At 41.8% G+C, this 288,358-nt stretch overlaps 1 protein-coding gene and 1 long non-coding RNA gene across 20 annotated transcripts; one reads left to right on the forward strand and one right to left on the reverse strand.

Moving 5' to 3' along the window:
- Positions 1 to 26,106: 26,106 nt before the first annotated feature.
- Positions 26,107 to 232,543, reverse strand: WNK2 (WNK lysine deficient protein kinase 2). 19 transcript variants are annotated; one of them, XM_033926235.1, is made up of 26 exons: positions 232,413 to 232,543; positions 210,060 to 210,207; positions 208,932 to 209,830; positions 144,812 to 144,984; positions 141,284 to 141,504; positions 132,542 to 132,699; positions 129,310 to 129,398; positions 128,849 to 129,068; positions 121,858 to 122,152; positions 112,341 to 112,534; positions 104,816 to 105,010; positions 99,548 to 100,060; positions 96,320 to 96,369; positions 94,621 to 94,789; positions 94,417 to 94,533; positions 83,048 to 83,218; positions 76,494 to 76,539; positions 69,389 to 69,493; positions 65,092 to 66,158; positions 63,826 to 64,451; positions 62,255 to 62,463; positions 54,876 to 55,091; positions 53,748 to 53,846; positions 44,137 to 44,181; positions 41,117 to 41,382; positions 26,107 to 27,507 (listed from the first exon to the last, which is right to left on the reverse strand). In XM_033926235.1, the coding sequence occupies exons 3-26, from the start codon at positions 209,640 to 209,642 to the stop codon at positions 27,169 to 27,171; spliced, it is 6,294 nt and encodes a 2,097-aa protein (XP_033782126.1). In that variant the 5' UTR covers positions 209,643 to 209,830; positions 210,060 to 210,207; positions 232,413 to 232,543; the 3' UTR covers positions 26,107 to 27,168. The 19 variants fall into 19 exon arrangements, with proteins under 19 accessions (XP_033782126.1, XP_033782129.1, XP_033782124.1 ...); XM_033926238.1 differs by lacking the exon at positions 232,413 to 232,543 and adding an exon at positions 231,703 to 232,307 and having other exon boundaries at positions 112,341 to 112,447; XM_033926233.1 differs by lacking the exon at positions 232,413 to 232,543 and adding an exon at positions 231,703 to 232,307.
- Positions 28,180 to 35,122, forward strand: LOC117351228. Its single transcript, XR_004537355.1, has 2 exons — positions 28,180 to 28,225; positions 32,621 to 35,122. It is a non-coding gene; the product is annotated as an uncharacterized LOC117351228 (long non-coding RNA).
- Positions 232,544 to 288,358: the final 55,815 nt, after the last annotated feature.

The following is a 288,358-nucleotide window of genomic DNA, read 5'->3' on the forward strand; positions in this document are numbered from 1 at the left end:
AAAATTAACGCACGCTAAACCGCGCGGTACGCTTCTAGAATAATGCCAGCTCAATGCTGGCGTTAAGGTCTAGCGCATGCTATTCTGTGTGTTAAGGCCCTAACGCACCTTAGTAAAAGGAGCCCTTAATGTAAAGTTTGGCAAAGTCACTTGCTCATTAAGCCCAGTAGGTGACAGTGTTTCAATTTTTTTTTCTTCTTATAACCTTTGTATAACTTCTATACATGTTGACCTATGGGACCATACATCATTTCTGTACAGGCATGTTTCCTACTTTTTCTAGGAAACCTCGCATCTTGTTCACGCATCCTTTTTCATTTGCAGTTATAAAGGAACAATGGATTCTCATGATTTCACCTTTCCAATACCAACCACAAAAAAACTTCCAAAATCTCTTAACACAAGCTTGAGGATGTAGATTTTAAACTACATTACAAATATTAAACTTTAATTACAATGTCTCATACATTTTCACTCAGGAAAAAAAAAATTCATTTTAATTCCTAAACTTTAATATATTTCCACTTGGTTTTGATCCCTTCATGATGCCTAGTCTTGTTTTAGTCCAGGAACTCAACTTTCATATCGCCTGTTGCACCTGTCACACCTGGAAATCCCACAATTCCTCAACAAGCATTTACCTCACCGGCCTAAATGCTCATAGGAATTCTATGAGCATCAGAGCAGCATTGGAACATTTAGTGCACTGGGGTGTGGTAGAAAACTCTACCGTGGCTTAGTAAGGGGGGTAAAATTGCCTAAAAGTAGGGAAAGGAGTAAATTTAGTCAAAAAACTTGTATACTTGCTTCTATCCCTTAATATATCTTTTCTAATATTCCTACCTTCATTATCTCTTGGCTTACAATGTTGGTCAATCATATTTACATCAGATATAGGTTGCATTGTATTAAATCCATTATTTAAAAATTCTGGTCTAAATCCATCTCTGGCCCTTAACTATCGCCCAGTTGCAAATATCCCTTTATTAACGAAGATATTGGAAACCATTGTCTCAAAGCAATTATCTGACTATCTGGATAAATTTTCTGTACTCCTTCCATTTCAACATGGTTTTTCGATCCAGTCACAGTACAGAAACTCTTCTCAGCTCACTGGTTGCGCAGAGTCAACACTTATTAGTCCAAGGGCATTACGCTGTCTTGTTGCAGTTTGATCTTGCTGTGGCCTTTGATGTTGTGGATCATGACATCCTTATGCAACTTTTAATCAATGTTGGTTTAGATAAAGTTGTGTTGAATTGGTTCAGTGGTTTTCTCAAACTATGATCATATCAGGTATACGTAGACAATAAATTTTCTTCATCTTGGAGCCCAGTCTGTGGAGTTCATCAGGGGTCTCCCCTACATTATTTAAATTTATATATGACAGCTCTAAAATATTTGACTCTATCTCCTTTAGAATCTATCTTTACATACACTGACATCATTTTTATATTACTGGAAATTGATCCATTGTTTTCAAATTTGACTCTTGTGTCTCTAAACTTCAAGAATGGGCTTCCTTGGTCCATATGAAATTGAATGCTTCTAAAACCAGACTGCTATGGTTTGGTCCCTTACTACACAATCTACTTCAGGTTATAGCATTGAAATCAGGAGATTCATTTAGAATCTTTGGTTTTATTATAGATTCTTCTTTATCTTTAAATAATCAAATTAACAATTTATCTAAAAAGTGCTATTTTAGTTTATGGATGTTGAGGAGAGTTTGAGGTTTTTTTTCATCAAAATCATTTTGCGGTTTTGGTTCAAGCGATTATTTTGGCACATCTGGATTATGCAACTTCCCTGTATATCGGATTAACCAAATTTAATCTGAAGAGGCTACAACTTATTCAGAACACTGCGGCCAAATTAATTTTTGGAACACATAAATATGATCATGCCTCTCCATTGTTGAGGTTACTTCATTGGCTTCCTGTTTACTGGCAAATTCAATTTAAGTGTGCCAGTGTAATTTTTAAAATTTTACATGTAATTTTTTCACCTTTATTACCTCTCTTCGGTTTCACACTACCAGGAATTAAAATTACTCTTCCCTTCTGTTAAAGGGATTAAAACCCTAGGTAAATTCTCACATTCCTTATCCTATTTCCTTGGTAAAAGTTTAGAACGATCGCCCCTAGATTATCAGAATATCATTATCTCTATCACTTTTTAGGAAAAATCTGAAAACTTATCTCTTTGAGATTCTTAACTGAGAACTGATCTAATTTATTGAAAATTTTTCTATTACCTTCATTATTGTTTTATATTATACTCTTTTAAATCTTTGTGAACCGGCTTGAGTCCTTGCTGGAATGATCCGGTATATAAAATGGAAATTAGATTAGATTAATTTTCCTAATTTCAAGCAGTACCACAGCTTTTCTCATGAGACAGAGTGAATAGTGATTCATAGATTGGGTGGCTAGAGAAAAGCCAGTTTGGATGTGTATTCAGGAATGCTTAGGGCTCCTTATATAGGTGTGTTTTGCTCTGGGTTATGCAAGGACCTGTTGTTCCTCTAGGACAGTGATTCAATGTTCTAATGAGGATGATAGATGTTCTTTACAATGCCTACCTCATATCTGACTTGAATGTTTCCCACTAAATATCCAAAGTCAGAAAACAAATGTCCATTTTTGAGTCAAACCACTAGAAGTTCAAAAATATATATATATACATTTTTTTAAATTGTCTGCTTGGATGTATAGGCCATGATAGCATCTATTGGATCATATCTGAATCAATAAATTCTGAAAGTGTCTTCATAAAAATTAATGTTAAGTCACAATCCTTATTGAGTGTTTAAAGGAAACAGTGTTGGACATATCATAAATTATACCAGTCTTTGGAACCTCTTATGATGTATTCCATTACAAGTTCCTGTCTTGTATCCTATATAATAAAGCGCTAGCCGCGCATGCGCACTCAGACCTGCGTGATCTGTATTCCCTGATCCGTAGGTCCGTGGCCAGAGTGCGTATGTGGCGGCCAGATCAGGAAAGCACAGCCGGCGACTGCCCCCTCCCGCCCTCACTTACCACCACCGCCACAGCTTCCTCCTTCTCACCGGCGTTTAAATTGAGAAAAGCGCTGTCTTCTGTCCACTGCGGCCCGCCCTCTCTGACTACTTCCTGTTTCCGCTAGGGTTGGCCGCAGTGGATAGAAGACGCCGAAGCCAACGGCTGTAACCGCCGTTCTCCGTTCCTCCGTATGGGGGGGAAAGAGGGGGGTCTGGGAGGAGAGGGATTGCGGCCACTCAGCGCCCCCACCGAGGAGCCCAGCAACTTTCCGCTGCCCAGGACCCGGGAACTTACCGCCCCCCCTCTTCCCTTATTGCGGGCCCGACTGGCGATTTAAGCAGCGTGTGTAGCAGTCTTCATACGCTGCTTCGGGCCCTTCTACTGCCCAGATTTGCTCCGAACGTGCCAGAGTAAATCAGGGCAGTAGAAGGACCTGAAGCAGCGTGTGAAGACTGCTGACATGCTGCTTAAATCGCCAGTCGGGCCCGTGGTAAAGGAAGGGAAGGGGGGGGCGCAAAGGAGTCGGGCCCGCGTTTGTAGTCGCGACTGTGGGAAGGGAAAGAGGGTAGAGGAAACGCTAATGCAGGCACAGGGAACTGGTGTGGTGGGAGGGAAATGGAAGGGGGAGGGAATGCTGCTTTGCACAGACAGACAGAGGGAGGAAGGGAGACAGACAGAAAGACAAGAAGAAAGACACAGGGGCAAGTGCACAGGGAACTGGTGTGGGGGGAGGGAAATGAAGGGGGAGGGAATGCTACAGGGGCAGGGAGATATACAGAAAGACAAACAGACAAAGGGGGCCAGGGACAGAGACAGACAGAAAGAAAGACAGCGGGAGTCGCGTCAGGAGGGGTGCGGGATGCCGCAGAGGGAACTTTTCCAATGGGTGCAACTGGGCGGCTGTCGGGAGACTCTGATCAGGGGCAGAGCAAGGTAAGTGTATCATAGGGATAAGAAGGAGGAGGGGGGAGAAAAAGGAAGGGACGCCTACTGCTGGACAGGGGGAGAAGGAAAGAGGTGCTGATGGACAGGGGGGGTGAAGAAAAAGGAACAGAGGCCTAATGTTGGACAGGAGGAGAAGGAAGGTGCTGCTGGACAGGGGGGAGGTAAAACAAAGGGAGAAGGGCTGCTGCTGCATAAGGAGAGCTGTGAAGGGGTGGTGGTGGACACAGGGGAGGTAAAAGGAAGGGAGAATGGACAGGGGGAGCAGGCAAGGGGTGGTGATGGACAGCCAAGGAAAAAGAAAGACAGAAAGAAAGAAAGCGGCTAAGGAGAGAGAGAGAAAGAAATAAATAGAGAGAGACACACACACATATATTCTAGTACCCGTTAATGTAACGGGCTATAAGACTAGTATTGTTATAATCATCTATCTCCACCACTCCCTACCAAAGAAATAATTGATTTGCTTAATTTTATTCCCTATGGTTATTATAACCAAGGTAATAATAACCATAGGGAATAAAATTAAGCAAATCAATTATTTCTTTGGTAGGGGGTGGTGGACATAGATTATAACAATATACAAGACAGGAACTTGTAATGGTATACATCATAAGAGGATAGCAAAGCTGGTTTTAAGAAAGGTTCGGACAATTTCCTGGAGGAAAGATCCATAGTCTGATATTGAGAAAGACATGGGGGAAGCCACCGCTTGCCCTGGATTGGTAGCATGGAATATTGCTTCTCCTTGGGTTTTGGCCAGGTACTAGTGTCTTGGATTGGCCACCGTGAGAACAGGCTACTGGGCTTGATGGACCATTGGTCTGACACAGTTCTTATGTTCTTAAAGAGTGAATACACTTGTAACATGATGACAGATAAAGGCTAAATGGCCCATCTAGTCTGCCCTTTTGCAGTAACCATATCTCTTCTCTCTAAGAAATCCCAAATGCCTATCCTATGCCTTCTTTAATTCAGACACAGTCTCTCCACTATTTCCTCTTGGAGACTATTCCACACATCTACCACCCTTTCTGTAAAAAAGTATTTCCTTAGATTACTCCCGAGCCTATTACCTCTTAACTTCATCCCATGCCCTCTCATTCCAGAGCTTCCTTTCAAATGAAAGGCTCAACTCATGCACATTTACGCCACATAGGTATTTAAACGTCTCTATCATATCTCCCGTTTCCCTCCTTTCCTCCAAAGTATACATATTGAGATCTTTAATCTGTCCTCATACGCCTTATGACGACAGGAACTTTGTGAGAATATGCAAAAAAAAGTCACAGTTGCTACCTTTTTATGCTTATCCAAACTGTGCACAAATATGATAAAGCAGCATCCAGTTATTTCCCACTTTGTATTTAGTTAAAAGAACAAGCCTGATATATAGTAGATTCTTACTAAAATAGGGTAGAGTCCAGAAACTGGTCTGCTGGCGGACATTATACCAGTCTGATGCCCCATCCATAATAAAAAAGCATACCGATTATTACTGAATGCGAGAACGCTATGCTCTGAAAATTGCAACGAAGAGCAATATATTTCTCAGATTATTTTCTAATATAGACATTTCATTTAATTGTAATATTTCCCTGCTAGCACTATAAACTTGGCCAGTAATTGTGCTTGAAAAAAAAAAAAAAAAAAGTTGTTGCAGGTTCCTCTCTTATAGAATCTAGCTTCTGCACACAAGTCTGCATCATCAAATCCAACAGAGCCTGGAAATTCTTTAGAATCACTCAGTACCAAGCCAGAATATAGATCAGATACAAATGCAAGGGAAGGTTGCCCTCTACTGGTTAATAAGGAGACTAGCATATGATTCACACCTTCCACTTTAGCACAGTACTTTTTCTCAAAACAAGAACCAAAACTCCCTATTCCCCCCAAAAAAATAAAATTCTACTTAATTTGACTTTTCTTTTCACTTTATAGTATCACCAATTTGAACAGAAGTTACATTTTTAATCTAGGTCCTCAAACACCATTGGCTGGTCAAATTTGTGACCGATAAGACTTTCTTGCCTCAATCGCCTCATGCCCCAGCCATTGGGGTTTGAGGACCCCTATAAAGACAAACTGCAGACCTTACAATACACCCTGAAGAAAGCCACAGCAAGATGGCTTAAATGTTGGTTCTACCTACTCAGACAACTGCAACACTCAAACTGCAACTGAGACCCAGACAATTGCAACAATCTGGTTTCTGGCCCATGGGAAAGAATTAGTAGAGCGAAGGGGCTCGTGCAGAGAACTACTATGGGCTGCAGCAAACAGTCAATGAGAAGTCTACACACTGATATGGGCTGCATGATGCAGAAAGGGATTTAGTGATGAAATTAACTCCTGTAGTAGACAATGTACAGCATATTTAAAAAAACAAAACAAAACCCCCAAACATGATAAACAGACTATAGCTAATCTTTTGCAATGCAGACAAACTAATAGCCTGTCACTGATGTCTGCAGCACAGGAAATTTACCACTACATCTGAAGCAGCATAGGTAGGGTTACCATATTTTTTCTCCCAAAAAATGACATGGGGGGTCACACCATGTTCCCCCCACAGTAGAGTTGCGCGGGGACAGAAATCCCACCCGTCCTCGCCAAAGTCCCACCCATCCCCGCGAGGAATCCCATCCGTCCCCGCCCATCCCCACAAGGAATCCCCTACGTCCCCACCCGTCCCTATAAACTACAGAAATAGTTATTTCATCTAATTATGCTACTGAATTAAAGGCTCTGGTAGAAACCCATTTAAAAATAAGCAAAAAGACTATTAATTTGGAAATATTAATTGGGAAGAATACATACTTTGTAAATGGGTTTCTACCAGAGCCTCTAATGTTTATAAATTTTTTATCAACACAACTAATATACTACTTTATCCTGAAGCAAAAAAAAAAAAAAAAAAGAATTTTTTTCTTACCTTTGTTGCCTGGTTTCTGCTTTCCTCATGTTCTCATTCAATCCATTCCATCCACTGTCTCTCTTCTCTCTGCGTCTTCCATTTGCTCTGTTACTGTGCCTCTCCCTTTCTCCCCCCTCCCAAATTGGTCTGGCACCCATCTTCTTCCCTCCACTCCCCCCATAGTCTGTCTTCTTCCCTGCCAGCATCTTCTCCCCATTCTCTCTTCTCCATTTCCTTTCAGCGTCCTTCTCCCCCCCATCTTCCCCATGTCCTGTCAGCATCCTTTCCCCCCGTCTTCCCCATGTCCTTTCAGCGTCTTTCTCCCCCCTCTGTCTTTCCCATGTCCTTTCAGCGTCCTTCTTCCCCCGTCTTCCCCATGTCCTTTCAGCGTCCTTCTCCCCCCCCCCTGGCTTCCCCTGTCCTTTCAGCATCCTTCTCCCCCCTCCCATCTTCCCCATGTCCTTTCAGCGTCCTTCTCCACCCCTTTGTCTTCCCCAGTGCTTTCAGTGGCCTTCTACCCCCTCAGTTTTACCCATTTCCCTTAAGCGTCTTTTCTTCTCCACTCCACCTTTCCTCCCTTTCTCCCTCCCTGCCCCTAACCTTTGTGGCACTTCCCTACCCGACCGACAACAGAACAGGCCCGGTCGGACAAACCTCCCTGCCCTGTAGCCGCAAATCTAAATTACCTTCTTACAGCAGCTGGAGTATTGAAGCTGCTGTAAGAAGGTAATTTAGATTCGCAGTTACAGGGCAGGGAGGTTTGTCAGCCGGGTCTGTTGTCGGTCGGTCAGGGGAAGCGCCACAAAGGTTAGGGGACACTCCCCCCCATGGCTGCAACCGGGGCAGAACGCCCCCCCCCCCCCCTTTTGGTACGCCATTGCCTTCTCCCTATCTGCCCTACCGCACTCAGCTGACCAGAAGTCTTCCCAATGGCAGCGCTGACGTCAGAGGAAGGGAGGGCTTTGCTTAAGCCCTCCCTCCGATGTGAGCGCTGACATCGGGAAGACTTCCGTTCAGCTGTGTGCTGCGGCAGGGCAGGTAAGGAGAAGGAGACTAGCCTCGCGGCTCGAGTGCCATCCAACCCTGCAGGAACCCCGCGACCCTCGGAGGCGTCCCCACAAGATCCCCGCGACTCTAGGGGGTGTCCCCACGGGATCTCCGTGACCCTAGGGGGCATCCCCACAGGATCCCCATGACCCAAAGGGGGAACCCGCGGGTCCCGCTGGATTCCCATCGTCCCCGTTCAACTCTCTACCCCACAGTCCTGCCCCCCCCCCCCAAATCTCAGTTTCAGGGCTGCATCTAGAGGGCATCTGCGCATGCACGGATGCAACACGATGACATCACACATGTGCTCATGTGTTGCATCCACACATGAGCAGAAGATGTCCTCTAGACGCAGCCCTGGGCTCAATGGTTTTGAAAACCCATCTGGACAGTCTTCTAAAAAGAGGACATGTCCAGCTAAATCCAGACAACTGGTAACCCTAAGCATAGGAGGATTAGGGGGAGCAGAACCGTTTACTAAATCATTCCCTGGTAGTCTAGAGCCCAGTCCGTCCACCACAAACCAAATGTAACCTCTTTCTGCTCTCCTAGCATAACGAAAAAGCCCCTGTGGTCTGGTGGCCCCCTCCTTCCTGCCTGTACATCCCTCCTAATCTAGTGCTGTCCCTCCCTCCTCCCTTCTGTGGCAGACTGACCCTACCCAGTGCATCCCAGAATACACTCTGCCATCTTTCAAAATAGCAAATCCAGAGGCAGGAATGAGTGGGCATCATTCCTGCTTCTTAAGATATGGGCCTTGGTTGTGGTGGTGGTGGGAGCTTGAGGAGGGATCAGGGCAGAGTGCAGGCCCACTAGTGACTTTCCAAATGTCACTCCTTCCCACCAGTGTCCAAGCCCAATAAGCTAATGCTTACTGCTGTATTTAATATCAGTAATTTGCATGCTCATTGCATATGACATACCAGTGGCATTTTTGGTTAATTGTGCGGTAGAACCAGCATACTGAGCTGCATCGGCACAACAGTGAAAACTGATGTACTGTAGATGTAGGCCACACTGCCGCATTAGCTCTCCAATTTGTAACTGAGAAAGACTCATGTTCAGCAGGAAAGCATGACCCAGCTCAAACATGTCAGATAAGTTCTCCACTAAAAACAAGAGCCAGCATGTCAGAGGACTTAATTCAAATAACAGATTATTCAAGTCTGTGTGAAACACATATATACTGTATAAATAATATATCTACATATAAATAAGTCTGGTGAATTACATCAAATTATGCAGTCATTCAATATCTTTCTGCACCTTTAATGGAAAAACGCCAAATGGGACAACATTCAGGAATTTTGCAGACTCAAGGTTCTCTTTTAGTGGTTTTATCCAGATCTCATCAGAAATACAGAGTTAAAATCCAGTGCCTCAGCAATATTGCCTCCTTTTCAATGCCTCTGAAATGTTGATCTTTGTGTGCAATCTTGAGCAGATATCAGAGAAGCCACAATAATTTCAAGTTACCCTGCACTCAATGTTCTTCTGAGCTGTTCCTGGCTCAGCCCCCTCTCCCACAACAAAAGCTAAAGTACTGGGGGATCTGCCATTCAAAATAAAACTTGGGATGTAAATGATATCCAATAGGGATGATTTTTTTGGAAAATTGCACTTTTAGTTATTAAAGAAACATTCATCTTTCTAGTCAGGCTCCACCGTTGAGTCAACACAAAGTACTTTTTGACAAAAATATAGTACATTATCAAGTTTCAAGTGTATTAAAAATTTGATAAATTGCTAATCATGAATTCTAAGTGTTTTACAATTTATAAAAAAAAAAAAGGGAGGGCGGAAACATTGAACAGATAAGCAGTGGCGTACCTAGGGTATGTGGCACCCGGGGCCCATCATTTTTTGACACCCCCCCCCTCATGTAAAATTTTTTTTTTTTTTTTTTTGCAATAACCATGAAATGGAATAAATGGTCAGAATAGAAACAGGCAGTGAAAATTTTCTTTTTTTTTTTTTTTTTTTCAAAGTATTTTTATTGAGAATGGCAAAAGGTCCAGACAAGCAACCATGGTCTGTACAGAAACTTATACATTATCAAAAAGAACACAGAATGAGAGTAACAGCAACAACAAGCATGAACAAGCCTCTCCCAAGAGAAAATTGCCAATGAGAGGCATAGCAATACACAACAAAAGGCCAAAACTTGGGGCAAGCAAACAAATCCCACCCCAGAACCCACAAGAATAATAAGCCGGACTAGACCCTCAGCCATATTTTATAATGAAAAAAACCCCCACAAGCAACAACACCCAGACCGCTCACCAGACACACCAATCCGCACAACAAGCACCCAAGAAACACCCAGCCACCACCCAGACAAAACTACCAGACACACCTACCCCACCAAGCCCAGACCCAACCCCCCCTCCCCAGAGAGTGCAAGCGCAAAGTGGACCGTGAAAAGGGCAGCTGCAGAAGTGGAAAGCCCCAGATAAGTAGGTTAGCTAAAGAAAGCCCACAGATAGAAGAAATCAGGATAACAGAAGTTCCAACAAATGCTCCCACAGAAAATTTTCTTTTATTGAACCTCATTTATGTAACCATTATTCCAAACATAACATAACATAAATTATGTCTGAATTGTCATGACATCAGAAGTACATATGGAGTAGTTGCAGGTGATGCTTGGGACAGTTCTGATTATGTTAGTTTGGTTTTATGTGTTTTTTTAATAGAAGGGTTTTTATTTCTTTTTTTAAGGTTTTGTAGTTTGTGGTCGAGGTCAATAGGTTGTAGAGTTGGGGGTCAAGTGTTGCAGCTCGAATGGCTAGGAGGTTGTCGAACAGTTTTTTTCTTTTGACGTTTTTGGTTGGAGGGTGTGTGAATGGTGCGTGAGTTCTCCTATGTCTGTTTGAAGTGGATTGAATTATTTAGCTGAAGAAATTAGTTACCCCCCCCCATTCCACACACATTAATTCTCTTCCATTTTTGTTCCCATTATAAAAAAACACTGATAAGTTCCCAGGAAAAAAATACATTAAAATAAGAAGTGAAAACAAAGGCCCCTACAGATGAGAACATAACATAAGAATAGCCTAACTGGGTCACACCAATGGTCCATCATGCCCAGTAGCCCATTCTCATGGTAGCCAATAGTGCTGCCCGATTCAGAGAAAAATATTTCATTCGATCCGATTCACCCTGTTGAATCGATTTTTTCGATTAGATTCACTGTTAATGACACCGCTTTTTAAGTTTAAACAAAGTATAACAATAAATTTCACAACAACAATAAATTTCACAAAGTACTTTAAAAAAAAAAAATCACATTTTTCCATTAAAGCAGTTCTGGAGACATTTGCTTGAACAGTCTTTTTTCCCAGTCCATAAGCAAGCAATATGAAAAAGATTTCCTTAATTATCTACTCAAACATTTTTGCTATTTACTTTCATTGTACCTAGACTATTATTCAGTAGAAAAAATTTAGTTTGTTCAATCAAGCAGAACATTCACTCATAGAAGTCCAATGTCCACACAGGATTTGATTGAACAAACAAATTTTTTCTACTGAATAATAGTTTAGGTATACTGAATAGCAAAAATGTTAAAGCCACACAGAAAAGCAGTAAAAGTCAATAGGTTCTCCAAGTGGGAACAACTGAGTGCACCAATCCAGGGCAAGCAGACACTTCCCCCATGTCTTAATAACAGACAATGGACTTTTCCTCCAGGAATTTGTCCAAACCTTTCTTAAAACCAGCTACGCTATCTACTTTTAACATAACTTCTGGCCACTTCATTTTTAAGCTTAGATCTTTCCTTCCAAACAGAGACCTTGCTAGATGTCAAATACAGCACAAGGTAACTTCACATGGACTTAACTGTGCAGGAAATGAATCTCCTCATACACCCACCATATAGTGCAAAAATGTGCAAAGGTCTGTTTTTTTCTTTCGATCACTACATAGCCTAATGCCACACAAGCAGCGCTGTTACAAACATATTCTGAAGGTCAATGCTAAGGTTGACAAAGTTTCCTTCCTTGGACCAGAAGGAGATACTGACAAACCACTGGAAGAGATTCTAAAACAACTACCCAGAAATAACACCCAAAGACCCACTCAGTGTGTGAACCAGTTGAGTGGAGTGGACTAACTGGGGGTGGAAATGGGCCCAGAGTTTGCTCAGCAGAATTTCCCAGACTACCTCTTCCTCTCAACACACTGACATGCTACCACCACCACCAACACTAGGAACACCTCACCGAGTATGCCAGCAATGCTTATAAACTTTATAAAACACATTATTATATTTTCTTATAAAGCATATATTTTAACTGAACTCAGCCTTGCCATTCACAAAAATAGAAAAGTTCCCATTTCAAGCTGTCTCATGTACACTTTTCAAATCTAACATATTGTAATCACAAAACAGAAAATAAAATTATTTTTTCTACCTTTTGTTCTCTGATCAATATTCAAATCTTGTTGGTCCCAGGCTCTTGTTGTCTTGCTTGCCAGGGTCTCCTTTCTCCGTGCTAACCATCCGTCTGCCATCTCTGTTCTCCCCTTCCGTTTCCCTTCCCTCTCCCGGAGATCTGGCATCTTTCCCTTTTTTTGTCTCCATCCACAGATTCACCTTTTCTCAACTCCCCACCACCCCAGGATCCACCATCTCTCCCTTTCTGTTCCCAACTATCCTCCTATCCAGTATCTCTATCCCCCCTCCACACCATCCCCTGTTTCCAAGTTCTCTCCCTTTCTGTTCCTTCCCTCCCTAAATCCCATTATGCACCATCTCTCTCCCACTCCTCTGTTTTTAGACCCATTATTTCTAACCCCCAAAGTCTGGCATATGCACGTATCTTTGAACCCCCCCTTCCCTCTCTCCCTCTGTGTACTTTTACACCAGGACCCCCCTCCCCCGAAGGTCTGTCCCCCCTCCGAAGGGCTACACCCCACCCCTGAAGACCTGCACCCCCCGAAGGACTTTACCTCCCACCCGAAGGTCTGTCCCCCTCTGAAGGCCTAAACCCCACCCCTGAAGGCCTGCACCCTCCCCGAAGGATTGTACCCCCCACCCGAAGGTCTGTCCCTCCCTGAAGGCCTGCACCCATCCCGAAGGCCTGCACCCACCCCGAATGCCTGCACCCACCCCGAAGGCCTGCACCCACCCCGAAGGCCTGCACCCCCGAAGGCCTGTCCCCCCCCCTTGAAGGCCTGACCCCCCCTTGAAGGCCTGCCTGCTTGTCCCCCCTTGAAGGCCTATCCCCCCTTAAAGGTCTGCCTGTCCCACCCCCTTGTAGGCCTGTCCCCCCTTAAAGGTCTGCCTGTCCCACCCCCTTGTAGGCCTGTCCCCCCCTTGAAGGCCTGACCCCCCCTTGAAGGCCTGCCTGCTTGTCCCCCCCTTGAAGGCCTGTCCCCCCCCCTTGAAGGTTGGCACCCCCCCAAAGGCCTGCACCCCCTTGTAGGCCTGTCCCCCCCTTGAAGGCCTGTCCCCCCCCCTTGAAGGCCTGCACCCCCCCTTGAAGGTTGGCACCCCCCCAAAGGCCTGCACCCCCTTGAAGGTCGGCACCCCCCCTGAAGGCATGCACCCCCCCTGAAGGCCTGTCCCCCCTTGAAGGCCTGTCCCCCCCCTTGTAGGCCTGCACCCCCTTGTAGGCCTGTCCCCCCCCTTGTAGGCCTGTCCCCCCCTTGAAGGCCTGCCTGCCTGTCCCCCCCTTGAAGGCCTGCACCCCCTTGAAGGTCTGCACCCCCCCCCCCCGAAGACCTGCACCCCCCCTTGAAGGCCTGCCTGCCTACCTGTCACCCCCCTCCCCCTTGAAAGTCTGCCTGCCCGCCCGCCCGCCCCACCCTGAAGGCCTGATGCCCCGACCCACCCCGAAGGACCATTCGCCCCCCTGGCCTCCCCGCACTACCTATGAAGCAGCCGCAGCAGGATCGCGACGTCAGCTATATTTGCGCTACTTAGGAGCTGCTTCCTGCGTCGCGGTCCCGCCCCCTCCTCTGACATCAGAGGAGGGACGGGACCGCGGCGCAGGAAGCAGCGCCCAAGCAGCTGAGGGATTGCTGACGTCGCGATCCTGCTGCGGGCTGCTTCATAGGTGTGCTGGAAGGTCAGTGGGGCGAGCGGTCCTTCGGGCGTGGGGGGGGACTGAGCGGCAAGGCCGGGAACACCCCCTCAGGGCTGGTACCCGGGGCGGCCCGCCCCCCCCGCACCCCCCTAGGTACGCCACTGCACCGAACCAAACTGATAGAAGGAGAATGAGCTTCTTCAGGGATCTGACCCAGTTCTAATACCTCTCCGTCTCCGTGCCGACCGACCCCCTCAAGGACCGACCCTTGGAAACATGTTTTCAGGCTTGGAATCCAGTTAAAAGGCAATAGACGCTCTGTCTATACCTGGGACCAAACTGAAAGAAATTTGTCCAGCCCTGGCAAGTTCAAACCCAACTCAAACCAAATTCTGCACTCCTGGGGAAGGGGGAGGTTTTGCTTCTGAGAAAGTGCTCCTTAGTACATCAGAATCTCTGTCTGCTTCTTGGCACCAGCACTGGAGAAATAATGAGACGCCCTACTTTCTTTCTGCATGTGAAGCCATCTGGAGGGGGGGGGTGTGTGTTTGTGAGTACCAGAAGGCACTGCGAGGAAGGAACGGGGTATATTAGTAGATCTGTGTGTGATGGAGGGCACTAGGGCCAGCAGGAGTGAGGTACATAGTTAGAGCTGTAGAGGGGGGGGGGGGGAGAAGGAGGGTGTCCCTATTGCAAGGGAGGAGTGAGGTTTCCCTCGCCTTTTCTTCAGTCCTAAAGTTCACATTTTCTGGCTTTGGCTGCCTTCAGCAGTCATGCGACCGGGTAACAAAGCCCCCTGACACTGCACGCTGTCTGATTCGGCTGCTGTTGAACAGTTTGCGTGCCGGAACCCTTCTCAGGCTGAGTGGAATTTGGGTTATGAGCTGCAGGGAGTGGTTGTGAATTTCTCCGTGAGAACCTTGTGCATCCTCCTCCAGCTTGAGTTCCGATCCTCCCCGAGGCTGACGTATTTCCTGTTGCCTCAGCTTTCAACAGCAATCTGACCTGGCGGAGGGGAGAACAAGGCCTGGGAATGCATTTATCTGAGTTTGGGGTTTAGGTTTCTGCCACTTGGTGCTGAATGTAAGACGCGCGCACGAGGACGCGCACGCGTAGACGTCCGCACGTAGACGCCCGCACTAGACGTCCCCACGTAGACGTCCGCACTAGACGTCCCCACGTAGACGTCCGCACTAGACGTCCCCACGTAGACGTCCGCACTAGACGTCTAGTGCGGGCGTCTAGTGCGGACGTCTACGTGGGGACGTCTAGTGCGGACTTCTAGTTCGGACGTCTAGTGCGGGCGTCTACGTGGGGACGTCTAGTGGGGACGTCTAGTGCGGGCGTCTAGTGCGGACGTCTACGTGGGGACGTCTAGTGCGGACGTCTAGTGCGGACGTCTAGTGGGGACGTCTAGTGCGGACGTCTAGTGGGGACGTCTAGTGCGGACGTCTAGTGGGGACGTCTATTGCGGACGTCTAGTGGGGACGTCTAGTGGGGACGTCTATTGCGGACGTCTAGTGGGGACGTCTAGTGCGGGCGTCTAGTGGGGACGTCTAGTGCGGGCGTCTAGTGGGGACGTCTAGTGCGGGCGTCTAGTGCGGGCGTCTAGTGGGGACGTCTATTGCGGACGTCTAGTGGGGACGTCTATTGCGGACGTCTAGTGCGGGCGTCTAGTGCGGACGTCTAGTGGGGACGTCTAGTGCGGACGTCTACGTGGGGACGTCTAGTGCGGGCGTCTAGTGCGGACTCAAGCTGGAGGAGGATGCACAAGGTTCTCACGGAGAAATTCACAACCACTCCCTGCAGCTCATAACCCAAATTCCACTCAGCCTGAGAAGGGTTCCGGCACGCAAACTGTTCAACAGCAGCCGAATCAGACAGCGTGCAGGGTCAGGGGGGCTTTGTTACCCGGTCGCATGACTGCTGAAGGCAGCCAAAGCCAGAAAATGTGAACTTTAGGACTGAAGAAAAGGCGAGGGAAAACCTCACTCCTCCCTTGCAATAGGGACACCCTCCTTCTCCCCCCCCCCCCCTCTACAGCTCTAACTATGTACCTCACTCCTGCTGGCCCTAGTGCCCTCCATCACACACAGATCTACTAATATACCCCGTTCCTTCCTCGCAGTGCCTTCTGGTACTCACAAACACACACCCCCCCCTCCAGATGGCTTCACATGCAGAAAGAAAGTAGGGCGTCTCATTATTTCTCCAGTGCTGGTGCCAAGAAGCAGACAGAGATTCTGATGTACTAAGGAGCACTTTCTCAGAAGCAAAACCTCCCCCTTCCCCAGGAGTGCAGAATTTGGTTTGAGTTGGGTTTGAACTTGCCAGGGCTGGACAAATTTCTTTCAGTTTGGTCCCAGGTATAGACAGAGCGTCTATTGCCTTTTAACTGGATTCCAAGCCTGAAAACATGTTTCCAAGGGTCGGTCCTTGAGGGGGTCGGTCGGCACGGAGACGGAGAGGTATTAGAACTGGGTCAGATCCCCGACCCACCCCGAAGGACCATTCGCCCCCCTGGCCTCCCCGCACTACCTATGAAGCAGCCGCAGCAGGATCGCGACGTCAGCTATATTTGCGCTACTTAGGAGCTGCTTCCTGCGTCGCGGTACCGCCCCCTCCTCTGACGTCAGAGGAGGGACTGGACCGCGGCGCAGGAAGCAGCGCCCAAGCAGCTGAGGGATTGCTGACGTCGCGATCCTGCTGCGGGCTGCTTCATAGGTGTGCTGGAAGGTCAGTGGGGCGAGCGGTCCTTCGGGCGTGGGGGGGGACTGAGCGGCAAGGCCGGGAACACCCCCTCAGGGCTGGTACCCGGGGCGGCCCGCCCCCCCCCCTAGGTACGCCACTGCAGATAAGTACCGACTGGACAATACTTGACAGACATAAAAACAATAGGGAAGTGAGAACTACAATTTTAAAAGCAAAGGAAACGGAGGGTAAAAAAAACAAAAAAACAATAGGGAAGCTAGGGAATTAAGATTGTTAAAAAACCCTGGCTGTCATCCAATCTATTCAGCAATCATATGCATCTTGGAAGAGGTAGCATTTTAGATTTCCCTTATTTTCAAACTTTTAGTCTCAAACTCACCCTACCTTAAAATTCTCAGTTTTCTAGTGACCAGTGTAGAGATATACTCATGACTAGAGAATAACATTCCCGGCGCTGCAGGAACACAATTTCCGCATCCCGTCGCCATGAGTTTTGCCACTGTCCCCGCCCCATTCCTGTAAACTCTGCCTTAACCGCACAAACCTCGAACACTTAATGATGATTTTAAAGTGTTTGAGGTTTGTGCAGATGAGGACAGAGCTTGCAGGAATTGGGGCAGGGACAGGAAAAGAAATTACCGGGACGGGAAAATGACTGGAAATGCAGTGGGCAAAACTGAAAGGAGCAATTGTAAGGAGTGACAAACCTGTTTGTGAGGCAAGTATAAGTAAGAGGAAAAGAAGGCCGCTTTGGTTCTCAAAAGTAATAGCCGAGAAGGTAAGGAATAAGAGGTCAGCATAAACTACAAAAGATCGCAGAAAGAGGAAGACAGGCAAAAATATCTGGAAAAGTTGAGTGGCTGGTCGTGTAGTCAGGAAAGCAAAGATGCAAATGGAAGAAAAAAATAGCTTACACGGTACAACAGGGAGACAAGAAATGTTTTTTTTATTTTCAGAGGGTTGTGTTTGTGAAGAGCTAGCTAAAATAAAGGTAGAAAAGTGATGGGGCCAGATGGTGTACATCCTAGGGTACTGAAGGAACTTAGGGAGGTTCTGGTAGCTCCGCTGACTGACCTTTTTAATGAGTCTCTAGAGTTGGGAATGGTACCGGTGGACTGGAGAAGGGCAGATGTGGTCCCTCTCCACAAAAGTGGAAGTAAGGAAGAAGTGGGGAATTACAGGTTGGTAAGTCTGACTTCTGTGGTAAGGAAATTAATGGAAATGCTTTTAAAACAGAGAGTGGTCAAATTTCTAGAATCCTGTGGATTACAGGACCAGAGGCAACATGGATGCACTAGAGATAGGTCTTGTCAGACAAATCTGATCAATTCCTTTGACTGGGTGTCCAGAGAATTGGATAGAGAATGTGTGCTAGATGTGGGTATTTAGATTTTAGCAAAGCCTTTGACAGTGTTCCACACAGACATCTAATAAATAAATAAACTGAGTGCCCTCAGGATGGGTCAGGAACTGGTTGAGTGGAAGGCGACAAAGGGTAGTGATCAATCTAATCTAATCTAATCTAAATCTTGGGTTTATATACCGCATCATCTCCGCAGATGGAGCTCGACACGGTTTACATGGTTAGGGAAGGAACGGAACTCCAGTGGAATTATATAAGTATGAGAGAAGAGAGGTTGGTGTGAGAGTGCCAGGAGCGGGACGGGGTTACGTTCTGGAGAGGAGCCAGGTCTTCAGATGCTTACGGAATGGTAGAAGGGGGCTCAAATTGCGGAGAGGGGAAGGGAGACTGTTCCAGAGCTGAGTGATTCTGAAAGGGAGGGAAGAGCCAAGTTTACCAACAAGGGAGATGCCTTTTAAGGAGGGGTAGGATAGTTTTAATTTTTGAGTGGATCTAGTGGAGGTTGGATTTGAGGAATTCCAGGATAGAGGGATAAAAGGAGGAAGGATACCGTGGAGGATCTTGAAGGTTAGGCAGGCACATTTAAAGTAGACCCTGGAAATAACGGGAAGCCAGTGGAGTTTGGATAGGAGCGGTGTGACATGGTCAAATTTACTTTTTGAGAAGATAAGTTTGGCCGCGGTGTTCTGGATTAGTTGGAGTCTGTGGAGGCTTTTCTTTGTTAAGCTTAGGTAAATGGAATTGCAATAATCCAATCTGGAGAGGATAATGGATTGTACGAGGACGGCAAAGTGTTTTTGGTGGAAGCAAGATCTCACTTTCCTCAGCATGCAATGGAGATCACTTTGAGGAAAGGGATGTTACCAGTGGTGTGCCTCAAGGTTCTGTTCTTTTTAACATTTTTATAAACGATATTGCTGAAGGGTTGTTGGATAAGATTTGCTTCTTTGCAGATGATACCAAAATCTGCAATAGACATGCCGGATGATGTGAATAACATGAAGAAAGACCTGGCAAAGCTTGAAGAATGGTCTGAAATTTGGCAGCTAAAATGTAATGCTAAGAAATGCAAGGTCATGCATTTGGGCTGCGAAAACCTGAGGGAAAGGTACAGTTTAGGGGGGTGATGAACTTATGTGCACGACGGAAGAGTGGGACTTGGGTGTGATTGTATGTGATGATCTTAAGGTGGCCAAAGAGATTGAAAAGGTGACAGGGAAAGCTAGAAGGATGCTAGGTTGCATAGGGAGAGGTATGGCCAGTAGGAAAAAGGAGGTATTGATGCCCCTGTATAAGACTCTGGTGAGACCTCATTTAGAATATTGTGTACAATTCTGGAGGCTGCACCTTCAAAAAGAAATAAAAAGGATGGAGTCGGTCCAGAGGAAGGCTACTAAAATGGTATGTGATCTTCATCATAAGGTGTACGGGCACAGACTTAAAGATCTCAATCTGTATACTTTGGAGGAAAGGCGGGAGAGGGGAGATATGATAGAGATGTTTAAATACCTACGTAATATAAATGTAGGTGAGTCGAATCCGGAGTAATCTGAGGAAATACATTTTTACGGAAAGGGTGGTAGATGCATGGAACAGTCTCCCAGAAGAGGTGGTAGAGACAGAGACTGTGTCTGAATTCAAGATGGCCTGGGATCTCTCGGAGAGAGAAAGAGATAATGATTACTGCGGATGGGCAGACTAGATGGGCCATTAGGCCTTTATCTGCCGTCATGTTTCTAGGTAGAGAAAAATTCAAATTATTGCACTTAATACATTTACCCCCCCCCCTTTTTTTTTCACATAAGCACGGAAGAGGTTTTTTAGTGCCCGCTGGCGCACTGAATGCTTTGCGCTGCTCTGATGGTCAGAGTTCCTATTAGTGTCGGAGCAGCGCAAAGCATTCAGCACACCGGCTGGCACTAAAAACCTCTTCCGTGCTTTTGTAAAGGGGGTGAGGTTAACTTGGCTTTTGATGGTTTGTTGTGTGCATAGTGTTCAGAATACATACAAATTCCACATTCAGGTTTTAGCTTTTTCCATGGTTTTCATGTAGCAATGGACGGTGAATAATAAAAGCCTCAATAACTGTTTTAAGACATTAGACATCTCCAAATACAGGGTGCCCACAAAGCCACTTCTTGATTTTAAATGGTTACAAAATCAAAACATATTGGAATATGTTTATAAATAAGATGACAGCAAATACAAGTCCCAAAAAGCACAGTTAGCAAGATCTTACACCATCGCTTTCATTTTCACCCTTGTAAGCTGCAATTGGTGCAGAAGTTACAATCTTCAGACAATGCAATGCGACAAAACGACCAGGAGTTCCTCAAGTGCCCCCCGAGATCACCCGACATTACTGTTTGTGACTTTTTCCTTTGGGGGTACGTACCTCTGCTACCCGCAACTATGGATGATCTGAAGGAATGCATCACTGAAGCTATAAACACGATTCGGAGAGTCTAGTCCGAGCTCGATTATCGCCGAGTAATAGGTGGGGCACACATTGAGTGTATGTAATCAACAGATACCATATGAGTTGATGAAACTGTAGCCTCAAAGGTGAAAGAATATTCCAATAAATTTTGGTTCTGTAACCATTTAAAATCAAGGAGTGCTTTTGTGGGCACCCTGTACAAGAGTGAGCATTTGTGGAAAATTCTGGAATCAAAGTTAGGCAGCAGCAAAGTGGTGATGGGGCTCATGTTCAAAACAGAAAGACATCCAAAAAATGGGATTAAGTGGCACTTGGACGTTTTTCTCACCAAAACATCCAAATTGCCATTTCCAAAACCGACTTTCTAGAGGTTTTGCAAGATGTTTGTCTGCAGTGTGTCCAAATCTCAAGGGGGCGAGTTATGGGCAGGATTTGGGTGGGCTTACCACTTGGACGTTTTGCTGCAATAATCGTCGTTACAAAACGTCCAGAGCACAGTTTAGATGATTGGGTCTAGACCTGTTTTAAAAATGAATAAGGGCCTAAAAGGTGCCCAAACAGACCAGATGACCACTAGCAGAATGAAGGTATGACCTTCTACACTCCCGCAGTGGGTCACCGACCCCCCTCCCACCCCCGAAAGATCCGAATGAAACAGTATTTATCTGTCTCTCAGACAGCTGCAGATAGCATGGCCAATCTTAGCACAACAGCAAGCAGGTGTCTGGAGTAGTCTGATGGGCAGTGCTGTGGACTCCAGAGAAGGGGACCCAGGCCCATATGTCACCCTAACTAGTACACCTATGGGGGATGTGAGCTCATCAAAACATACTGTACCTATATATAGGTGACATATGCAGCTCAAGAGCTATTGGGGTGGTAGACAGGTGGGTCTAGTAGGTTTCGGAGGACACCGCATACAATGTAAGGGGGGAGGGGGGTTCTGGTGAAATGTGTACCTGGCACCCTTTAAGTTTACAACAGTGCCCCACTGCTCTGCTGGCATGTCTGTGTGGTCAGTCTAGTATAGATGGTAAAGGGGATGAGACTTGATATACTGCTCATTCTTTGTGGTTACAATCAAAGTGGCTTACGTATTTTAGACAGACACTTATTTTGTACCTGGGGCAATGAAGTGTTAACTGACGTGCCTAGAGTTTCAAGAAGCTGCAGTGAGAATCAAACCCCCAACCTCAGGATGAGGAGTCAGCTACTCTAACCACTAGGCCACTCCTCTACTCCACCTACAGCTAAATAGCTTGGTTTCAAAAATGGGCAGAGAGACAGACTAAAGGGCCAAACAATCTAGATAGGTCATTTTCAAAAACAAAGAGAGAGAGACGTCTTGTAGTTTCAAAAACAGACATTTTCGCCATCTTTCTCAAAACATCCAAAGTTGGGCTTAAGATTTCATATTGAAAATGGCCCTTCCTGTGCAAATGAAAAATGTTAAACCATTTCACATGTTGTGTTAAGCAAAGCCAGAAGTCAGGGTCTAAAACTATAGCTGTACAGGTGGGCACCTGGTTTGGCAGTCAGGAAAATAAAAAGCAACACAGAAGTATCTTGTCATCAAGTCCATGTCAATTTTTTTTTTTTTTAGAGGGGGGGAAGTAAATGAGGAGCTAGGGAACAAAATACTTAGTAACATAGTAGATGACGGCAGATAAAGACCCGAATGGTCCATCCAGTCTGCCCAACCTGATTCAATTTAAATTTTTTTTTTTTTTCTTCTTAGCTATTTCTGGGCGAGAATCCAAAGCTTTACCCAGTACTGTGCTTGGGTTCCAACTGCCGAAATCTCGGTTAAGACCCTCCCAGCCCTTCTATTGAAATACACTACAAAATAAAATCAGATACTAACTCTGAGTTCTGAGAAGTATTTGGGATATACTAAGTGCTCCAGGAAAACCAGGTTTTATTAATTTATTAATTTTTTTTTTTTTTGGGGGGGGGAAGGACAGTCAGCAGTGACGAGTGGCATTTTTACCTCTGCAGATTAAAAAATCAGTTTAATGAAGCCTTCTACATGCACTCTGAACATAAGAATTGCCGCTGCTGGGTCAGACCGGTGGTCCATCGCGCCTAGCAGTCCGCTCACGCGGCGGCCCTTAAGTCAAAGACCAGCGCCCTAACTGAGACTAGCCCTACCAGTGTACGTCCTTGTTCAGCAGGAACTTGTCTCACTTTGTCTTGAATCCCTGGAGGGTGTTTTCCCCTACGACAGCCTCCAGAAGAGTGTTCCAGTTTTCTACCACTCTCTGGGTGAAGAACAACTTCCTTACGTTTGTACGGAATCTATCCCCTTTTAACTTTAGAGAATGCCCTCTCGTTCTCCTTACCTTGCAGAGGGTGAACAGCCTGTCATTATCTACTGAGTCTATCCCCTTCAGTACCTTGAATGTTTCGATTATGTCCCCTCTCAATCTCCTCTGTTTGAGGGAGAAAAGGCCCAGTTTCTCTAATCTTTCACTGTACGGCAACTCCTCCAGCCCCTTAACCATCTTAGTCGCTCTTCTCTGGACCCTCACGAGTTGTACCGTGTCCTTCATGTACAGTAACCAAGCTTGCTCTAGCGTTTTTACAATGTTTATCCTCTTCTTAATCTTCTTCCCCACCATGCGTCTCATCTCTTCGTAATTCTCTTTTCGGAAGTTTAGAACCGTGGCCGTCGTTCTGGACCTTAAAACAGGAATCCTGCCTAATTTATGGACCTGTAGTCTGAATTTCTTTAAAGAGTAGAATTAACCCTATTTTCATAGTTTAAAAAAAAACCCCACATACAGTGCATAAGTTATGTCCACAGCTGTCTTCCCAATTTTTCAGGATACAATTTAAAAAGAAAAAAAAAAAGACCACGTTTTCACCTATCGGTGTAGTCAACACCAAGGGGCCCTTTTTGCTAAAATGTTTTAAGTTTTGGATCTAATCATTTTAACACAGGGTTTTAACGTGTCACAAGCCCAAAAATAATGCTTCATCAAGAAGAAGCATTCCAAGTTATTATTATTATTTTATTGCAGGTCATACATTAAGGTTCCAAATAGCACGTGGTAGCAGCTGAGAGTTAACATGGGACCTTTACTGCCTCCTATTTAGGAGGCATCGAGTGCTCCCATGTTAACTCTGTATTAGCCAGTTAGCGCAAAGTAACAAGCCCTCTGCCCATGCCACAACCCCCTAATAGAAAAATTCACTAACATGCAAGATACTGCAAAACCCATTTAAGGAGGTTGCATGGAAACCCGTTTCAAGGCATTAACCACAGGTATGTGCTTGAAGAACTTTAGTAAAAAGGGACTCCTATGTTCTAGCCCAGGGGTAGGCAATTCTGATCTTTGAGAGCCACAGGCAAGTCAGGTTTTCAGGTATCCACAATGAATATGCATAAGATGGATTTGCATGTACTGCCTCCTTGAGATTTATGTATTTAAAAAGTTTCTATACCGCCAAAAATCTCAGGGGTTTCCAAGATTACATACATAAAAATACACATACATTAAAACATGTAACAATCCCAGATCACAATCCAAGATGTAAATCTATCTCGTGCATATTTATTGTGGATATCCTGAAAACCTGACCTGCCTGTGGCTCTCGAGGACCGGAATTGCCTACCCCTGTGTTCTAATCAAAAAGGAGGACAGCAATTCATTTCTCTAAGAAAAAAAATAATGTTTGTCAACCAAGTCAATGGAACTTGTGCAAAATCCACAGCTGTGTCAAAATAATTTGGTGAACCTTTTAAAATAAAAAGATGCATTGTGAGATCTACAGCAATTCTAAAAAAATTAAAAAAAAAGCCATTGGATCTTCTCAGTTTGGTGAATCTACGCACTTTGCATTTTCACCAGTGTCTATAGAGAAGAGTCTGGATTTTCCCATCATCAGACCAGGCAGAAACCCATTTGTATTAAGTTTAGCCTCAAAGTGAACAATTCTGATAGTAGAGAAGAAAGATCTTAAGCAGAGAAGTAAACATGAACAAAGCATTTGAGAAAGTTACAAGATTATTCACGCTTTAAGCACAAAATGTTTATTTTTCCTTTTTAATATACACTCTCAGGAATGTAGCGCCATCCATGTTCATATACAGGAAAAGGCCCTATTCAACAGGCAAAAGCGAGTTTAAGTCAGTGCAATGGAACACCACAATTCCACTTGGTTGCTCACGATACAACCATGAGCCCTCCCTCCAAAAGCCTATTAAAAAGGTAGATTGGAAGAGAACTGAAATTTTGTCCAGGCTGAAGATGCTGCTTAACTGTCTATAAAACTCACTTCATATCCCATGGCAAAAACCAAATTTGGAGTTCTATTCCAAAGTACAGTATACCTACAATTCACAGCTTGGAGATACAAGATATCCTTTGCCCTTCAGCAGGTGGAAGAAAACAGTTATAGGGAAGAGATGCAGAGTAAGGTGCCATCGGATTTATTTCCCCCCAATATTTAAGCTGCCTTGCTGTCTCCATTGTGGTTTTCCTTCAAACGAAATTTGCCATTTAGCGACGCTGTTTTAGTGGTTACCTTCGAATTTTAGATTTAAGCGGTGCTGAAGACAATGGGCTCCTTTTACAAAGGCGGGGTTAACGCGGGCGACTTTTCATCACGCGCTAACCCCCGGGCTGGCCAAAAACTACCGCCTGCTATTACGTGCGTCAAACCGCTGGCGCGCCTTTGTAAAAGGAGCCCAAAGGGGACAAAAATAAAATGAAATTGGGAAACAAAGATATGTAGTAATACGCATTGGAAGAGATGTGTGCCAGGGCAAGGACCTGTTAAATAAAGTCATTCTAACACTAGAGCGGCAACAAAAAAAATGAGCACATAAGGCCCTTAATTTAAAAAGAAATTAAACATAAGTGTCATTTTGGCAGCAAAAAAGGCTTCACATTTAATTCTTAGTGCCAATACTGTTGCATTTAGTGGCAAACACCCTTATGTACTATCACCACCAATAACAGCAGAGGAAAGTGTGCAAATAGCCAAGTCATTGTTATAGGGACGTCTGGAAACAAAGGTCCAGATTCCGGAAACAGCACCTATAATCGGACGGTGCCTAGAAAAATGGCACCAACCGCAAGTCAATCACACTTGGGCGCTATATACAGGGTTCATAGACAACGGCGCGAAAGACAAAGGCGCACCCAGACAATTGAGCGTTTTGCGGAGGCGCGCGCCCCTCAAAATAACAGTTTTTAGGGGCTCCGACGGGGGTTTTTTGTTGGGGAACCCCCCCCCCCCACTTTACTTAATAGACATCGCGCCGGCGTTATGGGGGGTTGTAACCCTCCACATTTTACTGTAAACTTAACTTTTTCCCTAAAAACAGGGAAAAAGTGAAGTTTTCAGTAAAATGTGGGGGGGCTACAACCCCCCACACCGCGGCGCGATGTCTATTAAGTAAAGTGGGGGGGTTCCCCCCATGCCCCCCCCCATCGGAGCTCTAAAAACATTAATTTTCGCTGCGCTCAATTGTCTGGACGCGCCTTTGTCCCGGCGCGCTTTTGACCTGACACCATATACAGAATCTGGCAGTGTCTATGTAAAAACATTAGGCGCCAGAAATGTAGGCGAAGGTTTTAAAACCCTACGTTTCAGGCGCCTAATGTTTTGGGTTTTTTTTTGAGAATCACACTTAGCGGTGCCAAGTCGCGTTCTACCCCTAGGTACCGCTAAGTGCCATGGGATAGGTGACTACCTTTTATAGAATTGGAGAGGCACTTATCTCCTCATTATTATTATTTTTTTTTCCAATTGAAGCTATTAAGGGGATTTTGCCAAAGCGTCTAACTTTAAGGGCCCTTTACAGAGTCTGGCCCAAAGTGTTTTATGTTGCATGACAATCCACTTCAAAACCCTTTATCATGTTTGCTGATACCTTACAGTAAGACGTACAAGCAGCAACCTTTACCTGATAGCTGAGTTGTGCCAAGATATAAGCAGACCTGTAATAACTTGTACTGTTCTTCCCCCCACCCCAAGACTCTTTATAACCTACCCAAACCCAACAGTAACTGGCTATTATACTTCTGCTATAAATCTGAATTCAAGTATTGTGAACTGTGTAAACACCAATGTTTTGCAGGGGATGGAGAGGTGTGCCACATTTCCAAAATTAAAAAGAAAAACAAAACAAAACCTGCCTTAGCAATCATTTTAACTTCATTCCTTAAAAATGTACGACTCGCTGTTGCTTAAAATAAAAGTTTACATAAAAAGGGACCTTCATTTTTGTGGGGTTCTCTCCCCCCCCCTGCAAAATAGAAGTAAAAATGGAGACTCACAAGCAGACCATAAATAAAGTTACACCCTTCAAACATTGCGTCTTTTTAGCTGGAACCAAAACATGTCAATTCAAGGCACTATACTCCGGCAGGGTTTATTAAAGTCTTCAAATTATTAATTCAAGTACACTAATTTTAAGATTGCTAGTGTGTAACAGTGGAACACAAAACTAAAGTGTCTTCAGCAATGAAAAATAAAGTATTGCCATAACAAACTTGTGAAACCATTTCACAGTGATTGCTTGATGCAGTGTATGGCCAGGTGCGCTATTAGGTCAGATCTGGGTGCCAGTGGTACAACCACCCCTCTTAGCATATGGCAACCATAGATCAAATTCTTCTGCAAGAAAATTTTAACTTTCATCCAAAGGCAAAAAAAAAAAAAAAGCAGCTTTAAGCTATTCTCAAGTTAGGGCCAGGCGGGTTGACAATGGGCTGCTGTAGCAATACTGGATGCACCTGCATGCCTGGTGTGGTAGTAGACCGGGCCATGCTCTGAGCTCCTGCAGTCCCAGAGTGTGCTGCGGTTCCTGTCCAAGGTAATCCATACGTCAGTGCTGGAAACACACCTCCATAATGAGAGACGGGCACCCTATGAGATGGCAATGTAGCAGAAAGGGCACGGCCTGGCACTGCCAGGGTCACAGACGGGGCTCCCGCCATTAACGCGGCCGACATGGGACAAGAGATGGGTACAAAGCACTTTTCCTCTGCGGCTGTGGCCGAGTTTACCTGCAAAATAAAATGATTTTATTATGAAGTGCGTCGTACGTAGCACATCTGTATTCAATAAAATTGTACAAAGTTCACTTTAGAATGTAATCAAGGCAGGGCTAACTTTTTGAACTGGGTCGATTACACCTGAACTTCCCAGATTAGAGGAATTGTGGGGGTCTGGACAGTTAAGTTTTAATTCTTATGCCAGGCCAAACAAATTTATGATCTGTACAGCACACTAAAAATGCTGCTACTAGGATTCAACAGTACAAGTCATCTGCCAACATTTTCAGGATTGGGGATAGCACGTCCCTGGGTTTGGGATTTTACTGCCACAGAAACAGAATGCAGTGAAAAGGCTTCTTCTGGGTTTGAGTACTATGGATTACATATTCATTTATTAAATTGTGTACACAGTTACTTTACAATCCCAGTTTTATCTTCTGAGCAACAGACTATTTGCAAGTAGGATCAAGGTTCATATAATAGGTAATTTAACAGCTGCTTCAAAGTTTTTCCGGCCTTTTTAAGGGCACCTTCATAAAATATTGACCAATTTTACGTTAAACAGAAATGCATTGGTCCTTTGAGAGAGGAGAACAGCCCTCTAAGATAATATATCACACATCCCCATGGTCACTAAGATAAATGTTAACCAGAGGCTCAGCACAAAAACCAAAATAGAAAATTATTTGCAGCCCAGGTTTATTTGGATTTCTGGTAGCAGGATCAGGTAAGAAAAACATCCATGGCTACATACATCATCACCTTTAAAAATGGAATTATGAAGCATTATTAGCCATCAAAACAACTAAAAGTTACTCAGGAAAGCAGGTTACATCGTAAGGGACCAAGCAGCGGTAGAGCTTTTTACTGCGGGGGCTGGTGAGTTAAATGCGCCAACGCTCATTCAATTCCTATGAATGCTGGAGCAGTAAAAGGCTTGATAAAAGGTGGTTTCCTGAAGCAGTAGTAGTCACTCCAGTCATGAAAGCTGCAAACAGATCAGATTTTCAAGCTACATCTAAAAAGAAAAAAAAAAAGAAGCGGACCCAAGTCACCGCTCTTCAAATCTCCTCTAGTCAAATGTGCCACAGCAGAAACATGGTGCAATAAAATTGATTTAGGGTAATTTTATTGCACCATATTTCTGTTGAGGCAGATTTGACTAGAGATTTGAAGAGTGGTGACTTGGTCCACTTTTTTTTTTAAATAGATTGAAAATCTGACCTGTTTGCAGCTTTCATGACTGGAGTGACTACTACTGCTTCAGGAAACCACCATCAGCTTCCTGCAAGCCGGTGAGTTCCCACAAGTTCAACTATGCTGCTACGATTTATGATTTAGGGAAGAGGAGGAGTTTAGGATGTGTGATTCTTATGAAATCAGTACCTTCTGTAATGGTTTTTGAAGTCTATAACTGGGCAGTTTGATAACTATGTCATGATTATACCGTATGTTGAGAGTGAATTGATGTTTGTTAGGTCTTGAGACGCAATTATGAATGTTTATTTTAATGGAACTCACTTAAGAGTATAGGCGATATATAAATTTTTAAATAAATAAATAATTGAAAGTGACCAGATAGCATCCTTCAAGACTAATTTTGCCTCCCTGTATATAAATACTGCTCTGATTTATTTACCTATATATGCATAACCAGAATAAAATCAAGGCTAGCTCAGTTTGTCTTTTATGACATGTCATATTCCATCATTTTAAGGAAAAATAAATTGCATTTTATTATACAGCATTTGAATATATTATATTTAAAGGGAACCACTCCAGCATGCCAAGAGTTGTTTTCTTACTTGCAAATTTGAGCTTTCCCACAAGAGGCACTGCTGCCTTAAAACACATGTCAAGTTTCATTTACTTCTTCAGGGGTGATACACAGCATTAAACAGAATTGGCTCAGCCTTTGAAATCTTTTCATTAGCTACTGCTGAATCTTTTGCTTTAGTGCCATGATTAAATAAGTTGATCGTTCTCATTTCACCAGCAGTCAGAAGTGCCTCTAACTTCCAGGAGATATTGATACGAGCTCTAAGATTTTTTCAGTTCAATAGTTCAGAATATCATTCTTACCAGCACAATTGTAAGTTGCTCAGGCAAATAAAAATTAAAAAAATCCCAGTGACTAATGTCCTGTAGCCACAGTGGTATTTAAATGTATCCATTAAAAAAATGGCTTCTCACAAATTATGGTCTACTGATCACCTGAAACCTTAGTTCTCAGCCATTTGTGTGTCAAATAAAAGCCAAGCTGTTTTCAGTGCAAGCATCCATAATGTTCAACTACCAGCCCCACCTTCCCACTAAATACTGCAATTCATAAACCAGTTTTTTTACTCTTCTCAATTTAACCAAGGATCCCAAACTAAATGAGGAATGAACATCACTGGCTGATCCATGAAAAAAAAAGACTCCAAATAGTACAAAATACGGCAGTAAAAATTGTATTTAATGCAAAAAAAATACAACCATGTTACTCCTCTTTTACATAAAGCTCATTGGTTACCAATAGAACATAGGATCACCTATAAGATTCTTCTACTAACTTTTAAAACCAGAGTAAATAACCAGCCAGAATTTATCAATAACTTACTTATCCCATATAACCAAATTAGGACGTTAAGATCTACAGCTCACAACCTCCTTACCTCATTGAAATATATCAGCACAATGAGGACTACAATTTTCTCCGTTAGTGCCTCCTCACTTTGGAACAGTATCCCAAATTACTTACGAGATTAAAAAACAACTCTTGCCAATTTTAAGGTGAAGTTAAAGATATTTCTCTTCTTTGATGCTTTTGCAACTTAAACTGTTCTTTTAAGGTCGACAGATTCAAGAAAGGTTTTACCTTCAGTTCCCCCTCCCTTTGTCCTTTTTTCCCTTGTGTGTTCTCTTTCTCTCTATCAATTGTAGTTCTAACCTTTCTTTCCTTTTGTTCCCGTTCGTCAATGTCTTTAAATATTGTCATTTCCCCTGGTCTGTTTCTGTTTAAATTGTATTTTATTTGGTGCATTATTTTGATTTTTTTATACACCGCCTAGAAGGCCAAATCAGTGGTTACCCTAAAACACAGGATTTATAACAGGATTTTCCCTACTTTAGTCACCCTGTGCCATAGGCACCAGGATTTAATTAGAGTTAATATAAGTCTTTTTACCATATGAGTTTGTCCATTGTCTGCATGGTTATAAAGCAGTAAATGGCAGGAAGCACTCAAGAACATGCCAAAGGTGACCTAGTTGTGCAAAATAAGTTCTGGAACCCTGCTCTGTGAAGTACTTCCAATAGAAGCACTTCCAAAATATACAAGTGAAACAGCAAGAATTCTCTCAGATAATTCTCATATCTTTTAAAAAACAAAACAAAAACCAAAACACAACATGAATGCTTAGCCATGTTGGAATAATTCCTTCAAAACTCACTTGTTAGAACAAAGCATGTTTTGAAACTGATCACAAACCTAGAAAATCAGAGGTGAAAACCAAGTCTTTGCTATAGTCTACTCTATTTCAACACATTGTACCATCTGTGCTAGCCTCAGTGCTAGATTAATGTGACTTTGATAAGATGACTAGTGGAATACACCATTTCAAAGGAAACCAGATATTTTAGGCAAGGATGGTTAGAAATGCCACCTAATGAAAAATGAACAATAGCTACTGACAATCAGCAAAGTCCATTTACACTATAGCAGGGCTGCCCAAGTCCGGTCCTCGAGATCTACTGGCAAGCCAGGTTTTCAGGATATCCACAATGAATATGCATGAGAGAGATTTGCATACCAAGAAGGCAGCACAGGCAAATCTCTCTCATGCATATTCATTGTGGATATCCTGAAAACCTGGCCTGCCAGTAAATCTCGAGGACCGGACTTGGGCAGCCCTGCACTATAGGATAGAGGGAGAACTTGGATGGAAGCATGTTAAAGAATTTGATGCATTTTACTTTGAATTTTGAGTGAGCCTTCTAAGATCGATCCAGATGCCATACAATAGAATATTTTCTAATCGGAAATTCTGTGTTGCACTTATCCAGTACAGGTTCTAGGCGATTTAAAAGTCAGGAGGTAAGGGGAAGTGGTTACATCACATCAGTAGATATGCAGGTAGATAGGACAAAGGAGAGGAGAGGCTACAGGGTTCAGAAGGAAAGGCTAAATGCATTGGAGGTGGGGAGGTAATTATATGTTCATGGACAGCATAGAGCTAAAGTCCAATGGGTAGGAGAATGAAGACGATTCTTAGCTTGGCAGATAGGTAGAGTTACCGAGTAGCAAGGTACAAGGGCAAGGGTGAATATCTTGAGATGAGAAAGGAAAAGCAAAAAATGAAATCCCAGTCCTTGGTTAAGCCTGTAACTATGATTAAAGCCAAATATGTACAGCAACAGCCTCCCCCAACCCATCATGCTATCCACCCAGAAGAGTTTGGTAATCTGCTGGTCTCAAATATGTGGCTTCTAGGAGGAGCCACTATCTTACTATGTGAATCCACAAAAAAGACAAGGTACCTTTGTCAGTGGCTTATGAAGGAAGAAGCTATGCTACTACATGAAGCCCTCAGAGTAGGCTACACGAAGTACCCTTAACACAGCAGCAAAGCAGGGTAGGAGGTAGGCGTAAAGGGGAATGGAGAAAGAAGCAAAAGGGATGAGGAAGGAAAGGAACTAAGGGGGCAATGAAGGAAGGATAGAAAGATGAGTATCATGGAGATTAGAGAAGATGTGGGAAATAACTGGAAATAAAGGCAGATGGGCAAGAAAGGCGATTGAGAAGGGTGATGGAGAAAGAGCTGGTTATTGAAAGAAAATGGTGGGGAGAGCTGTAGGAGGGATAAGAAGTGGTAAAAGAATAGAGAGATGGAGAAGGCAGAGGGAAGATGGTGATGAAAAAAAAGGTGGCGACATGAGCAACAAAAAGCAAATCAGGAGAAAATATAAGACATAGGAAACAAGGGAAATATCCAGGACATAATGGCCCAAACACACGCACACCATTTTCCAAGTTAGATAATGGAATATGTGCCCAAGATGTTATATGGAGAGACAGCCAGCCAGATTTGGAAACAAGGTTATTGGCTATATTAACTTATTGTTTTTCCTTTCCCAAAAGCTCATCTGTTTTAAAACTACAGAACTACACACTGGGGAGGTTCCCTGCTCACAGGAATGCCTCTGCTTAAACTACATAAGCAAAAGCAGGTAATTTTCAGTTGAAGGTTTTTGAACATTGCCCTTTTACAGCCCTCCTAGTATGGCTGTATTAAAGTGAATCACAAGGTAACAGTGATGGAGACAAACTGGATGGCGAGTGTCACATTTAAATGCCTTGATTACAGAAAGGACTCGACACGATTTGTGTTTCGGCCGCTAAGGCCTGCATCAGGAGTCCAAATGCTGTGCTGATTTCACAAACCTGAGCGTTTGCAGTGTGTGTGTGTGTGTCGGCATTTGGATTTATCATAAATCCACAACATTTCCAGTTGTTATACAACATAGGTTTGTGAAATCAGCACAGCATTTGGGTTCCTGATGTTTAGAGTTTCTGTAATCAAGGCATTTAAACGTGACTCTTGCCATCCAGTTTGTCTCCATCACTGTTGCCTTGTGTTGGGATTTTGTTCTTCTGTCATGTCTATATTAACGTGTATTACATATGGCATGTTCCATTTTATGTAAGAGTTTACAATATGTAACATGTATAAGTTGTATTTATAAATATATATAAGTAGGCCTGCTTTATAGCAATCTGCTTGGTGGGGTCCATTTAGAAAATGTAAAAATTCTATCATTTCGAATGCTACATTTTATATATATGATCAATTACACCAGCTGAAATTCTTTTAGATTTGCAATTAGTATCAAATTCAGAGTATGCAAATCTTTGCTTAACTTGACTTAACTTCCCAAAGAATTCTCAATTGGTATTATAGAGCCATCAGAAGCGAAACCCCAAATACACAAAGCATTAATTCCAGGGTCTATGTTACCACTACTGCTTCCTCATAGGCTCCTATACCAATTCATCATTAATTTTATATTAAATTCTAATTGATAAATCTATTTTATATTTTTATTGTCTTTATATATTTTTTAAATTTAATATCGAATTATGATGCTTGAATAAATAGTATTGAAATTTCATAGAACTTATCTTTTAGAGTCCCGGTTCAGAATTAGCCCAAACCAGGAGCAGTTAGCCGTCTGCGCCGACATGCATGTTTCGTACAGCAATACTTCTTCAGGGCATGGCAAAATTATTTCTAGTTGAACACTCTTTTAAACATGGCGGGCATCAACGCTGATCCAGTGAGCTTCTGATGGCCCTATAATACCAATTGAGAATTCTTTGGGAAGTTAAGTCAAGTCAAGCAAAGATTTGCATACTCTGATGAATGTGATGCATTATATATATACACACATATATATGCATACCTTGAACCTTTATCAAATAATTTCAAGTTATATCACTTATAACAAGCACAGAATTTGTTTTTTCCCCCAAATATAAAAAAGGTATCAAATAAACAAATTTACAAAATACAAGCTCTTCCTCAGAAGGGGAAGAGATACGTATTTAATAGAAAATAAGGAAAAGGCCTATGCGGACTAAATCCCAGTCAATTTCTTACTTGCTAAACTTTAGACACCACCACTGATTAGCTTCTTAAAATCTAAAAAAAGACCTAAGATGTTCAGACATCTCAAACTCAGGTGCATGGATATGCCAATAAAAAATGTAGTCCTCAATTTCCTTGTTTCGTCTCATAACTAAAGTGTTTCTTCTTTCCTGAGTTGATTTTGTCAATTCAGAATACAACCAAATTTGCAGTCCACAAAAGACAGTACCGGTGTTTTTCAAATATATCCTCATAATGGCACTTAGATCTTGCTCAAAGACAAAACTATCAACCAGAGTTGCACATTCCATTATATCAGAAAGTTATCTTCTTGTTGTAGATGGTTGAGTCCCAGATTGATTCAAAGGTTTATCCCGTGTCATTCTTCTTACCATTATTAACCAACAAATATACCTTGTTAATAGGTGGAATAGCATCTGGAGGAAATTTCAAATTTTCCAAAAGAAACTTTTTAAACACATCCACAGGGGATATACCTATAATTTTAGGACAGTTTAAAACTCTCAAATTTAACTATTAAAATTCTCCAATTATTCAGACTTCCTTAAAATAAACTTTTGATCTTTTGTTACTGCTGAAACAGTCTCTTATTTGTCTCAGTATGTTCTTGAGAAATCTTAGACAAAAACAATCTTGATGTACTTAATTCCTAGTACAATCTCTAATCTTGGGAAAGCTGGATTATTGCAACATTTTGTACCTACCATGTCCGACATCAAAGACAAAACAGTTGCAAACTATACAAACTACAGTACTAAGATTAATCTTTTCCATTAACGAATATGACCATAACACCAGCCTACCTAAAACCACACTGGCTCCCAGTGAAAGGCCAAATCTTATTCAAATTCTATTGCCTGTTTAAAGCACTAAAGAACTATGCCCCAGTTTACTTGGAACAATAGACTTGCACTGAAAGAAGCAAAAAGACCTCAGAGAAACATGAATCCCTTTACTTACCCCCCTCAATCAAACCCCCCCCCAAAAAGCTAAAAATGTTATGTGGCCGTCATTCCAAGCAGAAAGCTTTTCAACAAACGATGTGTTTTTAATATTGGCTTCAGGATGAATGCTACTGTAAGGATCTGTTTAATTACGGCTCCCTAAAATGTAATTATTCCTATGTAATTCAAGATGTCTGTATAAGTCTCGCCTGTTTTATTCTGTGTATGTTACTTCTGTAATGCCGCCTAGGAATAGGCGGTTGATAAATCTTTTAAATAAAATTAAATAAATAACGATATCAGATTCTTAGGTGCATTATAGAATATTCCAGAAATAAATCAAAACGATGTTTCGGAAATATGTCCTGCAATGTCTGTCTAAATAATAAGATTTGAAATGTAATTTCCTGGAAATGTCCAGATACCTCTTATTGTAATCTGCCTAGAATTGAAAGGTTAAGGTGGAATCGAAGTCAATAAATGTATTGTTTATTAATCACATTTTGAAAGATTAAATCCAACTTTACTTACAAGTTCTGCCTTGTCGTGTGCAGTCTTTTCTACCATCCCATCTAGTTTCTTTATTGCTTTCAGAAGCGTTCCTCTCAATGGTGGAATGTTAGCCATTGGTGGTGGTGGAGAATAAAGAGATGTAATGTTGCAAAGTGCCAAACACTCCTTCATTTGGCTCAAAAGCCGAACTCACCCTGATCACCAGCCTGGGGGTTGGCGACGATGCGATCTAGCACCTGGAGGATAGTAGACTTGTAGTGGGGATAATACCTCTAGTAGTCATCCAGCCTCACATCTGCCCCATTCACCTCCAATTCAGTAGTTACTGCAATCACAGGCCTATTAGGTATCCTACTTCCCCAAATAAAACTCACCCGTTGAGGGCCTTTTACATTTTGGTAACATCCTTCATTCTGTTGCATCAGATTTTGGCATATATTTTTACATCCACATTAACGATAAATATAGGCCAATACAACGCCAAGTGGGATCTCTATCACCTTTATAACTGCAGTTATGAACACCATGTTAATTCACTGGGGGGAAATACTATTGAAATTTAGCTTCCTCAAAAACTGATGGGAGTGTTTACATGTGCGTTTTATGTAAATAAATTTGCATAATACAAACATCAATGTATGCCTGTGTCTGTATTCCACCTATACATGCTATTACAGAATCGTGCTTATGTGGCAAACACATAGGTGGGGCATAGGTAGGGCCCCTGAATAAGCATGCAACTTCCCTGTTGCTATTAGGTGCCTTCTCTTAGGCCATCTATAGGTAAATGATAAGTAAAATATTGCATTATGCTAGTAACACAATCTGGGAACAAATGCCAGTATAGAAAATACTTATTGCATGTCACCTGGGATATGCCTAAATCGAGGCACCCATTTATAGAATTGCCCCTTAGAGCTCAATTTACACCATGGACACAGAATGGGAAATAGTCTTAGGCTTAGATTTCACCTTCTGCTTTTGTATACTACAGTTAATATTTACCAAAACTCTGTAGCCCTACGAAGGGCATTCAATAATTTGTCTACCCAAGTATGAAAATAGCAAGTCTGTGCATGATGTGACATGTCTCAAGATTACTCATGCACAGTTGTGGCTCGGTGCAAGTCTAATATTTCAAGAGACAGGTTGTCAGGAAAGTCTTCATGCGAATCAAGTAAGAAACTGCTAAATTTAGAGCACTGTTCAGTGATAAAATTTATCACCAAAGAAGGGAAAAAGCCAAAGGAGATCCATGAACGCATGACTGCAGTTTATGATGAGTCTGCCCCATCACCCTACAAAGTAAAATTTTGGAGCAAGCAGTTAAAGTGGGGTAGAGAGCCCATTGAAGATGACCTTCACCCTGAACGGCCTGTGGAAGCAACTTCCACAGAAATTTTCAAGAAAGTAGAGGATTTAATTTTGTCAGACAGACGAATAAAGGTTTCTTAAATAGCTGAAGAAATGGGCATCTCGGCAGGTACAGTTTTGAAAATAATTCATGAAAAGTTCCAAGGTTAGTGAAAGATGCTGGTGCTATGTCAGATGGCCACAAGGCTCCAGTGCTGTCAGGAGAACTTGAAGATGCTCTGTGAAGACCACCAGGGTTCAAAAGGTATGCTAATGCTGTCCTCTTCTTATCTGCAATTTAGAAAGTTACTGAAATAATTTATTTTTGGTAGATTTATGGGTAACTGAAAACCTGGTATTTTTTTATTACTAGAATCTTGTCTTTCACAAATTTTGTGAATCACTGTTATTATACAGCCTCTTTACTCTTTTGTACACCACAATGAACTGAAAGGTAAGGTAGTTGCAGTTTAGAAATAGAAATGTAAATATTGAAGAGGGGTCCAGGAGATGGGAGGGAAGCAGGGTGGTTAACAGTTGGCCAGGACAGGTCGCAGGAAGGATTGTTCCTATCCCAGCTCACCGCTGGACTATCAGGGCTTAAGGGAGACCTACAGTGGACATTGGAGGCTAGGTGAGGAGCTGGGCAGGAAGGAAGAAGGGCTTGGTACAAGGCACAGTAATTAACTATAAACCCCCTGGTTTTATAGTCAGGTGAACCTTTTTCCCCCTTTGAGGGGGGAGGGGGTGAAGGTTATCTGTGGAAATTTACTATTGAATATCGACTCAGTATGAACATAGCACCATGAATCAATGAAAGATTTATGAGTGGGTAAAAAGGTTTAAAAGCAGGAAGAACAGGTGTAACCGATGAAGGTTACCCATCATCGTACACACAAAAGTGCATTGACAGGGCAGGTGCCTTGATTAGACAAGACCAACAAATAATGGTGTCTCAATTGGCTGCAAGTTTGGATATCAGCTATGGATCTTCATTTGCCATAATGCATGACAACTTGAGATACAGGAAAGTGTGCATGATGGGTTCCCAAACAGCTTACTGATCTGCATAAGCAACAGATGATATGAAGAAAATCCGAGTATTCTGGAGAGAATTGTCACCAGCGACAAGACATGGGTGGATCACTGCAACCTGGAGAGCAAAAGACAAAGCATGATGAAGTAAAGAAAGCAGTGCTCACCCTGCTTCAGGAGCAGCTAAAAAACTTCTCTGCAGGAGTGCAGAAGCTAGTTGGACATCTTGCATAGGGACTATGTGGAAAAGTGATATATATAATTGCTCACAGTTACTTCTATTAAAGCCATTATATGTATCTTGCCTTTACTTGATTTACCCTTGTACTTTTGGCATGAAGAATTATAAGATGTAGCCTGCACACCTGTTAGAATGCTCCTGTTCTTTAGCAGTCCTTCAAATGTGTGTAGGCACCATCATAATTTACAAACTATGCTGCATTTTTATAATGCAACTTAGTAACAAGGTTCAAGGGTTATCTGCACCATACCATAATGTAAGAGCTTTTGAATATGGAAGGGCATGAATATCACCATACAACAGAGGGACAGTTTGGATGGCTAAATTCATACTACAGCAATTTATGACTTAGGACACCATGTCTTCAAATCCATGCAAATGACTTCCAGGATCATTTTTACACCCAAATGTATAAGTGGACTTAAATCTACTCTCTCTTATGGGTTTTCCCTTGAGATCAGTTCTTCAAAATAAAGCCACACATCGCCTTAGATTAGATCCTCTCAAAACCATCCTGGGGATCCTTGGGCAGCCGATTTTTTTTCAAGATATCTGCAACAAATATGCAAGAGAACGTGTATATATTGGGTTCTTCATGCAAAAAAAGATTAATTCCGTGTTCATTCACGGCAGATACCCTGAAAACACAACTGGATGTCTATTTGGATTTAGGCACCTGTTCTGCTGGACAAATAAGGCATTGGGTAGTATTTAACATAGTAGACAACGGTAGATGAAGACCCAAATGGTCCATCTAGTCTGCCCAAACTGATTCAATTAAATATTTTTTTCATCTAATTATGGGTAAGAATCCAAAGCTCTGCCCGGTACTGTGCTTAGGTTCCAACTACTGAAGTCTCTGTCAAAGCTCACTCCAGACCATCTACACCCTCCCAGCCATTGAAGCCCTCCCCAGCCCATCCTCCACCAAACAGCTATATACAGACACAGACTGTGCAAGTCTGCCCAGTACTGGCCTTAGTTCTTCAATATTTACTATTATTTTCTGATTACTATTATTTCTTCTACTTCGTTGTTCCAAAGGGGTTTGCTTTTAGCCCACTCTGGACTCAAGCAGATAAATGCCTCCTTTCAGGTTTCCCTTTCACATAAAGATCCTCCATTCGGTGACTGGCACGGTGAGGCTCAGGGAATTCATGTCCCTGAACCTCTTCTTGTAGCTCAAAGCAAACTGAATTTAAGTACATGAAGTATTTTCCCTCATCATTATAGGGCTCACAACCTACTAATTGAAGTGACTTATCCAAGAAGCACAATGCTATTTGAAAACCTGGATCAACTTGGCCTCAAAATACTGCGTTATCGCTCATGCAGTAGTGCATTCAGGATTAGATGCTTCAACTGGTCTACAGAGAAGCTTAAAGAACCTCATAACAGCAATTTTATTTATAAATGTGTGGTTAAGGCTGACCATTGCCGTGAACTGAAAATATTTTGCTGAAAGTAAATTTTGACATGTTTCCCCCATAACAAATCCAAGAAAAAAAAAAAAATAGACTGCAATAATCAGGAAAAATGGCAAATGCTAATCAATTCCTCTGGCGGCACTATGTGCTAATTGAAAGTTATAACTATTTGCAACAATGCCACCATTTAATGAATTGCAATAAATCTAGTTAATGTAAATAGACCCAGAATACCACACAGTGGGATAAAGCAATTACATGTGATCGATGACAACTAATAGAGGGGGACAAGATCAGTAAGGGAAAGAAATGCAACTTTTATAAGACTTATTTTTACTGAGATAGAGGGAGGGTGGGAGTATGAATGATAAGAATTGATAATTGTTAATTATTAGTATATGGGAGGGAGGGGTGGGATTCTTTTATATTTAGGTATTGGAATAAGATTGTCAAGTGATTAATTAATATATTTCTGATGGATTATTGTACACTTGTAATTTTTGAAAACGAATAAAGATTTATTTAAAAAAAAAAAAAAAGACTTATTTTTATAATTTTCAAATGAAAAGCTGGTTGAATAAGCACATAAAACACATCAATAGAATAGTATTGAATAAGAGATTTAGCACCTTTTTTTCTTAAAGGGAGGGTGCATACATCAGCACAAGGTATAGCTTTAAAAAAAAAAAAAAACCCCAGAGAATTTTTTAATAGTTCACCATACACCCCCCACTTTTTTGCATGCCTCTGTTGGTGCAAAAATGAAGCTTAGCCCTATGTCTTGATATGTAGGAGATGATCTTTCGTAAACGCTGTCACGACAGACATGTCTTCTCCTGCATTTTCAGGAGTTAGAATACTGCAGGTATGAAACATTCCAGCAGACAACCTTGACAGAAGTAGGCCTTTGTAAACTGAGCTCCTATATACCCCAGGTGTTAGAAAACAAGGTAGTGTTGGGCACTCAGATTATTTGGATGGACAAAGCATTAGTTGCAAGGATCCTATTGAGGTCAGGGGAGGTGGGTGTGTGACGCAAAGGATGTAGCAACACTTCAATAGCTTGTAGAAAATCAAAGGATGTATCTCACTCAGACATGGTTTTCAGCAGTAGCTTTGACATGTGGCCCCCCAGTCCAGTAACACTCATGCCTACCTTTTCAGGTTAATGCTTTTAGCGACTAGCAAAGGGGGGAGAGCAAAATTTCAGCTGTATATAAATCCTGTCAATAGCCTTGAAATATTAAGCTGCTGCTAACTGGCATTTTCGCCAATTATGGCCACCACCAAGATTTACTCCAAGAAACATAATGAAAACGAGTATATTAGGCACTAAAGCAAAAGACATTATCTAAAGGTTTTATTTCATAGTTTAGCTTCTTCACATTATCGGTTTTCAAGTTACAGGTACCTATAGCAATACTGCTAGAAAGGTGTCCAAGGAGTGGCACTCACAGTACAAGTCTCATTCTGCGGATGGATTGTTTTGGCCTCCATATCTTGCCTTTGCTGGCTCTGCTTCAGCTGGTTTAAGGAGGGCTTGCTCTGTGTAGCGCCAACAGCTTTGCTTGCCCACTCGTCCACCAACTTGTGGAAGTCGTCTGTGAACATCCCCCTCTTATTATTACTGTTATTAACTTGGGCCTGGATCTGTAGCGCCGGTACTGGTAGGTGCGGTGGTGTTGGATCAGGACCTGTTGCAAGGCTGTTTGTGGATGATCCTAGAAAGGCCATACACATTTCATTATCAGCTATTGTATCTTGCTAGTCATGGGCTGCTCGGTTCAAGCTAGGCTATAGTTCATTGTACTCTTCTCATTCATATCCTCATTCCTTTTTAAAAACTTTAATATGTGTACATTTCAAAGTATTTAATGAGCTTTGCAAGAAACACAGGGTCTCAAATATTCTCATTTCTGTTGAGAGCTATTGCTTTAAAGAAAGATTAGATAATTAAATTATATCACAAACTGGTGCACAACTAGAAGGCTTGGCACGAAAGGATTTAAGGTGTTAAGCTACACAATGTGGCATATTACACTTAAAAGCTACTTACGGCTTTTATTTCAAACTTAGGATATCTTGAATACAAAAAGGAAGAAAACTTGTTCTTTATTGAAGAACTTGAATTAACCAGGCTAAGGCTTCTCAAAGCTATTAAAAACTTCTACAACTGCAAAAGCTGCCAATTTCACTAACGACATGTGTTTCACTTCCTTTGCCATGTTAAAAACAAAGCATGTTGTGTGCTGGTGGGTGAATAGAAGAATCAAGATCCAATTTTTTGTGCATCATACATGTATCTACACCAGTGTCTCGCAAGCTGTAAACCACTAAGAACTGAAAGGCATTGGCGGGACAGAAGACACCAACGTAATGTAATATAAACCTTTCCAAGCTGTGGCACACTAAACTTGGCGCTGGGGTGTGTCTGCACATGCACAGATGCGCATGTGTGTCGTCGTGTAAACTGCCACGCCATGCACGAAGGCTCAACAGACGGGGCCGAGCTTGTTAACCCTAAAACGACTATGCTGGTGGGGAAGTGCAGAAAGCAGGAGACGCGCCGGCGAGGAGGAAAGATGCCGGCCGACTCACCTACACGACGTGCCTCTTGCGGCACAGCCAGAATCTCGCCGTGGCAGTTTGTGATACACTGATCTACACCATAATATAGAAAATTTAGTCTTTAAACCCGTTACATTAACAGATGCTAGAATAGCATCTGTGTGTCTATCTTTCTTTCTCTCTCTCCTTGGTCGTTGTCTGTATGTCTTTCTTTCTTTCTCTTTCTTTCCTCGGCTGTCCACCACCACCCCCTTCCCTGCTCCCCCTGTCCAGCAGTAACCTTCTCCCTTCATTTTACCTTTTACCCGGTTTTCGTGGTGGTGGTCTGCAGTGATTTCGGGGGTCGCAGCGTCGTGGAAGAAAGGCAATGTTGAAACTGCCGCACGCTCGACTGCGCACGCGGAAACCGCCGAACGAAACAGTCGCACTCTACTTCTTTTGCCTCCTTCCGCCCCACGCGCCGCAAGCCACCCCCACGCGCCTCAAATCAAATTCGGCACGGAAGCAGAAATCACGGCAGCAGGGATCACGCTGTTTCAACAGCGCATGCGCGGGTAAGGGTTTTATGATAGAGGATGGCAGATCAAGTCCTAACAGCCTATGCAGTCTACCCATCTACACCAGTGGTTCCCAACCCTGTCCTGGGGGGACCCCCAGCCAGTCGGGTTTTCAAGATATCCCTAATGAATATGCATAACTCAAATTCTTAAAACCAGCTATTCAATATTTAATACAAACAAGTATTATCTGAATCAATTCAATTTTAATCTTATATTCCAGAGTCCCTAGTATTCTATCTGGATTTTGCCGATTCATTCTTTGTAGCCCCTTCAGGACCAAGGGACATATTTGTCCCATAACTTTAAAATCCTATAAATTTTGATTGGGATAGTCTACAGTTCTAAATGTGATATGTACGGATTCCATATGATACTGCCTTTATGTAAACAAACTGGTTCCGACATTCATTCATTAGCGTCGTTGCCAGATTGACGAGAAGATTCACTTGCCACACTGTCCATAAGCCAGAAGTGTGATTTTTTTAAAAAAAAATAATGATATTTCACAAAAAAAAATCAATTTTTTGGCATCTGCAAGCCCTTTTTACCATAAAAATGTCGTCAAAACCACAAAAATTGGCCTACGATCCTTATGGTCCTGAAAGGGTTAATAGAGTGGCTTCATTTTGGACTCCTGCTCTCATCCCTCTATTTGTGGCCCTTCCACTTTTTGTATTTTGAGTTTGTTTTCTGTGGTCCGCCACCCCTTTGTTTTTCACCCTGTAAAGCAATTGCTCATACATTTTACATGGTTGTTATATGGTGGCTCATACAAATACTGACCTGACTTTCACACACAAAATTAAATGATAAAAAAATTATTTGAACTAAATCAACCAATTACCATATGTGTGATGGTTTTTGTGCTATATACAGAAATGCCTTACTAATACTTGATCCAAAAATGGCTGTCACTCACATGAAAAAAATTTGTATGCATTCCTTAGGAGAGCATTGGCAAGAAGATATATTTAGGCAAACTTGCTTTACCTATACAGTATTCAACTTTCACTGCTAATAGTCTTCTTCCCCCAAGGAATGAGGAAATATGAATTTTAAACCATGCTAGCAGCAAAGTGTAGCTTTACAGATGCTTATCTTACAAAAATACTTAACACAAGTATGCAATACAAAGAACATACTATGAACAGCCACTTATCAAGCCATGTGCAAGTGTTTCAAAGCATCACAGACCATGCACATGCAACTTACTCAAAATAAGATACCTATTCATAATTTACGTTGGCACAAATTTCCCAGCTACAACTGAGTAAGCCAATGAAGTTTAGACAAAAATGAAACATCCCATGCCACGACAATACGGAGAAATAAAAATGGAATAGTTACTACTACTGTGATCTTTGCCTAGACACAGTCGCTTCAGAGCAGACCCTATAATGCAAAACAATATAACAAAACACCGTTAGGTAAAACCACCACAAAGTCTGGTAGAAAAAGTTGTTCAAACAAATTATATCATTATGCAAAAAAAAAAAAAAAAAAAAAGAAGCAAAGTCAGCAGCTCAAGTAGTTAAAAAAAATCCCCAACAATTGAGCGGCCAAAATTGCTCATCAACAGTCATCCCAAAAGCCAAATGGCATGCCAACAGTAATTTCAGTATTTTATATGATTACTTTTAAACCCTGTTGGCACAGGAAGACAATTTTCATTCTTACTTTATGCCGAAAACCATTTCAATTCATTTATATTAATAGCTTTCAGCAACTTACTGACTGCATGGATTGTCTTCAAGAGTCACTTGAGACTTGCTTTACAAAAAGGTCCATAAAGATACATTGTTCTGTAGGTTCTGAGGCCATGTTAAATCCACTGTGGTGCTGATGCTCCAATGTAAGCCCAGTGGTGATCTTTAGAAGTTACACTGCAATATTCAGCTCGTGTCTCCCTATACAGTGTCAGAAGGATGATAATTCCACAAAGTGAAATAGGGAGCAAAGAACTTAACAGACTAGAGATTCTGGTAGCCTTGGGATCTTACATCCGAATCTTGGGCACCTGGCATAGTTGTAACCATCAGTCTACCATTCGCGACCTTAGAATTACAGGGTTCTAAGTGACAGTTTTCAGTATTTTTTAAACTCGGGGTTCTATCTGACATGTAGATGTTACAACACTCACGAGGATTTATTGCAACTTAACCGTTCCTTCATTTCATAAGAAATTACACGGTAAGTCCGCACATGTCATTGAACACCAAATTGCCCCAAAAACCTCCACTTCAAATTCCCGAGAATGACTTTCGGTACAGTTAGAAACATGTAATTCTAAGGTCGCGCATTGACATTTTTGCTTAAGCTTGCCTTTTGAATGTCATCTAGCTGCACTGTTGTTTAGCTGTGTGCTGCACTGTGTGTTTTGGCAGTGCAAATGGAAAATACTTCTCCTTTTGGTGCCCAATAGCTCATTAATACTGGAACGTAGACCACATCCAACACATGTGCTGCTGTCAGCACCAGGAGATGAAGTTCTGCCCAAAGAAAAAGAAGGAGGGCTTTCTGAGCTAGAGGAGTGCTCTTGGTCCCTCCCTGGCGATCGACATAAGCTACTGCTGTCGCATTGTCAGAGAAGACTCTGACCGTTTGACCCTCCAGCGTCTTCCGCAATCTCAGAGCCAGACAAATGGCCCTGAGCTCCAAATGGTTGATGGACCACTTTCACTGTGAGGGTGTCCAACAACCCTGAACAGGACAACGATGGCAATGGGCTCCCTAGCCCCAAAGGCTGGCATCTGTTGTTATGATCCAGGTGACAATGTGTAGCAGAATGCCCCTACAGAGCGATTGTGGGCGAGTCACCAGTTCATTCTTGCTCGGGCCTCCAAAATCCATGGCAGACGAATCTGCAAGGCATCTCGGCATGGTGCCCAGTAAGAGAATAATGCACACTGAAGAGGACCTATGAGCACCGTCAGTCGAGGAACTCTCGAAGAATACATTTGTTTGCTTTTCCCTCATTAAAATTATGTCATTATAAAAGGTTCTTTGAAAGAAACTTTTCTTTTCAGGCGGCCAAACTAAATTCATGGCTTGCCAAAATTGTGCTAGATGCCTCTTCTTATCTTGATTTTAAGAAAGCAGATAAAAACTCAATTATTTAACAGGCTGAGTTCTTAACATATTTTATTATTATAACCTTTTATTCTTTTAAGATTGTTTTACTCTCTTTATATGGCATGTATGTATTTTTCCTATATTGTATGCATTTAACTTGTTGATTTTCAATGATTTGCATTGTTTGTATTATAATTAATTGTTGTGAACCACCTAGAACTTTTTGGGTATGGCGGTATATAAAATAAAATAATTATTATTACTACATCCAGCGAGCCTAGAACTTGAATATAATCCCATGCTGAAAGAGCCGACCACTCCAGAAGAGAAGAAATCTGGGCACACAGCTTCTGTCAAAGAGGATGCCCAGGCATTCCAGCGACTGTGTGGTTGTGAGATGGCTCTTTCTGAAGTCGACAATCCAGCCCAGGTCCTCCAGCACCAACGAAGGGCAAACCTGTAGGTCCATCTGTCGCAGGTAAGGTCCGGGCAGTGTTGACAGCCCAAGGGGCAGGGCTGAGAACTGGTAACGCTGTTCTAGAACATGAAACCACAGAAATTTGTGGTGGGCTGGAAATATGCACAATTATGCCTCTAAGATCCAGCGAGGCAAGAAACTCCCCTGAAGCCCCTGCTACAATGACCGAATGCACAGTCTCCATGCAGAAGCAGGGAATCTTGAGAGCCGCATTCATTTGCTGACGATCCAGAATAGGCCTCCAATCTTCTGAGGCTCTTTGGCACGAGAAAGCATACAGAGTATCTGCCTGAGAGGTTGGGCAGCACCAGCTCTAGAGGCTGAACATTTAGCCAGCGCTAAACAGTTGCCTGAACTCTGAGCGTCTAATCCGGGCACTTTAAAGGAGAATCCATGAACCAATCTGACATGTCTGGCAAATTCCAGCATGTGCCCTAACCAAAAACTGTCCCAAGACCCACTGGTGCATCCAAGGCAGGAAGAAACGCTGACAACGGGTCCCCATCCATAGAGGGGCGTCCCTCAGCTTGTCGGCATCGTGGCGTTCTGGCAGGGGGGTGCAGAAGAGGAGGTGGAAGGTTCGGAATGACTGTAGCCCTCCTACTGTCGTTGGGAGCGCTGTGAAAATATCTGTGACATAGCAAACATAGATGGCCTGGAACACCGTGAATCACGAAAATTACATCAAATTTAAAATAATAAAATGGGGAGACCAGAACACACACACCGGCAGTAATGCATGCAGAAGAAAAAAAAACCTGTAGAGGGCGCTAAACAGCACAGTGAAGTACACCAGAGGCAGAGTGAAAATCTGGAGTGGATTCCTTCTGCAGCATGCAGGAATGGAGAAATAACCCAAGCTGTCTGCACTGGAAATATACTTTGGAGGAAACTCAGGAGAGGGGAGACATGATAAAGACATTTAAATACCTAAATGGCATAAATATGCATGAGGTATCTCTCTAAATTGAAAGGAAACGCAGAGTGAGAGGGATAGGATGCAGTTAAGTAGTGATATGCTCAGGAGTAATTTAAGGAAATACTTTACAGAAAGGGTAGTTGATGCATGCCATAGTCTCCCGGTAGAGGTGATGAAGACAGACTGCGTCTGAATTCAAGAAAGTATGGGCAGGCATGTGGAATCTCTTAGGGAGAAGAGAAACTGGATGCTGCGAATGGGCAGACTGGATGGGCCATTTGGCCTTTATCTGCCATCATGTCTGTTTCTATGACAAAGAATGATGTTCACATTAAATTTTAAAATCACTTCATTTCAAAAACTGCATTAGAATTATCTTCAGTACAAAAATATTGTGCTACAGTTTTGCCTAATGACGTCTGGTTGTCTTCGTTTTGGTAGTTATGATGTTATGGCTCATATTGCTCCAGGTATCTTCACTTTGAAAATAATTTTAGACATTTACCCTTCTTTCTTCATTGCCCTCGGGCCTTTTCAAGGATGTAGTTTTAAGTCTAAATATGGAGCACCTAGATCCCTACCGTTACTGGAAGGGACTGGGTAAAACTGTATTACAAAGTACCGCCCCGGACATCCTGTATTCGTGCATAAGATGTTTGTTACCGACATCACCTTACACTTATCCATGTAGAACATCTGCCATGTCGCGGCCCATTTCTCGAGCGTGTTTATGTCACATTGTAGATGTTTGCAATCTTCCTGCATCTTCACTACTCTGAATAACTTCGTATCGTCCGCAAATTTAATCACCTCACTCATCATACCAATTTCCAGATTGTTTATAAATATGTTGAAAAGCACGGATCCAAGCACTGAATCCTGCAGAACTCCACTGGTGACACTTTTCCAGTCCGAGTATTGTCCATTTACTCCCACTCGATTCCATGACTTGCAATTTTTCGAAGTAGTCGTTCATGCAGAACCTTGTCGAAAGCCTTCTAAAAATCCAGATATACGTCGACTGGGTCACCCTTGTCTATCCTTGTCTGTTTACTCCCTCAAAGAAGTGCAGCAAAGTTCGTCAAGCAAGATATTCCTCTGCTGAAGCCATGCTGGCTGGTCCTTATCAGATCGTGTCCATCAAGATGCTCAATGATGCGGTCCTTTATCAGCGCCTCTATCATCTTTCCCAGTACCAAGGTCAGACTCACCGGTCTGTAGTTTCCCGGATCACCCCTCGAACCTTTCTTGAAGATCAGCGTAACATTTGCCACCTTCCAGTCTTCCGGAACCCTTCCTGATTTGATCGACAGATTGGCTATCAGTTGAAGTAGTTCCTTGATTACCCTTGGATGGATATCATCTGGTCCTGGGGATTTATCATTTTTTAAGCCTATCAATCTGCTGGCATACCTCTTCTAGACTGACTATCAACTCTGTCAGTTTCCCATCTTCGTTTCCCGCATATAGTCTGTCGGCTTCCGGTATGTTGCGTATATCCTCTTTGGTAAACACAGATGCAAAAAATGTGTTCAGTGTGTCAGCAATGGCTTTGTCCTCCTTTAGCACTCCCTTCATTCCTCTGTCATACAAATTAACAATCAGGGACTGCAGCTGTCAAAATGGAGGGAAGCATATTTTTGGGGGGAGGGGAGAGAAGGGGGTCATTGAGGTCTATCAAAAGTATGTTGTGGGGGTGGGGGGGGGGCATTGAGGTGTTTTCAGTGTTAAATTGAAATCCCAACCTGCAGCTGCCAAATTAAGGATCTGCTTCTGTTTGAAATATTTATTAAATCTGAAGTAGTTATACTACAAAGGGGGACTGGATGAGAACACATCCAAGATGTAGCCTAGAGGCTAACATCACTGCCTCAAAGAGCCTGACATTCTGGGTTCAAAACAAAGGTAAAACTAGATTTGCAGGGGCAGGTACTATCATCTTAAATCAAGTGCTTGGCCTTTGCAGGAGTGAGGGGGCATGCTTTAAGCTCCATCGGAGTGACATTGTAACCTGAAACAACCGCTGTCAAAGCTGCAGGAAGCTGATTTTTAAGGACGTGTGGTTGAGGTCCAGAAGGTTTGTGCTCTACCCAGTCCCTTACTGGAAGAATCCTCTCTGCCTATAACACCAAAATAGCTATTATGCATAGCCCTTGAGTTTGCCCTTCTAATTCAGGTGCAGCTGCATGAGGTGATTTCTTAAAAAAATTTATATTAGCTACATCATCTGCTTGGATTTAAAATAAATCCAATGAATGTGGATGAGAAAGCAAAAAGTGATTTTATTGGGGGGAGGTTTTTTAAGATTTCAAGGCTTATAAATAAAGTTTTCAAACTCATCAAGCCTCAGACACGTGGGAAAAAATGCAACACTTTCACAGCAAAGGTTGAACAATGATGCTGAAGTGGGCAGTGCAGAAACGAGATAAGGCTGTATGGTGCACAGAAAAGAGCTGAATGATAAGACCCAATTATCTCATCTACTGGGTTTGCATCTTACACTCAAACCAATTAAACTACTTCTCAGGAAATTTAAGAAACACGAGTTTGCTGTCAGTTTCTGTTGTGCAAGAGCTCCAACAAAAAAAATGACTTAATTACTGCTTCATGTGTTCTTAACACAAACACTGCATTGATCACACAGCTGTATAAGATACTGGATGCCAAGTCGGTTAACCAAGAGCTATTTTCTTAGTCTGCCTATCAGATGTTTCTAGCTAGTAGCAAACCCCCCCCCCCAAAACCAAAACAACCCCCCCAATAACTGCAAACAACGTATCAAAACAAAAAGCAGAAGATATTGGCTATTAGTAACATAAAACAGGTGGTCCCAGGTAGATACAGTATATTCAGACTTCAAAATAAATTTGAAAGCCTGTCCAACATGTTTCAGCATCATGGCGCCTCTGGTCAAGGGCATCCATTGTTAATTAAATCTTGAGTCTGATCTATACAAGGGGGGGAGGGAGGGGGATGCTTAAAATTTCTCAGTCCAACCAAGAAGAGAAGGACGCAGATACGATTCAATCAATGATCTGAAACAATGTCAAAAAACAGAATTTTGTGTCTGCAAATTGGCACTTAAAATAAGATAACGTTCTTTTCAGCTACAGCGGCAAAATAATGCTCAGGATGTTGGTTGGTTGAGCTGAGAACTTTCCGGCACCCCTTCGTATATACATCCGCCTATAAAAGCAAACATAATAAAATTTAATCAAAATAAAACAGCATAGCGTAGAAAAATAAACACCAGGATCAATTAAGATAAAACAAATCAAAAGTGAAAAACAAAGAAGAAATTTAAGCAAGTTGGTAAACAAACTGCACCACTCATAGGCAATAGAACCTTTTCAAGCACTAAAGAGGACATGACACACTAACCCTTTTCTTTTATCAAGCTAGGTTGCTGAGCAGAGTGAGCTAAATGCCAAGCCACCCATTCTATTTCTAAGGGCAGCTCGGCACTTATTTATTTATTTTGATTTCTATCCCATTGTCCCCAAAGAGTCTAGAACGGGTTACAGGTTTGGCAGTGCAACTTGATAAGAGGTGGTGGTGATGGTAAATACCTTATATGACCAAACTGGCTTTCCAAAAATACACTGTATGAGTTTTCTGTCACGATCCCCGCCCTGTGTACTAGCGTGGATCACTTGCAAAACATTTGAGATCAGAAAGAGCGTGGAACAACGAGCAACCAAAGGGGCTCCCAATTTTTGCTACGTGATACAGGATTTATGTTCAATCATCCATGTATGTAAATTTCCTGATATTTTGCCCACATAACACTTCTGGACAGGGGCAAATGATCACAAACATATTAGCTCTTGCAAATGCAAAACGCGTATTATCTTTAATGCTGGATGAGTTTTCACAACGTCCCAAAATGGACAGACACTTACAAAACAGGAAAGACACAAACCAAAAACATGACTAAAAGGGACTCGAGTTTAAAAGTTCTCTCTCCGAACGCATAGAACGGGTTTTAGCGCCGGCAGTGGTGGTAACTGCTCCAACGCTCATAGAATTCCTATGAACGTTAGAGCAGTTATTGCCGCTGCTTGCGCTAAAACCCATGCTATGCGTTCGTTAAAGAGGGGCCAAGTTGATAAAACTTAATTAAAGCTCTGTGCATGCACATCCAGTGCTAACAGTGAAAGAAACAGCTTCTGATCAAAACAGCATAAAATTGCATGAAAAGTTACCTTAAAAACAGCATTTTGGGCATGAAGCAAGGTCCCACAACTTTATTAAAGCTCAATGCATGTACACAAATTACTAACAGTGAAGATGAAAGGAAAAACAACTGCCAAAACAGCATATAAACACACATTAAAAATTACTTTAAAAACAGCATTTTGGGCATGAAACAAGGCTCCACAATGATCCCTGACTGGAGGCAACTTCAAAATCTTTAAAAAATGCGTTTTCCTGTCGAAACCATCATCAATGTCAAGTGCTAAAAACACTTAAAGCGGCTAAAAAAACATTAACACAGCAATTTTTTTTAAAAGGGTCTTTTGTTTAAATAAAGAAAAAGGGGGAATACAATTTCAGAGGCATTCACCAACACACCAAAAGAAATCTAAAAATAAAGTAGCAGCAGCAAATACTACATCGCAAATAAATATGCATGTATACAAGTTATCTAATGTTCAATCTCTCAAGCGTACAAAGGGGCCCCCCGCCCCTCCCCTGTTTTACAAAACCACAATAGTACTTTTAAGCACAGGCCAGCAAGCTGAATGTTCCCGACACTCGTAGGAACTCTATGATTGTCGAGAGCAGCGTGGAGCATTCAGCATGCCAGCCTGTGCTAACATTAGCCATCACGGATTTGTAAAAAGGTGGGGAGGACAAAAGGAATAAAAAGAGGACAGATGCCATTCATATAGAAATCAGACTCAAGATTTAATTAACAATTGATGGCCCTGATGCAGTTTCCACAGTGCCGAAAACACGGTGGGCAGGTTTTCAAATTTATTTTGAAGTCTGAATCTACCTACCTGGGACCACCTGTTTCATATTACTAATAAAAGACTATTTTGATCCGATGTTTCCAGCTGCCATTTTTAATGACACCCACACTATGGAGAAGAATTAAAAATACCCTATTTCGTTCTATTGAATTAGGTTAGGTTACCAGAATATCTGTCTGGGACCAAATGACGACATTGTGCCATGTACTGGAGAAAAACATTGTCCATCTGCGGAGCTAGGAGGCAGAAGAACAGTTGGTAGGACTATAAAAAACATTAGAAGGATGGAACTTTAACCTGTGCCACCAGAATTAACATCATATTCATCCAGTAGGAATTAAGAGTACCATATCCAGTCAGACGGCCATTTGATTACTGAGCTGAGCGAATGCTTATGTCAAGGATATTTATTTTTTTCACTTTTTGGCCCACAGTACCCAATCAGTACAATATATCTTTATTGAACAAGGGAACATCCATATGCCACCATATGAGTGTTCACGAAACTCAGAACTGCATTTTAATTCAACCAAAATGAAATTATACTATATATGCATAAACACTTTTTTAAACTAGCTAATCCGTTGTCAGTTGAAACAAGGAGGGAAGGGGAGGTTAAAAACATTGAACACCCTGAATTCAAAGGTATTTGCATAGAACACATCCAGGTAATTTAAATAATTCATTTGAAGAAAAGCTTTAAGATATGTGCTTTAATGAACTACTAGATCTTATCTCAAGAGGTGATATAAGTTCTCGGGTAAACACTGAGAAAGTGTTTCAGTCAGTTTAAGAAACTCATTAAAAAAAACAAAACAAAACCCAAAAAACACACCACAATCTTTGCTGAAAATAGTCAGTCTTTCTGATACTGTCGCTTTAAATGAAATCCCAACACACCACCCAGAGAATGAGCAATTGAACTGACTGGAGCACAGGTGTGTCAGCTTCTGCATGCAGAGAGCAGGAGAGAAAGGGTACTAATGGATATTGTCTTTATACAGCCCTTGTATAGGTGTTATACCCTTCAGTGACCTTGGCTACATGCACGTCTTCTTCACAGTCCAAACATATGTGAAAGACCATTTTCCTCTACAGAAACTTGCAATTCTTTGCTGCCGTTGGGATGGGAGAGTAGATGAATTTTTGCTATAATGCAACTAAAATAAAGTGTAAAACAAACCACCAAAAACAAAACAAAACAAAAAAAAACTGTAGCCTTCATATATCAAGGATCAAAACATTGATCATAAGGCTAGAGGAATAATAAAGGAGGGGAAAAAGACCAACTTTTCCACACATGCTTTTGGTCGAAGGCATAAAACTCAAAAGCAGTATATGAAAGCATTTTATGAAAAGCAATTTAAAAAGTTGACAATTGCTATTTAAAAGGGGAAGGGAAGATGTCAGGGAGAACAGGCATCCTGCCAAAACATTTAAGAAAGAAACTGATGAGTTAAAAGAAGGGCTAAGATGGATCATGTTAAAATACAAAAGAATGAATACAAACAGATGGACAAAGACACAGGTCCACTGAGGAATCTGGTACGAAGTTTGCTATTAGATTTATAGGTCACTCTCTCTGATGTTTGGTGGAAAACCGTCCAGCCTGCAAGTGAATATAGAAGGAAAGAAAACAAAAAGACTCGTAAAGTACAAACAGCTGAGATCAGATGTTCTATACCATTAGTCAAATCAGCTTTGCTAACTATCCATAGTTCAATTTTATCATGGCCAAGGAGTAAACTTATTGACCAGATAAGGACGAGGCGTGGAAAAAAGCCAGATACCACACATGCATATTTGGTCACATTGTGTGTCCATCACATACCACCACAAAAGTGTTAAATGCAGGAAGATTAAATCAAATCTAGGCAGCTATGCACATTGTTTTAGACTGTAAACTGCTTTGTTACACCACCTAAGTACAATGAAACATTTATTCGTACAATCTGTAGATGCAAACAATTTTTGGAGGGAGATACCACTCTTGAATGTCAAGTGAAATATTAACCTCTTGAAGACAAATTTCACAAGACTTGACTGCTTAGCCCTGCTTCGTAAGTTGTTCAAGAACGTCAAAGCACTAGACACTAAAGCCTAATGAACCTGCTTTAGATGGCTATTTCGTTTCTTCTCCCACAGATGTCAACTCTAAACAACTTCTGCACAAAAATACTACACAGTAGAGCACTGTTAGCCCTTAACCAAAAGTGTCAGTAAAAATGGCAAACCCCAGGCCCTAATGCGTTAACCTGATAAACATCTCATACAGGTTGGCTTTCGTACAATCCATTGGTCAAATTATGGAAAAACGTGTTTGGTAAACTCCCACTATACGTTCCGAAAAACCCATCATCAGAACGGCCTCAGCACAAATTCTATATAAAAACAATGCTCTACTGTTCTATGATGCCATCAAGTTGGGTTTTTTTAGATTGATTCAGCTGGATCTGGTGAGCCATGATGGTTTTCCTTTACTCTAACAATGCAGCTTAGCCAGACACTAATTCTAGCATTCTAGTAGCAATACCAGCATAGTCTCCTGGGCAAGGTTTCCCATTCAGGATATATAGATAAACGAAACTGCTGGAAACAAAAACAAACCAAAAGCATGAAGCATGCTGAAATAGATCACCTTGGCCAGTACCTCCACGCACATCACCTCCTTCAATAGCAAACCCGGAGCAGATATTCTCAGTTGTCAGAGAGGCTTTGACAGAACAGGGCTGCTGTGTCTGCACTGCCCAGTTAGGGGATGCTGAAATTGTTGCTGCATTTTCTGACACCAAGCTGGAAGGAGCTTTATCATAATCTTTGGAAGGGGATCCTTTACAGTCTCCCAAGGTGTTACCTACAAGCAGCACAAATGACAATTGAAAACATTCAAGCCAATTCCCCCGTCACTCATTGTAGCAAATTCTTTCAGATACCCCCCAGCCAGTATTGGAAACAACAATTACATCCCAAGGTACGGTGACTTAACACATTCACAGGTAATTATATCTCAGGAAATACTATCCATAGTGTTCATTTCCCATATCTTTCTTTTAAGCTATAAAAGGGCAGTTAATAAAGTGCCAGCAGAAAACATATAAGGGGGTGGTGGCAGGGGGAGCCCCGTGGTTCAGTGGCTGTGCCATCACTATTGAGGACCTGGCCTCTCCAGCTCTATGCTCAGCATAGGCTCTCTCAGATTGGCATGTGGGAGGGGCAGTCATCGCTACTTGGCACAACTGGACAGGAGGACATATGGAGGAGTCCTAGCCATTGCTAGATGTTGACTTTTTGGCTGAAACTATGTCCATATACTGGATTCCTGAAAAATCTGTGCTCTCCCCCTGGTTAGGCTAAGGAAGCAGATAAAAAGCATAGGGAAAATACCCTGGTAATTGTGAATGAAGGCTCAGACACCAGATCTGATGAGCTGGAAGCCCAGAGAAACCTGCCAGGCCAAAAATAGACAATTAAAGGGCATCCAAAATGCTTGGAGACGGTTGCGCACAGCATCTTATTACTATTTGCCAAATGTGAAACTATTTGGATCAGGAGGAGCCCATCAAGTAAATCACCTTCAACATTTAAATCTCTGGAAAACATTTTAAGAGGAAACCACTATTAATTAAACGGTCATATAACCAATATCTTTTAACCTGAATCATTGATCCAGAACGAACATTAAGGAGCTTTCATAGAAAAAAATATTCAAAATATCAACAGATGTGTGTATACGCTGTGTGACCATGGAGAGAGAGAGATTGGTTATACCTCATTGAAAGATTAGAAATTCATTTTTGTGTTTTAGGAAACCTCCCCGATACAGTTTTCAAAAGAGGTGCTATGTCAGAGTCAACAGTCCTACCATTTGAAAGAAAAAAACATTTTAAATATTTTAATTTGGTGGGGGCTTTTTTGTACAAAACCTCTTAAAAATCTCTGAACTAATTATTCAGGTGGAACGGTATTGGTTATATGAGGTAGTGGATGCCTGGAATGCGCTCCCGAGAGAGGTGGTGGAGAGTAAAACTGTGACTGAGTTCAAAGAAACGTGGGATGAACACAGAAGATTTAGAATCAGAAAATAATATTAAATATTGAACTAGGCCAGTTACTGGGCAGACTTGCACGGTCTGTGTCTGTGTATGGCCGTTTGGTGGAGGATGGGCAGGGGAGGGCTTCAATGGCTGGGAGGATGTAGATAGGCTGGAGTAAGTCTTAACCGAGATTTCGGCAGTTGGAACCCAAGCACAGTACCGGGTAAAGCTTTGGATTCTTGCCCAGAAATAGCTAAGAAGAAAAATTAAAAAAAATAAAATAAAATAAAAAATTTAAATTGAATCAGGCTGGGCAGACTGGATGGACCATTCGGGTCTTTATCTGCCGTCATCTACTATGTTACTATTCCCTCTGATGGCCCAAAAACTTCTTAGGAGTGCTTTCAGAGATTTAAATGTTGAAGGTGATCAGGTGAAACAGACCTAGTCAGTGCCAACCTAATCTATAGTATTTAGTCATATAAGGAATAATCAATAGGAGGGTTTTTGAAACTACCATAACTAGAAAAACTAACCTCAAAAGTCAGGGGACCTCTAAGAGAGGGCTTTACAAATGCCAAATAAGAAAGCTTGGGAGAAAGAGATGTTTCCAGTCGGAATCTGTTCAATAAAAAGTCTTTAGAACTATGATGATTTGGAGCTGGAATACATTATGTACAATACCCATGGTATGATTGCACGGTGTTGGTAACTACATCACATTACAGAATGCTGAATACGATTAAAATCATAAATGGTTGCGTTTATAATTGTTTGTAGTGGTAGTTTATATAATATGCTGGATATATTCCATTTTATGTATAAGATTATGTGTATAGTATTTTTGAATCTTGTTTCAGACCAAGCACATCATTACTCATTATAAAATAGCAGATGAGTTTCTAATATAATTTTGAGGGTACTGACGTGTGTGATTTAACTTAAATACAGTAGAATATATTCATCTCTTTTATGGAGTTCAAATAATGGAACGTGCTTGTTACTTTTTATGTTAATTCATGCACCAGAAAAGGTTTATGCTAATGGTATTTTTGTACATGATTTTTTTTTTTTAACGTCACTCCAAAAAGCTTGTGGAACACACTATTTATTCCCTTCCAAAAAATAGGCTGATGCTAGACCCAAAAACCCATACGCTAGATTCAAAGTAAATTGAAATAATGACTTAGGATCTCAAGCGCTCGCGGTTATAAGCTAATAGAACTAGTCTTGGCTCTTAACTATTTTGCGAGCTATCTGTCCTTACGTCTTTTTATTATTCAATTTAATGTATATGCAAATTTTCTATTTCATTTACTTTATATGCTATTTACTTATTATATCGTTCCTTATGTCATTCTTATATGATTCAGCTTCTTAAATTCATATTTATCCTTATTTCAACTTTATAATGTAACCATAATAATATTTAGCTCGGGTATATGTTTTTTTGTACCCGGCCCTCTGGACAAAACGACGATGGAAGAACTCTGTTTCACTCTCATTTACAATAGGAGAGCTTCATCAGGACTAGAGTGGTTAATACTTATCACTACAAACAGAAATAATTGAATAATAAAAAGACGTAAGGACCGATGATAGCTCGCAAAATAGTTATGAGCCAAGATTAGTTCTATTAGCTTATAATCGCGAGCGCTTGAGATCCTAAGTCATTACTTCAATTTACTTTGAATCTAGCGTATGGGCTTTTGGGTCTAGCATCAGCCTATTTTTTTTTTTAGACATTTCTCCATCTATATTACTTTTTCAGTAGAATACCTCATTGTTTTCTGCATATTTAAATATCATTAAGGATTTTTAAAATATATAATACAGGATTAGATTTCTTCCTGTTTTACAGATTGCACAAATAGTTTTTAATGGTGATTGAGTAACCATCGTGAGTCTTTTGATAATTGGTTAGTATATAATATTTTATATTGGATGTTTGTTTATAGTCAAGTTTTTTTTTGTTATTTTATGTTTGGACACAAATACATATTTATATATTTTTAAAAAAATTGTAATTTATATGTATGTAGTAATTTGCAATTTTAAATGTATGTAATATTTTATTTTAGTTCCTAGAAGTTTATTATGTATTTTTTGTAATGTAGATTCCGGAAGGCACTTAAGTGCTGAAACACTGGTGTCAGTCCAGCCTTACATTACTAGCTGTCAGCATTTTCTATTAGCCTAACCAATGTGGCCTATGGGACAGTATATCAATCTGACTCTGGAATGTTGATGCAGATAGACCCTAAATGCTCTTGCACAGAATTCACATACATTAAGCATCCAGCCAGACTGGATTGTTTATCAAGAAGATAGACTACTTGAATGGGACAAAGAAGCCAGACAGACTAATTCCACTATTCCTGTAAGTGTCACACCTTCCTTATCAATTAAGCTAACCATTGTTTCAAACAATTTACAAATTATAAACAAAGATGCAATTTTATGTTCTATACGATTACATTGGATAATTTGGAGGCCGCCTTGTTAATAATATGCTGTGAGGTAAACCCATCAGAAGCATGTTGAGAGGTAGATCCCATCTTTTTGTGGAGTACCTCTATATCAATTGTATTAAGAGCACCCAGTGCAGTTCCTGTGCCACCTAAAATGGTGTCCAATAATTCACGCGTCTACGTTGCTTGGTTTGGGCTGTAACTGACTGCATGTCAAACCAAGTATTAAGCACATGTATATGGTTAGCAACAAATTGCGAGCAATTTAGGTATCTATGAGTAACTAAAAACAATTTTGGAAATAAATGCCAAATAAGAAAATGGTATTCTACGTCAGTGGCCTCAAACGCAAGCCCTTTGCAGGGCCACATTATGGCTTTGTAGGTACATGGAAGGCCTCGGAAAAATAATGTCTTATTAAAGAAATGACAATTTTGCATAAGGTAAAACTCTTTATAGTTTATAAATCTTTCCTTTTGGCCAAGTTTTAGTAATAATATTGTCATTTATAGCTAAAGAGACATATGATCAAGAAACTTGTTTATTTTACTTTTGTGATTATGATAAACATACCAAGGGTCTCAAAATAGTACCTGGCGGGCCGTGAGTTTGAGACCTCTGATCTACATTATATAAAATATCATGTGATGAATCATATTTGACCTGAAAAGGACTTTCCTTCCTGAAACAGATTGATATATATGTCCCATAGGCTTCTGCTGACATTGGTTAAGAACATAAGAAACGCCTTTGCCGGATCAGACCCTAGGTCCATCTATTCCGCGACCCGCACACGCGGAGGCCAAGCCAGGTGCTTCCAGATGGAGACCCTGGTCACCCGTATCCATCAATGTGTTCTGCAAGGAGGTATTCATCCAACTTACACTTGAAACCCAGAATGGTAGTCTCCGTCACCACCTCCTCCGGGAGAGCATTCCAAGCGTCCACCACCCGCTGTGTGAAACAGAACTTCCTGACATTTGTCCTGAGCCTGCTGCCCCTCAGCTTTAGTCCATGACCTCTTGTCCGTTACACATTTGATAATGTGAACAACGATGATTCTTGCTCTATTTTGTCGAATCCTTTCAGTATTTTAAGTCTCAATCATATCCCCTCGCAGTCTCCTCTTCTCGAGGGTGAACAGTCCCAGTCTTCCTAGTCGTTCTTTGTAGCTCAAATTCTCTATACCTTTTACTAGTTTCGTGGCTCACCTCTGCACCCTTTCCAGCAGGGTTATATCCTTTTTTAGGTAAGGGGACCAGTGTTGGACACAGTACTCCAAGTGTGGTCTGACCATTGCTCTGTAAAGCGGCATTATAACGTCCGCCGATCTACTCGTGATCCCCTTCTTTATCATGCCCAACATTCTGTTTGCTTTCTTCGCCGCTGCTGCGCATTGAGTCGACGGCTTCTGGTTTCTGTCTATCAGTACCCCCAGGTCTTTTTCTTGTTCAGTTTTGGCCAATGTTACACCTAACATTTTGTATTCATGTTCCTTATTTTTCTTGCCCAGGTGTATCACCTTGCATTTGTCTTCATCTGCCACTTGTCCGCCCATTTCTCCAGTTGGTTTAGATCCTTCTGGAGATCTTCAATGTCTTTTTGTGACCTAACTGCCCGACATAGTTTTGTGTCATCTGCAAACTTGATTATATTACTTGTTGTCTCCTCTTCAAGGTCATTTATGAAGATATTAAATAAGATAGGCCCAAGAACCGAGCCTTGGGGCACTCCGCTAGTCACCTTCTCCCAGTCCGAGAATAACCCATTTATGCTTACCCTCTGCAATCTATTTTCTAGCCATTTGCCTATCCATCTAAATACATCCCCTTCAATTCCGTGACTTAGTAGTTTCCTCATAAGCCTTGTGTGTGGGACCTTGTCGAATGCTTTCTGGAAGTCCAAGTAAATTATATCCACCGGGTCTCCGCCGTCGATTAGTTTGTTCACCTTCTCTGAAAATTGAAGTAAGTTCGTCAAACATGACTTCCCCTTCCTGAAGCCATGTTGACTAGCTCTCATCAGGTCGTGATTTTCCAGGTGTTGCACTATGCTATCCTCGATCAGTGCTTCAACCATCTTCCCAGGAACCGACGTTAAGACTCACAGGTCTGTAATTGCCTGGTTCTCCTCTCAATCCTTTTTTGAAAATTGGGATAACATTTGCTATTTTCCAGTCATCTGGTATTTGCCCGGTTCTAATTGACATGTTAGCTAGGATTTGTAAAATCTCTCCAATTTCCATCTTAAGCTCCTTTAATACTCTCGGGTGAATTCCATCTGGTCCAGGGGATTTGTCACTTTTTAATTTGTCGATCTGATAGTATATCATGTCCAATTCCACATTCACTGAGGCGAGGCTATCCTCTATGTCACCCTTGAATACCCTCCTTGTTTCCGGCATTGTTGGTGTGTCTTCATTAGTAAAGACGGAGGCAAAGAATGAATTTAGCCTATCTGCAATCTGTTTGTCTTCTTTAATGCACCCTTTCATTCCTTGGTCGACGAGAGGGCCTACTGCCTCTCTTGCTGATTTTTTCCCTTTTATATATCTAAAAAAGGGCTTGAAGTTTTTGGCCTCTTGCGCTATCTTTACCTCATAGACCGTTTTTGCCTCTCTTATCACCTTGTGACATTTCTTCTGGTCGACCTTATGACTGTTCCAGGCCTCCGTTGTGTGTTCCCATTTCCATTTTTTTAACGAGTCCCTCTTATCCCTTACCGCATTTTTCACCTCTTTAGTTAGCCAAGCTGGTTCTCCTTTGTTCTTGTTTCGCCTTCCTTTGGATATCTGCGGAATGTAGAGATTCTATGCTTCGGTGATGGTATTTTTTAGTAGGGACCATGCTTGATCGACCGTTTTGATTCCGGGTGTCTTTTTCATGAGCCGTTTTTTAACCATGACTCTCATGCCCGTCATAGTTCCCTTTTTTGAAGTTAAAGGCTGTGGTTAGTTCAACAGAAAATGCTGACAACTAGCAATGTAAGGCTGGGCTGGCAACTGGCTGGGTACAGTCCAGGTTTGATCATTATAGTTCTAAAGCCACGTCCCACATACTTTTCCACTAAATGTAGTGCCCCGACCGGAAGGCACCCAGAAGTCGATGCGATGACATCACGTGCATGCGTGACATCATCAAGGCAATGTTCACGCATGCGCAGAGACCCATCTTGCCGCAGCCCCGCCGTTACAGGGATCCAGGAGGGGCAGGGAGAAGAGGAGAGACGCTGGCCAGGAGGAGAGTCGTCCATGCTGGCTGATTTCCTACAGGAGGCAGGCAGCCGGCGTGGACGACTCTCCTCATCAGTGTGTCGCGGCAATACACTGTTCTAAAGAATAAAGTCTTTATTGAATTGACCAAGTGGAAACATCTTTATCCCAACTTTTTGAATTAGTCGTGGATAGATTTTCCTGGTTTATCCTGTTGTGTGGAAATAAAGCTTAACAGACTTAGTCTACATCAGACCATTCTACTGAAAACAACCTCAGCCCACCCCAAACCCAGACCTACTTGTATGGGTCGCATGTTTCAGTTGTTGTACCAATGGACTCAGCAGTTTCCCTTTTAGTTTACTTTTGCTAATTCTTCGGCGGCGGCCACTAGGAGGGGCTGCATGAAGGAATCCCACATTGGGGGGCAGCGGTTTCCCCAGTCGGAAGTACAGGGCCTCAATTTCATTCTTCTGCTGACTTTGAAGCTCAGAGATTTCCTTCATGTGTCTGAGGATGGAAAATAAATTGTTAACCTACACAAGCCCTAAGTTTACAGAAACCACATCAGGGAACCAGAACATTTTTATGCCATTTGAAATTTAAGAACATTTATATTCCCCCCATGAAACCTTCTTGGTGGTTCACAGAAACACAAATATTCACTTATATAGACAACACAAGCAGATTATTAAATCACCAAAAAGCACAATAAAAACTAAAATGAAAACAGACCTAGCAAAGCTAAAATTTAATGCTAAGAAATGCAAGGTCATGCATTTGGGCTGCAAAATCCCGAATGAATGGTACAGTTTAAAGGGTGAAGAACTTATGTGCACAATGAAGAGCGGGACTTGGCTGCATGTATGTGATGATCTTAAGGTGGCCAAACAGGTTGAAAAGGTGATAGCGAAAATTTAGAAGGATGCTATAGTGCATAAGAAGAGGTTATGGCCAGTAGGAAAAAGGAGAGAGGGGAGATATGATAGAGACGTTTAAATACCTATGTGATGTAAATGCGCATGAGTCAAGTCTCTTTCATTTGAAAGAAAACTCTGCAATGAGAGGGCATAGGATGAAGTTAAGGGGCGATAGGCTCAGGAATAATCTAAGGAAATACCTTTTAACAGAAGGGGTGGTAGAGACAGACTGAGTTCAAAGAAGCATGGGATAGGCACGTGGGATCTCAGAGGGAGGAAGAAATAATGGTTACTTGCAGATGAGCAGACTGGATGGGCCATTTGGCCTTTATCTGCCATCATGTTTCTAATTATTTTGTATGTCGATTGTAAACTGCCTAGGTTTATAGGCGGTATATAATTTCTTTAAATAAATAAAAAAATGTTTCAAGCGATCATCTCCCATTCTCAAAGCCCTTAAGAAATATCAGGTACTATCTGCACTGGAGAAAGGGTGGGAGAATTTTACAACCTTTGCAATAAGCGTGCAACCTTACAAGTTATGAATCTTTGCAGAAAGCAGATTATGTATTTAGTTTAGAACTGACAAGTTCACTACAATCCAGGAATTTGGATTACTGAATAGAAAACCAGCTGGGAAAATTATAGCGACCCAACTTAGAAAAAGAGGGCTTAGTCTACATAGCTTAGTGGCTGCAAGGGTCTCAACCTCTCTGTGAAGGCCCAACTGATGCTATAAAGAGCTAGTGATATTGTTGATGTTATCAAAGACCTGCAGCGTTTGGATAGAATGGACTTTGCTTACCTGGCAGGAAGCAAAAAATAGGTCAGGTCAGCAATCCCTTATTTAGCTTCTCTCATACTTTAAAACTCAGTGCTGTGATTTTTAGGGGGAAATGCAGTCTGTAAACCCAGAAACATAAATCTGAAATTAATGCTATACCAAACATACTTCTCTCTCAAGATCTGCAATTCTTTTTTCATGTCTGCGTCTTCGAATTCTGAGTCGTTGTCGCTGCTCACGTACGAGGACTGGGAATGAAACGAAGTGACGTTGATAGTGGGAATCTTTGTAGCATGGTCAGTGGGGGAATCGGGACTTTGCATGCTGATCTTGCCAGGTGAGTTGAAACCATGCGCTGCCTTGTTTAGTATTGGCAGCTGAGCAGCTCTAGACTTCCCTGTGGGAGACTCATCCCCAGAATCACTGAAAGCATGACCAGAGAGGTTGGTATCAACAGGAGATGTGTGCATCCGAGGAACAGGCACCTTCATGAGACTGGATGGTATCTCCTCTAAGTGGACAACAGGAGGCGCAGAATGTCTCAAGCCTTGTGAAAAGGTAGCAGCTAACTCATCTTGTGTACTGATTACTGAAAACCTGCCAACTGTTTTACTAGGACTGCTGAAGTTATCTTGCTTTGCATAATGCACCAACTTTGTCCTCTGTTCCTTTAACTCTATTTCGCTTGGAAACACTTGTGGAGAATGCCTTTCTGGATCACTGGAAACAAGGGTGTCTTCTTCATGCTTTCCTTGAGACATCTGACCGTTAGCTGTGGATAGTGCAGAGATGGCCTAAAGAAAGACAAAAAAATAAAAGTTTTGTGTAAGATTATGCAACGTCCGTCTATTAGGCTCTTAAAAAGCAAATCTGATTTGGAAACAGTTTACCTTTCTTGGACTGTGACATCTCCCATTTCCGAGACTGCTTTACAAAATTATTTAAACGGTGCTATATTGTCACATCAAGGGGGATTTTTTTTTTTACTTCAATAATTGCCTGCTTTCCTACAAGTGCAAATCAATTCTGATAGCCACTTAAGCTAGATACAAACCATACGTTTTGTATACTTGCTGGGTTTTTAATTTGGATTTGAGCATTTAAATAACAGCATCTAATTAAATGAATAGGCATGTACCAAGTTATTATTGCCCCCTCCCTCCCAATTGTTTTAGCAATTCCCAGCTGGCTGTTGTCCTCAGGATACAGCAGACCAGCTGTGCTAGCACAGAGATCATACATAAAATTTGGGCTTACATCATACAATGCCAATGTTTGTCCCCAACAACTTCGCAATCCGCCTTGAACCGCAAAGTAATGGCAGAATAGAAATCACTAATGTAATGTAATGTTTACGTACAAGACACCGACGGTCATGATCATGACTAATGCACGATTCTAAAAGTTTCTTTAATAAACAGAAGTACTACTTACTTTCTGTTTCACTAATCTGGGGGAAGTTGCGACTGCATTCTTTATCATTGAAGACATTGGTGTTGCCTTCTTTTCCTCTTTATTTGAGCATACAGGCCGATGAAGTTGTACTCCTGAGAGGGTGGAAAGCAAATGTCCTTCCATGGGAGTTACATGAATACCACTGAAGTCAGATGGAGCTTCAACATCAGATGCCTTTGGGCTCAAGCCAGGTGCGAGGTGGACATCTTCATCGACAGTTTGCAAAAGAAAGATCTCCCCACCAGCTTGCTCTAAGGGAAGACCGTTGCTGGGGGTTTCTACAGAGGGACAACTGGGAAGATATTCTTGGTACAGTAAAGTGCGCAACTTCTCATCCAAGCTTTTTATTGTGTCATCAGCAAACTCAACTCGGGGAGGTCTTTCCCCGTCAGATTCAATTATATAGGACTGTTGTGTGCTGATACCGACTGACTGGGTTTCTGTTCCAGGTTGCTGAGACACTGTTGAAGAGACCTGGTCAGGGCTCTGAGGTTGAGATTCATCCTTAATTCCCTGAGCATGGCAAACCGCTTCAGACTGCACTTGATTTGGAATATGAGGACTGCTCTTCGGTGTATGTGGGATTGGTGGCTTAGACAGATGTGAAAAAGTGTGCTCAGAAAGTTTATGCTCTTCTGTGACAGCTGTAGAAACCGAGTGCTGTGGACCTCCTGTGCAATAAGAAATAGGGGTGCTTTCATTTATTTGTTCAAATGGCTGAATGGTAGACTTTCTAGCAAGCTGGGCATTAGAGGGTTTCCCAATGGATGAAGAACTGTAGGCTGGGATCTCATGCTCTTCTTTCACAGTAGGCAGCACTGAAGAGTTTTCTGTTTGGCTTTTGTCAATATCTTCAGCCAAGATGTCAGACTGTGTACATAATGCTGCAATAAGGAGTGTGGCTGTAGTTGATTGCAAAGGACCAAGTGATCCACCCAAACCATCTGAACTGTCTGCTTGAACCGACTGCTGCTGATCAGTTTTGACAGTAGATTTTTCCATCACCGTAGGAAGTGCTTCTCGGTTATCTCTGTGCTGTTCAGAATCTGTAAAAAAATAAAGTACCTAAAAATTCTTACATGAACAAAGTCAGTTATTGCTGAAATGCTCCATGAATGTCTTTTGACATGACCATTGAGGAGCTTAGAGTGATATTAAAAGAATTTCTGGAGCCACTAATGAGATAAATTGGTAATCGTCTATCCCTTACATGATACAGGAACGAGGAATTAGCGCAACCTGCAATTTCATTAGGTAAAATGGAATTCAGGCCCTGGATCATGTTTTTCACGAGAGGAATTGCCAAAGAATGCATTTTCAAATCTGTATTTACTATGGAAAAATCAGGTGCCGATATCAAGACACTTTTCGAAAGAGAAGCATGGGCACATTAGAGTTCTTCAGAAAAACCTAAAGTTAGGGGGGAAAAAAAAACTTTGTGAATTGAAGTTTTCCCCATGAATTTGATTGTGCTTGATAACATTTGTTTAAAATTTTTTCTGAATGCCCATCTTGGGATAACTCAAAGCCAGTGATTACATAAAGCTCAATTTTTCTTAAAAAAACTTGCTATATTTTTGCTCAATGGAGCAAATTTCTTGCTATAACGTTTGTTTTCACACTCAGCAATGATACATTGATAAAAAGACATGCAAACAAAATCTAGCAGTATTAAATGAACTTTTAATATATGCATGTTATTGTGGAAAACAGAAATTTAATAGCTAAACACATACACTTTGGTGTAGTCATCTACCAATGGCGTTCCAAACACTCAAGCATTCAATGTCTTATTGAGTTAGTTGCAACAAGGCCTCAAGGAGTTCAACAGCATCACAGGCTTTAGCCCAAGTAACTCAATAAGACATTGAATGCTTGAGTGTTTGGAACGCCATTGGTAGATGACTACACCAAAGTGTACGTGTTTAGCTATTAAATTTCTGTTTTCCACAATAACATGCATATATTAAAAGGTTCATTTAATAAAATACTGCTAGATGTTTTGCAATGTGTAAAAACAAACGTTATAGCTATAATACCAAGAAATTTGCTCCATTGAGCAAAAATAGCAAATTTTAAGAAAAACAGAGCTTTATGCAATGGTTTTGAGCGACCCCAGGATGGGCTTTAAAAAAAATTCTCTGATCAAGCACAATCAAATTTATGGGAAAAACTTCAACGCACAGTTTTTCCAACTTTAGGTTTTGCTGGACAACCTTGATGCATATAGTCTGCCTTTATACACTGGTGCAAAGCCTTGAGAAAGAAAAGAGAGAGGGGTGACATGATCGAGACATTCAAGTATCTCACGGGCCGCATCGAGGTAGAAGAAGATATCTTCTTTTTCAAGGCTCCCGCGGCAACAAGGGGGCATCCGTGGAAAATCAGGGGTGGGAAACTGCACGGGGGACACCAGGAAATTCTTTTTCACTGAAAGGGTGGTTGATCGCTGGAATAGTCTTCCACTTCAGGTGATTGAGGCCAGCAGCGTGCCTGATTTTAAGGCCAAATGGGATAGACACGTGGAATCTCTTCACAGAGAAAGGTAGGGGAGGGTCATTGGGGTGGGCAGACTAGATGGGCCATGGCCCTTATCTGCCATCTATTTCTATGTTTCTATGACCCTATCTTAAATCCAGCTACACATAACATGTCTTTTAATAGACTTCTATTAAGCTTTTTTAAAATTAAACCTAGGTAAAAAATGTATTTAAAGAAATAAGTGAGCATTACCTTGGTAGAGCAAAGGCAAGATCATTTTCATGTACCAGTAGTATCTTTACCCATTATAATTCTGTAAATGATGGCGGAGTGTGTGGCGCAGTGGTTGGAGCTACAGCCTCGGCACCCTGGGGTTGTGGGTTCAAACCCCGTGCTGCTCCTTGTGACCCTGGGCAAGTCACTCAGTCCTCCATAGCCTCTGGTACGCTAGATAGATTGTGAGCCCACCGGGACAGGTAGGGAAACATACTTGAGTACCTGATTGTAGAACCGCTTAGATAATCTTGATAGGCGGTATATAAAAACCTAATAAACTTGAACTTGAAACTTGATATAAAGACCCAGCTAGCCTGTCCAGTTGAGATTTAGGCACCAATGCACATAAATTTCTATATGCAATCCAATACCAATTTCCCCTCTAACCAAAGTTAGGGATGAATATTGGTTTCAGGTTTAGAAAATGTTGCACATTTGAACATACACCAAGTCAACTTTATAAGCATAAAACTTTGAAGTTTAAATGCATTAGTTAAAATTTTATGTGTTAAATGCGTTAAATTTTATAAATCACTTCCTAAAACTAAAAAAGTCTGAAAGTGAATAAAAATGATCTGAAAATTGTGAATACACCTACCACTCTATCAGAGACAATTCAACCCTGAGGCATCTGAGGTAATCCGAGGCACTCCACTTTTACTAGTAGACATCTTGCGTTACATAGCAAGCCCTCTGCAGGAGTGAATGTTTGCACCTCAGAGCTGGCCCAACATAGTAAAGCATCCTGGGAAGCAGGAAGAGCTATACAAGGGAAACCTAAGGACACTCAAAGTGAGAGCAGCTATATTTCTAGAAGCTCAGCACCACCGATTTCTATATAGTCATCTTTCAATTATCAGAAGGGTCCAATAGAATCTTTCATAATGCACTATGAGCTCGTACTTAAACGTAACAGAAATACCAACTGGTAAAGACCAAAGGTCCAGACTTCATTTTCAGTGACAAGAGGAACATTGCACTGCTGTATTACTCTTTATGCTACACTAACCAAAATCACACTAGTTGCAGTAACCATATTTCAGGACTCAAGGAACATAACAGCTTCACTCCTTGGCATGTAGTTATGATCTTCTAACATCTGATCCATTGTTCTGATTGGAACTCTTTTTATTTATTTCTTATATATTTTATTTATTTTTTATCGTTATTATATTTCTACTTTTAATCCTAATTTTAATTTATTCAATGAAATATTGTTGGGATGTTTCATATCTTGTTTCTATCTCTGTCTTTACATTTCACATCTTTACTTTTCACTTATTGTTTTTCTCAGGTATTTTAGCTAGACTCTGAGCCTTCGGGACAGTTAGGGAACTTCCAAGTACCTATCTCTACTTACTTATTATATTGTATCTTAATGTATCTTTATTGTAAACCGCTTAGAACCTCGCGGTATATAAGAAATTAAATTAAATTAACCTCAATTAGTATTAGATGCCTCCATTTGAGCCTCCATTTTGCATAAGCATATTTAACTGGTAAGATGCCAACACATTACCTTTCATGCTCTTGGACGGCTCTGTATTTGTAGCGTCTGTTGTAGAGCATTCAGACACCTCTGCAACGGGGCATATAATAAACCACCTTTTTCCAGTATGCAAAACTAAATTTAAAGAATAAAATTCAAAGTTAGTGTGATCACCTTATTTCAGAAGAAACGTTCATATGTTAAGACAATTCAGGTGCTATCAAATTTTAGGCTGTAGGTAACTACAGAAGTCTTACTCTGTCAATAAAGACCTTAAGAACTATATCAGCAGGCAGTATGACAAGCTAATAGCTAGATTTCCTGAAGCGTGCTACTATGGTAATGCATGCTAACATTACTAATGCATATTAGTATAAGGAGTTCCATTGCATCGATTAGGATTCACGGGAAATAACCTGCGTTTATGTTGGCGCTTACTAAAGTGGTAGCAGACTTCCGCCTTCTTCGAGTCGGGCAATTTCTTCAGGCTACTGACTTCGTCAGAACCTGGACCTCAGAGTTGCAACTGTTCGTGGCTTTCTCCACACCCCTCAAAGCCCCTTTTCTATTTTGATACAATTTATAAAATTTATAAGAATTGCACAGTCATAAATGTTCAAGGTGATGCACAGCGTGTTATTAAGGTGTACTCCTGGAGGGAATTCTGTTCTTATTGTGCAGAATTCTGCAAAGCGGCCATCATTTGGTCTCTCCCCTCCTCCCCTGCAAAGACTGTGTGACAGGAGGAGGGGGAAGTGACAAAAGATACAGCAGCTCACTTCCTCTTCCCTCCTGTTGTAAATTTCTGCTGAGGAGGGCCAGCATCAGCTGCTCAGAGTACATACGATGGGGATGAGAGAGAGGCAACCGAGTAGACACCTTTGGGGGGGAGAGAGATATCAAACTTAAGGGTATGCCATGGGAAAGGGTGGGGAAGAGATACTACTGTCTGATTGAGCAGACAGGTAAAGAAATGTTTTCAGAGATTAGAAAAGTTGGCAAATGGGCAACAGTATAATAATGGGTGATTTCAATTACTTGTCTTCAACATGGAAAGAGAATGTGTTTCTCAAAACATCCCCTAACTAATTACACTTCCAGTACTAACATGGATGCCCATTCATACTTCACAAAGAGCACACAATGAAAAATAATGTGAAGATGAGAAATCACCATCTCAGTTCAGCTGTATCGCGCAATGGTGCGCCCGCACCTGGAGTACTGTGTTCAATACTGGTCGCCGTACCTCAGAAAGGACATGGCGGTACTCGAGGGAGTGCAGAGGAGGGCGACTAAACTGATAAAAGGTATGGAAAATTTCTCTTACGCTGACAGGTTAAAAACGCTGGGGCTGTTCTCTCTGGAGAAGAGGAGACTTAGAGGGGACATGATAGAAACCTTCAAAATCCTAAAGGGCATAGAGAAAGTGAATAAGAACAGATTCTTCAAACTGTGGGCAGCCACAAGCACTAGTGGTCACTCGGAGAAATTGAAAGGGGACAGGTTTAGAACAAATGCTAGGAAGTTCTTTTTTACCCAGAGGGTGGTGGATACATGGAACGCGCTTCCAGAGAATGTGATAGGCCAGAACTCTGTACAGGGGTTCAAGGAAGGTTTGGATAGGTTCCTGGAGGATAAGGGGATAGAGGGGTACAGATAGAACTTGAGGTAGGTTATAGAAGTGGTCAGTAACCACTTCACAGGTTGCGGACCTGATGGGCCGCCGCAGGAGCGGACCGCTGGGCAGGATGGACCTCTGGTCTGACCCAGTGGAGGCAACTTCTTATGTTCTTATTTTCATGGGTTAGAAAAAAACCTCCTTCATATCAATATTTAAGTTCATTCTTCAATCCAGTCATCAATACACAGCTTATAATAATAATAATAATAACAGCTTATATACCGTAATACCGTGAAGTTCTATGCGGTTAACAAAGATTAAGCAAAGGTACAAATTGATTGACTTTAAGAGGGGAGGAAGAAAGAGGGTTAATAGGACAGGAAATCCATTTATGTTCAGTTCCAACAAATAGCTTTGAAAAACAGGCTTTAACTATGTTCACTAATGATGAAATTCAAGGTCCAAAACACCAGATGCAACAATCCAAAGAGTACTTAGCTGTAATCCAAACTCTGGTTCCATGTCTACCATCCACAGAGTCCAAAGCTTCAAATCCAACAGGGATTTCTCGTTTCACCTCCTGGCTGTGCCAGGGATCTACTCTGTTCATATCAGGATTCGTTGCAATCTCAAACAAAATGGCGCAGAGGTCTCAAAACGCCCAGAGTTACACATTTCATTGACAAACAGCTTTGAAAAACAGGCTTTAACTATTTGTTGGAACTGAGCATGAATTGTGTACTGATGTTTGAATTGGAGCATGAACTGAATATTGATATCAATTGAAACATTGATATGAAGGGGAGTTTTTTTCCGACCTATGAAGCTGAACTGAAGTCTTTCTCCTCATCACATTATTTTTTGCTTATGCTCTGTTTTGTTCTTAGTAAAAGTGGGAGCATGAATGGGTATTTATGTTAATACTGGCGGGGGGGGGGGGGGTGTAATTATTGGTTAAGGGATGATTTCACTTGCCCCAACAATGACTGGATAAACGTTACATCAGGGAGGTTTGTATGTAAAATTCCTAAACGTCTTAAGTGACTGCTTCTTGGAGCAACTAGTCCAGGAACCGACAAAAGGGAGAGTTATTTTAGATTTGGTCCTTAGTGGAATGCAGGGCATAGTACAGGAGGTAACTGGGAAACAGTGATCATAATGTGATCAAATTTTAGCCGATATCTGAAGTGATGTTGCTAAAGAAATTACTGCAGCAGCATTTAATTTTCAAAAGGGCCACTATGATAAAATGAGGAAAATGCTTAAAAAGAAGCTAAAAGGATATGTGGAAAAGATTAGCACTGCAAACCAGGCATGGATTCTATTTAAAAATAGCAGCATGGAAGACTAGACCAGATGCATTCCAGGTATTAAAGGTGGAAGAAGAGAAAATGAGAGCTAGCATGGTGAAGTGAAAAAGGCTATTAGAGCCAGAAAACATCCTTGGAAGAATGGAAAAAAAGTATCCAAATGAAGAAAATAAAAGGAGATATAAGCACTGGCCAAGTTAAAGAGAGCTAAAAAGGAATATGAAAAGAAAACTTGCTAAAGAGGCAAAAAAACTCATAGTAATTTTTCTAGGTACATTAGAAGCAGAAAACCTGTGAGGGAATTCATGGGACCACTGGATGATCAAGGTGCTCAGGAAAGATAAGGTCATAGGGAAGAGACTGAATGAATTCTTTGCTTCAGCCTTTACAGAAGATGTAAGATATACCTGAACCGGAAATGGTTTACAAAAGGTGATGATGCGGAGGAACTGAAAGAAATCACGGTGAAGCCGGAAGATGTACTAAGCCAAATTGACAAGTGATCACCTGGACTAGATATACATCCCAGAGATAGTGAAAAGAACTCAAACATGAAATTGCTGATTTGCAGTTAGCGATCTGTAGTACCTGAAGACTGGAGGGTGGCCAATGTTACACTGATTTTTTAAAAAGGACTCAAGGGGAGATCCGGCAAATTACAGAGCTGATTTCAGAGCTAGGCAAAATAGAGTAAAATTTAATAAAATTGTGGAACATGTGATTTAATGGGACCGAGTCAGCATGGGTTCAGCCAAGGGAGATGTTGCCTCACCAATCTGCTCGACTCCTTTGAAGGTGTGAACAAACATGAGGATACAAGTGAACCAGTTGATGTAGTGTTATCTAGATTTTCAGAAAGCTTTTGACAAAGTTCCTCATGAGAGACTCCTGAGAAAATTAAAGAGCCATGGGATAGGAGGCACTGTTCAGTTCAAGTTCAATTTATTTAATATACCCCAACTATAAAACCAGGGTTAAAATCTAAGCAGTTTACAGTTGTGGATTAGGAATTGGTTATCGGACAGAAACAAACGGTAGGGTTAAATGGCCATTTTTCTCAAAGGAGGAGGGTAAATAGTGGTGTGCCACATGGATCTGTTCTGGGACAGCTGCTATTTAACTTAATATGATCTGGAAATTGGAACAATGAGCGAGGTGATTAAATATGCGGATGACACACATGCAGGCTGAAAAATTACAAGCGGACCTTAGGAAATTGGAAGACTGGGCATCCAAATGGCAGATTAAATTTGATGTGGACAAGTGTAAAGTGATGCACATTGAGAAGAATAACCCAGAACAGTTATCAGCACTCAAGAAAAAGATGATCTGGGTGTCATTGTAGACAATATGCCAAAACCTTCTGTCCAATGTGCAGTAGTGGACAAAAAAAAAAAAAAAAAAAAAAAGCAAATAAGGTGTTAGGAATTTTTAAAAAAGAGATCATAAACAAGGCATTTTGGATATCAATCTGGGATCAAGTCAACATATTGATGGAGAGTCATGTGGCATTATCCTATGACACAGTGGTTTTTGGAATGTGTATGAGGGCCAAATGCCAAATATCTGCAGCAAACAATAAATTATTGATGATTCTTACTGGTGTGGGAATTCAGCAAATAACAACTAATTGGAAAGACTGTTCTAGACTGAATTGTAGTTTCTGGTGGAACTCAGTTTGTCATATGTACAAGATGGAAAGATTTCTTGCAGTACAAAGGGGGTATTTTAAAAGGTTTCAAGAGGTGTGGAGGCCATTAATTGATTATTATAATGATTAAGATTTATTCTTTTTCCTTAGAGGATAATTTATAAAAATGGGGTGGGGTGGGGGGGATAAGATAATTTAGTTAGCTAGCGGTATATTTCAACTGATTAATGGATATAAGAAACATGGTATATAGGTATGAATAGAAAAGGAAAGAGGGTAAATTTATTGGAAATATGTTGTTATGAAATATAAGGGGATATATGTACTATGATGAGATATATATTGTTGTGCATTACTTTGTATAATAAAATGAATAAAGAGTTTGAGGAAGAAAGGGTGGGGGGAGGGACAGATTTAATGTAAGATTAATTGTATTATGAAAGAGAGATGTATAAGTATGTATAAGTTTGGACGAAATATTTTGTTGATATGGGAAGGGATGGGAGATGGATGGGGGGTATTAAAACATGTATAATAATATTGTTTAAGAATGTCAAGTGAGTTATGTGAATTAATTGTAATAATATTGTACACTTGTTGAAAGAAATAAAAAGGAATAAAGATTAAAAAAAAAAAAAAAAAAAAAAGAATGTTATGTCTGTCGCTCCATGGTGTGACCTCACCTTCAGTACTGCATTCAATTCTGGTCAACTTATCTCATAAATGATATAGCAGAACTAGAGAAGGTTAAAAGAAGAGCAATCAAGATGATAAAGGGGATGAAAAGAGATGGCTGAAGGGAGAGATGAGTGAAGTCTACAAAATCCTGTCATAACATACATTAGATAGATTGTGAGCCCACCGGCACAGATAGGGAAAATGCTTGAGTACCTGATTGTAAAAACCGCTTAGATAACCTTGATAGGCGGTATATAAAATCCTAATAAACTTGAAACTAGTGGTCTAGAACAGGTACAAGTGGATTGATTTTTTTACTCTGTCATAAATGAAAAAAAAGACTAGGGACATTAAGTTACAGGGAAATACTTTTAAAACTAATATGAGGGAATATTTTACCCAGAGACTAGTTAAGCTTTGGAACGCATTACCAGAGGATGTGGTAAATGTGGTTAACGTAGCTGGTTAAAAAAAAAAAAAAAAAAAAAAGGTTTGGACAGATATGGGGAAGCCACTGCTTGCCCTGGATTGGTAGCATGGAATGTTGCTACTATTTGGGATTTTGCCAGGTACTTCTGACCTGGTTTGGCCACCGTGAAGATGGGATACGGGGCTAGATGGACTATTGGTCTGACCCAGTAAGGCTATCCTTTTGTTCTTATGTACATTGATAGCTGGGACAAAGAAGAAAATGAGGTGGGGTGTACGCTGGGGCGGGGAATAAGTTAGGGTGTGTGCCTAGGGCAGGGGTGGGCAACTCCGGTCCTCGAGGGCCGGAATCCAGTCGGGTTTTCAGGATTTCCCCAATGAATATGCATTGAAAGCCGTGCATGCAAATAGATCTCATGCACATTCATTGGGGAAATCCTGAAAACCCAACTGGATTCCGGCCCTCGAGGACCGGAGTTGCCCACCCCTGGCCTAGGGTGAGGTGGGAGAGAATGAAAGGGCGGGGCACCACATGCAGAAGACTGAGGCAGACAGAATTAGGGGGTCTTGCTGGGAGTTGAGAGAGAGAGAACTGTAGTTGGATTGAAAAATGGAACTCGGGAGGCTAAAGTCTAAGGAGAGAAGAGGCAGGAGGGGATTGCAAGCCTTAGGATGGTAAAATTTGCAAAAGTACTACAAATAATGCAGAATTTTCAAAAATTTTGCATAGAATTCTCCGGTAGCAGGGAAGGTGTGGAAGAGGCCACTGCTTTCTCCACAGCCCACCCACCTACAGTGTAGAAAGGTTCTGGGCTGCAGTTGCTGGGGCAATAGGAGAGAAGCTAAAGCTGCTAAAGGGAGGATGGGTGCGATGGGACCCCCACCGCACCCACCCATCCACACGCTAAGGCTGCAGCCTTAACCTCTCTTCATTGACAGCCTGCCCCCACTAGCTGCTATTTTAACTCCTGGTCCACCCACTCCCAGAAACCACAGTCTAAAGCCTCTCAGCACCTATCTAACTACTCCAGCAGCAGCCTCCGAATCTTCTCTTTCCCTCCGAAAGAAAACAGCATGTGGTTCAAATTTTACCTTTAGCAAAGCGACAGAGGAGGAAGCTGGTCTTGCTTTCTGTTTCTGATCAGTGCTGGGGGAAGGAGCTCTGAGAGAACATGTCTGCATCAAGAGGCACTGTAATTTACTTTATTTATTATTATTATTTTAAGTTTGTTGCAGTGAAGTGCACATATGCCCAGGGCTGCAGGACTTATGTGCCAGGCTGCATTTTTTAGTCACCATAGGGACCTGGTATCTGAGATTTGTTGATTTGTCATAACATACTATCCAGGTACTACTTCAATCATTCAAAAATATATTGGACAGAACAGTACAATTAACATTGCTTCAAACAGTTCAAAGTAATAGAGCAAAAAAGAAACATTTTACCATTCTGTTGATAGACTGGTGCCTTGGCTTGATTCTGCCGAGTCTCCTATTGATGAAAAACACAAAAGTTCCCATTTCTGTCTGATCTGTAAGCTATTTGTTTCTCATACATAACTATTCCCCTAAGTTATTTTAAAAGTGTCCACAGTATGCTCTTCAGATGCAATATGCACCTCTACTTGCTCTAAGAGATTTGGGAAACTTCATGGAGGATGTCTATTTCATTCAACCTCTCCTTATTCACAATATATTCAAAGCCCGCTTTAAAAATCATAACTTACACGTCTCCCTCCAAATTCACGGGTTTGGTTCTCACGACTTCGGTTATTTGCGAGATTCTAAACCCTGACCCACCCCTGCCTCCCGGACCTCTTCACTCCATATCTGGTGGCCTAGCGGTGAAGCGGGACAGGAGCGATCTTCCTACGCTCCTGCCCCGTGCAGAGCCATCAACAAAAATGGCTGCTTGAGTTCCCGCTGTACTCTCGTGAGACCACGGGGAACTCACGGCAGTCATTTCTGTTGACAGCTCTGCACGGGGCAGGAGCATAGGAAGATCGCTCCTGCCTCGCTTCACCGCTAAACCATCAGGAGGCAGGAGGGTGGCGGGAGTGGGTCAGAGTCGGCCCTAAAAGTTATTCGTGATTTTTTCCATGTTCTCGGGCTGGCTCTGCCCCTAACCCCCACGGATATGGAGGGAGAAGTGTACAAGGTGGGCCGTGGCCCTTTTCTGCCGTCATTTTCTATGTTTCTATATGCGAGAGATGTCGATCAGGAAAATTGTGCTGAAAAAGAAAGCACCACCTGGCTGATGGTAGGGAGAAAATGTTAACATCTGGTCCCTGCTCTTTGGCCTTTTCAAGCAGCTCTGGCTAATATTTCTGGTACCGTGTACAGCTAGACAGGAAGTGGGGTGGGGAAGAGGAAGGGGTAGTACAGTGTTTGGCATGCTCAGATATTAATCTAATTTCTGATCTATAAGGGGGGGGGGGAGTCTTACATAACCTTATCACATGGTCCAACCAACAAAACTGATTTGTGATCAAGGCAATGCTCGAAAGAGGGCCTGGCAAGGCGTTTATGCAGCTCCTCAAGATTAAACTATAAAGAGGGTCCGTGGGCAAGAGAAAAATGTGGATGCGGTGGCCCTAACACAGCGCTTGTGGTTTACAGGATATAACCAGCAAGGAGAAAATTCTGCTTGAAGTGCACAAAAGCCAGATTACTGAGGCAGACTTAAAATGCCCTTAAGGCATCCATTGGTGCCCTTTCAATTAATGTGATGACCCCCAAACAGGGTGGAGGAGATAAATCATCTGAAAGTATACAAAACTGTCAAGCTACTTGGCTGCTATCCAGAAACAGGTGGTGTTTTCTCATTGATTAAAACCAACTGAGGCCAGTTTTTAAAGGATACAACAAAGATCTACAAATTAAATCAGCCTTTTGTGGGAAAAAAAAAATAATGTAGTTCCAACTACATTAACACCCTGGAGATAGTTTCTGACAAAGGCGTGTTAGATTATGATTTGTCCAACATTGTACTTCAATGGCAGCAACCAGACATCCAGCTAGCTCCTGAGCAGCCATGTTGAAGATATTCATGCAGCGTTTCAAAATGTGGAGCTTCAGACTGTCAAAGATGTCATTTTCAAAACCTGTTTGAGCCTTTAACATGCAGTAGAAAGGAAAAAGGGGGGGAAGTTTGCCTTGAGACAGCCCTAGTGACGAAACATGGTCGTGTCGGCTTTTCTGTTCCCTCCCCGACGCGATTACAAAGCTAAGTTTTTTTGCTTACTATGTTATACTATTATGAAATGCTATTTATTTGAATATTAAGAAGATAATTGAATATTTTGAAGATTACTGTGAACTTTGAGCATGTTTCTGCACTTTAAAATAAAAAAAAAAAATAATAATAAAAAAATCAGGACTAATAAGACACTGTGGAACATCATTTCAGCTACCTTTGGTCCAATAAGTGCTACTCCTAATGTCTTACAAAAAATTGTTTATACTACTGTGATTTTGCTCGATAATACCTTTATATAAGCAATGTGTATCTAGATTTTCAAAACCTCTACATCAGTGGTTCCCAACCCTGTCCTGGAGGACCACTAGGCCAGTCGGGTTTTCAGGATATCCCTAATGAATATGCATGGAGCAGATTTGCATGCCTGGCACCTCCATTATATGCAGATCTCTCTCATGCATATTCCTTAGGGTTATCCTGAACACCCGACAAGCCTGGTGGTCCTCCAGGACAGGGTTGGGAATCACTGCTCTACATAAGCCAAAAATGTTAATAGAGGATTATTAGAGTCCCCATAAACCTTTGTGGGCTTTGGGTTAGGCCCTCTTTTATCAAGCTGTTGGGGGGGGGGGAGGTTATTTCATCACAAACTGCTGCTGTAACAGCTCCAACACTCAGAATTCCTTTTACTGCAGTGACACGTAATAAAACACAAAACCCGATGCAGCTTGATAAAAGGGGGCCTTAATTTTTAATGACAAGAGGTGAATGCTTGCAGAATGCTGGGAGGGCAGTAAATCAAGGACATTTGATGGCTACGCAAGGCATCATAGAAGATACATATGCTTCGGTTAACTGCTGTCTTTCTCAAATTCCTGGTATTGGTTTAAAAGCCAAGCTGAATTTCTACAAAAGACCACATTATGGCTAACATTGGTTTTTGAAACCAATGGCTTTTATTCAAACATAGGAGGGGGGGAAGAAATTTTGACCATGCAGTTTTTGAGCAGGAGATACTTGGAATAAGATTCAATTTCCAGGACCATCAGCTATTCATACAAGCTCCAGCTACAAAAATCCACACATCTTAAGTTATCAATGAGCCTAGGGAATGCAAACTGCTTGAACACAACTACCAAGATGGGAAATCTGGAAGGCTCCAGATGAACCCTGGCAAAATATGTCCAGACTATATTAACTGTTCCAATTGCAGCTCAATTTCACTGGAAATTTGAGAATTGCTTTTCATACAAAAGTCTTTTCATTACACTTGGACTTTGATATCTGCTAAGATATTTATCAGTTTAACTGATCGTGCAGAAGATCAAACGGGTTTATGAGGTAAACTTGTTTCTTATGCATAAGGCAGATTTGCATGCCTGTCACCTCTACTATATACAAATCTGCCTCTCATGCATATTCATTAGGGATATCTTGAAAACCCGACTGGCTAGGGACAGGTTTAACAACTACTGCGCTAGGCACTGAACCAACCCTGGAAAAGATTCAAGATGTGTTTTCAAAACAGAAATTCTGATCATTAAGACAAGAGGATCAAAAACTGAAGTCTGACTTTGCCAAAACAAGTGGCTTGGAAGCTCTACTTCCGAGGGATATTGTGATTATTGTAAGGGTACTGTAAGAGGGTATTAAATAAGATGCATGTGTACATACTTTATTTCTCAGTTGGCTTAAGTGAATGAGTTAGATTGTGGCTTCTTAAGTTTTTCTTCTTTAAAAGGCGTCCCCTTAAATTGCTGCACTTTGTCCTTTTGCATAGCTTTATTAAGAGAATTGGGCAAAACTAGAACCAATATTAAGGTGCTTAGAAGACTTTCTATCAAAGCTATCCTAGCTATCAATACTAATCAGGCATTGTTTAATTCCTAAGTACAGTGTTATTGGTCGGAACCTTACTAGATAGAGCTATGGAATGGAAGGAAAAATTTTTCCACAGCCCAACAAATTCATGCAGTGGCATACTTGGAGGGGCGGAAACCTGGGGCAGAGCACCCCCTCCTCCAGGCAGTGGAAAAGTACATGGATCAGTGATGGGAATGCAGGCTTCCTGTTTGTGGCAGTCAGCTCTGCTGGTCCCCCGCTCTGGAGCAGGAAATTATCAGAGGGGGTGGGGGCCAGGGATAAAGAGTAGACAAAGCAGGACCAAGACAGTGTTGAGGACAGAGCTCTTTCCTTGATCGAAACTGACTAAGCTAACCACAAGGGTTTTTTCTTTAGCCCATTGGAAAGCAGAAGGGACATGCCCGGCCTGGTCCTCAAGCGGCCAGGAACCCGAGATGGCTGATCCAGACAACCATCGCGGGAGTAGCGACGTGGCATGCGACAGAGGCATCGACTTCGGGAGGAATGCTGGACCTAACTGTGGACTTTAGTTTTGAACGGGTCTCCTTGAGCCCGGATCAGGGTTAAGCTCCTTTCCAACCCGGAAGCAAAAGCCCTGCAGGGACTGAGATTGCACAGTCCTCCCAAGAAGAAGGGACGGCAGCCCTGGAAGAACAGCAGGAGAGAAGTTGATAATGGAAGTTGGTCCTGCTGGAGCTTCAACATTGGCACCCTGTGTGGAGGCTGGAGAAACTTCTTCCTTTGGGAAAGAGAACACACAGTTTGCAGATATGGTAAATCCTGCCATCGTCAATATGGACGCGCTATGGAAAGCTATTGAAGTCATGGACTCCAACCTAAAAAAAAAAAAAAAAAAAGCAGCGACAATGTTGTGGAATGACTGTGGCTCTATTAACTCCCTAGTAAATACTCAAGGTGAAATGCTTCAAGAACACAGTGAGCGTATTAAAAAACATGAACAGCTTAATCAACTTAAGACTTTAGAAATGGAAATTATTAAAGAGAGGTCTTATCTCCAGAAAAAGTCAGAATTCATGAAAAATAAACAGAGGAAAAATAAATTTGAGAACGTAAAAATTTTCCAAAATCTCCAATTGTGTCAGTTGTTGAAATGGTACGGAGATATTTGAGAGAGATTTTGTCGTCAATTTCAACAGAGAATTTACCACCAATATTGAGAGTTCAATATCTCACTATTGGGAATAAACTGGGATGCTCTACTCCTACTGAGATGGCAGGAGGGGTTGATGGTGAGATGAACCTAACACTTTCTGGAAAATTCCTTGGAATTACTGAGAGGACTATTCTCATAGTGACGTTTGCTTTGGAATTTGATAGGGATTTAATTCTTCGGACTTATTTCAGACATATTAATGAGCAATTTTTTGGTTCACCAGTTCGTTTGTTTTCCGATATATCACAAGTGACACAGAAAAGGAAGGAAGGACTTTTTGGCATACAGGCCTTGAGTTCTAGCTTTGGGAGCATCCTTTATATTAATATTTCCTACAAAATGTTTGAAAAAAATTCTTTTTTTTCCAACCAAAACAATTGTTGGACTTTATTGTGGCTAAGGAAGGGGGAGGAGTAATGAAAGGATTGATAGTCTTCTTACCCACAGCTTAATACGAACCGGCTGCAGTCTTTGAACCTCCAATGATGTCCTCTTAGTTATGCAATTTTCCTTTGTATTTTATGTCTTTTCTTGATAGTAAATATTGTGGACTAAATAACCTAAATTATTTCACCATAAAAACTATGTGGGGATACTATAATGCAGGGCTGCCCAAGTCCGGTCCTCGAGATCTACTGGCAGGCCAGGTTTTCAGGATATCCACAATAAATATGCATGGGAAAGATTTGCCTGCACTGCCTTCTTGATATGCAAATCTCTCTCATGCATATTCACTGTGGACATCCTGAAAACCTGGCACACCAGTAGATCTCGAGGACCGGACTTAAGCAGCCCTGCTTTAATGAATCTGTATTCAAGTACTGTATATGCGTCTAAGTTTGTAAATCTATAAATAAATAAATGAGAGGGGTGGGGGCCTGTGGAGCTGAGGATTATGCGCAGGCAGACCGCAGATCCATGACCGCTTCAGCATCCCTGAGCTCCCTGCAACCGGGGTGGACTGCCCCCTGCCTTTGGTATGCCACTGAATTCATGTAAGACTTCAGTTGCAGTACAACACTGGAAGTTAACAGCTTAGTTACAACACTGGTCTGCCCTCTTGCTCTCTAATATATTGAATCGAATCTTCCATTTGTGAGTCGCGCAAGCTCAAGGCGACAGATCAAAGAGGGAAAGAGGTAGGGGGAGTTATACTGAGGCTGAAACAGTTAATTGTCAAAGAGGTGGATCTTCAGGTTTTTCCTGAATACAGTGTAGTTTGTCTCTTTCCTGATCACTTCTGGTAGGTCATTCCAAGTTTTTACACCCAGATAAGTTAGCATAGAGTGGAAAATTCGCTTGTAGTGGAGGTATTTTGTGGATAGTAGGTTTAGTTGAATTCTGTTAAGGATTCTCCTTGATATCCACCAAGCCGTAGAGAATAGTTGGATGAGGGAGGGGGGGGGGCTGCTGAGTTTCTATACAGAATCTGGTGTAGGATACATGAAGTTTTGAAAATTATTTGGGATGTAGTTGTCTGATTAAGGTTGTGATTGAATCATATTTCTTTAGAGATTTGACCGACTAGTATAATACAAGCAGCTCCAAGCTTCTGACTTATCTGCAGCCCATAAATTCAGCAGGAAACCCCTCCCACACACACATCCATGTTCCTTTTCATGTACTTACTATACATGCTTTTGCTATTGTCAGTGGTACCATTTATCATTATTACTTGTCCTCAAGATAAAACTATGAAAAGGCCAGATCTTGGCATGACTTCTCTGCACACAATCCCCAACAGCTCAAGAATGGTTCTTTTACCTCTGTCATATTCAGTCTGAAAGGACCATCTTGCTGAGGGCTTGTTCCTTGATCAGAACTTCTCTCCCCCTCTGTATCTTCACTCAGCATCTCTTCTGCTTTATCAATAACATCCTTCATTTGCTCAATAAATATCTCCTTTTCAGTCTGTAGTATGAATTCATTCTCTACCTGTAAAGCAGATTAAGACATCAGCTAGGCCCTACCTATTTGACGGTCACCCATGCTGTACTGTACAGGACCGAGACTTGGGATTTAGCATTCCTAGGTGAAGGGAGGCCAGTTCTACTCTAGAACGTATACCAACCGTCACATATGCAATGAAAAAAGTATTGTTGGGCCACCTTTTGCACCAAATCACAATTGAAACCAACAAATCAAAGACAAAGTGGAAAAAAACAAGACCTCAATAACTTGGCTCCTAGACTCACAAAGCGTCCACTGGAGCCCGTATCATGGGTCTGTAAAAAAAAACAAACAAAAAACTCCACACAACAAAAAAAAACACTCGGTCTTTGTCGTCTTACTTTAAAACCTGTGTTCTCAATAGGAGTCCACAACATTAGAATTGTGACGGCTATTCAAGTGGATAGTTTTTAACCCTTCAGTGGCTATGCTGCCAATAATGTCTCATGGGAAATGTTCCAAACAAAGTCAGCAAAATTACTTATCACTTCAACTCAAATATTCATCTTGCAATCTGAACACCTCTTCTGATATTCCTCCTGACAGGGGTACTCCCGTTTCACTAATTAATCGAGCTACATCAGGGGAAAACTTAGCCTATCTTCATCCGGCATAACGCCACAAACATTTGGATGTCTTCAAAGATGGACATTTTTGAAAACAATTTAAATGTTTGTGACATTATGTAGTATGAAGTCATGCTGCTTTCCTCTGATGTAGCTTGATTAAGCAGCAAAACAGGAGTACCTCTGTTGGGAGGAATATCAGGAGAAGTATTTCAGAAAAATTCAGAAAGTCATCCAGAAACCAGTCGGTAAAGACAGACTTCTGTTTTTATAAACACTCAATATAAAATTACCTTTATAAAATTACCTCACGGAAAGTAATAATAATAACAGTTTTTATACCGCAGGACTGTGAACTTCTATGCAGTTTACAATGATTAAAATACTACAAATTGAGTAGAACTAAGAAAGTTGAAAACTAGTGACTAACAGCTCTAGAGATCAGTTATTGTGGGAAAGATTGTACAAATCAGCTACCTAAGTACTTCAGGATATGTTTTTAGGTGTCTCCTAAATTCCCCATAAGTATTAGTAAGCATAAGTAATTGTTCCAGATCTTTACCCCATAATGCTACCTGATATAAGAAAAGATGTTGCTGATGTCTTTTAAATTCACATCCTCTAACCGGTGGAGAAACAAAATTCAAGTGTGAGCTTCTCTTATGTCTATTGGTAGACATTTACACATGTAATTGAGAGCACGTATGTGTTGACAAGAAAGAGCGCATATGTATTTTAAATTAAAGAAAAAAAACCCATACATACATACATACATATACACACACATAGTAAATGTAGGCAGATAAAGACCTGAATGATCCATCCAGTCTACCCAACCCTACCCTCTCTTTAAATTATTGATTTAATTTAAATTGTCCATAAATCCGGAGCTCTTCCCAGTACTGTGCTTAGGTTCCATCTACTGAAGTCTCCGTCAAAGCTCACTCCAGCCCATGTAAACCATCCCAGCCGTTGACACCCTCCCCAGCCCATCCTCAACTGAAAGGCCATATTCGGGATACAAACCATGCAAGTCTGCCCAGTACTGGCTTTAGCTCAATATAGCACAGTTACTTACCGTAACAGGTGTTATCCAGGGACAGCAGGCAGATATTCTTGACTGATGGGTGACGGCACCGACGGAGCCCCGGTACGGACAATTTTAGAGTGATTGCACTCTAAGAACTTGGAAAGTTCTAGCAGGCCGCACCGCGCACGCGCGAGTGCCTTCCCGCCCGACGGAGGCGCGCGGTCCCCAGTTAGGATAAGCCAGCTAAGAAGCCAACCCGGGGAGGTGGGTGGGACGCAAGAATATCTGCCTGCTGTCCCTGGATAACACCTGTTACGGTAAGTAACTGTGCTTTATCCCAGGACAAGCAGGCAGCATATTCTTGACTGATGGGTGACCTCCAAGCTAACAAAAAGAGGGATGGTGGGAAGGTTGGCCATTAGGAAAACAAATTTTGCAAAACAGATTGGCCGAAGTGACCATCCCGTCTGGAGAATGCGTCCAGACAATAGTGAGATGTAAAAGTATGAACTGAGAACCAAGTGGCAGCCTTGCAGATTTCCTCAATAGGTGTGGAACGGAGGAAAGCCACAGATGCTGCCATGGCTCGAACTCTATGGGCTGTGACAGAACCTTCCAGAGTCAGTCCGGTCTGAGCATAACAGAAAAAAATGCACGCTGCGAGCCAATTGGACAGCGTACGTTTAGAAACAGGATGTCTCAATTTATTCGGATCAAAGGACAGAAAGAGTTGAGGGAATGATCTGTGGGGCTTAGTACGGTCTAAATAGTAAGCTAAAGCCCGCTTACAGTCCAAAGTATGCAAAGCCTGTTCTCCAGAGTGAAAGTGAGGTTTCGGAAAGAAGACAGGCAGAACAATGGATTGGTTGAGATGGAATTCAGAGACAACCTTAGGGAGAAACTTTGGATGTGTACGCAGAACCACCTTGTCATGATGAAAGACGGTAAAAGGTGGGACTGCTAGTAGTGCATGGAGCTCACTGACCCTCCTGGCAGAGGTGAGAGCAATCAGGAAGAGAACCTTCCAAGTGAGAAATTTGAAAGAAGCCGTGGCCAAAGGTTCAAACGGAGGTTTCATTAAGGCTGAAAGAACCACGTTAAGATCCCAGATCACAGGAGGAGGTTTAAGAGGTGGTTTCACATTGAAAAGTCCTCGCATGAATCTGGAGACCAAGGGATGAGCTGAAAGGAGTTTCCCATGGACTGGCTCATGAAAAACAGCAATAGCACTGAGGTGGACTCTGATGGAAGTAGACTTGAGACCAGAATCAGACAAAGAAAGAAGGTAATCCAACACGGTCTCCACAGCAAGGGACGTAGGATTATGATGATGATGAAGACACCAGGAAGAAAACCGTGTCTACTTCTGATGGTAACATTGCAGAGTGGCAGGTTTCCTGGAGGCATCCAGAACAGAACGAACGGGCAGAGACAAAAGAGTATCATTCGAAGTCAGCCCGAGAGATACCAGGCTGTCAGGTGCAGAGACTGGAGGTTGGGATGCAGAAGGGTCTCCTGACGTTGTATAAGCAGAGAAGGAAATTGTGGAAGTAGAAGGGAGAACCAATATTGCCTGGGCCACCGTGGCGCAATCAGAATCATGGTGGCCTGTTCCCTCTGGAGTTTGAACAAGGTCCGGAGCATGAGAGGCAGAGGAGGGAAAGCATACAGGAAAGAGATTGGACCAATCCAGGAGAAATGCATCCGCTGCCAGATGGTGAGGAGAGTAGAGTCTGGAGCAGAAGTGGGGCAACTGATGATTGTGAGGAGCTGCAAAGAGGTCTATCTGAGGAGTGCCCCACTGAGCGAAGATGGACTGCAGAGTGAAAGGATCGAGTGTCCACTCGTGAGGCTGGAGAATTCTGCTGAGCTTGTCTGCTAAGGAATTCTATTCTCCCTGAATGTAGATAGCTTTCAGGAATAGGTGGTGATCTGTGGCCCAAGCCCAAATCTTCTGGGCTTCCTGGCACAAGAGGCGAGAACCTGTCCCACCCTGCTTGTTGATGTAGTACATTGCAACTTGATTGTCTGTGCACAGTAGAAGGACCTGAGGAAAGAGAAGATGCTGGAAGGCCTTGAGGGCATAAAACATCGCTCTGAGTTCCAGGAAGTTGATGTGATGTTTCATTTCCTGGGCTGTCCAAAGTCCTTGAGTTTGGAATTCGTTCAAATGAGCTCCCCAGGCATAAGGGGAGGCGTCGGTGGTGATGACAAGTTGATGAGGAGGTAGATGGAACAAAAGACCTCTGGAGAGATTTGAGGATATCAACCACCATTGTAGAGACTGACAAAGAGAGGATGTCACAGATATGTGTCGTGAGCAAGGATCCGTCGCTTGGGACCACTGGGTCGCTAGGGTCCATTGAGGAGTGCGTAGGTGGAGACGTGCGAAGGGTGTGACATGAACTGTGGAGGCCATGTGACCCAAGAGTACCATCATTTGCTTGGCAGAGATGGAGCGTTGATGAAGCACCTGCTGACACAGAGATTGGAGAGTGTGAAGACGGTTGGACGGCAGAAATGCTCTCATGAGGACTGTGTCCAGCACCGCTCCAATGAATTGAAGTCTCTGAGTGGGGATAATATGAGATTTGGGTAGATTGATCTCGAACCCCAGAAGTTGTAGAAACATGATGGTCTGGTTGGTGGTCTGGAGTACTATCTGAGAAGAATTGGCCTTTATCAACCAATCGTCCAGGTAAGGAAACACCTGAAGGTGGTGGGAACGTAGAAAGGCGGCCACCACAATCAGACATTTGGTGAACACTCTTGGAGAGGAGGCAAGACCGAAGGGTAGCACCTTGTATTGGTAATGACAATGGTTGATCATGAAGCGGAGGTACTGTCTGGAGACCAGATTGACCGGTATGTGAGTGTATGCTTCTTTGAGATCTAAGGAACATAGCCAGTCGCCTTGATTGAGAAGAGGATAAAGAGTAGCCAGAGAAAGCATCTTGAATTTCTCTTTTACCAAGCATTTGTTGAGATCGCGAAGATCTAAAATGGGTCTGAGATCTCCTGTTTTTGGGGGGACTAGAAAGTAACGGGAGTAAAATCCCTGCCCCTTTTGATCTAGAGGAACTTCCTCTATGGCGTTCAGAAGAAGGAGGGATTGAACCTCTTGAAGAAGGAGGGAAGACTGAGGAGTGTGCAAAGCAGACTCTCTTGGCAGACTTTGGGCAGGAAGAGTCTGGAAATTGAGAGAGTAGCCGTGGCGGATGATGTTGAGGACCCACTGATCCGAGGTGATGATTTCCCAACGGCTTATGAAATGAGTAAGGCGTCCTCCTATGGGCTGCTGAAGATGGGTAGAAGGAGGGAGACTGGCTATGTCCTGGAGAACCAAGTCAAAAGGGTTGAGTTGATTTCTGTGAAGGGGGAGGTTTCACCTGCTGTTGCTGCTGTTGCTGTGCTGGTCTAGCAGTTTGCCTCTGTTGCTGCCTCTGACGCCTGGGTTGTTGCTGGGTCTGAGGTAAAGGACGAGCCACAAATCTACGATGATAGGCCGATTGTTGGCGAAAAGGCCTATAGGTGGGGTCTTCTTCTTTGTCTTAAGGAGAGTGTCCCATCGAGTCTCATGAGCTGAGAGTTTCTGAGTAGTGGAGTCCATGGATTCTCCAAACAGCTCATCCCCCAAACAAGGTGCATTGGCCAGTCGATCTTGATGATTGACATCGAGTTCTGAAACTCTGAGCCAGGCCAGTCGCCGCATAGCTACCGACATAGCCGTGGCCCTAGAGGTCAGCTCAAAGGTGTCATAGATTGATCTGACCATGAACTTGCGCAGTTGTAAGAGCGATGAAGAAGTTTGGCGAAAGGCGGATCTTTTACGGTCAGGGAGATATTTCTCAAAAGATGACAAAGTCTGAATGAGATGCTTAAGGTAAAAAGAAAAATGGAAAGCATAGTTCCCTGATCTATTTGCTAGCATCGCATTTTGATACAACCTCTTGCCAAACTTATCCATGGCCTTACCTTCTCTGCCAGGAGGGACAGAAGCATATACACTAGCCCCCGTGGATGTCTTTAAAGTAGATTCCACCAGTAAAGACTCATGGGGGAGTTGCGGCTTGTCAAAGCCTGGAATAGGTATGACCTTATATAAGGAGTCCAGTTTGCGGGGAGCTCCTGGGATGGTCAAGGGTGTCTCTAGATTTTTGTAAAATGTCTCTCTTAATATGTCATGGAGAGGCAGTTTGAGAAATTCCCTTGGAGGCTGGTCAAAATCCAGAGCATCGAGAAATGCCTTGGATTTTTTGGATTCAGCCTCCAAGGGAATAGAGAGAGATTCACACATCTCTTTGAGAAAAGAGGTAAAAGAAGTTGTATCAGGTTTAGAAGATGGATCTAAAACAGAAGGATCCTCTTCCCCTGATGAACACTCTCCCTCTGAGAGAAGAGGGTCCTCCGAATCGCCCCACAGATCAGGGTCCCTTACTTGAAAACTGCGGTCCCGGGATTCCGGTGTGGAGGGTTCTAGGTGTCGAGTTTTATGCATCGACTTCCCAGACCTCTGTGAAACGGTCCCGGGAGATGTTATAGGCTGTGTCGGCGCCGAGGTTTGAACAGCCTGGTGTAAGGATCTCGGTTCCGGCGCTAAGACCGGCATAGATACCGAGGAAGTGGTATGCATCGGTACCGACAAGGTGGATGCTCCACTGTCGGTACCGGAGGCTCAGACCGGACCGGGACTGGAAGGCTAGGTGTCAGAAGAGCAGGTAACAGCTGCTTTAGTTGTTCTTTAAGCTGTACTTGCAGGACGGTGGCAATGCGCTCGTCCAGTGAAGGCACCGGTACCGCTTTTTTCTTCTGCGGTACCTTGGGTGCCGCTCTACACTCCGAAGAGGAACCCGATGTCGAGGGGCTTACCTCAATCGGAGCGGAGCGCTTCCACGGGCGCCTCGAGGTCGGCAGGATTGGGCTCGCTGCCACTGAGACCGGAGGGCGCTCCAGCGGGGAAGGCTTCTTAGCCGGCTTACCTGAAGGGTGCGACGCCGGCGCGGTGTCGACGAGGCAGGTGCCGACTGCGTCGGGGTCGAAGTGGGGATCGGTGCCGCCGAATCCGACATCTCGGTACCAAACAATAATCGCTGTTGGATTTGTCGATTTTTTAAAGTTCTCTTTTTAAGAGTGGCACAGCGGGTGCAGGTAGACGCTCGATGGTCAGGACCAAGACACTGTAGACACCAGTTGTGCGGGTCTGTGAGTGAAATTGGTCGAGCGCACCGCTGGCACTTCTTAAACCCGGGTTGAGGGGGCATGAATGTAAAAACGGCTTCAGCCAAATCGAAGGCCGAGGCCTCGATGGTGGCAACAGGCCCCGCTGGGGCGAAACCGAAAAAATGAAAGAAAAACGAATTAAGTTGTTTGTTTGTTTTTTAACAAAGAAAAGAAAATAAAATGAGGGAAACAATATTTCCCAACGAGTTTACGCGAGCGGGAAGGCGAAAGTAGAAAAAAGTTTTCAACAGCCGTTGAAAAGTGCGTCTTCTTAGCTCCGCGGAAACTAAGAAACTGGGGACCCGCGCGCCTCCGTCGGGCGGGAAGGCACTCGCGCGTGCGCGGTGCGGCCTGCTAGAACTTTCCAAGTTCTTAGAGTGCAATCACTCTAAAATTGTCCGTACCGGGGCTCCGTCGGTGCCGTCACCCATCAGTCAAGAATATGCTGCCTGCTTGTCCTGGGATAAATACCATTATTTTCAGATTAAAGATCCTCTGTGTTCATCCCATGCTTTTTTAAACTCTGGCATTGTTTTCCTCTCCACCAATTCCAATCCTACCCCTGTTCCATTTATTCTCTATTCCCGTAGAGGGCAATTCTGTAACCAGGCAGTTTAGTTTTGCCACCCTGATACTGTGTGGTGAAAGTCTATTCTGTTACAGAATACTAGTGTAACCAGTATCGGCATCTCACTTAATTGCCTGCAATTACACTAGCCATAGACCCAACATATCGCTGAGTGCCCAAATGTAGTAGCTCTTCCCATTTGAGCATCTCCTTACATTTGTGCTATATTAACTATTATTGCATACTGTTTAGACAATGCTTGATTTGCGGGATATCAAATTCTAATAATAAAGTTGAGACTATTTCACTTACATGCACCCTTACGGAATAGCACTCAAGGCGATTTGCTGCCATTTTTGTACCAAAGAGCCATTACAGAATTGCCCTTATTTTGCATAAAAGTGTGAGCACCAATTCCACGTGCCTACTTTTTATGAACATATGTCCCTAGGATTTAGTTCATTGCACTGAATGTTGTTCTATGCAAGTTTCAAGTTTCAAGTTTATTAGATGACTTGATAAATCGCTTAATCAAATATTCTAAGCGATGTACACTTTAAATTTAACAATTAGTAAATATAAAAAACAAAAACAAACAATACAGTACATACAATTATTAAATAATGGGTAAGAACTCATGATTATTAACATTGATAAACGGGAAAGAAGGGATGAACTACAATTCATAAAGTAAAGAAGAAACATTGATGGGAAACACAAAAGGAATAATTAACACAGGTTTCATATTCACGGACTAAAATTGTCCCCTCCCGCACTAGGACTCCCCTCCCTCTAAACGCCTTTCTTTCTTTCTCAAGATGCCCCTCATGTACTCAGATATTCGCTATCCATAGTACCCCAATTCAAATGGAAGTTCTAAAGAAATACTCAGTTACTCATTACCCATTGAACCCCAATCTGTTAACTTTCCCCTCTTCACTATTGTATTATATTTAGACTCATTGTACGATACTGTATTAGACTTATGTATGGTGTTGTCTTTAGACTTATTGTATTGTAGTATATTTAGACTCGTTGTATTATATTGTACTGTGTTGTATACACTCATTGTATTGTATCGTACTGTATTGTATTGTTTTGTCTTGTATTGTATGTTGACTTATTGTATTGTATTGTGACCTTGTTATTCGCTGAATGTCCAGCCTTCTTACAGTGTGAACCGCCTAGAAGTCACCTGACTATGGCGGTATAGAAAAATAAAGTTATTATTATTATTATTATTATTGAAAACATAATACTAGAACTAAAATTATAATATAAAAGCATCTTTAAAAAGGAAGGTTTTAAGTTCAGTTTTAAATTTTCCAAGTTCTTTTTCCTCTCGTAAGAAAATAGGAAGAGCGTTCCATGTCTGTGGTGCAGTACAAGAAAAAATAAATTGTCTCCTTGTATTGATAATTTTTAACGAAGGGACAGATAACAGATTTTGTTCGCTTGAACGTAATATTCTTTTCGTAGAATAGGGAACAAGAAATCGATATAAAAAAGCTGGGGTCTTGTTGATCAGAGTCTTGAAGATAATTAAACATAATTTATAAGTAATTCTGTAATTGACAGGGAGCCAATGAGCCTCTTTGAGGAGTGGTGTTACATGATCATATTTTTTTGCATTGGTTATTAATTTTATGGCTGTATTTTGTATGATTTGTAATCTTTTAATTTCATATAGTGCAATTCCTTTAAATAAGGAATTGCAATAATCAATTTTAGACATCACCAAGGAGTGAATAAGTATTGTAATTGATTTAGGACAAAGAAATTTTGAAATGGACCGAATTTTGCGTAACCTATAAAAGGTGATTTTTACAATGTTACTAATGTGGTCATGGTAGGATTGTTTAGTATCAAAAATTACTCCCAAAATTTTTGCATTTTTTACTAACTGTAGGGGTACATTAAGGATAGAAATAGGAGCAACAAGAGGAAAACTCTCTTTCCACGGAAATAGCATAACATTGGTTTTATTGATATTGAGTGCCAATCTGTTTTTATCTAGCCAATGATGTACTTGATCTAGTTTTTCATTAATGACCAAAATTTCACTTTGATTATTATTATTTAAAGGGTGCAATAATTGGATATCATCGGCATAGGCAAAAACATGAAATCCTATGGATTGGCATAAAGTCAACAAAGGTGCCAGAAAAATATTGAAAAGCAAAGGTGAAAGAATAGATCCTTGTGGAACCCCATGTGAAATTTGAGATGAGAGGGATATTGAATTATTAAAAATGACTGTAGACGTGCGGTCAGTAAAGTAAGATGTGAACCAAGCTAGAACTTCATCTGTAACCCCAATAGATCGAAGTCTAGCAAGGAGCAATTGATGATCAATTGTATCAAACGCTGCTGAAAGATCAAGAGAAACTAACAGCACTGATTGATGATGATCCAAAAAATATTGAATTGAAGTTGTCATGCCAATAAGGGAGTGTTCTGTGTTATGGTGTTGTCTAAAACCGGTTTGATTGGGGTGTAACACATTAGTTTGTTCTATAAACTCTGAAATTTGATTGAAAACAATTTTTTCTGTTAATTTTGCCAGAAATGTAATATTAGAAATTGGTCTATAATTGGACAGATCTTCTTGACCTACATTTTTATCTTTAATTATTGGGCGGATATATGATTTCTTCCAATCTAAGGGCACCGTATGTTGATTCAAACTCTTAGTAACCAATACATTAATCAAAGGCCCAAAAATGTTAAAATATTGTTTTAGAATTAGAGGTGGTATCAAATCAGCTTTTGAACTTTTGATATTTAGAGTTTTTATAATATTTTCAATTTCCTTAACGTTAGGTATTTTGAATTTTGAACACTTAGAGGATAATAAATCTGAGGTAGGTTGTTCTAAATCACTTGGAATTGATAAATTTTTAAATGATTTCCTGATGTTACTAATTTTTTTATTGAAAAAGTCTGCAATTTCTTGGGCTGTAGGAACTCTACTGTTTGTATCATTTTGTATTTTGTTATGAGTTGTTATTTTATTGAGAATATTATAAAGTATGGATGGATTTTTAGCTTTTAAAATCCTTTCAGAGTAATATTTCATTTTAGTTTGATTTATTTTTGTTTTATAGAGTTTCATATGTTCCTTGTATGATATTAGATTATTCTGGGATTTATCCTTCCTCCATCTTCGTTCCAAAGATCGTGCACTCATCCCTAATAAAGTTACATCCTTAAAATGTGTCCTTTAGCCACCATTTGAATTACATTTGTGTATGGTGGCATTTCAATTTGTTCCGAGGGAAGACAACAAGAGGAAGAGTTGTACAATTGCTAATATCCCAACACACTAAGGCAGGGGTGTCAAAGTTCCTCCTCGAGGGCTGCAATCCAGCTGGGTTTTCAGGATTTCTCCAATGAATATGCATGAAATCTATTTGCATGCACTGCTTTCATTGTATGCTAATAGATTTCATGCATATTCATTGGGGAAATCCTGAAAACCCGACTGGATTGCGGCGGTCGAGGAAGGACTTTGACACCCCTGCACAAAGAGCTCCTTTTACTAAGCTGTGCTAGCGGTTTTAACGCACGCTGCATTGGCCCACGCGCTAGACGTTAACGCCACCATTGATCTGGCATTAGTTTTTACGCGTAGCACAGGGGCTTAGCATGCATAGCAATGTAGCGCGCACTAAAAACGCTAGCGCACCTTAGTTAAAGAAGCCCTAAACCTTAGGACTTAGCCACTTGATGAAGAGGCCTACTTTTTTTTTTTTTGTTATGCAACAGTATTACTTATTAAACAGAAACATTCCCATACCATGTAGGTGGCTATTTCTTCTGGTGCGTCACCATCCAAATCAAACTTGAAAGTCACCATTTTGTGATTGTGCGTTTCTAACTGGCATTCAACCATTTTATCTCCTGTATTAGATACCTGCAAAATATTACCATTAGTAAATTTCATAGTAATCCCCGGGCACAATAAAGGAAAGTCAAAGGAAACGCGGAGGTTTTAGCCTACATTCAGAATTGTCAGCTTAGGTTTGCTGGTCTTCTCTTGACGGGACCTAGTACGCGACGCTCTCCTGTGATGCCTCCTTGTAGGTCTTCCATCCTGTTTTCCAACTACATTACTTCCTTCATAGCCATCACTTAGGTCTTTTGCTGAAGCAGAATCTGCACCAAAGTAACTGCAATGCCCCCCCACCCCAAAAGTATATGTTAAAAATCTGATTGGAAAATTTGATTTATTAATTTCCTAGATCGACCAATTTTGGGCATTGAGTTACGTATACCATACAGCCTAGGACCATAAAATGTATATGTTACTACTACATATGCTGTTTGTATAACTTCTGATATTAAGAAATAGTTTAGATATGCCTGAAATCTCTCTATAGTTACCTTAGCTGATAAGCAGCTTTGAATTTTGCAGTGTCAACAATTCTGATATACATTTTAGCATCAAGTATTTTGGACTCAGCTTTTATAGAGCAAAGATCCTCAATGGAATCAGATTTAAAAAAAAAGCTGATACCACAGAATAAAAATGGAGAACATTCAATGTGAGAAGAATAAACGTGTGAGCCAGTTAGAAATAACATCCAAATCAATAGACTAATTAGACCCCCTTCAAAACTGCAAGTCAGTTTTAAGACTTCTTAACTACAAAATTGATTTTGAAAAAAAAATACAAACATATTTTGCCATCTAATTACTATGCAAATAGCTTAGGGCAACTTGCGGTGACACACTGCAAGCTGTGTTAGGGGTCGCCAAATGACAATAAAATAAACCCCAGCTTTTTGCTGGGGCTATTTTACCATCTGGGAGAATCAGGCCATGCAAAGCTGCAACCCAATGCTCCTGTCCTGCGGTACTGGGTCCCCCGCTGACCTAAGCCACCCCCCTCCCAGTGGTTACTTCAGTATATCATCCAGGGAGTTTGAGAGGGGGGTGGTATGGGTAGGGCTACCAGATTTTCCATCTTTACAAAGTCAAATATCCCAGTAAAGCATTCCATTTCAGAGGACCCATCACAGAAATGGCTGTTTGTGTCTTTTTGTAATGAGTTTCACCAAGCACCTCTATTGATAGCCTCATGGCAGATTCTGACTTAACATTCGAGAAGGCATGTATTGTTTTTAATGCCTGCCTTAATGTGTACACTGGTTGAACTTTCTGAGGCAATGAATGGATAATAACAGAGTACTTTGGAGTAGAGAATGACACAGTGACAAAATTCATCACCGTTCCCGTCCCCGCGGATAACCGTGGGAAATAATCCCATGTCATTTTTAAATGTCTATTTCAGCCTCAGTCCTTCTACACCAGCATTCTTCAAAGCAAAGCTTGCGGGTCAGTGGTTGTGGCCATTCATACTCCGATTCTTCCCTCTCTCCTTAAAGAATGACATGAAGATGGTTTACCGCGGTTATCCGCGGGGACGGTAACGGTGATGAATTTTGTCACCGTGTCATTCTCTACTCTGGAGCACCTTAGTGGGGATCCTTTACTTACAATCTTTCTTCTACATGTTTTACTACAGGTCAACTTCTCCCTTAGTTTCTGTTCAACACATTGCTTTACCTACAGAAAGGCCTGTGAACTGTAGCAGGTCAGCGAACATGAAATTGCATTTAAAATGCAACCGAAGACAAAAAGGTCTACTTTAGTGCTTGGATACATACAAATTTGAAAAAAAAAAATAAAAAATTTACCTATCACAGCTCTGCATTTGTGTCTGCTGGTTTTCTTGTACTGTAGATTCCTAAAATAGAACATTACAACCGTAGCTGAAGCAATCTTGCCATATTTACAGATCAAAATAATTTATTGTACAAGTCAAATTAAAACATTAAAAATATTCTAAAGTTAAATTTCACAGGTGAGCGGCAAACTCTAAAATTTCAGGGCATTTAAGTGTAAGGAAATGATTTCATGCTTTAACACATGAATAGACAGTGCAGTCAATGTAGGCTACAGAAGGCTTAAGATCAGATATTCAGAAGGGGATTACATATTTCCCCACACTCTAAATATGGTGCCCAAATCATGGGCATGCAATCATGTTTTGTACACAACCTGAGTAATAAACCCTTAACTATCAATAATTGGGCACTAACCAATTATTGCAGTTAACTGGCTCCAGTAAGGATTTGTGTACACATCTGGGTGCATCCTTTTCTATAGGGCTCTGTGCCTAACTTATAACGCGCATCTGAAAGGGGGACATGGCCAGGGGCACATCAGGGCATTTCAAAAAGCTAAGCGCAGATTAACAGAATATGGCCTGAGTGTACCAAGTTAGGTGTCAGTATTTACATTTGGCTTAAGCAGGTGTAAGTCTGGCACCTAAAAGTTTGATGCAGAATCTGTGCTAAGTACAATTTTTTTAAAAAAAGGTGCATGCACTTTGTAGAACTGGTTAGCACAGAATTTCTTGGGCACTAATTTTGAGCACCATTTACTGAATCCAATTCTAAGTGGTGGCTGCAGATTCAGACAGGTTTATACATTCAGCAACACTATACAAATAGCGCCACTGAAAAAAGTTCTTTAAGACCACCATAGAGCTATTAATAGTACTAGGAAAGATCCAATATGGATCACGGCTATGTCTATTGTAGCCTGCAATATACAGCTGCTAGCCCTATAGCTATAAATTTAGGCCAGCAAGCAAGGCTGGTCTAAATCGACCTTGATGGCAGCTCAATGTCACTGGCTACCCTTATATTCATTGCTGCTGCTTGAGCAAATAGTGGCACCAAATATACATTAAATATTTAAATGTTGCAGCCTGTGTTTAAAAATGGGGAGGGATGACGTCTGCATTTGAATATTTGACTTGTTTTCCCAGGTTGTCTTGCAGATTAAAAATCAAGAGCCTGAGCTGGATTTTAAGAAAGGTAATCAAAAGTAGATTTTAGACTTTAGTTGCATCTTTAGCCACTTAAGTACCCTTTTCAACTGCTCTAAATTTGTCAACGGATGGGAACTAGAGAAGAGGTTTAAGGCTCCGGTCAAAAAGAAAAAAAAAAAAATCCCTATTAAACCAATTCTGAATAGGTTTTGGGACATTGTGCTAGATACACTAATCCCACTGATCAACTTCCGACCACTTAGCAACCCCTTTACGACCTGATTTCCCTCCGAACCGATTCACTAACCTCTGTCCCGATCATCCTCCGATCCGCACATGCAAATCAGGGGGACAGCATTCAAATGCAGGCAGAAAACGATTTACTAAAATAAAAAAGCAACATCGACTGGGCTAGCCGATCCAAAAATATGCGACTGCTGAGGACCAATCGCTGAAGTCCTTTCCAACTGCCCTGCCTTCTGTCGCCCTGCTCTATGCCCTGCTTCTCTGCTCTCAGCCCCAAAACTCATGCTTACCCGAAATGTCCTGCTCTCTCCTGCTGCCCCCAACTCACCGCCCTGCTCTCACCCCAAATCTCTCCTGCATGCCGCCCCAAATCTTCCTGCCTGCCGCCCCAACTCGCCCCGAATCTCTCCTGCCCTTCTCGCAGTGCAAGCCTGTGGTTTTAACCCATGGGTTTAAAGCAAGTTAAAAGCATGGGCTCACAAAAAAGTTTAAAAACTGTTTAAAAAAAAAAGTCGTTGCTCTTAAGCATGCGTAGACCATCTACAGATGGTCTGCACACATATTGGGATCGCTAGATAGCGATCCTGACAGTCGGATGGGGGCATTCCTGAATCAGCCCCCCAGACACGGATCGGATCCCTCACGGATCAGATCTGAACCCTTTGTGAATCTAGCCCATTGTGTTGGTTTCATAGAAGACGGCCTGTTCCGACAGGATGAAGGAATCTGAATAAATGCTGTCACTTTCTTTTAAATATACATTGCCTCAAAATAAAATGGCTAAATGGAAAAAAAAAAACCCACTTGCAAGCTAGTTGGTTTAAGGTCCGACACTTTGAGGTGGCTGGGGAATTGCTGTGGAGGTTGACAGTTTCTTCTAAATCCTTTTAGGCCTCTTGTTAAACTGAAGATTTCATAATATGCTACTAATATTCTATCACTGACAAGATAAACTTTAAAGTTTGAGGGCAGCAAACCAGGCTGTGAAGCCTGTACACCAAAAACTTTCATCTTCGACTCCAGCTTCTACCGATACTGGCTTTTAAATTTATTGCTCTGATTTAAAGAGCTGGTAGACATATGTTATAATTGCCAGTACTTTAAGATCTAAGACAAATCTGTCCCTCTCTATTCTATTTTTAATGTTTAATATTTTTTTTCTCCATTTGTTTTTTTTTTTTCTCAATATGTAGCTAATTTTACCGCTCAGTTATTGTATAAGGAACGGTGGTCTATTAAAGAAAATAAACCATAAACCCTATTATACATATAGTAAAGTTATGTTGTAACGATTTTTCCATTTTGAAGCTGGAGTACATTTTTACCAACAGACTCCACAGCCCAGACTGCAACTATCTTGTGGCAAAGGCAGCAGTGAAAACGATGGCTGTCCAAATTTAATTACGTACGCTAGATACTACTGTTGTCTCCCTTGATATTGTACATGTACACTTTTTTTACTTAGAAAAGTCTAATTTTTTTTCCTTCATTCTACAGCTCACCAGACCACCTCATTGACTTGAGTTACACATCAACTCATGTCATTGACGTGGTATTTATGTTAAGAGTGACTTCTTGTGGATCTAATTTAGAGGACTTGAGCTGAATTTAAGCTAAACATTTATTTTTATTTTATTTGATTATGTATTTTACCTATGAGTATTATTTTCCTGCTTTTCTTCAACTTTCTGTACAAGTGGATACTTGATTTATAAAATGTAAAATTTGATAAATAAAAAATTAAAAAAAAAAGAGTGACTTCTTGTTTAAAAGGTGATCATGCTGATCCTGTATTTTTTCAGAACTAATCAGTATGAATCGTGACCTTCCACATGATTACCTGGGGACCAGCTGTAGATACAGGAACAGCCTGGTCTGACTCTGAAGCATGAACTGGCTGGGGCAGCTGAGGAAGAGGAGAGAGCGGCTGTTGAATCACTGTTTGCATGCTTTGATGCTGATGGGGAGAAGCGGCATCGCCCTGCAAGCCTTGATGTAAATGAGTCTGGTAAACCTGCGGGTGGATGAGTGAGGATGACCCAGGCTGTGTTGACAGAGCTGCTGATCCAGTTTGCACTACAGTGAGCAAAGATCCTGAAGCAACCAAAACATTTGGCACCATAGATTCACAAAGTAAAGTCAAAGGGGGCTTAGCTGCCTGTGGGGGTAGCAGAGAGGATGATATCTCCATGGATGCTGGAGGGTTGACAGAATGACTTGGCATCACCACTGCCGATGGAAAGAACTGACAGGAAGTAGGTACTGGTGTGATGCAGGCAGGAGGTAAATCTGAGACATTCGAAGAAACATGGTCAAGCCAAGCTGGAGTAGCAGCAACAGGACATGGAGACAGCTGCAAACATGAAGCAGGTGAAGCGCTCTCATTGATAGCATCCTTAACTTAGCTATACAATGCATCTCTTAAAGGATTTTTCTATACAGCCTATTTGTGTGTGATCTTGGTGATTTACAAATTTAAATACATGTAAGACAAGAACTCCATAAAATATAGGATAGATCTATCCCTCATGGGAGAGATTTTAGCATCCCATCAGACAGCTTAACATTTAAAAAATATAAAAGGCAAAGCTACAGATTAAGTAGAAAACAAAACAAGATTACATCTCTCACGCCAACCAAACAATATCCAAATGTATATGTGGACTTAATTTCTATCTGAGCAACTTAAAATGGAAAACTATCTGTGAGCATTTCTCCAATATTACAGTACCCATCATCTTCAGTTAGTGTGTTTTTACTCTAGCGTAACAATATTTTCTAAGAGCTCCATACAGTACGGATATTTCCTTCTCAAAGATAATGGAAAATACCTTAATAATCAGGCCTTACATATGGTTAACCTGGATTCTAGGCTGGAACAACATCTTCCTGAATATACTCCATTAATCACCCATACAACACTCAAGACAAGATTTGACAAATCCTAGGTAACAGGTTATCATGGCGCCTAGAAGTTGTACCCTAGTGCCCAGGATTTCATATCCCACCCCCCACTCCCCAAAAATACGTTTCCTACTGCAGTGTTGCCTGAAACTCCTCTCTATCCTGTTCAGCATCTTACTTAAGCCGTTTAGGGCAGGGAGTCTCATGAAACCAAAGCACTTCCCTAACTTCCTGCATTGTGTGGCTCAAGTATATGCAGAACAAGTTGCTGTGCAGGGTAGAGAAGGAGTTGTTTCAGGCAGCATTGTAAGTAATGAGGGAAAGCTGGAGAGGGGGGCAAGAGAAAAGATGAAGGATGAAGGGGATGGGAAGGAGTTATGAGAGAAACTGATGGGGACCCCAGGCTATGGTTTGTGAAACAAAGAGGCAATTGCCTCTTTGCGTCACCTATCTGGAGGGTGCTTTCATAAGGATGACAGCATGCTTTGGAAAGAGAGACTGGCTTCTCCATTTGATTAGCAGCGACATCTTAAGGCACTGATTTATTAAAGATTTTGCCCACAGGGACATAAAAAATATCTTAGCAAGTCTGTCAATTTCTAAAGAGAACTACTGCTAATCTAGGAGGAAAATCCAACCCCTCCCCCCTCCCAATAAAACTTTACTGGGAACAATGTTGGAAGGGGGGAAAGGACAAGTGAGAAAGACCTTACACTCATGCATATTCATTGGGGAAATCCTGAAAACCCAACTGCATTGCAGCCCTCCAGGAGGGACTTTGACACCCCTGCCTTAGACGCTGACTCCCAGATTTAATGAAAGTTTGTCAAGGGCTTCCATAACAGGTAACATTAATTATAGCTACATAAGTATGTTCCTCTGAAAAGTCCTCTGGGTGCTCTCTATCATGTGAGTAAGCAGAGAGATAAATGATTATGGAATAAGAACAAAGCCCCCAGGCTACTGCTAGATTCTGCTCTTTGAAAAGAAATCAAACTATTTCCTTGCAGTACTTCCCCCCCACCTTCAAAAACATTTTGCATTATGAGCGAAAATTGACACCTCATAAAAATCCTCAACAGGCAGATTTAATACTGTGTGGATCAAACCTATACTGAGTTTTGGCAAATAAGATTCGATTCTAACCAAATTGGCCAGAGAGTTGACATACCACTGGATATCACAGAATTACCATCATCGGTTAGTAGTTAGTTACAGGTTGCTACAATCTAGTCTTCATTCAACTTGACTTAATTATGTGCTGTGGAGGACAAGCACTCTTTAGAGCAGGGGTGTCCAACCTGCGGCCTGAAGGCCACATGCGGCCCCGTGAAGTATTTTGTGCGGCCCTGGTCGAGGGTGATGCAGTGTTTTCCTCTGTTGCCCCCGGGTGTTTACCATCTTGCCAGCTCCCTCCTCTGTCTTGCTGCAGCATTTGCATGTTTGTGCAGCCCCAGAAACATTTTTTTCGGCCAATGCAGCCCAGGGAAGCCAAAAGGTTGGACACCCGTGCTTTAGAGGTAGATAATTCTTTTACCTACTTTTTAATTTAGGACATTATATACTACTAGTCTTATAGCCCGTTACATTAACGGGTGCTAGAATATATGTGTGTGTGTCTGTCTTTATTTTTTTCTCTCTCTCCTTAGCCGCTTTCTGTATTTCTGTCTGTCTTTTTTTTTTTTTTTTTCCTTGGCTGTCCACTACCACCCCTTGCCTGATCCCCCTGTCCATTCTCCCTTCTTTTTACCTCCCCTGTCCTCCACCACCCCATCACTGCTCACCTTATCCAGCAGGAGCCCTTCTCCCTTTGTTTTACCTCCCCCTGTCCATCATCACCTCCTTCCTACTCCCCCTGTCCAGCAGTAGGCCTGCCTTCATTTTTCTGCCCTCCCCTGTCCATCAGCACCTCTTCCCCTGTCCATCAACCCCTTTTCTGCCCCTCCATTTCCATGCGCTGCAGCATTTCCCTCCCACCCCACTTCCCTGTGCAGTATTTTCCTCCCCCTCCATACCTTCCTCCTTAACTCCATGCCCTACCATTCTCTCCCCTTCTGCTCCCTTTTGTCCTTCAACTTCATCGGGCAGCAGCAGCAACAGCATTTATAATTAATTACTGTTGCCGGCTTCAGGTCTTCCTCTCTGGCGGGTCCTGTCTTCATGAAAACATGAAGTAGGCAGTACCCGCCAGTGAGGAAGGCGTGGAGCCGGCAACAGCAGCAAATTTTAAACGCTGCTGCTGCCCGAAGAAGCCAGGCCTTAAATGCCATCCGGGTTCAGCCGCCGCAGCCTGCAGCTGCCGACAGCCGCCGCAGCCGACATCTGCCGCGGCCGACATCCGCCTCAGAGGGGAGGGAGAGAGAGAGCTTCAGGCGGCCAGCAGCCGCTGTGGCCAACATTTGCCTCGGGGGGGGAGGGGGAGAGAGAGAGAGAGCTTTGCGCGCATTCGCACTCCTACCTGCGGTGCCCTACAGCTCACAGAAAACGGGTGCACGCAGGTGGGAGTGCGCCTGCGCGGCCTAGCGTTTTATTATATTAGATACTAGCCTCCAAGAAGTTTCCCAATAGGGCTATGCACTATAGGGGGTGGGAGGAGCTCCTTGCATTTGCAAACCCTGAATTTGAGGAAAGCAGCTTTCCTAACATTTTGGCTCCTATACACGTGCAATGCATTAAAATAAACTAGGTCTTTCAGATCTATGTAACGTACACATGTGCCAGTATTCTGGCAAAATAACTATAATGCAGAACATAAGAATTGCTGCTACCTGGTCAGACCAGTGGTCCATCGTGTCCAGCAGTCCGCTCACACGGCGGCCCTTATGTCAGAGACCAGTGCCCTAACTGAGACCAGTCTTACCTGCGTATGTTCTGGTTCAACAGGAACTTGTCTAACTTTGTCTTGAATCACTGGAGGGTATTTTCCCCTTTAACAGCCTCCGGAAGAGCGATCCAGTTTTCTACCACTCTCTTGGTGAAGAAGAATTTCCTTACTTTTGAACGGAATCTATCCCCTTTCAACTTTAGAGAGTGCCCTCTCGTTCTCTCTGCCTTGCTTAACCTTACATAGCACCTATTTAAGAACATAAGAATAGCCTTACTGGGTTAAACCAATGGTCCATCAAGCCAAGTAGCCCGTTCTCACGGTGGGATATAGGGCTAAATCAAGATAACATGACAGGTCATGGACCTGATGGGCCGCCGCAGGTGCGGACTGCTGGGCGCGATGGACCTCTGGTCTGACCCAGCAGAGGCAAATTCTTATGCTCTTATGGCCAATCCAGTGGCTTCTCCCATGTCTCTCTCAATAACAGACTATGGACTTTTCCTCCAGGAAATTGTCCAAACCTTTCTTAAAATCAGCTACACTATCCGCTCTTACCACAACCTCTGGCAAAGCATTCCAAAGCTTATCTATTCTCCAAGTGAAAAAATATTTCCTCCTATTGGTTTTAAAAGCATTTCCCTGTAACTTCATTGAGTGTCCCCTAGTTTTTGTAATTTTTGACGGAGTGAAAAAATTGTACCCTATTTGCAAGAGGAACATACATAAGTATAGAGCAAGACATAGGCTTCCTGTGCAAGTTTCATGGATCACTGCCACTTTAGGAGCCTGTGCTTATTCCAGATCTATGGTTGGTGGAATCCTACATGGTAGGCAAACCAGTAGTTACACCACTAGTCTATAATGGATCCTAGGTACCTGGGCTCCATTACAAGACAGGCTCCTACTGTTTGACATCTGAGAACCTAAATGGAAGCATCCAGGTAAATAATTTTATGTAAACTTTCACACTGGAAGAATTCTATTTCACACTTGACTTGCGGTTTTAGCGCAGGGAGCCGCGCTGAATGGCCCACGCTGCTCCCGATGCTCACTGAGTGCCTATAAGCGTCGGGAGCAGTGCAGGCTATCCAGCCCAGCTCTCTGTGCTAAAACCTCTAGCGCAGTTTAGTAGAAGTGGACCCGAACTTCTCTAGTTTCAAGTTTAAGTATCCTTCTGCTCCCAAGTTCCAAGCTGATCAGTGCAATTTAGGGAGTTATGTTGCCTCTGGGCAGACAGTTTACTGAATCATGGCTAACCTACTTTTTACACCCTATGTTGAAACACGCAGTGAAATTACATGATTAGAAAATACTTCAGTATAAAATACAACTTGCCATTTCTTTCAAACGTCTTGGAAAGCAGATGACGGCCTTTACCTGTAAGGGAGCTACTTGAGTTTGTGCCTGCACAGGCACAGTGACATGGAGAGGTTGCAATGGGGTAGCTATCACCTGTGGAAGCTGGGCTTGGTATGGTGTGAATGGATAGGTGGTGGGTTGTGAAGGCAAAACTTGCTGGCTTGCGGGATTTTGTTGCAGAAGATCTTGCTGAAGCAGATTTCGTTGCTGCGCCAAAAAAAAAAAAAACAACAACCCAAAACATGAAGCATCAGTTGAGATCATGGGTTTTCAGAATTTCTTCTGGATTTACCTCTTTCCAGTTAAAGCTGCAAGGTTAAAATGCTCAAGATAAAAAAAAAAAAGTCCTTAATTTCCTTCTGAGATTCAGGGGCCCCTTTGCTAAGCTGCAGGAAAAGGCGGCTTTAGCGTGCTCTTGCACAGATTTCTCCTGCGTGCTAAGGCCATTTTTGCTACATTGCCATAAAAAGCTACCATGTACACAATCTACCACCAATTTTGTAGGCAGTAAGAGCTCATGCATTAATCCTATGCTAACCAGTTAGCACACAGTAATGTAGCTGTGTTATAAGATTAGCACAGAACATACTCCTGACAACCCCCCTGCCAAAAAGGAATTTTAGTGCATGGATTAGCATGTGCTAAACTGGAACTCACCGCACAACCCCCCCCGAGTACATTCTGTAGTATGTTATTTCAAATGTATTAGGTGTGCATTAATAAAGAGGGTCCCCTTAATTACAGAATGGACCAAAATCAATTTTTTCCATATAATTTTTGCTTTCGCTTTTATGAACCACAGGACATAGCCAGTGGCATAGCGAGGAAGGGAGGCGCCTGGGACAGCGGTACGGGTACCCAGCATCGCCTCCTACTTTTTCCCTGCCACTCGATTTCCCCCCCCATTCCTCCGTGTACCTCTTGAAATGTTCACCAGCACAAGCAGCATCTTCCACTTCCAGCTCATGCCAGCCTCTGCTCCCTTTCTAAAGTTACATCCCAGACCTGTGACCAGGAAGTGATGTCAGAAGGGAGCAGAGACTGGTGGGAGCAGAAAGTGAAAATACTGCTCACGCCGGTGAACATTTCAAGATTGTAAGCAGAGGGAGTGAAGAGGAGAGGTACCAGCACCCCCTGCCAAGATGGTGCCCAGGGAGATCTACCAACCCACCCGCCCCAAGTCACAGGATAAAGTTCCCAAGATATGTCAAAACCACACAGCAACACTATAATAGAGGCCAGTTGTTCCTCAAAGATAGGTAGAACCACAAGCTATTTCAGGAACTGCCTCAGCTGAACCCATCACCAACATTTACCCAACAGCAGTTATACTATATAATCTATCCTAGACTTCATAACTAGTCATATCCAAATAGTTGCATAATAGAGTACCTAAAACTGAAGGGAGTTTGAATATAAGTTTTGGCAAGATGTGATGAACATTTTTGATCAGTTAGCCGACTCAGAAAAGTCATTTTTCTCTCTGGATGAGCAAAGACCGCCTAGCTGTCCCGTTGCGATGGAGGAGTCGTTTGTCGACGTGCCAGCTCGGGATGCTCTCTTGCTGTCCTCTCGGAGTGGGAGGACCGACCCGGGAGGGGGGAAGGAGGAACCTTCATGATCGCAGCAAGCGGTGAAGAGATCTCTGCAAGCTCAAGGAGACTCTCTAAGCACTCAGGAGGCTACAGGTATCTTGGGAGCCCAAGAGGTTTCTTTGATTTCTGAAGTGGTCACTGGTACTTTGGGCACAGCAGGGAATTCTGGAACTGAGATTGTTCCCTTGCAAAGGCCTAAGGTAATTGCCACGGAATCCATATGGGAGGCCATATCAAATATGCAAACCTCACTGGGGAGTCAAATTCAACAATTATCCTCACGCTGTACTACTGTTCTTTCAGAAAATTTGGAACTTAAAAATAAAGTATCAAGTCTGGAGAATAAAACATGTAACATTGAGATTAAAGTAAAACTTTGGAAGTACAAGCTCTGACTTGGGTCAAGGACAGTGCTAGTTTGCACTTCAAACAAGAAATGCTAGAAAATTCTGTTAGGAGAAGTAATCTCCGGATTATTAATTTTCCGAAAGTACAACCTATAACTGCCCTAGCTATGTTTAAAAGATATTTGTCAGAAATTTTGAAGGTACCAGAAACCTCGTACCCACCTCTCTCAAAAATATATTAACTCCCAACGAGAGTTAAATCTCAAAATCCAAACCCAAATCAGCAGAATTTATCTGTTGATAGTTTGGATTTGACAGTTTCTAGAGAGGTTGGATACTGAGATTCAGGTCCCAGCTACATTAATAGTACAGTTTGCAATTGATTCAGACAGGGATTGGATGCTTAAGATGTTTTTTATGTAAACTCTAGCACTCAATTAATTCAATTTGCAAATGAAGGTATGCACCAATGTCTAATTCAGCTGGAAGAAGTTATCCAACAGCCTTAGTTGACTTCATTCAATAAGTTTTTTTGTTATATATTCACTGGTCCTCAGCGGGCCACCACACACTCAATACACTCATAGTGAATGGCTTTACGCTCCCACTCGTCATTGGAACCAGCCCGACCTTATATTAAATTTTAACTATTGAATTTTGACTTGCATTAATGATGGTGAATATATAAATACTAAAAGTACTTAGCTTCTAGTAGAGTGCTGTGCAGGGAGAATGCGTTCTAAACATCAACATGTTTCGCCCGTTAAACTCATTGGGCTTCATCAAGATATATACTCCCTTTAAATAAACTTGCAGCCACCATTGCACAAACGTTTTGAGTTATGCTATTTATTGTAATTTTCATTACTGCCGGATATAAAAGTCCATATCTAGCCCCCATAGATCTTAATTGTGGTCTCATGTCCAGAAATTGTTTTCTTTTCATTGCTGTTTCTCTTGCAAAGTCAGGGACGATATGTATTTTTGCGTCCTGACATTTGAGGTTTTTATTTTCTTTAGCTAATTTGCAGATTTCTACTGCTTGTTGGTGTCTTAATAGTTTGAAAATTAATGTTCTTGGACCTATTTGTGAATTTTTTCTTTGAGTTGGAATCCGATGTGCTCTTTCGATTTCTAATGTCGTTTTAAATTTCAATGGTAGTACTTTAGGTAAAAACTGTTCCAAGAAGTTAATAGGGTCATTTCTTTCTACTCCTTCCGGCATCCCGATGATTCTTAAATTATTTCTTCGTTCACAATTCCGACTGTCTTCAAGATCTCTTAATTTCTGTGTACTCCTTCCATATTGTTTTATTATTTCTCATTTCTATGTGTATTTGTTCCATGTTTTCCTCTAAATTGGTTATTCTATTTTCTGTTACCTCCACTCTTTTAGTGAGTAATGCCGCATCGTCCATTGCTTTTTGTAATTTTTTATTGCTGTCTAAGACAATTTCTTTTATTTGCCGTAATTCCTCCATAACGTCGGGGCTTTCGTCTGTCGGTAACGATGTGTTCATAGGAGGAGTGCAGGGCTCCGGTTTTGATCTTTTATTACTTCCTAAACCGGACCCTCCAGCCTTCGGTTCTCCTTTATTTTGTTTGCTGGATGACATATTTAGATGATATTCAGAGTTTTTTCCTGTTATAGTTTAGTTATTTTTGTAGTATTTCTATAATTTGGCTTGTATGCACGGAGCTATTCACTCACCCAACCATCTGTGTTCGCGTCCAAGCCACGCCCTTTTATATCAATCCTATTTATTTATTAACCAGCCACAGAGCTGGCACCTATGACTGTGGTACCTGGGACAATGGAAGGTTAAGCTGGGATCAAACTCACCACCTCAGGGTGCTGATGCCATAGCTCTAACCACTAGGTCACTCCTCTCCTCCTACAGAACTTATATAAATGAATAGCACTATACTTTGGCCACTTTGTCTATTACACGATCAAGTCACATTATTATGACTACTGCATGTCTCGACATCAGGGACGCACAGCCCATGAACAAATGCACATGTTACACGCAGACTTTGGGGTATATAAGGTGGGATGTCAGCAAGTTGCCAATAGAGCAACAGTGGCTGTCACGGGGAAAAACTGTGATTTGTCAGACTTTTGAAAAAGGCACGATCGGCTACCGGGCCAAGAGCGGTGGCATTTCGAAAACGGTGCCATTTGCGAACTGTTCACGGGCTGCTGTGGTTAAAGTGTACTGAAAGTAGACAAATGGAACCTTTTCGACGATCCGTCATGGTAATTGCGGGGCAGCATGAGCCATTGATCCAAGATGAACATCAGCTGCACAGGTTGGCATTAGCCGATAGACATGCTACTGTGGAGCAACTCAACATTAAAATGAACCAGTGGGCTTCAGATGTGTCCAAAATGACTATGCAACGAACCCTGTCGTAAATGAGGCTCTGGAGCAGATGGCTGGTGACTGCACCCAAGCTCCACGAGGGGGTCATTGTAAAAAAAAACGGCTGCAATTTGCACAGGAGTACCGACATTGGACTTACACCGCCTGGCAGAGGGATGCTGTCTCCGATGAGTCACACTTTGAGCATGAAAGATGCGTATGGATCTTAGGACAAAGAAAAATCGATTATCTTCATACCGTTACCGAGTTTTCTAGTTTTTTTAATTTTTTTAAAAACATCCATTATAACCTCCCTTTTTGTTTTTCCCTTTTATGTTTTTTCTTCTCTTCTATCAAAAATTGTAACTATTCCCCCTCTTAACCACACATGTCTTGTATGTTTTACCCACAAAATTATTTTAAACTTATGTTTACACTCAGTTTATTAAGTGTGTTAAATTTTAACTAACAACAAATTTGTTTTTATGTCACCATTAATATTGTACTTGTTTCATTTATTAATATATGTCATTATTATTGTACATCGCCTAGCAATTTAAATAGGCGATTCATCAAGAATAAATAAACTTGAAACTTGAAACCACTGAGAATACCCAGGAACCACTGTTAGACTTACACAAGAAGATGGCAGCATCGTTATGGTCTGGGGAATGTTTTCTTGGTATGGTCTGGGTCCCTCCCAACCAATATGGATATCTCTCCATCCTTGCCAATGAAAAGCATATATCCCATTGTGGATATTAGAGCAGCAGAAAACTATGAAATGAAGAGACTTCCCATTTTTAAAGAACTTTTCCAGGTAGTTTAACTGGCTCAAGGAATGGCCAAAATGACAGAATTTGCTATATACAAAGATTAGTTAATGTTTCAGAATTAAAAAAAGTGAATGCAGTCTGGAATCTTCTCTACTGGAACAGATGGGCTAAACATGCATGAAAAATGTGTTGCTTAATTAGCATTAACTTGGGGGGGATGGGAGAAGGGGGATTTATCAGAGCTCCAATCCCATTAGCTTAGATTTAGTCACCTTTTTTTTTTTTTGCAAGGTTTTCATTTTCACACATTCCCATATTTGCTCTGCTGGAAAGGATTTATCCAGAGATGCAACACTTGTAGCAGAAGCTTTCAGTACGACAATTCAATGTGGTGAAGTATAAGGAACAATAGTCATCTGATCCAACCACCTCATGAACTTAAAGTAACTGGGAAGCGATGGGGACTGTGTCGGGAATGAAATTGGGCAGGACAGGTGAACCTTATGGCATTTAACTACTCAAGTTTTCAGGAGATCTGAGAAACTTCAGATTTTTCTGAAACATTTCTTTTTTTTTCCAAATTATCTTTATTAACAACTGCAAAGGAACATACAACCAGGAGCAGAATAATCAGAAACATAAAATAGAGCAGTCAGAAATAGCACGGGAGACTATAACAACAAATGCTGCTCAATACAAATTGCTTGTTGTGATCTGAGGTGAGGGCTTGGGATTTGCGTGTGTTTGTCTGGCAGGGTTTGCTATTTCGAAACATTTCTATTCATTTAATAAAGGATCATCAAGATCTTTTCTGCAGTTTGTCAGGTCACCATATGGGGTCAGAGTGCCTACCTGCATTTGAAATTTACCTTTGAGTCTGTGACTCCAATTAACGTGAACACAAAGTACACAAGGCCCAAAGAAGAACAGGGCAATGTCCTATGGAGTGCTCCCCCAAGTTGTGATCTCAGACAGGTTTAACAGGACTACTAGCTTGATATTACTAAGTAAAGAGTAGGTACAACACTGAAAAGCCTTTAATGTATAGAATGACTATACACATTCTGTACTCGGCTTGCTACATACACCAACTTCAACAAGAAACTGATCTACTGTCTTTCTCCAAAAATAAGCCTAACCATAAAATAAGCCCTAGCATGATTTTTGAGATGCTCCTAATATAAGCCCTACTCCAAAAAAAGCCCTAGTTCCTTAATTTGCCCCCCCCAAAATTGGATTCATTGATTCAGCAAACCCCCACCCTAGTGAGGACTTGACATACCTCCATTCTGAGGCCTCCTAAAGCATCAGCAGCGGCAGCGCTCTGAACAGGCTGCTTCGTGGACTTTCCTGCCAGGGCCTTCCTTCTGCTGAATTCACTGGTGATGTCATCAGTGATGCAGAAAAGGGAAGCCCTAGAAGGGCAGGCCGTGAAGCAGCCCGTTTAGGGTGCTGCCGCCGTCGCTGTTTTTGGAGGCCTCGGAGCAGCGTTATGTCAGTCTCACAGGGGGATGGGAGGGAGAGATAGAAAGATGCTGTACAAGGGGATGGGTGAAAGGGAAGATTAAAAAAAATAAGACATCCCTGAAAATAAGCCCTAATGCGTTTTTCAGAGCAAAATTTAATATAAGACCTGATCTAATTTTCGGGGAAAGATAACTGTACAGAGAACTTGACTTTAATTTAGCTACTCATTTACCCTGAGACTGTATTACTCATCTTGTCCCCATCTAGTCCCTCAGTTACATAAGCTGTATTGTAGAACAACATTAGAATTTTTGAGATAACATGCCAATGCGTGCTTATTAGGCATTTCATAAGTATTTTGCTGACATCATATTATCATTGCTGACATCATTTGAACGTCAATGCTGTTAAATGTGTATATTTTTTTACACTGTTTCACAGTAGGCCTATTAAGTTTCAATTTGCTGTTTTCAAGTTTACCTCGTATGTTTATATTCGGTCCTTTTACTATTGTTAATGCGGTTAACAATACTGTTAAGTTATGTTAAACTGTACCTGCTTTATATCACCCTTGTGTGAATCTCTCCATAAAGGTAGTTATATCCAAATAAAGCTATTTCCTTGAGTACGAATAACTACATCAAGTGCGAACAAATTATACATATAAAACCTTACAACTGAAATTAGTTTCAGAGAAACCAGGTACAAACCTTGACATACAAGTTAACTGTACTCATGTTAATAGTTCACTAAGGGGTCCTTTGACTAAGGAGTGCTAGTCGATTTAACACACGCTAAACACTAATGTGTCCATGCGCTAAAACAGTTAGCACGCCTTAGTAATATAATCTACTGACTGTAGGTGAACAAGGCAATTATGGGCATTGGTAGCACACGATCTAACATGAGGCAATGTTAAATGGTCAGGATATATTCTGACATAAATGATAATTTTTAAAAAAAAAGGTATGAAAAAAGTGTTTGACACTTACTGTTGCCATTTGTTGGTGGTAGCCCAACTGTTGACGATTTGGGGGCAGGACCTGGCCATCATTTAGGGGTGGGCTGTAGACCTGATGAACGGTAGGAGGTATGGAGTCTGGAAGAGAGTAGATTACACTTTGCTGGCTGCTCTGAGAGTCTGAATAAACCGTTGACCCCTGACCACTGTCAAATGTGCCATCAGCTGAAAGACAGAATGCGTTTAATACGCTAGACTTGTTAGCAAAAGGAAATCTAGCAGATATGGCACTCGGGTCCATCCTTGCAGCACTACACAGGTATGTGTGATAAAGTGAGAGAATATTTTACAGCTACTAATGGAGGCAGCTCAGGAGGGAGAAGATAGGAATGGCATAAAGCACACACTGTAGAAAGTGCCAGCATGTGCCATTTTCCTCACAACTTCAGGTTATAAAGGCATTCATGGCGGCATATTAAGTTACACATGCCATGGAAACTGACTTTTCAGCTAAGCACAGGGCAATTTCCAGCCAAATTAAGTACATAAAAGGCAATTGTATAAAGGCAAGCCTAACATAATGTGCCAATTTGCATGCCAAGCTCGTAAGTGCAGCTCTATGATGGGTCCCTTAAACTGGTAGTTTATGTGTGCAAGTGCTAGGTCAAGGATGTTGCTTAGTGTGGGCTGTACTCATGGGCATCACATGTATTCTGCTTGGCAATGCACATAACGTCTAGATCAGGGGTGTCCAACCTGCGGCCCCATGAAGTATTTTGTGCGGCCCCGGTCGATGCAGGGTTTTCCTCTACTGCCCCCGGGTGTTTACCGTCTTGCTGGCTCCCTCCTTTATCTTGCTGCAACGTTTGTGCAGCCCCAGAAAAATTTTGGGGGGCCAATACGGCCCACGGAAGCCAAAAGGATGGACACCCCTGGTCTAGATAATCAGTTGTGTGCACACTGCAAGGTGCACATAGGCATTCCAAATTACGAAAACCTTTGACCTGATATAAGCGGTTGCATTTAAATTTTGGCATGCCAAATTGGATTTGCACTGTATAAAGGGTTAAATGGCCCTAATGCCATTATAGAATTGCCACTAACTGTATCGCTTTGTGGTACCCTAACTTCAGTGAAGAGGAGTAGGGTGAGACCAATGACCTTCTAAAAATGCCAGAGGGTATTTAATAACCACCACAAAAAGAAATACTCTTAATGGGGCCATGTTTTGACATTTGACAGCCGGCCTCAGGCGTCAGCGTCTTATAGATTCCTCCAGTATGCTGCACCATCTCTAAACACAATGGAGTTCAGTTAATACCGTCACAGCTCTGTGTTGTGCCAGTTTTTCGGGTGATGAAATGACTTGATAAGCGAAGAACTGCTCCTATAACGTTGCACCTACAGTGGCTAAATTTTCAAATATATATGCGATGGCCAAACTTAACGTAAGCCTTTCAGGAAAGAACACTATTGATAGTTAATATCCACCGTATATCAGGCACATGAACAAGTAAATATTCTAAATTAAGAGTTTCAAAGACAGTTGATCCTGTGAATATTTTGGGAGCAAACGTGTGTGTTACTGAGGTTTAGTTTCAGGAGGTAAGTTTGAGGGAGTGTAGGACAAAAGACATTTTTTCAGCTCTTTAATGCATATAACCTTGTTCCATAACCAACCACATGCCACATATCCAATAGCTAGATTTAACTTTTCCCAGCATTTACTTTCTCCTTAGGTTGATTCATTCATTTGTATGAAACAATTGTACATTTTAATAAAGGCTGCATCAACAAGAAATAGAAAAGCCCTACCTACCCTGCAGGTGGTCGAGGCCAGGAGCGTGCCTGATTTTAAGTCAAAATGGGATCGCCACATGGGATCTCTTCACAGAGAAAGGTAGGGGAGGGTTATTGAGGTGGGCAGACTTGGTGGGCCGTGGCCCTTATCTGCCGTCTATTTCTATGTTTACCTATAACCAATAGGCTCTTTCTACAGTGGAAACTAGATAGAACTTAAGGTTTTATAGACTTGTGGCTCCTTTTATAGTATCTAACACTGTTACATAGTTCAAGTTGAAAGATTAGAGCCCCATTAACTTTAAGCTTCCAAACAGCACAGCTACTTACTGCAAAAGGTGTTACCCAGGGACAGCAGGCAGATATTCTCACATGTGGGGTGATGTCATCCACGGAGCCCTGGTACAGACAGCTTTAAAAGTTCATCACCACTTTAAGAACTTGAGCAACTTTGCGAACTGCCCACACCACGCATATGCGAGTGCCTTCCCGGGTTGTCTGTGCCACCGAGGAGCTAAAAGAATCATGGTGGCCGATTCCTGCTTGAGCTTGACAAGTGTCTTGAGGACGAGAGGCATTGGAGAAAAGGTACAGAGAAACTTGCGAGTCCAATCCAGCAGAAAAGCATCTGCTTCCAGACTGTAAGGAGAGTACTGCCAGTTGCAAAATTGGGGCAGCGTGTGGTTGTGGGACACACACAACAAGTCTATCTGAGGAGTCCCCCATTGAGAAATTATGGGACGCAGAACTGCAGAGTTGAGTGTCCACTTTGTGGTTGAAGAAACCTGCTGAGTGTCTGCAAGTGAATTCTGTTCCCCTTGAATGTATATTGCTTTCATGAATATATTGTGAGCAATGGCCCAGGTCCACTGGAGATCCAGTATCAGTAGCGCAGGACCTGGTGGCCTTAAGCTCAGGCTGGGCCAGTACTGATGGAGTCAGGGTCAGAACATGTTACTGACTTGGAAAACGCTTTGAGCTTTTCACGGTATGAGAGTACCGGTACCATTTGGCATTCTGCCGGTACCATCGGCCTCAGAGAGGGCAACAGTGAAGAGGAGAAGCCAGATGCAAGAGCGGTTGTCGCTTGGTCGGCATCAAGGGACTCGATGCAATGATGACCCGCGAGACCTGTTGGGAAGCTGGTGGCTTTTTAGCTGGCTTACCTGATGGAGCGATGACCCCTGATGCCGATGTAGATGCTTTTGACGTGGAAGACTGCGACATCTTCTCGATGTTCATACCAGTGCTGAACAACTTTTCTTGTTGGAGCTTTTGACTCTTAATGGTACATTTTTACAGGGTAGAAAACTGTGCGCAGGATTCAACGCGGTGTTCTGGGCCAATGCACTATAAGCACCAACTATGTGGGTCAGTGATGGAAATCTGCTGTTAGCACTTGAAACACTTTTTAAAACCGGTAAGCGGCCGGGACATTGATGGAAAAACCGCCTCAGCCAAATTGAATTCAATGGCTGAGGAAAAAGACGAGGTCTCGACAGGCAAAGCCCATGAGGTGAAAACAGCGAGGAAAAAAATGTCCCCGGCAGATTTTTTGAAACAAACTAAAAAAGTAAAACAAATAAGAAGAAGAAAAAAAAAAAAAAAAGACGCGTCAGCGGGAAGGCAAAGGCAAAAATTGAACAACATTGAAAAAACACGACTTCTTAGCTCTACGGAAAACTAAGAACTGAGGAGCTATGAGCAGCGTTGGGCGGGAAGGCACTCGTGCATGTGCGTTGTGGGCAGTTCATGAACTCTCTCAAGTTTTTAAAGTGACGATGCACTTTTAAAGCTGTCCGTACCGGGGCTCCGTGGATGATGTCACCCCACATGTGACAACATGCTGCCTGCTTGTCCTGGGATAATAACAGTAACTACAAGGTAATCCAGGGGGAAAATGAATACCTTGTATCTATAGCCAATTCTATAGTGGAAGAGATACTTTCAAAGTGCCAAAACTGGCCTTTAACTCCTGGGTCAACTTCTTTTAATAAAATAGTATTTAAGTTGCTTTGAAATTAATCCATTTGCTCTATAATTTTACTATGGCGTGAAAGTACCTTTTTTTTTTTTTAAATAAAAAGTACCGAACTGTTGTTATCCCAAATCTAGCCCCCCCCCTTTTTCGTTTTGTTTGGGTTGCTTTGATAGAAAGATCAGAGTATCTTCATGGGAATAAAAGAAAATCAAGAATATTAGAGTATCTTAAAATTAGAGAACTCTGTGCCTTGAGAAGAACATTACCTTTGACCTTTTGACAGGTATCAACAATCCAGAAACATGACAGCAGTCTGCCCTTCTGCAGCATCCATCTCCTCCTCTCCCTAAGAGATCCCACATGACTTTTCCCATGTTGTACAATGGAAGGAGACGAATAAATTTTACACCTGGAGCACTTTGAGATATGCTAGACAACAGTATGAGCATACTCATACTAGGGAGCATTGAGAGAGATTTTTGGAGTTTGCAAGTGACCCTCAGTGAGCTGATATATGAATGCGCCTCAAAATCCCATGCCTATTAATCGAATCAGTAGTCTTATATTCTGCTATTTTTCAATTCAGATTCAGAGTGGTTTACAACAAGAAGAACCCTACTTGAAAATGATTGTACAAAGAAATAAAATATCAAGAATAATGTTTATCAAAAAAGCAGGTCTTTAAAACTTTATGAAAAATAATATACAAATTCAGGCTTCTTATTTCTAAAGGAAGACTGTTCCACGTCTGAACTGCCTGATAAGAAAACGATCGTACCAGTTGACTCTTCTTAATTACTCTAAGGAGTTGGAGCTAGTCACGTAAGGCTGCAGCCAACATGAGGGCAACCGCTTGGATCTGGAAGCCAGTAAGGAAAATCTCCCGCAAATAAAATGTATGATCCCTGTCAGGTTCTTTTTGATATTTTCAATCGCATCTCAAACATCCTAATCTAATCTAATCTTTGGTTTATATACCGGGTCATCGCCCAGTGGAGCTCGACTCGGTTCACATATAATTAAGACTAGAGTACATAGCAGCTGTTCCCAAACTGTGGATCAGGACCCCAATGCATGGTATAATAGAACAGAGGTCCGTCCCCTCCCTCTGGATTGCCACGAACTCATGCCCACTCATGGCAGTCAGCACAGAGTCTGTGAATGCTCATAAGTCCTGTTCCTTTTGTGTGGGCTTCCTATTGGATTGAAAGCAATGCATGAAGTCTGTGAGCACATTAACACAGAGCGGTGTACCGACTGCTGCTTCTGTGGTCACCACCATTTCTGTAACTGACTTCATGCTTTAGGAAAGTGGGGGAGGAAGGGAGTGGAGGCCTGTTATTTGTTTTTATCAGAGATCAGATGATTTTAAGTGTTAAGAGTGCCACGCTGGATAGAGATGTCTTTCTCATAAATGCTAGCATGCTTGCTACAAACCTAAAAATGACTTACTGCAGGACACACTTAAGCATCCTGAGGTAAATTTGGGACATGCATGTGCTACCCATGTGCTGAAAAACATTTTGTAATTTTTCTGGGAGAGGTGTCTGGGAGGGGGGGGCAGAGAGTGGGCATTTCTGTGCTAATCAGTTTGCCCAGCTACTTTGCTGCATCCTGATTAGCACAAGATCACTATTTGAGTCCTTATCACCCACAAAATGGTAGAAAGGGCACACGTGGTAACTTGTTTTTAAATGGCTGGCTAAGCGCTGTTGGCAACATTAGCACACGGCCATCAAAACAAAAAAAATAGAACACCGGTTATTTTATTGCTGTGGTAAAAAAAAAAAAAAAAAAAAAAATGGTGCAAGGGAAAAAACTTGCATAAGGCCATTTTCTACCACAGCTTAGTAAAAGGATCTCAAAGTTTGGGAAGCACCACTAGGATGTAAAGCAATTTCACACGTTCACCACGGTATAAACCCATGCCTTTTTAAGAGAAAGTGCAAAGGGAGTGGTCTTTTACGTTAAGAGATCAGATATATTCCCAAATGTTATTTTGCCAGGCACAGTTTATTGATTTAATTTTTTTTAATGATTAGTTATTTTGAATTTTTTTCATTTTGAAGCTTTGTCTGGCTAGCTGGATCCCTTAAAGCAGGGCTGCCCAAGTCCGATCTAGAGAGTTGCGCGGGGACAGAAATCCCACCCGTCCCTGCCAAAGTCCCAGCCATCCCCACCCGTCCCCGTGAGGACTCCCACCCGTCCCCGTGAGGAATCCCTCCGTCCCCGCCCGTCCCCGCGAGGAAACCCCTCCGTCCCCGCCCGTCCCTATAAACTTAAGAAATAGATATTTCATTTAATTATGCTACTGAATTAAAGGCTCTGGTAGAAACCCATTTAAAAATAAGCAAAAAGACTTTATTAATTTGGAAATATTAATTGGAAAGAATACATACTTTGTAAATGGGTTTCTACCAGAACCTCTAATGTTTATAAATTTTTATCAACACAACTAATATACTACTTTATCCTGAAGCAAAAAAAATAAAAATAAAAAAAAGAAATAGAATTTTTTTCCTATCTTTGTTGCCTGGTTTCTGCTTTCCTCATGTTTGCATTAAATTCCTTCCATCCACTATCTCTCTTCTCTCTGCGTCTTCCATTTGCTCTGTTACTGTACCTCTCCCTTTCTCCCCCCTTCCAAATTGGTCTGGCACCCATCTTTTTCCCTCCGCTCCCCCCATAGTCTGGCACCTCTGTCTTCTTCCCTGCCAGCGTCTTCTCCCCACTCCCTCTTCCCCATTTCCTTTCAGTGTCCTTCTCCCCCCCATCTTCCCCATGTCCTGTCAGGCAGCATCCTTCTCCCCCCTCTGCCTTCCCCATTTCCTTTCAGCGTCCTTCTCCCCCCTGTCTTCCCCATGTCCTTTCAGCGGCCTTCTCCACCCCTTTGTCTTCCCCAGTGCTTTCAGCGGCCTTCTCCCCCCTCAGTTTTACCCATTTCCCTTAAGCGTCTTTTCTTCTCCACTCCACCTTTCCTCCCTCCCTGCCCCTTACATTTGTGACGCTGCCCCACCCGACCGACAACAGAACAGGCCCGGTCGGACAAATCTCCCTGTCCTGTAGCCGCGAATCTAAATTACCTTCTTACAGCAGCTGGAGTATTGAAGCTGCTGTAAGAAGGTAATTTAGATTTGCGGCTACAGGGCAGGGAGGTTTGTTGGCCGGTCCTGTTGTCGGTCGATCGGGGAACCTGACCGGCTGTGGACACTCCCCGGGGCGGACCGCCCCCCTCCTCTTTCGTACGCCATTGCCTTCCTCCTACCTGCCCTGCTGCACACAGCATAAGCGAGATTTGCATACCAAGAAGGCAGTGCAGGCAAATCTCTCTCATGCATATTCATTGTGGATATCCAGAAAACCTGGCCTGCCAGTAGATCTCGAGGATCGGACTTGGGCAGCCCTGCCTTAAAGAGTATGGTGCTGATTGCAATAGTTGACATTTATATTTTTCTGCAGCTGCTTTTCCTATCAAAAGACCAGTGCCTAATGCACAATACTATAGCTTTCCAGCCCTCAATTAATTCAATGCTTGAGTTTTCCCTAGACAGAAAACCTCAAATAGCAATTACTTGTTTGAAATTTCAGGCTTCGCCAGATTCCCAGTTATTTTCTTGTTAGCTTCTTGGAATTAAAGACTACATTCTTGTCTCAGGAGAAGCCTTGATGATTAAAGTTAAACAATGTCTTCAAAATATATATTGAGGATGTCTTCTTGTTACTGATTTATTGTATAATGTAATAAGTCAGGTTTGGTAAAGTGGCTTTGCCTTACAATGAAACAGACAAGCCATTCCCTCATCAGGGTTCATCCTTAAAGAAGCTGAAAATGAAAGCCTCTACCATACTTGTAGTATGGGTATGGGGAAATAAAACACACCTAATCATGCTCTAACTAGATTTGATTACGTTACTGTGGTCTTGGAAACAAGCAGGATCAGTTTTATTGCTCTTAGGAGCAAATACAAAGTTTGGACAAAGACATCCAATTTGATCATCTGTGTACCGTGTTTTCCTGAAAATAAGACAGTGTCTTATATTAATTTGGGGTAAAAAAAATGCATTAGGGCTTATTTTCGGAGGATGTCTTATTTTTTTTCATGTACAACAATCATCTCTCCCTTCCTCTGCTCCACCCTAATTCTTCCTCTTTCCATTCTCTCTCTCCCCCCCCATGTGCAGCATCTTTCCTCCCCTCTCACCCATCCCCTTGTGCAGCATCTTTCTAATCTTTCTATCCCTCCCTCCCATCCCCCCTGTGCAGTAGAACCCCACTGACCTCCCATCGTGAGACTGACATACCCCCACTCCGAGGCATCCAAAAACAGTAGTGGCGGCAGCGCTTTGCACGGGTTGCTTCATGGGCTTCCCCGCCGGGGCCTTCCCTCTGCTGTTTAATTTGGACCTCCCCCCCTACCAGTTTAAAAGCATGCATTTTCAACTACTGTACTTATTAGTCTGCTACCACTCTGTATGAAGACCTGTTTTCACTTTACCTTGGAGATTTACATGTTCACGAATGCACTAAAAAAAAAAAAAAATCTGTTTCACCACTAGATTTCTTTTGTACTATACTTACTCTCAAAAGTGACGAGGGCTGTAACAGAAAAAAAGACAACACAATAAATCCAGTGATAAAGCAGAGAAGGGGAGGGTTTGTGGGGGGGGCAGGGGGGGTCATAATTACTCCTGAGGCAGAGTGAAAATGTAAATTGCTGCTAAGCGTTGGACAAGCACATGACAATGCAGTAGTGTTGAGAATAGCACCTTAAAGATTTTTTTTTACTGGTGATCAGCAGTATTTGAATGTTTGTGGTGCTGTTTTAAGCAGTTGTACTTTTCTGCTTTCTTATGTGCACAAATTTTTATGGGATTGATTAAAAATCGACAGATTTTAGCTGCATACAGATTTCAAATTCCTGAGTGTCCCAGTTAATCTTAGGTTTGCTTTTGTTTTGTGAGAGCCATCTAACTTGAACTGTTCCAGATCTTCATTTCACCTGTCTCCAAGTAATCTCCATAAAAAGTGTCAATTCAAGAACTAGGTTAAGACCTGGCTCTTCTCCAAAATGTAACCCCGTCCCCTCCCTGGTACTCTTACACCTAACTCCTCTTCTTACTTACTTATATAAATCCATTGGAGTTCCGTTCTTTCCCAACCATGTAAACCGTGTCGAGCTCCACTTGTGGAGATGATGCGGTATATAAACCCAAGATTTAGTTTAGTTTAGTTAAACAGTTAAGATTTGTGTTTTTAAGGATGCCAGATGACCTGCAGCATAAGAAAACAAATCTAGCCAAGGAGTGAAACAGAATGAGAAAGAGGTTAGTGGCAGTCTTCAAAGATCTGTAGTCTTTCGACAAGGCCTGCAGTAGCACAGCAAATGTCCTTCATGTAATTTTCATCAGCTAATTAGCTTTCAGAGAACTGTAACAAGAAATGAGCGAGGTATATTACATTTTTCATAATGTATAAAAGATGTGTCAGAATAAAAAGCATGTGTACATTACCCATGAATTGGGGAGGCGTCAAACCATTTTGCAGTAAAATGCATTAAAAAATGCATCTTAAATTAGAACTTGGAAGCTTTAATAATAGACTCAGTGTGAGTAAGCGTGAGGAGCTTAAGTTTTACTGCAGCCAGTACAAGTTTATTGGGCGGCCTGTTAGAAAAATGGAACCAAAAGTTGATAAAGCAATATATCGTGATACAGTGAGAATGAATGAAATTTAGCAGAGGAAAAAAAAGGTTAATAGGTGTCTTACATGCAACTGATGTGACACTGGCAGGCAGCTTTGGGTGAAAGCTATGCTGATCAGCTTCTGATTCTTCTGGCTCATTAAAGACATGTTGTCCAATGTGAGTAGGGAGAGCTACTGGGACGTGTGGTTGCGCCTGTGGAACTTTGAGATGCTCAAGGCCTTCACTCTGTTTGCTGGAATCCTCCGATGGTTTGGCAGGCCTCATTCTTTCCCTTCTCCAACTGATTAACGCCACTCTGTCCCGGATTGACTTTGCAATTATCTTGGTATCACTTTCATGGAAGAACCCCAATTCAACCTGTAAGGATATCACTTAAATCATTAAAGGAAGATCATGCTATATCTGGGCCTGCTTAAAAGGGGCAGCACTCAGGTTTGCTTCAGACTAAACATGCAGAAACCGTGATTAAGGTCATCACATAAAATCACTTCCCAAACTAGTTCAATAGAAATTGCTTGCTCTAAAGCAGTGGTCTCCAACTCCAACCCTTTGCAGGGCCACATTTTGGATGTGTAGGTACTTGGAGGGCCTCAGAAAAAAATAGTTAATGTCTTATTAAAGAAATGACAATTTTGCATGAGGTAAAACTCTTTATAGTTTATAAATCTTTCCTTTTGGTTAAGTCTTAATAATAATATTGTCATTTATAGCTAAAGAGACATTTGATCAAAAAAACTGTTTTATTTTACTTTTGTGATTGTGATAAACATACTGAGGGTCTCAAAATAGTACCTGGCGGGCCGTGAGTTTGAGACCACTTAGTTAAGGGGAACAGTTAATCTGCTGGCTGGGTTGGACGGCAGAGGGGAGAACAGGACAATCAAGCCATTGTGACATCACTGATGAGGCTGGCTCTTATTGGTGGAATGAGGCATTATGACATCACAATCTCAGCTCTGCTTCCCAAAGGCAAACAGGCTTTCAGGTTTACAGTTTAGCTAGTGGTCTCCAACTCCAACTCTTTGCAGGGCCACATTTTGGATTTGTAGGAACTTGGAGGGCCTCAGAAAAAAAATAGTTAATGTTTTATTAAAGAAATGACAATTTTGCATGAGGTCAAACTCTTTATAGTTTATAAATCTTTCTTTTTAGCTAAGTCTTAATAATAATATTGTCATTTATAGCTAAAGAGACATATGATCAAGAAACGGTTTTATTTTACTTTTGTGATTATGATACCAAGGGCCTCAAAATAGTACCTGGCGGGCTGCATGTGGCCCCCGGGCTGCGAGTTTGAGACACTGCTCTAAAGCTATGGGTCAAATGTACCGGGTATTACTATAGACACAAAATAAGACCAAAAAACCAACCCATCTCACATTTGATTACTTAGAATCTCATCTCAACATATTCTAACTTTATATTTATAAACAATTAAAAAGATGTGATAAGTGACAAGAACTAGAAAAACATCCATGCTCTTAAACAGTTTGTTTAAAACACTGATGAAGTCTTTGTACCATTTGGACCAGGACATGCTTTAGTAAATATCAAGCAGCTCGATGTATACATCAGGGGTGTCAAAGTCCCTCCTCGAGGGCCGCAATCCAGTCGGGTTTTCAGATCTCCCCAATGAATATGCATGAGATCTATTAGCATACAATGAAAGCAGCGCATGCAAATAGATCTCATGCATATTCACTGGGGAAATCCTGAAAACTCGACTGGATTGCGGCCCTCGAGGAGGGCCTTTGAGACCCCTGATGTATAGGGTGACAGCTTAAATTTAGTGTAACCATTAACTTCTGACCTTTTGTAGTAGAGAAAATGACTAGTAAAAGGTTGAATGGAAAATTCTGTGAATATAAAAATTTTCACAAGAGTAGAACCCATTCTATACTAGATATTTTAGGCTATTGTACTTGAACTGGGCACTTGCAGTTGATATCTAAAGTCACTCATCAGATTTTCATGAGTGGGATCATAGTGAACAAAGGCCCAGTCAAAAACTGGATTGAAACATTCATTTTCCATTAGACCCAAATTACTTTTCTTGGCAGAAACCTCGCACAGAGTAATAAAACTGCCACCAAGCCTATGATTCAATGAGGACCAAAAGCTAGTAACAAAAAAGCTCGCATTTTCCTCTGGATTAGCAGACAGGTCTCAATCTTTCAATAATCTGAAGGGTAAACATGCTATAGAGGACTAACAGGATGGATGGAGACCTTTTGAAAGTGCTTCAATATGACAGGCATTTTTCAAAGAAATAGTTAAAAAGCTTGGGAGAGGATATTGACTGATAAACATTTATAGCCTTTAGAAAAGCCTCAAAGTAACTATACTTCTCCCTCCGTATCCACGGGAGTTAGGTGCATAGCCGGACCGCGAAGTGTGAAAAACCACAAATAATTTCTCAGCCAGCTCTGACCAATCCCCCGCCTCCCTCCCATGCTTTAAATACAAATTCTCACTCAAACAAACCATCTCGGACCTTATCTGGTGGTCTAGCGGGCTTTCGGGGCAGAAGCGGTATTCCTATGCTCCTGCCCCATGCAGATCGCTCATAGGAAATGGCTGCAGGGAGTTTCCGTCGTAGTCTCAAGAGACTACAGGAGCTCATGGCAGCTCATGAGCCACCTTTTCCAAAGATCGTGAAAGCTATAAAACCTCCTTGTGGCCTCATTTCATGATCACTATACTTAAAAAGCAAGGTGGTAGCAAGGAATGTGTCCTGCTTGAAAAGGTGGGGACAAAATTCAGGGATAAAACCTGAGGACCCTATATAGCAGAGCATGGAATCAAAACAAAAAGCATTTCCACTAAAATCAAAATGTAAAATGACTTTCAGAGTTGAAAAGGCGCAGGAGTGTGGGGCGGGGGGGTGGGGGGGGGGGGAGAAGTAATCTCTACCTACCTTACTGAGCAGACTAGATAGTAACAGATGGCAGATAAGACCAGCATGGCCTATGCTCAGTGGCAAATTAAATGGAAAATAAAGCACCAGGCTAGTTTTATGTATTTTTTAACACACATAGTGGCAAACTCAGTGCACCTTGATTTTAAATTAACTGCAAACACCCTGATATTGCCATAATTATGACCTTTTGTAATTACCACCTTTCTTATTGGATCTAATATACTTTTAGTGCTCGTCTATAAATGGAATCCTACTTAGCACTGGTACTAGAGCCATAAACAGCAGGAAGAATTTTGTAATTGAGTAGCATAATTTACAAAAAAAAAAAAAGGTTTTTTATATTTAGTCCGACATCCATGCATAATCTAGAGCTCTGAAGTTTTACATGGCCATGGACTTGCAGGAGTAGGCAATTCCGGTCCTCGAGATCCACAGGCCGGTCAGGTTTTCAGGATACCCCACAATGAATATGCATAAGATAGATTTACATCTCAAGGAGGCAGTGCATGCAAATCAATCCTTGCATATTTATTGCAGATATCCTGAAAACCTGACCTGCCTGTGGCTCTCGAGGACCGGAATTGCCCACCCCTGCCATAGAGCAAGCCTCTTCACTCATCCACATGCAATACATTATAAACCGGGGGTTCTCAATCCAGTCCTTGGGACACACCTAGCTTGTCAGGTTTTTAGGATGCTTTTAGGATGTTTCAATACAAGACAGTGTCTTATTTTTGGGGAAACACGGTAAGTCAAATAATAAGTTTACCGATGGTTTTTTGATGACTAATGATAGCTCACATTTAAGGGACTGCAATCGTTCAACCTGTGAGCACTTGAAGTCTTTTTCCCACCCGTGAGAATCTCTCTGTAGGATACGGCAACGTGTGTAGGCATTTTTTTTAGGATAGTCTTTAAGACCATTGAATTTAGAAAAGTTTAAGATTAGAGAATGACACGGTGACAAAATTCATCACCGTTCCCGTCCCCGCGGATAACCGCGGGAAACCATCTTCATATCATTCTTTAAAGAGAAAGGGAAGAATCAGAATATGAATGGACTCAACCACTGACCCACAAGCTTTGCTTTGAAAAATGCTGGTGTAGAAGGACTGAGGTTGATATAGGCACCAGAAAATGACATGGGATTATTTCCCGCGGTTATCCGCGGGGACGGGAACGGTGATGAATTTTGTCACCATGTCATTCTCTATTTAAGATCATGAACAGACATGTAAACCTTGGGGGAGAGGGGGAGGAGAGCACTGAATACGCACGAGAAATCTGCACCCCATGAAGGCGGAGCATGGTAAGTCTACCTCGGGAATATTCATTGCTGGCTTCCTGAAAACTTAACTGGCTGGCTAAGTGTGTCCCAAGGACTAGATTTGAGAACAGAAAAAGGAAACCATGTGCCACCTCTCCCCACTACAATCTATGCAAACACTGATGCACGACTCCAACCTCACTACCCTCATGCCACCCCTCCCCTTAAATCACTTCACTGGCTTCCTCTCTGCCTTCGCATACAGTTCAAATTCCTATTGCTGACCTACAAATGTGTTCATTCTGTTGCCCCTCAATATCTCTCCTCTTTCCTTATAAACCTCCCACAGATCTCTGCTCCCTTCTTCTCCAATGCCCAATTCCAGACTTTGTTCCTTTTATCTAGCTGTCCTTTTAAGCCTGGAATAAACCACCCGAGTTTGTCTGCCATGCCCCTTCTGTTTAAAAAAACAGACTGAAAACCCACCTTTTTGATGTAGCCTTCAATCCATACCCCTACTCTCCACTGCCCTAGCTGGCAGATTAACCATTCCCCCTAACTATATCCATGGTATCCTGTTTGTCTGTTTAGACTGTAAGCTCCCTTGAGCAGGGACCATCTCCTTTGCAACTCTGTACAGCGTTGCATATGTCTGATAGCGCTATAGAAATAATAGTAACAATAGTAATAGTAATAATTTCAACAGGCCAGTTGAACATTAAGACAAACCAATCAATCTATCCAGATGAACTTGTCTTGTTTTATGAAAACTTGGGACCCCTATATTCAAAAACTTTCACCTAGGTCAGGGGTGTCAAAGTCACTTCTCGAGGGCCACAATCCAGTTGGGTTGTCAGGATTTCCCTAATGAATATGCATGACATCTATTTGCATGCACTGCTTTCATGGTATGCTAATAGATCTCATGCATATTCATTGGGGAAATCCTGAAAACCCGACTGGATTGAGGCCCTCGAGGAGGGACTTTGACACCCCTGACCTAGAGCAAGAAGTTTAATTCTTAATGAATTGCATTAAAACTATGGTTGCCTTCATTGTATTCCAAAACCTGGCTGTTTTTGTCACCTTTCATCCTGGGAGGGAAGGGAAAATGGGATGGAGAGGGAGAAGGGTGTTAATGTGGGATTATGGTTTGTCATATAAAATGTTTGGAGGAATGATAGTATATTATGATAATACTGTATAGATTATATGGATTGGAATTTAAATGTGAGAAATTATTTGTAAGGAATATCTTTATATATAATATGAATGTATTTTTCTTTTGTTCCTTCAATAAAAATGTTTGAACAAAAAAAAAAAGTTTACACAAAAGCAGTCCCTGTTCTATTAATTAGAAACGAGACATACAGAAGAGTGCCCACAATGTGATAATGGTAGGTTTCCTGTTCATTCAGACTCAGGCGTTGTAGATGACAATGGAAGCAAACATAGTAAAAAGAAGCTGTGTTGGAACGTGAAGTATGTTTATCTGCATGTGAAATTGTATTGTCAGTAGCATGAAATGCATGAATGTTTTACAGATGTGTAGACTGTGGAGAAATGTTGGACAAAATTTGGGGTAGGTGTCAATTGTAGGGTAGTAAAGTATGAGGATATCATGGTAGATACCGACGTCCCAAAAATCATTAAATTCACCATAATACACATTAAAATGACTAGTTCCAAAGGAGCTCAGGATGCTCTACCGACACAATTCACGGTGATAAACTTCAAAGAAACCAAAACTAGCCATCAAGTCTCGGGGGAGGGGGAAGGGGGGGCTTTGCAAGGTTGTTAAAAACTTGGTCACTTTTGGTTCACTGTCTCCCTCAATTTCTACTAAAGTGGACTCACTTGGATAGAATGTTGTTCATGTTGTCTATTTGAGAGAAAAAGTAAAACTCCAAACACACCTGCCAACGAAACTTAACAAGTTTCCCGAAACCAGCCTGGTTGGACCTGGCATCCTGCGGAGCTCCCTGCTTTTGGGAGACCGCTGCATCATCTGCTTTTTTCCAGCTAAGTCGGCGTTGATTTGATCGGGAGTTCTCTGGGGGTGGTTCTCTGACAGACTGTTAATTGACCTTATTCATGTTATAGTTTTGTGCTTGATTTTGCACCTTCACGGTTTGATTTTTCACACACTACGGCAGTGCCCGATGATGGTGTGGGGGCAGGGACTGGTTGGCCCTTGTCTCAGATGTAAAGCATAGGAGTATTGCTCCCTTTGCTGCCTAATCACACTGAGGGCACGCCATCACTAAATTATACAAATTATATTGATTAACCGATGTTTGATTTTTTATCATTTATGGGCTTATCTGGATTTGGTCAACTGACAGTCTCTCTGAGAACCGAATGATCTTTTCTGCCTTTCTGTTGGTGTCTATTTGAGAGAGACATCTAGAACATAAGAACATAAGCAGTGCCTCTGCTGGGTCAGACCAGAGGTCCATCACGTCCAGCCGTCCATCACGCGGTGGCCCATCAGGTCCAGGACTTGTATAGTAATCCTCTATCCCCTTTTCCTTCAGGAAATTATCTAATCCCTTCTTGAACCCCAAAACTGTATTCTGTCCTATCACACCCTCTGGAAGCGCATTCCAGGTGTCCACCACTGGGTGAAGAACTTCCTAGCTTTGGTTCTGAATTTGTCCCCTCTTAATTTTTCCAAATGCCTTCTCGTTCTTGTAGTTTTCAAAAGTGTGCCTTCACACTTTTGAAAACTACAAGAACGAGAGGGCATTCGGAAAAATCTAGTACTTACACCTTTAGAGATGTACCTCTGGTGTCAAGCACGCAGAGTACTTAATTTGGATCAAGACGCTTTACTGCAAATAGTCACAATTAAACATTATTTTACCATTTCTTGTGCAACATCATCAGGAGTTTCCTTCTCCAGATCAAAGGTAAACTCAATGGCTCCATTATCTTTGGGTTTTCCTTTTAGTTTCTTAGGATCTTCTACCCAAAGTCTTAAGGCAATAGAGGATTTCCTACCATGGTCTTCCTCTGCAAGTTCCACTCTTACCCCAGTATCTTCAGCAAAAAAGGCATGGCTTAGCAAGTCTTTAATTTTGTATCTAAATTAAAATACACAAGAAATGCTATTCAGAATTACTTCAGTTTTAAAGTCAACGTGATACAATATTATATAACTTGAGGGGAGGGGGGTTGGGTCGGTCAGTGTGAGCTACATGATTTATAGAGAAAACATTTTCATTTCATTGTTAACTTCAAATACCCAAAAGACGTAACATTTTATCAAAACAAAATCCCAGTTAACTAGGCAATGGATCTTTCCCCATGCCATCCCAAACCAACCTCTCTTCTTCATTTTTGCAGATACATTCTCCAATGATTTCTTTGATTTCAGGATCAGTAACTTTTTCAAAGCTTGCTGGCTTGACACCCTAAAAATGAGAGTCAACATGTTGTTCAAGATAATGAAGTGAATTGCAGGTCAAAGTACCATTCATGAACCAGAACGCACCCTGAACATGTAAATTGCTATTTTACAATATTTATAGAAATTTCACTGTATTTCAATCAGTTGATTTAATTGCTATCTTGACAGCTTGAAATTCATCTTGGAAATCACCCTTCTTTGCTAGTAAGATTTGGCAGTCATTCCTAGTGTCTCAAACTATACAGTATTTAAAAAAAACCCCAAAAACAACAACCAACACACAAAACAAAACCCCACATGTAACTCATGGAGTGTTAATGGTCAATGAGTAAAAAATGGTGTGCTTGTTACTAGCTCAACTAAAAGATTTAGCTTACTTTGAATTGTTTGCTGCACAGAACGAACAAAATGTCCTTCAAACTTAAAAATAAGGCAGCTCCTAAGGTAAAAATAATTAATGCTCTGGGTAGTACTTTTATCACATTCGAAACCAAGCCGTTACAGAAGAGCTCAAAAGTGTGTACTAATGGAACGCTATGGTTTTTATCTATGGGGGGGGGGGGAGGGGGAGTGTCCCCTGCCTCAAATTCTACACAAAATGTGATCTTCTGGCTGCCAGTCTGACCGATCTTGGACTGAGACTCAACCTACACGCCATGCATCCTTAATTATTCTCGCTTTCTTTTAAATTGTATTTCTCCCCACTATCCTATTTGTTAATTGGACCCCTTTTTAAATTTTTTACTGTAAAACGCTTAGAATTTATGATAAGTATTTTATCAAATTTTTAATAAACTTGAGACTTGGAAACAGGAGGAGAAGAAACACAGCCGGCTCCAATAACGCCCAAACAGCTGGGCATGAACATAAGAACATAAGCATCGCCTCTGCCGAGTCAGACCATAGGTCCATTGTGCCCAGCAGTCCGCACCCGCGGTGGCCCCCCAGGTCCGTGCCCTGTAAGTGATCCTTTGCTTAAGACATTTTATCCTATATAGTACCCCTCTAACTATACCTCTCAATCCCCTTTTCCTTCAGGAACTTGTCCAACCCCTTTTTGAAACCCAAAATCGTACTCTGTTCTACCACCAGCCAAACAGCGCCTGATAAATTAGGGTTATGCGCAAGTTACTGGGGAACGGACCCTGAGCTCCAAAAATATTAAAGCAGGCTGGCTAGACAGGTGTCCCTGAGGGCTGATCCTGCTAGCAGCAGACTTCCACCACATGAGTCTGCGTCTTCTGTCGGGCAGAGATCCCACCACAAGGGAACCACTAGGCCCGAAAGCCTCAAACCTTGGATGCGAACCCCCCCTCCCCGAAACTAAACCACAGCAAAAGACAGCTTCTCAACTTGTGTGCAGAAGTGAAAACTGAGGGCGCACGGGGCAGTCCTCTGGGAAGGAGGCAGAGCCCAAAGATGAGCGACTTTCTTCTGCAGCAACTTGCAGGTTCAGGGACAAAAACCTACCGTTCAGGACTACTAGACACATTGCACTAGAATGTTTATTAGCACAGCTGCAACACTACTTTATCCTAAATGAAAACTAAAATTCATTTTTTTCTACATTTGTTGTCTGGAGCCAACATATTTAGAAAACGGTCTCTATGGTTAACTGGTTTCCTTTTCTTCTCCCCCTCTTAATTGTTGCCAAGATCTCTCTCTTTTTTCTTCTCCTTTTCAACTTGACTTTCTTCAATTTATGTCTCTCCCCCCTCCCCTCCAGTGTTGGTAAAACAAAGAAAGGCATCGTGGGACTACTAGTCATCCGTGTGGCTACTGGCCCCACCCCCTGACATCACTTGCAGTTCTGGGGGCAGAGCTGGCAGCTGCACGGATGAATAGAGCAGCCACTGTTGAAACAGCAGCAGAGGTAGCGGGGTGTGAGGAGATTCTTGAAGGTGCCATGGCACCCGTGGCTCCCCATGTTTCAATGCCCATGCTTTCAGATGGCTAAAAGAAGGGAAGGTAAAGCAGCAAGCCACAATGCTTGGATAAGCCTTTTACCAATCAGACTTTGATCGTGTCAGCAATCCACACCATGGCCTACCAACGGACCTGTTTATCCTACCAAACAGCATGCTCAAGCTACCCTGAAGGCTTTGGGGTGGGGGTAGGCTTGCTTGCCCACTCTTGTTCCATCCCATATCTATAATTAAGAGACCATGGAAGGCAAAACTAGCTGCAAGATATTAAAATTAATTTGTAACACTAATTTAAAAAAAAAAAAAAAAAAATTTAAATCAATCTTTGGTAATAACATAATCAGGTCTGGCCTATATATTACTTCAGGAGAGCAAATGTCCAATTACTGTAAACTCTTACTCATTTAAATGGCCAGAAACTGCAGCTCAAGCCGGCGCCGCTCCACCAACAATGCGCACCACGTACAAGCACGCAGGCTTGACGGGGGAGTTCAGAGGTCCTGGAGGATGGCCGGCTTGAATCGGAAGCCGGGAGGTGCTGGTTAATGGCAAAGGCATCGCAGAAGAGGGAGGAGAGCCGCACGGGGACCCCGGGGAAAGGAAACCACAATGCTGCAAGGGCTGCAGCACCCACAGACAGGTACCCACCCACCCCTGGGCCACCCTAGTGAGAGCTCATGTAGCGAGCCAACACTCATTTTGTGAGACGAAAGTTTGCTGAGTGTTTTGCAAAACACTCGGGTTACTCGCAAACCGAGGTTCCACTGTAATCTACCACAAGTCATTCTTAATGTTTAAAACACAGTTTTTAATTTGGCATTTAATCTAGCATAAAACAACTTTATTTCTGGTTGAGATGTGGTGACTTTTCAGGAGACCACATTGAAGTTTACCTATCATTTGAACAATTTTCGTTTTCTTTTTTGAATAGTAAGGCTAAGTCTTTCCTACTAATTTTGCCATTCTTTTCTTAACTCGCGTTGCTTGCTTTTATGTTTTGTAAGCTGCACTGATGTTTCTGCTGAGTTCAATAAAGATGATTTTAGCAGAAATTGGAGGGTACCAAATTTTAACAAACAAACAAGCTCCAGGATTTACTTTTCTTCAAACCCCATTTCTGAGGCAACAAATACAATGCATACTTAATCTGTGATACAGACAGTCCTAATTCTAGGATACCCAATTTGGGACTTGCACAACATTCCACTTAGGTAGGACTTACACTTGTAACTTTTCGATAAATTTGAGCAGCATTCTGGCATTCTGAGTAGGGATACTCTGAGGTAGCCATTTCCAACATGCACATTCCAAAAGCATACACATCCACAGACTCATCGTAATGCTCTTCATACATTTCTGGGGCCATGAATTCTGGAGTACCTGGATTTACACAACAGAAAAAGGAAAACCTTATGCTAACAAAAAACAAGGACTCAATTGAAGTAACAACTTTAGAGCCCTTAAAAGGGCAGCATGGATTGCCGAGAAGAGGATATGTACTTAGTAAATGAACAAAATGAGCTATTTTCCTTTTATTAAGTTAATTCATTTGAATTCCAACATATATAAGCTGCCATGTTCTCTAGTGAAATAGACTGGGGAAGATCATTTAAGGCTATGCAACTATCAGATTGGCTTTAATGAATGACCTCTTTGGCTCCTCATTACTACATGCTAGTTGATAAATTAACATCCAGAATATGTTTTTAGTAACACTTATGCCCGATGGGAGTGAATGGATGCTTTATTTCAGCCACCTATAAAAAAAAGGCTCCTTTTACAAAGGTTTTAACGGAGATTTCGGCAGTAGGAACCCAAGCACAGTACTGGGTAGAGTTTTGGATTCTTGCCCAGAAATAGCTAAGAAAAAAAAATTTTTTTAATTTAAATTGAATCAGGTTGGGCAGACTGGATGGACCATGTGGGTCTTTATCTGCCGTCATCTACTATGTTACTATGTTAAAGATGCGTTAAGGCCTTAACGCGCAGAATAGCATGCGCTAAATTGCCACTCACACTAGACCTCAACGCCAGCATTGAGCTGACGTTATTCTTTTTTTTTTTTATTATTATTATTTATTTATGAATTTCAAATTTACAATTCAAGATAAATCTTGTACAGAAAGTGATTACATCAAATGAACAAAGAAATAGACCTCATAAATTTACATAGAAAAAATTTTTTTTTGTATAATCTCTCAAGTCCACAATTATGATCCATGATGTATATTAAACAGAACTAAAAGAAACTTATTCATTAAAGATAAGCTGTACATGGTAAACTGATATTCAGGCGTCTAATTTATTCTAAACTAAACTAAACCTTAGGTTTATATACTGCACCATCTCCGTAGACGCAGAGCTCGGTACGGTTTACAGGAAATTAGGATGCGAAAGGAATTCCAGTGGAGGGTTTAAGGATTAGGTGTAGGAGGGTGTGGATGGGTGGGATAGGTCTAAGAGGGGGGGGAAGTGTTACAGTTTTGAGAATAGCCAGGTTTTTAGGTGTTTACGGAAAAGTGGGAGGGAGCTTGAGGTTCGGAGCGTACCGCACGGTAATTTTTGTGCGTGCGCTAAAAACGCTAGCGCACCTTAGTAAAAGGAGCCCTAATGATTCTTCTTTTAAATAGGTATTTTGGGTGAATTTGGCAGTAACATTCTGTAATCAGGAAAACTGCTAATTTAAAAAGAGTTTGGTGAGGAGAATAGACCAGATAACAAGAATATTTTAAGAAAAGAATTGACCCCCCTGCTTTACAAAGCTGCGCCAGGGCTTTTAGCTGCGGTAACCGCTCCGATGCTCATGGAATTCCTATGAGCATCCAGGCTGTTACAGCTGCAGCCGGCACTAAAAGTGTTCTCTTTATTGAAGGGAACGGTATTTAAAGTATTTCTCTCTGGAAAAAAGGAGGCTCAGGGGAGATATGATAGAGACCTTCAAGATCATGAGGGGCATAGAGAGGGTGGATAGGGACAGATTCTTCAGACTGAAGGGGACAACAAGTACGAGGGGGCATTCGGAGAAACTGAAGGGAGATAGGTTCAAAACAAATGCAAGGAATTTTTTTTTCACCCAAAGGGTTGTGGACACCTGGAATGCGCTACCGGAGGAAGTGATCGGGCAGAGTACGGTACAGGGATTCAAACAGGGATTGGACGGATTCCTGAGGGATAAAGGGATCGTGGGATACTGAGGGAGGAGCTGGGATGTAATACAAGTATAGAAAGCTAACCAGGAAATAAGTATAGAAACCCAACCAGGTCGTGCATGTGCAAGACCGGAGGGTTAGGACTCCGATGGGAAGATAGGACTTCAATGGGAAACCAAGGTGGCAAGGGGGCCCCTTCTGGTGATTCAGACAGGTCGTAACCTGTTTGGGCCGCCGCGGGAGCGGACTGCCGGGCAGGATGGACCTATGGTCTGACCCGGCGGAGGCACTGCTTATGTTCTTATGTAAGTGGCCAAAGTTGGCTCTATTTAAGAATAAACCCCCCCCCTTTTATGAATCCGTGTTAGGACTTTTTTTATCACTGGCCGCAGCGGTAAAAGTTCCAAAGCTCATAGGAATTCTGCGAGCGTCAGAGCTTTTGCCGCCGTGGACGGTGATAAAACCCCCCACTAATGCAGCTTCATAAAGGGGGGGGGAATCTCTTTGGAAAACACAATTTGAGGAAGGGAATGCTGAGAGTGGAGGAGCCCTGAAGATGATGCACCATTGAAGATTTTAGCAAGTTTAAAGTAAGAAAGGTTCCTAGTTAACCCTTTCAGGACCAAGGGACATATTTGTCCCATAACTTTAAAATCCTATAAATTTTGATTGGGATAGCCTACAGTTCTAAATTTGATATGTACGGATTCCATATGATACTGCCTTTATGTAAACAAACTGGTTCCAACATTCATTCATTAGCGTCGTTGCTAGATTGACGAGAAGATTCACTTGCCACACTGTCCATAAGCCAGAAGTGTGATTTTTTTAAATAAAAATAATGATATTTCACAAAAAAAATCAATTTTTTGGCATCTGCAAGCCCTTTTTACCATAAAAATGTCGTCAAAACCACAAAAATTGGCCTACGATCCTTATGGTCCTGAAAGGGTTAAGCATAAGACATTTTATTTTCCAGGAAGAGTACAAGTACTGCAGATCTCCAGCAGGGAGTCCGTTCTTCTTTGATCGATTTTAAAGGTTAAGGTTACAGCTTCTACAAGAAGAAGAAACAAAGACGGAAGGTCTTCAGACGAGTCATCTGTATCCGCCAGTTAGAAACTCAAACACATAGGAAGCACTCAGATTGTGGTGTTCAGTAGTCTTGGTATAGCAGTTCTAAAGAAAGTTGTGATTTCAGTTGAAAAGACAGAACCTTCAGCTGAATTTACTATTTCAAGAGGTCTGGCATACTTTGAAATTATTTATTGAATTTCAATACACATTTTTAATCTTTTAAAAAAGTTTTTAAACTACATGGATGTACTTCAACCTGATGTACCTCTAAAATACTTCCAGATAACCTTGACTAAACTTAGCATGCCAATGTAATTTCGAAAGTTCTCTGTAATGTCGCTGTCTGTATACAGCCTCTTCCCTTGTAAACCGCTTAGAACTGTTTGTGGTATGGCGGTATATAAAAATAAAGTTATTATTAATAGTAAGAGAAAAGGATGCAACATTCAATGTCACTCTATACCAGGGGTCTCGAAGTCCCTCCTTGAGGGCCGCAATCCAGTCGGGTTTTCAGGATTTCCCCAATGAATCTGCATGAGATCTATGTGCATGCATTGCTTTCAATGCATATTCATTGGGGAAATCCTGAAAACCCAACTGGATTGCGGCCCTCAAGGAGGGGTTTTGAGATCCCTGCTTATACCTTGGCAACCAGTCACAAGGCTGACCAAATGCTGACCTCTCAAGTTCCAAAAACGAATAAATCCATGTACTGCATATCTAGGCTACTTTGAAATATTTTGAGTGTGTTTATAAAAAGTGGCAAAGCTCGGCATACATTAATTTGAATTACACTGCATATCAACCAGACAAACTTTATTTATTGTGCAATACTTATATTCTCTAAGCATACACTTAAAGCAGGGGTTTTTTTTAAGGCTCTTTGGAATAGTGCAGCATTCTTCAACAAAGTTTTATGAAGATCTGCTAGATCGTCATCAATCCTTCTGCTTGTACATTTTTGTATTCTAGTTTTATACTTTTTTGTTTTTATAAATATAAATCTATATTTATAAAAATAACAAAAAAGAGAAACAGGTCTGTTGTTAAAACCTGGAGTTTTAGCCCTTGGGGCGACTTTCTATTTGCGTCACCCATGCAAATGCGTTGTGCATTATTCTTCACAAAAGTTTTGTCTTTTTTGAACCCTTCCAACTGTCTACGTTTCTCTCTTTGTCATGTATGGAAAAAGAAATGAATAAGAGCTAAAGCCCTAATGTGAGAAAATGTGATTTTCCCTGTGTTCAGCTTAATCTAGCCTATGTTTTATTTAAATTTTCCTTCAGTTCGTTAAATACATTTTGGATTTAATCAAAGGAGGTCTTGAGCTGGGAACTAAGCTAATAATTTGTTCTTTTCAGTATATTATAATTCTTTTTCTTTTTTTTATGTTTAGATCCTGCTTTCGGTACAAGTTTATACTTGATATGTTTAATGTAAAAAAATTTTTTTTAAAAAGAGAAACAGACAGGAGAATGAACATTGCCTTGAAAGCAGAAACCAAGAGTTCTATTCCAACTACTTCCTTATTTTAATGCACGCTAATACACACACACTTCGTTTCCATCCTTAAATATTGCATATTCCAGAACCCAACTAGACATTCTATCTGACTCTTCATAACATCTTGTTCTCCTATGTTCGCAGTGGCGGTTTTGCTGGATTACAGTATTTGCCATTTACTCTTATTGAGCATATTTTTGTACCAGTTACTCGTTCACCAATTTCCTTCTGCTTCCATTATTCTAGACATACTCATATCATGTGGTACATCCACGTTCATTCCGTGGTACTGAACCCCTTATTCTTTAGAGGCCAACTCTCCCTACATCCCTTTCTCTTAAGCTAGGGAGTCCCATCTGCGACAATATGCAGGCAGATATTCTCACAGACTCGCGCTATGTCAATGACAAATTACCTTTATCACAAAAATGATGAGGAAGAGAAATATTTTCTTTTCAAGCTAAATTTTTCCACTCATCTGTTTCTTCTTTAATCTTCTTATAAATTACTCAAATTAATTTATCATTTTTTCTTCAAACCACTCGTGCTATCATTCATAGTCAACTGGAAATACTTTCAAGTTAAAATTGAAATTAAACGGGATAAAGAAACCTCAAGTGCTCGCGGCAGTTTGCTTTTTAGAACTACACTTCCCCCTCCGTATACGTGGTTTCCATATCTACGGTTTCGATTATTTGCTATTTTCTACCAAAATAATCATTTTCATTTTTCGGGCTATTTTAAGCCCTGTGAGCCCCCCCCCCCCCCCTTTAAGTCTTACCTGGTGGTCTAGCGGGTTTTTGGACAGGAGCAATCTTCCCACGCTCCTGCCCCATGCAGATCGCTTACAGGAAATGGCTGCCTTGAGCTCCCGTCGTAGTCTTGAGAGACGACGGGAGCTCAAGGCAGACATTTCCTGTGAGCGATCTGCATGGGGCAGGAGCGTGGGAAAATCGCTCCTGCCCGAAAACCCGCTAGACCACCAAGTAAGGCTTAAGGGGGGGCTTACAGGGCTTAAAATAGCCAGGGTGAAGCGGGGGTTAGGGGCAGAACCGGCCCAAATATTATTTGTGGGTTTTTTTTTTTTATATTCACGGGCCGGCTCTGCCCCTAACCACCGTGGATACGGAGGGAGAAGTGTAGTCTAAGTCACAACTGCCTAATGCGAGCTATCACAGGTTTCAACAATCTCCCTGTAAACTAACCGTACTTATATTTTACTCTCTTTTATATAGATGTTGAAAGTACTTAGCTTAGATAAGCGTTAGTAAATCCTTGTTCCAATTGAAATGGCTAGAAATCTCACAGCCTATCCACCTCCCCTAGCTGGCTTCTTCACTTGGTCATAGAACTGACGACCTCATGGGTCAGCATTGGGAGGGAAGGCCCTCGCGCGTGTACAGAGGGGGAAGTTTCGAAGCTTCACTAAAAGCTTAGTGACAGTACACTTTAGCACTGTCCATACCGGGCTCTGTGGATAATGTCACCCATCTGTGCTGTCCCTGGATAACACCATCTACAGGTAAATAGTAACTTTGCTAAACAGCGAGATGACTTTATATTTTATAAATGCGAGTTTTGATATTACCGTATTTTCACGCATATAACACGCGCATTATACACGGTCTCTGATGTCAGAGAAAGGGCGGGACCGCCGGAAGACGAAGCAGCGCAGACGCAGGGCTCGCAGAAGGGCCGGGACCGCCAAGAGGAAGCAGCAGGACACCGGTAGGAGCTTCTACATGATGGGGGGGGGGGGGTCGGGAGGCTGTGGGGGTGCGCGCGGTCCTTCAGGGTGGGGGTGCGGGTGGGAGTGCGTGCGAGCGGTCCTTCGGGGTGCGGGTGCGAGCGGTCCTGCGGGGATGGTGTGTGAATCGGACGTCGGGGGGGGGGGGGCATCAGGCTTTCAGGATGGGGACAAGACTTCAAGGGGGAGAGGAGAGTCGGGGTGGGCGAAAGGAGAGTCGGGGTGGCCAGAGGAGAGTCGGGGCGGGCGAAAGGAGAGTCGGGCGGCGACGGGAGAGTCGGGGCAGCATGCGCAGTATACGGGTGTGCGCGGTATATAAAATTTTTTTTACATATATGTCGGTTTCCCACGCGCTATACCTGTGTGCGCGTTTTACACGGGTGCGTGTTATCTACATGAAAATACAGTAATTATACTTTAATCTAATACAAGTCTCCAGGCCACAGACAACAGGTTTCTCTGTAATTTGCCCTGGATCGTACTAGATGGGCCCTCGTAACACACTTAAACAGGTGGACTGGCATATCTATTATCAGATGGAAAGATTGAAACACTTACAGACAGGCTCAATTTCAGAACCGTAACAAGTTTGAGGATATTAAAAATCAAACTTTAAAAACAGATTAAATCTTGCTGCCTCCTGAGAATATTGATGAGAAGTCATACAAAAGAAATAAAGCACTTCTAATCTTCTGATAAAGGCAGTTTCACTTTTAAAGCATTTTCTGTGCTGGAAACGGAAATTGCATTGCTATGGGTTACCACTGTACTTTAATCAACTTTATACACTGGCTACATTTTTAGCGCTAGTGTAATAATAATAATAATAACATTTTATATACCGCAGGACCGTGAAGTTCTATGCGGTTTACAATGATTAAAAGATGGTACAAATTGAGTAGAATTAACAGAGTTAAAAGCTAGTGATTAACAGCTCTAGGGATCAGTAATTGTGGAGTAAGAATTGTACGGGTCAGCTGCCTAGATACGTCAGGAACAGATATGTTTTTAGGCGTTTCCTAAATTCCCCATAAGTAGTAGGCGTAAGCAATTGTTCTAGATCTTTACCCCATAATGCTGCCTGATGTGAGAAAAGGTCTTTTGAGTTTACATCCTCCAACTGGAGAGGAAACAAAAGTTCAGTCCTTGGACTTGCTGAACAAATTGTAATGTGCACCTTTATAATGTGTCCGTTTGTCGATTCACGCCTATATCTGCAGACTCCATATTGTATTAATGGTTGGATGGTGTTAGAGTATTGGGGAAGAGGTGAGGCAGGTGTTTTGTCGCAAGAGAGTCTGGGAAGGTTGCTATCTAGCTCTGTGTAAGCCTGGAATTGTCTGAAACTGAATATAGGGTATGTGTAGGAAGGTGTATACGTGACAGTATGTGGGGTAGACTGGTGTTTTCTGGAGCTCAATGTCTATTGGTGGGTGGGCAAGGGTACACTTGAAGGGCTGTGGGAGTAATGCAGACGAGATGGCCTATGAATGCGCTAAGTTGTGTTAGAGAACCTGACCCAAAACAGAATTGTGTAAATATATCTGAGAAACACTTCCTCTGGCTCTAATGTTAAAAGCAGGAACATACCACGGGAGCAGTATTTTTTTTTTAACCAAGGGAAAAGTTAAACCGGGACATATAAACATTCTCACTGGAAGATTTTGCAGGTGAAAGTAAAGACCCACAAGTGAACAAGCAACCACCATGGAGTCTAGGCAGGTCACACTAGGCAGGCTCCCCCCTTCCGCATGTTTGAGATTCTCTGTCAGTTTTGACCACAAAGTGTATATACCGTAGTTTTTGCTCCATAAGATGCACTTTTCCACCCAAAAGTGGGTGGAAATGTCACTGTGTCTTATGCAGCAAAGATACAATTTTTACCAGCCCCCGTGCCTTTTTAAAACAACTCCCTGCTCACTGTACCTTTTAAAATGCCCCACCCCGGCCGCCGTACCTTTTAAAATGAGCCTTATAGCCTGATGGTCCAGCGGTGTATCGGCCGGCAGGAGCATGCTTTTCACGCTCCTGCTTGGGCCTGTGCCGCTTTGAATGGCTGCCGTCAGTTCTCTCGGGGCACATTTAAAAAAAGGTATGATGGGTGGGGGGAGAGGCGCATTTTAAAAAGGTAAGATGGGGGGTCATTTTAAAAAGGTACAGGAGATTAAAAAAGGTACATAGGGGGCTAGCTTGGGGCGGGACTGACTGGCTGCCACTACACATGCCTAACATTAGACGTGCCCTGTACCCTGTACCCTGTCCAGGCCTACCACTAGACCACCAGAGGGGTGGGGAGGCAGGGTACAGGGCACACCATTTGGTTCAGAATTTTTTTTTTCTTGTTTTTTCTTCCTCTACAGATTGGTGCGTCTTAGAGCAAAAAATACAGTAAGTTAATTTTTCCTGGGACTTGCAACCAGCTCATCAGGGTTATTTCCTTTTAGTGAAAAAAACAGCTATTTTGTAGCAAGAACAGAGTAGCTCTTACCTATTACACTTTTGGCAAATGAAGCTCTCTTAAGTGTTGCCAGGCCTAGATCTCCTATTTTCACAGATCCAGACGGTCCGGTAATAAAGATATTATCGCACTTCAAGTCTCTGTGAATTATGGGTGGTGTTCTTGTGTGTAAAAAATGGAGACCTTTCAAAATTTGTCGGCACCAGCTTCGAAGAACCTTTGGCTTCATTACTTTAAATCTCTTCAAGTACCTGAAAAGAGAATATAATAATATGTGGCTAATTAATGTTAAAGTGCTACCGAGTATCCACATAAAAGAAAAAAAAAAAAAACAACTTTCTAGAATGTTTATTATAACCAGGTTTTTCTACAAATGGCGAAATATCGATTTACAGAAATTTATTTCCAGTAATATGAAATCATCACGAGCTGATTAGTTTTAAAATTATTCCTATATACTTTGACCAATCTTTCTACAGGAGCCACACAGGCAAAGAAAACCATCTCACAACTCTGCTAACAGCTACGCAGGGGTGTCCAATGTCGGTCCTCGAGGGCCGCAGTCCAGTTGGATTTTCAGAATTTCCCCAATGAATATGCATGAGATCTATGTGCATGCACTGCTTTCGATGCATATTCATTGGGGAAATCCTGAAAACCCGACTGGATTGCGGCCCTCGAGGACCAACATTGGACACCCCTGAGTTACAGTATAGTACATCAATTTATACTCAAAACATTAGATCCTAGTCTACATGCAGAGAGGAAAAAATAAAATATATCCTTTGATTTATTCAGCAGGGTTAATTTAATAAACTTTTCTTTTTAAAGATGTCTTTACTCTTTAGTACCAGCTTCCGCTTTTCAAACCTCTAATCTCCGTGAAACTCTGAAACAAATGCTTCTTCTGAAGTGATCCCCTACCCAATGTCTTGCCACTCCCCATTTACCTTCCTTTTTTATTCATTTTACTTCGATGTATTTTAAACAACTTCTCCTATCCCAACTTCCCTTTTGTCTCATGTACGTTAATGTGAATTTGCCTAGTATCTTAATATAGGATAAAATATTGGTTTTATTTACCCATTTTAACAGGTTTTCTACAATCTTTTTATACTGTATACCGTTTAGACCAGGGATCTCAAAGTCTCTCCTTGAGGGCCGCAATCCAGTCGGGTTTTCAGGATTTCCCCAATGAATATGCATCGAAAGCAGTGCATGCACATAGATCTCATGCAGATTCATTGGGGAAATCCTGAAAACCCGACTGGATTGCGGCCCTCAAGGAGGGACTTTGAGATCCCTGGCTTAGACATTTGTTTTGATAGACGGTACATCAAAAATAAACAAACTTGAAACTTTTTTTTGAAAAGTATATGTGAACATTGCATTTGACACGCAGCAAAGGCAACGGTTATAACAATTAGTTGATCAGCCTCACCACTCTTAGGGAACCGACCCATTCTTCCATGCAGACCTGGTATCAGCTGCAATATTTGAGGACTTCCTGGCACGAACAGCTATTTAAACGTGGCAAGACAGAAGTCAGGGAAGGACTAAGTTTGTGCAATGTAAACACAATTTTGTTTTCACTAGCAAAGCGCATTATTAATCTTTTATCTTCATTGAAGGTTTTTTTTTGCCGATGAGGTGACCGCTCAACCACCTTTAGCAAACCACTTCGGTGGAGGTGGGAGGGCCTTTGTCTGAGGCTTTTTCCTTCAGTTTGAATCAGTTAATAGCCTATGCTGTTCTCGTATCATTGGACATTTCAGCATCAATTGAAATTGAAAGTGTTTTACACATATTGTTGGGTTTTTTTCATGACATCTGACTTATCTCTGGCTAACACAATCTTCCTCAGCCATTCTGTAATAGATTTGTGTTCAGAGTCACTATCTTGCTGCATCACCACTTTTGGCTCAGATTCAGCTAACGAGAACGGCCCGACGTTCTCTTGTAGAATTTTTTCTATGAAAGCAGACCAGAGCAAGTCATCCAGGGTCGGATGCAGCAAAGCAATCCTACCCCTCATGCCTCCTCCACCAAGAGCAGCTAGAATGATGCTCTTACTTTGGAAAACACTGCCAAAGTATGTGCGACTGACCGAACACTTTAATTTTTCGGTGCAGTCATCTAGAAGCTCTTTGGCAAACTGAGGCAGGAAGCAAAATTTTTTGCTTTTTAAAAAGGAGTAGTGGTTTCTATCATATCCCCATTCACTTTAGCTGCTGATGGCTGATGCAGAAACCCCTGTATTCCACAACAAAAAATCAGAAAGCGCCAAATCACTTTAGCGATGCAAAACAACAAAAGCGGGGAAGGGATACCGCACATCAGTCTCAAGGACAAAAAGGATTTAAGACTCTCCATAAAGCTTGTCTTATGTTTTTACTATTTATATGTTTTCAATAAATTGATTGTCCTCGAGGCTGATGCGAGGTATCCCTTGCCCACTTTTCTTGTTTTGACGCTCGAACCCCTGCATCAGCTGTAGCAAAGTTTTTTTTATTTATTTAAACATTTATATACAACTTATAGTCTAAGTGGTTTGCGTTCAGGTTCTCTGCCCTTGGGGTGATCTTTGCAGAGCAATTGGTCCTGGCAGTTTCACGGAAGATGCCAACTTTTTCCACTTGTAAACCTTGACAGCAGATACATGAACCCAAAATATTTAGAATGTCAGTATCAGCTACTTTTTTCATAGATCCTGTGAAAACTTTAAATAAAGACAGGTTTACAATATCTGAGGGTAAAGACCAAACTCGCACAGTTTGAATCTTTATATAGGATAGCATGTACAATCTCAGTCACAGATTTAAGCAAAAAAAAAGGGGGAGGGGGCGTTAGCAATGAAGCAACTGGATTCAATTTAACCCATTGTGCTAAGGAAGCCAAAGCTCATTTATGATTTCATATATTGATTCCGAATTGGTTTTATTCCTGTTTTATCCATTGTGTTTCAAGAAAATAAGATACTTTTAAAATCTCCTTATATAGCAAAAAGGGTATGAAATAAACCATTTAGCATATGTATCATAAGAAGATGCAAGTTCTCATACGAGTTCAAACACTTAACATGGTACAGAATGTGCTATTTCTCAATCTTAAGATTCAGGAGTAGCCAAAAATAAATTTATGCACACTGGCGCATGAAGGGTTACAAGTTCTGCAAAAGAGCCAACATTCCAGTGAGATAATAAATTTATAATGCATTATCGGGCTTTGTGAATCTAGTTTTAAAATGAATCCATTGCTATACAGTTGTCCATGGAAGTTACCAGAGGTGTAACCAGTGATGTCAAAATTGGTCCTCGAGGGCCGCCATCCAGTCGGGTTTTCAGGATTTCCCCAGTGAATATGCACGAGATCTATTTGCGTGCGCTGCTTTCATTGTATGCTAATAGATCTCAAGCATATTCATTGGGGAAATCCCGAAAACCCGACTGGATTGCGGCCCTCGAGAACCGACTGATATCTGTGGTTTGAACCATAGGGGAGAAAAAAAAAAAAAAAATGTTTCTGCACAGTTGCCCTCTGCCCTCCCAGAGTACTCACGTTTTGAGTGTTCCTGACGTCATTAGCTCAGTAACTAGAACAATGCATTTCTTCACCTTCAAACAGGACTCCCAGAAGTCATAAAACCTAACAATATTTGGATGCTGCAGACCTTTCAACATTTCTGCTTCCTCTTTAAATCTCTGCCGTTCCACCTTAGTAAGTTTCCGGTCCTATAATTGGAGACACACAGGATCTGTAACTAATGAATGGTACATTCTATTCTGTGGGACGTTTGATCTTTGTACGAGTATATACTAGGAATCCATAAGCCACTGAATATATCTGACAGAAATAAAATAGTACTTCACGCTTGCAAAGAAAAAACCCGAAACAAAACCACAGCTCTTACAGAAACAAGTTGTGATAACTTTTCCTTAGCAGAGACCCTTTTCAGTAGTTCAAGGCAAGTTAGCTATTATACCTGAATATATTTCCCTGACCTTGGGTTTATAATCTAAGGGGGAAATTCTATAAAGTGGCATCTAGCCCAGGGGTAGGCAATTCTGGTCCTCGAGAGCCGGAGCCAGGTCAGGTTTTCAGGATCTCCACCATAAATATGTGTGAGATGGATTTGCATGCACTGCCTCCTTGAGGCGCAAATCTATCTCATGCATATTTATTGTGGAGATCTTGAAAACCTGACCTGGCTCTGGCTCTCGAGGACCGGAATTGCCTACCCCTGATCTAGAAGTAGGCACAACAAAAAAACACGCTTAGTGCCAATAATGTAATGGCATTAAGGTGTAGCTAACCACAAAGCCACTTTGGCACACCAAAACTTAGATGAGAGATTATGCCATGTAAATAAGACACGGTTTCATTAATTTGGGTCAAAAAACACACTAGGGCTTATTTTCGGGGGATGTCTTTTTTGTGTAAAATGATCATCTCTCACCCATCCCCTTATGCAGCATCTTTCCATCCCTCCCTCCCATCCCCCCCCCTTCCATGCAGCAGAACTCCGAAAGCAATTTCATTGTGTTGCGTTAGATCTAATCTTATCTAAGCATTGTTCTTGTATGCCACATCTTCCCTATACAATAGAGCTTTAAATGGTTAACAAATAAACAAATTACAGATCATCCTTAAACAAACTGAAATTCAGACGTCATAACATTTCTGAAATAATAAAAAAAAGTCTTGAGATCTTTGTGGAACAGATAATACATGAGCTTTTCTGAGGTAACTACAATACCAAACAACTCCAAAGGATAAGCCTGTGTTGAAGTGTGTCTGGCACCATTTTGACAACTTTTAAAAGACTGTTACACTCAGTGTTTGGGGTGTCGCAGCCCAACTAAAGCTAGCATTTGGGGCTAGAAATCCCAGGACTGCTGCCGTGGGTGATCTTCACTAATTTTGGGGTGCTGTACAGATAATATGAAGCCATTCCCCCCCACAACCCCGCCAACCCTTCCCCCTGCGCAGCATCTTTCCATCTCTCCCTCCCATCCCCCCATGCAGCAGAACCCAGACGACCCGCCCACCGCCAGGCCAACATTCCTCCATTCAAAACAGTAGCGGCGGCAGCCTTCCCCTGTGCCGTCTCACTGATAGCATCATCAGTGTTGTGGCAGAGGGACGGGAAGCCTGTTCATTGCTGCCGCTGCTGTCTTATTTCCAGGGAAACACGGTAGGTAAGGCAGGTCTAAGTTGCCATGCCTAAATGCACTTTACGATGTTGCCACCTGATAACATTCTGCAAGATGAGCACGTTGCTATGTGGAAAGCCCCCCCCCCCCCCCCCCAATGCTCTGCCCACTGGTGCAGCCCATTTGCTGTTACTCCATGTAACTAGAGCATACACATGTAAAATGTAAAGTGGTGCATATTCTATAACTTAGTATAAGCAGCTGGTACTTAAGTTACCCTTTATAGAACTGCCCATCATATTTGGACTGAAGTGTGAAGCGACTTGTTCAACATCCCAGGCAGCATCAGTGGGACTTCCCCTCCCCTCCCATTCTCAGCCTGATGCTCTAACTCAGTGGTTCTTAGCTCTGTCCTGGGGGATCCCTAGTCAGTCAGGTTTTCAGGATATCCCCAATGAATATGCATGAGAGAGATTTGCATATAATGGAGGAGACAGGCATGCAAATGTGTCTCATGCATATTCATTGAGGATATCCTGAAAACCCGACTGGCTGGGGGGGTCCCCCACGATATGGTTAAGAAGCACTGCTCTAAGCTTCCCAAGTTATGGGTCAGGATCCCAAATAGGGTCAGAAGCTGGGTGTGCTCTCCATAGGTACCTCAGAACGAGGCCGGGACATAAGAAAAAAGACGGCCGCAGCCCTGCGAGGCCAGGCGGCCAGAGTAAGACCAGGAACCCGGTCAAAAAGGTACGAACTGAAAAACAAATAAAAAGAAGAAAAAAAACCACAGATGCGAGCACAGCGACTCAAAAGAAACTAACCTAACAAGCCGCGGTGCAAGAGGGTCAACGATATCGCGCAAAGCAAGGGAGCAGTACTTCTGGCTCCGTGGAAAACAGAGAAATGAGGACACGCTGAGGAGACGCATGCCCTAGACCAGGCAGGAGAGGCATGCGCGGGCCATTCGCAAGCTTGAAGGTCTTCAAGCAAGTCTGCTTGTGAAAACGTCCGCTAGGGGGCTCCGTCGGTGACGTCACTCACATGTAGAGAATATGCTGCCTGCTTGTCCTGGGATAAATTTTAAAAAAAGAAGAATGAAGTACTGCTCTAACCATTAGGCTACTCCATGCCATCTTTATTTGTCTTTTGGTCAGCAGATGGTCAGCAGTGGTTTCCAGCTACCACCAGCCATAGCTTCTTTTATTTTAAATGTGGCCCTAACCAGTTAGATTTGAGTACAGTTATTCTTAAACTAGAGTCTTTTAAAAAAGTCTGAACATTCAGATTACCAAAGGTTTAAATGATTAAAGATTTATTTTTTTTTATATTCTACTAAGCAGATTATAATAAAAATATTAAAAACAAAAGTGAAAGTAAGGAAGAGGTAAGGAGCTTACAAGCCAGAAAGTCTGGATTCTGTAGTAAGTAAATTATTGGAAATGCTTTTAAAATTGAATAATGAAGTTTCTAGAATCCAATGGATTACAAGACTTGAGGCAACATGAATTCACTAGAGGCAGGTCTTGTCAGACAATTATGATCAGCTTCTTTGACAGGGTTAGTAATAATAACAGTTTATATACCCCAAGGTCATAAAGTTCTAAGCAGTTTACAATAGTCAAATATACAACAAATTGAATAAAACTAAAAAGGTAAAAGCCAATAACTAAAAAAACCCAAAAAAGATCTGATTATTGCATGATAAAATTCTACAAATCAGCTACCTAAGTAGTTCAAAAACAGATATGTTTTTAGAGATCTCCTAAATTCCCCATAAGTATGAGTAATTGGAAAATCAGGACACCTAGCCACGCCCATCCCCACCATGTAACGCCCTAATCCCACCCCCAAGGCCCACCCTCCACTTTGTCGGGCAGGGAGGAAATCTGTGCATGTGCGGATGCCACGTGATGACATCACACGCACATGAAATTCAAATGAGATGATACATACTAAAAGGGAGACAGCATTATTACCATCTTGCCAAAGCCTAGACATGAACAGTACTTGATCTTCTCTTGGAACACAGTCATACAATATGGACTTGATAAAGAGATTGAATGGACAACACATCAGTAGAACTATTTATTAATCTTGAGGTTATTGATGATCTGTGTCCCGTGATTGGATACTTGAGTGGCCGGATTGATGTTAGTATTTACGTCACTCCGTTTCACTCAGGAAATGATCATTAGAGTGCGTGCATGAAGTAGAAGACCTAATGAAGCAAGATTTGTGTAACACGATCAGTGTAGAGGAAGTAGTGGACTGAGGAAGTAGTGGACATTCATGATTGATTTTGCCTTGATGATTTTTTGTAGTTTGTTTTTTTTTGTTGTTTGTTGCTTTTGGGTTTAAGGGACTAATATATTTATTTTTGAGAGCACTTGAATATCAACCGGAAGTTTTTCACTGACCATCTCAACTAAAAGCTACATTTGACCTTATGAGTCTGTTGAACAGTCTTATTATATGTAAATCAACATTTAAGATAGGCAGGTGGGTGCTATGATGTCTCAAACATTTCAATGGTGGTTTGTGTTTTTTTCATTTTATATATATATATATATATATATATATATATATATATATATATATATATATATATATAAAAATATATTTTTTGTTTTACTTACTGAATTCTGATATAAGATGGACTTTGGATATCCAGTTTCTAAGGAGCTGGTCAAACAAGCTATTTAACCAGTCAGCAGCCATTTCTGGCTGATTAAATTGTTTTGACTATTGACCCTTTTGTACCTAAAGGCTTTAATTGCACACAGATTTGGGTACTGTCCCAATCCAATAGCCTGTAAATGATTTAAAATTTGCATCATACCATACAAGCAAGACTTTTCTGCTTCTTTTGCAGTTCTCGTATTTTGGATTTTATCCCAGAATTACTGAAGCCAGACTCTCCATAGGACTGTTCAGCTTTCTGCTTAAGGAAGGGAAGATTAGGTTCTCACCTTGATAATCTCCTTTCTAGTAAATAGGTGCATCATTCTTGAACCTGTGAGTTGTATACCTCTGATCACAAGATCTGGTGTAGAAAGCCGCATTTACATTTTTTCCAGCGATGGGAACATGCAAATTTACAAAATCTTCGCTGCTGTCCACCGACCTCATCTGCATGCGCAATTTTTTGAGAATGTCTCGCTTTTTTCAATTTACTATCAAAATGGCTACTTTAGCAGACTGTCGCTTTTTAACACTTTTTTTTTTTTTTTTTTTTAAGAATCCAGGCCTCAGTCTTTCCAACTAGTTGAAAGTCAAAAGGAGAAAATGATCAGGTCAAAGATGCAGGACGGCCGAAACACCAGGGATATAAACTCATTAAATATGAATACAATGAAAACTAAAACAAGATCTCAGCTTAATTAAGTAGTGCCTTAAGAATATACAGTAGACTCAGACAAATGAAAACATGCACCACTTATAAAGCCCAGAAACCCAACTATAGAAAGCTTACTATGTGCTATATCTTCCAACCATCTCATATTAAAAAGCATTCTGGCATGATGTAATGCTGAAAAGCTGTAGAGTTCAGAATGCTCATATTAATCCATTAACTAGAAAATTACATAATGCATTGTACAAATGTAGCATTGTAGGGTAGCAAAAGCAGCCAACTGGCAACAATTCATTAATGTTGATCATGCATTAAAATAAATTATGCAGCACAGACATCCAGCCTACCCAAGAAATCTGCTTTCCAAGAGCAGCAAATGCCCCGTCATAGGCAAAAACGTCGTTCAGAAGCTTGGCTTATGAAGTGGCCCAAGCAAGTATTCTGTGGTCAATCTGCTAATAGTCCTGGAAAAGGAGTGTGTGTTTATAGATTTTACATTCTCTCTTCTGATCATCAATAACTGCCTTGACTGCTTTGCTGGGGTCTCCATTTAAGCTCTCCATCACTGATAATTAAGCTGTCATTTCATACTGGGAGAAGGCACGGTTGCTATCCAAGCCACAAGGACACACGGAGGGAGATTTTTGTAATTTAAAAAACAGTAACGATCAGACTGTGGATCCCTTCAATTAAAAGCTAATAAAGAACAATATGGAATTGTACTATGGATATACTCCTCCACCACCTAGAAAGACCTGAGTTCAGCATCTTGGTAACTGCACATCTAAAAAATCTAGAAACAAAGAATGAAATCACTCTTATGGATTCTCTAGCACATAAGTGTCAAAATCAAGGCCCGGGGGCTGAATCCGGCCCACTCGGTCATTTTATGCGGTCCGTAGTCCGATGCCCCCGGTGTTATCTTGTGGCCGGCTCCCTCCTCTTCACAGCGGCAGTGTACACGCAGCTCCTCGCACGTCCTGCGCCTCCATCCAGACACATTACCTCCGACATTGTGATGTCAGAGATGGCTTCCGGTTCAAGTGCAGAACGCACGAGGAGCCGCTAAACACAGCTTCATGCACACTGCGGCTGGGAGGAGGAGGGAGCCGGCCACAAGATAACACCGGGAGCATTGGACCACGGGCCGCATAAATGGCCCGAGGGTAAGACACCTGCCAGAAGGGAGGGAGACAACAAAGGTAGGGGGGAATGATTTTATTTTCAATTTAGTGTTTGAATTGTGGCAATTTTGAGAATTTTCATCTGCTGTCTGTATTTTGCACTGTTCAGGAAGAAATGCATTTGTTTCTTTTTCTCTGGGGTTGTACTGTATGCAGAGTCTTGCATATTAGGGTTTCTTTTTTTATATATTAGTACTTTTAGTTTTTGGTCCCGTATTTGCATAGGGGTTATCTGTGTTCTGGTAGGAATGAATGTTGAGAAGCATACTGTGTGTTTTGTGTAGTTTAATTTTGTGGTTAACCATTATGTGTTAATAAGATTATATTGTGTGTGTATATATGAAAAATGAATGGAAAAAATGCTGTTATAATTAGTACTATTATGGGGGCAGGGTCTGGGGCGGAAACTGGGCACGGTCTAGCCCGCGACTTGGCCTGCGTTTTGGATTTAGGCCCCTTAATGAGATTGAGTTTGACACCCCTGCTCTAGCATTAACACATGGTTTCTCCCCAGGTCAAGATTTTCTCATCATGATGTTTTGAAATACTGTATAACCCGTGTTGGAAAGTAGTTACTTACATTTACTTAAGTAAAAAGGTTGATACTTTTACTTGTAAAGTACAGGATAACATTTGCTACTTTTACTGAAGTAATATTTTGCCAATTTTTACTACTTTTATCTAGTTACATTTGATGCTTGCAGTGAAAAGTAAAAAGGGAAAGGGAAACTTAAGTGACAATTTCTCAGTAAACCAAATGAATCATCAAAACTGGGAACAGGATTTTGCTATTGCAAACCTCATCACACAAACAATGGATCATGTCAGCTTAAATTTTGCTATTCAGTGAATATAGCCTATAAGAACAGTGGAGTTGCCTGTGTTTGAACTGCTTAGATGAGTTGGGTTACTTATAGGTGGAGATGAAGCTAAAGCAGGTAGCAATTCTTGATGCATGTTGGTAACAAAAATCAAATGCACGAAGGCAGGATGTCTGGACTTGGGAGTACTTGTAGACAAATCAACGAAGCCATCCGCACTATGTGCGGCAGCGGCGAAAAGGGCGAACAGAATGCTAGGAATGATTAAGAAGGGGATCACAAACAGATCAGAGATTATAATGCCGCTGTAACGGGCCATGGTGCGCCCCCACCTGGAATACTGCGTCCAACACTGGTCGCCGTACATGAAAAAGGACATAGTACTACTTGAAAGGGTCCAGAGAAGAGCGACAAAAATGATTAAGGGACTGGGGGAGTTGCCGTACAATGAGAGGCTACAGAAACTGGGCCTCTTCTCCCTTGAAAAGAGGTGACAGAGGGGCCCTGATTGAAACATTCAAGCTATTGAAGGGAATTGACTTAGTAGAAAAAGAGAGATTGGTCACTCTCTCCAAGGTGAAGAGAACGAGAGGGAACTCTCTAAAGTTAAAAGGGGATAGATTCCGTACAAACGTAAGGAAGTTCTTCTTCACCCAGAGAGTGGTGGAAAACTGGAATGCTCTTCTGGAGTCTGTCATAGGGGAAAACACCCTCCAGGGATTCAAGACAAGGTTAGACAAGTTCCTGCTGAACCAGAACATATGCAGGTAAGGCTAGTCTCAGTTAGGGCAGTGAAAGCAATGGAAGTAAAACCTGGATGTCTCAATCCATCCACCCTTTTCTGGAGCCATATGGTAACCCTAGTTCAGGGGTAGGGAAATCTGGTCCTCGAGAGCCGTATTCAAGTCAGATTTTCAGGATTTCCCCAATGAATATGCATTGAAAGAAGTGCATGCAAATAGATCTCATGCCTATTCATTGGGGATATCCTGAAAACCCGACTGGATTGAAGCCCTCAAGGAGGACTTTGAGATCCCTGATCTATATAAAAGCTTGTGTACAATATGCTAAAATGGTATAGTTTCATCAAAATGTTAAAAAAGATTTAAATTCAATTTGAGAATTTAACCGTCATTGAATTGACTGTTTCCTAGTTTTGCATGTGGTCAGTGGCATAGTAAGGGGGGGGACCATCTTGGTGGGGGTGCAGGCAACTGTCCTCTCCATCCCCTGATCCTTCCCCTCCCCTCTAACATTCGTGGCGTTGAGTAGCAACCAACCTGCTGCTCATGCCAGCACTTCCTTTGATGTCACTTCCTGGACCCACACCTAGGAAGTCATGTCAGAGGAAGAGCCAACGCTGGCGTGAGCATCAGTTTGGGGTTGCAACGCACGCCGTGAATTTTAGAGATACAGGGGAGGGGTAGGTACACGTGTGGCAGAAGGAGGCGGGGCACCATCACCCCGGCCGCCTCTCACCCTCACTACGTTACTGCATGCAGTCTATTTATGGGTGCAATATATGTTATACTGCAGCAATGAACTCAAAGCTGGCTATTATGAGTATTTGGGAGTAGAGAATGACATGGTGGTTGTTACCCGTAGCTAGCCTGCCAAAACTGTGACCAAAAAAAAAAAAAGGTCACCGCAAGATCGGGGACAAGGCCATTCACTGCCCCGTGGAGCAGTGAATGGTTAGCATGTGCAGTGAATGAGCATGCGGTCCGGCAGCCCCCTCTCTCCCGCCGGCCGGCCATGCATCTCCCTCCCTCCCTTTCCCTTACCTTCTCTTATGGTGAAACTGGTAATTTGTATAAGGCTATGCGCCGGAGCCTTGAAGTCACGTTGCGCTGCCTGCAGGAAAAGTCTCCTCTGACACAACTTCCTGTTTCCGGTTGCATCGGAGGAGACTTTTCTAGCAGGCAACCCGATGCGACTTCAAGGCTCTGGCTGTAATACAGCACATAGCCTTATACAAATTGCCAGTTTTGCCATAAGAGAAGGTAAGGAAAGGGAGGGAGGGAAATGCACGGCTGGGCCGCGTGAAGGGTGCTGAGGGTGGGGGGATGGAGAGGAGGGGACGGGATGGTGAAAGGGACTGCGGGGACAGCGGAGACGGGGAAGTGACTGTCATTCTCTATTTGGGAGGTCCACCTTACAATTTTAGCACATCTAGGTTTTTGTATTCAAGCAGCATAAGATGCGAACATTTTTGTTATTTTGCACCACTGAAAGTTTGCACTTGTGTCTTGAGGACTAGTGGCTCGTGGCCAGTAGGGGGCGATGTCTATAGGACTGTAATGGAATGGACATCAGGACATGAAAGCGCAGTATTTTGTGGAGGTTTTTCTACAAAATGCCTGCTTTTCGTATGATTCTGGGTAACTCTAGTTAGATACAAGCATATGTGTTAGTTAAGGCCACACCTAATAGAAGCGTACGAAAAATTGGTGAATAAAAATCTGAATATGGATATAGCCAAGGCCAGAAAAACATACTACAAATTAATATTAAGGAAAAGCATAATAATATTCTTTTTATGTACTTTGCTATTAAGCTAGATCATAGAGGAAATCAGGATATACATGAACTCCATCTCTGTTTTTCTGTGTCTTCTGCTTGGCTTTACTCCATTTTGTGTTCAGCCTATGTCCCTAGTCTTTGTTCAGGTTTTTCCCGCTTTTAGTCTCGTGGTTCTAATTGATACCAGATGTGCCTTAGGCTGGTTAGGAAGAGCATATTAGATTACGTATCCCAAACTGAGATATAACATGCATTAAATATGAATGGCATATAATGTGTGAAGCTATGAATGTTTGGGGCCCCCGAATGTGTGATATGTGGTGATATGAATGATTTATAAAAGAAGGGGTACTTAAAGTGAAATGTTTTATATAAGGAGCACTAAGGAAAAATCCTAAGGTAACATCTGGAAATAATTAGAGTCAGAAACTAGTTTCCAGCATAGGAAGGGGAGCATTGGTAGCCCATACTTAGAACTGTGTAGGTGTAACATGAAACTGTCAGTTGTTCAAAGCAGGAGGAGGGAGTACCCCTCCTCCAGGATAAGGCTGAGAACATTTCAGCAGCTTGCCTGATACATAGACAAACTGTCTGAAATAAGTTTTAAGAGGACAAAAAGAATATTGGATATGTAATAAAATGTTTATGTATATTCAGAAATGAATGTAAACAAAAAAATTATGATTTCTGGTACTTTTATTCCATGTTAAAAAGAAGGTCTTTGTCTAAATTTAAGTACAGCCTCCATTAGTGGATTGGCTGACAGCCAATGATGTCAAACTGGACTGAAGGCATATATTGGGAAGCAATGCAGTATCGAGTTGAGATTGTTATCAGAAGGCCAGCATTTTGAAAACTATAACAACCTCCCACTAACGCAACTAGCCTTTTGAGTTCCATGATGGAAAAATAAAAGCAATAAATAATTGTTTTGGTAAACCTTGCGTTATGCGTCATTTCCATGTTTTTGTTATTTTTTCACACCTTGAGTGAAAGCTAGCAGCTTAATTGGCAACTGCAGCTTAATGAGTGCGCTGGCGTCCAATTCCCCATGCTCAGTCTATCACTAGTGCTTTAATGATTATAATTTTTACAGTTTACCTAGAGCAGTGAATCGCAAACTGCCGAGGCACACTAAATGTGCCGCAGCAAGATTCCAGGCGATTGAACACCTAGTGTCACTTCTGGCGTTAGCACCTCTCCTCCCCCACCTGAACCTGCGCCTTGTTTCCCCTGAGCTCAGGGCTGTGTTTGGAAGGCCTCCGAGCATGCATGGACGTTGGAGTGATGACATCATAAGCTTGCATGCGACATCACTGCGTCAATGCCCATGCATGCTCTGAGGCCCTCCGGACATGGACCTAAGCTCAGGGAAAATGAGACTAGGTTTGGGTGGGGTGGGGTTGTGGGTGTGCTGGAGCAAAAAAGGTTTGAGGGACACCAACCTAGAGGAAGAGAAAGAATTAAGAAGGTTATGTTTCTTCAGGTCAATAAAAAAAATGCCCACAGAACAAAGTAGTTTTACTACAAAAGTGTGGAAATTTGTAGTTTGCCATGTTGGTTGCAAAAATTAATGTATAGTATTTGCAAAACCTGTGTGGTAACTTTTAGAAATGTCAGACACTGGGAGAAATGGAACTGAATATCAAAGTTAAACAATCTACTGCAGACGGCATCAGTGTAATGAGTGTCTAAGATTCTGGCAGCCATTGCTGAGACAGCTCGATGTTATCAAACCATATGAAAAAACTTAAACTGTTTTAAGCAGCAAACAGCAAGATTGGTGGGACCAGGATCTGTTTTCTTGATTTCAAGTAATTCGTAAGAGCAAGTGCTTCATATTTTGCGTTGGTATAATAACGGATGGGCAGTTTTTCACTCTTAGCCGTTAAGAACTTTCTTGGTTATGTTCATCTAGGAAGGTTTATTTTCCAGCCTACTGGCATTAATATCCTGCTCATTAGTGTCATTAGTGTCAGACGGGGAGTCTGAGGCTTTATCTTTCCTTTCACTGGTATACAAGTGGAAAGAGAAACGCTGCATAAAAATGCTGGAAGTATTGAGCTTACAAACTCCATGGTGTGTGGATAAAGAATAAAACACCACGGAGTTTGTAAGCTCAATACTTCCAGCGTTTTTATGCAGCATTTATCTTCCCACTTGTATACCAGTGTCCCCTGAGGAAGGTGTTTCACACTCTGAAACCAGGATCCTTGCCTTTTTGTGGTTCTTGTTCTGCTATTCTTCTGAGGTGAGGTGTTCTTCTGTTTGCCTGTGTGCTCTATGCCACACTGCTCATCCTGGTAACTCACAGCAAGAACTGCTTGACAGAGTTAAGTAAAGGGTAATGCATGTGAAATAAGGCCTTTGTGGTACAACCAAAGCAGTTTACATATTATATACACAGGTACTGTCTTGTTCCTAGTGGGTTCAAGAACTCACCTGTTTTAAAACAGTGAAAATACATTGCACTAGTTATGTTCAGCAGGAGCATCCATGCAACAATCTTTCCATATTTCAAAGTCCCAAGCAGGCTATTCAGAAGGGGTTCCCTGAATGGCAAAATTTAAAGGATCAGTATAGTTTGCTGGGCCTATGCTTCCAGTCAGATTTCCTAGGACATCAGGCCACAAAGCAGTATAAATTAATAGCTGATTTTTTGAACTAAAAACCAAAAACTAGTCTTAGAGATATTTGGAGCATTGAGACAAAGCAGCAGATTTCTGCATCTCAATGGCCACAAATTTGGAATTGGAGGTTGAGATGCACAGCGTCAACATCTATGAGACAAAGCTGGTTTTTCTTGTTACATAGAAGTTTTTGGACCCCTGTTCGTTTACAGAAATTGGATAGTTCTAAGTCTAACAGATGCTGGCACTGTCATCTCAATGTAGGGACACTGGATCATCTACTGTACTATTGTCCCTTGATACTTAAATTTTAGAGATCCATTTGGGGTCAAATTATTACAATATTAGAAAATCCATTATCGTTGTCTGTCCAGTTAACGTCCTTGGTGTGCACTTTTATTAGTTTTTTAAAATTATTATCTCTTTTTAAATTTTTATTGTAAACCGGCCAGATACTTGCTGATGGTCGGTATATTAAAGTCAATAAACTTGAAACTTGAACTATGATATAATATTGTTTGGAACGATATTATTCCCCAAGAGACCAATCAATGCAAACCAGAATAAATTGTTCCTCATCATGACAGGAGTGGCCATGCAGCTTATAATGAAAAAATTGGAAAAGTTGGGATAATTTAAATTATAGTTTTTGATGGGAATCCTTATGCCAGATTTATAAGTTTGAAAATATTAATTCTTTACAGCTGGGATATCATAGCAAATTCAAGGAAATTTGGGGTCCGTTAACAAAATATTGTAAGATTTAAATGTTAATTAACATTATTTCCCTTTGATTCATAAAACATTGTTGTACACATCCAGGAGAGGTGGGGGGAGGGTTAAATATTTGTATATTTGTTGGAATAGAGTGCAATATATTATATTACTTGATTGTTAATCTGTTGCACTATATATTGGATTTCAAAAATGAATAAAGATTTATTTTAAAAAAAGGAGCATCCATGTACTTACAATGACTCACACTTCAAAGAAAAAAACAAAAAAGAGGAGTGTATGTAACCTACACAGAGTGGCAGATACAATTACTTTTCATAGAGCAGCTATGACTAGCTAAACTTTGCTGGGCCGATTAGACCAGAATGATTCATCCATCCTATGAACCTTTTAGCTTTCATATTCTTTATTATGTAAGATTGTATTGCTAACTTTGATTGTAACCTCTTTGCTGATTGTCCAGCACCTCTTGCTGTAAACCGCCTCAAACTTATATGGCTTTGGTGGTATATAAGAATAAAATTATTATTATTATCCCCTGTATACAACTACTAATAATAACAACTTTATTTTTATATACCGCAATACCATAAATAATTCAGAGCGGTTTACAGAGGAAGAGACTGTATACCAGTGGTCTCAAACTCGCAGCCCGGGGGCCACATGCGGCCCGCCAGGTACTATTTTGAGGCCCTAGGTATGTTTATCATAATCACAAAAGTAGAATAAAACAGTAATCAGATAAACACGAGCCGACGGTTCCAGCACAGAATGGATACCAAAGCAAAACGTCCACATTAAATTTCATCTGCCATTTGGACACCCAGTCTTCCAATTTCCTACGGTCCGCCTGCAATTTTTCACAATCGGCATGTGTTTTAACAACTTTGAACAGTTTAGTGTCATCTGCAAATTTAATCACCTCATTTGTCCTTCCAATTTCCAGATCATTTAAAAATAAGTTAAAAAGCACCGGTGTTAGTCCAGACTCCTGCGGCACTCCACTGTTTACTCTCTTCCATTGAGAAAAATTACCATTTAACCCTACCCTCTGTTTTCTAGCCAATAACCAATTCCTAATCCACAACTGAACTTTGCCACCTATCCCATGACACTTTAAAGTCCCTCACGAGAGGCTCCTGAGAAAATTATCAAAAGCTTTCTGAAAATCTAGACAAACTATTACCGGCTCACCTTTATCCACATGTTTATTCACACCTTCAAAGAAGTCGAGCAAATTTGTGAGGCAAGATATCCCTCGGTTGAACCCATGCCGACTCCATCTCATTAAATCATGTTTGTCTACATGTTCCAGTATTTCATTTTTTATAATTATTTCTACCATTTTGCTCGGCATTGAAGTAAGGCTTACCGGTCTGTAATTTCCCAGATCTCCCCTAGAGCCCTTTTAAAAAATTAGCATTAACATTGGCCGCCCTCCAATCTTTAGGTACTACAGACGATTTTAGCGACAGATTACAGATCACTAACAGCATGTCAGCAATTTCATGTTTGAGTTCTTTTAGTACCCTGGGATGTATACCATCAGGTCCTGGCAATTTATCACTTTTTAAACTTGTCAATTTGGCGTAGTACATCTTCCAGATTCACCGAGATTTCTTTCAGTTCTTCTACTTCATCACCCTTGAAAACCATTTCCGGTTCAGGTAGATCTCTTACATCATCTTCCGTAAAGACCGAAGCAAAGAATTCATTCAGTCTTTCTGCTATGGCCTTATCCTCCCTGAGTGCCCCTTTTGCTCCTTGATCATCCAATGGTTCCACAGATTCCCTCACAGGTTTTCTGCTTCTGATATACCTAAAAAAATTATTATGAGTTTTTGCTTCTTTTGCAAGTTTCTCTTCATATTCATTCTTAGCTGTCTTTATCAATGCTTTGCATCTAATTTGCCAGTGCTTGGGTTTCTTCTTATTTTCTTCATTTGGATCCTTTTTCCATTCTTTAAAGGATGTTTTTTAGGCTTTACTAGCCTCTCACAGCCTCTCATTTCACTTTTCAACCATACCGGCACTCGTTTCCTCTTCTTTCCACCTTTGCTGATACGTGGAATACATCTGGTCTGGGCTTCCATGATGGTATTTTTAAATAACATCTACACCTGGTTTACAGTCCTAACCTTTGCAATTGATCCTTTTAGCTTCTTTTTAACCATTTTCCTCATTTTATCATAGTTGCCCTTTTGAAAATGAAATGCTCCTACAGTAGATTTTTTTTGCAATGTTATTCCTGGTATCAGCTCAAATTTGATCACATTAGTAGTATCTGCAAGTTAGAGATAATGGAGAGGTAGTTTTTTTAATGTAATTCTCCAATGCACACTGATCCTTTTAAAATGTAACTAGGAGAGACAGACCTAGTTACATTTTAAAAGCAGTGTCAAGTAAATTCAATTTATACAGTCCTTTCTATATAGAAATTAGTTCTCTTCGTTAATTTCAAACTCATATTTTAAACAAACACCTTCAGAGATACTGATTTTAAACATACTATATACATTTGTTTAGATATTGTTTTACTTAGAAAAAGCCCAAAAGGCAGTTAAATCCCAATAAAACTGTAGGAAAATGGTAAAAGAGCCTGCAGTTTAACATGCCATCTGCTGGAGCAGATCCCAGTTTTTAAGATTTCCCAAGATGTTCATGTCTGATACAATGAGCAGAACAGATTGTAGTTAGAGATTACATTTTGCCAAAGTAAAAAAAAAAAAACAACAAAAAAAAACACAACACAGGGCTTGTGCTCCAGGACTGCAGTGCCAGCCAGTTAGCTTAACAGAAGCAGCTAATTTCTGTAGCTTGAGGCTCCAGGCCACTATAAGAGATGCCAACAGCCCTCCTCTACCTTGGCCAGTGGTCTCTAACCATGGCTCAGATCCTGGGATGGAGTCACCCAGTGAGACTTCAACCACAGAAGCTAGGCTTGTGGAGTCTGGCTCAAAAGCCAAAGCAAAACAGAATCAACCAAAACTGGGCACCAGCCCACCTACGGGTGGCAGAGAAATACTGCAATGTACCTGAATGCACCATCTGTTATACTAAATGTTATCCAAATCTTTGAGTCTGTGTCCATCTGCTGATAGGGGCAGTGACCCATAGGCCTAAACTATTCTACCAAGGTAAGACAATTTAAGCTACATAATTCCAAAAATGTTTAAAAATGCTTGACATGATCACAGCATTGTCCTCAAATCAGAACCAAAGGCTAACATTTCAGTACCCAGTGAACAGAGTTCTTCCTTTATGCCAATGGGGGGAAGTCCACAATCTACTACTTAGTAGCTTCATCGCATGTCTCCCAAGTCCTAATATTTTTGGAAAGAGTGAACTAGCGATTCACATCTACCCTTTCCACCACACTCATTTTATAGACCTCTATCCTATCACCCTTGAGCTGTCTCTTCTCCAATCCAAAGATCCCTAGCCGCTTTAGCCTCTCCTCTTAGAGAAGTCGTCCCATCCCTTTTATCATTTGTGTCGCACTTCTCTGTACTTTTCCTAATTCCGTTATATCTTTTTTGAGTTATGGAGATCAGAACTGCACACAATATTCAAGGTGCGGTCATAGCATATACAATGACACCTAGACCCTTTCCCTGGGCAGTAACTCATTACAAAGAACCCAGCATTACGCAGCTATAATTTGGGTTCCTCTTTCCCACATGCATTGCTTTGCACTTGCTCACATTAAACATCATCTGTCATTTTGCCATTTTGGAACTGGAGAAAACAATCTGTATAGTACTATAGATGCTTGGAGACAAGCAACATAAGCTGAATCTGTATTTGGAGGGGGGAAGGAGGGGGGGAAAAGAGAAAAGCTAAAAACAGAAGGATTGGCTGCAACAAAGCGTGAAGCTCTGCAGAGTGAGCTAGGATACTATCTGAAGTCCCAATAGCAAGCTGCGTGCAACTGAAGAGATGATGAATCAGCTGGATAAAAACTTTTGGCCAAGGATCAAATCTACAGGGTAAGGAAAAGAAAAAGAAAAAAAAAAAAGCACCACCCCTACAATTTTGCTGCTCTGGCTCATTGAAGCCTATTTATAAAAATACTTCACAAAAATGGAGAACTTGCCCATAGTGACCAAAGATTTCTTGTTTCATTTTCCCAGAAAAAGGATTAAACTGGATTGGTCACAGTGGGCAGTATTTTGTGGGGAACGTTGTTCTTTTGTTATAAATAGACACTGTCTAAGTCTCATTGTTCAAAACTCAATAAAAATATTTGAAATCATTTTTACTCAGTTGGTAAAAATACCACATCACCTGTCAAGGAGCCAGACAGTTTATATGAGAGTGAAATATAACAGATCATGCCAACTGTGTCTTGGTTGTATGCCAGGTGCAGTGACCTGTATTTATATTTTGTAACCTGCAAAGATTGGTGTGATATGTGGGCTAAAAGCTTTTTTTTTTTTTTACCTTTATATTATAACATTTTATTGAAGGAATCAAATAAATATACAATAATATGACACAAAAAGCTATTCATTACAATTAAATTCATAATAAAACATTTGCATACATATTTTATCATTCCTCCAAGATATATTTTTATATATCTAATCTATTTTTTTCCTATATCCCCCCCTTATTACTTTAGATTGCTTTTTAATATTATTATATTATAAATGAATACTGTACAAATGACCCCACAGCATCTTGGTTTGTCTGCTTGCTTCAAATTGGTTTACGACTTTTACTGAATGTGTTTGGGTATTTTTGCTTGAAATTATTTTAAACGGAAAAAAAAAAAATTAGACTAAAACACTAACACAAGCAGCAATTTTTCACACCAGAAAACAACCCACACAGTGCGTTTTTGTAAGGCAGGCTAATGACCTTTTTGCTACTGCATCCTACAGTGAGCAAAAAGGCCAACTAATTTATTCTACAGCAGTTTAACAATACATTATGACCGGGGTGTTTATCAATCACATAAGGGGCCGAAATCTAAAACACAGGCTAAGTTGCGGGACAATTTTTTTAAATTAAGATTATGTCTTAGAAGAAGTATACATCCTTCCTCACCCCAAGACACCATTCCAGCGATCCACCTGGTTATGTACACCTCATAGATGTTACCATACTTAATCCCAACTTTATTCAAATAGTCATTCTAGGCATAGGCAGTGGAATGCTTTTTTATTGGGGGGGGGGGAGGGAAGCTCCGCCACAGACCCCGCCCCATAATAGTACAATTGTAATACCATTATTTGCATTCAATTTTCATATTAAGCATATTAGACTACTGCAACATTATTTACCTGGGATCCTATAAAAATACCATCAAACGTCTTAGAACAGTCCAAAATGCGGCCGTCCGCCTCATCTATGATCTCAAAAAATACGACCATGTTAGCCCCTACTACACCAAACTCCATTGGCTCCCAGTAGAGGCAAAGATCATCTTTAAGTTCGCCTGCCTCTGTTTCAAAACTCTAACAGGATCTTCCCCAATCTACTTGTCTGAGCACCTTGAAATAGCAGGCCCCTCTCGCACACGAAACGCCCACCTATTCACCTTTCCCTCCCTAAAAGGCTGCCTCTACAAGAGATTCACTGATAGAACCCTAGCATTCCAAGCGGGCAAATGGAACAATTGCCTTACCGCCCTCATCTCCAACTCTCCACCCTACCACCTGTTCAGGAAGTCACTAAAAACCTACCTCTTCGACAAATTCCGCTAACGCTGCCTTCCCCCCTTCCCTGCACCCTCCTGACCTCGACATGCCTCCATTCCCTCTGACTACGCCCCCCTCCCAAGCCACTATGGCCTCTCTTTCTCAAGCTCTGTTTTATCTAATTGCCCTGCCTTTTCATAGCCTCATATTTAACATCACTGTAAATGTACCACCGCTTTAACATGGAACATCGCTGTATACGTACAGTCTCTTCTTTAGTATATGCCTTTTTATTACTGCTATTTATGTAACATCTTTGTAAATGTAATAACACTGTAATATGTATCATCGCTGTAAATGTACAGTCTCTTCTATTGTTAACCGCATTGAACTTCCATGGTATTGCGGGATACAAGAATAAAGTTATTATTATTATTATTATTATATATACACACACAATATAATCTTATTAACAATACATAATGGTTAACCACAAAATTAAACTACACTTCCCCCCTCCCCATTCGCGGTTTCGGCAATCGCAATTTCACATATTCGTGATTTTTTGGGAAGGGGGAAAAAGAAAAAAACAACAACATAGTTTAGCCTTCCCCCCAGTGTCCCGGCCTTACCTGGTGGTCTAGCGGGCTTTCAGGGCAGGAGCGATCTTCCTACGCTCCTGCCCCGTGTAGATCGCCAATAGGAAATGGCTGTGGGGAGTTCCCGTCATAGTCTCGAGAGACTACAGGAACTCACGGGCAGCCATTTCCTATTGGCGATCTGCATGGGGCAGGAGCGTAGAAAGATCGCTCCTGCCCCGAAAGCCCGCTAGACCACCAGGTAAGGCCGGGATGCCGAGGGAAAGGCGGGAGGGAGGTGGGGGTGGGTCAGAGCTGGACCAGAAGATATTCACGGTATTTCACCATTCACACACAAAGCACTGTATGCTTCTCAACATTCATTCTTACCAGAACACCTGGCCTTGGTCACACATACAGATCTGGAACTAAAAATACTAATATATACAAACAAAACCCTAAGATGCAAGATACTGCATGTAGTACAAGCCCAGAGAAATAGAAACAAATGCATTTCTTCCTGAACAGTGCAAAATATAGACAGTAGATGTAAATTCTTAAAACTGACAATTCAATCACTACATTGAAAATAAAATAAATTTCTCTACCTTTGTTGTCTGGTGATTTTGTTTTTTAAACCATCTTTTCTCAGTCTCTGACTGCATTTCCTTCCGTTTGTGCTCTTAACTGTGTATCTAGGACCAACTTATCCATTTGCTGTTTTTCTCTTCACTTTCTGCTATTCATCCATCTTCTTCCATTTTTCTGCTTTCTTCTCAAAATCTATCCATGTGTACCATCTCCTCCCTCTTTCTTCTCCCCTATTCTCGTCTACCCATAAGAAACATTTTTTCTATCTCTTCCCTGCCGCACCCATTGCTGTGAACCATCTCCTCCCTCTGTCTCCTCTTCCCACCCATCTCCGTGTACACCATCTCATCCCTCTCCCATGTTCAGACAACTGTCTTCCCCCTTTCCCCCTCATATGGTCTGGCATCTTTCTCCTCTCCTCTCCTTCCCATAGCCTGGAATCTCTCCTCTCCCATGATCTAGCATCTCTCTCTCCTTCCCTCTCTCTTTCTGAGGTCTAACATCTCTATCCCCTCCTTCCCTTCTATTCCATGGTCTGGCATATCCCTCTCTTCTCCCCATTCCAGTGGTCTGATCTCTCTTCCCTCCTTCCATCACCCTTCTTTGGAATCTGACATCTCTCCCTTCTTTGAGTCATCTCTCCTCCATCCCAGTAACATTTCTCCCTCCCTCCTCTCCACCACTATCATGTCTAACAATTCTCCCTCTTCCCCATGTATACCATCTCTCTTTCCCTCCCCACTCCACACATATGTCCAATAATTTTTTTTTCTCTTCTCTCACCCACCAGCAGCATCTCTTTCCCTCCCTTCATAACTCCCAGCCCGTTAAGCCTCTGTCCTTCCGAACCTCCCCCCTGCAGCCTCTGGCCTTCTTGCTTTCCCAACCCCTCGCCATGCAGCATGTCCTTGCCTCATTCCTAGCCCTCCCCTCTCAGCTAGATCCTACGGTACGACCACCTACCACCTCCCTGCCACTGAAATATAAAATCTTCTGGCAGCCAACGGCACCAGCCTCCCGCTATCGGCCTGCCCTGGAAATGTTCTTTCTGCAGCACTTCCTCTTCCTGCTTAGGCAGGATGCTGCAGAAAGAACACTTCCGGGGCAGGAGGCTGGCTTTGTTGCGCCGTTGGCTGCCCAAAGATTTTAAATTTCAACAGCGGGGAGGTGGTAGGTGGGTGGAGACGGGACTCAAGGAAATTCCTGGAGAGAGTTTCACTATAGTGTAATGTCAGATGCACAGTCATCGCGGGCCATATAAAACGGCCAGACAGGCCAGATTCAGCCTGTGAGCCTTGTGTTTGACACATGTGCATTAGGATATCCATGATAGCTGGAAAAAAATTGGCTATATAAACTGCTGCTTGTATGTTGATAATATAGACCTCCAGTGACATTGGACTTTTCTTTTGCTCAAGTCATCCACTGTTTAATCTCCCTTGCAATATCAATGTAATTTGAATTGGTTTAATGACGTTTCTACTACAATTAAATTCTACAATTGCATTTTGAGAAGGAAAAAGGTTTTACAGGTATAACCTGTTAATCCAACACTTCTGTCAGAAACACAAGTAAAAGCTTCCATATAGTTAGATCTCATATTTTTAAGTCTCTAAATGTAATTAGTTTTTATACCCTGAAATAGTACATCAGCATTCCCACTTATTGGCTGTCTTACCACAGCTACACAAAAGCAAGCAAACATGTTTTGAACAGCACAAACATTTCTACCAAATAAAGAGAGAAATCTTTATCTTCAAAGATGCCCTAAAATATCTTCACACAAAGGCAGCAAACACCTACAGGATTTAGCAAATATACAATTAGAGAACAATCGCCTTTCTACCGAATAGATATGAAAATTATAGTTATATGTAACTTATTCATTGCAGCTAACATGGCTTCCAAAATCCAATGAGGCCACTTTACACTAAATTTCTGATCCAGGTCACTTTGTTTTCAGAAAAAGTTGGCTCTGTAGTATTGTAACAACATTTAAAAAACATGTTAATTGGATGAGCTCCGTGATCTTTGATACCACATTTAATTCTATCCTGTTTAGAAGAAATTTTAACAACTGAAACAATTATGGCAACCAGTAAAGATCATATCAAAATGTAAACACACTTATTTAAAATAAAATAGCTGATGCCCATCTATTACAGTCAAAAAAAATTACCAGGAAAATCCATAATTCAATATAGCCAGACATACAGAAATTTCCAAAAGGGTATCGTGGATGGGTATCACTCAAAATGATCAACTGAATTGGACTGATCGAGTACCAAACTATGGTTCACGAGGAACTGGAAAAAATTACAAGTCATTAATTTGCCCTTCTTGATGTTTGCCAGTTTACCAATAGCAGCTGATGCTCCTTTAAAAAGGGATCAAAAGGTGACCCAGGAAATTACAGACCGGCGAATCTGACCTCGGTACCGGGGAAAATGGCAGAAACACTGATAAAAGAAAAAATTGATGAACATTTTGAAAGAAACGAACTTCTGATAACCAGCCAACACGGTTTCTGCAAGGGAAGATCTTGCCTAACTAACTTATTGCACTTCTTCGAAGGAATTAACAAACGGATGGACAATGGAGACCCCATAGACATCATATATCTTGATTTCCAAAAAGCCTTTGACAAGGTGCCCCATGAACGCCTACTCCGGAAACTGAAGAACCATGGGGTGGAAGGAGATGTACATAGATGGATCAGAAGCTGGTTGGCGGGTAGGAGACAGAGGGTGGGAGTGAAGGGCCACTACTCGGACTGGAGGAAGGTCACGAGTGGGGTCCCGCAGGGCTCAGTACTAGGGCCGCTGCTATTTAATGTATTCATAAATGATCTGGAAACAGGGACGAAGTGTGAGATAATAAAATTTGCAGATGACACTAAACTATTTAGTAGAGCTCGGACTAAAGAAGACTGTGAAAAACTGCAAAGGGACTTGAATAAACTAGGGGAATGGGCAACGAGATGGCAGATGAAGTTCAATGTTGAGAAATGTAAAGTATTACATGTGGGAAACAGAAACCCGAGGTACAACTATACGATGGGAGGGATGTTTTTAAATGAGTACCCAAGAAAGGGACCTGGGGGTGATGGTGGACTTGACAATGAAGCCGTCGGCACAGTGCGCAGCGGCTGCTAAGAAGGCAAATAGAATGCTAGGCATCATCAAAAAGGGTATTACAACCAGAACGAAAGAAGTTATCTTGCCATTGTATCGAGCGATGGTGCGTCCGCATCTGGAGTACTGCGTCCAATATTGGTCGCCGTACCTTAAGAAGGATATGGCGATACTCGAGAGGATTCAGAGGAGAGCGACACGTCTGATAAAAGGGATGGAAAACCTTTCATACGCTGAGAGATTGGAAAAACTGGGACTTTTTTCCCTGGAGAAGAGAAGACTTAGAGGGAATATGATAGAGACTTACAAGATCATGAAGGGCATAGAGAGAGTAGAGAGGGACAGATTCTTCACACTTTCAAAAAATAAAAGAACAAGAGGGCATTCAGAAAAGTTGAAAGGGGACAGATTCAGAACGAATGCTAGGAAGTTCTTCTTTACCCAGCGTGTGGTGGACACCTGGAATGCGCTTCCAGAGGGCGTGATAGGGCAGAGTACGATACTGGGGTTCAAGAGGGAATTGGACAACTTTCTGCTGGAAAAGGGAATAGAGGGGTATAGATAGAGGATTACTGCACAGGTCCTGGACCTGTTGGGCCGCCGCGTGAGCGGACTGCTGGGCACGATGGACCTCAGGTCTGACCCAGTAGAGGCATTTCTTATGTTCTTATGTTCTTACAGTCGAACAAAACAGATTAAACAAAGGTCACAAGCTCTATATGGGGGGGTGGGAGATGGAATAGATAGCGACATCAAACTTCAGACTCTAAACTGAGCACACCTAGGCTCCACACACAACACCCCCCAAACAATGGCCCTGATTTTGGATTAGGCTAACAAAGGCAGGTTTCACAGGGAAAACAGCTTATCAGTAATACTCTGTGTAATGTTAAGTCTGGAGGTGGGGAGGAGGCAGGCACCAAATCAGACCAGTTTCTGCATCTCAGAATGAGGATTCTTCTTTGCAAAGCAACACTGATGCCACGGTAAAAAAACACCATGGTGGGAGCAATTCACCCCCCCAAACGGATGATGCTCTGTACAAATAGCATGCAAGTCACTTGCGTGGAGAAGCCCCAGTAAAAGGGTGAGGAACTGCCTTGCTCAGAATGCAGTTGCTAGGCACAGCTCCTACCTCCCATCCCTACTGTCAGGCATGAGCCTGCAGCTGGCCTGCTCTCCTGACAACCAGTGGGAAGGAATCAGGGATCAGAAACAGGATTTCTTTTTTCTTTTAATGGGCACAGCTCTGCTCTCATGCCGGCTGAACTGATCATGGCAGAGAAATCCCTGATTAGCTGAGCCGGCAGGACTCCCCGAAACCACCAACTGGCTTCAGGCAGTCCTGCTGGTTGAGCTGATCAGTGATTAGCTCAGCTGGCAGGAGAGCAGGGCTGTGCCCATTAATCCCCCCCAAAAAAAAACAAAAAAAAAACCCTAACTATTCTGACCCCCGATTCCTCCCTCCCTGGCCAGGACCTCTCTTCCTGAACAACCCCCTCCTATAGCCAACGATTGGCAGGACAGATGCCCAATCTCTCCTGCCTGAGGACATCTCCCTCCCAACACTCATGTATCTTCTGTTGCATAGATGGACAGGAGGGATGCCCACTCCCGCATACCTCCTGATGGCAGGCCTGAGTGGGCATCTCTCCTGCCGATTTTCAGCTAAAGGTTATGGGGGAGGGGAGAGTCCTGAAACATCTGGACCATACAACCAGGTAAGGGGAGGGCCTTAGGGCCAGCCCAGTGTTTTTTTGGGTGGAGGACAGGAAGTAGGGATTGTTTGAATTTTTTTTTTTTTTTTTTAAATAGGTACAGCTCATGTGTGTGTTATGCATGCATAAAAGCTGCGCCCATTAAAAAAAAACAAACAAAAAAAAAAACAACAACACCATACCACATCTGATTGGGGATCCCTTACTGGCTCCAAAGCAAGAGCTGGTAAGGGAAATCCCAATTCAGCTAAGCCTGCAGCCAGGTCTGAGATGTCATATAGCCTTCCTTTGGCTCAGGAACTGACAGGAAAGAACATATAGAAACATGATGGCAGATAAAGGCCAAATGGCCCATCCAGTCTGTCCATTTGCAGCATCCACTAGCTCTTCCTCTCCCTATTGGCTAAGGCTCTTAACATTTGCATCTCCTCTTCCTATAGGCTAAGGCTCTTTACACCTGCATTGTGAGGTCATAGAGCTGCCCATCCGCAGTAACCATTATCTCTCTCTCTCTCTGAGAGATCCCACATGCCTATCCCACGCCCTCTTGAATTCAGACACAGTCTCTGTCTTCATCACGTCTTCTGGGAGACTGTTCCATGCATCTACCACCCTTTCCGTAAAAAAGTATTTCCTCAGATTACTCTGGAGCCTTTCACCTCTTAACTTCATCCTATGCCCTCTCATTGCAGTTTCCTTTCAAATTCAAGAGACTCGACTCCTGCACATTTACATTACATAGGTATTTAAATGTCTCCATCATCTCTCTCCTCGCCTGTCTTTCCTCCAAAGTATGCACACTGAGATCTTTAAGTCTGTCCCCATACGCCTTATGATGAAGACCACATACCATTTTAGTAGCCTTCCTCTGGACTGACTCCACCCTTTTTATATCTTTTTGAAAGTGCGGCCTCCAGAACTGTACACAATATTCTAAATGAGGTCTCACCAGAGTCTTATACAGAGGCATCAAAACCTCCTTTTTCCTAGCATCCTTCTAGCTTTCGCCGTCACCTTTTCAATCTGTTTGGCCACCTTAAGATCGTCACATACAATCACACCCAAGTCCCGCTCTTCTGTGGTCGTGCACATAAGTTCTTCACTGTATCATTCCCTCAGGTTTTTGCAGCCCAAATGCAAGACCTTGTATTTCTTAGAATTAAATTTTAGCTGCAAAATTTCAGACCATTCTTCAAGCTTTGCCAGGTCTTTCTTCATGTTATTCACACCATCTGGCATGTCTACTCTATTGCAGATTTTCGTATTATCTGCAAAGAGGCAAATCTTACCCAACAACCCTTCAGCAATATCGTTTATAAAAATGTTAAAAAGAACAGGCCCAAGAACAGAACCTTGAGGCACATCACTGGTAACATCCCTTTCCTGAGAGCGATCTCCATTGATCACTACCCTCTGTCGCCTTCCACTCAACCAGTTCTTGACCCAGCCCATCAGTTTGGGATCTATCCCGAGGGCACTCAGTTTATTTATCAGACGTCTGTGTGGAACACTGTGAAAGACTTTGCTAAAATCTAAATACACCACTTCTAGTGCACATCCTCTATCTAATTCTCTGGTCACCCAGTCAAAGAAATTGATCAGATTTGTCTGACAAGACCTACCTCTAGTGAATCCATGTTGCCTCCAGTCCTGTAATCAACAGGATTCCAGAAACTTGACCACTCTCTGTTTTAAAAGTGTTTCCATTAATTTGCTTACCGACCTGTAATTCCTTACTTCTTCCTTACTTCCACTTTTGTGAAGAAGGGACCACATTTGCCCTTCGCCAGTCCTCCGGTACCACTCCTGACTCTTGATACTTATTGAAAAGGTCAGTCAGTCAACTTCCCTAAGTTTCTTCAGCACCCTAGGATGTACACCATCTGGCCCCATTGCTTTGTCCACCTTTATTTTAGCTAGCTCCTCATGAACACAACCCTCTGAAAATCGATCAGGGTCTATTACTCCTCCGTCCCTATTCACATTTGTCTTCTGCGGTCGTGCTCCCGGTACTTCAGCCATGAACCCAGAACAAAAAATATCTGTTGAGCATTTTGGCCTTTTCTTTATCAGTTTCTACATATTCCTCCCCTTCACCTTCGAGTCTCACAATGCCACTTTTGCACTTCTTACTATCACTAATATATCTAAAAAATGTCTTGTCTCCCCATTTTACCGTGTCAGCTGTGTTTTCTTCCATTTGCATCTTTGCTTTCCTGACTACAATAGCTCAGTCCCTGTCGTTAAGGTTTGCATTAGAAACAACTGCTTTCCCTGCTGTGTATTATTACATGGAGTTCTCATTAGATATTAATGAGCCCCTTGTAATGCATTAGCATAGGATTCTTTGCGACTGGTAGGACAGTCTGTAGCAGCCACGGAGAAGCCTTTTGTGCATCGGCAGGACAGCTTTCCGTGTCAGTAAGTGCTTTCATGACTTACTGCCCTAGAAAGCTTTTGAGCATTTGGGCCACAGTCAAAAAGGCAGCAAAGAATTTCCAGCTATATAGAGTAGGACTCAAGTTTTTCAAGTTTCAAGTTTTATTAAGGTTATCTAAGCAGTTTTACAATCAGGTACTCAAGCATTTTCCCTATCTGTCCCGGAGGGCTCACAATTTATCTAACGTACCTGTGGTTATGGAGGATTAAGTGACTTGCCCAGGGTCACAAGAACAGCGCAGGGTTTGAGTCAATAAAAACATTGGTTTGTTTTTGGCATTGCACATGAGACTCTGGAATCCATCATGAAGGCCCAAACCTAATCCATTTATGTACTGGCACTTCATTACTGTCAGGTAAGTCTCATATTCTACTAGCATGAATATTTGTGCTATAAATTCTTTTGCAGAGCCGTCACAGACATTCATTATACACCAAATATTAACAGGAAAGATCCCACGTAAAAAATAATTTAACATGCATGAACCACAATACAGGATAATGACCTTATGACCTAGGCTGGCTCCTACAGTACAGCTTAATAGACTTGTGTCTGAAAGCTGGGAAATTGAAGTTGGCGAGACAGTGTTGAAATGGGATTGGAGAGACAGTAAAAGGGAAACAATCGAACAAACTTTAAAACGGTTGCAGAACCCTTTGCCCAACATAAGAGATGGTCCTTTATGCTCCTAGTCTCTTCCGACCCCTCCAGATACTCCATCCTTCCCGAATCTGTCTAGAGACGAGTCTGGTTTTCAAGAACCCAGAATGGATATTCCCAAGGGATTTGCATTCACCTTCTCCACTGCATCCACAATGAATGTTCATTGAGGAGGAGGTGCATGCAAGTCTTGTGAATATTGGACTAACCAAAAATAATATCAAACGCCTCCAACGGGTCCAAAATGCAGCCATCCGCCTCCTACACAACCTCAACTACCGCGATTCCATCTCCCCGGCACTCCATGCTGAACACTGGCTCCCGATTAGCCAATGCTGTACTTTCAAAGCCCTGGCAATTGCTCACAAGAGAATCTACTCCACCACCCCCTCCTACATAAAATCCAAGCTTCCCATCTACAACCCCACTCGCACCCTCCGCTCAAAGTCAGAGATACGCCTATGCACCCCCCCCCCCGGAAGATCCCTGCTCACAGAAACTGCCCACAAACGATCCTACAGCCACTTCATTCCACACCTCTGGAACCAACTCCCCCCCAACTTAGACAACAGAACTCATTATTAACATTCCGTAAATCGGTAAAGACCCTCCTCTTCAACTAAAGATCTCCTCTGTCTTCTCCCCCCCTTAGGCCCCACCCTCCACTCTCCTATCACCTTCCCGAACTTCCAGTATGACCCTCTCTTACTCTATCCACTAACAAATTGTACCTAAACGCTTATAACTTTCCTTAAACTAAACTACTGTATTTCCCCCTTCTCTCTTTCTGCATACTCTCCCTGTATCTAATTCTCTCCAAAAACTATAAATCCAATCCCTAAACCTGTTGTACTACTTATATGTCTAGTTACTCCCCACTGTGTATGTTCATTTGTAAACCGTTCTGAGCTATTGGGAGGACGGGATAAAAATCTAAATAAATAAATAAATATTCGTTCTGGATATCTTGAAAACCTGGTTCTCTCATTTTTTGGGTAAAATGTGTTACTCAGTGCAGCTTCACAATCAGGAGAGTTCGACCGATTTCTTTGCATTATCACAGAATTATTTCCATCGTTTTGGTTCTTTGCAAACTTTATGCATTGAACTTTCTGGACCCCTGAGGAAGAAGTGTTTTTCGAAACACGGACCATGTCGGGTCCAGCACGCTTCACAACAAGAACCAGCCTTTGGATATAATTTATATTTTTATTTTTATTATTTCTTTTATTGAAGCTAATATATATATATTTTTATGACTTTTAATTAAATAAATTCCTGCACCTTGTACATGTTCTGCAGTTTTGTTTTGGGGTTTTTTTTTCTTCTTAGAAGCCTCAAAAGCATTTAGGAGGGCTAGCTTGCTCTTTACGTTGTTTGGCCCATTTCATAGTAGCATAGCAGAGTGAAGAGTGATATATGGTACATGATCTGTATCTCAAAAGCTAGAGCTGATAGGAGAAAACCGGTGCCATTTTTGGAATCGGCAGGTCAGATATTCCCAGATACAGGTCTAACATTTGAGGCATCAAAATGAGTTTGGCCAGTGTTATTTATGAAAACCACTTCAATTTAATTTTAATGAATTAATTTGAACATTTACATTCCACTTAACCAACAGCTCAAAGTGGAGTACAGTAAGAGAAAAAATTTGTGCTATACAATCATAGTTATGGCTTACCGATCAATAATTTTAAACAAATAATAATAATAATTTAAACAAATAATAATTTTATTTTTGTATACCGCAGTACCAGAATAGTTCAGAGCGGTTTACATAGCAAGATACTGTACATCTACAGCGAAGTTACAAATAAGTCAATCAATCAATATAGCTTAGCAAGTCGGGAGCAGGCAAGAAGGAGATAGCAAGGTTATAAACATCCATTCCCCTCATTCTAAAAAAGTGTAACTAATGCTTCAGAATACTATAGATGTACTATAGATATATATACTACAGATGTATATGTATATATGTACTATAGATGTATATACTACAGAGTACTATAGATGTACTATAGATACTGTACATCTATAGTAAATAATGGCACATAAAGACCTGAACGGTCCAGTCTGCCCATTAGTTATCGTCATTAGAAATACATGATCATGTTAACTTGTCTCTTCTTTGATATTTCATCCCAAGCCACTGCTTGCCATGTATCGATAGCACGGAATATTGCTACACCTTGGGTTTTGGCCAGGTACTAGTGACCTGGATTGGCCACTGTGAGAACGGCTACTGGGCTTGATGGACCATGGGTCTGACCCAGTAGGGCTATTCTTATATTCTTATCATATACTTAAGTTTAGCCCTGTATCACTCTGCAGCATTCTATATTAGTCTGAAGTGATGTCTCAGTTTGCCATCTCCCCTTCCTTCTCTTCTCAATCCCAACCACTTATTTTCCCTACCAGGCTCTGTTATACCCATCTCAGCCCTTTTTCACTTTTCCAGAATGCTTACCACCTTCGCTGCTCTGCATCTACAAATGAGAAAGTATCGCTGTGCACACACGAGACCCCTTCCAATTGCACAAGTCTTGTGTTTAGCTTTAACACTTTTGGATGGAAAAGCTATACCTATACTTCTGTTAAATAGGGTCAGCTTCCATCAGATTGCAAACCTGCAATTTTAAAACTTCCTTCCCCTTGCAGCTGTACTGAAGGCATCGGTACCATCAGTACAATTCTGCTGGAGTCTCTCTTATATCTAGCTGTTGCCAGAAAATAAATTTGATTGGAGTTTTTAAGCGGTTAGGAAAGGATAGGATGGGATGTTTTCTACAAAGATTTCCTACTGTGCAGTGTAAGCATATGTGCAATTAAAATGTTTCCCAAAAGAGTGTGTGGTGTTCCGACAAGGCTATACACCATGGCTATGCACTTTAACCAAAAAGTTGACAGGCTACTGAAATTGCCTAAAACAATTACTCCGTCTAGCAGCTGCATTGCTTTTCACAAACAGGTATTTGTATGTTTCAAAGGCTAGCCATGAGATATGCTTTAAAAATGGAACAGAACTCAACTTACTAATCAGGACTGCATGCTCGCTCAATCTTATAGTTTAAAAACACACCTTATTTTAAAACAGAAAAGTGTTCTCAGATATCTATACGAGGGCTGTTCAAAAAGTATCAGACCTTTAATCATAAAAAATACTCGTATTGAGATACAACAATCTTATACTAATCTCATTCAAAGTAGTCCTCTTGGGCTGCCACACACTTCTTCCAAAGGTTCTGCCACTGTCGGAAGCAGTGCTGGAACGCCTCTTTTGAGATTGCTCGCAACTAGTCCATTGCATTCTGCATGATGTCTTCTCTTGACTGAAATCTAGTCCCTTTCAGGGGCATTTTCAGCTGGGGGAAGAGCCAGAAGTCACACGGAGCCATGTCTGGAGAGTAGGGAAGCTGAGGAATCACAGGTGTGTTGTGTTTGGCCAGGAAACCCTGTATCAAATGTGTAGAATGGGCAAGTGCGTTATCGTGATGGAGCTGCCAATTGCCAGCTGCTCAAAGATCCGGTCGTTTGCATCTCACGGTGTTACGAAGGCGACACAGAATATCTTAGTAGTACCCCTTGGTGATTAGACGATCCTGCATCACCAGGGTCCTCACTTGGTCAATGATCTCATTTCTGGATGTTGAGGGCCTACCAGAACGTGCATCACTCTCCACTGACATGCGGCCATCTCCGAAGTGGTTGTACCACTCCTTTATCTGTGTGGTGTCCATTGCTTCGTCCCCAAAGGCTTGTTGAATCTTACGGATCGTTTCCACTTGGGAATCACCAAGCTGTACACAAAATTTAGTGTTCAGCTTTTTCTGTCAAAAATGAAAAATCGAACAGTGCTCACTTACACTTCCTCATTCATTGGCTGTCTGCTGGTGACAGACAGCTTCTGTAGAAGGGAAAAAAAATTCAAGCATGAACATTAGGGTCGCCTACATACGTGCACCAAACCACACCTCCGTAGCTTTATTTGTTTACGCAAGTAAAATTAAGGTCCAATACTTTTTGAACAGCCTTCGTATCCTGCAGAAATGGGTCAGAACACATTTGCGGCCTTTTAGTCAATGGACAAGTTGCTTATTGCAACAGGTCAGAAACCCAGTGCCCAGTGTTTAAAATAAGCAAAAGTACTGCCTTTATTCAGGATGTCTAAATTTAATGCTTGATGTGACATCTAATTTATACTGCGCAGAAGAAAGGCCCGGCAATCTACTTCTGTATTCTGCCAAGAAAACGATGACGAAGAGAAAGAATAGACAGAAGACACTCAACATACTACTAAGGAAGAGCTGACTGTCTCCCAGAGTTTGCCCAGTGTTTATGAAGCTGAAGAATCAAAGCACGAGGATGTCCCGATGCTGATGTTGCTGGACAGAAAAGGGAGATCAGAAGCTATAAAGATATTCTCAACATAGAACATGGAATGTACGAAGCTTGAATCAAGGAAAACTGGAAACTATTCAAGATCAAATGGAAAAAAAAATAACAAATTGATGTGATAAGGATCAGTGAGCTCAAATGGCAGGACAGGGTCATTGTCAATCAATCAAACGAGCACTGGATCTGCTACTCTGGTCATAAAATACACAGGAAAAATGGTGTGGCATTTATCCTCAATAAGCTTTCAAAGATGGTACTGAAGTACAATGTTATCGGTGAGTCATGTCAATCCGTCTGCAGGGAAAGCCAATTAATGTCACCTTGATCCAAGTATATGCTCAGCAACAGACACAGATGAGGATGTAGAATTGTTCTACGAACAACTTCAAAATGTAAAAGATCAAATGCCGAAATAAGATCTACTGATCATTATGGGGGACTTCAACGCAAAAGCAGGAAGTACATCTGAAGATGCAGTGGTTGGAAAGCACGGCATAGGAGAAAGAAATGAAGGTGTGATAACAGTACAGTTTTGCAAAACAAACCAACTGTCAATCATGAATATGCACTTCCAACACTACAAACGTCGCCAGTACACATGGATCTCTCTAAGTGGCACGTACTGAAATTAAATTGGCTACATCTGTGTAGGACAGAGATGGACATCTGCAATTTTGACAGCAACCAAAGCTCTTTTTTTAAACACGTTATCAAGCAGCTAGTTTTTAAACACTAGAGTTGTTTACTGATTAAAACATGTACACGTCTCTCTCCGTATTCACGGTTTCAGCAATCGTGGTTTCGATTATTCACGGTTTTTAGCTTGCTGGCTCCTCCCCCCAATGACATCAGCTTGCATGGAGAAATCACAGATTCCAAGCATTTACAGAGAAAAAAACGCTGATTCCCAGCACTTTCTTCACCCTGTTTTGCCTCTCCTTCAGGAACAGGCCAAGTCTCCCACACCATGTTATTCGTGGTTTCACCATATTCATGATGGTTTTTAATAGAAAACAGTGAACATATGAAAAAGTTATTCGCGTTTTTTCTGTATTTGCAGTTCTGTTAATCCCCTATCACAGCAAATTTGGAGGGAGAAGTGTAATGCATCTGTACCTCATGCCTCTCCCACCATCATGTCCAATATTTCTCTCCCTCCCTATGCCCAACAATTCACAGCTTTCTTCATTTCCTATATGCGCCATCTTTTTCCCTCTCACTCAGACACCCATGCCTAACAATTCTCCCTTTCTATTCCCTCCCATGTCTCTCAACGCCTCTTCATCACCTTTCTCTCCATTCTGTATCCCAAATTTGTGCCTCCCTCTCTCCTTCATGCAGGTATTTACCTCCTCTGGCCAACTCCCTCCTCCCAGCCGCACTTCTCTTCACAAAGCTGTAGCTGCAGTTCCTACACACAGCCTAAGGCTGACATCAGAGGGAAGGCTTCTGGGTCAGCCGCGTGCAAGAGCTGTTCACAGCTTTGTGAAGAGAACTGCAACTGGGAGGAGGCAGCTGGCCAGCAGAGGGAGGGAAGGAAGGAAGGATGAGGGGTGCATTGGGACAAAGATGGGAGGAATAGGGAGCGCGATGGCACAGGAAGGGAGAGGCAGAACTCCAGTTTGTAATTACAAGTCAGACGTAAGTTGGACGTTTTTAACCCGGGGACTGCCTGTAAATCAAATCTCTAAATAAGGATTGGAAAGAGTCACAACAAAAGGTGGCGACTGCCAGGTGTTAGCACAAAGACCTAAGAGCTTTCAACTACATAAGCTTAGCTCTACCAATTGGTTAAGCATCCATGTGGTATGGTAGGCATGGCCAGCAAAGAAGGTGAAAAAAAGATCTTTAAAGCCACCAGTGGCTGGCCTTTAGGAATCTGTGCACATCTGTCGCATCCCATGCTCTGACAGGACAGAGGCAGATATAATAGCAATGGTGGCAAAAAGAGAAGGGGAGATGCTTATTATAAGCAGGGTGGGAGTGTTCCAGCACCCTAGGCAGAGAAACCTTAGCTTGACACATTGAAAGCTTTAAAAAGAACAATTTTTAAGTTTTCTTCTTTCCTGTCCTCAAGCATATGCAAACATGTGCAGACCAATCACACAGATAGATTGGAAATTAGTCCATTGAGCATGCTCGGCATGCTTTCCCTACCATGCTACCTTTCTCTCTACTCTTAGTGACTTGGAGACTATCCCTAGTGGAATACATACAACGGTTAAACAGCAATTCCAGCCTGTTAATATTATGTAAAAAGCCTGGACCCAGCCCTCACCTCAAGGCTGTTTCATCTCGGTTACATCATGACACTTTGGAGCCTTCACGGATATTCTGCTGGTGGTTCTCACTGAATATCAATCCAGGATTAGCACTTAAAAAGCATTTTATCTCATCCCATCTGTTCTGTGATAGCGAGGCAAATATAACCTTTGACCCAAGTATAAGGTAAATGCATGGCTAAATCCCTATCTATACCAAAATGAAGGACAAACGGAATATATCTTTAAAAAAAAAAAAAAAAAATCTAAAAAGGCAACACAGCATACTAAAGTCTATAAAATTGGCCCCAAGAACTGATCAGCTGTTCCACACTGGGACATTAGGGAGCTTATAATTACAACAAATGTAAAAAAAGGGGTAAAAAAAAAATAAAAAAAGGTATGGATAAATTTCCTAAAACCTAAAAGACCAGTCCACAGGCCATTACTGAGATGGCTTAAGGAAATCCACTGCTTATTCCTAGGATATGCTGCATAAAATCTGTTTTACTACTTGGGATCTAGCTAGGTAATTGGGACCTGGGTTGGCCACTGTTGGAAACAAGTTACTGGGTTTGATGGACCTTCAGTCTGTCCCAGTATGGCAGCTCTTATGTTCTTATGTGAGCCAAGTATAGGACAATCAAGCCATTGTGATATCACCAATGAATTTGGCTCTTAGGCATTGGTGGAATGAGGCATTATGACATCTGAGCTCTAGAATGTTGCTACTCTTTGGGTTTCTGCTAGGTACTTGGGACCTGGGTTAGCCACTGTTGGAAACAAGTTACTGGGTTTGATGGACCTTCAGTCTGTCCCAGTATGGCAGCTCTTATGTTCTTATGTGAGCCAAGTATAGGACAATCAAGCCATTGTGATATCACCAATGAATTTGGCTCTTAGGCATTGGTGGAATGAGGCATTATGACATCTGAGCTCTAGAATGTTGCTACTCTTTGGGTTTCTGCTAGGTACTTGGGACCTGGGTTGGCCACTGTTGGAAACAAGTTACTGGGTTTGATGGACCTTCAGTCTGTCCCAGTATGGCAGCTCTTATGTTCTTATGTGAGCCAAGTATAGGACAATCAAGCCATTGTGATATCACCAATGAATTTGGCTCTTAGGCATTGGTGGAATGAGGCATTATGACATCTGAGCTCTAGAATGTTGCTACTCTTTGGGTTTCTGCTAGGTACTTGGGACCTGGGTTAGCCACTGTTGGAAACAAGTTACTGGGTTTGATGGACCTTCAGTCTGTCCCAGTATGGCAGCTCTTATGTTCTTATGTGAGCCAAGTATAGGAAAATCAAGCCATTGTGATATCACCAATGAATTTGGCTCTTAGGCATTGGTGGAATGAGGCATTATGACATCTGAGCTCTAGAATGTTGCTACTCTTTCGGTTTCTGCTAGGTACTTGGGACCTGGGTTAGCCACTGTTGGAAAGAATCCTGGGCTTGATGACCTTCAGTCTGTCCCAGTATGGCAGCTCTTATGTTCTAAAACCACCACATTGTTACTACATTTATTTCAGTCAGCCCTAACACTGAAGAACTCTTGTGCATCGTACTTTTTGACCCTGCCTTTCCAATTTCATACTGAATTGCACTCTCCTCAAGCTCTATAACCAATAGGCTGCCGCTCCACTCTAGAGCCAACAGGTCTCAACTACTGTGGCTCCCTGTGATCTTGGGCAAGTCAGTTAATCCTCCATTGCCTCAGACACAGACAAAGCTCTCTGAGGACAGGAAATAAGAGTATACCTTCCATATCCGAATCTAACTCACCTTAAGTTACAACTAAAAGCCATGAGCTACATACACTCAAAATTTCTTTCCACTAAGAAATATGGATTTGTGTTGCATGTGTCAAAACATGTTTACAATTTAATGTATCAAACGTATATATTCATAGTAAGCAGCATATCATGGGATCCAGACTGTACAAAACACAGTAGTCCAGCCCTATTGCAGTTGGATAGACCGGGAGAAATCTACCGAAACGCCAATGCTCAAAAGTTTTTCTTGGTCATTAAAGCACTCTTACTGGCACAGAAAGTTTGCGTCCCTGATACACAAAAGAGTTTTCCATGGCTGCTACCAATCATCATAGCAGCCACCGAGAACCCGATGCAAATGCATCGCTAGGAGCTCATTTGTACAGCACACCCCAATAGTCACGGGGGTTAGAAGCAGAGCCGGCCCGCGAATATTGAAATATCGCGGATAACTTTCAGGGCCGGCTCTGACCCATCCCCACCTCCCTACTGCGTCCTGGACCTTCCCCAGACCTTACCTGGTGGTCTAGCAGGATTGATCGTCCTACGCTCCTGTCCTATGCAGAGCCATAATCAAAATGGCTGCCGCGAGTTCCTGTTGTAGTCCCTCTCCTGATCTGTACTCTCCATCTTCTTACCCCTTAACATATACAGCTCTTTTGGATTTTTTATTCCCCAAATGCATCACTCTGCAATTGATACAATTCCGCAGGCAGATTTGGATTTTTGCTTATCCCTTTTTCAGCAGCAGCTCAAGTAAGTTACATTTCAGGTCCACTAGGTATTTCCCAGTCTCCGGAGGGCTCACGATCCATGGCAATGATTTGCCCAAGATCACAAGAAGCAGTAATGGGATTTCAACCTGACCCCCAGAACTGCCAGGCAACTTTTCCCACTATCTAGCTCTCCAGGGTTGTTTTCTCTCTCCACGAATTTGGTCTTGGAGGATGAGATGTACAATGTCTGCATCTATGAGACAAACATGGTTTTTCTTATTACATAGAGCATTTTGGACCCAAGTTCGTTTGCATAGAGTAGATAGTTCCAAGTCTAATAGATACTGGCATTGTCATCTGGAAATTGGAACGTTAGATCATTTACTATACTATTGTCCCTTGATACTAAAATTCTGGAGATCGATTTGGGACCAAGTTAATAATTTATTAGAAAATCCGGTGGCATTATCATATGACACCATTTTATTTGGAACATCTATAAGGGCAAAAAGTCAAATTTTGGCTAAAAATAACAAACTTTTGTTTATATTGACGGGGGTTGCCATGCAGCTTATTTTAAAGAATTGGAAAAATTGGGATAGATTAAATTATTCATTCTGGTGGGAATCCCTATGTTATGTCTTTAAAATGGAAAAGTTTATGGCCATTCAAAAGGGATATTATAAAAAATTTATGGAAGTTTGGGAACCATTAACTAAATATTGTAAGGATTGATTTATTTATATAAATGAGGAAAACATGCATATCCGGGGAGGGGGGTATGTTTTGACTTTGGTTAAGAGATATAGAGGAAAGAGATATAGAGGAAAGCCTCACCACAGTGAATGTGGATTTGGACATGATATACTATCAGATCGATAAACTAAAAAGCGATAAATCCCCTGGACCGGATGGAATTCACCTGAGAGTGCTAAAGGAGCTTAAGGTAGAAATTGGAGAACTGTTACAATCCCTAGCTAACTTGTCAATTAGAACCGGACAAATACCAGACGACTGGAGGATAGCAAATGTCATCCCAATCTTCAAAAAGGGATCAAGGGGAGAACCAGGAAACTACAGACCTGCGAGTCTTACATCGGTTCCTGGGAAGATGGTTGAAGCACTAATCAAAGATAGCATTGTGCAGCACCTGGATAATCATGACCTGATGAGAGCTAGTCAACACGGTTTCAGGAAGGGGAAGTCATGTTTGACAAATTTGCTTCAATTTTTTGAGAAGGTGAACCAACATATTGATAGTGGAGAACCGGTGGATATCGTATACTTGGACTTCCAGAAAGCATTCGACAAGGTACCACACGCAAGGCTCATGAGGAAACTACAAAGACATGGAATAAATGGGGATATACTAAGATGGATAGGCAAATGGCTGGAGAACAGATTGCAGAGGGTGAGCATAAATGGGAAGTTCTCGGACTGGGAGAAGGTGACGAGCGGCGTGCCCCAGGGATCGGTTCTTGGGCCCATCTTGTTCAATATCTACATAAATGACCTAGAAGAGGAAACAACAAGTAACATAATCAAGTTTGCAGATGACACAAAACTATGTCGGGCAGTTGGGTCGCAAATAGACAGAGACGCACTTCAAAGAGATTTGAACCAACTGGAGAAATGGGCGGAAAAGTGGCAGATGAAATTTAATATAGAAAAATGCAAAGTGATGCACCTGGGCAGGCAAAACAAAGAACAAGAATATAAAATGTTAGGTGTAACATTGGGCAAGAGCGAACAAGAAAGGGACCTGGGGGTACTGATAGACAGGACCCTGAAGCCGTCGGCTCAATGCGCAGCGGCGGCAAAGAAAGCAAACAGGATGTTGGGTATGATAAAGAAGGGCATCACGAGTAGATCGGCGGATGTCATAATGCCGCTTTATAGAGCAATGGTCAGACCACACTTGGAATACTGTGTCCAACGCTGGTCTCCCTACCTAAAGAAGGATATAACCCTACTAGAGAGGGTGCAGAGACGAGCCACAAAACTAATAGAAGGTATGAAGAATTTGAGTTACGAAGAACGCCTCGCAAAACTGGGATTGTTTACCCTCCAGAAGAGAAGGCTGCGAGGGGATATGATAGAGACTTTTAAAATACTAAAAGGTTTTGACAAAATGGAGCAAGAATCTTCGTTATTCACATTGTCAACAGTGACTCGAACAAGAGGTCATGGACTAAAACTTAGGGGAGGCAGACTCAGGACTAATATCCAGAAGTTCTGCTTCACACAGCGAGTGGTGGACGCCTTGAATGCTCTCCCGGAGGAGATTGTGACAGAGACCACCATTCTGGGATTCAAGGGCAAGTTGGATGCATATTTTCATGCAAATCACATTGAGGGACACGGGTGAACAAGGTGTCCATTAGAGAACACCTAGCTTGGCCTCCGCGTGGGCGGGTCGCCGGACTAGATGGACCTAGGGTCTGATCCGGTGAAGGCATTTCTTATGTTCTTATGATAGGTTGTTTACAGGTATTTTTATGAGGTATTGGTTAATTGGAAAGTGGGTGGGGGAAAATAAGACTTGACTTTATTCTATTAAGTATATTGTGCTGTAATGATAATATTTTATGTAAATGCATCATCTTTTGTGCGCAAGTGTAGTTTTGAAAATGAGTAAAGAATTTAAAAAATAAAAAATAAATAAATAATTTGCAACATGCTTGCACATCTATAGCAAAAACTGCAGATGAAATGTACAAGGTGCAGGCTATGTTTATTATATCAAATATGAATGCGGTTAAACAAACCTAAGGTCCTGACATGGTCCGTGCTTCGGCAAACATGCCTTCTTCAGGGGTCCAGGATTGTTAAGGTTTGACTGAAACCGCAAATATAAAAATGATGGTAAACACAGGCCTGTAAAAGCTCTGAAATGAATGCGTACCGACAAACTCGGCAAAAAACTTCCACCGTAGTGAAGCACCTTGTACATTTTGTCTGCAGTTCCTTTTGTTGGATTTCTTTCCTTTGTTTCCTGTGCCCGTCTATAGCAAGCAGGGCATCTCTGCCTTTGTGAGAAGCAAATCCGACCAGCAAGAAATACAGCTTGTTCTACTGCAGCAGTGCAGCCAAGCTTTCAGCCACTTCATTAGAGAGTTGATAGAAACCTGCTAGTTTCTTGATTCTACTGCAATTCAATTGTCATAAAAGTTTGTATGCTTTATTGGTGTTCTCAGAGATACGTAGCAAGCAGCATGGCGTGCTCTCATTAATCTCATCTCACTTCCATTAAATGACTGTAAAACCTTCTCGTTGTCACCGTTTATGATCCACTTCCAGCCATGCCAGTTGAAATTTAAGGGCTCTCTCTAAGTGTTCCAGCACGCTAGTATAATCCTCCCTCTGAAAACTACTTTAAGAGCATCCCTTAAGTAAAAATGAGCTAATTTGGGGAGTATTAAAAACTGTATACAGTACATTTTTTCCCGGCCTGTGACCAAATTCTGGATCTGCCAGCATATCATATTCAGATATCATTGCCTTGAAGTTTTGTTTTTTTTTTGGGGGGGGGGAATTTTTTGGACAATCCATCTAGATGTAAAGACTATTGCTGCCCAATTCATCGATTCCAAATATTAATTGGACTCACTGATTCACTTACCAACACCTCCCCTCCCTGGTGAGACATACCTTTGTGCCTTCTAAAGCAGCAGTGGCTGGCCAACAGAGGTAGAACTCTCAACAGGCTGCTTGAGGTCTGTCCTACCGGGACCTTCCCTCTGCTGCATCACTGATTGACATCACCGATGACATGGCAGAGGGAAGTCCTGGCGGGGCAGGCCACAAGTGGCCTGTTTAGATTGCAACCTCTGCCGGCTGGCCACCATTGCTACTACTTTGGGAGGCCTGAAGGTATGTCAGATCTCATGGTAGGGGGGTTGGTCGGGAGGTGCTGTACATGGGGGGGGGGGGAGGGAGAAATGTAGGACATAGGGTGGAGGGCAGGGAGAGAAAGAAAAATGTTGCACATGATAATGGAGGAGAATAGAGAAGTTTGACCCAGGGCACAGGAGAAAGAGGGGAGAGAGATAAACAGAAATGTTGGATATGGCCGTAGAAGGGAAGGTACAGAGATGGAAGATGGATGTTGAGTACAGAGAAAGAAGAAAACGTCAAATGGGCAGGAGACCTTGGTAAGCGAATTAACAGAAGACAAACAAACCAGAACCTGGGACCAACATGATTTGAATAATAAAAATGACGAAACAAAGGTAGAGAAAATCATTTTATTTTCTATTGTGTGATTACAATGTCAGATTTGAAATGCATATCCTACCAAAGCTGGTGTTAAGATAACAAGCGTGTGCTAGGCCCTAACAGAGTCAAACTATCTTTCTATGACATCCCATAAAGCTCACCACTATCCCCAATCCCCAATTCATGAGCACACTAAGAAATGGCAAACTCGATCAGAGAGCAACTACTATCCTATGCAGATGATTTCATACTCATACAACTGGATCCGGACATCTCAAATGCTTCAGAAAAGTTTCAAATGGAACATTGTTAAAGGTGGGCTATAAATAAACTAAGAACTATAACAGTGTCTCTCAACTCGATCCTGGAGTATCCCCTTGCCAGTCAGGTTTTCAAGATATCCACAATGAATATGCATGAAAGAAATTTGCATGTAATGGAGGCGGTGTATGCAAATCAAGTTTATGCATATTCATTGTGGATATCCTGAAAACCTGACTGGCAAGGGGGTACTCCAGGACCGAGTTGAAAAACACTGAACTATAACAGCTATTTGGCCCCATTTTTGACAACTGCTTAATCTCTGGGATTAACCACTTAGGTATACGCAGATGATATCCAACTAATTGCTACCCTTGACTACACCCCCAACCACCATTGCAGCACTCAATTGGATCAGCTATCTTCCTGGTTATTCTATAATTTTAAAAAAAAATCCATCCCAGACAAATGTAAAGCGCTATTATTTACAAGAACGTTAAAAAAAAAAAATCCTTTTTCTGTACCTATAACTATAGGAGGATCAGCAATTACTTTCTCTTCAACAATAAAGGTATTAGGAGTAATTTTTGACACTCTAAATTCAATCATATTTAACATTGCTTCTACAAACTTAAAAATGATTGCATCCATTCGCTACCTCTTCATTAACAAGCTTTATTCATGTACTTGTAATTAGTCAAATAGATTATTGCAACAGTCTTTTATATGACATGACTTGTAAGGAAAAATGTCATCTTCAACTCATTCAAAACTCACTTTTGACAGGGTTCCATAAATTTGATCATGCTACACCACTTTTTATCGGGTTTTACCTTCAAAATACTTTGTTAGTATTAAAGACATATCGTTCCAGCTTACCTCTATCTTTCTTGTCATTTAACTCCATATACACCATCCAGATCTTTAAGCTCTTCATATTCTTTACAACTGTTCCACCTCTTTGTCAAATCTGTTATTATTCCTCACGCTCACATATATTATAGGACATATATTATGGAACGTCCTTCCTCTTAAGAACAGATCACTACCATCTTATTTGGAATTTTGTGCAGCCTTAAAAGCTTACCTATTCCTAGATGCATTCAGTAGCTTCTACTAATATCTTCAATATTCACCGTCCTTAGCATGGAGGTCATGTGGACAGCATACTTTCACTAGCAAGATTATTATTCTCTACACTTCTCTAACAAATGGAGTTCTACCTTTTAAATTTTCTAACCTTATTTCTTTTATTTCAATTTAACCACTCAGATGGCTTTGGCCCTGGGTGGGTATATCAAATTTGAATTTAAAAAAAAACTTGAAATTCCTCACTCTCCTATGTGCCACAAATCTCCAGCCCATAGAAGAAAACCTTCTATAGCATGAAATGGCTACAGCTGATCAGAACCTTCTTTTATGAGCACTACTTCACAATCCTGGTACAAATAATAATAATAACTTTATTCTTCTATACCGCCACAAACTTGCGACTTCTAGGCGGTTTACAATCAAGAGTGCTGGACATTCAGCGAAATACAATAAGTAGATATTCAGAGGAAATACAGAGATCAGAGACCTCAGGAGGCAATAGTATAGAAATACAATTTGCTGAGCGAAAGAAATGCTCATCCTTTCACAACTAGACTACTGCAATTCACTATATGCAGGTTTAAGCTCCTCACAACTACACAGACTATAATTGATTCAAAATACTGCAATCGGATGGATCTTCATAAATTCTGACGCACTATTGAACTACCATAAACTACACTGGCTACCCATGCCCTCTTGAATCCATTCAAAATACATTGCATTGCAATGCACATGTCACACCAACTCATCAGGTGCTAATCCAAATTCTTGGAACTCCACTTCTCCTCCACCAGAATACCTAACATCTCACAGATGATCCTCCCGTCACATAAAGGAGTCAAATACAAATGGGTATTCAACTCTTTGTTCACTTATGTCACCATCAAAATCTGGAATGATCTCCCAATAAAAGCACAAGGACAGAATCCTGCTGCCTAAAATTCAGAAGAAAACTGAAAACCTATTTTGCAAACCACCAGAAATGATTGCACAATAGCTATTCTCCTTAATCCTTTACAAAATCATCAAGCACCCCAGCTCTACTAACACTAGTAATCAAAGCCACATCCCAATCACAACAAATTACTCCTACTACTAAAATTACCAGATCTCCAACTCAATGGACATGGGCACCACAAACCATAAACACCAGCGACTACCTAAATGTTCACAAATTAAAGTTATTTTGTACTCTGATACAACACTAATGTAATGTATAACAGGTATAAACCAGCTATTGAGAGCTGCCCATGCTGCTACATGGGCTTTCTTTGTATTGTAAATCTCCTTGAACCTACTGTATATAGGCATAGTGCAATCCACAAATTAAGAATTTAGATTGATTAATAGCTGAAGTGGAGTTATATTCAGGTGCATTAGACATCTCCCTATCCCCAGAAGCCTTAATCTAGTTTTGTACTTGAGGCAGCCAAAGGTTAAGGAACTTGCCTGAGATCACAAAAGCAGCAGTGGTATTTGAACTTGGCTTTGTAGTTTTGTTAGTCTCTAAGTCAGTGTCCTGCAAACTTTTTCGAGCCAGGGCATGCTAAACCTAGTGTCCCACAGCTCGAGACACCTGGAAGTGCACTGGTGTCGGTGTGATGTCATCACGCACATGCATGACATCAGTGCATACGTACAGGCCCTTCAAACTGGCCTTGTGCCGAGAGAAGGACCCGAGCTGGAGAGAAGGGCCGGCAGAAAGAAGAGGTGCAGGTGTTGGGAGATTACAGGACATGCCTCTCTTCATGAGAGGCACATCTTGTAGACAGTCAGCCAGCGTCGGCATCTCTCCACTTCCCCAGTGTACCGCGGCACACCTGAAATCTCAGGAGGCACGCAAGTTTGCGATACACTGCTCTAAGTTATTACGATACTGCAGCGCTTTAAAGACCAACATCTCCACAGATAATAATAATAATAACAATTTTTTATATACCGCAGGACTATGAAGTTCTATGCGGTTTACAATGATTAAAGATGTTACAGATTGAGTGGAATCAACAAAGTATAGACTAGCACATTCCAAGTTTATTAAGATACCAATATACTACTTTAGAGAGATCAAAATGGTTTACAATATAAGAAACATTACTAGAAAAGAGAAAACAAACAAAACAAAAACACAACCTCCTCCCTCCCCAAAAAACAAACAAAAAACCCACCCCCCGATAGGTACAAAAAGCCAAATCAAGAGACTGGCACTGTTGGGAGAGGAATCCGATCTCGTTAAAATGTATTCTGTAATGGAAGTTAGTGACCCTCTTTAAATAAATGCAAGTTTTCTCATCATGAATGTAATTCTGGGGTGGACTGGTTTCACTTGAAAGCCAGAAGAACAGTCTCAACATTTTCACAATTCTATTCTTTCCGCATCATTTCCAGCCAGCGAGTGTCAACAGCAGCTGAGCCTAGGACACGTCAGATAGCTGCAACTGTTGCAACCACGTTTCATTAGTATGCACAGGGTCAGAAAAAAAAAAAGTGACTCGGTACACAGCAAGGTGAAGGTAAATGGTAAAAGTCACTAGCAAGCTTGCCATGAATAAGTACAACCATTAAAACAGTTTAAAATGCTTAAATATGCACACACACAGATCTCATTGTAAACCAACTAAAAAAAAATTATGAAAATGGAGGATAATTGGTAAAAATATTCTAGTCGCGTCTATTGCTCCTCGCCAATCTTCTCCCAGCAAATAGCAGGTCGGTGCCTTCTGCTGCTTGGGTTTTAGTATTTGCATTCACTACTTTGTAACCCAATTCTAGCTTAGGTTTTAGTTATGTACGGTAACCAAGGAAATGTATTCAGCACTGAAAGAGGCAACTGAACATAAAGCTACCAGTATGCAGTAATTAAGTGCTAAGTCTAGAAGTTGTCAAGAACATCTGCCTTAGACATGCCCAGCTGCCTTATTACTGCTCAACCACTAGTACACCTCTCCCTCCGTATTCGCTGTGATAGGGGGGGATTAGCAGAACCGCAAATACTGAAAAACCGCAAATAACTTTTTTATAATGTTATTTGCCATTTTCTATTAAAAACCATCATGAATATGGTGAAACCGTCAACAGCATAGCGGGAGACCTGGCCTGTTTCTGAAGGAGAGGCAAAACACGGTGAAGAAAGTGCTGAGAATCGGTGGGTTTTTTTCTGTAAACGCTTGGAATCAGCGATTTATCTATGCAAGCTGATGTAATTTAGGGGGAGGAGCCAGCAAGCTAAAAACCGTGAATAATCGAAACCGCAAATGCTGAAACCGCGAGAAGTGTAGAATGAAATTAATGTGTTCTCCATCTTCCACTGTAGATTGTTACAATCGTGCCTCCACTGTTTTGGCCATGTCTATACAATGCAGACATTGTGACTATCAAGATGTAGAAGAATACAAAGAAAGCTGTTATAGTTTACTTAAAGTATATTCAAAATCAGGGTTTTGATTCTTCTTTCTCCTTCAGGTTAGAGGGAGATGCTGATGTGGTACCTAGAGGCGAGTTGTCTTTTGTGGCAGATTCTGTTGACACTTGAAACTATAAGAAAGTTGTTTAAAAGTTAAAGAAATTCAGACCAAACTTGGTAAAGTAGATTCACAGGTGTTGGTGCTGGTAAACCAAATTTATTGAATTGTCTGCTATTTGCCAAGAGTTGGAATAGTATTTCCAACCATGAGGTTCTAGTGCTTAACTTTGAAGCCCTGCTTTGGATATATGAGGAAATACCAAGTTAACACATGAGAGATAGGATGAGCTGCTCTAAGAGTGGATAGGAGAGACATAGAAATCCACACTGGAACAAATAAATCTAATTGGGATTGATTAGCCAAACTCTAGGTTTATTTATATGCCACAACACCCATTAAAGTTAAAAAAAATTTCTGTTCAGGTGAGAAACATGGCTGCAAGCCAGGTGAGAATAATGGCTGTAAACCAGTCCAAAAGTGAAAACTTTACAGAGAATAAGCATGTTATGTGAAACCGCAACATCTAGTTACCAAAGCATAACAGTTATATGCGATTCTGTGTGAATTAAACATTCAGGTAATGAAGCAGGATCTAAGTGGTTAAGGATTTGTGTGGATCTGTATTGGAGCTAGGTCACCCTAGTTCCTCTTTTCAGACCTGGTTAACTCTGGTTTTAATAGTGTGACTGCATGTCAAACTATGTAAAATGTTAAGTCTTACCCTCCAATGCAGTTTCAAGAACAGGCAGAGGTAAATCATACATCATATGCAATCTCCCTTACATGCTAGGATACTGAACCTTGATCATATTCACAAAATACAGAGATCCTCAAAGGGACAGCAAATCAGTAAAATATGAAGGGAAAAAAAATACAAAACGATACCATGCATGTACAATAGTGCTTGGGAAATAGAGATGTACATTTCCAAAAACCAACATTACAATTATTACATTCAGAATAAAATGCTTTTCTTCCTTTGATTATCACTTTGGCTTCTGGTTTTCCCCATCTTTGGAGGACTCCTGTTCCTTTGACATTTCTTTTCTTCTCTTCATGTCCACTATCCATCTTCCCTATGCATTTTCATCTACCCTGTCCAGTAACTGCCCTTTGTGTCCTGTCTTCTCCTCCACCACTTTTGGGCTAATCTCTCCCCTTTTTGCTTGGTCCCTCCCTGCAGTCCAGCAGCTCCCTTTGTCCCCTTTACCCATTGTCCATCCTAAAATTGCCTTGATCGCTATCAATAGCGGCAGTGCAGCAATTCAAACAGGCAGCCTCAAGGCATTCGCTAGGCCTGCATGTGGAAACAGATGCTGCATCTGGAGGTAGGGCATTATATAACGTGAAGGCCCTAAGGCTCCCTGTTTGAATGGCTGTGCTGCTGCTGTCGACACAAGGCCAAGTAGGACAGACTAGGGGAAGTAGGATAGAAAAAAGAAAACTGCTGGATCTAGGGAAGAATGGAAAGATGCACCCCTCTTTCCCCCAATCCCCTTCACACACACATACCCAACATAGCCTGGATATGTTTTATTAATTGGGTGTATGCTGTCAGTACCCCTAGGGTATGCTTTACCACATATTGGAAATTTCAGATAAAGGTGCAACAGACAAATCAGTATTGTGGCAACCCCTCCTACAGGAAAGACTGTGCAGCTGTGCTTTCCAAATGCCTTAGTCAACCCAGTTTTTGCATGCTACAGTTAATGTAGACTAAGCTCTGCAGTTGGCCCTTAGTTCTTGTTCTATGGGTTCTTTTAAATTATGATAATAGAGGTGCTTTGTTTCCTTAGATTCTTCATTTGTTCCTCTGGCTTCTCATTTCAATTAAATTTATATCTGCCTATTAAACAATTCTAGGCAGCTCACAGACATAATTAAAACAATACATCAAACAAAACATGACAAACTAGATTTAATGTAATCTCAGATAACACAAAATTTCATGTGAATGTCTTTTTAGAAATTGTGCCTTGTTATGAAAAGCTATATAATTCTGTTCATGCCAACTCAGGGCCACAAACCGGGAAAAAAAATTCTAGACCCTGAAATTTTCCGAGTCACTTTAAATGTTACTTCTAAAGACTATGTAGCAAAGATCAAAAATGCTCACGGAGGCTAGTAATACAATATCTTTCCAATTGATGCATTAGTCCATGCACAAAAATGAAAAATTTACTCAATATGGGCAACTAATTAAGGTCATGTACATTGTTCCGACACCATGGTAAAAAAATACTGTAGAAGCAGTGATTTTTCCCCAATGGGTGATGCAAATTATATACACATGCTATCTGCATATGTATCCGCCGGTAAAAGGGGGAAGAAACTGTGCCTGGCGCCTGCTCAGAAGAGCGACTGCAAGGCACAGCTCCTACCCCCATCCCTCCTGTCAAAATCCTTGTAACGCATTAGTATAGGATTCTCAGTGGCTGCTAACAAGGATCGTTAGCAACCATAGAAAACCCTTTTCTGCATCGGCAGGAGAGTTTCCTTGCAAGTAAGGCTGATTAAAACCAGTTTTACTTGAAAAGACGCCTCTTATGCATCAGGGCCCAAGTGCTTTCAAGGTTGCTGAAACGTGATCACTCATTCCACTAATTAAATTAAGCAGCTACATTTTGAGCATATTAAGAAAGATCATAAACATTAGATAAACCAATACAAACAAACAGCTACAGTAATCAAAATGTGGCCTAATGGCCAAATGAACAGATGAGCACACAAACAACTACCTTAGAAATTTTTCGATGAAACAGTAGTCAAAAATAATCCCAAAGCATGCACCCGAAGCATAAGAAAAGTACCCATGAGTCCAGAAATAGTCTGCCAAAATTCACAAATCATGGTTTTGGTTTAAGCTTTGCCAACCAATTTCTAAACACTTTTTCTAGACAGCCCCTTAAAAGGGGAATATGAACAAAATAAAACTGTAGTATACAACTAGAAACCCACTTTCCAAATTCTTGTGAATCACACTGAAATCCTTAAGACTTGGCTACCACACAATGATAATAATAATAATAACTTTATTCTTATATACCGCCAACAATCTTGCGACTTCTAGGCGGTTTACAATGAAGATAAATTGCACAGACATCGAATTACAGAGTGTAGCAGTGAATATCTGATAGTAGCAACAATAAAAATAATAACAACAGTTTATACAGAAAGGGAATTTTTTTAAGTACCTTTATTATTTTCATATCTTTAATTTTAATGTATATTTTCTGTAAACCGCTTAGAACTTAACGGATGTAGCGGTATATAAGAAATAAATTACATTACATTACATTACATATATTGCAGGACCGTGAAGTTCCATGCGGTTTACAATGAATTAGAAAAATTCCATAAATTGAAAGGAACATTCATAGTTAGAGATTAGAGGTTAACAGTTTACAAGATCTAATTTGGGGAGGGATTGCGATGGGGGCTATTGTTCTGATTCGTTACCTAGGTATTTCGAGAACAGGTATGTTTTTAGGTGTTTCCTAAATTCATCATAATTCACAAGTCTATAACCACCCAAGACAGGTAGCATAGAGAGGAATTAGGGGTCTCAAGCGCTCACAGCTAAAGGCCCGATGTTTTTCTCAAGGCTAGTAACTATACAGTGAGCTATCATCGGTCCCGTACACTCTCTGTAACATTTATTTATACATTTTTTACTTTTTATACTTTTTTAAAATGATTTAGTGATCTAATAATCTGAATTTCTTATGCATTACTCTCCCATTATAATTAGAAGTACTTAGCTTTAATATTCTTAGCTTGAAAGTACTTTGCTTCGTTTTCTTAACGACGGAAGATCTCCGTTTCGCTCCTATCATTTTAACAAGAGCTTCATCAGGACAAGCGCCAAAAGCAGCAATACGAATAAAGCATGAAATTTTAAGATATTACTAACTTATTCAATCAAGATGCAATACAGTAAATACTTGTGCTAAAAAGGCTCCAAGACATTACCTCTGGCTAAACTTTTAAATATTCTGTAATTAGAATTTTATAAATCTAAATGTACCCAAGAAATTATTATTAATAATATTTTCAAAAAGTTAAATATTTTCAAATAATTAAACAACCTAAATAATTACAAGCTATAGAGTCTTCTAATTATTTAGGTTATTTAAGTCTTTGAAAATATTTAACTTTTTGAAAATATTATTAATAATAATTTCTTGGGTACATTTAGATTTATAAAATTCTAATTATAGAATATTTAAAAGTTTAACCAGAAGTAATGCCTTGGAGCTTTTTTAGCACAAGTATTTACTGTATTGCATCTTGATTGAGTAAGTTAGTTATCAAAGTTGATTGAGTAAGTTATCAAATGATTTTTGTCCCAAAAGGATATTATGTGGTGTAAATAATGTTTTGACCAAGCCTGAAATATCAATTTAAAAAAAGTCATCAACCAAAAAAGAGCCTAATTTCAAGCAAGCATTTAAGATACTGAATAAATGAATCTCAGACCCTAGACAAAGCACCGTTTAAACTGAACTTTCAGTAAATTACAATAAGACCTTTCTGTAGGCCTCCATTCCTCAACGAGTACCACCTAAATCACCAAGTCAATGTACCAAAACAATGTCAACAAGGAACATCTCAAACATTACACACACTCCAAAAATAATTCTACATCCTACACGTCTCAGGGCACATCCCAATAGACACTAAGGATATGTTTTAGGGAGAGAGGGACAGGAATGGGCGTCAGCTATAGTAGAGAGTACAACGCCACAGTAGAGATTATTACCACGGGCCAGCAAGGTAAACGCTCCAAAGCTCATAGAATTCCTATGAGCATCGGAGCATTTACCTCACTCACCCACTATAGAAACTTCTACTGTGGCTTTGTAAAAAGGAACCCAAAGTTTGTCACTGTCCCTGAAGGCTCTATCCCTGTCCCATGGTTACTGCAAAGATGAGCATATCATCCCTTCTAAAGTAGTTTCTCACGTTTGTCCTGGAGTACCTCATTACCAGTCAGGTTTTCAGGATGTCCACAATGAATAGGCATAAGATTGGTTTGCATATATTCCACAATGAATATGCATAGAAAAGATTTGCATACAATGAAGGTAATGTATGCAAACCAACCTCATGCCTATTCATTGTGGATATCCTGAATACCCCATGGGGTAGTCCAGGACAAACTTGAGAAACATTGCTTTAAAAGCTCCACTAAGGACATTTTTCCTCTGGTGGAACTGGTCTTATCCATGGACTATTGTTGATATAAATTTAAATCCTACAACTAGCTTGAAGACATGTTAAACAAATGCTTTTCAAGTATTACAATCTCACATGAAAACTAAGTTCCATAGCAATACAAGGTTTTCCTACCTACTTCATTCAAAATAAAGTCATAGCAGCCTAATGGTAGACATTAGTAACAGTTCTACAGCATTATTCCATCCAAGAGGATTTTTTTTCTCATTTCTCTATCTATGGAAAGATAGATGGAAGGTCCTAAGGGTCCTATTCTGAAAATGTGTGCTTTTGTGCATATCTTAATGACTTAATATAATTTGCAAAGCTTGAGAAGTCTTTATATCAGTGTTCAGAGAGGTTCAATACATCATGCAAGTACGTGACTTAAGTTTTTTGTCATTGCTCAGTGGCTTATAAACAGTGAACAAGGTGTTAGATTGATTCTGAACAAAAAAGTGTAATTATGGATGAATCATCCATTCTCATATATTGCATTAAAGCCGAGATTATTAATACTAGAATGATCATTACTGGTCGGTCCTACAATACAGACAGCTTCTCAAGCTGATCATATATCAGTAGAAGCATGACACGACATTTCACAGAGATTTTCTGTTACGCTTCCAGAGCTACAGACAACATTTAAAGGAAATAAAGCAGCACGTTTGAGCAGAGCTATGGAGTTGGCACACTAGGCCAGCGTCTCGCAAACTTTGCATGCCATGGCACACAACCAGCAGCCGTGGGTCGAGGGCACCCGAAGCATGCGGACATCGACATGATGACATCACACACATGACTGGGCCCCGAGCCACCAGTGTGTGTGTGTGTTTGTGGTGGGGGGAGGGGGGGTTGCTGCAGAAAGACGACACGCAGAGAGGAGAGATGCCAGGGAGGAGGAGAAGCACTGGCAGCATCTGCCTACCGCAAACTTTGTTGAGCCGCGGCACACTAAAGATAGTGGTTGGGGCTCGAGGCATCCAGAAATGCATCACGTCGACATCCGCGTATGTGCCAAGGCCCTCCAGATGGGCCCTGAGCCTCCAGTGGGGGTTGCTCGCAGGAAGACGTGCAGAGAGAAGGAGAGGCGCTGGTGCCAGCCGATTGCCTACAGGACATGCCTCTCACTGTGAGAGGCACATCCTGTAGGCAGCCAGCAAGCGCATCAGACTCCTAGGCTTTTAACAGTTTTGTCCTGATCTAAAGTATTAGCTATAGTATAAAGTTATTTACTAGGACAATATATATAAGTATAAGTTAAAGTCTACATATATACACACAAGAAAAGTTGTAGAGCAAAATCATCTTTGAGAAGGTTGATTTTGAATATTTTTGCACCTTTATTTATAACGTCTTTATTTACTTAATTTCATATCCTATGAAACAACTTTATAAAACCTCAAGAGGGAGCAATGATAGACATTTTGAAACACTTATCAGGGTTTTTCCCTGGTTGTGATTTCTACACCATCTTATGGTTCTGAGCTCCTCTAGAAACTTATAAAGTGCTCTTATGATTATAGTGCTCCTACTTATTGCTATTGATGAGCGTTTCACCATTTTGGGACACTAGTATTTAAACTCATTACCCAACAGTGATTTAAGGAGAGCTGCAGAAGAAAGCAGGAAGTAAGGCTGTCTCCTCAGCTACTGCTCCCACTTCCCCCTGGGAATCTACCTTCAAATTCCAGGTGCCCAAAGTATGGTACAGCCTACCATTGTACTTGCGTCAACTCCCCTCTTATTACAATTTCAGGAAAATGTTAAAGACATGAGGTATCTCTTCTCCCTGTATTACTTATGATCTGTGCCTACTAATGTTCTTTGAATCTCATTATAAATGTAAAGATAGATCTTGAAATCTTATTGTAAACCACAATGTATCTTTGCCGATATTTTGCAGGATATAAGCCGCTGTATGGTATGGTACTGGTCAGACATTCCTTAGCCAGTCAATAAGCTGCAAAGGGGGCAGGACCAGTGGCTTAAGAGATACCATTGGTCAGAGAGTCACAGAAACATGGATGGAAGATAAAGGCCAAATGCCCCATCTAGTCTGCCTATCTGCAGTAACCATTATCTCTTCTTCTATTAGAGATCCCATGTGCCTAACCCATGCCTTCTTGAATTCAGACAGTATATCTCCACCACTTCTTCTGGGAGACTTTTCCATGCACCTACCACCCTTTCTGTAAAAAAGTATTTCCTTAGATTACTCCTGAGCCTACCACCTCTTAACTTCATCCTATGCCCTCTCATTCCAAAGCTTCCTTTCAAATGAAATGCTCGACTCGTGTGCATTTATGCCATGTAGATATTTAAACATCTATCATATTTCCCCTCTCCTGCCTTGTCTCCAAAGAATATATATTGAGATCTTTAAGTCTGTCCCCTTACACCTTATGGTAAAGACCACTCACCATTTTAGTAGCCTTCCTCTGGACTGACTCCATCCTTTTTATATTTTTTTTTGAAGGTGCGGTCTCCAGAATTGTACATAATATTCTAAATGAGGTCTCACCAGTTTTATATGAGGGCATCAATATCTCCTTTTTCCTACTGGCCATACCCCTCACTATGCATCCTTCTACCTTTTGCCATCACCTTTTCAACCTGTTTGGCCACCTTAAGATCATCACATACAATCGCACCCAAGTCCCGCTCTTCTGTCGTTCTTCACCCCTAAACTGTACCATTCCTTCAGGTTTTTGCAGCCCAAATGCATGACCTTGCATTTCTTAGCATTAAATTTTAGCTGCAAAATTTCAGACCATTCAAGCTTCGCTAGGTCTTCATGTTATTCACACCAACCGGGGTTGTCTACTCTTTTGCAGACTTTGGTATCATCCACAAAGAGGCAAATCTTACCTGACAGCCCTTCAGCAATATCACTTATAAATGTTAAGAATAGGCCCAGGAACAGAACCTTGAGGTATACCACTGGCAACATCCCTTTCCTCAGAACAATCTCCATTAATTGCTACCCTCTGTCTTACACTGAACCAGTGCTTAGCCCAATCTGTCACTTTGGGGCCCATCCTGAGATCACTCAGTTTATTTATTAGACGTCTGTGTGGAACACTGTCAAAGGCTTCAAATCTAAATACAGCACATCCAGCAGACTCCTCTACCCAATTCTCTGGTCACCCAGTCAACGAAATTGATCAGCTTTGTCTGACAAGACCTACCTGTAGTGAATCCATGTTGCCTCTGGTCCTGTAATCCACTGGATTCCAGAAACGTCACCATTCTCTGTTTTAAAAGTGTTTCCATTAATTTGCTTACCACAGATGTTAGACTTACTTGCCTGCAATTCCCTACTTCTTGCTGACTTCCACTTTTATGTAGAGGGATCACATCCATCCTTCTCCAGTCCTCCAGTACCACTTTCGACTCAAGAGAAGCACTGAAAAGTTCAGTCAGCGGAGCCACCAGAACTTCCCTAAGTTCCTTTTAGCACCCTTGGATGTACACCATCCGGCCCCATCACTTTGTCTACCTTTAATTTAGCTAGCTCCTCATGACTATCGTACTGCATTAAGACTCCTTGTACGGTATTATATTTAGACTTTTAAATGTTATTGTATTTAGACTCACTGTATTATATACTATTGTATTTAGACTGTATTATATGTTATTGTTTCTAGATTCACAGCATTGTATTGTAAGTGGATCTACGATATCGTATTGTATTAAGATTTCTGCTATTCGCTGAATGTCCAGCCTTCTTATAATGTAAACCGCCTAGAAGTCGCCTGACTATGGCGGTATAGAAAAATAAAGTTATTATTATTATTATTATTATTATGAACACATCCCTATTTGCATTTGTTTTCTGTGGTCCCACTCCCCGCGCTTCAGCCGCGAACATGAATAGAAATTTGTTAAGCAATTCGGCCTTTTATCAGCTTCTACATATTCCTCAACCTTCTTTTTTGAGTTTCACAATGCCACTTTTGCACTTCTTCCTATCATGCTTAGCAGCCCTTGAAAGTCATTCCATGGTCCAGGAAGCCAGTCCTTAGTCAACCAATAGGCTGCAGGGGAAAACAGGAGAGAAGGTTGATGTCTCCTATGCTACTGTCCTGCCTCCCCTTAAACATAACATAAAAGTTTATTGTATACCACAATACCTTGCAGTTCAACGTGGTTAATAATAAAAGAGAACCGTACATACTAAACTCCTTATCCCATGCTGCGGCCTGAAAAGAATCTGTGAAACTACCTTTTATGTGAACAGCTCTTTACTGCATTGAGCTGGCATTAGTTTTTGGCGTGCAGCGCACGCTAAAAAACCGCTATCGCACCTTAGTAAAAGTAGCCCTTAATGAGGTACCGGGGGCGCATGGCATGGCGATGACAAGTGCCACCCTTCCTCACTACGCCACTGCTCTTGACATTTAGATGCAGGCTGGTCATTCACCATCATTCACGGCCAGGTGTATTTTTTCCCCTTTTTTCTTTACCAGGTGAGGGGCAAAATTTGTTTTTTCGTTACGAGTTCAGCACCCCCAATCATTTTCAATAGTTAGCTCCTAAGCTAGCCAGTACCTCTGCCTTTGATACATACTTCCTACTCAACATGCAGTCACATGACCAAAGCTATAAAGAAAACATAGAGATAGCCTTCAATAAGTACAGTGGGCCAAGAGTTCACATGTTTGTCATATACGAGGAAGTGCTGAAAAGTTCTCAGCCCAACCAAGAAGAGGATGATGAGGATATGGTTCAAATCAATGGTCTTTGAAAACACAGAATTTTGGTTCTGCAAATCGGCATTTAATGAAATCGGAACACTCTTCAGCTACAGTGGCAAAATAACGCTCAGAATTTAGGAAGCCGAGATCTTTCCAGCATTCCCTCGTATTGGTTTCCTGAAAACAAGAACAAGCAGGGATGCTGGTGGGGCAATTTCTTGCTTTCGCTTTCTTGAAAATCAATGTGCAGCTGTTATTACCAGGCAGCAATTAGCTGAATCGCTATAGGAAGTCTTCAAAATATCTCTGTCACAAGGACCGATTCAGAGTGCTCTGTTGAGATGTGTGATGTTAAAAAGGTACAGTCTTTGCATATCACACACAAAAGGCTCGGCAAGGAATGTAAGATGTAATAACAGAATTGTAGCATTGCACATGAGAAAAAGTCAACCAGAACCTATTCCTTTGATTACAGGAAAAGCAAAAACAAGAGTCGTCATATTTTTGAGGAGGCCATGGCCCCTGTGGCCTCCCCCACACCTATGCTTATGTTAATGAAAAAAGTATTTTGCATCCGTAAGAAACCCCTCTCCCAACAATGGGTACAGAGCAGAATTAGGAAGTTTCTCCACAAAATAAAACCAAAAATAAAATAAAGCTTGGCGTTTTCAAAATAGCAGTTACCAGGTAGATTGTGAAATACAAACTCCTACAAAACTCACTTGTGGCCTTGAGAGCCAAATCTACCATAACAGCGTCAACTTCAAAACTAGTGAGGAGCCTACCAAAAGAGCAGTGTTAAAAATTGCTAAGTAGCCCTACATTCACATGTCTACTGAGAAAACTGAACAGGCTAAACAACACACATCTCTCACAGAACATAGGAGTGAGGTTCATTCCCATGCAAACTAACCCACTTGGTGAAAACTGCCCCCAAGAAACCATTAAAAAAATTATGTGGTATGTTTCCATCACAAAAGCAACCTGCAAAAAGCATAAAGTGATTCACACAAGCCATTGTGTCGTGAGAAGGAAGACCCTCAAATACCAAGAGATGCAGTCTGAGACGTCCCATTATTTTGGGTGCCACAAGCTTATCAAAAAACTTCTAAGTAGAGAATGGCATGGGGACCGTTTACCACGGTCAACGCAGTAAATCCACATGAATGGAGACATTTGCAACTGGTTTACTGCAGGAATGGGGACAAGACCTTTCATCGTCCCGCGGGAATGGGGACAAGACCTTTTACCGCTCAGGGGAGCGGTGAAAAGTCTTGCTCCAGTGGTAAAAAAAAAAAAAAATTGCACCCATGTCAGACTTTGCATCTCCTCCCCAGCTCCTCTTGCGCCTATTTTACCTTCAGGAGCCAGCTATGCCACAATGAAGACAGAAGGAACCCAAAACCAAAGCCTGAGACCAATGTGATCTGAAGAATAAAATTACCAAACAACAAAAGGTAGAAAAAAAAAATTATTTTATATTTTGTGATTAGAATATTTCAGATTTGAAATATGTATCCTGCTAGAGCTGGCATTAGACATAACTGGGGACCGCAAAGCCTAGGCTGTGCTTCTTTAGCTTCCAGCTGGCTTAGGGCTCTCTCTCTGACCAGGGAGCAGTTGCCCTAGTTGCTCTCCCCTAACGCTGGTCCTGCCATGTGTGACTGAAGTATTCTGTTAGCTTGATTTTTCTATGTAGCATTCTGTAGTAATTTGGTTTGTTCAGTTTTCACAATAGTGGAGGGAATATTTGTGAAAGGGAGGGAAAACTGATTTTGTTGATCCTTGCTCTGTATTATTTGTGTTTATTAAATGACAATTGTCTCTTTTTAAACTTTAATAAAATAAGTTCAGTATAAAATCATAACTATTCGAGGCTTGCGAGGATGGGATCAGACAATCTGCAGGGCGGGGACGAGGCCCGAGCTTTCAGGATGGGGACGGGGCGGAGCTCACGGGAACGGTGATAAATTTTTTTCCCCCGTGTCATTCTCTACTTCTAAGTACACCTGGATAAGTTGCCTATACTTGTTATATCTTTATGAACTCCAGCAAGCAGCTCTGTCACAATGCAAGTGCTACAGTGAGCATTAGCAGTAAATATGAGCAAGAAAGAGAGAGAACATACTCCAAATGTCACAGCTTAGGATCAAGATTCATCATGGTATGCATGAGACAACCTACCATGCTAACAGAACACCCAGCCTTGGTCACAAACTCAGAACATTGATCACTTTATTCAGTATTTGAGAGTCTAACAGAAAATAGATAAGAGAAATTAAACCTCAGAAAGCCAGAGTCTGCATGCAGTACCATGCCAGAAAAATAGAGATCACATGCTTCTGTACCGAGCAAAATATGGAACATGTAATGACAACTAGACCACCACTTCTCCAATCTGCTGACTATGACGCCCAACTACAAAACATTCAGGAAAGAACTTAATAAAAAACTTTCCTATTCAAGAAATTTGTCAAATTATCTAACTAAATCTGATCGTCCCTCCACAGATCCCGACGCATACTACATCTATTAACCATATATTCTCCCTGGAAATGCCCAAGCCAAACTGAAAGGTATTGGTGGGATAGAAGACGCTAAATGTAATGCAATATATTCCAACACACTGAATTGAAAGATTTTCTACCTTTGCCCACTTTTCTAGTCATGTTTGATGCTTTTGTAACTTAAACTGTCCTTTTAAGGATGACTTAGATTCAAGAAACGTTTTTACCTTCAGTTCCCCCTCCCTTTGTTATACTTTCCCTTGAGTGTTTTCTTTCTTTCTATCAATTGTAGTTCTAACCCTTCTTCCCTTTTGTTCCCGTTCGTCAATGTCTTCAAAACATGTCATTTCCCATGGTTTGTCTTTGTTTAAATTGTATGGCGCATTGCTTTGGCGTTTTTGTACATCGCCTAGAAGGCTTGATTGGGCGATACAAGAAATTTATTTTTAGTTCAATCATTTTTATTGAAAATTTTTGAACAATTACAATACAATTGGGCAACAATGACCAATATATAAAGCAGAGAATAACAGAAGACAACATTACAGTCATCGTTATCATAAAAGAGAACAAGGTAGGAAACGTCCTACCAGAACCATATGTAACAAAACCAGGAAAGCTGGCCAGATGTGTAAGATGTAAATAAACTTGAAACTTATTAATCCCAGCCTCAAGATTGGAGACTGGTATGGGGAAGGAAATGAAGATACAATCGCCCCATACCCTCCCCTTCAGCATACTGTGTCTCCTCTCCCCCATTCCATTATGGCTCTGCATTGTTTCTTTAACAGCCCCTCCCCCCCCCTTGTCTAGAGATCTGCGATTGTAACATGTCTTTTCACGGTCAAGTATCTGAGTACCTGTTAGAATTATTTACTTTATTCGCATCAAACCGTCCACTAGGTGATACTGCTCTATTTGTTCCCCCCCCCCCCAGTTCGAGGTTGCGTTTATAAGACGTTCCAGCAATGCCTATTAGCTTTTCAGGCAGCTTGCTGGGATAAGGAGTTATGCTCTCTATTTAGGTGGTCTTGTATGCATTACAGAAAGTTACTGAAATCATTCTTGTTTGTAAAATTTTAGAGAATTGAATTGATTGATGTTTATTCTGTGGTTCACTGGGGGATGGCCAGTCTTTTGTATGTTTCTGAACTGCATCGATCTGTGAGGTTTTGCGGTCTAGAAATGTAATGTCCTTTGCAGTCTATTATAATATTTGTTTGGTTTGGAGGGGGGTTGCACTTAAGGTTTGACTGCGTTGTGTGAACTGGCCATCATTGTTTATGTGACTTGATATAGAACGTGTATGTTTTTTTTTTGGGGGGGGGTTTACTTGGAAAATAAAATATCAATGATTTATACCTCTTATCTAACAAAGTTGTTAAATGGGCAGGGCTTTTTGAGAATCCTGTGCATTTATGGAAGACCTTGCCAATCCTTCCCCTTCTGATACTACAAGTAATGTCAGAGGATGTGAGAATCGGTGCGGCCTTCCAGGTGCATAAACTATTAACATTCAAAACTCAATCTAGTAATCTACCTGAATTTAATAACAGACTCCCTTATTTCCTATTCTCCACTCAGACCCCTTCGCTCAGTCACACAATCTCCTTGCTATTCCATCTCTCAAGGAACATCAACACCATGCGTTCTAACAACTTTTCAGTTATAGCCCCTTGGTGTACGAAATTAAAAACTTTTTGTTCAATGACGCTTTTGGAATATAACTGACCTTCTAAGGGCAACCGGATAATCCTATATTCTCATCCCCCTTCCTCCTATTTTCCCCTTTTTTGTTCTTCTCGTTCAAGATTGCAGCTCTACCCCGTCTCCTTCTGTATATGTTCGTCCAAACAATTTCGTCTGTTGTACAATAAGCCCCCAGTAACGTCACTACTTATTAATTTCACATTTTATTATATGCATTTTAAACTTTATTTTTTAAATGATGTACACCGCCTAGAACAGCGGTCTCAAACTCGAACCCTTTGCAGGGCCACATTTTGGATTTGTAGGTACTTGGAGGGCCACAGAAAAAATAGTTAATGTCTTATTAAAGAAATGACAACTTTGCATAAGGTAAAACGCGTTTATAAATCTTTCCTTCATTGCTTCTGATAATTTCAACTATACACAGCTGAAAGAAGTGCAACATGCAGAAAGATGCAGGAAGGCGCTCGCGTGAGATTACAGCAGCGAGGTGGGCAATGTTCCTGAACAATGGTAACATACCGAGGGCCTCAAAATAGTACCCGGCGGGCTGCGAGTTTGAGACCACTGGCCTAGAAGCCTAATTATGCGGTATAAAATTTTTAATAAACTTGGAAAAGGTTCTGTGCTTATTTTAGTACCCCCACAGACTTGGAGAAATGACAGTTGGTTACTGCCATTGCTGTTTCAGTTGGTGATCTGAGGTAACCTAGAAGAGGCCATCACTAGGGTGATCTCTGTACTTGTTATAATCTCCCAAACATAGAAACATAGAAATTGACGGCAGAAAAGGGCCACAGCCCATCGAGTCTGCCCATACCAATGACCCACTTCCTGACTTCTACTCCCCTATAGATCCCACGTGAATATCCCATTTCCTCTTGAAATCCAACACGCTGCTGGCCTCAATCACCTGCTGAGGCAGCTCGTTCCAATGATCGACCACCCTTTCGGTGAAGAAATACTTCCTAGCATCACCTTGAAACTTCCCTCCCCTGATTTTCAGCATAATGCCTGAAGCAGTCACTTCAATTTACCTAAACAATACAGTTGCTCCCAAGTGTGATGGGACATCTTTGGCCATTTTGTGCCACAAACACTTATCACTAAAAATCCAAAAGGGGAAAAATATTTATTAGAAATCAAGTCCATAATACTGGAAATAAAGAAATTCAGGTTCAGTTTAAAATACCTGGGGGTTTTTTTCACCCCAGATATTACATTACATTAGTGATTTCTATTCCGCCATTACCTTGCAGTTCAAGGCGGATTACATTCAAACTAAAAACAAGAATTACATTCAAATTAAAAGGAATAGAATAAGCGATGACATAGAATTTTTTAAGGTAATAAACATTGGGTAAAGAGTTACCAAAGGGAAGTGGAGGTCTTTAGGAGATAAGAATAGGGTGAAATTATGGGTTTTAGATAACGTTTGATAGATAAAAGAGTATTAGAGAGATCTAAGGGTAAATAGAGTGTTGGACATTGGGCTGGATAGGTTTTATGTGTTTTTTGAAGAGTATGGTTTTAATATCTCTCCTGAAGGCTTTGTAGTCTGAAGTCGAAGATAACAGAGTAGTGATTTATATATTTAGATATAACTAACATGAAGGAAACTTAATTGAATGAAATTCTACTAATGTCAGCTTCTGCAGCTGAGATAAAATTTCAATGATTTAAATGCAGGTTGACCAGATCACTTGATGGTTTGAACAGTTCTTTATGAGCCAACAAATGATTCAACAAAATTTAGTGGAAATATGAACATATTAGAAAAGCACTGAAAAGATCTAATAATTTGCATCCATCTTTTTAAAATGCTCCTTGGCAGCTCTCCACTAATGACATAATTGCAAACTGAATACAACTTTATGTAGTATTCCGACGTGAATGAAAATAACCTTTGTCTCTCTAGACAAAAGGATAGAGTGCAACAGACCTCAAAATTGTATTGAGATTGATGGAGCTTCAGCTCCATTTAGAATATATTGGAATTATTAAGCAAATAATATGTCTAGAAGGTCTAGCCTAGTGGATTATGTATGCCACATGGCAGAAATGCAAGCTATATGCACATATACCCAGGAAGGCCTACAGTACCATATTCACATACCTTTATGTACTGCGGTGCTTTTTTTAACACATTAAATTTGCTATCAAATACTCAAACGGACTTAACATCCATTCACCACCCACCCCCCACAAAAAGAGGTTACCACCGCCATTTTTGATGTACATATCAATGTAGTGCTGCAGACTAAATTAAACCTGATCCCTGCTTAGGTTTTGCACCACTAACCATAACTTTTCATAGTGGGCAATTCAAGGTACTCCAATTGGCTACTCCAGCTGAACAGGGTTTACACAGAGGCCAACCAAAACCAGACCAAAATACATGTGTGGGCTCCAGCCAAAAATGCGGGTGCATTTTCAGCTGAATCTGAAACTATTCCCTCCACGTAGCCCACCACCTTTCCCGGGCGAAAGTGTAGTGAGACTTGCTCCTGCCCCATTCCATCGGGATGGCTACTAAGACTGCTGTGGGGGTTTGCCGGCAGCCATTTTATGACTGGAACCAGCATGTAGCAGGAATGAGTGGGGATCGTTCCTGTCCCTGAACGAGCTACTAGACCACCAGGGCTCCCTAAGGTAGGCCTGGGGAGGACCTATGGATTGGCAGGTGGGATGGAGGAGCAGTTTTGTTTTCTGTCAAAACCAAGCAATTCGTTTTTGTCACAGATCCAGTTATGCTCTATTACACATTCATTTCAAAGAAACACATGCCCGTTACTTCACCAGCTCTGCAAATATGGAAACAATAGATTAAGTCAGATACAAGAGGATTCAATGGCTGAGCTGGGATTAGCATCCAAGGTTTAGAAAATCTCTTTTACAACTTCTATGGTCCGATATATGATTTTGTTTTAACTTTCTGAGCAAAGCCTTTTAGGATTAGGTGTTTTAGTAATTCTTAATAGTGCTATCTCTCCCTCTCCCCATTTTGCCCTCCTCCTCCAAGTTCATCTTTCTCTCCTTCCCACGCACCCCCATCTACCTTTATTTTGTTGTAAAATTTGTTGCCGGTGGTGGTTACGAATCTAGCAATCCAGAGCTCTCATGCTGCAGCTCATGGCATCTTCTCTCCACTGCGGCCCGCCCTCAGTGACAACTTCCTGTTTCCACTGGGGTGGCCGTAATGGAGAGAAGAAGCCCAGACTAGCGGCAGGATAGCTTGAATTGCATTTGCTACCACTGCTCAGCAACAATTTTTGCATCGAATTAAAGGTAGATGTGAGGGCAGGGCAGAGGGGGATTAGATAAACGCTGTTGGGGGGAGAAGGGTGACAGGATCGATTCTGGAAAGGAGTGCGCTAAAAGAGCTAACCAGTAAAAAAAAAAAAAAAAAGCCAGAGATATGTGGGCTCATCTTGCTGCCAATCTGCTCACACAGGCCTGCTCAGGCATTCCCTTTGCCAAAGTCCTTTCTTCTGATGTAACTTCCTGTTTCATGAAACAGGAAGTTACATTAGATGGAAGAACGCCAGCAGAGGGAAAGCCTCTGCAAAATAGATCAGCGGCAAGGGGGGCTGATGCCACCGCTCAAGAATCAGCGAGTCCATTTTTTATGGAAACAAATCAACTTGAATCGATTCATCCGAAGTGGATCGGTGAACTGAATCGGGCACCTCTAATTCTTAAACCTTACCGAGGCCATATTTCTGGAACTGGGCAACTAGAACAAACGTCAGACTATCCTAGCCCATCTAGTCGCTCATTCCTCCCCACCCACCCCCACCGAACACCTCAAACTATATTGCACATCCCAACCGACTTCCAGCTTTACTCTGGTCTCTGCTTTTAGAGTTTTACAAGGCAATGTACACTTCTGTAACCCAATATGACTTAGATTTGCATACAGAAGGTAGTATGCCTAGAAAACAATCTGGGGCCTATTTAAGCTGTGTTAACTGTTAATAAGGCCATAAAGACTATACTTTAGCATGCTGTACAGTAGTTCCCACCTTGACATATGGACGGTGCACAGAACAGGTGGGGACTGAACAACAGATTTAAACCACAAGTTTAATCAACCAAACAGTTTTAAGCCCTGTATTAAGAAAATGTTAGCAGTAACATAGCTAGTATTTAGCCCTCCCACCTGGGATTTATGATATTTCGGTAAATCTTACCTGAAGTTCACACCAAGCAACTTCAACCCAAGTTTCGGTATCCAAACCCTTGTAGACTGTCTTAAATGATCCTCTTCCAAGTTCAATATCAAACTTCAAAAACCTTCCGTCAGGTGATGTGGATACAGCCTTCATATCAGCCTCTTCCTCATTCTCCTCTTCCTCCTTTTTGGACTGTACCAAGTCTTTGGAAATTTCCAATGGCTCCCTCTTCTCTGCATCTTTGATATGGTCCTTATGCTCCTTGACTTCAATGTCAGCAGCTCTTCCGTTCTGCTCACAAGGGTATACTACATTGGCCACCTCCTCACCAGATCCATGCACCCTCTTTACAATAGCCCTTCTTGTTTTGGAAATGGGTATCATTTTGCTGTGATGCTCTGACTCAGGAAGATCAAGAACTGGCTCCTCCTGATCAGATTCCACTACAGCCCTCCTCAAAAACCTCAGATTCACCATTTTGGGATCCTTAGCACAAGGCACAATGTGGGCAGCTCTTTCTGGTTTCTGTATTACAGAAGGGTCCATCTTGTCTACACTTCTGCAACTAACAGGCCTATGAATATTGTTCATTTCAGCACAGATACTGTGTTCAGCTGTACACTTGTTTCCCAGCTGAGGATCTGGTCTGGCATCACCCCCTGATTCCATTAAATCTGATGTTTCCATGTTTGTTGTAGGTGTCCCCAGTTTGCCAAAAGCATGGTCCATGGAGGTACTTTTTAAAGAAAGGCAAATGTCACCTGGCTGTAAACTGCTGCGATAGGGTCTCTTACTATAAGCATGCCATAAAATGCAATTTCAGATACTTCCATCAATCCTTTTCCACTTGACTTTTGCAGGCGCAGAGATTCTCTTGTTGCCAGAAGAATCCTCTTCAGTGCAAAGTCATATTGCAACTGAAGAAAAAACAAAACATAAGAGGTGCATGTTACAAAGTTAAGCCTTTCCTGTCAAGGTTATCCAAAACTGCATTTAAACATTCATGATACATTCAGTATTAGACAGTTTTTAGGCCCCCAGTCCTGCAGCTTCTGCTCAAGATTTGACAAATAAAGTTTAATTAATTTTATGACCATCACTTATCCAAAGGGGTTCAATCCCCCCCTCCCACCAACTAATACTTACATTGTACCTGGGGAACGTCAATGTCCATATCCATGGACATAACACAGGTATCCAATTTTATAAATTCCTTGCTTCCCCTCAAATCTTGTCAATTCTTCAGTTTCCTAAGCATGAGCATGGAAACCACATGATTTGCTTGCTTATCTCCCTAAAAGAGGGGAAATTGATTTTAAAAAAGGGGATTCACCAGAATGTCATTTAGAGTTAATATATTATTGTGATGCCTTTAATTTAAAAGGCGTGAAAGGCATCCTTAGACCAACCATCACCACTCACCCCAATGAAAGGTTTTTCAGTTATGTACCTTTGAGGTAGGGATGGTGAAAGCTGGCCCTGTCCTTGTTTCTCTTTGTGCTGCTTAAGTCATGAACACATGCCCTCTCTCCTCCCAGCTAAATATGATAAGCTGGTTCTCACTCTAACTTGCTTCAACCTATCCACAACTAGGGTGGCTAAAAAAAGCTTTGAGGAAAAATCTATATACAGTCAAACCTCGGTTTATGAGTAACCCGGTTTGCGAGTGTTTTGCAATACGAGCAAAACATTCTCGTAAAACGTCTCGCAAACCGAGTGTTGACTCGATTTACGAGCACCCCCCGATAACCGGCATCGCCCCCCCCCGCCCGCAGAGGCCCCCCCCCGCTCGAATCGGCACCCCCCCCCCCCCGCGAGAACAGGAACCCCTCACCCGACCAACTTTAACTCACCCCCTCTTTGGCACCGGCACGCAGCCCACAAGTGCCGGTGCCGCTTGAAGATCTTCTTCCTTGTCTCTGCCGGCTTTGAGCATGCATCTCGGCGAGAGGGAGAATTAGAAGGGCTTGAGCATGCGCAGATGCATGCTCAAAGCCGGCAGAGACAAGGAAGAAGATCTTCAAGCGGCACCGGCACTTGTGGGCTGCGTTCCAGTGCCAAAGGGGGGGGGTGAGATAAAGTTGGTCGGGCGGGGGGTTCCTGTTCTCGCGGGGGGGGGGTGCTGATTCGAGCGGGGAGGGGGAGCGAATTAAAGTTGGTCGGGCAGGGGGTGCCAGATCACGCAGGAGGGGGGGACTTTGCGAGTGGGGGGGAGCAGCGCCCTGGCCTCGGGGGGGGGGAACATATCAAAGTGAGTTTCCATTATTTCCTATGGGGAAACTCGCTTTGATAAACGAGCATTTTGGATTACAAGCATGCTCCTGGAACGGATTATGCTCGTAATCCAAGGTACCACTGTATAGTTTTCTACTTAAGATACAAGGGTGAATCAAAAATGAAAGGCAGCTGTTAAATGTGAAAACCAGAACCAGAACCAGAGCTAGCAAAATGCAACATATGTACTTGTAAGTTGCCTGTTGGATAGTTCATCCACTCATAGTGCAGTGCTCGGCCTTTAATAATGTGGCAGCCACAAGAGCAGAAACATGGACGCTCCATTACGAGATTGCACCATCGAAGAACATGCAGTAGTGTGCTTTCTTTGGGCAGAGGGAGTAAAACCTGGGAAATTCATCATCAGATATTACAGACATAGCATCATGAATTGAAAAGGTTTATGAGAGGGTAAAAAGGTTTAAAGTGGGAAGAACAGGGGCCACCAATAAACATTGTTCTGGTTGCCCATCTACATCGCGCACACAAGAGCATGTTGACAGGGTGCATGCCTTGATTAGAGAAGGCCAACAGATAACGGTGTCAACTGGCTACAAATCTAGATATCAACTATGGATCTGCATGAGCCATAATGCAGGATGACTTGGGATACAAGTCTGCGCACGATGGGTTCTCAAACAGCTTACTGATCTGCTCAAGCAACGGCGTGTAAGATGTGACCCAGTTCCTGAGACAGTATGAAGAAGATCTGAATATTCTGGAGATCACTGTCACCGGTGATGAGACAAGTGCATCACTGTGACCCAGGGAGCAAAAGACAAGGCATGATGAAGTAAATGAAGTGGTGCTCACCCTGGCTTTGGGAGCAGCCAAAACACTTCTCTGCAGGAATGCAGAAGCTAGTTGGAACGATACGACAAATATCTTGCATGGGGACTACATGGAAAAGTGATACGTTTAGTAGCTCAGTTACTTTTATTAAAGCTGTTAAATGCATTTTGCCTTTACTTTTTCAGTTACCCTCGTAGTGCAAAAAGTTAATCATGAAATAAGAATTTGTTTTAATTATGTAATATGAGGCTGTACTGTATATTCATGTAATGTAATTTTTTTTGGTAAATGAATTCCATTAATCCATTCATAATATCATAGGCAATTTTTCTAACTAGAAGATATCAATCACAGATGCTTGGTTTTGCATTTCTCAAAACTGTGAATTTATGTCTGCAGAGATAACATGCTTCTTTACAGTAAAAATGTTACAAAATATAGAGTTGAGAAAAAGACCTTAGCTCCATTGTTCCTTTGCAAACCAATGTACACAATCAACCCTTTAACTCTTTGTGCTAAATTTATATACATAGTAACACAGAAGATGACGGCAGATAAAGACCCAAACGGTCCATCTAGTCTGCCCAACCTGATTGAATCTAAAAATTTGTTGGGTTTTTATTTTTTCATCTTAGCTACTTCTGGGCAAGAATCCAAAGTTCTGCTCGGTACTGTTCTTGGGTTCCAACTACTGAAGTCTCCGTCAAAGCTTATTCCAGTCCATATAAACCCTCCCAGCCATTGAAGCCCTCCCCAGCCCATCCTTCACCAAACGGCCCTATACAGACACAGAGCGTGCAAGTCTGCCCAGTATTGGCTTTAGTTCTTCAATATTTACTATTATTTTCTGATTCTAGATCCTCTGTGTTTATCCCACACTTTTTTTTTTATATATTTGCACTAGGAGCCAAATGTGAGAAAGGAGGAGCAAGCGGTAAAAACTGAAAGTGAAACTTTTGAGCAGAATCCTCTGGGGATCTTTTGTGTATATAGCCTGAGGTTTATCATATTATTCTCAGCCTTGAGGAGAAAACCTGTAACAGCAGCAGGCTGTAAAAAAAGAGACCATATGGATAAGGCATGCATGCATGCAAGCAAGCAAAATGCAAACACTGCAACAAAGAAATTGCAAGGCCTGGTGGTCCAAAAGAAACATGAGAAGTGCTTTGATGAAGGAGACAAAAAAAAACATGTTTAACAGGCAGGATCTTCAGGTTGGTAAATATTTGATTTCATCATGTTTCTTAAAGATTGCTTTGAGGAATTGTCATTATTTGAGCAAAAATATATTACTGCATGTTACCATCATTTTGATACAGTTATGAAGAAATTTTAAACAAATATTCTGTTTTTAAGCAGTACCAAGTAGTAGTGAATACTGAATAATACTAAATAAGTGGAAATGGTATCAATAATAAAACAGCATTAACTTTATTTAGGGGAATCTAAATTGGCTTAAAGGATTCTAGAAACTATCCATCTTCAAGATCACCATTCTCCTGTTCTACAGTTTGAGTTCTCTGTCTAGGATAGTGTTTCAATCACTGAAACCGTGGATTGAAGACAAAGTTTTATTTTATTTTTCTTTCCAGCTTATGATTTATCTTTAATCTTATCTATTGTTTTGCCTTTTGTCTTTGTTTTGTTCTATTTCTATCATTTAAATTTCTCCAGAATTCTACTGTTCAACGGCTCCCCCTTCTGCTTCTATTCCTTTCTCTCCTCTTTTCTACCTTCCAAAGTATTTAGATCAATGCTGTCTTGTTAAAATGTTTATTTTATTTTTATTTTTCCTCTAACTCTACTTTTCACTTCTCTATTACCCTCCAGGTACTTTAGTTAGATTGTGAGCCTTCGGGACAGTAAGGGAATTTTTCAAGTACCTTTCTTATTTCTAATCTTAATGTATATTTTCTGTAAACCGCTTAGAACCTAACGGATGTAGCGGTATAGAAGAAATAAATTACATTACATTACATCATATTACATACCCACAGTATACTGTATCATCTAAAAGAAAGAAATAAATCTGACCATCTAGGAACCACCATAGATAGGTTTATAATAAAAAAACAACCAGATTTAGAAAGAGATTGTAAGAGGTAGTTGATGAAAGAAACCCTTCTGTCTGAATTAAAGGGAAAGGGGTGGGGACTTGTATACCATCTCTTGTCACTTTGGCATTTCAAAGTTGACATTCAAATTGGTGGGCACTGGAGAATTAAGTGACTTGCCCAGAGTCACAAGAAGCAGCACCAGGATTTGAACTCAACCTCTGGATTCAGAGGCAGCAGCCCAACCGGTGAGCCACAGCCCTTCCACACTTCATTAATATGGTTCAGTCAAAGACCAGGATGCAGTCCACTCAGCAGAGCAGATCGTACAGGAAAACTGCTGGCTAAAAGTGAATGACAGAGAAATGGAGCAATATATAACAGGTCTAGAGGTTAACATTACTCCACCCATCAAGATTTATAATAATGTCCACAATGATCCTGCTGTATGTGCTTGTATAACAGAGGAAGGGAATGACTCTTGCAAAAATAAATTGATACTTCACGAAATGCATATACTCAGTGGCGTACCAAGGGGGTGCACAGCTGGCCACCCACCGGGGAATAGGCTGCCGCCGGGGAATAGGCTGCTGTCATCGGGAACAAGCCGGACGAGTTCTCCCTTTTTTCTTCCCTGCAGGGCCAACCCCGACGTCAATTCGTCAGAGAGGACGTTCTGGGCGAGCCAATCGCTGCCTGGCCCGAACGTCCTCTCCGACGTCAGAATTGACGTTGGTCGGCCCCGCAGGGAAGAGAAGCAGGGCAAACTCGGAGATGGCCTGTTCCCGATGGCGGCAGTGGCAGCCTATTTCCCAGCGGCGGTGGCAGCATTTTCCCAAAGGCGGTGGCATGGGGGAGGAGAGGGGAGGGAGAAAGAAAGAAACGGGGCGGGGGGAGACAGGGAGCCAATAAAAAGGGGGCAGGGTGAAACAAAGAAAAAGAAAAAAATGGGGCACGGAGAGAGAGAAAGACAGACATACAGAAAGAAAGGGGGCAGGGTGAAATAAAGAAAAAGTTGGGGGAGGGAATGAAGTCTGGAGGAGAGGAAGCATACAGGAGGCTGAAAGAAGAGAAGAAATATTGGATGCACAATCAGAAGAATAAAGTGCAACCAGAGACTGATGAAATTACCAAACAAAGGTAGGAAAAATGATTTATTTTCAATTTAGTGATCAAAATGTGTGCGTTTTGAGAATTTATATATGCTGTCTATATTTTGCACTATGGCCCCCTTTTACTAAACTGCAATAGCGGTTTTTATCACAGGGAGCCTATGAGCGTTGAGAGCAGCATGGGGCATTCAGCGCAGCTCCCTGCACTAAAAACCGCTATCGCGGTTTAGTAAAAAGTGAGGGGGTATATTTGTCTATTTTTGTATAGTTGTTACTGAGGTGACATTGCATAAAGTCATCTGCCTTGACCTCTTTGAAAACCCATGGAATATAAATGATAATATAACATTTTCTCTGCTTACAGTGTGCTTTGTGTTTTTAAAATTTTATTATTGGTAGATCATTTTGACTTGGCCATGAAAGTAAGGGGGAGGGAGGGAGGGGAGCTGCTGAAAGACATCTAGAAATTCTTGCAGGCTTGACTGTGCAGGGAATTATTTTTGTAAAATCATGTTTTGCTATGTGACTGGCATTATTTAGACTTTAATTTCTATGAATGAATAGAATGAAAATTATATAAAATTACTTGCTTGTTTTTATGTGCGTGCGCTGAAGGAAAGTGGGCTGAGGACGCTGAAGGGAAATGGGGAAGAGAGAGTGGGGAGAAGACGCTGATTTATAAATTGACAATTGTACAGAATATTGTTTCTTTTTATACTTTAATATAATAAGTTCAATATAAAACAATTCAAGGCTTGTGTGGATGGAATCAGGTGGTTTGCGGGGATGGGGACCGAGCTTACAGGGATTAGTCCAATAAAATGGTATTTTCTTATTTCTCATTTGTTTTATTTTTATTTGTTAATTTGTAAAGTGGTATGTATCAGTGTTTTCAAATTTACATCTACTGTCTTTATATTTTGCATAGTATTAGAGGACATGTATTACTGGTTTTGTGGTGTTGTAGTGTTGTAGTGTTGCATTGTATGTAGTCTGGTTTCTTGGCGGTTCAGTTTAACTTTTGTCTACATATTTCTATTTTTAGTTTGTGATTATTCCATATTGGACGAGGGTGTATGTCTGTGTGTATGAAAGGGACATGGCTTTCTGATAGCATCGACTGTACAGGATTAATTGACTGTGCAGGATCTGGCTTATTTAGTTTTACAATGTATGTGTTGGTGTTCTAGTGCTCACTGCAGTGTTTAAGATGCTGCCTTTTCCTAGGTACACTCTTGTTGTGCGATATGTGGATTGTTACTAAAAATCATATTTTTTATATAGATGGGGGTGTGTTAAAAAATGATGGGGCCCGGGTATCACATATGCTAGGTACGCCACTGCATATACTGCAGAATATTTACAGGAAATAGTAGCAAAAGTTATAATAAAATTAAACAAAAATTCAAATGTCTAATACAGTTTAGTCATAACACAATGCTGCAAATGTATCCAAGATGAGAAAAATATTTAGAAGAGCACTTCCTAGCCAAAGACTTCAGTGTCCCAGAAATAGACTAATATCACTGAAATTGCTAAATACTTCTGTAAATCATTTTGCAGTAGCAGCTCTAAAAATGGGTGGAGCCAAGCTAACACTCCCACAAGATGTTAGATGGAACTCTGTAGAGGACTGTTTTGGGCAGTATATCAAGAAATGGCCTATTCTGATGACATAGAAACATAGAAACATAGAAATTGACGGCAGAAAAGGGCCATAGCCCATCGAGTCTGCCCATACCAGTGACCCTCTCCCTGATTCTTACTCTCCTAGAGATCCCACATGAATATCCCATTTCCTCTTGAAATCTAACACGCTGCTGGCCTCAATCACCCGCTGAGGCAGCTCGTTCCAATGATCGACCACCCTCTCGGTGAAGAAGTACTTCCTAGCATCACCCTGAAATTTCCCTCCTCTGATTTTCAGCGAATGTCCTCTGGTTACCGAGGGCCCCGTAAGACTGAAGATATCATCTTTCACCACTATACGCCCAGTAATATACTTGAAGGTTTCAATCATGTCTCCTCTCTGTCTTCGCTCCTCCAATGAGTACATCCGCAGTTTTTTTAACCTTTCTTCATACGTGAGATCCCTGAGCCCCAAAACCATCCTGGTAGCCATTCGCTGAACCGACTCAATTCTCAACACATCTTTTCGGTAGTGTGGTCTCCAGAATTGAACACAATACTCGAGATGAGGTCTCACCATGGATCTGTACAGTGGCATTATTACTTCAGGTTTTCTGCTGACAAAACCCCTACGGATACAGCCCATCATTTGTCTTGCCTTGGACGAAGCCTTCTCTACTTGATTGGCAGCCTTCATATCGTCGCTAATGATCACTCCTAAATCACGTTCCATCGTGGTCCTGGACAAGGTTTCACCATTTAGTGTGTAAGTTCTGTGTGGATTTTTTTTGCCTAGATGCATTATTTTACATTTTTTAGCATTGAAGCCTAGCTGCCAAGTTGATGACCACTGCTCGAGCTGTCTTAGGTCCTGCGTCATAAAGTCAGGCACACTGCTTTTGCCAACTATGTTGCATAGTTTGGCATCGTCGGCAAACAGTGATACTTTTCCTCTAAGTCCTTGGGTTAAATCTCCTATGAATAAATTAAATAGAATCGGCCCTAAGACGGAGCCCTGAGGTACTCCACTCATCACTGCTGACGTTTTGGAGGGGGTACCGTTTACCATCACCCTTTGAAGCCTACCATCTAGCCAATCCTTTACCCATGTAGTGAATGTATCCCCTAATCCCATTGATTTTAGTTTGTTCAACAGCCTGCGGTGTGGGACGCTATCAAAAGCTTTGCTGAAGTCCAAATATATCACGTCAAGGGACTCACCGGCATCCAGATGTCTGGTCACCCAATCAAAGAAGTCAATCAGATTAGATTGGCAGGACCTTCCCCTGGTAAATCCGTGTTGATGTGGATCACGTAAACTTTCTTCGTCTAGAATTTTGTCAAGTTCCTGTTTGATCAGTGTTTCCATGAGTTTGCACACTATGGATGTAAGACTCACCGGTCTGTAATTTCCTGTCTCTGTTCTGCATCCCTTTTTGTGGAGTGGAATTACGTTAGCTGTTTTCCAGTCTAGGGGTACTTTTCCCGTGCGCATGGAAAGATTGAAGAGTACAGATAGTGGTTCAGCCAGAACTTCACTCAGCTCTCTGAGTACCCTGGGGTGTAGATTGTCTGGCCCCATGGCTTTGTCAACTTTGAGTCTTGAAAGTTCGTGGTAGACGCTACTAGGTGTAAATTCGTAATCGCGAAACAGGTCATTTTGGCTGTCTCTTATTTGTAGTTGTGGACCATCTCCTGGCGCTTCACAGGTGAATACTGAGCAGAAGTATTCGTTTAGCAGTTCTGCCTTGGTAGTATCAGATTCTGCGTAGTTTCCATCTGATTGCCTAAGGCGTTCTATTCCATTTTTGTTTCTCTTCCTGTCGCTAATGTACCTAAAGAAGGATTTGTCCCCTTTTTTAATGTTCCGTGCTAGATCTTCCTCTGTTTGAAGTTTGGCTTCCCTGACTGCCTTTTTGACAGCCTTAGATCTGGCCAGATAGTCTTCTTTTGCCTCCCTTTTCCCAAGATGTTTGTAGTTGATAAATGTTTCTTTTTTCATTTTAATGAGGTCCGAAATTTCCTTGTTGAACCATTGTGGTTTTTTGTTTCTCCGGCGTTTGCTTACTGTTTTTACGTAGCGGCTAGATGCTTCGTTCAGGATGGATTTTAGATTTGACCACATAGTTTCCGGATTGTCAGTTTCTGCATGGTTTTGCAGCTCTTGATGGACAAAGTCTCTCATGTGGTTGAAATCTGCCTCCCTAAAGTTGAGGACCCTCGTTGCTGTGTTTGATTTAGAGAAGCCTTTTCTGAGGTTGAGCCATACCATGTTGTGGTCACTGGAGGCCAGCGTGTCTCCCACTAATACTTCCGAGACACTGTCTCCATTTGTGAGTACCAGGTCCAGTATTGCTTTTTCTCTGGTGGGCTCTAATACCATTTGTTTTAGTTGTGCACCCTTAATGGAGGTTACTATTCTTTTGCTACCGCTCGTAGTTGCTGAGAGGGTGTTCCAGTCAGCATCTGGCATGTTGAAGTCGCCTAACAGTACTGTGTCACCACATGACAGTTTGTGAACAAAATCAAGAAACAATAGATGGCTCTGTTACAGCCAAAATCCTCAACATTGAGCTTAAGAAAATATTGAAGATATGCTGAGACTCCTGAAACCCATTTCTGAAGCATTAAACAAAATACAGAAAAATAGCCATTTAATTGTTCATGCTGTTGAAATTTAGAAGGAACAGAGTAAGCACTTAAAACAGAACTGCACAATGACAGAATTAAATGACAAGCATTTTAAAAAAAACACACACACACCACTAAATGAACAAATGGGACAAGCACTGTTTCCAGCTCTTTTTCTTGCAAATATTGTTAATATCTGGTACCAGGGTCAAGCCTTAAGTGTTGAAGAGGAGTATGACATGGGTATCCTGAAATCATCCATTTGTAATGCCAACTATAATAAACTTCAGAGCTAACGGGGAACCATTCAAGAAATATATTTGCCTATGATGATTTAAAGAAAGCCACACCAGTGAACTGATGGAGGTCACTTATTAAGCACTTGGAATTAGAGACTTGAAGTAATTATTTCAACTTTAAACAGCAGTAGCTTCTTCTGCTGACATAAGAAAGAAGATGCTTTTCATTTGGACTCATTCATTTCAAATTGAGAAATCATTTGGGACCCAATAAAAACAGGAAAGCTTGTTTTTCTTTTCCAGATTATTAACAAACAAGATAAGCGAGCTACAGAAGACCGTATTTTAAGTTTTTCATGGCTGATAGTCTAAGATTAAGATATTTTGTTTAAATCAAATCAGTTAATATGGATGTTTAAGCAAAGACAAGAATACAGTACACATGCTTAAATAGTTTCATTTAACCAAAACAATAACAAATTGTTAAGGTAATGATTTCTCTCCTTTCAAAAAAAGATACAGCAGAAAAGTTGTCCAAATATGAATGATTAACCTATTAAACTGGAGATGGTTCACCTCATAATTTATCTTTATCTTTTTACCTATTCAAGGATATTTTAACAACCTTTCAGAAAACTATACAAAATAGGCATTAAAAGGAATAATGATTTATCAGAACAAAAAAAAAAATTACCATTGCATAAGATCTTCACTAAAATCAAAATAAAATGGGAAACAAAATCAAAAGTTAAGATTGTGAAAGAAGACCATTTTGCAGCACGAGATTTTTTTTCTTTTTATTAAATCCAACTCAGACCTATACATTAGAGCAGGTGTGTCCAACCTGCGGCCCCGTGAAGTATTTTGTGCTGCCCCCTGGTGTTTACCGTCTTGCCGGCTCCCTCCTCTGTCTTGCTGCAGCGTTTGCGCGGCCCCAGAAAATTTTTTCGGCCAATGCGGCCCAGGGAAGCCAAAAGGTTGGACGCCCCTGCATTAGAGTATTCTACAAGTTATCCACCTCTTATGGCTCCTTTTACTAAGCTGCGGTAGCGTTTTTAATGCACGCTGAAGATTAGTGCGCTATGCAGAAAAATTAACGCCAGCTCTATGGAGGCGTTAGCGTCTAGTGTGCGCATTTTAGCACGCACTAAGCACGTGCTAAAACCGCTAGCGCAGCTTAGTAAAAGGAGCCCTTAGTATAATTCACTAAATACAAAGTTTTCCAAAAGACTAAACAGCTTTAGTTCTATATATTTCTAATAGTATAACAAAATTCAGTAATTTTCTTATTTAACTGTAAAACTAATCTGAAAAGATTATGGTTTTTTTTTAAATTAAACCTTCATCTGGTTGTAAATATTGAGATCATAACTGCAAGAATGATTTTTTTGTAGAGAAAAAAAAAAAAAAGGACCATCTAGAATTGGGAATATTTGGGATATCTCAAGGTTCCCATCATTGCCAACCACCTGCATGACTATCTTGACAGACCCCTGAGGCAGATGTTTTATGCCAAAACATGGCCTGTATTGGGTCCCAGAATAAATTTTTATTTCATTTCCAAATCTGGATGGTCCTTAGTGCTTTCATTCGTCCTTCTTGTAGAAAACCTCTTCCTCTTCCTGTAGAAAACCCCAATGTTAAATAAAATCCACAACTCTTCTCCATGCTTTCTTTACTACTCTCCACTCAGCCCCTTCCCATTCTCATCTCCCCGCACCCCCCCCCCCCCACACACACACACAGGCCTTCCTCTCTTGCACAAGCACACAGTGACATTTTATATTTGTGGGTACAAATTAATTATTACTAGAAACTATCCACAAGTTTAATCTTCAGTCATATACAAGAAAAATTGTTATAATGATAAATAAAGTACAAGTGCTAATAAAGTGCTCAGTCACCAACCAAAAAGTTTTTGGTTGGTGACTGAGCACTTTATTTGGTGACTGAGCACTTTATTAGCATTTGTTGCACTTTATTTATCATTATAATGATTTTTCCGGTCCATTATAGCAGTGATTCCCAACCCTGTCCTGGAGGAACACCAGGCCAATCGGGTTTTCAGGCTAGCCCTAATGAATATGCATGAGAGAGATTTGCATATGATGGAAGTGATAGGCATGCAAATTTGCTTCATGCATATTCATTAGGGCTAGCCTGAAAACCCGATTGGCCTGGTGTTCCTCCAGGACAGGGTTGGGAACCACTGCATTATAGGATACAGTTCAAGTGTGCATGTGTGGTTTTCAAACTCTTTTATGGAATACTTGACTCTTTGATTCCCCTTAGTGGGAATTCCTTTAGATCCTACTATTTAAGAATTACAACAATTCACAAATTAGCATTTCCTTCTCTGAAAGGTATTAAATGCACTGGGAAGCTTAGTAAATCTTTTACTTTTATATTGATGAGAATTTGGAATGGACTTCCAGATTCTCTAAGACTGGTAGATCAATTATTTCAATTTCGAAAAAATTTAAAACTACTGGTTGTTTTCACAATAACTAATTTGATTTTAGCTGTCGTAGAGTAATTTTAAGCAATTCAACAAACATTTTTTCATCCATCTAATCTAACCACTTTCTGTTTTTATCCCACAGTTTTTACTTATGTTTCATTTTTTAACAAACTGTAAACCGAGTCGAACTCCTTAGGGAGTAGATTCGGTATATAAAATGAAGATTAGATTAGATTGAACTTGTGGATAGTTTCTAGTATTCAATACAAGTAATTCTATTTAAATAACTTCTTGAGTTTTTTAGGAGTTAATTCTACCTGCTCCACTCCCTATAGCCCATTAACCTGCTTGGTCCCTCTGTTTTCTCCCAGCATTCCATTTCTCACCATTCTCCAGAAGTTCCAACACCTCTTGTTAACCAGCTCCCTTTCCATTAGGGGTGTGCAAATCTGGATCCAGTCCCCATTTCATGCAGGAGCTTCTAGTTCTTATTGTATTCCCTAAGAAAAGGGAGACTACAATTCCCTGAATTAAATACAATAATACGGGACTGGATCAATCCTGCTGTGGAAATCTGGATCCCGTTTGCAACATTACCTTCTAACGCATGGTTTGTTCACCCATCTCTTCACTGCTCCCCACTTCTCTGCAAGTGAGCCTCTCTTTCATTGGCAGGTTTAACTCGTCTCTGTACGATTCCTTCTTTCCCATAGGCTTGAAGCATCTCTTCTGCTCTTCCTGACCCCATCTACATGTGAAAGCCTGTTTTGCAGCAATACTTGAATGCATCCCCTAAGGCAGCCAAACTCCGCGAAACAAGTAGCTCTTGTTGGGATTTGATATGCATTCAACTGGTATCAGTGTCGGTTAAAAGGATTATGAAGGATCTCTGGCCAAAGTTTTTGTTTGTGATAAAGGGCTCATTGATGTGCTGCTAGATGAGTGAAACTAATAATTTTTTTCATTAATGATATGGATGCTGTTGGTGAAGATTTATTGGAAAAATTCTAATAAAAGAATTTTTGTTCAGTCTACTACATACTGATGAGTTGTTCTTAGGGTTTGTTTGTTTTTTTGAACCATGGTTATTTTTCCCTAAACCTGTATGCAACTGTTCAGGATATCTGTGCTAAGACTGGAGTTTGTTGGGTGTTTTTTTTGTTTTTTTTTAATAATCAGTGCCTAAACAGCTTCACCTTTTTCTTTTTGGTATGGTAGATTCTTTTGTATACACTTGTCGCAATTCCCCATTTCCTGCAGCACATCTCCTGGCACTTACGTGTTTCATATCAGTGGCAGTCCTATGCCTACACAGGCCATTTGATATTCTCCAACACCTGCCTGCCCTCAGCTCTGGCCTCGCAGCAAAGGGTATCATTCTGTGTGATACTTCCTGTTCTCAGCTTGAAATCCCTGAGATTACATACTGGAAGGCAGAGCCAAACATATTTCAGCAGCCCTGAACACAGAACATGCATTTGTATTAATCTATGCTTCGATGGCCAAGAATAAGAATCCAGCTCAGGCAGCTGAGTCAAGAACTGGCAGGTGGCTGCAGAGATTACCAAGAGCAAAGAAGAGAGAAGGGTTTAGTAGCTGAAGAAGCAGCCAGGAGCCAAACCAGGAAACAGATTGAGGCAATATATACCTCTAGCCATCCCCCTACCCGCAGCTCAACTAATGTCCAAAAACTAGCAAAGCACAATAGGAAAAGGTATCACTGAATGGAGTCAACTATTGACAATAATTTTTTTTTTTTTTGGGGGGGGATGCTAAACTTGTAACTCGCAAAAAATATCCCCTCATCCGGCAAAGAAAAATCAAATATATCTAATAGCGAATGATCAGCCTGTATCTCAATGTCAAGAGCAAGATAGGCACAATGGACAAATCAAAAAGCTAGGTTCCTGTCACTCTCCTTCTCCTTGCAGCTTATACTCTCCCCTCCCCCCCCCAGTCATTCATAGCACTTTTCTTCAACCAGTCGCTCTCTTTGCTCAACCCATCTAAACCACACTCTCCCCTCCCCCCCCCCACTTCTTCCTCACTTCTTCTCCTTTCCCCTCTCCCTACTCCCTCCATACAGGCACAATTTTCTCCTCCTGCATAGGCACAATTTGACTTATATTTGGGGGAAGAGAGTTTAACAGCTCTTTTTTGCCTTTCTGCTTCTCATTTCCCCTTGAACCAGCCTTCCATTGCCCTCCACTCCCCAGCAAGCTCCAATGTACTTTTCTCTAGCCAGTTGCTATTCGATGTAGGATTTAGCGCACTCATCTCCTCACTGCTTCCCGACTTTTCACTCTTCTTTCTTTGGTAGGTTCTAACCCATTTAAAAATTTGTGACTCCTTGCCAACCACAGGCTTGGATCATTTCTCTGTTCTGCTCTCCCTGGCTCCAGGCACATTTCTGTTTTCCGAGACTTCTTTCCCCGTGTCCTTTTGCGCTACAGTACTTTCCCTGGTACTCAGATTCCAGGCCAATGGCCATCCTCTGCCTGTAGAGTCCACACAAGATTCTTGGCCGTGTGCTCACCCTGAGCTCTGGAGGCCCAACAACAATCACAGTCTGAAACCTCAAATATTACGTGCCGAGGGGAAAAACATATTCCAGCAGCCCATGGCATAGGAGTATGCACTCAAGCTAGCCACTGTGTTCTGAACTGCCGCCTCTTCCTGCTGCTGCTAAGTTACTTTAGGCTCACATAGCCCAGAGCTCAGTGCCCCTATTATTTCAACCGCCTGTGGTATATAATGGAGGAATAATTTAAAATATTTGTGAGGAATGGGAACAGTCTACTGTCCATTCCCCCCTCAGTTTGATTCCTGACCATAGCCCATCTCAATATCATAGTTGCCAAGAGAAAGTTTTAAAAAGGGAGATTTTCAGTTCATGGTATTCCATGCTTCCACAATAAGATCATAAAAACATAAGAAGAGCCTTACTGGGTCAGACCAATGGTCCATCAAGCCCAGTAGCCCTTTCTCACGGTGGCCAATCCAGGCCACTAGTACCTGGCCAAAACCCAAGGTGTAGCAATATTCCATGCTATCAATACAAGGCAAGCAGTGGCTTCCCCCATGTCTTTCTCAATAACAGACTATGAGTTTTTCCTCCAGGAACTTGTCCAAACCTTTCTTAAAACCTCCTCGCCTTTCCCCAGCCTTCTAATCAAATACTTTATTTACCCCATGACTGCAAGGTTGGAACAAGAGAGCAGATACAAGTTTTGTTTGTTAGGCACCATCATCTTGTGTTCAAGTCTTAGTGACTTGATAAATTTCAGCCCTAAATAGAAATTGGTTTTGTGCTTGTCCAGTAAGGTCCAGTGTCATCCCTATGCTCGTTTTCAACATGCCCAGCCATCTGATTGCAGGTCACCCTCTTTGCCTGGTTCTTTCGAACTTCCCAAACATGATGTCTTTCTCCAATGATCTTGCTCTTCCGACAGTGTGACCAAAATAAGATAGTCTTAACTTCATCGTTTGAGCTTCGAGTGACATAGCCAGTTTGATCTCTTCCAGAATCAATTTGGTAGTTCTTCTGGAGGCACGCATAACATCCTTCTCCAGCACCAAAGCTCAAATGAGAATCTTCATTCTGTCTTGTCTCCATAGTGTTCAACTTTCACATCTTTAATTGACCACTGAGAAAATGAGTGCATGGACAAGTATGATCATTGTTTGGAGTGTTATTTCCTTGCCTTTGAATATTTCGTGAAGAATCCAAGCTATCCAAAACTGATCCAGCTCAGTTAGCAATAGAATACATTCCCACCCAGTGATTCTTGGGGTCACTCAGTTGTGATCAGAAGCTGATGGATTCAAATCATGCACACAAATTTTTTTTTAAAGTTCTCTTTTCTTTGCTTGTTCTTGATTTTTTCCTTTTTTCTTTCTAGTCTCTACTCTCCTGCACTTCCGTCCCTCTCTTCACCCCTTATTGCTTCTTTCCTCCAACCTAATTCACTCTTCAGAACCATTTGTCAGCCTCCCCCCACCCAACAGCCCCTCCTCTTTAAATCCCACACAGTTCCTCTCCTTGTCCTCATCTGTTTCACTTCAGTCTATCCCTCACCTTTATCTTTATCACAGCCCATGCCCCCAAGCTTGCGTTTGCTACAGCTTTGTTCTCCCTTTCACAGTCCATCTCTCACCATACAATCCTTATCATCTATAACAGTGCCTGTGCTACTCTCTCCTTCCTTATTCCTTTCCTAGTGCCGCCCTCAAGTACATCTCCCCTTTTCCATGGGAGACCAAAGGCAGGAAGCCTCTCTGACCTACACGGCAGCTCTTTTCTGTTTCCTGCTATTAGCCCATTGGTTAGATATTCCTTAGTCAACCAATACGCTGCAAAGGAATCAGGACCAGTAACTTAGGAGATCTCAACCTTCCATCCTGCTTTCTCCCTTGGCCTACTGGCTGGCTAAGAAATGTCTTACCAATGGTGTCAAGACTGCTGGTCCTGCCTCCTCTGCAACTTTATTGGCTGGCTATGGAATGTCTGATGAATGTGCTGGAGGGGAAGGTGGGAGCAATAGCTGAGGAGAGACAACCTTTTCTTCCTGCTTTCCCTTGCAACTCTACAAACTGAAGGCTTCAGCTCTGACTAGGCAGTGTTGGAAAGAATATTGGAGGTGCTCTAGCATCCACAGAGCTGGTGTCTATGGACCGCACTATAAGATCAGTTAACCCTGTAGAGTCACCTTCAATGGACTCTCCTCCCAAATGCTTGTGCGTTGCCAAACAACTTCACCCTGACTAGGTACTTTGCTCTCAAATTGAGAGCAAAGCTCAAGCATCTGCTAGGTATCCATGAGATATCACTAATCTACCCTGTTGGAGTGAAGGAATAGCCTAATGGTTAAAGCAGCATGCTATGGCCCAGATCAAGGTTTCTTAAAAATTTCTTATACCACTTAATCCAAAATTCAAAGCGGTGTACAATAAAATCCATTATCAGCATACAATGGCACAAAACAAAAGATTAAAACAAAACATATAACTGGGGATTGGTTAGTAAAACCAAAAACACATACACCGGACAAACAGAAGTAAGACAAAAGGGAAAAGGGACGGACTACAATAAGTAAAGAAAAGAACAAATAAGGAAAGGGTTGACCCAAAGAACAATTGTCGAGGGCAATTGTCTAAGAATAGGAGCTGCAGTAGGAATTGAACCAGGCTTGTGACCTTGGCCAAGTCACTTAACCTTTATCGCCTCAAGTATAAAGTTAGATTGAGTGTCCTCCTCCAGGGTCAGAAATATGCATTCTGTACCTGAATGTAACTCACCGTGAGCTACAACTGAATTTAAAAAACCAAAACAAAACCTAAATCCAAATCTATTGACAAAGGCCAACAATCTATGGGCATAGTTTAGGCCTCAGACCAAAAAGATGTTTCTATCTAATATGGACTGGCCTCAGTGGAACATTTCTACCAGTACAGTAGCTAGAGCCATTGCTCAATAGTGCCTTGGCTAGGACTGTATAATGTGTATAAAGCAAAAAACACTAGTGCTTAAATCAGAAGTCTTGCCCCTTGAGCAACACTTGTTAACCATGTTGACCTTGTATCTTGAAGGGCACTCACTGGATCTTGCAGGCTGGGTGGCAGCACATTTCCTTTCTCCACAGGGGCAATGTGTTAGGGATGATCAAGGAGCACTCAGGAAGGATAAGGCCATAGCAGAGAGACTGAATGAATTCTTTGCTTCAGTCTTTAAGAAAGAAGATGTAAGAGATCTACCTGAACTGGAAACAGTTTTCAAGGTGGATGATGCAGAAGAACAGAGAAATATCATGGTTAATCTGGAAGTTGTACTAAGCCAAATCGACAAGCTAAAAAGTTTTCACATAGACTGGATGGTATATATCCCAGGGTACTAAAAGAACTCAAAACATGAAATTGCTGATCTGCTGTTAGTGATCTGTAAACTAATCGCTAAAATCATCTGTAGTATCTGAAGATTGGAGGGTGCCCAGTGTTACGCCGATTTTTAAAAAGGATTCCAGGGAAGATCCGGGAAATTACAGACCGGTAAGCCAGACTTCATTGACAGGCAAAATGGTGGAAACAAATATAAAAAATTAAATCTGGAACACGTAAACAAATATGATTTAATGGGACACAGTCAGCATGGGTTCAGCTGAGGGAGATCTTGCCTCACCAATTTGCTTGACTTCTTTGACAGTATGACTAAAGATGTGGATAAAGGCGAGCCAGTTGATGTAGAGCAGGGGTCTCAAAGTCCCATTAAACCCTACCCTTTGTTTTCTATATGATAACAACTGAACTTTGCCACCTACCACGACTCTCTAATTTTCTCAGGAGTCCCTTATTAGGAACTTTGTCAAAAGCTTTCTGAAAATCTAGATACTCTACATCAGGGATCTCAAAGTCCCTCCTCGAGGGCCGCAATCCAGTCGGGTTTTCAGGATTTCCCCAATGAATACGCATGAGATCTCTGTGCATGCATTGCTGTCAATGCATATTCATTGGGGAAATCCTGAAAACCCGACTGGATTGCGGCCCTCAAGGAGGGACTTTGAGATCCCTGATGTAGAGTATCTAGATTTTCAGAAAGCTTTTGACAAAGTTCCTAATAAGGGACTCCTGAGAAAATTAGAGAGTCGTGGTAGGTGGCAAAGTTCAGTTATCATCATATAGAAAACAAAGGGTAGGGTTTAATGGTCCTTTTTCTCAATGGAGGAGAGTAAAGAGTGGAGTGTCACAGGGGTCTGTACTGAGACTGGTGCTATTTAACTTATTTATATCTGGAAATTGGAATGACAAGTGAGAGGATTAAATTTGCAGATGACACTAAACTGTTCAAAGTTGTTAAAATGCATGCAGATTGTGAAAAATTGCAGGCAGACCTTAGGAAAATGGAAGAATAGACATCCAAGTGGCAGATGAAATGTAATGTGGAATAACCCAAATCATAAATACCAGATGCTATGGTCCACTTTGGGGGTTAGCGCCCAAAAACAGGATCTGGGTATCATTGTAGACAATACGATGAAACCTTCCGCTCAATGTGTGGGTAAAAAAGCCAAGAAGATGTTACTATGTAGTTGCTAGGAATTATTTAAAAAGGGATGGTTAACAAGACTAAGAATGTTACAATGCCCCTATATTGCTCCATGGTGAGACTTTATCTGGAGTATTGCGTTCATTTCTGGTCTCCTTATCTCAAGGAAGATATAGCGGCACTAGAAAAGGTTCAAAGAAGAGCGACCAAGATGATAAAGGGGATGGAAAAGAGACAAACTGAGGGGGCGATATGATTGAAGTCTACAAAATCCTGAGTGGAGTAGAACGGGTAGAAGTAGATCGAGTTTTCACTCTGACAAAAATCACAAAGGCTAGGGGACACTCGATGAAGTTACAGGTAAATACTTTTAAAACCAATAGGAGGAAATATTTTTTTCACTCAGAGAATAGTTAAGCTCTGGAATGCATTGCCAGAGGTTGTGGTAAGAGCGGATAGCGTAGCTGGTTTTAAGAAATGTTTGGATAAGTTCCTGGAGGAAAATTCCATAGTCTGTTATTGACAAAGACATGGGGGAAGCCACTGCTTGCCCTGGATCAGTAGCATGGAATGTTGCTACTCTCTGGGTTTTTGCCAGGTACTAATGATCTGGATTGGCCACCATAAGGATGGACTACAGGGCTTGAGGGGCCATTGGACTGACCCAGTAAGGCTTACTTTGTAGGCTACTTTTCTTGACGTCATCAGGATGGGGAGGGGAGTCCTACAGCTTGCCCCCACCATCATCCAAGAGATATTACAGTGGGGAACAAACACTAATTTAGCAGGAAAAGCATGTTTGAGAATTAGGCCAGGTAAGACTTAGGCATATTAGGCAATCTATAGCCTCTTCCACCAGGTTAATTTTATGCCCCCGATATAGTGCCACCTTGAAGTTTGTGTCATTATCAGGACCTATTTTTACATTGCAGCTGCTCTTCAGCATCCTCAGAAACTGCTAATGCTGGGTTAGCACCTGTTGACGAGCACCTTAAACAAGAGAAATCTGTATTTAAGACCTTTTCCTGCAGCTTAAGGGAATAATGTAGAAAGAAACAAAAGGGAAAAAGCCAACAATCTGGTTTATAACTGAAGGGAAAGGGGGACACAGTTTCAAGTTTAATAATGCTCTTGATTCATCGCTTAATCATACTTCAAAGCGATGAACAATTTAAAACACGTTCAATAGAAAACAATACAGTACACACTTTAAATAATAACATTGGGTTAAAAACTAACACATCATTTTGGGAACAAGGTAAAAAGGGATTGTGAAATACAATTCAATGTAGAAAAGCAATATAAAGGAAAAGTACAAGAGGAAGCCAAGTAAAAACATAGTTTAATACAGTAAAATCTTTGGCCTAAGGATTAGTAAGTTAAGCACCAAAGGCATCTTTAAAAAGAAATGTTTTTAGATTACTTTTAAATTCTAAGTTTAAATTTTAAGTTCTAGGAGGGAGACTCTTGCAAGCTTTGACTTTACAATCTAAAGTAGGATGTATTTGTTGGCAATGCATGCAATTGGGTAATGTGGTAGCTCTGAAGTACCTTCTTAGCTTAAGATATAGCTGCCACGGGGGAGAGATGGAGTTTGTGTGTGTGTGTGTGTTTAAGCTGCCACCCTCTACAGACTTTAAATACTAAAGGGGGGGCAAAAATAAAAAAATATATACGATAATATTGTTCCAGCTTACAGGAGGAGGGGAAGGGGGGGGACCACTTCTTAATTCTAAACAGAGGAAAGGCCAGCAGTAGCAAAAAAAAAAAAAAAAAAAAAAAGGGAGTGGAAAGGAAAGAGGACAAATTAAGGAAAGGTGACCAAACCCTATAGCAAAGGGGGTAGAGGCAACTCAATTAGGCTCCTCTCAGCTACTTATGGTGGAAAGCATGCATAAGGGCTGCAGCTTATATGTTGCCTAGTTCTGGAGAAGCAGCATTTAAACTACCTTTATTCTAATTCATTGAAGACACAGCATGACCTCAAGCAGGGGTATAGTTTGCCTACCCAAATTTGAATTTGGGGTTGGGGGGGGGGGCAAGAGAATCCATTCAGCACTGCCACTTTCAATATTTTGGGGGGGGGGGGGTAGCTATTATCTGCCTCAAAACCCCCAGAACTAGCGCGTTCCCCCTCATCCAGCACCCAACCGCTGGGCCAGCCGCCACAAAGCCCTACTGCCACCACCCCAAGGGAAGAAGAGCCCCCCCCCCGTTCCGGGGGTGGGAGGGGGGGGGGAACCACCGGTCCCATTTCTGCAGCAGCGATGCGCACGTTCCCCGGCCGCCCGGACCTGCGTGGGCTGGACTCGCCGTTAAACGTGGCCGGGAGCGAAGCATCCGCAGCAGAGTCTCTCCCCCCCCCCCAAAAAAAAAAAAAAAAAAAACCCCATGCGTTTTTTTTTTTTTTTTTTTTAACATGCACTATACGTTCAAAATGCGCCAGGAGCCACTCAGGTGGCCCTGCAGGCAACTGCGCTGAACCCTCCACGGCACAGACTGATACGTCTTACGGCCGCAACTAGAAATAAAGTGAGGGGGGGGGGACCGATACTTACATCGCACCTGGGGGGGGGGGGGAGGGAGGGACTTTAATTTCCCACAGCCCGAAAACGTCAACTCCTCTCCCGGCCCCGGGCTCCCGCGACGCCTCCGTCGGCTTCCTTCGCTCGGGCTCTTCAGTTGGCCGGGCATGAGCTCGGAAACCTCCCGCTCGTCTCCCGAAAGGTAAAAGCCATTAAAAAAAAAATGCTAATTCACCCGAAGGTGTCATTCAGAGTTCCTACGTCACCGTGACTCCTTTAGTTTAGGAGGAGGGGTGGGTGGGAGACACCCCCCCCTTGAATAATGTTCACTATTAAGACAAAATCCCCCCCTCCCCCGTCTTTCTTCCCCACCCCTGCGCGTGTTGGGGTTTTTTTTTTTTTTTCCTCACTAGGAATCGCTCGCTAATGACTGCTCCATTTAACGAGCCGGCTCACGGACACGGGCAGCCAATGGGGAAGGGAGGAGGAAGGGCACGCGCCGGAGCTGCCTTCTGCTGCGGGGAGGAGGAAGAACAATGCGAGTGTTGGCTCCTCCCCTGCTCCGGGCGGCGGCGGCGGCACTCAGCCCCCCTCCCCCGGCCACCACCCCTGGCTGCCACTCCGTGACCCGCACAGAAGCGCTGGCACCGCGTTTTGCTTCTTTCGGGGAGCTTTGCTTGAAGTCACGGACCCCCCCGGCGCACTCCTGGGCACGTTGCCCTTTTAAGAGGGCTAGCCCCCACCTTTAAGTTTCCTCCCCTACTGAGCTGCGACCTCCTGTGGCTGGGCCGTTGCTATGGCGACTAGCTGCCATGTGATCGGGTGGGCATCTTTTTTAGCTGCTGCCCTGACGCATCGTTTTATTGGGCACGGGGCAGCTGGTCAGTTCCCCCGTTTGGGGGAAAAGAGGGAGTTCACCCAGGCCTGATTTGGTTCGGACATCCTAAAAGGGATGCGGTACTTGTAGTCCTTGATGTCTCTTAGTGGAAGCAGTGCTGCAGGTCCCATAATGCACCGGGATAGGTCCCGGATCTTGTACTTGTAGTCCTTGATGTCTCTTAGTGGAAGCAGTGCTGCAGGTCCCATAATGCACCGGGATAGGTCCAGGATCTTGTACTTGTAGTCCTTGATGTCTCTTAGTGGAATCAGTGCTGAAGGTCCCATAATGCACCGGGATAGGTCCAGGATCTGTCTAAAATTTCGTTGCTTCAATTCCTTTACCTGCGCTGAATTTATGTAAGCTGGGGTAGGGGGGGGGACGACGACGACGACGCGGGCAAATGGCTGTATCAGCCAATTGCGCAGTTTGAACAGGACTTTGAAAGACCTCTTAGAAGATGTGTATGTTTGAGATAATTCAGTGGTGTAATTCTGTCATGCAGACTTGCATGTAAAGTTTAGGGGGGAAAAAAATCAAGAAACAACAGTACAGTCCACGTTTTATTTTAAATTCCTCATACTAGTTAACTTTAACAGAAGAGCTCAGCTGTATACATTATAAAAGAAATCAAAAAATGTATTCCATTAATCAGATAGGACGTTCATCCAACATTCATCTAAAACTGTAAGTGCTGGCCCTATGGTTTTAACCTGTGGGTTTAAAGCGGGGCTGCACTATGGGGAAAGGCAGCAGAGAGCAGAAAAGTGGGGTTGGCAGAAATCCAGGACTGGACAAAATGTCTCCCTCCTGGAATGGGCAACTTGGCAGCTCGGCAAGTAGTGCTAAAGCTCTGAAAGTAAAGATGAAGGAAAGTGAGGGTAGTAAACTATTAGAAAGCTTGTGTTACTCTGGTAAATGACAATCAAGTGCATGTTTCCCTAATGGCTGAAGTGCCAAGAACAGTCATGTGTCTAAAGACAGCATGGACTGAGAGCAGGGCCGGATTTAGATGAAAAGAGGCCCTAGGCTATTCCACTTATGAGGCCCTTTCACCTCCCATTTTTAAGTTTGTAAATTACATGAGAGATAATAAAATACATCATTACTGTGATATATATCAATATGTTAAATGAAACATGTTGTTATTGGTACTAACCTTTATAAAAAATGTGACACGGATAATAAATTAAAAAAAAGGTCGAGAACACTTATTTGGACATTTATTCTCAGCACCATATATAGTACTTGTAACAATAACTAATCAAACATAACACACAACATTGCCCCTTCCTATGTCCATAGTGCCCCCAGTGCGTCCTTCCTCACCTCACCCCTCCTCCGATGCCCGCCTGCCTCCCATCCCCCTTCCATTGAACACCCCCCCATGCCATCCTGCCTGCCTGCCTTCCATTAAACCCCCCACCCCCCCTCCGATGCCAGCCTGCCTGCCTCCCATCCCCCTTCCACTGAAACCCCCCACCCCACCCCCCTGATGCCAGTCTGGGCCCCCCTGTCCTGATGGGTCCACGTTTTGCCTCTCTCCCCGCGGGGCTAGGCTTTGCCCAGCTGTTTCCGGACTGACGTCTTTCCCTCCCCGATCCTCCTCCCAGGGCGAGAAAAACATAGGGAGAAGCCAAGTCGGCGCCCCGTTGCGGCCGGAGCCGGTTCCGATCCCGAAGCGTAGAATTTCTCCTTATTTTCGGTTCAGTGTTTTAGTGTTCACTGTTTTTAGAATAGTGTAATTTTAATTTTGCTAACAATTTGAATGTAGGCCCTTCTTGATCTTGAGGCCCTAGGCTGAAGCCTAGTTAGCCTATAGGAAAATCCGGCCCTGACTGAGGGCTAGTTTTTCAAAACTTCCTGGTAAAAAAACCAGTGGGCCACTGTCGCAGCCATTATTGTAGAGATTTTAAAAAGGAAAATGCCATTCTCAAAAAAAAACGCGCATGCAAATGAGGTTGGCTGAGAGTAGCGAAGGTTTGCCAAATTTACATGAGATGAGTCGCTGGCGATAGTGATCGGCACATGCGCAGAATACACCATGAAAGAGGCGTAAATGCATGCATGTGCCTGGAAAAGCAACACCGTAAGCAGTATGTCAGTCGTAGGTAGGGTTACCATATGGCTTCAGAAAAATGAGGCCAGATTTAGATATCCGGGTTTTACTTCCATTGCTTTCAATGGAAGTAAAGCCAGGATGTCTCTATCTGCCCTCCTTATTTCTATTGCTTTCAGTGGAAGTAAAACCTGGATGTCTTAATCCGTCCTCCTTTTTCTAGAGCCATAGGCATACCAGAGCTATTGGATGCAGGGAAGGGAGGGGAGATGCAACGTTAGCTTTCAACAAGCGCACATAAGACATGCCTTTTCTCCCCCCAATACTACTATAATTCATGTAAATCTTGTCATTTGTTTTTAATGACAAATTTTATCATGAACCACAGCCAGAAACACATAAGACATGACTATAATACATGCGCTGAAGAAGTGTGCTTTCCGTCCAGCCCCCACCCAAAACAAATCGTTAAAAAAAAAAAAAAAAAATTTTCAAGAGCCACAGTCAAAACACATGCCCGAGATGTGCTTTTCACAGTATTTTACATTTTAACATTTTTATTTGCTTCACAGTATTTTTATTTATTTATTTAAAAAATTTATATACTGTTTAAAACTAAGCGGTTTACATAATTTACATACATAATATTAAAAAAAAAAACACATGATAAAAAACAAATAAAGTACTGGCACCCCTGGACCCAGGCGCTGATTTTTGGTCCCCAAAAGCCGATGCCGCACTTGGAGAATCGCTCGGTAATGATGAAGAATCCATCGGAGTGCATGGCAGAATCGGAGACTGCTTGGAAGCTTGAAAAAGAGCACGGTAAGCTGTTTTGATAATCCGCCGCTAAAATGCATGCACGCTAAGCCGGCTGGAACCGGTGTAGCGGCCACGTTAAAGGCAACCTTATGTTTTGAGAATTTGGCCCTCGGTTGTTTCTAAGCATTCAACCTTAAAGCCAGGAAGAGCAGTTGGTACGAAGAACTGTTGTGGCTGCTTTAGAGCTGATAAAGCCGAGTTGTGCTCTTAGGCCAGGCGTTGGTTAACGTTGTGAGCTGTTGATGAATGGGACTCAGTATCAAATGGTATGGGAGGTTAATTGGTATCAATAGAATTTATCAGTGTAAACAAATTACACATCATCAATTAAGTAGGTTTTAATAGTCTTTAAATAACTGCAGTTAGCAATATAATATTGCTAAAGTTATATAGGACTTCTGTAAAAGTAATTTATTGGCATGCAGTGCTCCGTAGCTAGTTGCCCAAATGAATGCGTGCATCATTTAGACCCTCTTACTAAGCCACAGTAACCCACAGTAAAGGTTTCTACCGTGGCCCGGAGCGCTAAATGCTCCGACGCTCATAGGGATTCTATGAGCATCAGAGTATTTAGTGTTTTGAGCAGCGGTACAAACCTCTACCGTGGTTTAGTAAAAAGAGGGAGGGGGAGTGAGTTAGTTACACATTGTTGTTCCCATGTTATTATTGAACAGAACAAAAAACAAGTGGAGAAAGGATTGTACACATCAAGCTCTAGGGCAATTACAATTTATTGAAAATAAACATAAAAACATATCACACATGTAAAACGCCAAGCCTTATCAAGAGTCCAAAGATATATAAGGCTCCCTGTCCTGTGGCACAGTGGTTAAAGCTACAGCCTCAGCACCCTGCAATTGTGGGTTAACATAGTAGATGACGGCAGATAAAGACCCTAATGGTCCATCTAGTCTGCCCAACCTGATTCAATCTAAAAATTTGTTGTTTTTTTTCTTCTTCTTCTTCTTAATTATTTCTGGACAAGAATCCAAAGTTCTGTTCGGTACTGTTCTTAGTTTCCAACTACTGAAGTCTCCGTCAAAGCTCACCTCAGCCCATCTACACCCTCCCAGCCATTGAAACCCTCCTCAGCCCATCCTCCACCAAATGGCCATATACAGAAACAGAGCGTGCAAGTCTGCCCAGTACTGGCCTTAGTTCTTCAATATTTACTATTATTTTCTGATTCTAGATTATCTGTGTTCATCCCACACTTTTTTTAACTCCGTCACCATTTTCATCTCCACCACCTCTCTCGGGAGCACATTCCAGGCATCCACCACCCTCTCCGTAAAGTAGAATTTCCTAACTTTGCCTTTGAATCTACCACCCCTCAACCTCAAATTATGTTCTCTGGTTTTACCATTTTCCTTTCTCTGGAAAAGATTTTGTTCTACGTTAATACCCTTCAAGTATTTGAACGTCTGAATCATATCTCCCCTGTCCCTCCTTTCCTCTAGGGCAGGGATCTCAAAGTCCCTCCTTGAGGGCTGCAATCCAGTCGGGTTTTCAGGATTTCCCCAATGAAAATGCATTGAAAGCAGTGCATGCACAAAGATCTCATGCATATTCATTGGGGAAATCCTGAAAACCCAACTGGATTGCGGCCCTCAAGGAGGGACCTTGAGACCTCTGCTCTAGGGTATACATATTCAGGGCTTCCGATCTCTCCTCATACGTTTTCTGGTGTAAGCCTCCTATCATTTTTGTCACCCTCCTCTGGACCGCTTCAAGTCTTCTTACGTCCTTCGCCAGATATGGTCTCCAAAACTGAACACAATACTCCAAGTGGGGCCTCACCAACGACCTGTACAGGGGCATCAACACTTTCTTCCTTCTACTGGCTACGCCTTTCTTTATACAGCCCATTATCCTCCTGGCAGCAGCCACCGCCTTGTCACACTGTTTTTACGCCTTTAGATCTTTGGATACTCTCACCCCAAGGTCCCTCTTCCCGTCCGTGCATATTTCCTTCTCTTTTAGTAGCTCATCCCATGTTCCCATTGCAGCGATGACGCTGACCAGAGCTCCTTCCAAAAGTGTCCTTTTACCAAGATGTCGTAGGTGCGAGCATATGCCTAAGGGTGGCATCAAAAATTGGACTAATGTGGGATGCACTAAAGCGTCATACTGCAATTTTTGAATTTGTAAATATTTTTTTCAGAATTTTTAGAGGAGACGTTTCGGGGCTGGAGAAGTGGGCATTCCTGCGCCAACCAGTTGGTACATCAAGTTTCAAGTTTATTAAGTATTTGATTAATCGCTTACTCAAATATCTAAGCGATGAACAAATCATTCAATTTACAGATAATACTGGGGTTATAAAAGACAGATGGACACTGAACAAAACATATTAAATTAACGACTAACAGAATAAACAGAAAAGGAAAACAAGGGGAAAGGCAGGGTAATGAAATACAATAATAATGATAGAAAGAAGGACGATTATGGTAAAAAACAATACATTATCATGCATTAACTGATTAGCACAAGGATAACACAGGAGCCCTTACTGCCTACAAAACAGGCGGTGGCAAGCGCTTCTGCAATAATTTGTAAAAAAAAAAAAGGCTTTGTGTTAATGGTACAAACATGCATTCCTTCCACAGCTCCGGGTTAGTACTTCTCCCCATGGCTTTTGAGGCTTTTTTCCTCCTACTAGAATGAAGTGTATCTTTTCGGTTACTGCCCCAACAATTTGGAACTCACTCCCTTTATACCAAAGACTCGAACAGGACTTGCAAAAATTTAAGAATAGCTTAAAGTGCCTTCTTTTCAAAGAAGCCTTTAACTGAATGTCCATTTTCTTGGTCATTTACGATTCTTATCATCCTCCGCCAAATTCAGACTATCATCCCCTTTCCCTTTGACCTTTTCTCTGTTCTCAACTTTTTTTCCTCACACCCTCCTATTGTACTACCCTTACATGGTCTCTTTCTTTTAAAAATTTGTATTTCTTTCCCTCATCCCTATTGTTTCATGTGGTTTGTTACCCTTGTTTTAGTTGTTAACTTTGTATGTTTGTTTTTTTTTAAACCAGTTAATTTTATTTAATTGTATATGTGATTATTTAAATCCAATTTTATTTCTTGTAAAACGCTTTGTAATTTGAAAAGCGTTCAATCAAATAATATAATAAACTTGAAACTTGTTGTATCTAGGCAGGAAATAATAAGGCAGTACGTATGGCAAAGATAACGGGGGTTTGCATTGTATGTTTGTATTTTGATAATCCAGTTCCTCCATTTGGTGTTAATTCGTGTTAATGGTAACAGCCATTATTGAAATAAATAGAAAAGCAAAAGGCTATTTTATGGCTACAGTAAAAATGACCTTGGTGAATGGGAAAGACGCATAAAGATGCGCTAAGGCCAATTTTTATCACAGCTTAATGAAAAGACTCTGGAATTCTGTATCATAGGCCTTAAATCTGGCCACTAGGTGTCACCCTTAACAATATCTGTGACTTCCTTCCCTCAGGCTCTAAAACCACTGACTCTGCAACATTCTTAGACTCTAAGCCAAATCCTTCCTCATAGTGGCATACAGCACTGCTACTGTTTGACTCTCACTGCATCTCTTTGTGACTCTGGGCAAGTCACTTAACCCTCCATTGGCCCAGGTACAAAATAGTAGATACCTGTAAATAATGTGTAATCCACTTATCCCCCCCCACCCCTTTTCCAAAGCTGCGGCAGTGGCTGCCATGCAGTAAACGTTCCAACACTCATTAAATCCCTATGGGCATTGGAGCGATTACCGCGGCGGCTGCAGCTACTGCGGCTTTGTAAAGGGAACCCTTCGACTGTAACCACACAAAGGCAGTGTATCATATCTCATCCTCTTCCCCTGCCCAACATCCATCTATTTGTAATACAGTCAAACCTTGATTTGTGAGCATAATTCGTTCCAGAAGCACGCTTGTAATCCAAAGCACTCGTATATCAAAGCGAATTTCCCCATAGGAAATAATGGAAACTCAGACGATTCGTTCCACAACCCAAAAACTTTAATACAAAATACTCTACGTCCTCGTATTGCAAGACCTCGCTCATGTAGAACAGTCACTACACTCCCACAGCGTCAGAGAGAGAAGAACCATCGGCTCAGTTGTGCTGTGTGTATACTGTATGTACTTGTATTGCAAGACATTGCTTGTATATCAAGTTAAAATGTAATAAAATGTTTTGCTTGTCTTGCAAAACACTTGCAAACCAAGTTACTTGCAGTCCAAGGTTTTACTGTAATTTCAAAGGATGGTTTTCCTCATTGTAAAAAATATACTTGTATATATATTTACACATGATCCTGAAATATGCAAATACAATACCATTCGTAGAATCTTAATGTAAATAATCTTTTAAAAGTATCTATTAACCATAAAACTGTAAATATTTATTTTTATGTGATTGACTGAACATATTTCATGACTGATATTGCTATTGTTGTGTTCTGTTTTGTATGTAAGAGCAGCTGAAGTGTTCCACAGTAATCAAGAAATTGAAACTATTATTATACCTTGATTGAAAATAAAAAAGAATCTTCCTTCAACACCCATCTCCACTCTGCTCAAACTGCCTTTTTTATTCACATTCAAAATAATGTCAGATACTGAAATAAAAAAGAATACATTGAAAACAACCCTATAATCAAAGCCTAGTGGCTTATTTAAAAGCAATAGGAGAAAATATTTTTTCACTAAATATATAGATAAGCTCTAGAACTCTTTGCTGGTGGTAAAAGCAGTCAATGGTACATAAGAACATAAGCAATGCCTCTACTGGGTCAGACCTGAGGTCCATCTTGCCCAGCAGACCGCTCACGCGGCGGCCCAACAGGTCCAGGACCTGAGCAGTAGTCCTCTATTTATACCCTTCTATTCCCTTTTCCAGCAGGAAAATGTCCAATCCTCTCTTAAATCCCAGTACTGTATTCTGCCCTATAACGTCCTCTGGAAGCGCATTCCAAGTGTCCACCACATGTTGGGTAAAGAAGAACTTCCTGGCATTTGTATTGAATCTGTCCCCTTTCAACTTTTCCGAATGGCCTCTTGTTCTTTTATTTTTTGAAAGTTTGAAGAATCTGTCCCTCTCTACTCTTTCTATGCCCCTCATGATCTTATAATAAGGCTTGGGCAAATTTCTGAAGGAAAAGTCTATAAATTGCTATTACTTTAGACCTGGGGAAAGCCAAGCTTATATCCTTGGTATTAAGCAGCATAGAACTGTGCTACGTTTTAGGACTCTGCCAAGAATTTGTAACCTGCAGTGGTCACTGTTGGCATCAGTCCTTAGAGGACCATTTTTGGTAGCTCATCTAAGTCTGATTCGGACATCTTGAGAAGTGCGTCCAAAAACGGGGTGAAAAAAAATGGAAACCACTAGATGTCTAACCTATTTTGGGCTATTTTTGAAAAAAATATCCAAGTTAAAAACATCCATAACCAAGCCATTGGACGAAGGCAGGGACCCCATTTATAGTACGCTGGTCACATGCCAGCAGAACAGTGGAGTACCTTAGAGGGCACTACTGAGAATTTCACATAAAGGGTGCCAGGTGTACATCTCACCATTACTGTCTTATAATGTATGGTGAGCCCCCCAAAACTCTCCCAAAATCTATTATTCCCATCTGTCTACGACACCAATAGCTCTTATGGCTGCAGGTGTCACCTATAGGGCAGTACAGTAGGATTTTGGTGAGCTCACACTTTCTACTCTAAATGTAGTGGTTAGAGTGGGATATAGGCCTGGGACCCCTCTATGGTTCACTACACCGCCCACCAGGTTATTCTAAACACGTACTTGCAATTCTGCATGGGCCGAGATGGCCCACATACCTAAGGCCCCGCCCATAGGAGGGGTCTTAGGTTCCTGGGCCAATCAGGCCTTAGGCTCCTGTGGGATGGGCCGGAGAGGGACAAGCATGCCTCATTTCAATGGAGGCGAGCCTGCTGGCTGGACGGTGGGAAGACCCGTCCGTCCGCCCAATGTTCAAGGTGAGTCTGGAGGGGTTCTGGAAAGGGGGAGTTGGGGGATCCAGAGAGGAGGATAGGGTTTTGTTGGAGGGGTCCGGGGAGGAGGGGTTCATTGGGGGAGGGTCTAGCAGGAGGGATTGGGCACCCTCCTGCCGGCGATCTTCAGGATGGGGTGAGGGGTTTTGTTAGGGGGGCGTCCGGCAGGAGGGATTGAGCACCCTCCTGCCGTGATCTTCAGGGTGGGGGGGTCGGTTCCGTTCTCGGGCAGGAGGGGTTGGGCTCCCACCTGCCGCGATCGTTCGGGGGGGGGGGGTGTTGGGTGGCCACAGCCGCGGCCACTATACTTATTATGGCAGGGAGATGCCTTGCCGCGATAAGTGTAGCAGCCGTGTCTACTTACAATGTAGGCCAGCATTTTGCTGGCCTACATTGTATGTGTCTCCCGCTGGCCTAGGAAGACATGTACAGCTGTCTAGGTTCACCTAAGGCTATGCCTAGTTTTAGGCGAGCTTAGGCGGTTTTGCGGGCCTCCCTAGGCTCCCGGAGGCGCCTTCAATATAGGCGGCCTGCCTGGGAAGCATTTTTTTTTTTTAAACGTGCGTCCCGATTGGCTGGTTAGACATCTGTAGGATGCCTACAGCTGCTTACAATTGGGACACAGTTTACAGAATCTGGGCCTTTGTGCATACAATTTAAGTGAATAATGTGCCAATTAGCACCAATAATTGGGCTCTTAATTACTGTATTATCATTAATTGGCAACAATTTGAATTTACACACGCATCTTTGTAGTCAGTATTTTATACAGATGCGTGCATGACAATTTGTGCACATAGATCTGAAAAGGGGACAGGCTCGTGAGAGGGGCACGGGCGGGTCAGGAGCATTCCTAGAATTTGTGCTGCGCACTGTTATAGAATATGGTAGATCCATGCCTAATTTAGGGTTCCTTTTACAAAGCCACAATAGCGATTCTGCTAAGTTAAATTTGCTGAAGCCCTAAAATTCCTATGGGCTCCGGTGCATTTACGGAGGCAGCATGCTACCACAGCTGTATAAAAGGGGCCCATAAACGGGGAGTGTTTACATCGGATTTCAGTTGTGTAAATCCTTGCAACCAAAACTGGGCACAGATCCCAGTACTAATCGCTATTCTGTACACGGTGCGTAACTCTGAGCAGCATCTATAAAAAGTGCCAAAAGTTCCTAACTTAATTAGTAAATTGGCTTCAATAATGAGCTTTAACAAACTTATAATTGAAAAAACAAAATTTAGTTGGGAGATAGGCACCTATCACCAAAGTAGGCGTGTTTACAGGTAGAAAAAGAGCGCAGCTATTTACTTATCCTTCCATAAAATCTTGCCATTATAAGAGGTTCCTTGAGAAAACTTTTTCTTTTCAAGCCGCTAAACTGAATATATGGCTCGGAAAAATAATGTTAGAAGCTTCTTCTTACTTAGATTTTAGGAAATTACTAAAGACTCAATTATTTAATAGGCTGATATCGTAATGTTTTTGTCTTTTTCTTTTCATTTTAACCATGTTGCATTTTATTCCTACGTTTTTTTACCTGCACGGTGATGTAGGCAGCTGTCCAGGCCTACCTCGGTAATGAGACCTCGAACGCTATATACTGGTTTCAATAAGTATATATTTATTGATCCAAGATGGCGACGGTATAGGAACGCTGTGCGCCAGCTCCTGAGAGTTTTCTCAATTAGATACTTTTTTCGAATTATATTGATTTCCTACCTTCGACATGCCTAAGCGGAGAGGGAAAAGCGCCGCTGGGGCCTCGCGGCGCTCAGAGTCCTCCGTATTCGGCAACATTGATGAAATCATCAGGCGCATGCAGGGAACGTCGGCAGGATCAGGGCTACCCCCGCTGGAGACACTGCAGGAGAACGGCGAGCAGCAATCCTCCTTGGGGCTGGAAACCACCTTTAGCCCTGACAACCGAGCACCTCCCCCGCATCCACGAACGGCTAGTTCCCCGAGGGAGGGGGAACTTCCGGGAATCGGAGTGTTTCCTACTCTAGAGGCAGTAGAGATCAGTCCGGGGGACAGAGAATCGGTTCTCCAGATTTCTCTGGGAAACCTGAACAAGGAACTCGAGGACAGGACATCTACGGGGGAAGGAATAGCCCAGTCCGGACAGACATTGGAAGACTTGCCAGTGGGTGAGCATAAGACTTTACATTTTCAATTTCCCCAGATAACTAAACCCCAGGAGGTTACATTGGATGCTCTGTGGGACCTGGTAGTTACTATTCCTAAAACTATAGCATCCCAATTAAATCAAGTGGAGGAACGGTTTAAAGTGTATGATAAAGATATCCTGGAAATACGGAAAACAACCACTGAAAATAAATTACAGATTGAAAATCAACAACAGAATATTAATTCCCAAAAGTTATACAGGAGGCTTTAATTAAAGATAACACCAATTTAAGAAGGAAATTAGAGTCACTTGAAAATTCCACAAGAAGTAATAATCTTAGATTAATTAATTTTCCTAAGATTATAACAGTGACTCCTAGAGAAATGATTACTCGTTACTTGACGGAAATATTGGGAATTTCTGAATCTTCTATACCACCTCTAACTCAGGTGTACTACCTTCCTGTTAAGGATGTTAAAGAAGTTAATCAAGAGCCCTTGGATGTTACAGCTTTATTGGAATCCTCAGATAGGGAAGTAGCTACGCCGGCAACATTGCTTCTTTCAGTAGCTCTCACAATGGACAAGATATGGTTATTGAAATTATACTTCAAAAATAAATATAAAGAATTTTTGGGACTAAAAGTTCAAATGTTTCCTGATTTGGCCAGAGACACACAGAAGCGGAGAAAAGAATTTCTTCTGATGAGATCAGCAGTAATAGCCCTGGGAGCTACTTTTTTTCTTCGTTATCCTTGTAAATGTATAGTCCATTATAAATTGCATAAATTTGTTTTCTTTGAACCATCTCAACTGACAACATTCCTATCACTGTCAAGATTGGAGAAAGAGCCAGCTCAGGATGGATAAGAAAGATAGTAGACGACTGTTAGCACAGTATTAACTATAACTGTTTTTCTTCTTTAATTGATTACTTAAATTCCGTTTATTTTGAATCTTGGATCCTAAATAGAGGACTTGAGTGAGATTTAAGATACAATTATTTCTTGTTTTGTATTATGTTGTATTATTTTTTTGCTTCTTCAATTTTGCTTTTCTGTACAAGTTTATACTTGATTGTTATATTGAAAATTCATAAATAAATAATAAAAAAAAAAAAAAAAAAAATAAGTATATATTTATTTAGTCAATCAATAACAGCTTACAGGAATAAATCATTCAGCATATAGCGTAACAGAAGGTGATCTCCAGGCCTGTAGATCCTCTGAAGTCTGTTCTGATCTTCTCCTTCTAAAGGCCTGTTTTTTATACATTTCTTAGTGGCCAACACCACGTTGGCCTACATCACATGATACATCCTTATTGGCTACTTTCCTATGCATTACTGCCTAGTTACATTCCTTTATTGGCTGGTTCACCTGCGTCATGTTATATGTTCACTCTGTTTCCCATAAGACCTAACCTATTCCCTGAAATGCCTGTTTCTATACCATATATGCATTTCCGAGCAATAAACCTCCTCCCAACTGCAAATATTTCTGACACTTTAGATGATATCTTCGGACCATGGTCTGTTTATCTCTTCACGGTATCTGGCTGGGTGGGCCCTGATGCCAGACCGCAGCATCAGGACCTGTTATTTTCTCTCAAGTTTCACTGACACAGTAGTTAACTTTTCTTAAAAACTGGGTATTTCTTCATTCTTGCATGTCTTCTGGTAAATTGTGTGCAATATATTTTTACAGTTAATCTACTGTTTCCATCAGCTGCAGAGATAAGATACTAGTTGCAGGGGGAGAGAAGGGTTGTTGTAGAGAGAACAGTTTCTGTGAGCTTATGGTTTTTTCCCTATCCCACTTCACCTGGTTTAATAATGTCAGGACTTACAGGGATTCTTCCAGAGGGATTCTTCCAGAGGGATTCTTCCAGAGCTTCCATGCTTTACCTTCTTGCCATCTCCCTCCTTCTCTCAACGGTTTGCACTTCCATTTTGATCAATTTTACTGAAATGTCCGTGCTTCTGTTCTGATCAATTTTTTTTATTACGAAATCTTTTTTTATTGGTAAAGAGAATAACAACTCACAACCACAGAATACAGATAAGGATTGTAACTTTTCCAACAACAGGCAAAAGAGGGACACCTCCCCCCCCCTAAGAGGTCTGGACTCTTGATGTCCTCTCATGGAACAAAGAGACCCAAACACCCCCCAACAGACCAGTATCCCCCCTCCCCCCCAAACCCTCCTCCCCCCTACCCCCATGTTCTGATCAATTTTTATTGAAATGTATGTATTGTCTTTTTTGCTGTATTTTATTAAGATTTTTTATTGAAATATAGGTATTGTTTTTTGCTGTATTTTATTAAGATTTTTTATTGAAATATAGGTATTGTTTTTTTTCATTATGTGAGCCGATTAGATCCTCCCTGGTATGGCGGCATATAAATAAATAATTATTATTGTTATTAAGCACCGCTAGGCGTGGTTCTCTAAAAGACTTAAGTGCCTATAATGTAGGTAGTGGCGTAGCAGTGGTGAGTGGCGCCCCTCTTCCCTTCCCCTATCTGCAAGTTTGGAAAGAGTTTCATGGACAGACCTCTAATCAAACGTGGGCCGCCACCTAAGCTATACGGGCTTTCTGCGGCAGCAACTGCGAAATGCGTCAGTGTGACGTGTATCTACAGATAAGTGTGCTGTTTAACATTTATATATACCACCTGTGCAAGTTTTCTTCAGCATTAAGTGCACATTTAATACCGATCTCTAGAACAACAGTATTTCAGTGCAACGTTTATGAGCCTGAGATTTTAGACGTGCAAACATCCAGGCTTGTCACGAAGTCTGGTCTGAGAATAAAACCTTCTGAGCACTGTTTTGCAAGTTGTTTTATGTGTTTGAAAGCTCTGCCAGCTCTGTTTTTCTGTTTGAATTTTATATTCAGGATCTGGCTACTTGATGTACCAAGTGAAGGCAGTTTTTTTGGGTGACCTTTGTTTTTTTGGGTGACCTTTGTTTTTTTGGGTGACCTGTCAAATGCGTACATGACAATCGCACCCCGACAAATGCGCCCTGACAATTGCACACACTGAATGAGAGGTAACTCGTCAAATGTGCTTCGACAGTTGGATACTATTTTGTCTTTTTGAAGGTTACGAAGTAACCCTCTTTTTTGAGGGGTGGGGGACCCCCCCTACTACACTTAAAAGATTCACTTCCTATCTAGTGTTAGGGTAAGGTTTACATGATGATTATGGGAACCCTTTAAATAAGTCAATATCTGGAAGGCCCTGATTTGCTCAGACTCCTCAAGCCCCGTCCCTTGGGAGGGGCTTAAGGCATCTCAACCTCCCAAGGGACGGGGCCTGAGGAGTCTGAGCAAATCGGGGCCTTTAATGTATGTATACCTTTCTAACGTTCCCTCTTTGGTGTGCGGATAACACGGGACGCACTTGATGGGGCGGCATTGTCCAGCACGCACTTCTCCGTGCGCACAATTGTCAGGCGCATTTGTCGTGCGCAGATTTGTCGGTGTGTCGTTTTTTGTGGGTATCCACTAGTGCAGGGGTAGGGAACTCCGGTCCTCGAGAGCCGTATTCCAGTCAGGATTTCCCCAATGAATATGCATTGAAAGCAGTGCATGCAAATAGATCTCATGCATATTCATTGGGGAAATCATGAAAACCTGACTGGAATATGGCTCTCGAGGACCGGAGTTCCCTACCCCTGCACTAGTGAATACTGACAGCTACATAAGTCACTGTTAGCTGCTAACAGTGCTAACCACGAATATGTCACTAAAATCACAGTAGTACAGTTATACCACCAATAACTTCCCTAATAACTGCCTTCACCCTGTCTATAAATTGCCTCTGATTTCAAGACTCCACACCCTGTTTGACCTCTTCCTGTACCCCCGGGGTTGTAGGCATTACTGGTTAAGAACCTTTGTTGTAGACCAGGAGTGCCCAATAGGTTGATCGCGATCGACCGGTAGATCGCCAAGGCAAAGTGAGTCAATCGCGGAGCCCATCCCGGGCTCTGTGATAGACTCACTTTGTCTTGGCGATCTACTGGGCTGATCAGCCTTCCTCTCCCCGAAGTCAATTTTGCCGTCGAAGAGGAAGTTCTGGCCAGCCAATCACTGCCTGGCTGGGCCAGAACTTCCTCTCCGATGGCAGAATTGACGTCGGGGAGAGGAATGCTGGTCAGCCCGACGCAGGGAAGCAGGGAGAGCTTGGGGCAGCGGCGGCGACTTTGGGGCCTGTTATTGGATGGCGGCGGTGGCTTGGGGGCCTGTTCCCTGATGGCAGCGGCAGTGGCAGTGGCTTGGGGGAGGGCAGGGAGAAAGAAAGAAAGAGGGCAGGCAGGGAGACAGAAGGAAAGAAGAGAAACAGAAAAAAAGAAAGGGAGGCAGGGAGAAAGGAAGAAAAAGTTGGGGGAGGGAATGAGGTCTGGAGGAGAGGAAGCATACAAGCTGAAAGAAGGAGAAGAAAGATTGGATGCACAGTCAGAAGAAGAAAGTGCAACCAGAGACTCATGAAATCACCAGACAACAAAGGTAGGAAAAATGATTTTATTTTAAATTTAATGATCAAAATGTGTCTGAATTTATATCTGCTGTCTATATTTTACACTATGGTCCCCTTTTACTAAACTGCAATAGCGTTTTTTAGCGCAGGGAGCCTATGTGCTTCGAGAGCAGCGCTGGGCATTCAGCGCAGCTCCCTGCGCTAAAAACTGCTATCGTGGTTTAGTAAAAAGGGAGGGGGGTATTTGTCTATTTTTGTATGGTTGTTTCTGAGGTGACATTTGCTTTGACCTCTTTGAAAAAATCCCGGAATAGGAATGATAATTAACATTTTCTATGCGTAGAGTGTGCTTTGTGGTTTTTTTTAAATTTTATTGTTGGTAGATCATTTTGACTTGATTATTTTAAAAGTAGCTCGCAAACCCAAAAAGTTGTAGACACTTGTCCTGATTCTGGAGATGGATAAAGAGACCAGGAAGAAGAGCTGTAAATAAAACCAACTGAGCAGGGTGATAGAAATCATCCCCATTAGGAACCTGAAATACAATAGCCACCATTACTTCATCAGGTTTCCACTTTATTAGGCATTACCTTGTTCTGTGCTCATATCATGCAGTATTTAGAATATTCTGGTATGCAATTACTGGATGTGTCATACAGTATTTAGAATATTCTGGTATGCAATTACTGTGTGTAGCACTGATGCATCACTAGCTGACATAGTATAATTATGTCTCTTTGGGAGTTTAGTGATGCCATAGTCAACAAGGCACTTGAATGAATATTCATTCATTAAAAGCATGTACAACTGGGATGGAACCGGTGGTATGTACTTAACAGGAGAGTGCATGATTCTGTCTGCAAAGAGCTTACTGTAATGGCTATGTGATGCATGTTTCCATGTTAGGAGTCACTTCCCAGGAAAAGGATCTAGGTGTCATTGTTGAGGATACGTTGAAATCCTCAGCTCAATGTGTGATGGCGGCTAAGAAAGCAAATAGGATGTTAGGAATGATCAGGAAAGGAATGGAAACCAAAGATGAAAAGCAGTGCATGCACATAGATCTCATGCATATTCATTGGGGAAATCCTGAAAACCCGACTGGATTCAGCCCTCAAGGAGGAACTTTGGGGACCCTTGAGATAGACTATGAGCCCACCAGGACAGATAGGGCAAATGGTTGAGTACCCGATTTGTAATCCATTCTGAACTCCTTTGGGAGGACAGGCTAAAAAAAAAAAAAAAGTAAATAAAACATCCAACAAAATGATGGCAATTTAGTCTAGATAGAGAGCCTTGATTTTAATATGTTTCATAGTTTTGTCTAAACCAGTTTGGATTTTATCTTCAGGGTATATCCTTTCTTGTAATAATTTATTGCATAAACCTGTTAGAAACATAGAAACATGATGGTAGATAAAGGCCAAATGGCCCAGTAACCATTATCTCTTCCTCTCTCTAAGAAATCCTACGTGCTTATCCCAGGCTTTCTTGAAATCAGACACAGTCTCTGTCTCCGCCACCCCTTCTGGGAGACTGTTCCATGCATCTACTACCCTTTCTGTAAAAAAGTATTTCCTTAGCTTACTCCTGAGCCTAACACTTCTTAACTTCATCCTATGCCAAGTTTCCAAGTTTTATTTAAAATTTGATAAAACGCTTAAATAAACATTTCAAAGTGATGTACGTTATAAAATGGGTATATAGGAACATATAATAGACTGACGCTGGACATCACTGACTAGAAATAAGAGTAAGAAGGGTAGAACTACAATTTCTTTGAAGAAAAAGAACAAATAAGGGAAAAACATTTTGGGATGGGGGACACAGGTAGCCAAACTTGACCCTCTTACTTTGAGGGTCACTAGCGATATGGTTATTTGGAACAATAAATGACTGTTGTTTAGGTCTTAAACTATTTTCCAAAAGTGACAGTGAAGAGGATAGTTTAGGCGATATAAAGCTGTTTATTGGGACTTAAGCTATTTCCCAAAGGCATCAGTAAAAAAGATGCCCTCTCATTCCAGAGCTTCCTTTCAAATGAAAGAGACTCGACTCATTTACATCACATAGGTATTTAAACGTCTCTATCATATCTCCCCTCTCCCGCCTTTCCTCCAAAGTATACAGATTGAGATCTTTAAGTCTGTGCCCGTACACCTTATGATGAAGACCACATACCATTTTAGTAGCCTTCCTCTGGACCGACTCCATCCTTTTTATATCTTTTTAACGGTGCGTCCTCCAGAATTGTACACAATATTGTAAATGAGGTCTCACCAAAGTCTTATACAGGGACATCAATACCTCTTTTATCCTACTGGCCATACCTCTCCCTATGCACCCTAGCATCCTTCTAGCTTTTGCCATCACCTTTTCAATCTGTTTGGCCACCTTAAGATCATCACAAGTCCCGCTCTTCTGTTGTGCAGTGCACATAAGTTCTTCACCCCTAATCTGTACCGTTCCTTCGGGTTTTTGCAGCCCAAATGCATGACCTTGCATTTCTTAGGATTGAATTTATTACCCACATTAACCTCTTGGATTCTGTATATGGCACTCAAAATTGCACGTGCAAATCTGTGTGAACACCCAATGTGCTAAGCACTATTCTATAAAGATGCACATGTAAATTTTTTTTTAATGTACAACTGAAAAGGGGGTGTGGCCATGGGAGGAGCTTGGGCAGGTCAGGAGCATTCACTAAGGATGCACATACTTTTATAGAAATTGGGGGAACCTTGCTTAATTTATGCACAGGGAATTTGCATCAGGTTTCAGTTGGCGTAAGTCCTCACCCCCAAAGTTAGGCTTATATCCCAGTGCTATGTGCTATTCTATAAGCAGTGCCCAACTCAAAGGCCCTGATTCTATTAAAGACCCTTAAAGTTAGGCACCTAGATCAGCACGCCTAGCCGATCTAGGCACCTAACTTAATTTTTTTTAAATTGGCGCTGATAATTGAAAGTGCCATTAATAAAAAAAACAATTTAAAAACTAATTAAAAAAAATTACCTCCCCTTTTACAAAACTGTAGCGTGGTTTTTAGCGCCGGCCCCAACAGTAACAGCTCCGACATTCATCGAATTCCTATGACCGTCTGAGCTGTTACTGCCATGGCCGATGCTAAAAACCGTGCTACGGTTTTGTAAAAGGGGGAATTAATTAGTTGGTAGGTGCCTAACTCAATAGGATCTTTCCACTTTGCGTTAGATGAATACACTGAGTTGCCTACCAGCAAGTAGGCATGATTGGGGCGGATTTGGAGTAGATTTTGGGTGTGTTTTGACATAGGCGCAACTCATATAGGCCAAGAAAACTCTGGCCTAAATGGCTAGGCACCTAAGGATTCAATGCCTACCAGCACCTAAGAGCGCTTATTTGCCACTAGGTGTGATTCTGTAAATGGCAACTAGCAGATGATTGACAATTGAGTTAAGTGCCATATATAGAATTAAGCCCAGAATGCCCTTGTATAAAAATAGCACTCATCACTTTTTTTTTTTTTTTCCCCAGTGCCTAAATTCCGGTGCTATTTACAGAATCCAGTCCTAACTACGAATCCCCTGGACAGCTAGGATCACCAACAAAGATGTTCTTGATCATATAAACCCAGAGTTGTCCCTAGAAGGCAAGATTACCAGACAGAAACCGACCTGTTTTGGACATGTGATGAGGGCGAATTCATTAGAAATGGAGGTGCTACTCGGAATGGTCAGTGGTGAAAGGAAGCAGGGGGATAAGGTAGGGTAGTAAGGAGGGGGGTGGTCCACTCCGGGCACCGACTTGGTGAGGGCGCCGGCACCCGTCCTCTCTGCCCCCCTGCTCCTTCCCACTCCTCCCTCCACTGCGCGTGCACCTTGACTTCTCCCCCACCGTACCTCTATCTCTTCACCGACGTGAACAGCAACTCCAACCTGTTGCTTCAACCTGACGCTCGTTGCATCGGCTCTCCCTCTGACATCACTTCTGGGTCCTGTGCCTAGGAAGTGAGCCGAAGCTGACGCAACAGCAAGTTGGTGACGGGAAGGGGTGCACGGCAGGCAGACGGGGAAGGGGGGAGAAGAGGCTGGGGGGGCATCACCGCCACAGGCACCTCTCACCCTCGCTACGCTACTGGCTGGATACCATCAAGAATGATATGGGAATGAAAATCAAGTAAAAGAAGCCTGGAAAACAGGAAAGCATGGCGAGGACTGGCCTACAGAATATCCAAGGGTCGAACACAATTGAATGTCTTTTTCCCAGAGGCAAAGTACGGAAGTAAACTGCTGATCATTTAGCCCTTGCTGTGTTCTTAGATGGAAGTGTCATATATCATATGACAGCAATTTAAAGCTTTTAAGAGGAATAGAAGGTAATATAGAAAGGGTAATATTGCAATCTCCAAAACAAAATAGCAAGATTGCTTCCGGATGGAACATTTAGCAGTGACGAGGAGGTGCTGAAAAGTTCTCAGCCCAACTTCTCAAATTCTGAGCGTTATTTTGTCACTGTAGCTGAAAATAGGGTTCTTTTATTTCACAAAGAGACAATCTGCAGAATCATGAATCCGATATCTTTTGACATTGTTTCAGATCATTGATTGAACCATATCAATGAAAAGTGTGAAATTCTTAAGTGTGGATTCCGAGCTGTCATGAAGTTCCTATTCCTGCAGCAGAAAACTCCAAAGGAAATCCATGAATACCCATCATACTCTACAGTAAAGAAGTGGTGTGCAAACTTTCAGTGTGGAGATTTTGAGACTGAAGATGCAGCAAGGTCTGGGAGGCCTCAAAAGGTGTCAATTCCTGAAATTATTCATCATGCCCCTGACCTGATTTTAGCAGATCGGCGAATATTGGCTAAAACACTAAAGATATCCAGGAAACGTATTGGACGAATAAACAACCGCTTCATCCAAACTACCTCTACCAGGCATAGAAAAACACACACCCCATTCACATACCCCCCTATCAAAGAAGTAAAACGGAAAAAAACTATACGACGGCCTACTAGCCACTCAAGCAGCAAAACTAGACAACCAAATCTCCAACCTACTGATAACAACCCAATACTACAAGATGTTCAGAAAGGAAATAAAAACTATACTCTTCAAGAAATCCCCGAATAAGACTTAAAACCACGAATACCTTCCTTCTTACCATCCTCTCCCTAACCCCTGATCCTACCAGACCCACTCTTGGAAATTATCTTTGATCTAACTTTGTAGCCCTCCTTCTATAACTCTTTTTGTAATCCGCATTGAACCGCAAAGTAATGGCGGAATAGTAATGTAATGTAATAATCCACGAGCAGCTTAGTATGCAGAAGCTGTCAACCAAGTGGGTGCCCAAATGTTTGAATGCTGCCAAGAATCGACATCAAGTGTACACTTCCAAGTAGATTTTGCAGCATTCTCAGCGAGCTGGTGCCAACGTTTTGGAACGACTAATTACTGTTGATGAGATGGGGTTACACCACTATGATCCTGAGACAAAACAACAGTCCATGCAATGGCAGCGCTCAGGTTCTCCAAGGCCAAGGAAATTCAAGACCCAAAAGTCAACAGGAAAAGTTCACGGCCACAGTGTTTTGGAATCAGGAAGGTGTTGTAATGACTGACTATCTTCCAAGGAGCCAAACAGTTAATGCAGAATATTACTGTAACTTGCTGTGCCGATTAAAGGAGGCATTGAAAGAAAAAAGGAGAGGGAAGCTCTTTTTGCAAGACAATGCACCTGTTATATAAAACCCCAGCTTTCATCTACAAGTTATTGATCCCTTATACCCCAATCAGATCACTGAGATCTATTGACCAACATCTATCAGTTACGCCCTCACTTAAAGTTATCGATACACGGCGGCACTTTATCTTCTCTGTTACAGCTCCTCAAACTTGGAACTCAGAGAAGAAAAGAACTTAGATAAATTTAAAAGTAAACTTAAGAGCTTTCTTTTCAAAGACGCTTATGATATTTAGGAGTCCCAGCCTGTTTTTGCTACTTCTTTTATTTCCCTCCTATTGTTTTTTTACCATAATCGTCCTTCTTTCTATCATTATTATTGTATTTCATTACCCTGCCTTTCCCTTTGTTTTCCTTTTCTGTTTATTCTGTTAGTCGTTAATTTAATATGTTTTGTTCAGTGTCCATTAGAGAATGACACGGTGACAAAATTCATCACCGTTCCCGTCCCCGCGGATAACCGTGGGAAATAATCCCATGTCATTTTTTAGTGTCTATTTCAACCTCAGTCCTTCTACACCAGCATTCTTCAAAGCAAAGCTTGCGGGTCAATGGTTGTGGCCTTTCATATTCTGATTCTTCCCTCTCTCTTTAAAGAATGACATGAAGATGGTTTCCCATGGTTATCTGCGGGGACGGGAACGGTGATGAATTTTGTCACCGTGTCATTCTCTAGTGTCCATCTGTCTTTTATAACCCCTGTATTATCTGTAAATTGAATGATTTGTTCATCGCTTAGATATTTGAGTAAGCGATTAATCAAATACTTAATAAACTTGAAACTTGCTCAAAAGGCATGCAAAACGATGGATGTTTTGATGCAGTTGGGGTTTCAGTGCCTAGATCATCTACCCTACTCACCAGATCATGCTCCATCTGACTATTTTCTGTTTCCAGACCTTAAAAAGAGATTCAAAGGGTGACAATTTTCACTTGGAGGTGATTGCAGCAGCGGAGCAGTATTTCAGTGACCAGAGATCAGAGTATTTTTTGGAAGGGTTGCAGAAACTTCAGACACAATGTGTCAAGTGTATTGAACTTAGGGGTGAATCCGTGGAATAACTTGTATGTTTCACAACTCCACGTCATTCCTTTCTTGGTTGGACTGAGAACTTTTCAGCATCCCCTTGTACAGTCCTGGTTTGGGGATTCTCAAAGCAGTATTCAAGACACATCCAGCCAGTTGAGCTTTCAGGATCTCCACAATCCATAGGCAAGAGAGATAGATTTGCACACAATAGATCTGTCTCATGCACATTCATTGTGGGTATCCTGAAGAACTAACTGAGAGCATTGGGATGAAAATTCCTGTGCTAGACTAGATAGATTTCCAGGGCATTGAAAAAAAACAAACCAACCAAGAGGTACTTTGAGCTCCACAGTATCAATCAAATATGTACTGTTCAAGCTAGGGGTTCTCAACCCAATCCTTGAATCACACCCAGCCAGTTAAGTTTTCAAGATACTCATGCGGAATATGCATGAGGCAGCACGTACCAATTTATCAGCTGCAAATTTCTGAGGATGTCCTGAAAACCAGACTGGCTTAGTGTATCCTAAGGACTGAGTGGAGAACCCCTGGTTTAGGCCCATCCAAATGAACTACCTTCATGGTCACCTAATAAAAAACACTTTGGATCTGAATCCTGTTTCTTTTCATTTACATTCAGAAATTTAAGAAGGTTTTGAAACTTTGTTTATAGAGGCTTTTAATTGAGTACGCTGGAATGCTAATTATGTGCATTTTATGTAAGTTGGTTTTGTAAGTTATATAATAATTATGTTTGTATTTTGTAAACTGCTTAGGTTTAAGCGGGTTAGAAATAAAGTAGTTTTGCTTTTTGAAGCATCACTTTGAGGCGTAAGCTCTGTACCGAAGCAAATTGTTCCCCATAGTAGGATTTGGAAAGGACTGTTGTGTGTCTCGATACCTACTGACTCCTTAATTTATGTAATTATGGATCTTTATTATTCCATTGACACTACTTTACTTCCTATGAGCAATTCTGCTCTTTTGTCTGCAGTGTCAACCTCCTCAGTTTTTGGTAGCCTTGCTTACTCATCTCATTTCTTTTGATCATCATGGACTGTTATAAGCATTCCTGACTACAGATTTAAATGGAAGGAAGTTGTGAGCATGGCATCCAAGAACTTCAGCATAAGTTTGGCAGATGTAACACAGTGATGAATGTAGTCCATAAAATCTCTATAGCATAACCTTGGAACTCCTCCCGTGGGGGTAGAACTCCTCTTGTATGAGAAAAGACAAAAAATGTTAGGGCTCTTCAGCTTGGAAAAGTAGACGGCTGAGGGGGAGATAGGATTGAAGTCTACAAAATCCTGAGTGGAGTAGGACGGGTACAAGTGGATCGATTTTTCACTCCGTCAAAAATTACAAAGGCTAGGGGGACACTCGATGAAACTGCAGGGAAATACTTTTAAAATAAATAGGAGGAAATATTTTTTCACTCAGAGAATAGTTAAGCTCTGGAACGCGTTGCCAGAGGTTGTGGTAAGAGCGGATAGCGTAGCTGGTTTTAAGAAAGGTTTGGACAAGTTCCTGGAGGAAAAGTCCATAGTCTGTTATTGAGAAAGACATGGGGGAAGCCACTGCTTGCCCTGGATCGGTAGCGTGGAATGTTGCTACTTTTGGGGGATTTGCCAGGTACTGGTGACCTGGATTGGCCACCATGAGGACGGGCTACTGTGGTCTGACCCAGTAAGGCTATTCGTATGTCCTTGTGTTTATACTTATACAGTCTCATAAATGAACCTTTAATTATTAGAGTCCTTAGCCAATCAACTTTTCTTGTAATTAACAATGTTTGGAAACAATGTAATTAATTTTTTTTAATATGTTAATCCCCTCCTTATAGTAAGCCGTGATCGAAGTTTCTACTGCCGCCCAGGGGCACTAAATGCTCCAATGTTTCTGCACACTATGGGACTCATAACTGAAATTTAAACATGTCCAAAAACCCGCCCGTCGGCACTTGGGACAACCTTAAAGATAGGTTGTCCAAGTGCCGATAATCAAACCTATCTTTTGGACTTATCCAGGGATTTTTTAGGCCTCTGAATGCCGTCGTGCACCCAGTGCTAAAAGGGGGCCTATCTGGAGGAGTGGTTAGTGTAAGTTGCATGGCTCCACTTCATTCGCTTCTTGATTGGGTTGAGAACTTTTCAGCAGCCCCTCATATAGGATTAGAGTCTACAAATGGTGCTGAAAAACTGGCACCCCAAAAATAGTGCTTAGCACTATTCTATAAACAGAGCTCAAAGTTAGGCACTTAGGACTAGGACCTGCACCTAACTTTAGACGCAACTGAAACATGGCGTTAATCCTTGTGCCTAAATTAGGCATGACCCCCCCTTCCATATTCTATAACCGTGTGTTTAAATAGCGGGGACCCATCAAAAGCGCGTTGGACATTGGCACGCTGACAATCCCACGGTGACTAATGCGCGCCACCGCTTCTGCCGGGTTCAGGCCTTCAGGTTTGCGCTCTGAGGAGATGTGTGTGGAGGAACCCCCCACTACACATAGAAGTCCTGGTGCTCCTGTTGGGGGGGGGGGAACCCCTCCCCCACTACACTGAAAACTCCTGTTCTCCTTTCTTCGGGAGTTTTCAGTGTAGGGGAGGATTCCCCCCAAACCTCCCAAAGGGAGTGCCAGGACTTCTAAGTATACTGGGGGGGGGTCTCCTCCCCCCCCACACACTCAGAGTGGAAACCTGAAGGCCTGAAACCGCCAGAAACAGCTGCACACATTAGTCCTGCGCGCAAATGTCGCTGTGGGTTTGGCGGGGCGCCAACGTCCGGTGCACTTTAGTTATGGTACCGTAAATAGCAGGAATGCCCCTGATCCATCCATGGCCAGGTCCTCTTTTTGGAACCACATGTCAAATATATGCATGGAATCCACACCTAAATTTGCATATATAAATTTTAATTAATTCCAATTAGCGCCAATAATTTCTTGTTAAGATTAAGTATGTGGAGTGAGAAAGCTGATGAGGGCTGAAACCAGAAAAGAGAACATAAGAACTACCATCTCCGGATCAGACCTTCGGTCCATCAAGTCCGGCGATCCGCACACGCGGAGGCCCAGCCAGGTGTACAATTAGGGCTTCTGTTCTTAGGTGATTAGAAATTACAAATGCAGATGCTTTTTTTTCCTGCTAATTAGGCATTCTATGAAGGTACCCCCCCAAAAAATAAAAAATCAGAGTTTATTAGATCTGCACCCAAACAAATTAGTGAGATCCTCTTTTTCAAAACCATGCTAGCGATTCTCCCGCGGCAAATGCACCAAAGCCCTTAGGAATTGAATGGGCTTCAGTGCAAATGCTGTGGGAGAATCGCTACCGTAGCCCTGTGAAAGGGGCCCTTAGTGAGCAATCAATTATCGGTGCAAATTGGCACTAATTAGGACTTATGTATAGATTTGCCTATGTGCTATTCTACAACACTAAGCACCTAAATTGGAGCTCAAAAAGGGGTATATCCAGGGGAGGGCCGTGACTGGGTCAGGGACATTGTGAAAATTTAGGTGCAGTGTTGTAGGATGGGGAGTGTGTGGCGCAGTGGTTAAAGCTACAGCCTGGCACCCTGAGGTTGTGGGTTCAAACCCACCCTGCTCCTTGTGACCCTGGGCAAGTCACTTAATCCCCCCATTGCCCCAGGTACATTAGGTAGATTGTGAGCCTGCCGGGACAGACAGGGAAAAATGATTGAGTACCTGAATAAATTCATGTAAACCGTTCTGAACTCCCCTGGGAGAACGGTATAGAAAAATTGAATAAATAAAAAAAAAATAAATAAATAAATTTACATGCTCGACTGCCATTGGTTGCACACTAGCATTTACTCCAGGTGGGTTAGTGTGTTTTTTTTTGGGGGGGAGGGGGTAGATTTGATCAACTGAGTGTGAGTATTTGACCAGAGAGAGCCGGCATGGTAGCATCAGTACTGGGGTGAAAGTGCTGAATTTAGTTGTATGCATTTATGCGTGCTATTAAGATGCTGTGAGTGATCAGGCCTAAATGTAGGTGCCTAGATGCCGATTTACGCTAGTATTCTATAAGGGAATCTGGAAGCCCAGAATTCCCAGTCAGCATGCTGCATCTAGCCCCTGGATTCTAAAAAAGGGGGCACTGATAGCCACACCCAAATTTGGATGTGATCCTGAAATGCATGTGCACCCTAATTGATTACCAAGCTAATTAACACCGATAATTGGATGCTAACGACCAGTGAGGGTTTGTGCATGCATCTGGCTGCTCGTTCTTCTATAAGCCTGAGTGCCCAAATCCTATAATGTGTAACCCAAAAGTGGGCAGGGCCATGGGAGGGCGTGGCCAGAAACTCACTCACTGCACTCTTCTGTCTATGGTAGCTTTCGGCATCGGTTCTTTAAGGAAGATCGAATACTATAGTTCGATTGTTTGTGCAAAATTATCAAAGCTGAATTGTTGAATTCCATCAACACAGATGTTTATGTTTAAGACTACAATCATGTCCTGGAAGTGATGCTTGGAGCAGAGCATTAGAGTAGAAGTGGAATTCTGTCCATGATTTGCTGTGTTGGCCAGTATAAGTTGTAGGAAGGTCTCCTGGTATCATAGGAGTCAACGTTTCTAAATGATTAGGGTGCTATACCCAATGGAAATGACCTCTCCCTGGGCACAGTCGAGTTTGCTCTATATTAGTGCTCAAGCACTCACAGAGCTGGATCCTATGCTTGGTTTGTAACTCTTAAGTATACGAGAAGCCTTGCCAGTCATCTTAAAACTCGTCACAGAAATCAGAATGGTAGAGCGCCATTAATATCAACCTCTAAATCAGTGGTTCTCAATCTTCCTAATGCCGCGACCCTTTGATACAGTTCCTCATGTTGCGGTGACCCCCAACCATAAAATTATTTTCGTTGCTACTTCATAACTGCGATTTTGCTACTGTTATGAATCGTAATGTAAATATCTGATATGCAGGATGTATTTTCATTGTTACAAATTGAACAGAATTAAAGCATAGTGATTAATCACAAAAACAATATGTAATTATATATTGTGAAATACCATTTATTTCTAATTACAAATAAATGCATGTGGGCGTTTCTGCATGTGGGTGGACCTGCCTGGAGACGGATAGAAGAGCGGTGTCTCGGTTCCTAAGACCCGTGTTCTTCAACCTTTTGACACCTATGGACTGGCAGAAGTAAAATAATTATTTTGTGGACCAGCACCAGTCCGTGGACCGACAGTTGAAGAACACTGGGCTAAGTCGTGCCCATGTCCACTCAATCTCTGCCCCAGATCCTGTCCCTATAATAGTACTAATTGTAACACCACTTTTTCCATTCATTTTTCATATGTACACACACACACAATATAATCGTATTAACAACACATAATGGTTAACTACAAAATTAAAATACACAAAGCACACTGTATGCTTCTGAACATTCATTCCTACCAGAAAACAGATAACCCCAAGCAAATGCAGGACCAAAAACTAAAAGTACTAATATATACAAACGAAACCCTAAGATGCAAGACTCTGCACGCAGTACAACCCCAGAGGATAAGAAGCAAATGCATTTCTTCCTGAACAGACAAATCAATCACTAAATAAAAAAAAAATAAAAGCATTTCCCCTACTGATGTTGCCTCTCTCCCTCCATGTGCCTTGCCTTCTGGCCTGCCCCCCGGTGTTATTTTTGGGCTGGTCCACTGTGCTATCAATGCAGCATCTTTTGTCCTGCTCCCTGAGTGCTGCATTGCACAAAGCTGTGGGCAGCGGCTCCTCACGCGCGTCCTGCGCCTCATCTGGAAGCCTTCCTTCTGATGTTGCGACATCAGAGAGAAGGCTTCCGGTTCAGGCACAGGCCACGCATAGGAGCCTTTTCCCACGGCTTTGTGCACTGCAGCACTCATGGAGCCGGCCCGAAGACGGCGTGTTGATTGCATCGTGGACCGGCGGTTGAAGAACACTGCCTAAGACCATTGGAAATATGTGTTTTCTGATGATCTTAGGCGACCCCTGTGAAAGGGCCGTTCGACCCCCAAAGGGGTCGCGACCCACAGGTTGAGAACCGCTGCTCTAAATCCACACACACAAGATGCATTTTTGCCTGTCAACTAGCAGGTGTGCATTAGAAAAATTTCCCAATAAATAATTGTTATTATATTCCGCAAAAGAAAATACAATCCGACCAGGAGGCGGACCACCTGGTAACAGACAAAATAAATCTGACAGTTTTTGGAGGTCCACCATGGTAATAATATGTATGAGTGAGATAGATAAAATGTTAATAATGAAACTTTACTTTAAAAATAGGTTGACTAAATTTTGTGGAGATTTGGTTAGGATTTTTCCTGATGTCTCAAGAGCAACGCAGCTAAGAAGGAAAGAATTTCTGAAATTAAGAACAAGAGTCTTAGCACTTGAGGCATCTTTTTACTTAAAATGTCCATGTAAATGTCTTGTTAAAATATAAAACTAGAAAAAACAAGGAAGGCAACCAAGTCACATCAAGGTCTGTGAGGGGGAAGCTCAAAGTGCCTAACTTGGCTCACAACTTGCAAACCAAATATAGTGTAATATGTCAAAGAACATGTCACATTATATGATGTTATAGGGCGCTCTCAGTGTGAACCCTCAGTGATAGGAGCACAGCTCCGACACTTCACTTCTGGGCCAAGGCCATAAGCCTCCACCCGCACACCATCATCGAGCGCCCTGTGTGTGCAGAAATCAAACCAATCAACAATCAAAGTGAGTAAATGGAACTCAACACAAGCCCTCCAGCCTTCCTCTCTGCTTGTGTTCTGTTGGAGGTCAGGTTCCTGAAGAAGGGCTCCTCCCGAAACCAGCGCGGTTGAACCTTTCCTCCTGGCGCGGTTTTTCCGTCTGTGTGACAGTTTTGGATAAGTATTGTTTCTTTTGGACATGTTTTTCACTTTTTGGTATGGTTTTTGACTTTGTTTGTGATTTTGCGTGAGTTTTTTGAGGGGGTTTGGCTGGCAGGGTTTGTGTGGGGGTCGCTCAGGTTGCTTGTGTTGAGTTTCATTTACTCACTTTGATTGTTGATTGGTTTGATTTCTGCACACACAGGGCGCTCGATGATGGTGTGCGGGTGGAGGCTTATGGCCTTGGCCCAGAAGTGAAGTGTCGGAGCTGTGCTCCTATCACTGAGGGTTCACACTGAGAGCGCCCTATAACATCATATAATGTGACATGTTCTTTGACATATTACACTATATTTGGTTTGCAAGTTGTGAGCCAAGTTAGGCACTTTGAGCTTCCCCCTCACAGACCTTGATGTGACTTGGTTGCCTTCCTTGTTTTTTCTAGTTTAGGATTTGTTTGGCAAATTAGGAGTGTGTTGTTGTTGTTAAAATATAAGACATTGAATATGTATTTTGGGATCCAATTCAATTGCAACAATTTCTAATAGCTCGAGAACAGAAATGAGTTTTTTCTTTTTCTTTTGCCTTTAAACGATTCATCACTGAGAAATGGTAGGATGTTAGAGTCCCAAATAGTAGGGAATGGTTAAGATTCTTAGTTTTCCTTTAACTTTGTTAGCTGTAAAGTAGCATGTCTCCCCATTATTGTGGACTTGAAAAGGATTTTTGGTGTTGTATAATTATTGTTAAATTTGGTGTTAGAAATCTTTTTTTCCTTGGTGTCATTTGGATATTGTTAATTATTAAATGTATAAAGAAAAATTGTCAAGGGAGCAAATCTCTCCTTAAGCAATGTGTGCGAGATCCTGTATAAAGTTCAGCTTTAGGAAATCATCGCTTTAACCTGCATGCTAACTTTTCTTGGCTCTGCGAGTGCAGTGAGATTAACAGAAATGTCAGTGGCTTAAAAGGCTCATTAAATGAACAACCAGTTGAAATCCTACTGCATGCTTAATGTAAACTGATTCATAAAGCCAGGCACTCAGCTGGCTGCTTATGAAGGAAGGATCGGCTTTTCTTTTCTTCAGTTCTCTTGTGTGGAGCCGAAATCACAGTTATTTTATCTCTATTTTAATATTCATTCTTTTATTATCTACTCTAATTATTTTTGCGCCTTCAGTTTAATTCCTTTTCTTGTCCTTGTGCTAGCAAATTCTGTGCATCAATCTCTAGGTGGCTGATTCAGCCATTTAAAACCTAGAAAAGAAGCCGAAATGAAAAGCTGTTTTCAAGAAGGTTGAAGGAGCAGATTTATTACACCCAGTTGAAGATAGGCAATAAGGCTGATGAGGGCATTGAGGCCTGGACGCACTAAACTCACCGTGCATTATCACCGTCATTTTTTTATTTTTATTTTTGTATGTAAGTATTTCTAAACCATAAATTATTCAAAAGTGCTCTGTGCGGTACAAAATTTTTTAACATTCATTGTGATATAAATGTCACTGTGTTTCCTAATTTACAATCAAAAGGTGCCTTAACTTATCTGGAGATGATCGCAGCTGTCCATATTATATAGGGTGCCTTAACTGAATGCCCTACGTAGACCCCCCCTGTTTCATGTCATTCCTCAGGGGCAAGCTCAGAAGTTCAACCCGCCGCCATCAGAAATACGCCATCTCCAAAACGCCGTGACAGGAAAAAAATGACGGTGAAAATACATGATGTTTATGGGTAATGCCCACAGTGCGTTTTAGGGTGTCCGCTGTCTGTGGGATATACCCGGGTGAAAACCTAATCTAATCTAATCTAATCCTTAGGTTTGTATACCGCATCATCTCCACGTTCGTAGAGCTCGACGCGGTTTACAGTAGGAGAAATAGGAAGGAACTACAACAGAGGGTTAGAGGTAGAAGTGTGAAGAAAATTTACAGGACTTGGGATGCCAAGGTAGAAGAGTTTCCTTGATTCCTAAGTTGGAGGGAGACTTACATTTTTTGAGAAAAGCCAAGTTTTCAGATGTTTGCGGAAAACTTGGAGAGAGCTCAAGTTCCGAAGAGGGGAGGTAAGGTTGTTCCAGAGCTCAGTGATTTTGAAGTGGAGGGAGGTCCCTAGCTTTCCTGTGTGGGAAATGCCTTTTAGCGAGGGGAAGGATAGTTTTAATTTGTGGGAGGATCTGGTGGTATTAGGGTTTGAGGAATTTCAAGAAAGAGGGATAAAGGGAGGGAGGATACCATATAGGATTTTGAAAGTTAAACAGGCACATTTATAGTGGACCCTGGCGATTATCGGAAGCCAGTGGAGCTTGGCCAGGAGCGGGGAGACATGGTCAAATTTACTTTTAGCGAAGATGAGCTTGGCCGCGGCATTCTGAATCTGTTGGAGTCTGTGGAGGTTTTTCTTAGTTAGGCTTAAGTAGATAGAGTTGCAATAGTCCAATCTGTCTCCTTTGTCTTTTTTAATCAATTGTGTGGGGATATGATTGATGGGCGTGAAATTAGGAGCATGGGAGCATGGGAGAGGGGATGATGACAAGGTGCGAAAGGCATGTCGCAAAATTTCTGGTGTGCTGCCCATTTAAAAATGGCAGAAAAGACATATGGCCTCTTTTACAAAGCCATGCGGCAACAGCCCCGAAGCCCTTTAAATCTCTATGGGCTTCGGGGCCGTTAGCGCAGCGCAGCCTCTAGCGTGGCTTTTTAAAAGAGGCCGATAGTAACATCGTAGATGATGGCAGATAAAGACCAACCAAATGGTGCCTCTGCTATCTCTTGCTTGACACTTCACATTCTGTGTGAATGGAGCATGAATGTACAAAGAAAGAAGCCAAAATCCACCGGAAGGTTTTCGTTATTTTATTTTCACTGTGAGGGTGTGACCATTTTTGTATAAAGAAAGAAGCAAGTATAACCGGCCTTCCTTAATTTTGCCTTGAAGAAATCCATCAACCTTTATAGAACCTGTGGAGGGAAAGGGAAGCCCAGCCAAACTTATGCCTTTGTCAGGAGGGAATAAATATATTTGGAGTGGATGTTTAAAAGGTGAATAAATCTCATGTAAGTATGTGGGCAATGGGGTGTCTATAATAGCACCACAGCCTGCTCACTCTGACTATACAGTAGAACCTACTAGTTGGTCTGGATTGACAAACTGGCCGGGCCAAATGGTTTTTAACTGCCATCATTTTTCATATTTTGATCTTTATTAAAGCCCCTGCAGTGGTTGCTGTTCAAGAAATCAGTCTTGGAGAGGGGTGGCTGTGTCAGTCTGGTGGCACCTTATAGACTAACCAATTTATTGAGGCATAAGCTTTTGAGGACCAGAGTCTACTAAATTGGTTGGTCTATAAGGTGCCACCTGCCTCAGTCAATTGTGAATATCAAGTGATGTCCCAAACCACAAGAGATGGCTCGAGCGCCTACAGCTTACTGATGACTATAAATGATCACCAATTCGTAATTTATCTGTCTCATTATATTTAAATTCAGATTTGTCATGCAATTGTGTTTTATATATATATTCAAAAGCGCTATGTACTAACCCTCCTCCTTTACTAACGTGCCGGTATTAAAACCCACACTACGCATTAGTAAAGGAGGGGGTAAATCCAAATATTGCTTCATTCTTCAGAGCTCAATAGTTTTCATTTGTTAGTACAGTATTTACCCAGCACTTCATGGTACCCTTTAACTCCTCTCTTTCAGGACATTTTGACATTTGACATTTCTTGACACCTATATCCCGAATTAGCCATTAAATTTCAATGTGGCTCGCAGTCAATATCAAAAGAACATATGAAGGTAAGTGTTAAGAGTACAGGTCTACAGTATATATGAGGGGACGCTCAAAGATTTCTCAGCCCAACCAAGAAGAGAATGATGTGGAGCCATGAAACTTACAAGTTATTCCACACTTTTCTTGACACTTTTCATTTCATTTCATATGATATGAAATGAAATGATATGATATGAAATGAAATGAAAAGTGTCAAGAAAAGTGTGGAATACCTTGTAAGTTTTCATGGCTCCACATCATTCTTTTCTTGGTTGGACTGAGAACTTTCAGTGGCCCCCTTGTATTGTGATGTCATAATGCCTCATTCCACCAATGCCTAAGAGCCAACCTCATCGGTGATGTCACAGTGGCTTGGTTTCCCTAGACTTGTGCCCATTTACTAGATGTATTTGTCTCACTGAAACAATAAATTGTGGAATAACTTGTAAGTTTTATGGCCCAACATCATTCTCTTCTTAGTTGGACTGAGAACCTTTCAGTGGCCCCCTCGTATTGTGATATCATAATGCCTCATTCCACCAATGCCTAAGAGCCAACTTCATCACTGATGTCACAATGGCTTGGTTTCCCTATACTTGTGCCCATTTACTAGATGCATTTGCCTCACTGAAACATGAAAGTGTGGAATACCTTGTAAGTTTCATGGCTCCACATCGTTCTCTTCTTGGTTGGGCTGAGAACTTTTCAGCAGTCTGTTGTACTCCTGAGTCATCGAAACACAGGGTCTATTTACTTGATGATAAAATCTTGCAAAATGAGAAAGTTTTTAATATTTTACAAAACACAGAGTATCTTTCCGGAAATCTGATTTCCAAGGGTAATAGATTCCATCATTGAGTTGCTTGATATGAAAACCAAGCAGAATGTATAATTTTAGAAACAATTTTCCTAGACTTGGAATAATAAAGAATTAACCTCTTTTACTAAGCCACAGTAGAGGTTTCTACCATGGCCCTAAGCGCTAAATGCTCCAACCTCAAAGAATTCCTATGAGCTTCAGAGAAGCGTCGGAGCATTTAGTGCTCAAGGCATTGGTAGAAACCTCTACCGCGGCTTAGTAAAAGAGAGGGCCCAATAATTTTTTTGAGTGAGCTCTAATATTCCATTCAGAAAAATCTACAGTCCTTGTATGTAACTCAGAACAGTACCATCTGGTGAGTTAATATACAATATAATCTTGTTATAACAGACTTTCAAGGGACTTGGAAAAACAGTCTTATATCCAGAGTCCGTTATATCCAGAGCTGCATTTTTTTTTTTAAACTTTAGGTCAACTTGAAAACAACGTACAATCAATGAACAACAGTCTCTGCACAAGCATATCAGCAACATCAATAACAAAACTTGATAGGCGGTATATAAAATCCTAATAAACTTAAACTTAATAAAATATTGGTATGGAACGAAATGATTGCAAAACCAGAACGCTAAAAGATGTTCTAAAGCATTATGTTGTACTGTAAAGAAAAATAGTCATTTTCTTCTGAGCTACATTTGATACTATATCACCAGCATACCACGCACCTTGTAGGTGGAGCCTGCATGTCCGTTATAGCCAAATAAAACTACAGATAAAAGCGGCTCTGGGGGACCAAATTGGTTGTCCTTTATATCTGAAAGTCCGTTATATACGAGTCCGCGATATGCAATGATTTTCTGTTGGTTTATAAAGGCACTCGGCCGGGACCAGCGAACCTCGTCCACTATAGACAAGGTTCTGTTATAAGCGAGTCCGTTATAACGAGATTATACTGTACATAATTTGAATAAAGAAAGCCTCTACCACCAGCCAATGTAATAACAACATGGAGGTTGCCCTCTCTGATTTTGACATCAATAAATCGAACTCTATTAATACTAGAATTACTAGAGAGATCTGAATCCTATTGTATTAGCATTTACCTTTTCTTCTGTGCTGTGTATTGCTTTTAATTAACATTAGCCAAGTTGGCTGTAGCAGTGACCTCAACCATGGGATGGCCCTTCCTGCTCTGTGTTCCTGGTATGTTGAGAACAAATCTTTAATCAAAGGAAGTTGCTCTTTTTTCTTTGAGTAATAACTGCCTGCGAGGTGGTGTTTTTTCCTTTTCAGTAATATTTCTCCCTAGATTAATAGCATCCATTGCTATTACATCTTCAATCTTCCCTTAATAAGATTCTTACAATCCGTCTTGTCTGACTAAGAAAGACTGTATCTCTGTGGATATCCAATATACTACACTTATGTGTTGGCTGGTGTCTGTGTCACCATATTTCTCCTGGAATTTTGAGTGAATGATTGATTGATTTCCTTTCCAAAAATTGTGCAGTTAAGCAAGGAATGCAGTTAGAAAGTATTTCCCACACAGCTTTCTGTGTCTCCCCTGTATATGCGTGCAAAACATAGTTTGGAGCATTCTCCAGTCTGCCATTAAGGTCTAGTAGCCAAGAACAGAGCTGTTCCTACTGGCAAGAGGGATGGCTAGTAATGTAAACGTTTTTATCGCCTGTGGCCCCTGCATTAATTTAATAGAAAGGATTTTGGGGAAAACTATAGGTGCATTTATCAAACTATTTGCTTCTACTGTAGTTATAGATGATACTCCTTTCTGCTCCTGTTGCTCTGCCGTTCTTATACTAAGGGTCCGATTTACTAAAGTGTGCTATATTTTGCAGTTATCATGCCTTAACACAATAAATTAGCATGTAGTAAATGCAAATGTAATGCAGCAACTATTTTCAGGTGCCGTTTTAAAATATTCATTAGTGCGCACACGTAGCCAGTGGCATACCTAGGGTACGTGAAACCCAGGGTCAATCATTTTTAACACTCTTACCCCCATATAAAAAGGGATTGGAAGAGCAACCCCCTAGGAGCTAAACCCGGGGCCACCCACCCTCCACCACCCCCTTGGTATGCCACTGCCTGAGGAAGGGGATTTTGGTCTGCAAAAGTTAGTAAAAAAAAGTATTAAAATTAGTCCTGGGACCTCTTTTTTTCTCCATCTATACTTCTTCCCTTGGAGCTCTAATCTTTCCCCAAGACTTCCAGTACCATCTCTATGCTGATGACTCACAAATCTACCACTCTATGCCGAAAATGTATATGTCAATCCATGCTTGAGTCTCAGCCTGCCTATCTGACATTGCTACATGGATGTCTCGCTGCCATCTAAAGTTAAACATGGCCAAGACTCAACTCCTTATTTTTCCTTCTACACCTGTCTCTCCTCTTCCTATCTTCTCTATTTTGGTGGATAGCTCACTCATCCTCCCTATCTCATCAGCTCACAACCTCGGGGTCATCTTTGACTCATCTCTGTCCTTCTCTTTGGATATCCAACAAACTGCCAAAACTTGTCGCTTCTTTCTATACAACGTTGCTAAAATCCAGAGTTTCCTTTCTGAGCACATTGCCAAGACCACTATCCATGCCCTTGTCACCTCTTGCCTAGACTACTGCAATGCACTTCTCGCAGATCTCCTGCTAACCTATCTCTCCCCCTTTAATCTGTTCAGAATTCTGCTGCACGCCTCATATTCCACCAGTGTCGTTATGCTCATATTTCCCTCTCCTCAAGTGGCTTCATTGGCTCCCTGTCCACTTCCACATACAGCTCTTCTTTTACTGACCTATAAGTGTACTTACTCTGTGGTTCCTCAATATCTCTCCTCTCTTAGCTCTCCCTATACCCTGCCCCGGGAGCTCCATTCTTTTGGTAAGTCTCTCTTGTCTGTACCCTTCTCCTTTTCTGCCTTACTGCGCCATATGCCTGGAACCACTGCTTGAATCAGTATGCCAGGCTCCATCTCTGGCAGTATTCAAATCCAGGCTCAAAGCCCACTTTGTTGAAACTGCATTTAGGTCCTAACCCTTCCAACTTGTAATACACTATATCTGTTTCACATTCCCTCTGTAGCCCCTACCCTCACCCCTTCATGAGCAGCATATATCGATTCACTCTTTGTCCTATGTATCTGTCATAATTAGATTGTAAGCTCTTTCAAGCTGAGACTGTCTTTTGTGTGTTTAATGTACAGCGCCGCGTGCATCTGGTAGCACTATAGAATTAATAAACAGTAGTAGTAGTTATACTACTGAATCACGCTTAGCATCTGCGTGCAATACATAACTTAGGTGCAGGCATTTAGGCCTGGTTTTAGCCAGCCTGAATGCCTGCTCCTAAATTCTACATGCATGGGGTGTATTCTATAACAATATGCCAAACTGTTAGGAAAACCGCAATTTTTACCTGGCCATACCCACCTTTTCAAATTTGCGCACTGCATCTGGCGCATACATTTCACAGAATCATGCTTTCTGAGCTGCGCGTGCAACTTTTAATTCGTCCCAATTAGCATTGCCAATTGGCAACAATTAGGCCAACAATTAAGCTGTGTGCACACAATGGCTATGTGCACCAATGCCCCAACACACAACTGTAGGCAACGCCATACACAGACTTTGGGGGGAACTGCCTAATGAACTTTAATAAAAGGTTATTCAAAGGAAAAGAAGTTCTAGAGACAGAAAAATACCTACATCTCATTTTGAGTTACCTTGGAAAGGCCTGAGCTAAATCTAAATAAATAAGTCTTTGACACGACTTTGGGCCCTTTGACCCCATCAATCAATTATTAATTGCCTGGTGGAGGACCAGCTCCCTTGGGTAACATTTCAATATACAATATATTTTAGTCAATTCATTATTCATATCTATTATACATAGTCTTCATTGTAACATGTTTCTACCCTCTCTGTTCCATTCTTACTTTTCCTTTCCTTAAATAAAAATCTCTATAGTAGGGAAGGTTAAGGTTGGTGAGATTTTGAATAATTCTGTATTAGTTCTATAGCTAAAAACTGTATGTTAGTATTTCTGTGTTTAATTTAGCAAACACCGATCATGGCACAGTAGCTTAGCCAGATCTCACATTTTGGATGGGCCCAGAGTTAACCAGAATGGGATGATTCATCGTGGCCATTTCAGTGCAGGACGTTTCATCGCAGCCACGCTGAAATGGCCACAATGAATTGTCCTCTCCACGTCACTGTTGGTGCCTCTCCTCCTCTCCGACCCAGTGGTGTACTAAGGGGGAGAGGGGAGTGTGGATCAACCAACTCTCCAACAAACCCCTATGGAATCAACAAACCTTCCTATCAAAAGGTGTTTTGGTAGGAGGAGGTTTTTTTTTATGCCAGTGAGGTATCTCCATTTATGTAGCTTGCCTGCATGTTACCTGGCTAGCAGCGAGCTTGAGTCTGAGGCTTTGTCCTCCTTCTTTAAACAAACCTGGTGGAAGATGAGCTTAATGTGTTTATAGCAATCCTTTTGATAGGTTTGTTGATTCCACAGGGGTTCGTTGGAGAGCTGATTATTTGGGTCCCCTGAGTTTGTGGATTGGTAGTTTTTCACAGGGTGTGGATCAACCCCCTGAGAGCTCTTACAGAGGTCGTTGGTGCCTCTCCTCCTCTCTGCCCCCCTGCATACTTCTTGAAAAGTTTGCCGGAGCGAGCAGCATCTTCCACCCTTTGCTCATGCTGGCCTTGGCTCCCTTCTGACATCACTTCCTAGTTGTGGACCAGGATGTCACATCAGAAGGGAGCTGGGGCCGGTGTGAGCAGGAGGTGGAAAATGCTGCTCGAGTGGATAACTTTTTAAGAGGTATAAGGAAGCAGCACCAGGTGGCACTTGAGTAGCGAGGAAGAGTAAGGAGGCATCTCTAGTTTGGGAGGGTGTAGGGGGCATCGTCCTGCCAAATGAGGTCAGGTGCTACTATGATGCCCCCAAGCTGACAGCCGGCTGTAGGAAGATTCATCGTGGCCTATTAAAGCTAAAACGGCTGCGCTGAATCATCTTAGACCCACGTTAACTTGTCTAAGCCCCACTTCAGAGTGTACTACACGAGTGGGGCATTTGCAGTTCCAGAGAAGCCAAGTTACCCAGCTCCATGCTGGAGATTTGGGGACAGTCCTGGGTTTCTGATCATCTCCTCCTGGTGCAGTATGGGACTCAAAACATTGATTTCAATGAGCAGGATCAGGCATACAAATCCTGTGTTGCTTTGGAATGTAAGTCCAAACCAGGACTGGCCAAAACATCTGCAGCCTAGAACTGGGTAACTCAGCATCTCTGCATTCCCACAAAAGATCACTGGAGATATGTGGCTTGAAAAACAAGGTTAAGCCCGGTCTGTAGGGCTGGCCTTTGGGGGTATGTGATCTGTGCAGCTGCATAGGATACCAGGCGTAAGGGAACTTTCAGACTGGCGCCCCCCCCCCCACCCCCCAAATGCAAGTCAACTTAGCCATTAGACATGCTAGGAAAATGCTTAGGACAGGAATTTTCTGTTATGAAAATTCATCTACTATTGGCCAACTTGAGGCCCAAACCTCCAAGGTTGAATTGAACCTTATACAATTAATGTACAAACTGTTCAAAGATATTTTATTATAATGGAAATAAATCAACATTACAGAATAAGACGAGACACTTGTGGCCAAATGGATTGAGAAAACCAAGCTACGTTGAAAGGTTGACATATAAAAGAACAATTAAATAGTGCTCAGTTCTGTCTTGGAAGGATTCCTCTTCCTTCCACCCACAAGCTTATAGAACTAGGAATGAGAGGTTATTGCTACATCTCAGTTAGATACAATTCCCTTCCGCTGGCAATTTCTTTTTATTGATTTTCCTGAGGTTTAGTCTTTTATCAACTTGTAATGTGGCCGCACTGATGGTGTCCTCCTGCTGCTCCGGTACAAGGTTGCTAACAGGTCCGTCCTTCACAGAATTCCCCTGTCTGCAAACAGAAACTGACTGCACTAGGGAATTTATTGTCCGTTCTTTGCCAGAATTGGTTATAGGTGTTAGACACTGAAAAACTTTTAGAACAAATGCAGTCACGAAAGACTTTTTGATGAGATCCAGTAGAGCAGGGCTGCCCAAGTCCGGTCCTAGAGATCTACTGGCAGGCCAGGTTTTCAGGATGTCCACAATGAATATGCATGAGAGAGAGATTTGCATACCAAGAAGGCCTTGCAGGCAAATCTCTCTCATGTATATTCATTGTGGATATCCTGAAAACCTGGCCTGCCAGTAGATCTCGAGGACCGGACTTGGGCAGCCCTGCAGTAGAGGCTTATTTAAACATGGCCTTACTATTATAGCAAGGCAATAATAAGGAACACTTGGTCTTTGTCTTCCCCAGTCATAATGGTCATTGTCACTCTCTAATCACTCATCCCTCTCTATCCATTTCTCACTCCTCCCCTTCCTTAACGTTCCCTGTGAGCATATCATTGGAATGCTTTTATAGTTCACTTATATTTTCTGATATTTATCATCATTTGCTTATTTCTGATCTGAAGACGTATCAGCTAATCAAACCCCCCCCTAGATTCTATATACGGCACTCAAAATTGCACACCGAACTTTAGGCATGCTTCTGAGATGTGTGAGCAAACAACAATTTATTATTTCTATAGCGCTACCAGGCGGACGCAGCGCTGAACATTGTATATGGAAGAGATGATCCCTTCTCAGAAGAGCTTACAATCTAATTATGACAGACACAGAGAGGGCAGCTAAAAGGAGGTAGGGGACTATTAAGGGAATGACAGCTATGTTGGTTGAGTCAATGTTTAAATGCAGCTTCAAATGCCTAACGTAGCGAACCAAGCATGCGGCGCAGCAAGGTAGAAGGGGTAGAGACGGGAGCTGGCAGTAGAGGAGAAGGGTACAGAGAGAAGGGACTTGTCCGATGAGCGGAGCTCCCGGAGGGGAGTATAGGGAGTAACAAGAGAGCAGAGATACTGGGGAGCTGCAGAGTGAGTACACTTGAACATCAGTAAGAGGAGTTTGAATCGTATGTGGAGATGGACCGGGAGCCAGTGAAGCGACCAGAGGAGAGGAGTAATGTGGGCATAACGAACCTGGCGGAATATGAGGTGTGCAGCAGCGTTCTGAAGAGATTGGAGAGATATGGCGTAGCGGTAGACCAGTGAGAAGCATATTGCAGTAATCCAGACGATATGTGACAAGGGTGTGGATGAGGGCCTTGGCAGCGTGCTCAGAAAGGACATATTTTAGCAATATTATAGAGAAAGAATTGATAAGTTTTGTAGTCTGTTAAATATGAGAGGAGGAGAGCGACAAGTCAAACATGACCCCAAGGATGTGAGCTGAAAAGACTTCTAGGCGGTTCACATTGAAAGAAAGCTGGACAATCGGCAAATTACAGAATGTAAGAGGAGAAATGTTACTTAGAAATTGAGGTTATATGAGAAGTGTTACATAAGGCATTGGAGTTACATGAGAAATTACCGGTATATCAGGTTTGTGAAGGGACCTATCATAGTGAGAGAAGGTCATTTGTTTAGGCAATGAATTTGTCAAATAGAACGGTTTCAATTGATTTTTGGGATGCGCCGTAGGTCTGTCTGGTTCTATTTATGTGGTTTCCCAGCCAAGATTGCTGTCTGCTTGCTTGGAACATGAAGGTTCTGTCCAGGAAGGATTTGTATTTGCAGTCTTTGGGTATGTAAAGATGTTTCTGTTTCTGGTTGTTCGTGTGGGGTCGTGTAGCTTGAAGTGTGGTAGCAGGTAGGGAGGTGCTAGTCCCCAGACTTGTTTGAAACAGATACATGCAAATTTGAATAGTATTTGCGCCTCCATTGGCAACCAGTGCAATTTTTTTGTAGTAGGGGCTAATATGGTCTTTTTTCCTCAGTCCGAAGATTAAGCGAACTGCAGTGTTTTGCACTATTCTTAATTTTTCTATTATTTGTTTGTTTTTTTTGAATACCCAGGTAGACAATGTTGCAGTAGTCCAGGATAGATAGGATCAGTGACTACACCAGTAATCTAAAGGATGTTGTGTCGAAGTATTTTTTTTAATAGTCCTTTTTTTAATAGTCCACAGCGTGTAAAAGCATTTCTTCACCAATTTGTGTGGTCAGCCATGGTTAAGTATGTATCTAGTGTGATACCCAGTATTTTTATGGTTTTGGAGATTGGGTATTCGTGGTCGTTTATTTTTAATGATGTTCTGGTTATTTTGTCATTGGGGCTTGCCAAAAAGACTTTTGTCTTTTCAGTGTTTAGTTTCAATTTGAAGTTGGTAGTCCATTTTTCAATTTCTATCATTGTGTGTGAGAGGTTATCTGTAGTTTCATTTGTGATATAGCAAAGGCTCTCCTTTGTATATTGAAGGATCATATATTTGATATACTGCCTTTCTGTGGATACATTGGTGATTATTTTCTCAAAGTTTAAAGAAGAATCTAAGATAATACCTATATTATAAACAATGTGAACCTTCTTATTAGCCAAATGGGCAAGAAAGTTTAAAGGCTAAAAAGGCAATTCTATAAATTGTGCCTCAGTCCTGAAGCCTAATGCCATGTGCTTAGCACCAATTATATAACAGCATCTTGGCACCAAGATTCCATTATAGAATTCTAACAAAAGTTGGCATTGGCGCATTCACGTATAGGTGTGCCCTCTTATGCCATGTCAGTGGTAGGTATAAGTTGCCATGCCTGGGTGAACCAAGTTATGTTCTTAGTTCATAGTAGTCCATAAACTACAATCCTAACTGGGAACATGCCCATGACCTGCCCATTCTCAGCCCACGTGTATACTTCCTTGCAGTTAGGTACTATAGGTGATGCCAATCGCATGCCAATCAGGCGACGGTGCCATTTAGAGAATCGCAAGCGCATTGAAAGTAGGCACCGGAAATGTAGGCGCCTACTTTCGATGAGAATCACATCATAGAGGTGCCTACTGGTGCCTACATCAACTTTCAGCATAAACCGTGCCTATTTTAGATGTTGGCACTGGTTGGTGCCTCTATGGATGGGAGTTGTCTGCCATCGTTTGTAGGCGCTTGCAAGCACCTATATTTTTTTTTTTTTTTTTAAATTAAGATTTTAATTGTATTTAAAAGACTTGGTCAATTACCGCATCATTTATCACCAATTAAACCACTTAAGTGAGGTGCTGGTAGGGCGCCTACCAACATATAACTTTCGGTGCCGCTTTGAGAATTTGGGCCTATGGTCCAATTCTACATATGTTGTCTAAAAAATCAGGGCTGACTAGTGCAGCGCTAAGCTTGATTCTATTAAAGTTTGGCGCCCTTTATAGAATCATACTTAGCGTTACTTAAGCATGCTTAGGCAGCGCTAAGATTTCTGACATTTAGTACCTTATTTATGCCAGGGTTTTCATGGCCTGAGTGCCTGTATCTATTAGATGCCCTATGGCTCCTAACTCAAAAATATGCCCACGATCTGCCCCTATCCACGCCCATTTTTAACTATGCGTTTTGTATTAGGTGCCTAACTCATAGAATCAGGCCTACCAAGCTAGGCACCTAACTTTCAATTAAATGCAATTAGTGCCAATTAAGAGGTGTTGGGTGCTGATTATCAGCACTGATTACTCAAAGCTTAGAAGAATAACAATTTACTTAAAGTTTTTGCTACGCCAGCTTTCTGGTATCTTTACAGACAGTGGCGTGCCTAGCATATGTAACACCCGGGGCCCATCATTTTTTGGCACACCCCCATCTGTAAGAAAAAACATGATTTTTAGTAACAAACCACACGTCACACATGAGTACCTAGGAAAAGGCAGCATCTTACATATTGCAGTGAGCAGTACATCAATTGTAAAACTAAACAAGCCAGACCAGCACAGATCAATCCTACACCGTCAATCCTAACAGAAAACCATGTCTTTCGAACACACAGAACACAGAAAACACCTTCACCTAGTATGGAATATGTCATCACAAACTAACCCTCACCCTTTTACAAACTGTAGTGTGAATTTTAGCCACAGTGGTAACAGTCCTGACGCTCATAGAATTCTGAGCATCAGAGCTGCTACCACCACGGCTGGCGCTAAAAAACGCTCCACAGTTTTGTAAAAGGGGGGATAAAATAGAAATACACAGCTTCAACGCTCTAGCTCAGGGGTGCCCAAACGCTTTGGGCTTGCGAGCTACTTTAAAATGACCAAGTCAAAATGATCTACCAACAATAAAATTAAAAAACACAAAGCACACTATACGCTGAGAAAATGTTAATTATCATTCCTATTCTGGGTTTTTTTCAAAGAGGTCAAGGCAGATGACTCTATGCATTGTCACCTCAATAACAACCATACAAAAATAGACAAATATATACCCCCCTTCCTTTTTATTAAACCACAATAGCAGTTTTTAGCGCAGGGAACTGCGCTAAATGCCCAGCGCTGCTCTCGACGCTCATAGGCTCCCTGCGCTAAAAAACACTATTGCGATTTAGTAAAAGGGGGCCATAGTGCAAAATATAGACAGCATATATAAATTCAGACACATTTTGATCACTAAATTTAAAATAAAATCATTTTTCCTACCTTGTTGTCTGGTGATTTCATTTGTCTCTGGTTGCACTTTCATCTTCTGACTGTGCATCCAATCTTTCTTCCCTTCTTTCAGCCTGTATGCTTCCTCTCCTCCAGACCTCATTACCTCCCCTAACTTTTTCTTCCTCTCTCCTTGCCCTTTCTTTCTATTTTTTCCTCTTGATGCCCCCTTTCTTTTTTTCTGTTTCCCTTCTGTCTCCCTGCCTGCCCCCTTTCTTTCTCCCTACCCTCCACAAAGCTACTGCTGCCACCATCGGGGGAAACAGGCCCCAAAGCCACCGCCACAACCATCCGGGGAAACAGGCCCCAAAGCCACCGCCGCGGCTGCCCCAAGCTCTCTCTGCGTCCCACCGGGCCAACCAGCAATCCCCCGACGTCAATTCTGCCTTCGGAGAGGAAGTTCCGCCCAGCCAGGCAGCGATTGGCTGGCCCGAGCTTCCTCTCCGACTGCAGCCTTAGGGCGGGTGCATAGCCGGGGCGGACCGCCCCCCCCCCCCCCTTGGTAGGACACTGAAGACGTGGCAGCGGCTCCTCTCACGAATCTCCACTTGCGTCGGAAGTCCGATGCAGTCGGGGATCTTGAGAGGAGCCGCCGCTGCATCTTTTAACTTTAAAATACAGGCCGCAGCCGCCGCTTCCTCTCACCTCCTCCCGACTTAGAGGGAACACTGCCTAGGACCCTGGGGGAGCCCGGGCCCCCTGTCAGCTCTGGGCCCCTGAATGCAGGACTGGTAGTACTGCTCTGATGGCGGCCCTGGGTAAAAGGAAGGGAGAAGGGCTGCTGCTGGACATGGGGAGGTAAAAGGAAGGGAGAAGGCCTACTGCTGGACACGGGGGAGCAGGCAAGGGGTGGACAGCCGAGGAAAGAGAGAGACAGAAAGAAAGAAAGGCAGACAGATAGAAAGCGGCCAAGCAGAGAGAAAGAAAGAAAGACAGACACACACATCTATTCTAGCACCCATTAATGTAATGGGCTTATATACTAGTAATAATAATAATTTGTGAGGAGAGTCCTCAGTTTACACAGTTTAACTTCAGTTAACATAAGGCAAAAGTTGTCACTTTTTCTACCCACAAAGGGTTCATTTGTGAAACACCCCTGGACTAACTCCCGTAAGTGAAAAATGTGCAACAGCATTAATAAGTGCAAATGAAACTGAAAAACATACAATCCATATTGTCCGCTGCTGTTCAGCACAGTTCAGCATTCAATTCAAGCCTTAGAATGAATGTGGTCAGAAGGAAAAATCAGCTGGAAATAATCAAAAAATCGAACACAGTACTTATCTTCATGGCTGTAGTAAATAAAGTTGAGCCAAATATTCCGGGTGCTTCTCTGCATTCAACGGTATCTGTTTCAGGGGGACCAATCCCCCCCCCTTCCTTGGGAAATGTAGCACTGCTTGTGGAGATTCAAAAATTACCAATCCACTGGCAAACAGAGCTGAATATCATCTGCGTGAATAAAATAGTTCAATCTCAATATACTAATACTCCCCCCCCAGGGACCGAATAAATGCTGAGCAAAATAGGTGATAAACTAGATCCCTGCGGGACGCCACGTTTTAAAAGCATACGCTATTATCTCTCTTTGAAAACCAGCCGTGCAGAGACCACTTTAAATACCTTCCCTCGTTCTCTGTCTTAAATTAGCTATTTCTTCCACTGCTACGTTAGAGCTAATGGCCTCAGCTGTGAAACTGTCCATTCCCGACTGCGCAGATCCCTCACTTTTGCAGCTCCTTTATTTGTGAACCAGTGCTAGGTGCCAGATACTTATAAGAGCCTAGCGGTGGACTGCAGCAAGAGCTAAGGCTTGGCAGTGGTTTTACTGCTTCTCTGTGCCAAATGCACTGATCTGAGCAACTTCCTGCAAAATTGCTAATACCACTGACATTTCTGTTTTGCACTCATTTCTGTCTTGGAAGTCTGACTTTTGAGGTCAGTGAGCGTTTTACTGCCCTGGTATGGGGATTCCTTTCTGAGTGTTCATACATGTTCTGTTACATTAACAATGAATATGATTATTACATCTCTGAGCTGACAGTAATGACATTCTGCAGCACACAAAGGGTTCACAGCTTGGTTGTTTGGATTGTAGACAGCATTGCTTTAAAGAAACTGAGTTCTTAATGGGTTTGTCTTCATCTCCATTCCCGCTCTGTTGTACTGTTACAAAGGGGCCTGGAAATAAAACAGGGCAGATCCAGACTGTGTCAACCAGTTCTCCTCCTTCAGCTGGGGCCCAGTTTATTTATTCATTCATTCAATTTTCTATGCCGTTCTCCCAGGAGAGCTCAGGTACTCAAGCATTTTTCCCCGTCTGTCCCGGTGGGCTCAAAATCTGTCTAAATAGGAAACCACTGTGTTAGGTGCCATAGTTTCGTGTTCAAGTCCTGGCGACCTGATGATCACCCTAAAGTTTTCGTGGCAGAATACAGAAGTAGATTCTTCTGTGCAGTAGAAATTCAATGTGATCCCTTTTCATGGATTCTGTGGCTGATTACAGGGGGCCTGGCTACTATGGGGTGAGTCTCTCAGTGATCAAACGAAGAAAACAACATGACAATCTAATGGCCACCAGAGCAGCAAAACTAGACAGACAACTCACCAATCCGCTGTCTTCGATCACAGATTACAAAACCTTCAAAAAAGAAACTAAAACTCTGCTCTTCAAAAAAAAATATAAAACCTATTTAATAATAATAATAACTTTATTTTTCTATACCGCTATAGTCAAACTGACTTCTAGGCGGTTCATATAGAAAGAAGGCTGGACAATCGGCAAATTACAAAATGCAAGAAGAATGAAGTTACATCATGAGGGGCATAGAGAGGGTGGATAGGGACAGATTCTTCAGGCTGAAGGGGACAACAGGTACGAGGGGGCATTCGGAGAAACTGAAGGGAGATAGGTTCAAAACGAATGCAAGGAAGTTTTTTTTCCACCCAAAGGGTCGTGGACACTTGGAATGCGCTACCGGAGGACGTGATTGGGCAGAGTACGGTACAAGGATTCAAACAGAGACTGGACGGATTCCTGAGGGATAAAGGGATCGTGGGATACTGAGAAAGCTAACCAGAAAATAAGTATAGAAACCCGACCAGGTCGTGCATGTGCAAGACCGGAGGGCTAGGACTTTGATGGGAAGATAGGACTCAATAGGAAACCAAGGTGGCATGGGGGCCCCTTCTGGTGATTTGGACAGGTCGTGACCTGTTTGGGCCGCCGCGGGAGCGGACTGCTGGGCAGGATGGACCTATGGTCTGACCCGGCGGAGGCACTGCTTATGTTCTTATGTTCTTATGAATTGGAGAAGCATGGGGGGAAGAATACATGAGAGAAGAAGATGTTACATAATACAATGGGGTTATAAGGGGGAGGAAAAAAAATATATATACCTGAGAGAGGTGATCTGATTAAGCAAGGAATTTGCCAAATAGAACAGTTTTAATTGATTTTCGGAATGTGTCGTAGATCTGTCTGGCTTTATTTAACACAACCAGATCCATCCCAAGCTCCACCTAAATAAGTTAAATAGTACTGGTCCCAGTACAGATTCCTGTGGCACTCCACTGTTTACTCTCCTCCATTGAGAAGAATGACCATTTAACCCTACCTTCTGTTTTTTAGCCGCTAACCAATTCCTAATCCACAACTGAACTTTGCCACCTTCCCATGACACTTTAATTTTCTCAGGAGCCTCTCGTGAGGAACTTTATCAAAAGTTTTCTGAAAATCTAGATACACTATATCAACCTTTATCTACATGTTTATTCACACCTTCAAAGAAGTCAAGCAAATTGATGAGGCAAGATCTCCCTCGGCTGAACCCATGCTGACTCCGTCTCATTAAATCGTGTTTGTCTATGTGTTCCACGATTTTATTTTTTATAATTGTTTCTACCATTTTGCCCGGCACTGAAGTGAGGCTTACTAGTCTGTAATTTCTCAGATCTCCCCTGGAGCCCTTTTTAAAAATCGGCATAACATTGGCCACCCTCCAATCTTGAGGTACTACAGACGATTTTAGCAACAGGTTACAGATCATTAACAGCAGATCAGCAATTTCAGAGGTACGGAGGAATGGAATCAGTACTCACACGTGGCAGTGAAAGGGGGGGCAGGTAAGTAGCGGGAGGGGGTTGGAGAGGAGGATGGGTGCCTAAACTCTCACCAAGATGGCAACCTGGGCGGACTGCCCCCCACCTTACAATGCCACTGTATCTACGTGTGCATAGTACTGCTGTTTTCAAATTCATGGCAAAACAAACAAGAAACAGGAAGTATCCAGGAAGCGCATGATTTTATTTATGGTTTTTCTTTGAACAGATCTGACACAGGCCGTGTTTTGGCCAAAAGGCCTGCCTCAGTGGTCCAAAGATATCATAAATGAACACACGCGACAAAAAATATTGTACAATGCAGGTAAGCACGCAAAATGTTTTCAACACAGTGACGTTTACAGATTTGCTATAAATAATCAGAACGGTGTGCTCATCCATGTGAGGTCTGTTCAAAGAAAAAACATAAATAAAATCACGCCTGTCCTGGACACATCTCGCTTCTTGCTTATTTCTCCACAGTTTGTTTTGTCTTGGATTATTCCTGGCTGCTCCTGTTGTTTTACCGGTTTTCAGATTCATAAAATATGTGACGTAAAATTTTATAAGATGCATCACAGAGCTTACAAGGACTATATACTTTTTTTTACCTTTGCATATGCCTAGAAATCTTCAGCCTGAGATAATTCAAAGGAAATGCAAAAGGCAGCAGGCAGATTTCAGGTCTCAGAAAGAGTAGATGTTTAAATCTTAATAATGTGATGCATAATTCATTTTCAGTGTGACGAGGTATAATTCACTTGCCATGTTTTAACTTTGTTAGCTGGGACCTGTAATAAAAAAATAATAATCTTAAAAAAAAAAAAAAAAAGACAGGCCTCATTAAAATTTGATGATTAATTCTTCTCTGTGGCTGGTGAAGGTGGGAAGGGAAAGCTGTAAGCAGTGTTTAGGAAGACAGAGCTAGGCAGTGCTGCATACATCTGCAAACCTTATCTTAGCATAATGCAAGTGAGACGTATCCAGTCAGTGGTACAGTGACATAATAACATTCTTTTCAGAACATAAAAGAATGCCTCTAATGTTCAGATGGTTTCTATCACAGCAAGCTGTCACCTTCCCTCTCCGAACTCAAATCATCTCAAACCTCCCCAGTGGAATTCTGCGTCGTGAATTTTATCAAAACGATCTCCACTAACTGGGAGAGGAGCATTAGCGCCGCATAAGAACTCTGTAACAGCCTTTCGTGTTCCATAATTACTGCCCATCACACTGTGGTTTGAGAGACTATGACATGCACAAACCGTAATGCCATTACAGTTAGTGGAGCCCGGTCGACTTCCTCCCCTGGGACCCCCAGCAAATGTGTGGCTTGGGTATTCAAAACTGAGTGCGTATGAATTAAGAGGAGCTGAAACCGTTTTCTAGATGAGTGGTACCATGGATACAAAAGCGAGAGAAAAGTGGGATAAGTAGCTGCACCTACAATGACCCTGATTCTGCAAACAGTGCCTAACATGTATGTTTCTGTTTATTGAGACTTAGAGCTGTCATAAGATTGAGCAGTATATTAACCCCTTCCTTCTACAAAACTGCACTAGCCTGTAAGACATAATTTAAAATTAAGCATTAAGTGCGATTGCAAGTCATCCACTAGACGCCATTTATAGATAATAATACTGAAAAAGTAAGAGGCCTAAGTGACTAATGAAGTTGTTCTGACAGGACTAGTTCCAAAGACAGACAGCTGTGAGTACTTTATAATATACTAGCAGATTACCTGGCGTTGCCCAAATATTTATTTATCCCAAAAAGGTCCCACCCCCCCACATGTCTTACCCCTCCACGTCCCCTATATCCCACCACCCCACATGTCCCACATCCCATATGTCCCCCACCCCCCCACGTGTCCCAGAGGAATGACCCTATGGGGCTGAACTTGGACTTAAACGGGAGTGTCAGTGTTCATCTCAGTGAGCCCGAAAACTATGGGTTAGACACTAATATCTGTCGTTTTCGATCATTTTTACACCCCCTTCTCACCCCCGCAGAATTTCGGAGAGAGCGAGACCAGAAGGCTTTGAGCATGCGCAAATGCTCAAAGCCCAGTCCAGCCCAGCACAGGGAAGAGGGAAGATCTCCGTCGCACCGCCCAGCCCAGCCCAAGCAAGAAGAGGGAGAATTTTTGGGCACCGGCACCTCCTGTGCATTGGTGCTGGTCCCCAATCGGGGTAAGCGATGTCGTTGCGGTGCTCGGGGGGGAATGTAGGATCACGGGGGAGGGGGGGCGACGCGAGCGGTGGGGAGGATGCCGGTTCGCAGGGGGGGATGCTGGATCGCGGAGGGGGGGGGTATGGAGCAGCGTCGGTGGCCTCAAGGGGGAGGGGATGGAGCAGCGCCGGTAGCCTCGGGGGGGGGGGGGAGGAGGAGGTGGAATGAATCAAAGCGAGTTTCCCTTACTTCCTATGGGGAAACTCGCAGGGGGGGTGGCGCTCGTAAACCGAGTCAAACTCGGTTTCCGAGGCGCCGATTTTGCGAATGCTTTCCTCGTCTTGCAAAACACTCGCAAACCGGTGCTCTCGTAAACCGAGGTTTTACTGTATATATATTTTTTAATGCAGTCTTGAGAAGGGGAATGGGTAAGGGGGGTTTGGGGAGAGGGTAATAATTGAATAATTTTTCTTTTATTATAATTGTATTTGAAACAAAATTTATACCATTAATTTATGAGTTGTTTAATTTTGTTATACATGATTGTAGTTATTCATTTATATATTTATTGTACACTGTATTTATTATTTATTTAATAAAAATGATTTAAAGATAAAAAATATTGAGCCAATGTTTAGCAGTTATTTAGCAAATGTTTAAAAAGAGACCATCAATAAAATGACCAAATTAGCAGCAACTTTTCAATAGAACTGCTTATGAGTCAGTTGTTATACAATAATGTGAACTCTCAGCTCACCACGGCAAAGAAATATTTAGTTTCCTGTTAAACTAAACCCTGATTCTTTATAAGTCAGCCAGTTAATGTGCCATTAACAATCAATAATTGGTGTGAATTGGCACTTATCTGGGTTTATACACAACATGGTTAAATATGCAACATTCATTCCCTTAAAATCCATGCCCAGGGGCCTAAGAAGCAGCTGAGAATCACAGACTGGCATCCTATACTAATCGCTTCTGCCCCAATGGACAGATGCCTAACCCTGCCTGCCGGGGGTGACTTGGGGGGTGGAGGCAGGAGGTACTGGGCATCCCTCCTGCCGGGGTATGTCTTGGGGGTGGCGGCAGGGGGAACTGGGCACTCCTCCTGCCGCAGACATACGGGAGGGGGTGGACATTCAGGGGTTCCAGCAGGAGGGACTGGGCATCCCTCCTGCCGGTAGTCTTCGTGGGGGGGGGGGGAGGGATGGGTTCCCTGGCATAGCCACTAAACTGATTGCGGCAGGGAGATTCCTTTGCTGCGATCAGTTCAGCAACAACCTGATTCTCTAACCGGTGCTTGTGACATGGACGACGGTTAGAGAATCATGGTGTTAAGTGGACTTAGGCTTCTATCCATAAGGACAGATGCGATTCTATATAGGATGCCCATGAGCGATTCTCTAAAAAATGCATAGGCGTCCTATACAGAATCTGTCCCTTTGTGTCCAGCATCCAACTCAAAATGTTCATAAAGTGATAAATAGAAATGTGCTAACAATATATACAAATATTGTCCTTTGTGTTGAAAAAAGGCATTTAAAACACTATTATTCATCTGAAAAAAACCAGCAGTTTATTCTTGGCTACCATCCTTTGAGGTTCCCTATTTTGAAGCCAGGGATCTTCAATATGCTACAAATGACCATTTTCAATAGCTTATGATGTTCATGTTCAGTTGTAAAATCAGGACTTTTTTTGCTATCTAGTTTTCCAGAGATTATCTTGATATTGACCTTGAATTTTGCCAGTCTCTGGGTATCTTTCAGCTCCACCCCAGACTACACTGGGGCTATCTGGATAGTGCCAAGGCAGTCTGCAGAGATTTTCAGTGACATTGTCGCTAAAAATCCAGATACGGCCCTGGTCAGCAACACCAGCTACCAAGTAAGTGTCCCTGATTAGCATATTTTTTTTGTAGTAATCCTACAAATGTTATCTCTTGGTTTACAATGTTGGTAAACTATATTCTAACCAGTGTTTTTTTTTGCATCAGATATGGGTCGAATTATACTTACCCCACTGCTAAAAAATTTCAAATTAGATCCAAAGCCTCCCATTATTGTCCTGTTGCAAATATACCGTTGTTAACAAAGATCTTGGAATCAATTGTTTCCAGGCAACTTTTGGAATATTTGGATGAATTTTCCATAGTTCTTCCATTTCAACATGGATGCCTTTTAGTTAGGTGCCTTGATGGAGACTTCAGTAGATGGAACCTAAGCACAATTCCAGCCAGAGCTTTGGGTTCTGGCCCAGAAATAGCTAAGAAAAAGGAACATTTTAATTAAATCAGTAATTTAAAGAGAGGGTAAAGTTGGGCAGACTAGATGGACCATTTGGGCCTTTATCTGCCGTCATTTACTATGTTACTGTTACTATAAACATAGATAGTACAGTGCTGTCATGCAATTAGTCATTAGCATAAAAAACTCCAACCTGTCTAACCTGTCTAACCAAACCTTTCAGCATAGTCGAAACATTCACAGCACCTCTTGTGGCGCATTGTGTGAAAAACCAATATGAGTTTTCCCAGCTAAAATGTTGGGTAATAAATATAATTCCCATAACTTTAAGACGTGGAGACTTAAAAAGACTGTGGCAAAAAGAACAACGGCTATTCCATTTAAACACAATAGAGCCACGTGGATTGAACTCGTGGTTTGAATGGCAGCCTTGTTTGCGAAAGTAGAGTTTGAATGATTCTTATTACATGATATGACATGCAAGAATACGACATGATTTAGCTTAAACGCTAAATACTGTAGCTCAAATTTGTGGAGTCTTGATTTGTAGCGCGTTTAGAGAGAGCTTTATTAAAGGTGGAAGTTTGATCCAGTCCCTGATTACGTATTTGGATGACATCATTGCGGTCAGTATTTGAAGAACTGAACGTTCTAAGTAACAATGTGGCCATCTTTAAACACAGATTACAGTCTTGGCTACTGAAATGTGGATGGAGGAGTAAAAAGACTTTTCCCCCTGAGGTAGCCCGGGAAGTTATACAATAGACTGTGAAATATTGCTCTGCCCTATATGTCAGCCCCTCTAAGATAAGTGGTTATTTTCTGTGAGTTTTTTTTCTCTTTTTTTGAGATAGAACAGTTTTAAAGTGTCTTTGATAGCCACTTTTTTGCATTTTTTTGCCTGCCACAATTGGATTGCAATCTTTAATAATAAGATTCTTGCTAGTGATTTTTCATTATATGATTTAATCTACAATAATAGATACAATTACAGCACAAGTTTGAAAGTAGTGAAATATGATGTCTACAGTGAAGTTTTTTTTCAGCACCTGTGATGATAGTGGCTCGTTTTGGACTTCGGTAGTGTCTTTGAGCCACAAGATTGAGGTCTGTTTTTCTCCACTTGTCTTTGTGCATGCTAATGTTTTTGTTTTATGTGGATGCATGTGAAAATCCTGGCAATATTTTTTTATATTGTTTTACGGCTGTGCCTTCCAAGTTAGCTCCCGGGATTTCTACAGGTTGATCTTTTGTTCCCTGCTGTCTTCCTCATCAAAAGATAACATTTAGCAATGGGTGGTAATTTTTCTACAGGAATCTTCAAAATACTTATGAAGTATTTTGTTATAGTGTCTCTAGAGATTTCATAAGGCACCCTAGGAAAATTTACAAATTCTAATCCTATTTTCAATAGATTCCATTCTCCGATGAGACATTGGCTGATCTTGAATCACAGAAGTTGCCAAATTAGCCTGTCACCAACAGGTTTAATAGTCTGATGGCCGGATGACCCAGGTTTAGAAACTGACTCAACCAACTCAGCCACCATTCCTGTCAGTTTAGATTCATTAAAGTAAGTTACAACAGTTAACTCCTCACCAGCTATTTCTTCTCCAGAGAAAGCTGATATTGCTACTGGCAAAAAAAAGTCTGGGAGCTGACTGCTTCCCTGGCTTCCCCTCCGAGATGCATCTCCTCAATCTGACCATCAGCATTCAACTCAGTACCCTGAACTGATAGCACTCTGGAGTTAGGTGGGGTGCTTTGAGCTATTGGGCTCAAAGAAGCCTCGAGCAGCTGCTGGGCTAAATTCTTCTGCAGCAGCCCAGGGGTCGCTGCTAGCTCTGAAACTGGAGAATTCAAGGTGAACGTTGATATCAGCTACTGTTTCAAATCAAGCTTGGGTGGAGGCTTAGAGGAATAGCTCCACACCTTGCCTTTCCTCTTTGGAGGCATATTAAGTTGAAAAATATAGATGAAAAAAGAACTCAGAGGAATCAGAAGCTCAGCTGAACAGGTCCACTCAGGTAAACACCATCTTGGACCGTCTGGGACCGCTGCTTTTTAAAAATATTTATCAATGATCTAGAGATGGTAATAACTAGTGAGATAATTAAATTAGCTGATGACACAAAGTTATTTAAAGTTGTTAAATCACAAGAGGATTGTGAAAAATTGCATGAGAACCCTGTGAGACTGGAAGACTGGGCATCAAAATGGTAGATGATGTTTAATGTGAGCAAGTGCAAAGTGATGCATGTGAGAAAGAGGAACCTGAACTATAGCTATGTGATGCTGGGTTCTGTGTTAGGAGTCACTGCCCAGGAAAAGAATCTAGGTGTCATTGTTGAGGATACGTTGAAACCCTCAGCTCAATGTGAGTTGACTGCTAAAAAAAGCAAATAGAATGTTAGGAATTATCAGGAAAGGAATGGAAAACAAAGCTGAAAATGTTATAATGCCCTTGTATCGCTATATGGTATGGCTGCACCTCGTTGCAGTTCTGGTTGCTGTATCTCATAAAAGATATAGTGGAATTAGAAAAGGTACAGAGAAGGGTGACAAAAATGATAAAACTTCCTTATGATGGGACAACTTCCTTATGATGGGACAACTTCCTTGTGATGGGACAACTTCCCAAAAATGATAAAACTTCCTTATGATGGGACAACTTCCTTATGAGGGGACAGCATCCTTATGAGGAGAGGCTAAAGCAGCTAGGGCTCTTCAGCTTGGAGAAGAGATGGCTCAGGGGTGATATGATAGAGGTCTATAAAATACTGAGTGGAATATAAAGGGTAGATGTGAATTGCTTTCCAAAAATACTAGGACTAGGGGACTTGCGATGAAGCTACTAAGTAGTAGATTTAAAACAAACCAGAGAAAATATTTCTTCACATAACGTGTAATTAAACTTTGGAATTCATTGCCGGAGAATGAGGTG

This window comes from Geotrypetes seraphini, chromosome 17 (genome assembly GCF_902459505.1).
Source record: "Geotrypetes seraphini chromosome 17, aGeoSer1.1, whole genome shotgun sequence".
NCBI lineage: Eukaryota > Metazoa > Chordata > Amphibia > Gymnophiona > Dermophiidae > Geotrypetes > Geotrypetes seraphini.

Coding starts and splice junctions, on each gene's coding strand:
- WNK2 (XM_033926235.1), bottom strand. CDS start 209,642: ATGGACCATGCTTTTGGCAAACTGGGGACACCTACAACAAACATGGAA. Junction 112,535..121,857: donor CAGTGTCACATCAGTTGCAT/GTAAGACACCTA, acceptor TCTGTCTTTCAG/CTGATGGCACATTTGACAGT. Junction 64,452..65,091: donor CCAGATTAGTGAAACAGAAA/GTAAGTAGTACT, acceptor GTCTTTCTTTAG/GCCATCTCTGCACTATCCAC.